Source organism: Oncorhynchus nerka, linkage group LG7 (assembly GCF_034236695.1).
Source record: "Oncorhynchus nerka isolate Pitt River linkage group LG7, Oner_Uvic_2.0, whole genome shotgun sequence".
Lineage (NCBI taxonomy): Eukaryota > Metazoa > Chordata > Actinopteri > Salmoniformes > Salmonidae > Oncorhynchus > Oncorhynchus nerka.
In genome coordinates this window covers 70,491,974-70,780,331 of record NC_088402.1, presented here as the reverse complement: position 1 = coordinate 70,780,331, position 288,358 = coordinate 70,491,974, and the positions used below count along the sequence as shown (strand labels likewise).

Genomic DNA, 288,358 nt, shown 5'->3' with positions numbered 1-288,358 from the left:
ACCCAGGACCTCATACATGCAAAGCAAGCCACAGAATACCTTTTGTCCTTGGAACTCTGAGCTCCCCCACTTGTTTCCCTATGGAGAGGCATGCTGGTATATTTCACCAAATATACTTTCTACACAAGTTGTTATTTTTCAGTTTCGTCTTAAGAACAGATTGTTGTGGTAAAATAAAAAGGAATACATGTTTTGGTGCCATTTAGGCAAAATGGAATTCTAAGCGTCGCTGCAGACAAAACAGGCTCTGCGAACGTTCGATTCCATTGATTTGCTATGGGCTCACGTGTTCCAGCTTAACCAACATTCTTTTGCCATTTTTTAGCCTTGGGGGAATTTTGACTCGTTCTGTTCTCCAGCCTAGTTCAGTGAGCTGTTCTCTCTCTCTTAGATGTCTGGAAGTAGCTGGCAAGTTAGTACAGAATGGTTGGATCAACCCTTAACCTGTTGAGTGTAGGGGGCAGTATTTTGATGTTTGGATGAAAAACGTACCCAAATGAAACGGCCTATTTCTCAGGCCCAGAATCTAGAATATGCATATAATTTTCAGATTAGGATAGAAAACACTCTAAAGTTTCCAAAACTGTCAAAATATTGTCTGTGAGTTTAACCTGTTGTGAGGAGCAATCCCGTATCCGGGATCCTATTTATAGCCTCAAGCTCATTACCATAACGCAATGTTAACTATTCATGAAAATCGCAAATGAAATGAAATAAATATATTTGCTCTCAAACTTAGCCTTTTGTTAACAACACTGTCATCTCAGATTTTCAAAATATGCTTTTGAAACATAGCTAAACAATCATTTGTGTAAGAGTATTGATAGCCTAGCATAGCATTAAGCCTAGCATTCAGCATGCAACATTTTCACAAAAACAAGAAAAGCATTCAAATAAAATAATTTACCTTTGAAGAACTTCAGATGTTTTCAATGAGGAGACTCTCAGTTAGATAGCAAATGTTCAGTTTTTCCAAAAAGATGAATTGTGTAGACAAATCGCTCCGTTTTGTTCATCACGTTTGGCTACGAAAAAAACCTGTATCCAGGAGTGTAATTATCTCTGCAAGCTCATTAGCATATCGCAACGTTAACTATTCATGAAAATCGCAAATGAAATGAAATAAATATATTAGCTCTCAAGCTTAGCCTTTTGTTAACAACACTGTCATCTCAGATTTTCAAAATATGCTTTTGAACCATAGCTAAATAAGCATTTGTGTAAGAGTATTGATAGCCTAGCATAGCATTAAGCCTGGCATTCAGCATGCAACATTTTCACAAAAACAAGAAAAGCATTCAAATAAAATAATTTACCTTTGAAGAACTTCAGATGTTTTCAATGAGGAGACTCAGTTAGATAGCAAATGTTCAGTTTTTCCAAAAATATTATTTGTGTAGACAAATCGCTCCGTTTTGTTCATCACGTTTGGGTAAGAAAACCCCCGAAAATTAAGTCATTACAACGCAAACTTTTTTCCAAATTAACTCCATAATATCGACAGAAACATGGCAAACGTTGTTTAGAATCAATCCTCAAGGTGTTTTTCACATATCTATCGATGATAAATCATTCGTGTCAGTTTGGTTTCTCCTCTGAAGAAATGGAACGCGCATGGACCTGGAGATTACGCAATAATTTCGACGCAGGACACCGGGCGGACACCTGGCAAATGTAGTCTCTTATGGTCAATCTTCCAATGATATGCCTACAAATACGTCACAATGCTGCAGACACCTTGGGGAAACGACAGGCTCATTCCTGGCGCATTCACAGCCATATAAGGAGACATTGGAACACAGCGCCTTCAGAATCTGGGGCATTTCCTGTATGAAATTTAATCTTGGTTTCGCCTGTATCATTAGTTCTGGGGCACTCACAGATAATATCTTTGCAGTTTTGGACAAGTCCGAGTTTTTTCTTTCCAAAGCTGTCAATTACATGCATAGTCGAGCATCTTTTCGTGACAAAATATATTGTTTAAAACGGGAACGTTTTTTATCCCAAAATTAAAAGAGCGCCCCCTATCTCGAAGAAGATAACAGAACTGATATAGCAGGCGTCCAAGTGTTGTTTTTCCTGAAAGTTCTCTGTTCCATTGCCTGCCTTCGCTCCATTTAAAGGGATATCAACTAGATTCCTTTTCCTATGTCTTCCACATGTTGTGAACAGTCTTTAGACATAGTTTTAGGCTTTTTTAAAAAGTTAGCGAGAAAGATCACATCGCGTCATTGGATGGCTGGGTGCCAGCAACGTTTTGCATGCGCAACAGCTTGGAGCAGACATTTTCTCTCTCTCTCCTGTTGAAGAAGCTACAGTCCGGTTGAAATATTATCGATTATATATTGTAAAAACAACCTGAGGATTGATTATAAAAAACGTTTGACATGTTTCTACGAACTTTACGGGTACTATTTGGAATTTTCGTCTGCTCGGTCGTGACCGCTCGAGCCTGTGGATTTCTGAACATAACGCGCCAACCAAATGGAGGTATTTTGGATATAAAAATAATCTTTATGGAACAAAAGTAACATTTATTGTGTAACGGGGAGTCTCGTGAGTGCAAACATCCGAAGATCAAAGGTAAGCGATTCATTTTATTGCTTTTCTGACTTTCGTGACCAAACTACTTGGCTGCTAGCTGTTTGTAATGTTTTGTCTGCTGAGAGAGATGTCCTTACATAAACGTTTGGTATGCGTTTGCCGAAAAGCTTTTTTCAAATCTGACACGCCAGGTGGATTAACAACAAGCTAAGTTGTGTTTTGTTATATTGCACTTGTGATTTCATGAAAATTAAATATTTTTAGTGATTTATTTTGAACTTGGCGCTCTGCAATTCAGCGGTGGTTGACAAAAATAATCCCACTAATGGGAAGGGTGCATCAATTAAGAATGTGAAGTTGGGTGAATTTTGGCCCATTCCTCCTCACAGAGCTGGTGTAACTGAGTCAGGTTTGTAGGCCTCCTTCATTTCACACGCTTTTCCAATTCTGCCCACAAATTTTCTATAGGATTGAGGTCAGGGCTATGCTTGGAGTCATTGTCCATTTGGAAGTCCCATTTGTGACTAAGCTTTGTCTTCGTGACTGATGTCTTGAGATGTTGCTTCAATATATCCACATAATTGTCCTTCCTCATGACGCCATCTATTTTGTGAAGTGCACCAGTCCCTCCTGCAGCAAAGCACTCCCACAACATGATGCTGCCACCCCGTGCTTCACGGTTGGGATGGTGTTCTTCGGCTTGCAAGCCTCCCCATTTTTCCTCCAAACATATCGATGGTCATTATGGCCAAACAGTTCTATTTTTGTTTCATCAGATCAGAGGACATTTCTCCAAAAAGTACGATCTTTGTCCCCATGTGCAGTTGCAAACTGTAGTCTGGCTTTTTTATAGCGGTTTTGGAGCTTCTTCCTTGCTGAGCAACCTTTCAGGTTATGTTGATATCGGACTAATTTTAATGTGGATATAGATACTTTTGTACTTGTTTCCTCCAGAATCTTCACAAGGTCCTTTGCTGTTCTTCTGGGATTGATTTGCGCTTTCGCACCAATGTACGTTCATCTCTAGGAGACGGAACGTGTCTCCTTCCTGAGCGGTATTGTCACGACTTCCGCCGAAGTCGGGCCCCTCTCTTTGTTCGGGCGGCGTTAGGCGGTCGACGTCACCGGCTTTCTAGCCATCGCTACTCCATTCTTCAATTATCCATTGGTTTTGTCTTGTTCCATTCACACCTGGTTTGCATTCCCCAATCACACTACATGTATTTATTCCTCTGTTCCCTCTCATGTCTTTGTGTATACTTATTTTGTGTGTTACTTGTTGTACTCACTAGGCTAAGCGTTTGGTTTTTTCTGTGTGTTTTCACGAAGCTTATTTGTAATGCTATACATTTATGTTGTGTGACATTAGTGCGCGCTATACACTTTGCCTTGTTGGCTGGAGGAGGTTTTATATCTGTATATCTATCCTGCCGTAATAAAGTGTGCGCCTGTTCACAACTCTCTGCTCTCCTGCACCTGACTTCACCACAAGTACGCACACGCCTGACAGGTATGACGGCTGCATGGTCCCATGGTGTTTATACTTGCGTACTATTGTTTGTACAGCTGAACGTGGTACCTTCAGGAGTTTGGAAATTGCTCCCAAGGATGAACCAGACTTGTAGAGGTCTACAATTATTTTTCTGAGGTCTTGACTAATGACTTTGGATTTTCCCATGATGTCAAACAAAGAGGCACTGAGTTTGAAGGTAGGCCTTGAAATACATCCACAGGTACACATCCAATTGACTCAAATTATGTCAATTAGCCTATCAGAAGCTTCTAAAGCCATGACATAATTTTCTGGAATATTCCAAGCTGTTTAAAGGCACAGTCAACTTAGTGTATGTAAACTTCTGATCCACTGGAATGGTGATACAGTGAATTATAAGTGAAATAATCTGTCTGTAAACAATTGTTGGAAATTTTACTTGTGTCATGTACAAAGTAGATGTCCTAACTGACTTGCCAAAACTACAGTTTGTTAACATGAAATCTGTGGAGTGGTTGAAAAACGAGTTTTAATGACTCCATCCTAAGTGTATGTAAACTTCCGACTTCAACTGTACGTGTGTCTAAACCCTGCTGTGTCCTCTGGCCCTGCAGACATTTCCCACCTGTTCTGCCCTCCCCTCGCTGCCACTCAGAATCCATGCTGTCATTTGCACAATAAGGTAGGCAGAGTGCAAAGGAAGAACTAGAAATGGCAACAGGTGGTCTTACACACCATTAGCAGATATATGATCTGACAAAGCTGTCTTCGGGACCCCTGGAATTCACCAAAGCAGTCAGACTGAATCATAATTACTGTGATTCAAGAATGTATCTAAATGTGTCTACTCACACCTGACTCAAACCTTTGTTTTACACTGCACCTTTAGTATATAGGGGAAGCTTTGAGATCCAACAGAATCAAGTGAAGGCAGATCCCTACAGCTGACAACAATAGATGCTCTTTAGCACAGGAAATTCACATCAGTGTAAAATGGTCAGATTTGGGAAAGACCAATGCCTGTGCATTCAGTATAGACACACACAGACTGCTGATTGCAGCAGCTCTGGTTTGGCTGCAGTCAGATGCCAAACAGCAACTGGGGAATAATTTCCTGGGTGAACTCATATTCTTCTAATGAATATGTCAGCCAGGCTCACACAGGGCAGAAGGTAGACAGGGAGGAAAAGCCTTCCAGGACCCAAGCTATTCACATTTGCAAGCTGTCACAGATTGGCATTGAATAACTGTTTATTGTTTCCAAACACTAACACTGCATAACCAAAACAGGCCAAACCAAACGGATTACAGATTTGTTTACTCCTACACTGGTCCTGAAATTTCAGGGTCTACCTGGGTCCCGGTTGTAAGTAAATTACTGCCCATGATGACAACTGGGGAGCCATTACAGCAGATGTTGAGCTGAGGAACAGGTTCATTGACTGTTTATTGCAATGAGAGAGAGAGAGAGAGAGAGAGAGAGAGATGGAGAGAAAAAGTGAAATAGAGAATGAGAATGAAAGTGAGAGAGAGTGTGGAAGGTGAGACTTATGGCAGGCCTCTCATTTAATCTTCATTTGGAGGCAGTAGTTGATCAATAGCAGATTTTCCCCCTCAAACGGTTTCATACCAAAACCCTGTTTAAGACTGCAGCACCATAAAGCCATCAATGGGGGAGTCCATCGATCCTGGAGCAGCACTTTCATGCCAAATAATAAATAGCATTGAATGCTACGCATTAAGATAAACGAGTTACAACCCCAGAAGAGTGAGAAATGCTGATGGTCATGCATTAGAAGGAGTGCAGAGTGATGTTGTCGTAAACAAAATATATGGAAAGAATTTAATGGCCGCCAAGGTACAGTAACTTCTTTGAAATAATTGGTGAAGTGATCAACAAACAAACTTTATTCACTGCTAGCCAGTCTATCAGTCTACCAAGTGTGTGGTTGCCCAGTGGGTGGATGGTACAAAACCCTTTTCCTAATGCTTGTGCTTGTTGAATACCCACTGTGCTTGTTGAATAGCAATAGCCACGTTATAACAGCTCTTACCTTAGAGATCGAGACATCAGAATGCTGAGCAACAATGACACATGGAGGGGCCAAGGTTATTTCTTCACATAGATAAGGGGGGAATGAATGTGTCTGCATACAGGCTCATTTTCGTGTTGGTATGCATCCAGCTCTCTCCTCTGCTGCCATCTGACTTCATGAAAAAGCAATCTTATTTACAGATTCCAACGTTTGTATTACTCATCCATTTTTTGGACATACACTGTTGTCGTACGATTTAAATTTATCTCATCTCAATAGCTTAGATATAACAGAAACAGTTAAACACACAGCAGCTCTCGAGATAGGGCCCTACAGTAGAGAGAGAGGTATGATTCAAAGACCTCCGAAACAGGAATTCCTGTCCTGGAATTAAACCGATCTCTGAATAGGGTTGACCTGCTGTATAATTGGACCATGGCCCCTACAGGCTAATGAAGACCAAATATTTCCTCTGCTTCTGAGGTGATTGAACGGTTACTGACTTTACCCTCGGTCGGTTACACAATAAACACTGTCTTTTGACGATGATGATGTGGAGGGCAGCTACATGAATACAGCATGCCAGGAGTTAAGCTTAACTGGCTGTATCTGTCTGACGGGAGCAGTAGACATGCTGTAGGTGGCATTTTAAACTGACAGGAGATAAGGTGGGTGGGGGTGATCCATGTCTGTAGCTCGGTTTCCATCCAATTAGCAACAGATTTTCTTGCAACTATTCTAAAAAATAATATACTCATATTCCCACCAAAGGTGACTTCCATCAAACTGACTTGTTGCAGATAAAATGCTCTGCATGATGACGTAGTGCACATACAAAGCATGTCTGCACCTAATTCCCATGTACAGCATTTAGAAAATTAAGTTCAATATGTTTCCTTTGCATTTTTAACTCTTCCGATGGTTTTGTCACAAAAACGTTGCCTTAAATAACAAACTTGCCCACTCAGGTTTTGGCACAGGCTTTCTCTAGACAAGAGTTTGCTGATAGAGGACGGGGTAGGTTAAATGAGGAGATATAAATGACAAAAAAACGATTTTGATTTAATGATTGGCAGCCGAGCACCTATCATCATGTCATCAGCATTCAAATAATAGCCTACCCTCAATAGTTACTGCAAATATGCATGATCACTGTGCACTTAATTAGCACCTTGTTAAGTTCATCATAACTTCATGAATTTGCTAATAATCTCATCATGCTTTTCCACCTCATGGTTCTTCTTATGTGTCATGTAATTCATCCGCATGAAATGGTTGGATGGAAACCTTGTTTGTGTCTGGGATGACTCCACAGCAGGAGCATACATTTGCTGTTATTTTCTCACAATATGTTTGTTCGTCCAACTATAAAGGATGAATGTGTCTGTGAATGAGAAACGATTGGTTTATGGTGTAATGGTATTCATGGTCTACAGGATGCACTGCACAATGTACCAGGCATACAGTCTGCTAAACCCACTTTTCCTCTGACCTGTTTGCCAGTAGCATTGTTTCAGCGCTCGGTAGTTTATTTTTTATTTTATTTGTATACAGCAAAATACTTGTATAAACTCCTTTGATTACCTCTCGGTCTGAAAAACACACTCTCTCTCTGTTATCAAATCACCATATATCCATTACTAGAATTGCATGGTTTTGCAAACAGATCATAAACCATCAGATGGAAGAATGGTGGATTTTTAATGTTCACAGGCCTCCTCTCGACCTCTGACCTACGGTATTGACCACGAGCTGAAACCACGAGGTTTCCCTGCTGTGCCTACACCTGCTTAGACACCTCCACGATGATGGAGCGACAAGCACATTCATGCAGTGATCTGAGTTCTCGGAGGCGACTTATTAATATAGATGGGTTTTTTATAAGAATGGCTGTTGGGATAAATTATTCCGACGGTTCAGAGAGACATGTGGGCTGTCCCCTCTGGTAGCATAGCCAAGTGAACATGTAAATACTACACTGGGGTGGCTGGAGCGGAGATAAAGGGAGAGGGAGTCGACAAGCTGAAGAGCCGCCTCCCTCCTGACTGAAACACGCATAGACATGCACACACAAGTGTTTTACTCATACTCCTTACATTCCTATATTCTCAGATATACAGTACCAGTCAAAAGTTTGGACACACCTACTCATTCAAGGATTCAAGGATTTTTTTATTTGAACTATTTTCAACATTGTAAGAATAATAATGAAGACATCAAAACTATGAAACAACACATATGGAATCATGAAGTAACCATGATTCTATAGTTAACATTAATTAACTTATCCTCTGCAGCAGAGGTAACTCTTGGTCTTCCTTTCCTGTGGCGGTCCTCTTGAGAGCAAATTTACTCATAGCACTTGATGGATTTTGCGACTGCACATTGACCGACTTTCATGTCTTAAAGTAATGATTATCTGTCATTTCTCTTTGCTTATTTGGGCTGTTCTTGTCAAAATATGGACGTGATCTTTTATCAAATAGTGCTATGTTCTCTATACGACCCCTACCTTGTCGCAACACAACTGATTGGCTCAAATAAATACCACAAATTCACTTTTAACAAGGCACACCTGTTAATTGAAACGCATTCCAGGTGACTACCTCATGAAGCTGGTTGAGAGAATTCCAAGAGTGTGCAAAGCTGTCATCAAGGCAAAGGGTGGCTACTTTGCAGAATCTCAAAAATAAAATATATTTTGATTTGTCTAACAATTTTTGGTTACTACATGATTCTATGTGTGTTATTTCATGTTTTGATGTCTTCACTAGTATTCTACAATGTAGAAAATAGTACAAATAAAGAAAAAAAAACTTGAATGAGTAGGTGTGCCCAAACTTTTGACTGGTACTGTACCTAAACATGATAATTTGCTGAATGGGCTTTTGTTGTACTAAAGGATGTTACAATATGTTTACAATGATAATGTCAACTGGGAGTTGTGTTACAAACTCATACATAACACATTTTGAGACTATCCACACTCTGAGAATGAGTTAGTAAAATTACCTTTTTTGTCATTTCAGACAATCTTTCTAATGTTTTATGTCATTTCAACCTTGAAAGACAGGTAAGGGGCTCTTGATTGCCTTCCTGAACAGCTCATACGGATTCCTAAAAAGGGGGCCTGGAGCTATGGCCAGGGACTATTAATCTCTCATATAGCTACTGTATCAGCTCTTATTATGCTGCCTTGTGGTTTGTTAAGTTTATTTGAGGTCCAGAAAATGCTGTTATTATCCATAATGAATTTCTGCCTGGGTGATTTAGATTGCTTGTGGTCGGGATGTGCCGCTTGAATTTCAATCATTGAATTCCGGTTCAGTGAAAATGTTAATGTCTATGAATATTTGATGGACGGCGTTCATGTACTGCATGGTATGTAAGACATAATCAACACTGAGCGAAAGATCCAATATTATACGTGTTATATACACATGCATGATATGTTGAGACATTGACGTGATAAGTGGATTCTAGCTTAGCTGTCCATCTAACACGGATACCTCTCTCCCAGATGAGCTAAATACTTTCTATATTTGCTTCGACGTAATCAACACCATCCTCATACGAGGGCCCACGCTGCTGTAGAGGACTGTGAGCTTTCAATCTCGGTGGCCGATGTAAGACCCTCAAGCATGTGAATACTCACAAAGCAGCCCAGGCGGTATCCCTGTCCCAGTCTGGGATCCCCACATGATTCAACATGTCCACCATTGCCCCTGTACGCAAACAAATGAAGGTAACCTGCCTAAATTACTCGCCCTGTAGCACTCACTTCTATCATAATGAAGTGACACCCTGGACCCACTCCAATTTGCATACAGCTCCAGCAGATCCAAAGGGTGGTCAGGGGGGCTTTATCACCGCCTGGTATGGCAACCTCACTGCCCTCAACCAGTAGGCTCTACAGAGGGTGGTCTAGATGGCCCAATACATCACTGGAACAAGCTCCATGCCTTTCAAAACATCTACCCCAGGCGGGGTCTCAGGAAGGCCCGTAAGATCATCAAGGACCCCAGTCATCCGAGCCACGGACTATTCACTCTGTTACCATCTGGCAAGTGGTATTAGAGCATTGGGTCTAGGACCAACAGGCTCTGAGACAGCTACTAACACCAGGCAATCAAACTGCTGAACAGCTAACTCTAGCTTTCTCCCTGCACCTTAGAGACTATTTGCACCTCATAAACACACACACACACACACACACACACACACACACACACACATACACACACACACACACACACACACACACACACACACACACACACACACACACACACACACACACACACAGCTGTTCTATTATATACTGTTTATTCCACTGCATGACCAAGTCACTACCCAGTTTATATTTGTAAATACAGTCCATTATTACTATGCATACTACCTCTCCTTGTTACGGCTTTCTTCCGTCGAAGGAGAGTCGGACCAAAATGAGGCGTGGTTTAATAAACACAATAAATACAAAAACAAGAAACAGAACGTGAAAACCTATACAGCCTATCTGGTGAAATACAAACACACTGAGACAGGAACAATCACCCACAAACACACAGTGAAACCCAGGCTACCTAAATATGGTTCCCAATCAGAGACAACGAGAATCACCTGACTCTGATTGAGAACCGCCTCAGGCAGCCATAGCCTATGCTAGACACCCCTACTCAGCCACAATCCCAATGCCTACTAAAACCCCAATACGACAACACAATAAACCCATGTCACACCATGGCCTGACCAAATAACTAAAGAAAACACAAAATACTAAGACCAAGGCGTGACAGAACCCCCCCCTAAGGTGCGGACTCCCGGACGCACATCAAAACCATAGGGAGGGTCCGGGTGGGCGTCTGTCCATGGTGGCGGCTCCGGCTCGGGACGTGGACCCCATTCCAACCAAGTCTTAGTCCCCCTGTAACGCGTCCTTTGATTGACAACCCTCGCCGCCGACCTAGGCCTAATAACCCTCACCAAGGACCCCACTGGACTGAGGGGAAGCTCGGGACTGAGGGGAAGCTCGGGACTGGGGGGAAGCTCGGGACTGAGGGGTTGCTCAGCATAGAGGGGAAGCTCAACACTAAGGGGAAGCTCAACACTAAGGGGAAGCCCAGCACTGAGAGGAAGCTCAGCACTGAGAGGAAGCTCAGCACTGAGAGGAAGCTCAGGCAAGTAGTTGGCTCCGGCAGATCCTGGCTGGCTGGCGGATCTGGAAGAGTCTGGTTGACTGGCGGATCTGGAAGAGTCTGGTTGACTGGCAGATCTGGAAGAGTCTGGTTGACTAGCAGATCTGGAAGAGTCTGATTGACTGGCAGATCTGGCTGCTCCATGCAAACTGGCAGCTCTGGCTGCTCCATGCAGGCTGACAGCTCTGGCTGCTCCATGCAGACTGGCAGCTCTGGCTGCTCCATGCAGACTGGCAGCTCTGGCTGCTCCTTGCAAACTGGCAGCTCTGGCTGCTCCATGCAGGCTGACAGCTCTGGCTGCTCCATGCAGGCTGACAGCTCTGGCTGCTCCATGCAGACTGACAGCTCTGGCTGCTCCATGCAGGCTGACAGCTCTGGCTGCGCTGAACAGGCAGGAGACTCCAGCAGCGCTGTAGAGGAGGAAGGCTCTGGCAGCGATGAACAGTCGGGAGACTCCGGCAGCGCAGGAGAGGAGAAAGGCTCTGGCTGCGCTAAACAGGCGGGAGGCTCCGGCAGCGCTGTAGAGGAGGAAGGCTCTGGCTGCGCTGAACAGGCGGGACGCACTGAAGGCCTGGTGCGTGGTGCTGGAACTGGTTGTACTGGACCGAGGACACGCACAGGAAGCCTGGTGCGGGGAGCTGCCACCTCTTTCTGCAAATACATTTGAACTACTTCTCCGATTTGGCCGGCTACTCTATGTACTGTCCTTGTGGAAACACTGTCTTTCCCTCCCTCTCTCTCTCTACTCCATATCTATTTAGACCAGTGTGTCCTTGTTGGGGGCATAAGCCCCCTGTTAAACTCAGCAGGGCGTCCTGTTTTGATCGCCCCCTCTGGCATGACTGCTCGTTAGGGACTGTGTCATTAGTGACTGTCGTTAGGGACTCTCGTTAGTGTGGGACACTGAATGGACACGGCACTGCAGCCATCTTAAATCCTGCCCAGCTCTCAGTTCCCAGGCACTGGGAATAGAATAGAGGCAGTCTTGGGAGGGTTGCCAAGCATGTTCCCCAAACCCCATCCCTTGGTGCATGGCCCAAATCCTGCTATAGCATACACATGTGAACGTACTCTCTCTCTCTCTCCCGGTCTCGCAATCATTCACTCACTCTAGGGCTGTCCCCGACTAAAATAAATCTTTGTCGACTGAGAGTCGGCTGTTCTTTCAACCAAACGATTGGTCAACATTTTTAAACGTGTATTTTTCCATATATAGACACACCCTATGTTTGAATAAAATCAGCTATATGTAGGCTACTGACCTTGCTGATGCTTTAAGCACTGCGATTAAAAGTTAAGACACACAAGACACACAAATTAGACTCCCAGTTACACAATAAATGTTACTTTTGTTCCATAAAGATTATTTTTATATCCAAAACACCTCTGTTTGTTTGTCGCGTTATGTTCAGAAATCCACAGGAAAGAGCGGTCACGACAACGCAGACAAATTCCAAATAGTTTCCGTAATGTCCACAGAAACATGTCAAACGTTTTTTATAATCAATCCTCAGGTTGTTTTTAAAATATATAATCGATAATATATCAACCGCAACGGTCTTGTTCAGTAGGAGAGGGAACGGCAATGGCTGCCCAAACTCTGTTGCGCGAGCAAAACTTGTGCGAACACTTGACACGATGTTATCGTTCTGGCTCATTTTTCAAAATAAAAGCCTGAAACTATGTCTGAATACTGTGTTGACACCTTGAGGAAGCAATAGGAAAATGAATCTGCTTGATATCCCTTTAAATGGAGCAAAGGGAGGCTATGGAACATGGAGTTTTCAAAATAGAAGCCACTTCCTGGTTTGATTTTCCTCAGGGTATCTTCTGCAATATCAGTTCTGTTATACTCACAGACAATATTTTGACAGTTTTGGAAACTTTAGAGTGTTTTCTATCCAATACTACTAATAATATGCATATATTAGCATCTGAGACTGAGGAGCTGGCTATTTACAATGGGCACCTTTTCATCCAAGCTACTCTACTGCCCCTGCAGCCATAAGAAGTTAACCTAATAAAAACAGTTACGTAGGAATGGTGTTTGTGCAGTAGGCCTAATACATTATCACAGCATATTGGCTATATGCCTGGCCTGACAATATCGTTCTTCTCAGATCATATTACACTGAACAAAAAATATAAATGCAACATGTAAAGTGTTGGTCCCATGTTTCTTGAGCTGAATAAAAGATTCCAGAAATGTTCCATACGTACAAAATGCTTTTTTCCTTCAAATGTTGTGCACAAATTTGTTTACATCCCTCTTAGTGAGCATTTCTCCTTTGCCAAGATAATCCATCCACCTGACAGGTGTGGCATATCAAGAAGCTGATTAAACAACATGATCATTACACAGGTGCACCTTGTGCGGCCATTTTAAAATGTGCAGTTTTGTCACGGAACACAATGCCACAGATGTCTCAAGTTTTGAGGAAGCATGCAATTGGCATGCTAACTACAGGAGCTGTTGCCAGATCATTTTATGTTAATTTCTCTACCGTAAGCTGCCTCCAATGTCGTTTTAGAGAATTTGGCAGTACTTCCAACCGGCCTCACAACCCTAGACCACTTGTAACCACACCAGCCCAGGACAGCCACATCTGGTTTCTTCGCCTGCAGGATCGTCTGAGACCAGCCACCTGGACAGCTGATGAAACTGTGGGTTTGCACAGCCGAAGAATTTCTGCACAAACTGTCAGAAGCCGTCTCAGGGAAGCTCATCTGCTTGCTCGTTGTCCTAACCAGGGTCTTGACCTGACTGCAGTTCGGCGTCATAACCAACTTCAGTGTGCAAATGCTTACCTTCGATGGCCACTGGAATGCTGGAGGTGTACTCTTAATGGATGAATCCCGGTTTCAACTGTAGCGTGCAGATAGCAGACAGCATGTATGGCGTCGTGTGGGGTGAGCGGTTTGCTGATGTCAACATTGTGAACAGAGTGCACCATGATGGCAGTGGGATTATCGTATGGGAAGGCATAAACTAAGGACAATGAATGCAATTGCATTTTAACAATGGTCGTTTGAAAGTACCGAGATACCGTGACGAGATCCTTGAGGCCCATTGTCATGCCATTCATCCATCACCATCACCTTATGTTTCAGAATGAAAATGGCCCCATTTGCAAGGATCTGAACACAATTCCCGGAGCTGAAAATGTCCCAGTTCTATCATGGCCTGCATGCTCACTCACCAGATGTTACCTATTGAGCATGTTTGGGATGCTCTGGATTAGAGGTCGACCGATTATGATTTTTCAATGCCGATACCGATTATTGGAGGACAAAAAAGCCGATGCCGATTTAATCGGCCGGTTTTTATATATATACACACATTTTTGTAATAATGACAATTCCAACAGTACTCCAACATTCACCCCCCCCCCCCCCCCCTTAAAAGATTTAGATGCGCTACTGTTCCACTGGATGTCATAAGGTGAATGCACCAATTTGTAAGTCGCTCTGGATAAGAGCGTCTGCTAAATGACTTAAATGTAAATGTAAATGACTGGTGTGTGAAGGTGGCACAGGATGGACCGGACCGTGAAGGTGTACTGGAGAGCATGAGAGCAGGGCTGGCACAGGACGTGCAAGGCTAGGTAGGTACACAGGAGGCCTAGTGCGTGAGGCTGGCACAATTTTCACCAGCCGACTAACACGCACCTCAGGACGAGTATGGAGCGCTGACCCAGGTGCCATCAAATCCCCGACTCGCTCCGTCGGACGAATATTGTACCTAAAGCACCAAGCTAGCAACTCCCTCATTACTCTCTCCTCCACTTTCCCCATTAACTCCTTCACAGTCTCTGCTTCGCTCACCTCTAACACCGGTTCTGGTTCTGGTCTCCTCCTTGGCTCCTCACGATAAACAGGGGGAGTTGGCTCACGTCTGAACCCTGACTCTGCCACACTCTTTTGGGGCGGACTCTCGGGCTTCCATCCGCGTCGCTGTGCTGCCTCTTCATACCAGCGCCTTTCCACTTTCCCCGTCTCCAGTTCTTCTTTGGGGCGGCGATATTCTCCAGGCTGTGTCCAGGGTCCTTTTCCGTCCAATATCTCCTCCCACGTCCAGAAGTCCTGTGATCGCTGCTCCTCACGATAAACAGGGGGAGTTGGCTCAGGTCTGAACCCTGACTCTGCCGCACTCCCCCTGAGCCTCCCCCCAATAAATTTTTGGGGCTGACTCTCAGGTTTCCTTCTGCGCCGCCGTGCTTTTCTCTTCGACTCCATTCTCCTATAGCCCTCTTCGCACTGCTCCAGCGAATCCCAGGCGGGCTCCGGCACTCTCTCTGGGTAGACCGCCCACCTGTCTATTTCCTCCCTAGTCGTATACTCTATACTCTTGCTGTCCATAACGTCCTCCCATGTCCATTCCTCTTTTCGCTGCTGTTGCTGTCTCTGCTGTCGCTGCTTGTCACCATGCCACTTGGTCCATGTGTGGTGGGTGATTCTGTAACGGCTTTCTTCCGTCGAAGGAGAGTCGGACCAAAATGCAGCGTGGTTAGTTCGATACATGTTTAATGAAAGAATAAACACGATAAATACAAAAACAAGAAACGGAACGTGAAAACCTATACAGCCTATCTGGTGAAATACAAACACACTGAGACAGGAACAATCACCCACAAACACACAGTGAAACCCAGGCTACCTAAATATGGTTCCCAATCAGAGACAACGAGAATCACCTGACTCTGATTGAGAACCGCCTCAGGCAGCCATAGCCTATGCTAGACACCCCTACTCAGCCACAATCCCAATGCCTACTAAAACCCCAATACGACAACACAATAAACCCATGTCACACCCTGGCCTGACCAAATAACTAAAGAAAACACAAAATACTAAGACCAAGGCGTGACAATCCTATTACTTGTTATTTTTGACTTGACTCTTTTTTGTTATTATTGATATTGACTAATGTACTGCATTGTAGAGGGAGCTAGCACACAAGCATTTCACTTTTATACCTGCTGTAAACTGTGTATTTGTATGATCCTTGTGAAAACATTCTTGTAACAATCATACTTAATCATGTTTATTTCAATTTGCAATCAAATTAGTGCTGAAATTGAACAACATTGAAGTCAACCTTCAGGGCAAAAATAGGATGTGTTGTCCATTGGTTTGCAAATTATTTCAAATTCCTTTATTCATTCACGTAATCATGTTTCATCAATGTTTATTATTTGGTTGAATTAGCAAAAAGTTATCAACGTATATATTTTGGGGACTCATTTTAAAGTTTGTTTTATCTCAAATTGAGAACAGTTTTTGACAACTCAATCCAATATCAAACTAAATTGAATGTTCATTTGACTTTGTCAAGCCTTTGCCTGGTGGAGAACAAAGACTAAATAACAAAGACTAAATAACTCTACGACTGACAGCACCAGACATGTATTCCCACTTTATTTTTGTATTCCCACGTTTCATAACGTCTCAGTCCGCATCATCAGAATGTATTTCTGTTGCCTTTCTGTAAGGTAAAGCAAAAACAAGAAGTCATAAAGAGTACGACTCATTCCTCGGGAGAAACACTTGAGAGGAGATAGAGATATTCTGTTAATGGCTAACTGTCATGTTCTGACCTTTATTTCCTTTGTTTTGTCGTTATTTAGTATGGTCAGGGCGTGAGCTAGGGTGGGCAGTCTATGTTTGTTTTTCTATGATTTTGGGATTTCTATGTTTCGGCCTAGTATGGTTCTCAATCAGAGGCAGGTGTCATTAGTTGTCTCTGATTGAGAATCGTACTTAGGTAGCCTGGGTTTCACTGTGTGTTTGTGGGTGTTTGTTTCCGTGTCTGTGTTTGTTCACCACACGGTACAGTTTTCTGTTTCGGTTATTCACGTTACGTTTATTGTTTTTGTATTTTAGTGTTCAGTGTGCCATTAAAATAAACATAATGAACACTTACCACGCCGCATCTTGGTCCTCCGATCCTTCTCGCTTCTCCCCCTCAGACGAAGAGGAGGAGGAAAGAGGTATCTTGGAATGATTCAACCTGTGGTTATAGGTTCTACTAAGCTATCATGTGGAATTATTTTAATAAGATGGTCAAACAGTACCAAGGATCATTTAGCTATTTCATTTTTAATTTTAGGGCCCCTTTATACACTACAGTTTTAAAGTTTGGGGTCACTTAGAAATGTCCTTGTTTTTTAAAGAAAAGCAATTTTTTTGTCCATTAAAAAACATACAATTTATCAGAAATACAGTGTAGACATTGTTAATGTTGTAAATAACTATTGTAGATGGAAACGGCTGATTTTTTAAATGAATATCTACATAGGCGAGTTTGAGAATAAAGTTACTTGTTCTGGCCATTTTGAGCCTGTCTAACCCACAAATGCTGATGCTCCAGATACTCAACTAGTCTAAATAAGGCCCGTTTTATTGCTTCTTTAATTAGCACAACAGTTTTCAGCTGTGCTAACATAATTGCAAAAGGGTTTTCTATTGATCTAATGATTAGCCTTTTAAAACGATCAACTTGGATTAGCTAACACAACATGCCATTGGAACACAGGAGTGATGGTTGCTGATAATGGGCCTCTGTACGCCTATGTAGATATTCCATAAAAAAATGTCTGTTTCCAGCTACAATAGTCATTTACAACATTAACAATGTCTACACTGTATTTCTGATCAATTTGATATTATTTTAATGGACAAAAAAAAAAGCTTTTCTTTCAAAAACAAGGACATTTCTAAGTGACCCCAAACTTTTGAACGGTAGTGTGCATAAAAAATATATATTTGATGAAACATTGATCTTGGCCTTACTACTATTATCCCTTTTAATAACAGATTCATACATGGAAAGTTAAAAAAATGTAATAAAAAGTTTATTTTGAAGTGTTTGTCTTATATCTGAGAGAAAGATCAGGAAACTATATATAGATATATATTTTTTTTATGCACAGATTATGCACTAAACTACTTCCATATGTACCTCCATATTTTTGTTACCTGGTACAAAGGCTGCCTTCAGGCAATTCTTGTGAAGCTTGTGGGCATCCTAGAGCAAAACAACAGTATGTGTTTCTGAAAGACTCACCTTTCCACAGAGAGGTCATATTAATATGTAGTCCAAACTGTTTGGACGCAACAGACAGAAGTTGGCAGTACCGAATTCAAACAAGTCCAGTGATGCTTGTGGGGGTCATAGAGCAAAACCAATGACATCCACAGTGCATTCGTAAAGTATTCAGAACCCTCAACCTTTCCCACATTTTGTTACTTTACAGCCTTACTCTAAAATTGATTAAATTTTTTTGTTTCCCTCATCAGTCTACACATAATTCCACATAATGACAAAGTAAACACAGGGTGTTAGACATTTTTGCAAATAAGTCGAAGATATAAATACTGAGATATTACATTTACATAAGTATTCAGACCCTTTAATCAGTACTTTGTTGAAGCACCTTTGACAGCGACTACAGCCTCGACTGTTCTTGGGTATGACGCTACAAGCTTGGCACACCAGTATTTGGGAAATATTTCCCATTCTTCTCTGCAGATCCTCTCAAGTTCTGTCAGGTTGGATGGGGAACATAACTTCACAGCTATTTCCAGGTCTCTCCAGAGATATTCAATTGGGTTCAAGTCCGTGCTCAGGCTGGGCCACTCAAGGATATTCTGAGACTTGTCCCGAAGCCACTCCTGCGTTGTCTTGGCTGTGTGCTTAGGGTCGTTGTCCTGTTGAAAGGTAAACATTCGCCCCAGTCTGAGGTTCTGAGTGCTCTGGAGCAGGTTTTCATCAAAGATGTCTCTGTACTTTGCTCCGTTCATCTTTCCTTCGATTCTGACTAGTCTCCCAGTCCCTGCCTCTGAAAAACATCTCCACAGCATAACACTGCCACCACCATGCTTCACCGTAGGGATGGTGCCAGGTTTCTTCCAGACACGATACTTGGCATTCAGGTCAAAGAGTTCAATCTTGATTTCATCAGACCAGGGAATCTTATTTCTCATGGTCTGAGAGTGCTTTAGGTGCCTTTTGGAAAACTTCAAGTGGGCTGTCATGTTCCTTTTACTGAGGAGTGGCTTCCGTCTAGCCACTCTAACATAAGGGCCTGATTGGTGGAGTGCTGCAGAGATGGTTGTCATTCTGGAAGGTTCCACAGAGGAACTCTGGAGCTCTGTCCAGTGGGTGACCAGTGGGTTCTTGGTCACCTCCCTGACCAAGGTCTGATTGCTCAGTTTTGCCGGGCGACCAGCTCTAGGAAGAGTCTTGGTGGTTCCAAACTAATTCCATTTAAGAATGATGGAGGCCAATGTGTTCTTGGGGACCTTCAATGCTGCAGAATTATTTTGGTACTCTTCCCCAAATCTGTGCCTTAACACAATCCTGCCTCGGAGCTCTACAGACAATTCCTTCAACCTCATGGCTTGGTTTTTGCTCTGACATGTATTGTCAACTCTGGGACCTTATATAGACAGGTGTTTGCCTTGCCAAATCATGTCCAATCAATTGAATTTACCACAGGTGAACTCTATAATCAAGTTGTAGAAACATCTCCAAGGATGATCATTGGAAACAGGATACACCTAGGCTCAATTTCAAGTCTCATAGCAAAGGATCTGAATACTTACGTAAATAAGGTATTTCTGTTTTTATTTTTATACATTTGCAAACATTTATGAAAATGTTTTCACTTTGTCATTATGGGTTATTGTGTGTAGATTGATGAGGGACATTTTGTATTTAATCCATTTTAAAATAAGGCTGTAACGTAACAAAATGTGGAAAAAGTCAAGGGGTCTGAATACTTTCTGAATGCAATTTACATGTTATTTCCTTAGAGTGGTCATATTAGAATGTAGACCAAATCATTTGGACGCTATAAACATGAGCAGACCAGTTTTCGGGATGTCTCATGGTCTGACAACCCACCGCTGTAGCTCGGGTCACCTTCCACTGCAGAGATGGAGGTCATGCTTAAACAGACATATTTTGATGGTGATTTTTTTATTAAGCTAATTAGATTTCTTCAGGGATGCAGAAATTGCCTCGACGGTTAAAACCTTTTTGCAATTCGTAAAATATCATATGAAATGGAAGATGGACTACAAATTAATACGTACCATACAAAACATAACATATCAAACAAAATGGGGGGAGACAGATTTATGTTTACTATTTTAGGTCTACCTTCGAGTCCAGGTTGATTCGATTCATAATATGAATACGAATACTGTCTGTCCTTTCATTTCCAAATGCAGTACCTTTCATGTTTTTATTGACTCCATATCATGCAACATCCCGTGTCCTATATATTTATATTTTCCAGACACAGTAAAGCCAGTAGCAGAATATCTCTACACTTTATTATTATTCTTCTTTGTGCATGCAGGCTGTCCTTCCGTATGAGCTGAGTTCATGTATACTCTTCGAAAAAGGTGCCCTCTAGAACCTAAAAGGTTTATTTGACTGTCCCCATTGGAAAACCCTTTGAAGAACCCTTTTGGTTCCATGAAGGACACTTTCCACAAAAGGGTTCTCTTGTGGGGATAGTCAAAGAACCCTTTTTTATACGAGTGTAAAGGCATATGCACCTGGGGATTACAGGTCATCAGGGGCGGCAGGGTAGCCTAGTGGTTAGAGCGTTGTACTAGTAACCGGAAGGTTGCAAGTTCAAACCCCCGAGCTGACAAGGTACAAATCTGTCATTCTGCCCCTGAACAGGCAGTTAACCCACTGTTCCTAGGCCGTCATTGAAAATAAGAATTTGATCTTAACTGACTTGCCTGGTTAAATAAAGGTAAAAATAAAATCAGTGACTATAGAGGAGTGAACTAACACCTATCCTGTTACAGGAACATCATTATCCTCTCAAGGTTACTGGTCACGCTTTTATTCCTTTGAACTGACATGGATTAAAACAAATAGATATCCTTTCAATGTTATCAAATAATATGTAATTGTGAGCACTTTATATGGAATAGGCATAGTTTATATTGTAAACGTTTGATAACATTTGCATATTACACATGTCTCAGACAGCACCATACTGTGAAACGCCTGCTGTTTGTGAATGTGTTTTGCTGTATGACTCATCGTTTCGTGCAGACCAAATACGTCAATCTTTTTTGAATTGTCAACCATGAAGTGCATATTAAGTCACTTGTGCAGCCTACTGGGCTGTCTGTCTCAAGGATAGACAGGTGGGAAAAGGGGGAAAGGTTTGATTCATTTAGCTTATAATCCTATTGGAAAAATACATGGTACCATAGATACAGTATCAACATGAATATCATGAATAATTGGAGAATAGACAGCCACAATTTACGCCATTGTGTTCATGCACTCTTCGAGAAAAAGGTGTGAAATAGAACTCGAAAGGGATTTTCAGCTGTACCCACAGGATAATCCTTTGAAGAACCCGTTTTGCTTCTAGGTATAACCCGTTTGTGTTCCATTTAAAACCCTTTCCTCAGAGGGTTCTACCTGGAACCTAAAAAGGGTTTTCCTATGGGGACAGCCGAAAAACATACATTTACATAGGGAAATGTCTTATTGGTCGCTGTGAACAGCGAAAGCTTGCAGGAAACTGATGTAAACAGAATATAGGAATTGTGATGAATATTATACTATTATACTATTATATTATAAGGGGCGGCAGGTAGCCTAGCGATTAGAGGGTTGGGCCAGTACCCGAAAGTTTGCTAGATCAAATCCCCGAGCGGACAAAGTAAAAATCTGTCGTTCTGACCCTGAACGAGAAGGAATTTGTTCTTGCCTAGTTAAATAAATAAAATACTGTCGGTGCATTGGAGACAGTCAATATGCAGTCTCTTTTTGTGTCATTTTCTATCAATGCAAAAGCAAATTTGATTTAATTTGTGCTTCTCACCATCTTCTCTGTAGCCTCGTGTTAGCCACTGTTCAATCTCGCTACAGAAAATTAACACAAATGGCATGGAAAAGATTATTGGCTTTCAGATCTCGCCATAGGTTTTGAATGTGATTCATATCTGGACTCTTTGCTGGCCACTCTAGAACAGTCCAGCATTTTTCTTGAACCAATCTTGGGTGCTTTTCCATTTGTATTTGGGGTCGTTGTCCTACTGGAAGGCACACAACCTTTACCGGAGACTCCGTTTTGAACATTGACTCCAAAACACTTGATCATCTCCGGATTTCATGATGGCTTATGCATGTTCAAACCCCACAGCATTATCAAAGCTCACCCATGTTTGATTGTAGGGAGGGTGTTATTTTAATTGAGTGCTTCATTTGGTCGTCGGTAAACACAGCGCTGATCTAATGTTGTTTCATTGGTCCACAGAACATTTTCCCAAGGTTTAGGTTGGTTTAGGTTGGTTTTTGTGAAGTTCAATCAGGCTTTCTGTTGTGCTGTTAAGCAGTGGTGTCTTCCTTTGTTTACCAATGACCAAATGAATCATTCAAGGTAAAATAACTTCCCTCCCTACAATTAAACACCTTTTTACATTGCCAGTAGAAAGGTCGCACTGAGAAAAAACAGGTTGAATCAATGTTGTTGCCACATCATTTCAACAAAACAATTCAATTTGATGACTTTGAATCAACGTAGAAAACTGATTGTATTTTAAAAAAGTCAACATAAGGGAATTTCATTTTTTTCAGCCAACTTTTAACAAATCCAATGACATGGTGAGAAAAAAAAATCGTAATGAATTCACGTTACTTGACAACTAGACCAATGTCGAACTGACATCTGTACCCAGTGGGGTGCAGCAAGCTCATTGATGGCTACAAGAAGCATTTGTTGCCAGTTATCCTGGTCAAAAGCTGTGCAACTAAGTATTAGCTCCGGGGTGCCAATTATTTTGTCCATGCCATTTGTCTTTATTTTCTAAATTAAAATTGTAAACTTACCTACAGTATACAGAAAACTAATATATGGCAACATATCTATGTTACTTATATGCTTCATATTGACATATTTAGTGTTAGCAGATGCTTATATATGAACCACACATATACAGTGCCTTCAGAAAGTATTAATAGCGCTTGAATGATTCAACATTTTGTTGTGTTACAGCCTGAATTAGAAATTGATATTTTTCCGCCCATCTACACACAATACACAATCATAACAAAGTGAAAACATGTCTTTAGAATTGATTGCCAATTTCATTAAAATGAAATACAGAAATATTTAATTGACCAAGTATTCACACCCCTTAGTCAATACTTTTTAGAAGCATCTTTGGGAGCAATTACAGCAGTGAATCTTTCTCGGTAAGTCTCTAATAGTTTTCCACAGCTGGATTGTGTATCATTTGCCCATTATTGTTTTCAAAATTCCTCATGCTCTGTCAAATTGAATGTTGACCATTGCTAGACAACTATTTTCCAGTCTTGCTATAGATTTTCAAGTTGATTTCAATCAAAACTGTCACAGTCCTCTTAGTAAGCAACTCCAGTGTAGATTTGGCCTTGTGTTTTAGGTTATTGTCCTTTCTAAAAACATAATTCCAGTTTAACATTATGGTCTATTGTGTGTAGGACAGGGGGAAGAAAATCTCAAATTGAATCCATTTTAAATTCAGGCTGTAATACAACAAAATGTAGAAACAGTCAAGAGGTGTGAAGGTACTATAACTACATACTGTATAAGTACTTATATCTCACAAACTGTATACAGTGCCTTCGGAAAGCATTCAGACCCCTTGACTTTTCAAAATGTTGTTACGTTTCTGTCACGACTTCCACCGAAGGTGGCTCCTCTTCCTGTTAGGGCGGTGCTCATCGTTACCGGTTTACTAGCTGCCACTGATTCCCTTTTCCTTTTTTGTTGGTTATGTCTGTATTGGTTTCACCTGTTTCTCGTTTGGGGTTTTGATCAAGGCTATTTAAGCCATCTATGCCCGCCTGCTTTTGTGCGGGCTTATTTTCTGTTCTGTTTGTGGATGGTGCATTTGTTTATTTGTTGGACTGTTTTGGTGTCCTGTTTTGGGTAGGTCTTATTTTGTCGACCGTTGTTGCTGGCGTGGACTTGTTCTGTCCGGAATAAATACGGCAACCCAAACCCTCTGCTCTCTGCACCTGACTCTGCACCCACCACTCCTAGCTACGTGACAGAAGCCCGCACCAAAGCATGGAGTCAGCAGGAGCAGCTGCACCCAGGAGCAGCTGCTCCCATCTATGGAGAGGAGTGGTCTCCCTACCTCGCCTCCAGCTCCTCCTTCGTCAACTCAAACGACTCCTCCGGCGGCGTCCGGATCCAGCGCTCTTTGTCTCGCGCCCCCGAGGAATACGATGGAGCGGCGGCTGGGTGCAAGGGATTTTTACTCCAGCTAGAGCTATACCTGGCTACCGTTCGCCCGACTCACTCTGGTGAAGAGAGCGTGAGCGTCCTCATCTCCTTTCTGATGGGTAGAGCCCTGGAGTGGGCCAACGCAGTTTGGAATAGTCCGGACACCGCAAGGGACCACTACCCAGAGTTCACCCGCCGGTTCCCGGGCCGTGTTCAACCACCCAGCAGAGGGCCGAGTGGCGGGGGAATGGCTGTTCCACCTTAGGCAGGAGACGAGGAGCGCGCTGAACTTCGCGCTGGAGTTTCGGACCTTGGCCGCTGGAGCGGGTTGGAACAACAGGCCACTAATGGACCACTACCGGTGTAGCCTCCGGGAAGACATCTGCAGGGAGCTAGCTTGTCAGGACGCCACCCTCTCCCTCGACCGCGGGCGTCCAGAACGAGTCCTGTTAGTTCCACCTCCCGGCCCTCCCGCTCCAACACCTAGCACCTATGGAGTTAGGGAGGGGCCGCATCGAGGGGAACAGGAGGAGGAGGCTCCTCCTGCACCAGCTGTGGTCAGAGAGGACACACTGCCGATCACGTGTCCCCCTTGTCACAGGAGGAGACAGTGGCTATGGAGACATATATCACTGAATCTCTGGGACAGGGGTACATTCTGCCCTTCACGTCACCCGTCTCCTCAAGTTTATTTTTTGTGAAAAAGAAGGAGGGAGGTCTGCGTCCGTGCATTGATTATAGAGGTCTACACTGCGGTGGAATCATTTCACAGAGCGTGCTTTTTCACAAAACTGGACCTCAGAAGCTCGTATAATTTGGTGCGTATCCGGGAGGGAGATGAGTGGAAGACCCCGTTTAGTACCACATCTGGCCATTATGAGTACCATTATGAGTACCTCGTCATGCCGTATGGGTTGAAGAATGCTCCAGCCGTCTTTCAATCCTTCGTAGACCTGCGGTATATATCGACGATATCCTGACCTATTCCGCCACGCGCGCGGCGCATGTGTCTCTGGTACGCAAGGTACTTGGGCGACTGCTGGAGCATGACCTGTACGTCAAGGCTGAGAAATGTGTGTCTGGGGTGTTGATGGAGTGAGACCACGTTACAGCCAGGCGTAATTGGCTGACTCTAACCACGTAAAGGAGTTGCAGCAGTTTTTATGGTTTGCCAATTACTACCGGAGGTTTATCCGGGGTTTTGGCCAGGTGGCGGCTCCCATTTACCTCACTGCTGAAGGGGGGGCCGGCGCGATTAAGGTGGTCCGCGGAGGCGAACAGAGCTTTTTGTCGTCTGAAGGCGCTGTTTACCGACGCTCCTGTGTTGGCTTATCCGGACTCCTCTTTGGCATTCATAGTGGAGTTGGACGCGTCCAAGGCTGGGGTTGGAGCCGTGCTATCACAGCGCTTGGGCATTTCACCGAAGCTCCACCCCTGCGCTTTCTTTTCGAAATAGCTCGGTCCGGCGGAGCGAAACTATGACTAGCTGTGGTAAAAGCTCTGAAGGTGTGGAGACACTGTCTTGAGGGGGCCAAGCACCCTTTCATCATCTGGACTGACCACCGTAATCTGAAGTATATCCGGGCAGCAGGGAGACTGAATCCTCGTCAGGCAAGGTGGGCCATGTTTTTCACCAGATTTAGGTTCACCATCTCCTATAGACCAGGTTCCCTTAATAACACTAAGGCCGACGCGCTGTCCCGTCTCTATGACACCGAGGAGCTGTCCATCGACCCTACTCCCATCCTGGTATGGGAGGTGGACACAGACATCGAGCGGGCGTTACGGGTTGGAACCTGCGCCCCCACAGTGTCCAGTGGGTCTTCAGTATGTGCCGCTTGGTGTTCGTGACCAATTGATTTGGTGGGCCCATACCCTACCCTCTTCGGGTCATCCGGGTATTAAGAGGACAGTGCGGTGTTTTAGGGGAAGTACTGGTGGCCCACCTTAGCTAAGGACGATGAGGGTAGCTAGTTTCCTGTTCGGTGTGCGCTCAGAGTAAGGCTCCTAGACACATGCCTAGAGGGAAGTTACAGCCCCTCCCCGTTCCACAACTGCCGTGGTCTCATCTGTCGGTGGATTTTCTCACCGACCTTCCCCTGTCTCAGGGGAACACTATGATCCTGGTCGTTGTGGATCGGTTTTCTAAGTCCTGCCGTCTCCTCCCGTTGCCCGGTCTCCCTACGGCCCTACAGACTGCGGAGGCCCTGTTTACCCACATCTTTCGGCCTGAGGATATCGTTTCTGATCGGGGTCCCCAGTTTATGGAGCGTCTGGGGGTCTCGGTCAGCCTGACCTCGGGTTTCCACCCTGAGAGTAATGGACAGGTGGAGAGAGCGAACCAGGATGTGGGTAGGTTTCTGCGGTCATATTGCCAGGACCGGCCAGGAGAATGGGCGAGGTACGTCCCATGGGCAGAGTTGGCTCAGAACTCACTCCGCCACTCCTCCATGAACATGTCACCTTTCCAGTGCGTGTTGGGGTCCCAGCTGGTTCTGGCACCGTGGCATCAGAGCCAGACCGAAGCTCCTGCGGTGGAGGAGTGGGTGCAGCGCTCAAAGGAGACCTAGAGAGCCGTCCAGGAATCACTCAAACAAGCTGGTGGGCGGCAGAAGAGGAGCACTGACCGCCACTGCAGTGAAGCCCCCCTGTACCGGTCTGGCTCTCGACCCGAAACCTGCCCCTGTGCCTGCCCTGCCGGAAGCTGGGGCCGCAGTGTGTGGGACCATTTAAAGCCCTGAGGAGGATAAACGAGGTGTGTTATAGGTTACAGCTCCCTTCTTACTACCGTATTAACCCCTCGTTTCATGTGTCTCTCCTCAGGCCGGTGGTAGCTGGTCCCCTGCAGGAAGGTGAGGTGACGGAGGTCCCTTCGCCCCCTCGAGACATTGAGGAATCCCCGGCGTACACAGTACGTTCCATTCTGGACTCTAGACGCCTGGTGAGGGCTCTACAGTACCTCGTGGACTTGGAGGGGTACGGTCCGGAGGAGAGGTGCTGGGTACCGGTGGAGGGCATCTTGGATCCATCACTGCTGAGGGATTTCCATCGCCTCCATCAGGATCATCCTGCGCCTCGCCCTCCAGGTCACCCTCGAGGCTGATGTTGGCACGCTGCAGGAGCCACGCGTCAGGAGGGGGGGTACTGTCACGACTTCCACCGAAGGTGGCTCCTCTTCCTGTTCGGGCGGCGCTCGGCGCTCGGCGGTCGTCGTCACCAGTCTACTAGCTGCCACCGACTCCCTTTTCCTGTTCTGTTGGTTATGTCGGTATTGGTTTCACCTGTTTCTCGTTTGGCGTTTTGTTCAGGGCTATTTAAGCAGTCAATGCCCGCCTGCTTATGTGCAGGCTTATTTTCTGTTCTATTTGTGGATGTTTGCATTTATTTATTTGTTGGACTGTTTTGGTGTCCTGTTTTGGGTGGGTCTTATTTTGTCGCCCGCTGTTGTTGGCGTGACCTTGTTCTGTCCAGAATGAATACAATAACCCAAACCCTCTGCTCTCTGCGCCTGACACCACACCCACCACTCTTAGCTACGTGACAGTTACAGCCTTATTCTAACATGGATTACATTTTAAACAATGTCCTCACACAATACCCCATAACGACAAAGCGAAATTTATATAAAATAAGAAACAGAAATACCTTATTTACAGTTGAAGTTGGAAGTTTACATACACCTTAGCCAAATACATTTAATCTCAGTTTTTCACAATTCCTGACATTTAATCCTAATAAACAATTCCCTGTTTTAGGTCAGTTAGGATTACCACTTTATTTTAAGAATGTGAAATGTCAGAAAAATAGTAGAATGGCTTATTTCAGATTTGATTTCTTTCATCACATTCCCAGTGGGTCAGAAGTTTACATACACTCAATTAGTATTTGGTAGAATTGCCTTAAATTGTTTAACTTGGGTCAAACATTTTGGGTAGCCTTCCACAAGCTTCCCACAATAAGTTGGGTGAATTTTGGCCCATTCCTCCTTACATAGCTGATGTAACTGAGTCAGGCCTCTCTGCTCGCACACGCTTTTTCAGTATTGCCCACAAATGTTCTATGGGATTAAGGTCAGGGCTTTATGATGGTCACTCCAATACCTTGACTTTGTTGTGCTTAAGCCATTTTCCCACAACTTTGGAAGTATGCTTGGGGTCATTGTCCATTTGGAAGACCCATTTACAACCAAGCTTTAACTTCTTGACTGATGTCTTGAGATGTTGCTTCAATATATCCACATCATTTTCCTGCCTCATGATGCCACATATTTTGTGAAGTGCACCAGTCACTCCTGCAGCAAAGCACCCTCACAACATGATGCTGCCACACCCGTGCTTGATGGTTGGGATGGTATTCTTCGGCTTGCAAGCCTCCCCCTTTGTCCTCCAAACATAACAATGGTCATTATGGCCAAACAGTTACATTTTTGTTTCATCAGACCAGTGGACATTTCTCCAAAAAGTACAATCTTTGTCCCCATGAGCAGTTACAAACCATAGTCTGGCTTCTTCCTTGCTGAGCAGCCTTTCAGGTTATGTCGATATAGGACTCGTTTTACTGTGGATATAGATACTTTTGCACCTGTTTCCTCCAGAATCTTCACAAGGTCTTTTGCTATTGTTCTGAGATTGATTTGCACTTTTCACACCAAAGTACGTTCAGCTCTAGGAGACAGAACGCGTCTCCTTCCTGAGGGGTACGACAACTGCGTGGTCCCATGGTGTTTATATTTGGGTACTATTGTTTGTACAGATGAACGTGGTACCTTCAGGCATTTGGAAATTGCATTTTTTCTGAGGTCTTGCTGATTTCTTTTGATTTTCCCATGATGTCAAGCAAAGAGGAACTGAGTTTGAAGGTAGGCCTTGAAATACATCCACAGCTACACCTCCAATTGACTCAAATGAGATCAATTGGCCTATCAGGAGCTTCTAAAGCAATGACATAATTTCCTGGAATTGTCCAATGTCTTTAAAGGAACAGTCAACTTAGTGTATGTAAACTTCTGACTCACTGGAATTGTGATACAGTGAATTATAAGTGAAATTATCTGTCTGTAAACAATTGTTGGAAAAATGACTTGTGTCATGCACAAAGTAGATGTCATAACCTACTTGCCAAAATTAACAAGAAATTTATAGAGTGGCTGAAAAATGAGTTTTAATGACTCCAATCAAATTGTATGTAACCTTACGACTTCAACTGTACATAAGTGTTCAGACCCTTTGCTATGAGACTGAAAATTGAGCTCAGGTGCATTCTGATTCCATTGATCATACTTGAGATGTTTCTACAACTTGATTATAGAGTCCACCTGTGGTCAATTCAATTGATTTTACATGATTTGGAAAGGCACACACCTGTCTATATAAGGTTCCGCAGTTGACAGTTCATGTCAGAGCAAAAACCAAGCCATGAGGGCGAAATAATTATCTGTAGAGCTCCCAGACAGGATTGTGTCAAGGCACTGATCTGGGGAAGGGTACCAAAACATTTCTGCAGCATTGAACGTCCCCACAAATACAGTGGACTTCATCATTCTTAAATGGAAGAAGTTTGGAACCACCAAGACTCTTCCTAGAGCTGGTCACCCGGCCAAACTGAGCAATCAGGGGAGAAGTGCCTTGGTCAGCGAGGTGACCAAGAACCCGCTGGTCACTCTGACAGTGCTCTAGAGTTCCTCTATGGAGATGGCAGAACCTTCCAGAATGACAACCCTCTCTGCAGCACTCCACCAATCAGGTTTTTATGGTAGAGTAGCCAGACGGAAGCAACTCCTTAGTAAAAGGAACATGACAGCCCACTTGGAGATTGCCAAAAAGCACCTAAAGATTCTCTGGTCTGATGAAACCAAGATTGAACTCTTTGGCCTGACTGCCAAGTATCACGTCTGGAGGAAACTTGGCAACATCCCTACGTTGAAGCATGGTGGTGGCAGCATCATGCTGTGGGGATGTTTTTCAGTGGCAGAGACTTGGAAACTAGTCAGGAATGAGGCAAAGATGATCGGCGCAAAGTACTGAGATATCCTTGATGAAAACCTGCTCCAAAGTGCTCAAGTCCTCAGACTGGGGTGAAGGTTCACCTTCCAACAGGACAACGACCCTAAGCACACAGCCAGGAGTGGCTTTCAGGACAAGTCTCTGAATGTCCTTGAGTGGCCCAGCCAGAGCCTGGACTTGAACCCGATCAGTCATCTATGGAAAGACCTGAAAATAACTGTGCAGCAACGCTCCCCATCCAACCTGACAGAGCTTGAAAGGTGCTGCAGAGAAGAATGGAAGAAACTCTTCAAATACAGGTGTGCTAATCTTGTAGTGTCATACCCAAGAAGACATGAGGCTATAATCGCTGCCAAAGTGCTTGAACAAAGTACTGAGTAGAGGGTCTGAATACTTATTTAAATGTGTTTTCATTGTTTTTTTAATGTAAATTAGCAAACTTTTCTAAAAACCTGTTTTTGCTTTGTCATTATGGGGTATTGTTTTTTTTAATACATTTTAGAAAAAGGCTTTAACCTAACAAAATGTGTAAAAGTAAATGGGTCTGAATACTTTTCGAGGCACTGTATGTTGAAATATACAACAATTGGCCATTTTCAAATATGGGACATATATTTCTGCCTTATATATACACATGTGTGCATATATGTATAATACTTTTATGATCATATACTCTATTTGTGACCCATGTAGTACTGAAATGTGAATTACATATATATAATTTGCCTGTTGTGCTTACTCCTTCTCCCTCCCTCTGGCGCTCGACCTCGCTGGTCTACTAACCACGGGTCCTGTCAACCCACATTGCGCACACCTGCTCCCCATCGTTACTCATATCTGGACTTCATCACCACCCTGATTATTCTCCCTTCATATAGCCCTCTGTAGCCTCAGTAGTCAGGCAGTATTGGTTTTGGTTACGTTCAGTACACTTCTCCTGTTTTGTATTATCTTCATGTTCATTATTATTAAACTCTGCACCTGCTTCCTGACTCCCTGCGTATATGTTACAATGCCCTTTATATGTCATAATATATGTTACCTTATATGCTCATACAGTATATGTGTGACACATAGTATTTGAATGTTTATTACATATGTCTCTTATATGTCACAATATCTGTTAACATACATTTTACAGGACCATTATTTCAGTGTACATTAAATTAGACCATCATTAACTTTCAATTATACTTGTAGTCATGGTAATAAAACAATTGAAAAAGTATGAATGTTGTGCTATACAGTTGTTTCTGGACAGAGGTCAAAAGATCACTTAGCATTCACCATGTACTGCAGCAAAGCCCCAGCACTGGTTTGGCCTTGAGGAGCTTTACAGTCTTTCAATAAATCCACCTCAATCTCTTGTACTTTTCAGTTTTCTGTCTCTGTCTCTGGCTTCCATTCATCTTCCTTGCAATCCCCTGACAACATTTCCTCTAGCACACCACATTGGTTTTATGATTCAACAGTGTAGATGATGATGTAGATTATTATGAGCATTGCCTGAATATCAGGTTTGTTGCAGAATCTCAGGTTTGGCCCTAGGCCATACGATTGCCTGGATGGGATATGCTGTCTGGCGGCATCTTACACATGCACTAGTAGCATTCTCTATCTGTTCCTTTAATACCAACAAGGATACACCAGATATACAATGACAGATAAATGTTTGACAAATTCATGTCATATGAAAATGTACACAATATAAATTCAGATTAGTTGTAGTGTCAATGTTAGATGTGTTTACATCTGACATAACACAACATAACAGATCAACTACACTGTGTGTTGCTCTCTGACAGTTACAGTGCCTTCAGAAAGTATTCACAGCCCTTGACCTTTTCCCCATTTTCTGTTACAGCCTGAATATAACATTTATTAAATTGAGATGTTCTTTTCACTACGCTTCATCATTAGGCACACCTGGACTCCATTACCTCACTCATTACCTCCCCTTTATCTGGCACTCCATTAGGTTTTTTCCCCTGGCAGTGTTGTTTCTGTTGTTCATGTCTAGACTCTACTCCTACGTTATATCCCTCCATGTTTGTTATATTGAAGTTACCACCTGCACCTGCTTTTCCACTCCCAGCGTCTACGTTACAATACAACTGAGAATGGATCAACAACATTGTAGTTACTCCACAATACTAACCTAAATGATGGAGTGAAAAGAAGGAAGCTTATACGGAATAAAACATATTCCAAAACATGCATCCTGTTTGGCAAGAAAGGAAAACGGCCAAAAATGTGGTAAAGAACTTAACTTTATGTCCTGAATACAAAGCTTTATGTTGGGGCAAATCCAACACATCACTGAGTACCATTATTCATATTTTCAAGCAAGGTGGTGGCTGCATCATCCTATGGGTATGCTTGTCATCGGCAAGGACTAGGGAGTTATTTGGGGATAAAAATAAACAGAATAGAGCTAAGCATAGGCAAAATCCTAGACACTGGGAGACAAATTCACCTTTCAGCGGGAAAATAGCCTAATACAGAAGGCCAAATATAAACTAGAGTTGCTTACCAAGACAACATTGAATGTTCCCGAGTGCCTAGTTACAGTTTTGACTTAAATTGGCTTAAATCTCCCTGTATCTTTCGCAAAATGTAGATGCTAACTTTTTGCGACAGCATGCCTTTTCCTTTTGGACAAAAATTCTAAGAAAATTCAGAGTTATGAAATTATGAGAACTGGTTGTTTTACAAATGTTGAACTTGTAATATGGCTACTAATACTGGAAAAGCTAAATCAAAGTCCAAGTATACAGATTTGATGATATTCTTGCAGAAAAATGTCATATGAATGCAAATGTCTCCTTCACGATTTGCCCAAATGTACCTGGGTGACTTCACAGTAAATGTCATGTAGTTCGCTCATACTTCAAGTTATCCGTCTGAAACTTTACACATATACTGCTGCCATCTTTTGGACACCATCGGAATTGATGGCTGGAAGTGGGACCTTTCTGTTGCATTTCAAAGATGGTGGTAGAAAAAGAAACGGGTTGTTTTTTTCTTTGTATTTTCTTCTACCAGATCTATTGTGTTATATTCTCCTAGATTCAATTCACATCTCCACCAACTTCAAAGTGTTTTCTTTCAAATGGTACCAAGAATATGCATATCCTTGCTTTAGGGCCTGAGCTACAGGCAGTTAGATTTGGGTATGTCATTTTAGGCAAACATTGAAAAGAAGGGGGCTATCCCTAAGAAGATTTATACAGTATGTGTATTTCACACTATGCTGGTATGTATGTCAACCCCAATGTTCATGTCATCGTTACCATCGTTACCAATCAACTGCATTACATTTAAAAAGACTCCCGCCCATTTCTATATGGTTAGCAATGTTACCAGCGTACACGAATGGGAGTTACCATTTAGCATAATTATTTTCTAAACCAGAAAAGGACAACTTCTACATAATATTCAGCAAAAACAGACAAATATATCTAAATTGTATTTTAGTGTGCTTGTTAGAACACGCACATCATGATGAAAATAACGAATATCCACTTTGTTAGATCAGATATTTTGAATGGTGCCCCATCGTCTGTGTTCCATTGATCTCCTTGTCACATCTGGTATTTCCCTTACCTTTTATGCTCAAAATGAATAGTTATTACCATACATATTGTGATCTGCAGATGTAAATGACCATTTAGGGTTGGAACAGTATACAGTTAATTGGGAACAAAACTGGGTAGGTAAGGGATCAGATTCTTATTGAACTCATTTAAGATGATCTACATTGTGCTCATTTGTCTCTGCCTCGCAAGCAATTATCATGAATAATTATGCACTAAGAACAATGGTATAAAATAGCAGAGCTGGTGCAACGGATCTATTTTTTCTGCTGTCATCACTAACATGATTAATCACTTGCAAAATCCTTGTAAAAAATTATTCTGTGCTATAATGTGTTTTCCACTTCGAATTGTTTTCTACAACCATTTCTTTGTCTCGCTGTATTTGTGGGGGTTGGTGTTGTTGGGAAGTAGTAATCCTTCTCTCCATTCAAAGGAAACTTTTGGAATTTGAATATTTGCACTGATCTACACTGAGTGCACAAAACATTATGACATACGAAACATTTCATGACATAGACTGACCAGGGGAATCCAGGTGAAAGCTATGATCCCTTATTGATGTCATTTGTTAAATCCACATTAATCAGTGTAGATGGGGAGGAGACTGGTTAAATAAGTATTTTTAAGCCTTGAGACAATTGAGACATGGGTTGTGTATATGTACAACTCAGAGGGAAAATGGGCAAGACAAAATATTTAAGTGCCTTTGAACGGGGTATGGTAGTAGGTGCCAGGCTCATCCGTTTGTGTCAAGAACTGCAACGCTGCTGGGTTTTTCACACTCAACAGTTTCCTGTATGTATCAAGAATAGTCCACCACCCAATGGACATCCAGCCAACTTGACACAACTGTGGGAAGCATTGGAGCCAACATGGGCCAGCATCCCTGTGCAACGCTTGACACCTTGTAGAGTTCATGCCCCATAACATAATTGCATCGGAGGGTAGGAATGCCGTCTTTATCGGCTCTCAACCAATCATGCTATTTATATATTTTTATTTTTTTAATGAACTTGTTCTGTACATAATGTTGCTGCTACCATCTCATATGACCGAAAAGAGCTTCTGGACATCAGAACTGGGATTACTCACTTAAAATTGGCCAAGGACTCTTCTTCAATGAGTTGGACAAGAGGGATATACTGCAGACACCCGACCGGGCCCCGATCCCCGTGTTTCACTGGAGAAGGAAGCAGAGATTTCAAGGCAAAAGATCAGGGTGCATTGCAAGGATCAGGCGACGAGTGGCTAATCTGCCCTTGGCTTCCGTTCTGCTAGCTAACGTTCAATTACTGGAAAATAAATGGGATGAACTGAAAGCACGTATATCCGACCAAAGGGACATTAAAAACTGTAATATCTTATATTTCATTGAGTCGTGACTGAACGATGACTTTAAATACATACAGCGGGCGGTTTATATACTATCGGCAAGACAGAACAGCAGCCTCTGGTAAGACATGGGGCAGTGGCCTATGCATTTATGTAAACAACAGCTGGTGCATGATATCTAAGGAAGTCTCAAGGTTTTGCTCACCTGAGGTAGAGTATCTCATGAAGAGCTGTAGACCACACTATCTACTTTACCAAGAGAGTTTTCATCTGTATTTTTCGTACCTGTTTACACTCCACCATTAAGCGAGGTTGGCACTAAAACCTCACTAAATGAGCTGTATTCCACCAATAAGCAAACAGGAAAACGTTCATCCAGAGGCGACGCTCCTAGTGGCCGGTGACTTTAATGCAGGGAAAGGGTAGGGGGCACTATTTTCACCTCCAGATGAAAAGCGTGCCCAAAGTAAACTGCCTGCTACTCAGGCCCAGAAGCTAGGATATTAAACAGACTTTTAAACAGGTGAACATTCACAAGGCTACAGGGCCAGACGGATTACCAGGATGTGTACAGCGAGCATGCTCTGACCAACTGGCAAGTGTCTTCACTGCCTAAATGACAACCGACCTGTAGCACTCTCGTCTGTAGCCATGAAATGCTTTGAAAGGCTGGTCATGGCTCACATCAACCTCATTATCACAGAAACCTAAGACTCACCCCAATTTGTATACCGCACCAACAGATCCACAGATGACGCAATCTCTATTGCACTCCACACTGCGCTTTCCCACCTGGACAAAAGGAACACCTATGTGACAATGCTATTCATTCACTACAGCTCAGCGTTCAACACCATAGTGCCCTCAAAGCTCATCACTAAGCTAAGGACCTTGGGACTAAACACCTCCCTCTGCAACTGGATCCTAGACTTCCTGACGGGCAGCCCCCAGGTGGTGAGGGTAGGTAACAACCCATCCACCACGCTGATCCTCAACAAGGGGGCCCCACAGGGGTGTGTGCTCAGTCCCCTCCTGTACTCCATGTTCACTCATGACTGCATGGCCAGGCACAACTCCAAAACCATCAATATGTTTGCTGATGACACAACAGTGGTAGGAATGATCACCAACAACGATGAGACAGCCTATAGGGAGGAGGTCAGAGACCTTGCCGGGTGGTGCCAGAATAACAACCTAACCCTCAATGTAACCAAGACTAAGGAGATGATTGTGGACTACAGGAAAAGGAGGACCGAGCATGCCACCATTCTCATCGATGGGGCTGTAGTGGAGCAGGTTGAGAGCTTCAAGGTCCTTGGTGTCCACATCAACAACAAACTAGAATGGTGCAAACACACCAAGACAGACGTGAAGAGGGCACGACAAAGCCTATTCCCCCTCAGGAAACTAAAACGTTTTGGCATGGGTCCTGAGATCCTCAAAAGGTTTTAAAGCTGCGACATCGAAAGCACTGGTTGCATCACTGCCTGGTACGGCAATTGCTCGGCCTCCGACCGCAAGGCACTACAGAGGGTAATGCATCCGGCCCAGTACATCACTGGGGCTAAGCTGCCTGCCATCCAGGATCACTACACCAGGTGGTGTCAGAGGAAGGACCTAAAAATTGTCAAAGACCCCAGCCACCCGAGCCATAGACTGTCCTCTCTGCTACCGAAAGGCAAGTGGTACTGGAGCGCCAAGTCTAGGTCCAAGAGGCTTCTAAACAGCTTCTACCCCCAAGCCATAAGACTCCTAAACAGCTAATCAAATGGCTACCCGTACTATTTTCAACCCCCCCCCCCCCCCCCCACACTGCTGCTACTCTGTTATTATCTATGCATAGCGACTTTAGTAATCCTACCTGCATGTACATGATTACCTCAATTACCTCGACAACAGTGCACATTGACACATTGGTTTTGTAAAGATACCCCCTATTTGTAAAGATATTGCCCCGCTATTGTTATTTACGTCTGCTCTTTAATGATTTATTTTTCATATCTCTTACTTTTTGCGGGGGTATTTATTATAACTGCATTTTTGGTTAAAACCTCTTTGGGCTGAGATCCCGCTAACAGGATGATATGACAACAACCATAGGGCGCCAAATTCAAAACAACAGAAATCCCTAAATTAAAATTCCTCAAACATACAAGTATTTTACACCATTTTAAAGATACACTTCTTATTAATCCAACCACAGTGTCCGATTTCGAAAAGGCTTTACGACGAAAGCAAACCAAATGATTATGTTAGGTGTCACAAAAATCAGAAATAGAGATAAATTCATCACTAACCTTTGATGATCTTCATCAGATGACACTCATAGGACTTCATGTTACACAATACATATATGTTTTGTTCGAAAAAGTTAATATTAATATAAAAAATCTCAGTATATATTGGCGCGTTATGTTCAGTAGTTCCAAAACATTCAGTGATTTTGCAGAGAGCCACATCAATTTACAGAAATACTCATAATAAACATTGATAAAAGATAAAACTATTATGCATGGAATTATAGATACACTTCTCCTTAATGCAACCGCTGTGTCAGATTTCAAAAAAGCTTTACCGAAAAAGCACACCATGCAATAATCTGAGTACAGCACTCAGAGACCAAAACAACCCAAACAGATATCCGCCATGTTGTGTAGTCAACAGAAGTCAGAAATAGCATTATAAATATTCACTCACCTTTGATGATCTTCATCAGGATCCACTCCCAGGAATCCCAGTTCCACAATAAATGTTTGATTTGTTCGATAAAGTCCATCATTTATGTCCAAATACCTCCTTTTTGTTCGCACATTTAGCACAGTAATCCAAATTCATGACGTGCGATCACTAGGTGAGACGAAAAGTTTAAAAAAATGTCGTTACAGTCCGTAGAAACATGTCAAACGATGTATAGAATCAATCTTTAGGATGTTTTTAACATACATCTTCAATAATGTACCAACTAGAGAATTCCTTTGTCTGTAGAATTGCAATGGAACGCAAACTAACTATCACGTGAACATGCATGGTCAGCTCATGCCTCTCTGGCAGAACTCTGACTCATTCCCCTCTCATTCGCCCCCACTTCACAATAGAAGCATCAAACAAGGTTCTAAAGACTGTTGACATCTAGTGGAAGCCTTAGAACGTGCAATATGACCCCATAGACACTGTATATTCGATAGGCAATGACTTGAAAAACTACAAACCTCAGATTTCCCACTTCCTGGTTGGATTTTTCTCAGGTTTTTGCCTCCCATATGAATTCTGTTATACTCACAGACATCATTCAAACAGTTTTAGAAATTTCAGAGTGTTTTCTATCCAAATCTACCAATAATGTGCATATATTAGAAACTGGGCCTGAGTAGCAGACAGTTTACTCTGGGCACCTTATTCATCCAAGCTACTCAATACTGCCCCCAGCCATAACAAGTTTTTTAAGGGCTTGTAAGTAAGCATTTCAATGTAAGCATTTCAACCTGTTGTATTCGGCGCATGTAACAAATAACATTTTATCTGATTAATTGAGGCTGTTCTGAGGGTAAAACGAGGGGTGCAACTCAGTATTAGGAAGGTGTACTTATTGTTTTGTACACTCAGGTTATGTTACCACATTGTCTGTAATAGAAGTGACATCCCTTTAAACAGAAAACAAAAATAAGGCATGAAGGCTGGGGTTTTAATGGCCTTAGCTCAGAGTCTGGCTGTGTTGGGTTGCAGAAGAAGATCAATTATTCCTGAATGCTGCAGGGGTGGTGCTGGTGCAACGTTGTTGGTCCCTCTGCCTGTGTATTTCCTACAGTATGTCCTGCAGATAAAGAATACTAATGATGAATTGTTCCAACTTGCCTGCGTGTCCCCAGTACAAATCTCTCCCTGTCCATGCATTTCTTAGGCTAGGGTTCGAACAGCACTGTGGTTTCCCCGGAGATAATGTCATCATTAACATGTCATATTCTGACCTCAACAATAAGAAGCAGCATGTTGTTTTGAAAAACAGTATTTTATTATAAATATCTTGTATAAAAATTAACATGCTCAACACATTTTCATGTTTTCTATAGATAATTCATAAATATCCAGGCACTGTCATTTTTATTTTTTATTTTTCTTCATTTTTAATAGGTCAGTACATAAAGCAGACATGATCAATTAATTTGTAATAACATACATTAACTTGCCATTTAGTTCGATCAGCACTTACATACTCTATTTTGCAAGTGTTGGAAAAAAGATGAAGGGGAGGCACAAACAGTAAATCATCATATTCACAAACACAAACAATCCCACAATACTTTATCTTAAACAATGAAAAATGAAAACATTTAATGATGCTGCAACATCTAGGATCTTTGTTGAAGCAGAGTGTTGAGAATCATAAATTAAACAGACAGGGTTGTCCTTTTCTATCCAATATTATTTATAAACGTCTTCTACAGTTGTTTTCCTTATGGAGCTTATAGAATCATTTTTCCAATTTCCATATCATATGAATTTCTGTGGTACAGAATCTTGCCAATCTTTTTCTTACTATATTTACTGACTGTCCTTGATGTGGTAACACTAATGCTGATATTTTTTCCGGAATGATGAAATTAAACTAACAATAATGTATGACTAACAACAATGAAGCATGGCCACAGTGCAGATGAGAGGAGAGATTTGTATAGGCTTACTCTTAAGCCCTTATTTGTGTCACTAAACAGTCTCCCATTGCATTCATAAAGTATTCAGACCCCTTGACTTTTCCCACATTTAGTTACATTACAGCCTCATTTTAAAATTGATTAAATTGTTTAATGGCAAAGCAAAAACATGTTTTCAGAAATGTTTGCAGATGTATTAAATATAAATAACTGAAATATCAAATTTACATAAGAATTCAGACCATTTACTCAGTACCTTGTTGAAGTACCTTTGGCAGCGATTACAGCCTCAAGTCTTCTTGAGTATGACGCTACAATCTTGGAACACCTGTATTTATGTCACACCCTGGCCTTAGTTATCTTTGTTTTCTTTATTATTTTGGTTAGGCCAGGGTGTGACATGGGTGATTTATGTGTTTTGTCTTGTCTAGGGGTTTTTGTAGATTCATGGGGTTGTGTTCTTTTAGGTGTCTAGGTAAGTCTATGGTTGCCTGGATTGGTTCTCAATCAGAGGCAGGTGTTTATCGTTGTCTCTGATTGGGAGCCATATTTAGGCAGCCATATTCTTTGGGTATTTTGTGGGTGATTGTTTCCTGTGTTAGTGTTTGTGCCACACGGGACTGTTTCGGGTTTTCACGTTTCTTGTTTTGTAGTTGTGTTCATGTTGAGATTTTCTTATTAAAAGATCCATGGACACTTACCACGCTGCATATTGGTCCTCCGATCCTTCTCGCCTCTCCTCTTCAGATGAAGAGGAGGAAAACCGTGACAATTTAGGAAGTTTCTTCCAATTTTCTCTGCAGATCAACTGTCAGGTTGGATGGTTGAGCATCGCTGCACAGCTATATTCGGGTCTCTCCAGAGATGTTTGATCGGGTTCAAGTCCGGGCTCTGGCTGGGTCACTCAAGGACATTCAGAACCTTGTCCCGAAAGCCATTCCTGCATTGTCTTGGCTGTGTGCTTAGGGTTGTTGTCCTGTTGGAAGGTGAACCTTCGCCCCAGTCTGAGGTCCTGAGCGCTCTGGAGTAGGTTTTCATTTAGAATCTCTCTGTACTTTGCTCCTTTCATCCTTCCCTTGATCCTGACTAGTCTCCCAGTCCCTGCCGCTGAAAAAACATCCTCACAGCATAATGCTGCCACCACCATGGATTCACCATAGGGATGGAGCCAGGTTTCCTTCAGACGTGACGCTTGACATTCAGGCCAAAGAGTCCAATCTTGTTTTCATCAGACCAGAGAATCTTGTTTCTCGTGGTCTGAGAGTCTTCTTCAATCTCCAAGTGGGCTGTCATGTGCCTTTTACTGAGGAGTGGCTTTTGTCTGGCCCCTCTACCATAAAGGCCTGATTGGTGGAGTGCTGCAGAGATGTCCTTCTGGAAGGTTATCCCATCTCCACAGAGGAACTCTGGAGCTCTTTCAGAGTGACCATCTGGTTCTTGGTCACCTCCCCGACCAAGGTCATTCTCCCCCGATTGCTCAGTTTGGCCAGTTGGCCAACTCTAGGAAGAGACTCCATCATTTAACAATGATGGAGGCTGTTGTGTTATTGGGGAGCTTCAATGCTGCTGAAATGTTTAGGTACCCTTCCCCAGATTTGTGCCTCAACACAATTCTGTCTCGGAGCTCGGACAATTCCTTCGACCTCATGGCTTGGTTTTTGCTTTGACATACACTGTCAACTGTGGGACCTTATATAGACAGGTGTGTACCTTTCCAAATCATGTTCAATCAATTGAATTTACCACAGGTGGACTCCAATCAAGTTGTAGAAACATCGAGGATGATCAATGGAAACTGGATGTGAGTCTAATAGCAAAGGGTCTCAATTCTTATGTAAATAATGTATTTCTGTTTTTATTTTTTTTATACATTTGCAAACATTTCTAAAAACCTGTTTTCACTTTGTCATTATTGGGTATTCTGTGTGGCTTGATCAGGAAAAAAGTCAAGGGTCCTGAATACTTTCCGAATGCAGTGTATATACTTCCATTAAATTTTTCATCTGGTACCATCCAAGAGCAACAAACCAACATTTACGTGTTTGTCAGAGTCTCACCTTTACACAGGTTATTAGTACATAGCCCGAACTGTTCGGACTCTACAGACAGATGCAGAAGTGTTACATTGCTGGATGTGGTGGATTGAGATGCATCCAATGCAAACAAACAGATATCTCTAGCTTAAACTGACAGATTCTTATGGGGATTTTTTTATTATGCTAATTAGATTTCCGCACAGGCATGTATATCGTCCTTAGGGGATTTTAAACCCAATTCCCTCATGTGGATGTGGAGGGACTACCTTTCTCTGAACAACATTAAGGGAACAAGCACTATTACAGAAATCACAGGTGCATGGCAAATGAGTCAATAACGTAACCAAGGATGGTGCACACTAGACAGAGTACACTGCTGATGCTCCAAAGAGTGTTTTGTACCATTACTTAACGTATCGCCAATAGCTAGCTATATGTTAGACATATCTGGTAAAGATTCCAAATTCGTCACGTTGAGGTGGAACTGCTGAATTTCTAATGGAACAAGACCATGAAATGATATTCTCACATGTGAGAATGCCAGCATGAATACACTGAGGCAGTGCATGGCTGTCTATGGGCTGTAGTCTTGAAGCTGTATTTCACTGAAAAAGTAGGCGGTGTTGAACATACAATACTTTTACTTTTTAGCCAGTTCTTATGCCTTTACATGTATTCTAATCTGCATAAGGTACCATGTGTGTAATAGTCAAAACATGATAATGCCACTGTGTCTGTTGAACCACAATCCTCAAACATGTTGGATTTAATAGATTTTGAAAACACAGCACAGTACACATTATGCTCCCACAGGCATGCTCTATGACTGTATATAAGCCCGTAAAGATGGTGTCAGCTATGATATCGCTATCATCTGTGAAAATACATCGCTTTATTTGATGTACAAAATATTAAGAAAACACTTATTGGACCCCTGCTGTAACACTGAATATTCATACATGTTAAAGGTTGGAACGGGGTGCATACTTGTTGGCTCTGTTTCACAACTATGACCTTCATTAAAACGATGACAACATAATGTTAATGTTACAGAGCCTGAGGATTAATATGAGTTTATTTTGGCCTTGAATGAAGACTTACCCCACACCAACAACACACTTTTTCATCTGCTTTTGACAGCTTTGACTAATTTGATATTATGTTCAGCATTTCACCCGCATTGGAAAGGACAGAGAAGAAAGGGAGGCAAATAATTGCACATTACTACTGGTAGAGAGAGACACAACACTGTTGCACACAAAGAGAAAACTCAATTCACTCTTACCGAAGAGGGTGTTAGTCAGCTTCAGACAAAACACCAGAAGAGAAATGCTGTTATATAAACTCCAGAAGGAAAACACTGAATTGAAGTCATTGGCTCTGACTGAATTTGGAAATGTAATTGCCTGGTGTATCTGACATGTCACAAGGAGGATGGGGAGGGGAGACATCACTGTCTACCTGACATCCCCACTTCCCCACCCCCCACTGCTTTTGTTTGGCATTCAATATATTTGCCTTGCCTTGTCCTCTTGAAAATAGTGACATCAGTTCTGTATGTTGAGTGATTATTCTCATTCTCATTTCTCCACCTTTGCCACTGCTCTTGCATCTTAGTGCTCCAGTTTTTGGTGTTTGTTCACCCCACGGGCAGGTCCTTGCTATTCTTCCAAGCCGGAGTTCCACTGTCTGTCTCTTAGATGGCATGGTTACTGTAGCTGATGTATGTCTGCTTGGAGGCCAATGCTGTGAATAGAGCCGTGAAAGAGGAAGATAGGGAAAGAAGAGCGAAAGGAAACGATGTGGGTGAAGATTTGGGCAATTCAATTAAGGCTTATTTAACCATCTGTCAGGGGCTTATCTTCCAGTCCATTAAGGTGATTGCCGGCACAGTTTCTATTTATGCATGACTTCCTTAGACCACAAGTGTCAACAGGGAGTACAGGTGGAACCAACAGTGGAATAAGAGAGTAATTAATATGCATAGCAAACACTGGTAGCATTTTTCATGTTGTGTGGTTAGTATTACAATAATTATTTAACTTCCTAGGAAATGTGTTGCCAACTGTAAATTGAATCTAAATGCAGATTTCCTTGATCTGCTGGAAAGTAGGGCAGAGAAGGGTACAGATGTGGCTATAGTTAGTAATTGACTCTCAAAACTAATATTGAATTGCTTATCAGGATGCTGTTGTAACAACCCACTGGGCACACACTGGTTGAAACAACATCAGTTCAATGAAATCATGTTGATCCCACGTGGAAAAGACATTGAATTGATGTCTGTGCCCAGTGAGATGTCTCCACATGGATATATACTGTTCTGAAAGTGACTTAAGAATGACTTATTTAACCAGTAATTGCAGCTTGCCCTATAAGTACAGACTATTTAATGGTAAAGTATCCCTTGCAGTTAATTTTACGTCAGGGCCGGCTCTAGCCTTTTGGGGGCCCTTAGCGAGATTTTGCCATAACTTATGCCATGTAAATTATATCTGAGTGAGAGTGACTAACAAACCCAATGGGCTCTGCTGGAGGACAGGGACCCTGGGCACGTGCCCTGCGTGACCGGTCAGTATTTGGGCATGATTGCTACAAGTTTAGAAAGCTGGGTAGACTAACTTACCAATATGAAAATTGTTAGCTGACATGGCTAATTGAGTGACTGTCAGTGACTGACATACCAAGAGATTTGGTGCACAACCAAATTTTGAACTGGCTCCTTTTTCGAACTTTCTCCAAATTTCGAACTTGCTCTCAACGGTAATTTGAGACCCCGACTGAGTTCCAAGAAAAAAGCCACTTATGCCTGGAGCCGGCCCTGTTTTAAGTACAGTATAGGGTAGTATGTGATGCAATAGTACTCAATCAAATGCAAGGCTCAGTAACTATATTCAGATCTTTCTCTGTGCACCGAGCAAAGCATGTAACAGTGGCACCATGTCGATAGAAATGAAAATATTTAGGAAAAGCATAGAGATAGCTTGGAGAATTGTGATAACATTGAGCATAAGATGACAATATGTAACTATGTAGTACATGGTGAACGTGGATCTCACACAATTACCAGATGTGAGAGACACTGTACAAAATGTTTACTTATTTTATCAAGTTGTGGCCTGACCGATATGGTATGTCCTCTCTAAATAAATCCGTCACCAGTTCACTTGTTCTACACTGAAATCATCACACATATCTGCCAATCTTGTCCACAACAGCATTTGCAGTTTGGGTGAGTCAGAGCAGATAAATCTGAGCGGCGACTGCTGACAGCATGAGTGGGGGGCAAATGTACTGGAGGGTGGGATGTGTAGTGGGGGGAGAGGGAGGGTGTGGGGGCCCACTACACTGGAGGGTAGGATGTGTAGTGGGGCGAGAGGGAGGGTGTGGGGGCCACTACACTGGAGCGTGAGATTTGACGTGGGTGGAGAGGGAGGGTGTGGGGGGCCACTGCACTGGAGGGTAGGATGTGAAGTGGGGGGATAGGGAGAGTGTGTGGGACAACAGTACTGGAGGGTTGGATGTGTAGTGGGGGAATGGTAGGTGGGGAGGGTGGGGGGCACTCTCCATTCCACCCAGAACCTCTCCCAGAGCAGCATTGATAAATTAACCTCATTTAAATATTTATGCTCTGCGATGCCAAGATTTAAAAAAAAATAGATGGTCCAAAAAGAATTGGAGCTTGTGGACACATCTGTCTTTCCCCTTTTCCCACATCTTATTGTTGTTCTACGTCCCATTACAGCAAATTCCTCTGTTTGTCAACGTGGGAAACAAATGACTGGGGATGCGAGGCAATCCCCTGCATTCAGCCCACAGTGGTGTCATCCCATGTGGTACCACATACTCAGGCCATTTGCAGTACAACACGCCAACATTGTCTCCCGACGTCTGTGGGTCAAGGGTGTGTATGTTAGTGTGATAAATGTCTGACACCATCCAAGGTTCTATAGCCGTGGGTACGTTTTTGTGCATACAGTACATATCTTAGGCAGGCATGGGATCCAACTGAACATTGGCACAAAGTAAATGGGGGAGAATTGGTCAGTCATACAGAGTGAGAGGCAGGCTGATTGTCAGGCTCTCCATCCGTTACCTGAGCGTCTAAAGTCCCTCACAGGGCTCTCCTCCCTTGTCACAGTCTGACACACAGGCACAAAGAGCAGCTGTTAGTCCTCTGACTTGGGCCAGATGGGTCATGGTATAGATGTCAAACTGTGAAATTGGGGGAGCATTTCCCATGGGTGCTATAATCATTTTTTCCATTCCCAAATGGCATGCCATTTTTTCTAACTCTGTTCATCTCCTTGTAGCAGTATCTTTGACATACCCCATACTGAGAGTTTCATCTCCTGTTTCCTACACATTCAGAGGAAGTGCAACTGCATATTTCACATAGCACTGTGATAGAGGATTCAGAACATGTTCTCAACATTGGCTTTGGTTCTCCAAAGGTAATGGGAATATTGACTGATGATGCATTAGATACAGGAAAACGTCATTCTGTATGGATGAATGAGCGTGACTATCCATAAATCAACTTATTTTCTCATGATTTGGAATACGCTTTTACATTTAGGGATTTTGATCATTCCGACCACGGCAGCTGTGTTACTGTAGGATGGGGCTGAAGTGCTGGAGCAATAATCTTGCCTCCTATTGCACCAATGGAGACTGGTGGTGTGGGGGCTGTGCTTCGGCAAAGTGGGTGGGGTTATATCCTTCCTGTTTGGCCCTGTCCGGGGGTATCATCGGATGGGGCCACAGTGTCTCCTGACCCCTCCTGTCTCAGCCTCCAGTATTTATGCTGCAGTAGTGTGTCGGGGGGCTAGGGTCAGTTTGTTATATCTGGAGTACTTCTCCTGTCTTATCCGGTGTCCTGTGTGAATTTAAGTATGCTCTCTCTAAACTATGCCTCAGGACTACCTGGCATGATGACTCCTTGCTGTCCCCAGGCCACCTGGCCGTGCTGCTGCTCCAGTTTCAACTGTTCTGCCTGCGGCTATGGAATCCTGACCTGTTCACCGGACGTGCTACCTGTCCCAGACCTGCTGTTTTCAACTCTCTAGAGACAGCAGGAGTGGTAGAGATACTCTTAATGATCGGCTATGAAAAGCCAAATGACATTTACTCCTGAGGTGCTGACTTGCTGCACCCTCGACAACTACTGTGATTATTATTATTTGACCATGCTGGTCATTTATGAACATTTGAACATCTTGGCCATGTTCTGTTATAATCTCCACCTGGCACAGCCGAAAGAGGACTGGCCACCCCTCATAGGCTGGTTCCTCTCTAGGTTTCTTCCTAGGTTTTGGCCTTTCTAGGGAGTTTTTCCTAGCCACCGTGCTTCTACACCTGCATTGCTTACTGTTTGGGGTTTTAGGCTGGGTTTCTGTACAGCACTTTGAGATATCAGCTGATGTACGAAGGGCTATATAAATACATTTGATTTGATTTGATTTGGATTTGGAAAGTTAATATGAATGGCCATCTCTGCAGGATGATACCTGAATGTGAAGCCTTTCCTATCGATCCATCTCACCCTGTGCTGTTCTTTATGTCCTGTTTGCCGACAGTGCCACGTTTCAGAGCACCAGCCAATGCTTGATGCTACTAGGGTTGGCATGAAACAATATGCACTACCAATTCCCTACATCCTGAAAATAACAATAGATAATTTCACAAAGCTGTTGAGGTGTAAAATAACAATGCCATCAATTAAGTTTATATAGAGGCAAGTGCATTGCTTTTCATTTTTCAAGCCTGATACTTTCCCCTCAAAATTACATCTGACTGACTTTAAGGCATAAACTCAAGGACAGAGTGTTGTAAAAACTAAATGTGTGTCTTTTTGTCCTCTCTTCCCCCTGATCTCCATTTCCCCCTCGCTCCATCCCTAACCCTGAGGCCTTCGCTGCTAACCTTGTGTCTCCAGGCTTTCACAGAGCTCAGACTTGGCCTCTCCGTTGGGACGGAGGCCACCCTTGGTGGGGAACTTGTTGGACATGGTGGCTGCGGTGACGACAGCCTTGAGGCTGCGCTTGCGATTGGGCACATTCTGCTCCGGGTGGAAAAGGACCACGTAGACCTTTGGCATGTAGAGCATTCCCAGAGACACAGAGGCACTCAGGCTCACAGAGATGGTCAAAGTCGTGGTCTGGATGTACATCTGTGAAGGAGACAAAGGAAACATTGTTACACAACAAGAAAGAGATGGTGCTGTTCAAGTGGCTAAGGAGAGGGTTCTCAAGATCCTTGTGACAGCATTGACCTTTGATATTTTGAAAGTACATTACCTAGTTATACATTGTTTAAACAAGACAACATATGAGTGCAGTTGTCTCCTAGTAGATCTTCCAGCAATATCAAACCCCCAACATCAGACGCGATAAGACACATGGAGTGGACACTGCTCTGTTTTCAAGTGCTTTATGAATTATTCATCAACTCCTGTTTATGTTTTTATTGGTGTGTCTATTTGTTTGTTTATGACATGTGACTAATGGAGGAGGCCTCCCAGTGAGTGACTGTACTACAGATGTCTTCCCCCTGGGGCCTGGGGCTGTGGTAGAGTGGTTGGAGTCAACTGAGTGTAAAGGCAGCTGGGACTCACAGCTGTGCACAGAAAGCACGACTACATGCAAGGATCAGGGAGAGGCATCTTGAGAACATCAACACAATGCCTGAGTGTGTGCCTCGGAGTGCTTTTCCCATATAAATTATATCATATTCTCAATGGGATTAAATGTGTCTTCGTGTCTGATCATATAGGTCATCTGAATGAGTTGTTAGACAGTACAGACTGATTTACTACAGCAGTAGAAAACAAATGCATTAATGCATTATGCATTATAAAGCACTGTAACTGCAAAAACAGAGAAGATAATATGTAGAAGATTGGAAGATTGTCATATACATTTACTCTCTGTGGTGAACATCAGGATTATTCTCCTGGAAAACCGCAAAAAGCTTTTCTTTTACAATGTCTTATTTGGAACATCATTCTGTCTGCCTTTGGGACAGGGTTGCTGAGCTATTCTGGGCCTGATGAACAAAGGGAGAAGGGTGTAAACTGCAAACACAGCTCCCAGCCACATCCCTAATAGATTTGCCCGAGGTGTAGACTGATATTGTGTTTCCAGACATTATGAGTAACTTAGTGTTATGGCAACAGGGAATAACCGGACAGGTCGTCTGTCATGAGAATGTCAACAGATGACATGCATTAGTTATAGTGCTGCTTTGGCACTCTACATTTTTTGCAGCTCTATCTTCAGTCTGGATGCTGAAATACTTACAGTGGGGCAAAAAAGTATTTAGTCAGCCACCAATTGTGCAAGTTCTCCCACTTAAAAACATGAGAGAGGCCTGTAATTTTCATCATAGGTTCACTATTCACACGTCAACTACGACAGACAAAATGAGAAGAAAAGAAATCCAGAAAATCACATTGTAGGATTTTTAATGAATTTATTTGCAAGTTATGGTGGAAAATAAGTATTTGGTCACCTACAAACAAGCAAGATTTCTGGCTCTCACAGACCTGTAACTTCTTCTTTAAGAGGCTCATCTGTCTACCACTCGTTACCTGTATTAACTTCTTGCTCCTGCCCTCTACTTTTTTGAACATTTTGTTAAAAATCGCGCAACATTTCAGCGCCCTGCTACTCATGCCAGGAATATAGTACGTTCATATGGTTAGAATGTGTGTATAGGAAACCCTCGGACGTTTTTAAAACTGGTTAAATCACGACTGTGGCTATTACATAACGTGCGTTACATCGGAAAGCGCAGGAAAACCTGATCACAGAAAATGGAAATAAATATCCTTGCGCCACTTCCAGCAATTGTTAACAGTGAGCCGAATTAGATAAGACCGAGCATTCAACTCCCACAGCATCCCCATGTAGTCGAGTATCTTGTGAATTTAATCCTCTTTGATTCTTGGTTGAACCGAAAGAGGGGCACGACGTACCTCCGGTCTCCGCCCAGATCATTCCGGAAGAGCTCTCTCCTGAAATTTTTTCCAAGACGACAGCTAATGATATGTATATCGCCTACGGATGAATTTTATCGCTTATTAACGTTTACTAATACCTAAAGTAGCATTACAAACGTATTTCGAAGTGTTTTGTGAAAGTTTATCGTCTACTTTTTGAATTTTAAAAAATGACGTTACGTTGTGAAATCGCTGTTTTTTTCGTTTATCACACAGTCTACATATAACGATATCTTGGCTTTATATGGCCCGATTTAATCGAAATAAAGACCCAATAGTGTTTATGGGACATCTAGGAGTGCCAACAAAGAAGATGGTGAAAGGTAATGACTGTTTTCTATTTTATTGTGCGGTTTGTGTAACGCCGAAATGCTAATTATTTTGTTTACGTCCCCTGCTGTGCTTTTCTGTTGTAGTGTATTGGTGCATGCTATCAGATAATAGCTTCTCATGCTGTCGCCGAAAAGCATTTTAAAAATCTGACTTGTTGCCTGGATTCACAACGAGTGTAGCTTTAATTTGATACCCTGCATGTGTATTTTAATGAACTTTTGAGTTTTAACTAATACTATTAGCATTTAGCGTAGCACATTTGCATTTCCAGAGCTCTAGTTGGGACGCAAGCGTCCCAGGTAGAGGTAAGAGGTTAATGGCACCTGTTTGAACTTGTTATCATTATAAAAGACACCTGTCCACAACCTCAAACAGTCACACTCCAAACTCCACTATGGCCAAGACCAAAGAGCTGTCAAAGGACACCAGAAACAAAATTGTAGACCTGCACCAGGCTGGGAAGACTGAATCTGCAATAGGTAAGCAGCTTGGTTTGAAGAAATCAACTGTGGGAGCAATTATTAGGAAATGGAAGACATACAAGACCACTGATAATCTCCCTCGATCTGGGGCTCCACGCAAGATCTCACCCCGTGGGGTCAAAATTATCACAAGAACGGTGAGCAAAAATCCCAGAACCACACGGAGGGACCTAGTGAATGACCTGAAGAGAGCTGGGACCAAAGTAACAAAGCCTACCATCAGTAACACACTACGCCGCCAGGGACTCAAATCCTGCAGTGCCAGACGTGTCCCCTGCTTAAGCCAGTACATGTCCAGGCCCGTCTGAAGTTTGCTAGAGAGCATTTGGATGATCCAGAAGAAGATTGGGAGAATGTCATATGGTCAGATGAAACCAAAATATAACCTTTTGGTAAAAACTCAACTCGTCGTGTTTGGAGGACAAAGAATGCTGGGTTGCATCCAAAGAACACCATACCTACTGTGAAGCATGGGGGTGGAAACATCATGCTTTGGGGCTGTTTTTCTGCAAAGGGACCAGGACGACTGATCCGTGTAAAGGAAAGAATGAATGGGGCCATGTATCGTGAGATTTTGAGTGAAAACCTCCTTCCATCAGCAAGGGCATTGAAGATGAAACGTGGCTGGGTCCTTCAGCATGACAATGATCCCAAACACACCGCCCGGGCAACGAAGGAGTGGCTTCGTAAGAAGCATTTCAAGGTCCTGGAGTGGCCTAGCCAGTCTCCAGATCTCAACCCCATAGAAAATCTTTGGAGGGAGTTGAAAGTCCGTGTTGCCCAGCAACAGCCCCAAAACATCACTGCTCTAGAGGAGATCTGCATGGAGGAATGGGCCAAAATACCAGCAACAGTGTGTGAAAACCTTGTGAAGACTTACAGAAAACGTTTGACCTCTGTCATTGCCAACAAAGGGTATATGACAAAGTATTGAGATAAACTTTTGTTATTGACCAAATACTTATTTTCCACCATAATTTGCAAATAAATTCATTAAAAATCCTACAATGTGATTTTCTGGATTTTTTTTCTCATTTTGTCTGTCATAGTTGAAGTGTACCTATGATGAAAATTACAGGCCTCTCTCATCTTTTTAAGTGGGAGAACTTGTACAATTGGTGGCCCACTATACATCTAAAGAGTTAGTGCAGCCTGACATATGGTACCTATGACTTATGACTTTCTGCTTTTCTTTAAGTGTTGTGTATATAGAAGCCCCCAAATAAACGACAGTGGAGAAGGATGCCTGAGGATGCCTGAGAAAAATGAGAGTGTGTCACGCCCTGACCTTCGAGAGCCTTTTTATTTCTCTATTTGGTTAGGTCGGTGTGTGACTTGGGTGGGCATTCTAGTTTTTCAATTTCTTTGTTTGCCAGGTATGGTTCCCAATCAAAGGCAGCTGTCTATCGTTGTCTCTGATTGGGGATCATACTTAGACAGCCTTTTTTCCACCTTTTAGTTTGTGGGATCTTGTTTTTGTGTAGTGCCTGTGAGTACTCCAGTCGTTACGTCTCGTTTGCTGTTTATTGTTTTTATTGGTGAGTTTCATTTTAATAAACATGTGGAACTCTATGCACACTCCACTCATTGATAGTGTCATTTAATTATTTGATCACGCTGCAAGCATCAATGGGCTTTCCTTGAAGTGGGAAATACAGGGGTACTGAGGGGGAGTATGTAATCTACTGAGAAGATTTCACATGGCCTTGGGTGATCCCAGCACAATATTGCTGCCCCTTCGGAGTACAGAGTGGAGTAACACTGTAAGGGGGCTAGGACCCCGGGCCAGATAAATCTGCCTTGACAAACTGATCGCCAATGTGCCTCATTGCCACAGCAGGAAAATGGTGCTCAAGGGACTGACTCCACCAGGTCGAAGCCATCCTGTCATTCCTAAAGAAGCTATGAAATCTGTGCTGCTATTTCACCCCCTGCATTCTGTTTCATTCCACAGTCTGACGTGCAAAAGGTAACTACATTTACCTTGTGTATAGGTGTAAGTGGCCAGAATATAATCACCCTATTATCAGAAAGTAACATCTTCCAAACAAAAGCCTTATCATTTCTGATGATCAAATTATGCATATTTGTATGGAATTGGCAGACCTGGCTTGGATTGGATCAATCAAACAAAAGACGGTTTACAGCTGTGCCTCCTGCAGACTACCTGCACCTGACTGCAGCTACAGTGCCATCCAAAGCCCTCCATCCCTGGCCCTCTGCATGCAAGTGTCTTTATCACTGAGGATAAACAGTGCCAGGGACCATTTAGTGAGATTGCCTCATGAAACAGGCCCTCCTTCCGAGCCACCACGATTACACACCTGTCAATCTACAGCCCTTCCTCTGACAGGATACTGCCTCTGCATTTTCCCACGTGTCAGGAATGTAACTGGGCCCATAATATCACAGTGAAAAGCCTCACACAGCGCCTCCAAACAGATAACAATGTGGAAACATTAATCCATTCATAAGACTATCTTAAACCAGGAATGGTTATTTCTGCATTTATAGATAGATAGTGTTTTCCATTCCAGCCATCCCCATGTATCCTCTTTGTCCTCTGCAACATCAAAGCAGCTGGAGTCATGACTGGATTTCTGATTTCTGTATTTGCCATTTTGCTGGGTTTTGTTTGCAGCAAAAATGCTCAAGATGTTAGTCATTACTTATTGTCGTTTTCAGTGGTTGGATGCCAGCATAAGCTTCCTTTGAAGTAGGGAATATATTTTAAGGCTGTTTTGTGCTTGAATGAGCGTTTATCATGTTTCCACAGTACAGAACGTACTGAATTCACACCTCATTGCTGCAGTGCTTCCCTTTTAATTACTTAGAAAAAATGTGCAGAAGCCATTGTACAGCCTTGAAAGAACATGATCAAACTCTTATAGTTGCTCTTTAAGCTTAATTTCATGTGCAACGTCAGAGCAATGTAAAGCCAATGCTCTCCATCTTCTCAAACATCCCAGATTGGCAGAGCGTGCATATCGTCATGCATGATTAACCCTGTTCTGACAACCCTGCCAATCAGCTGCCTTGTCCTTATCAAGCACAAAAGAGAGCTTGGTGCTGTGTCACCCTCCTTTCAACCAGGAGACAACAAGGAGGCACAATTAACAGAGCTACCTGCCAGTCTACTATTGTCACCCACCACCTCCAGGGTTGACTGTACTACTGATGCCACCTACCACCTCCAGGGCTAACTGTACTCATGTACTCATCACCTCATTGACTGACTGAACTTCTGCTGCCAGTCAAATAGGAGTGTCATCCTCATCCTATCAACTGCCTAAAGCCCCAGCCATCCCCTCTCTATGTAACCTTAGAAAAGAAAATCAAAGAACCCTTGGTTCCAGATAGAACCGTTTTGGGATCCATGTATAACCCTTTCCACAGAGGGTTCTACCTGGAACCAAAAAGGGTTATCATATGTTTCTAAGAGTGTACCCACGCACACCCCTACCATGCAGTTTTTCCCCTCTCATTGTATAGGTGAGGCAACCCCCTATGCCAGAAAAATAATCTGGGGAAACACTGGCACCATCATAACCATGCTCTTGTTATGTAACAAGACCCCATGTAGGTGGACGCAAGGTGTTCAAATGATTCAGAATGTTTCTCTACAACTAAAACAAAACATTGACAGCAGGAGATCCAAAAGACATAAGCACATTTGTTCAGTTAGTTCATTGAGAGTTAGAGGTTGTTAAAAATCTAAAAGCTTTGGGCTTAAGTTAAGGCAAAGTAATGTATCCCTAATGTACACTGTACACTAATCACATCCAATAGAAGACCGAAATGCTGCCACTGCTAACCTCTTTGTACAAGATTCCAGGTCTCACTCAGGTGCATCACATATCTTGTGCTCAGACAATGCTGTCGCTCAGGGTGTAAATATTAACATAATTCTATGTTTTTCTTTGAAAATAACAGCAATTACCACCATCGTAACGAAGGCCACGGTTTTCTTTGTATTGCCCATTACCTTCCTAAAGGCTTACCTCTGTAATTGGACTATAACTGTATGGGGCTGCTTTGTTTCCTACAGCAATATTCCTCAATACAGACAGTACATTTATGTTAGCCAACAGAAACTGAAATTCAATTGTACACATTAAGGATAATATCAAAACCTATGAAGGTTGTGTCCCAGCTTTGCTCTTGTCTAGAATAGTCACATGCATTTTTTACCTTTCTGTGATAAGCTTTGAGTGTGTCTGCTCTAGGATATACTTGGCATTATACCATGAACATTATGTCCACATTATGGGGGCAGTGAAAAAAGATTGAAACTGAACAACAAAGTGAAGGATACAAATGTAGGATCTTAATTTGAGCCAGCTTGTTACAGCAGGACAATAACCCTGCAGCAACAGGACATGTGAATTATCATGTTGATTATAATTAAAACATCTTTGATGCGTGGTTCTGGTACTGGTTCTGACTGACATTTTTAATTATAAATCAATCTGTGGGCACTGTAGATTGAAATGGCTTGCATTGAGTGGTGGAACGGATTCTCACAGACACAGGAGTACGTCTCTTCTCTCTGTATGAAGCAGGATGTGAAATCTGACAATACTTGAAGCTAGCATGTCCCAGCTTGGACTCCCTCCTATCATTTCATTCGCTCTTCTGACTTTCCTTTAACTCTTGTCTGAACCCTACCTCACAGCCACTAACATATGGCTGGAATACATACATCGTACCACAGCAGGGGAGAGTGGTTTCGTTGCTGTAGCACATTCAGAAATCGATTTATAGCCAGTAATCTAAAATAATTCCTAGATTTTAAAGAAAAAATATGTATATTTGTCATAGACGGACAAAAGTCATATGAGATGAAAGGGGATTTCCTAACAAGTTCAGGAAGCCAAACTAGAGCAAAATATGCACATTGCAAGCGTTTTTAAACCTGAAATATGTTTTACATTTCATGCATTGCAGAAAAGTTATCCTGCAACAGGGTGATCAAATTAAGATCCTACATCTGTACATCTATGACTCATATTTCCTTCACGAACTCTGGGTAATATTGAAGTCTTTATTACCCTTTCACGGAAACAGTTAATTGACCATGAAGTGCAGAAGGTGATGTAAGAAAATTACATTAAAGAAAATAAAATACAATCAAAAGGGCTGACTAAGATCTCTTCTTTTGTGGCAAATCTCTGAAATAATTTCCTTCTTCTTAGTTGTCAGTGTTTACTTTCAATAGTTCTGGAACAGTGGTCTTCTGAGGACAGTTAATCAGCTGTCTGGATGATCCCCGAAGTTATGATGAGAACAGTGTAGTCAGCAATAATTTGAAGAGAATAACCGGATGGTCCTACTTAAATTCACTTTCTTACATCTTACAGTACTTAGAACAGCTACTCACCGTAACAATAATTGTTAGAGGCTACTTTGTCGTCTTCACCTCGTGTTGATTTTCAGGGTCGTGACCAATGGAGACCTAGCTGCAGCTCGATTCCTTCTAGTCTGCTATGTTAATTCTTAACTCAATCTTTTATATACTTGGGTAAAAAGGGGTGTTTCCGTCATACTGACACGCTCTCTGAGCTCCCTCGGGCGTGGCTAGTTACGGTGCAAAACATAATCAAAAACGATGATCTCGTTACAAAAGTAAAATCACATTCCTGTTTTAACAAAAATATTCTCTTAATCTTTGATATTTCCTACACAATGTAAAGGATGCAAACCTGACATACACAGTGTGAAAGCTCTTCAAGTAACAATATTTTCTTCTTTCACTATTGTAACATTTTTACAATATTTTCACTTTTATACCATCACAAAATAGAAATGAATTTCCCATATTCCCCACATTCGGATATTGAAATATATTGTCCCTTTTGGAAGTTAGTTTTTGGGCAGCAAAATGTCTCCGTAACAAAGAAACATTCCAATCCCCATACCAGAGACCAAAAAGTAGTCTGCTGCAAACAATTTACGATTGGTGTGAGGTGTCATAAAACCCCCACACCAATCGCTCCTCCCTTCTGCGGGTGAGAGGGATCTGTAGACATTGCTTCATTGTAACCAGATCTTTGGATCCTCACAGGAGAGTCATGACATCACCAACAATATTTGATGTGATATTGTTAAATGAATACAGCACACAGCCATTGTTTATACACCTATTTCGATTGAGAGGTAGCTGTCCCAAACCCTTACTCCTAAACTTGATTACAATCATTTTTTACATTTGTTATTAACACTATTATTTCAATATAAAATCTTGATTTGTTCTATTATTACATTGAAAGATGCTTATCTAATAATTTGTTTTTCTCCGAAAAACGCTGTCCCCACTTTTGATGTCACTGCCAAAACATACACTTTAATAGGCTATAGAATCAATGTGCCTTAAATCACAATCTGTAATGTCTGCTTCCAACTCACACTCTCAACCACGTAGATCCCCTGAATGCAGCTCACTTTCCAGCCCACTTTCCAACTCACACTCTCAACCACGTAGATCCCCTGTACGCAGCTCACTCTCTAGATCCCAATCCCCTGAATTCTGATCACCTGTTCACACACCTGTATGTCATTATCACACACTATTTAGTTCAGTTCTTTGCACCCCATTATTGTGAGGTGTTGTTTGTTTTGTGACACACTTCTATTTGAAGGGCTGGTTTTTCCCCATAATTTAATCCTCCTGTGTATGATAGTTTTTGCCTGCCTCACAAACAACGCCTTTTGCCTGCCTGTACTTTAGCCTATCGGATTTCCTGTTATCAACCTATTGCCTGATCTCCCGGCGGACTTTACTAGCTGTTTCTCTGCCTGCACTGTTGCCTTTTTGGACCCTCTGTGTATGACCTTCTGCCTGCCCCTGGACCCAGCTACCTGCCTCCACCTGTGGTCCTTTACAATAAACACCTGCTGTGCCCTGCGTTTGAAACCAGCTCGCTGTCTCCTATCGTGTTCATTACACAATCCTACAAATATCACCAGGTGATAGGATTACACCCCTCTCCACTATGGCCACATGGTGAGTAGTTGGGGTGCAAACATTTTGGAGAAACTTTGTGAGCAAATTGGTCCATCTTAATGTATTTTTTGTCACTACCGAACATCTAATATATCAAGACATATGTATGGTTTTGGGACTAAAATATATGTTTGCAGTGATGTACATCTGTCCAAATGAAAGAGCCACTGAACACGCCGATTGGCACATTTTTTTGTTGCTCATTAGAAAAACAAGGTTTCAGTCTTCTAGGTGTGTTTCCTGACCATCAGCATTTGTTTAAGTCATAAAACTCTGGAGGGAGGGGGCTGATCTGGATCCTATGATTCTCACCAAAGGGAAAGTCTAGGGTCAGGAAGTTGCAGAGGGAGGTGTTTAGTCCCAGGGTCCTGAGCTTGTTGATGAGCTTGGAAGGGGAATGTGATGTTGAATGGTGAGCTGTAGTCAATTCACAGTATTCTTACAGAAGTATTTATTTTGTCCAGGTGGGTGAGGGCAGTGTGGTGTGCAATAGAGATTATGTCATCTGTGGCGTTATTGGAGTGGGTCCAGGCTGTTTGGGATGATGGTGTTGATGTGAGCCATGATCAACCTTGCAAAGCATTTTATTGCTAAAGAAATGAGTGGTATGGGGAAATAGTCATTTAGACAGTTCTTGAGCACAGGGCTATAGTGGTCTGCTTGAAAGAAGTTGGTATTACAGATGGGGTCAGGGATGGATTGAAAGTGAAGACACTTGCCAGTTGGTCAGCGCATTCTCTGAGTATGTGTCCTGGATTCCGATCATTGGCTAATCACTCCCAACTCATAGGAATCAAAAGGCGAATGGAGATCCAAATATCCAAAACATAGCCTACTACAGTGAGATGCAGCCATGAACAGCTGTCTTGACAAATAAATAGGCCTACGTTTAAAAGTTGTATTCGGAAAGTCGTTTGAAATGTTTGGATCAAGTTTACAGGTAACTTATTAGATACTTTGTAGTCATGTTGCGCAAGTTGGAACCGGTGTTTTTTCTGAATCAAAAGCTCCAAATAAATGGACATTTTGGGGATATAATGACAGAATTTATCGAACAAAAGGACCATTTGAGATGTTTAATGGACATATTGGAGTGCCAACAGAAGAAGATCTTCAAAGGTAAGGCATGAATTATATCGTTATTTCTGAATTTTGTGTCGAGCCTGGTGGGTTGAAATATGATTTTCATGTGTTGGTATGCTGGGCGCTGTCCTCAGATAATTGCATGGTTTGCTTTCGCCGTAAAGCCTTTTTGAAATCTGACACTGTGGCTGGATTAACAAGAAGTAAATCTTTAAACCGATGTATAACACTTGTATGATTTATGAATTATTATTATGAGTATTTCTGTTTTTGAATTTGGCACGCTGCTATTTCACTGGGTGTTGTCAAATCAATCCTGTAAACTGAATTGGCGCGCGAAGGGCTCCCTAAGAAGTTAAGTTTAGTTTTTGCATCTATTACCTTACGTTTTGTACACCAGCCTCAAACAGCTAAAAATACAATATTTTTGGTTATGGAAAATATAATTCACAGTGGTTTAGATGGTACAAAGAATTATGTACACAATGACTGATTGTTTTGTGACATCAACTGAAATTAGGGGAACAATTAGAATTTTAGCAACCATGAAATGTCGGAAAGATTTCTGCATATTGCATCGTTAAGTTACTTTATATCTTATGTACCAATTGCAAAATATCATAATTTGATATATGCAATACAACGTGTGTGTAGTATACACTGTACACTTATGTCTACCTGACATATGTTGGAAGATGTGTGCTGAAAGTTTGGGAGAAATATTTTTTTTTACCCCTGTGTAGGTTGGTGATTCTGTCACTTAAAGTGTTTCTGTAAGAAAACATGACAAACCATATCTGACAGTTATCCAACATAGCCGATATTTCAAAGCTGCCCATTTCAGGAACAAACGCACATCATTTTATTAGTTGATAACTTATTCTTGATGGCTGATCCATCCACATCAGAAAATACAACGTTCCAAATCAAATGACAAGCCACTGTCCGAAGATAATGCCACAGACAGTGCATTTCTACCCAAAAGGCACTTGTTATCAAAAGCAGTGATTTTCATTGCTTGTGTTGTGCTGAGCATATCTCATTTATTTCGTTGCACATCATAGTGTACTGATTGACTGACTACTTGGCATTCCCCTATCACTAAAGTATGAAGCAAAATCAAACACATTCGAGGAAACACAAATAAAGAAAGCAAATCCAAACAAACTTGGGGGAAATGAATTATCCGCACAAGTCAGCACTCAATGCCCGGTAATCCCCTGAGTGGAACAGTAAGCAGCACATCTTATCACATGATGAATAGCTGAGGCATCCACGCACATAAGAGACTGACGTTATACAACAAGAGCAATTTGAGTGAGCCATTTTTCTCACATTAAACTGCAGGAGCAAAGCGTAATTCCAAATGGAAAAACTGTCAGACAATCCTTGGCTCACACAAGTGAATTTAATTGTCTTGTCCTCGTGGTGCTTACTACTTACACGCTAGTCTTGAGGAATTTTTGTGAGTTCAATCAGACAACGTTGGAAAATTCATGAAAACAGGAAATAGTATAAGTAATAGCTGTCAAGGATGACTAAATTATTCCATACATCATTGTTTCATAACATAAAAAAATTAAACAGCAAAACATTTTTAAAATTACATTATTTTGAAAGAATAATTATTGAATTTATAGAATGATTTAAAGAGTTAAATTGTCAAAGTAAACATTTACCTTTTCAGTTGACTGCGAGGTCCCAAAGAAGATGGGTATGAAGGCTAGCCACACGATACAGGTGGTGTACATGGTGAAGCCGATGGGCTTGGCCTCGTTGAAGGTCTCTGGCACCCCCCGGGTCTTGATGGCATACACCGTACAGGTGACCATGAGCAGCATGCTGAAGCCAAGCAGGCAGATCAGAGAAAGGTCTGAGATGTCACATTTCAGCACGCCACGGGCCATGTCCGGGTTGGACGTGCGTTGGTCCTCATAGTCGATGATAGCCTGAGACGGGTCCACACCAAACCAGATACACACCCCCAGGAGCTGAACTGAGATCAGGCTGAAGGTGATGACCAGCTGGGAGGCCGGGGAGATGAACCTTGGGGTGCTCACTGACATCTTCCCCTGCTCAAAGATGCGATAGATACGGTTGGTCTTGGTGAGCAGCGCTGCATAGCTAATACTCATCCCCAGACCAAGGAAGATCCGTCGCAGGGAGCAGATGCCAATGTCAGGGGCAGCGATCATGAGGAAGGTGGTGGCGTAGCACAGGAAGATGCCCGTCAGCAGCACATAGCTGAGTTCGCGCCCTGACGCCTTCACGATGGGCGTGTCGTTGTAGCGGATGAAGGTGCCCACCACAAACATGGTGGCCATGATGCCCAGCACAGCAATGAGTACAGGGATGACAGCCCAAGGGGAACTCCACTCCAGCTTGACGATGGGGATGGCTTCACAGGCCGTGTGGTTCTCATTGGGCCGCAGGTCAAAGCGGCACATCTTACAGCTGTAGGTGTCGGCCTGGTACTGGTAGCCATCACAGCGCTCACAGTGCCAACAGCAGGGGACACCTTTGACTGTTTTCTTCCTCTCCCCAGGACAACATGGCTGGCTGCAGATAGACTGGGGTACCTGGAGTGTCCCACCAGGCCACCACATCTCCTTAGTCTGGTGGAAAGAAGGTGAAGGACAGGAGGAGTTATCTATCTGTCTGTGACCGTTAAACAGTCATAAAAAGGGTACTTGATTAATGCATGTTTTACATGAATAGGCATGATGAAATTTGGATAACCTTAAAGTAACATTTGCAGAAAAAAGTTTAGAGTATCTGTTTTAAGGATGGTGAACACCATTTAACAAGACGACTACACCATTTTTCAATCACAGCGGTGGGGAATATATGACATGGATTTGGTGTGCAACTGTTGATTAATGCAACACCAAATCCATTTTTACAATTGTCATATATTCCCCCATAGCTGTTTTGGAATGCAGGCCCAGGAATAGCGGCCCCTGATATCTACTGTCCTTTTGTGATATAGATAAGTCTCAGGTCCTGCATGACTTAACTTAATTGATAAAGCAACCCAACTCAAGGCAAGGTGCCGGTCCAAGGACTGAGGCTATGTATACAGTAATGGCAAATACATTCATATCATGGTTTAATATGATATGTGTTTAGTCAGTGCATCTTTTTTTCACCCAAAATCATGATGTACCGTATAAACCTTCACAGACACTTCTAACTGTACACAGTATTTACTTAGATTCACTGAAAACCTTGATAGGTGCCATGCAACAAACAAGTGGAAGTCATAGAGCGATAAGTAACCATACATCTAAATGGAGCTGGTCTGCCCAGTGGCCGATGATCTTATACTCTGTGGTGTTGTGTTTCATCTGGTACTGGTAAATCTCATAGCGACCAGGGGCATCTCCGTTCACATTGAAGATCACTGGAGTGCCAGCAATTCCTGCAGAATAATTAAAAGGGACATTTTTGTTAATAAACCATAGGTATTAAATTAAAATGTTTATTTCCTGAGATGTTTCATGTGTGCTGACGGATTGCTACACACAAGATACTTAACAACAGAACACAAAGTACAGTATAAAGGATTAGAAATTCATTGATTATGGCCTAATCTATGGATTTCACATTACTGGGAATACAGATATGCATCTGTTGGTCACAGATACCTTAAAAAAAAGGTACGGGCATGGATCAGAAATCCTTGCGACATGGGGACATTATCATGCTGAAACATAAGGTGATGGCTGCGGATGAATGGCACGACAACGTTGACATCAGCAACCCGCTCGCCTACACAATGCCATACATGCTGTCTGACATCTGCCCAGTACAGTTGAAACCAGGAATCATCCAGGAAGAACAAATTTCGCCAGCATGTCAGTGGCAATCGAAGGTGAGCATTTACCCACTGAAGATGATTACGATGCAGAACTGCAGTCAGGTCAAGACTCTGTTAAGGACTACGAGAACGCAGATGAGCTTCCCTGACACGGTTTCTGAGAGTTTGGGCAGAAATTGTTCAGTTGTTCAAACCGACAGTTTCATCACTTGTCCGGTTTGCTAGTCTCAGACAATCCCGCAGGTGAAGTAGCCAGATGTGGAGGTACTGGGCTGACGTGGTTACATGTGGTCTGTGGTAAAAACTTGCATGATCCCTCAACCTGAGACATTTGTGGCATTGTGTTGTGTGACAACTGCACATTTTAGAGTCCCCAGCACAAGGTGCACCTGTGTAATGATCGTGCTACTTAATATATTTATATATACACTACCGTTCAAAAGTTTGTGGTCCCTTAGAAATGTCCTTGTTTTTAAAAGAAAATCACATTTTCTGTCCATTAAAATAACATCAAATTGATCAGAAATATAGTGTAGACATTGTTAATGTTGTAAATGACTACTGTAGCTGGAAACGGCTGATTTGATTTAATGGAATATATACATTTGCGTACAGAGGCCCATTATCAGCAACCATCACTCCTGTGTTGCAATGGCACGTTGTATTAGATAATCCAAGTGTATCATTTTAAAAGGCAAATTGATCATTAGAAAACCCTTTTGAAATTGTTAGCACAGCTGAAAACTGTTGTCCTGATTAAAGAAGTAATTACAGCTGGCCTTCTTTAGACTAGTTGAGTATCTGGAGCATCAGCATTTCTGGGTTCAATTACAGGCTCAAAATGGCCAGAAACAAAGATCTTCTTCTGAAACTCATCAGTCTGTTCTTGTTCTGAGAAATGAAGGTTATTCCATGCGAGAAATTGCCAAGAAACTGAAGATCTCGTACAATGCTTTGTACTACTGCCTTAACAGAACAGCGCAAACTGGCCCTAACCAGAATAGAAAGAAGAGTGTGAGGCCCCGGTGAAAACTGAGCAGGAGGACAAGTACATTAGAGTGTCTAGTTTGAGAAACAGACACCTCACAAGTCCTCAACTGGCAGCTTCATTAGTACTCGCAAAACACCAGTCTCAACGTCAACAGTGAAGAGGCGACTCCAGGATGCTGGCCTTCTAGGCAGAGTTGCAAAGAAAAAGCCATATCTCAGACTGGCTCAGACTGTGTGTGTGTGTGTGTGTGTATATGTATATATATATATATATATATATATATATATATATATATATATATATATATACACCGAGTATAGAAAACATTAGGAATTCCTCCCTAATATTGAGTTGCCCCCCCGTTTGTCCTCAGAACAGCCTCAATTCTTCTGGGCATGAACTCTACAAGGTTTTGAAAGCGTTCCACAGGGATGCTGGCCCGTGTTAACTCCAATGCTTCCCACAGTTGTGTCAAGTTGGTGTAATTTCCTTTGGGTGGTGCACCCTTCTTGATATACACAGGAAACTGTTGAGGTGAAAAACCCAGTTGCGGTGCAGTTCTTGACACAAACCGGTGTACCTAGCACCTACTACAATAGCCCATTCAAAGGCACATACATTTTTTGTCTAGCACATTTACCCTCTTAATGGCACACATGCACCATCCATGTCTCAATTGTCTCAAGGCTTAAAAATCCTTCTTTAACTTATCTCCTCCCCTTCATTTACACTGACTGAAGTTGGTTTAACAAGTGACATCAATAAGGGATTATAGCTTCACCTGAATTCCCCTGGTCAGTCTGTCATGGAAGAGCAGGTGTTCCTAACGCTTTGTATACTCCGACTACAGTAAGTTGATCATACAGACAATTTTGAATTTCCAACACATCAATAATTCTCACAGAAACAAGAATTGATGCAGTCAATCTCTCTTCTACTTTGAGCAAAGAGAGACCGACATGCATACTGTTGACATTCGCCCTCTGTGTACACTGAAGGGCAAGATGTGTTCCTCTGTTCTTGGTCCTTCTTTGCTGCGCTTGATCATATCACCGGGCAAAAGTCAAGATTAGATAAAACTAGAGCCTGCAGTACTTGTTTGGTTAATTATTCTACTACTGTCATCACCAATGGGAACCGTCGACACGGCTGGCTAGCCTATCTTCCAAGGTGCAAGGGGTTACCCCTTTTGGACAATCAGAGCCTTACAAGCGTGCCACAAAAAGGCCCAATACACTTCCTGAGAAGGCTGGTTCCGACAGAGATCCACATTGAGCGAAGGCATTTAAACATAAATACATTCATGATTTCTTACTCCAAATGGCCTGTGGTTCGTGTGCAAAGTATATGATTACTGTGAGAGTAGTTCGTAAAATGTATCAACGATAAGTGTCTCTTTCTCTCTCTCGCTCCCTTTTCATCTTCTTTGTAACAAGCCGCCATATGTTGTGTCAGTCCGCTAGGGACCTTTTCTTAATGTATTAAGTGTGGATGTTTATCCTGTGTTATTTAGTGAGCTAGTAAATAAATAATTAAACCAATTTGTGTAGTTCTGAATTATAAATGATAAATTATAATGCTGGGGTTTTTATTGGGTATTTAATACATTTTAGAATATGGCTGTAACGTAACAAAATGTTGAAAAAGTCAAGGGTCTGAATACTTTCTGAATGCACTGTATATAGACATATTTACAAATATAAATATTAGTTGAGCAGTTTAATAGATGTTGGCACAACTAGAAGCTGTTCTCTTCGATGTGTTTTTTTTATTGAACCTTTATTTAATTAGGCAAGTCAGTTAAGAACAAATTCTTATTTGCAATGACGGCCTACCCCGGCCAAACGCGGACGATGCTGAGCCAATTGTGCGTCACCCTATGGGACTCCCAATCACGGCCGGTTGTGATACAGCCTGGAATCAAACCAGGGTCTGTAGTGATGCCTCTAGCACTGAGATGCAATGCCATAGACCGCTGCACCACTCGGGAGCCCCTGCGCCACTCGAGAGCGCTATACCTGCGCTCTAGCTCTATATTCACATGTGCAGCTGAATAATTCAATGGTCTTTTTATTACTATTTTTATTACCTGAGACCATGTAATAAAGTAGTCTGTTTATTCATTAAAGCTGTAGCTGAGAAATCAGATTTTTTTGTTTTCGTCATATACTGTGTATTAACAACACTACTGTATAAAAGGGCTTACTATGATGTAGGTGCTGGGGCATGAGTCTTTTACCATACTGTTATTAATGAGTGGAGTAAAAGGGAGGCTGACAGCCATGTGGGACTTCCCATGTCTGTGGCCATTCGCATATAATTTCACACTCTTTTGTTTTGCTTGTTTCTCTGTTAGACGTTGCCCTCAAAGTCCCCCTCTGAGCACTGGCTAATGACAGAATGGAGCCTGATTACCACAGTAAGGTCCCTTCCCCTGCCTCCTCACTCCCTGCTCCCCCTGCCCTCTCCCTGCCTACCTGACTCTCCCTGCCTCTTACTCCCTCCCGCTGCCTCTCCCTGCCTTTCCCTCACTCTCTCTGCCTCCCACTGCCGGTCCCTGCCTCCCACTGCCCTCCCTCTCCCTTCCTCTCCTGACACTCTTTCCCTCTTCCTGACATTCCTTCCCTCTTCCTGACACTCCTTCCCTCTTCCTGACACTCCTTCCCTCTTCCTGACACTCCTTCCCTCTTCCTGACACTCCTTCCCTCTTCCTGACATTCCTTCCCTCTTCCTGACACTCCTTCCCTCTTCCTGACACTCCTTCCCTCTTCCTGACACTCCTTCCCTCTTCCTGACACTCCTTCCCTTCCCTCCCCTGCTTGTCCCTGCCTCTCCCTCTCCCTCCCTGCCCGTTCCTCTCCCTACCTATCCCTGCCTCTCCCTCTCTGTGTGTGCCTGCTTGGTCCTGAGCCATTCCAAAAACTCCTCACTGTGTCAAATGATGGGTCTGGGGATCCTGTGATTTTCTGTTGGGAGCCGAGAGTAGAGAACCACAGCCAGCTGCCCCATATTAGTGTGGCTGTCGATAAATAGAGAAGGCCATGGAGAGTAACTCTCTTTCCTTCTCTCTCTCCTCCCCTCCATTGCACATTACCCCAAGCCCTTTGAAATATGGTTGTAGCTCATTTTGGTGGCACTTGACATCATACATGCCAAGACGTCAAAACAATACACATAGGTGTGCTTGCAAGTCAGGTCTCAGATCTCAGCTGTGAAAGTTAATGGGTGAGAAAGCTAAGATATTGAAAGGAGATTTGAAATAAGCAAAAAAAGAAACGCCCCTTAGGCATGCTGCAGGGAGGCATGAGGACTGCAGATGTGGCCAGGGCAATAAATTGCAATGTTCGTACTGAGACACCTAAGATGGCGCTACAAGGAGACAGGATGGACAGCTGATCGTCCTCGCAGTGAAAAGACTGGCAAAAAGTGCTCTTCACTGACGAGTCCCGGTTTTGTCTCACCAGGGGTGAAGGTCAGATTCACGATTATCGTCGAAGGAATGAGCGTTACACCAAGGCCTGTACTCTGGAGCGGGATTGATTTCGAGGTGGAGGGTCTGTCATGGTCTGGGGCGGTGTGTCACAGAATCATCTTGTTGTCATTGTAGGCAATCTCAACGCTGTGCGTTACAAGGGAAGACATCCTCCTCCCTCATGTGGTACCCTTCCTGCAGGCTCATCCTGACATGACCCTCCAGCATGACAATGCCACCAGCCATACTGCTCATTCTGTGTGCGATTTCTTGCAAGACAGGAATGTCAGAGTTCTGCCATGGCCAGCGAAGAGCCCGGATCTCAAACCCATTGAGCACGTGTGGGACCTGTTGGATCGGAGGATGAGGGCTATGGCCATTCCCCCCAGAAATATCAGGGAACTTGCAGGTGCCTTGTTGGAAGTGTGGGATAACATCTCACAGCAAGAACTGTCAAATCTGCTGCAGTCCATGAGGAGATGCACTTCAGTACTTAATGGAGCTGGTGGCCACACCAGATACTGACTGTTACTTTTGATTTTGACCCCCCCTTTGTTCAGAGACACATTATTCCATTTCTGTTAGTCACATGTCTGTGGAACTTGTTCAGTTTATGTCTCAGTTGTTGAATCTTTGTTACGTTCATACAAATATTTACACATGCTAAGTTTTCTGAAAATAAACGCAGTTGACAGTGAGAGGACGTTTCTTTACAAGTTTCTTTACGAGTTTACAAGGCATTTCATGTGGTAAAGGTGTCACTGTGTCTATATGTAGCTGATGTGAAATGGCTAGCTAGTTAGCGCTAGTGGCGTTTCAATAGGTGACGTCACTTGCTCTGAGACCTTGAAGTAGTGGTTCCCCTTGCTCTGCAAGGCCCGCGCACTGAAGAGCAGATCAGAAGCAAATATTCTCAGCTTGCAAACTTAAGTTATCTGTGGTGAGACATGAGAATGCCTTGCAGCCTCCACTGTATACATTTCTCACGACACTAAAACTACTCCAATTGTATTCATATACGAGTCACTTTTTAAAATCTTTTTGATTAAATACTCTGAGTAATTGAAAAGATTTGAGTTTGAATTAGAAAGGTTTATTCAGTGCCAGATTAAAATGGCGACCTTTAGAAGTCATTCATTAAAAAAGCTGATGGAAAATAGACTGGAAATAGCACACTTTAATTCTTCAAGAGGCTCCTATGGGCATTTGATAAATCAAAAAAGTATTTTAAGGTGTCAACTCTCTATATCATTTTGTATTTTGAAAAGATTTAGTGGCATTCTAGGCCTGTGGACTGGGCTTCTTGCCTGCAGCTATTGTAAGAAAGAATAGTCCATGTCCATTATCTCATAGGTTATTGCTCTGCTGTAGTTTTGTCACTGTCAAAGCCTGCACTTATCGCATGTGTAAAGAAAACTGGCATCATATGGTTAAATTCTGAAGCAATAGTCTATAGGGTCTGAAGAGTGGTAAAATAGTCCAGTATAAAATCAGTCAACTGAAATACATTCTCAAGAACCAATGATCTTGACCCAATTATTGACTGACTAATTGATAGTTACAGTATTTGGAGTATAAAAAGTACTACATATTATTCTAAGCACTTGAATTGTTTACATTATGTAAAGATGGCATACATTGTACTGAAATCATAAAGGTTAGATGTAAAAAATAATATCCATAAATACATTTCATGATGGTGGTTTTGTGTCTTGGCATATATTCTACATATCGGTACTGCATGTGGTATAAATATATAAATATAGGCTTTTCCAGGTGTTATTCTTCCGTGAATCTGAACATTCAATCAGGAATTTCAGAAAAGCAGTTGACAATGCTTGAAGTAAGGTCTGTAATGTATGCACAGTGGTTTACCCTAAATGTCTCAAGCGAGCTGCATGCAAACCACAAATCCATAATCATATCTGGGGGTCAATCAGGAAAAAACGGAATAGATCACTAGTTAAAGTATATCTCTACGAGACATCATCTCCTCTATGCCACAGTTACTGCTTCAGAATCCTGAAACAAAGCTAACAGCGAAAGATATACAAATTACCACAATCTTCTACATTTCGCTGTAAATGCAAAAGTAGGCTTTGAAAACACCGGAATTCGGTGGTGACACACTATAATTTACAACCACTCAAAATGGAGGCCCAGCCTTTCCTGGTTATTAGTCATCCAATTGAGCAGAGCTAAGGCCAATGCTGTGGCTGATTGTCCTGTCAGCCTCTCCCTGTCATCTCTATGTGACACAAAACTCAAAAAGGGTGATGCATTGTGTTCCATGCTGTATTTTACCCTCCCCTTGCTGTTTGTTGTGGCACGTCATTTGTTAGTTGCCTGGCAGGGAGGATGGCATTTGGCATTTATGCTTCCCCACTCTGTAATTAAACATTCATGCACAGGCAGTTGCAACAATTAACTGGCTTTACAAAACAGCAAGTTTATATGTGCTAGGCTTTGCTTAAGACCATTCAATGAGGAAAAGTATCCATTGTTTGAAGAATTCAGAAGTAGACAAACAATATTGCATTTTGTGAGCTGAAGCAACAGTCTCAGCAACATTCTCAGCCATGCTAAAATCACAAAAATCTAACAGTTCTATGCTTTTAATGAACGCTAAGCCGATGGGTTCTAGTGTAATGGATATGGGTATTTAGAACTTTTAAAATATTTTTTATCTCTAACCGTGTTTTCTTTGAACCAATGGACTTCACAATGTAAGTTCTGTTATCACAAAACTTTGATACAGTTTAGCCAGCGCAGCAGAAACATTTCTGAAACAACAGAGACAATACGGTGGTAGGTCTAACATCAACAAGAATCAACTTTGTCAACAATATCTGGAGTGGCCAGGTGTCTCCTTTCCTCTAGTCAGCATGGGTGCTTCTAGTTCCCAGAATACACTGGGATCATGTCAACATTTCCTGTTCTCTTCCTTAAAACCTTTTAAATTCTACTTTCTAATGTACAGTAAGACTTCACAGCAATACATCCTACCGGTAATGTGTTTTTGGCATTGATTCTTAGGTTTAAATGCAATACCTGTAGTTTTATTACTGAGAAGTCTTCCAGTAATGCATGTAAAGGGTTTTCTAAGTCCTTTTCCATAGGGGAGTGCTACTGCTAGGTTGGAGACTGAGTGACCTGGACATGAAGGTGAGAGCAGTGGAATGGCTAGATGTCTAGAGCTTAATGTCTGAACTGTGGTTCAGGTTGTGAATTTGTGCATCTTGTGCTGAGTTTAGAAAATTGGGACAATTTGTTTCATATTGTGTTAGAACAAACACCCAAATGAGGTGTGACCTGGATACATTTAATCACCAAGTTGAGAAATATGCAAACAATGTTCTAATTATAATTTGCATGTTGTCTCTATTTTGGGAAGAACTTGTGGTTGGTTGTCTAAAGGAGAAAACATGGTAACAGAACTAAGCTTATTCCTTCAGAGAAGGCTTCCCTTTTTCTTGTATTTTGCAGAGAGACAATATTCCCTTTAAGTAAAGGGAACTGGGGTAAATAAAGTTAAGTCATTGTGTTATACCCTGATCTGTTTCACCTGTCTTCGTGATTGTCTCCACCTCCCTCCAGGTGTCGCCCATCTTCCCAATTATCCCCTGTGTATTTATACATGTGTTCTCTGTTTGTCTGTTGCCAGTTCGTTTTGTTTTGTCAAGCCTACAAGTGTTTTTCCCCTCTGCTCCTGTCTCTCGATTGTTCCTGTTTCCTAGTTATTCCAGTGTTGACCATTCTGCATGCCCTGTACCTTAGCCCCACCTTTCTGGATTACTGACATTTGCCTGCCCTGACCCTGACACTGCCTGCCGTCCTGTACCTTTGCCCCACCTATTTGGATTACTGCCTGCCCTTGACCTGTCTTTTGCCTACCCCTGTTCGATTAATAAACTGTTGTTACTTCGACGTTGTCTGCATCTGGATCTTACCTGAAACGTGATACATTGAGACAAATGAGCGATGTTGCATTCAGGAAATGTGTCTACATTCAGAGAAATAAAATGCAACAGCTCTCGGGTCGAGCTTAACAGATAGAAACCCTGAAGCACAGAACAGGAGTGAGGAGCTGCTAGAGCAGCCTATTTGCAGTGTGGCTATGCCTGGTGATGAGCCATTTAGGTCAGGAAGTGAACTAATCATCTCAGTGACAAAGCTGAACAGGTAGCTGAAGAGGTAGACGTTGTTCTACAGAGGTGGTGATTGGTTGGTATGCCAGACACTCTGCCTGATAGAGTCACCTTTTGTGCATAACATAAGAAGCAGCACACCTCTATGGAAGGTTAGTAAGAGCCCTGTGATAAGGCAGCTCTCCATTTTACTGTTCAGCTATTCTATTCTGACCCTACGGCTCTCCCTTCCATTCTCAATTTGGATTGTGCCTTCCTCTACCTCCATTCAAATAGGGCACCTATTACCATATAATTAGCTCTAAGGGAGGGTCTGGGCAGTCCATGGATGTCAGAATGCACATGTTGCATTATGTCTGATTGCCTCCACTCTGCATCACTCTGACCTTCTGCTCAGTTGATGTATAATTGGCCGCACCTTATTAGAACAGATGAAAGTGACATCAGACAGAGACCGTACTCTAAAATAGCCCAGCAGGCCAATGAGTCACTCACACAATTGGTTATTAGGGGATCTGAGTTTGTCTTTCCTTGAAATGTCAACATCTGTGTGGACTGGAGATGAGGTGTTCACTTTGAGGTTTATAAAATGACTAAGCAACTTTGGGCGACTTTTCTGTCAGCTAAACAGTATTGAGTTCCACAAATAAAGCGTTAATTATCTTATAACTTTTGTTTTATGTTGATCTTCAATCGATCTACAAGCTATCAATAACCAAGCTTTATACAGTCCAGCTGATTTTAATCAAATGTCCACTGTCTTGTTTGATATTTCACCACAACTAGTGTATTTTTCCTAAAGCTTGTTCCATTACAACAACACAATGTTTTTCTCTTCTTTGGACTGCAGTGTACAACAGTGCAGTGAACTACCACCACTTCAAATGCTTCTCTGGCAAAAGAGATTCCATACAAATGCAGATTAGTTTCTCTAGACTGAGTAACAGTAAGCTAGTAATATCGGTTTGCTCCCCTGCAATAGCAGCTTGATTTTGCTTTCATGTTCTCTTTACGGATTTGTTGGAGAGGCATTTTTCATGCTGCTCTCTCGAAGACTCTGGAACCTTTCATTTGGCTGTAGAAACACAATGTTTCTTGAATTACGGTTAGTTATCGAAATAATTACAATAGTAAGACACATCATTCAAGCTAAATGTGGGGGAAGGAACAAAGCAAGGGTTTAAGAGTGTTTCAATTGATAAAGCCTATTTACAAATAAATGGTAAGGCATTTCCTTAGAGAGAGAAATACTGAAGGAAATGCTGATGCCTTTGCCAATGTGTATATTTGTATAGTGTTTGTATTATTTCTGTGTATCTGCTATCTTGCATATATTCACAGGTGTTTGTAGTTTGTGCATTACTAAAACAAACCTGTAAAGTTGACTTTGCGAATGAACTTGAGCAACATGGTTCCATTGATGGTTTCCATTTTGGAGCAGAGGCCCACTTTGCCTGGACAGAGCTCCTTGTGCATGTTGTGCAGGGCATGCGCCATGGCGTAGACTGCATCGACCACAAACTGGACCTTTCCCTCCTGCTCATAGGACGAGTCCTTCCTGATCCGCTCGTGGTCTAAAGGTACACAAAGATAGGAGTTACAGTTCAATTCAGTCATTATACGTAGCATAACACAAACACTCTTGTAATAACATTTATTCCAAAGAGAATAAAAGCACTACTGTATTACAGTGGATCTTAACAGTTTTCGTAAGCAAATCAATTATTGTAAATCCAACTCTACCCTACTATTCAGCAAATAAAATCAGCTAAAAAAATAACGTCCTCTCACTGTTAACTGCGTTTTATTTTTAGCAAACTTAACACGTGTAAATATTTGCATGAACATAAGATTCAACAAGAGAAATAAACTGAACAAGTTCCACAGACATGTGACTAACAGAAATGGAATAATGTGTCCCTGAACAAAAGGGGGGTCAAAATCAAAAATAACAGTCAGTATTTGGTGTGGCCACCAGCTGCATTAAGTACTGCAGTGCATCTCCGACGGTGGGTTTGTGCCCATAGGCGACGTTGTTGCCGGTGATGTCTGGTGAGGACCTGCCTTACAACAGGCCTGCAAGCCCTCAGTCCAGCCTCTCTCAGCCTATTGCGGACAGTCTGAGCACTGATGGAGGGATTGTGCGTTCCCATATCTGGCCAGCATGCCCAAGGCACGTTCACACAGATGAGCACGGAGCCTGGGCATCTTTCTTTTGTTTTTTTCAGAGTCAGTAGAAAGGCCTCTTTAGTGTCCTAAGTTTTCATAACTGTGACCTTAATTGCCTACCGTCTGTAAGCTGTTAGTGTCTTAACCTCTTGAACCTCTGGGGGCAGTATTTCATTTTTGGATGAAAAACGTTCCCGTTTTAAACAAGATATTTTGTCACGAAAAGATACTCGACTATGCATGTAATTGACAGCTTTGGAAAGAAAACACTCTGACGTTTCCAAAACTGCAAAGATATTGTCTGTGAGTGCCACAGAACTAATGCTACAGGCGAAACCAAGATGAAATTTCATACAGGAAGTGAGCCAGATTTTTGAGGCGCTGTGTTCCAATGTCTCCTTATATGGCTGTGAATGCACAAGGAGAGAGCCTACACTTTCTGTCGTTTCCCCAAGGTGTTTGCAGCATTGTGACGTATTTGTAGGCATATCCTTGGAAAATTGACCTTAAGAGACTACATTTACCAGGTGTCCGCTCGGTGGCCTCCGTCGAAACTATTGCATAATCTCCAGGTGCGTGCATGTTTCCATTTTGAAGAGAGGAGAAACCAAACTGCCACGAGTGACTTATCATCGAATAGATATGTGAAAAACACCTTGAGGATTGATTCTAAACAACGTTTGCCATGTTTCTGTCGATATTACGGAGTTAATTTGGAAAAAAGTTCGCGTTTTAATGACTGAATTTTCTGTTTTTTTTCTCAGCCAAACGTGATGAACAAAACTGAGCGATTTCTCCTACACAAATAATCTTTTTGGAAAAACTGAACATTTGCTATATAACTGAGAGTCTCCTCATTGAAAACATCCGAAGTTCTTCAAAGGTAAATGATTTTATTTGAATGCTTTTCTTGTTTTTGTGAAAATGTTGCCTGCTGAATGCTAGGCTTAATGCTATGCTAGCTATCAATACTCTTACACAAATGCTTGTGTAGCTATGGTTGAAAAGCATTTAAAAAAAATCTGAGATGACAGTGTTAACAAAAGGCTAAGCTTGTGAGCCAATATATTTATTTCATTTCATTTGCGATTTTCATGAATAGTTAACGTTGCGTTATGGTAATGAGCTTGAGGCTATAATTACGCTCCCAGATACAGGATTGCTCGTCGCAACAGGTTAACAAACCGTTCCACAGGTGAATGTTCATTAATTGTTTATGGTTCATTGAACAAGCACGGTAAACAGTGTTTAAACCTGTTACAATGAAGATCTGTGAAGTTATTTGGATTTTTAGGAATTATCTTTGAAAGACAGGGTCCTGAAAAAGGGACGTTTCCTTTTTTGCTGAGTTTAGTTGGCTTTGTTATTAGTTGCCCTTTGCTTTTACAGGTTCTCAACTTTGACTGTACAACTCTGACTCAATGAATTTGACATGGTATGCCCAATAAGACTGCAGTTTCTTGATGTACTTTATAGCAGAACAACCAACCTCAGAGAGCGAAATGGCTGAACAACACTGATTGCAAGAAATGGGAAATCAAGCAAATGATAGCCTTTTAGAGTTTTCTGATTGCTTTATTGTCAATCTACCCTTCATACTCATACTTAATTTATTTGGAGCTTGGCAGAAATTAAAGTTGCCAATTACATGCTATTTGTTCCAGACATTAATTAGCGTAACCCTTTTCTACAAATGCAAATTATACAAATTTAAAAAATGCTTTTATATATTGTATTATGGTCCAGTTATTTCTGATTGATTGAGGAATGTCTCTTAGCATACATTTACATCTCAACACATATCACTGCATTCCAAAACTTTACTGCACTTCGGACTATGTCTGGTATAGACCAACAACTCAAATTAGAGTTCTCCTGATACAAGAAATCTACATATCTAACAAATATATTTATTTTGTAAAGGTTCGTTTGATGTAGAAAGAACACAACTGACCGACAGGTCTTGTTAATCTGCCATGTTCTACTATTCATCAGAGATGTGTTAATCAAGGCTAGAGTGTGTGATGGAGGAGGACTGGAAGACAGAGCAAGGCCTGATCATTCTTCAGTATCAATGTAATTAGTTATGACAGGTGTATATTAATCATAGCAGAGGTTGTTTCAATGCTTTGGAAATGTGTTAATCACCATGCAAGGTTTCAATTAACATCCTGGTCCCGCAATTAGCCGCTGCCCTGTCAGCGCCTGCATGGAGAGAGTGACAGCGGTGCAGTCCACTGGCCTTTAATTAGCTCGTCTCAGTTGTTATTATTACAGCACCAATGAGAAGGGAAAAACCACCACCAGCAGCAGCCAAGGTCCCCACCTTTGGCATTGGGCCTGACTGCTCTATACAACAACTAAGTGAGTTGTGATTCCATACACAGCATGACTATAGTTTATATTATCAGTATGCCAGACCAGAGGTTTCAGCCATTGAGAAGAGTCTGATGAGAATGAAACACAGATTAGGGTTGCTCTGCTGTCTGAATTATGAATACATTTAACAACGGCTGTGGCATTCTAACTAAATCAACTACATTTTTGAATTCAGTCAAATTAAATAAAAACTGATCTATAAGATATGCTGAACAAAGTTTAACATGACTGAAATCAATCTCAGAGGGATGCAATGAGTTCAGTCTTAAAGCTAATATGAACACTGTCACAGCACACATTTTAATAATAGTCTTTGAAGATCATTAAAACTTGCATCCTCGTCCTGTGAAATCATTAGCTGAGAACCAAAGTTTGGAGGAGCTAGCTTGGGAACCAAGATAGGGGCAACGTGAAAGCACTGACAGCTGATCCTTATAGTAACAGATACCATCTGCCACTCTTTTATCCTGTGTGACAATTCCGCACCATGCTATTAAAGTAAAATCAACAGGGTCTACGTCCTCTGAGGAAGTTCAAACACTCCTAGGCAATGAAAAGATTTTGTCAGATTGCTTACTGATGTTCTCAATGCTTGATGATTAGTGCTCATTTCTATGAGTCATGATGGAAATAGGAGATGGGGGGAGAAAACCTATACAGTACGATTTTTCAAAAATAATTCAACTTAACTTTAACTATGCCTATACCTCGAAAGTATGTAAAAGTACATATATTGTACATTCATACTATATAATTGTCCGACTTAATAAAACTGGTACATAAATGTTGTATGTTTTGTGTAACCAAATCCCCTTTTTGCCAGTGATAAAGGGGGGAGGAAACATTCCACATAATCAGCCTAGTTCTTTAATGTCCATTTGGAAAGTAGTCTTCGTGCCTCTGTGTTGGTAGCCAGACATCAATTGTCACTGATGAATGTGACACTGTCACATATTACTCTTGCATTCGCTAAGTAAGGACTCTACTGCCCAGTGTTAATGGCTGTGATACAAATCAACAGGCAGTTCCATCTAGGGGATGGCCTCTGAGGCCAATTCTTTCAACTCTCCCTTCAGACCCATTCTCCAAATTCAGGTCGGCTCTCTCTCATCACACTTTATCTCTTATTGCCGAGTCCACTTGTGCCCTGAATGTAAACAAGACATAGAATGTATAAGATAAGAAAAGGGAAAACAGGATAGAGTAATTGATAAGTAGCTCAGCTTTTTGTGTTCTGCATGCCTCATGAAAGTTATACATGGACATTTCTTATCTAAACAGAGGCACTTAATGTTAACAAATGCTGGCTTTGAACAGATAAATCATTTTTTTGTTTTCTCTTGCTGCTGCTATCTGCAGTCTGAATCAGTATTTTCCCAGGCTGGGAGAAGCAATTTAACATCCCTGACAAGCCTTTGAATGTTTAAGAAGATTTATCCAGTTATGGTCCTGTAAATGTGTGCCATAGGCAAACCAATCAAAAAGGGCTGCTCTCACTCACTTACACACTTAAACACTTACACACTTACAGACACACACCTGAGCTTTCAGCAATATTTTGGCATTAATGGCACAAATAACTTATGGAATGCCAGGATGAGGAGGCTCTGATAACTGAACAGGGATCTGCTGCTCATTTATGATTTTATCAGGATCTCCATTAGCCAAAGCCAATGGTGAGGGCTTGTCTTCCTGGGATCCAACAGATAACTAAAAAGACATACCAGACAAAAATAATTGACATACATTTAAAATAATAACATGAACATTAGACATATACTGCATATATACACACACAAGTATGTGGACACCCCTTCAAATGAGTGGTTTTGGCTATTTCAGCCACACCCGTTGCTGTCAGGTGTATAAAATCGAGCACAGATCCATGCAATCTCCATAGACAAGCATTGGCAGTGGAGAGGCCTTACTGAAGGGCTCAGTGACTTTCAACGTGGCACCATCATAGGATGTCACCTTTCCAACAAGTCAGTTTGTACAATTCCTGCCCTGCTATGTCTGCCCTGGTCCCCCAAAAACATATCGCCTCTCCTCGGTTGCAACACTCATTACCGAGTTTCTAACTGCCTCTGGAAACAGCCTCAGCTCAAGAACTGTTTGTCGGGAGCTTCCTGAAATGAGTTTCCATGGCCGAGCAGCCCCACACAAGCCTAAGATCACTATGCGCAATGCCAAACGTCAGTTGGAGTTGTGTAAAGCTCACCGCCATTGGACTCTGGAGCAGTGGAAACGTGTTCTCTGCAGTAACGAATCACGCTTCACCATCTGGCATTCCAACGGACTAATCTTGGTTTAGCAAATGCCAGGAGAATGCTACCTGCCCGAATGCATAATGTCAACTGTAAAGTTTGGTGGAAGAAGAATTGTATTTTATTTTACCTTTATTTAACCAGGCAAGTCAGTTAAGAACAAATTCTTATTTTCAATGACGGCCTAGGAACAGTGGGTTAACTGCCTGTTCAGGGGCAAAATGACAGATTTGTACCTTGTCAGCTCGGGGGTTTGAACTTGCAACCTTGCGGTTACAAGTCCAATGCTCTAACCACTAGTGCTACAACATTAACACTGTTAATGCTACAGAAAAGCGAGGTCCATCGAGAAATAACTTATTGAGATTGGTGTGGAAGAACTTGAGCGGCCTGCACAGAGCCCTGACCTCAACCCGATCGAACACCTTTGAGATGAATTGGAACGCCGACTGCGAGCCAGGCCTAATCGCCAAACATTAGTGCCCGACCTCACTAATGCTTTTGTGGCTGAATGGAAGCATGTCCCCGCAGCAATGTTCCAACATCTAGTTGAAACCCTTCACAGAAAAGTGGAGTCAGTTAAAGCAGCAAAGAGGGGACCAACTCCATATTAATGCCCATGATTTTAGAATGAGATGTTGAACGAGCAGGTTTCCACATACTTTTGGTCATTTAGTATATAATTCAGACCAAAGGACAGGTTTCCACCGGTCTAATGTCCATTGCTCGTGTTTCTTGGCCCATGCAAGTCTCTTCTTCTTATTGGTGTCTTTAAGTAGAGGTTTCTTTGCAGCAATTTTACCATGAAGGACTGATTCAAGCAGTCTCCTCTGAACAGCTGATGTTGAAATATGTCCTACTTGAACTCTGTGAAGCAATTCTGTGATTTATTTATAATTCAAGTCACACTTAACCAGCATGGTAGCACAACACACTGCAGCGATATGCCATCCCATGTCATTTGCGATTAGTGGGACTATCATTTGTTTTTCAAGAGGACAATAACCCAACACACCTCCAGAATGTCAAGTGTCATTCAAACCCTTGAATGAGTAGGTGTGTCCAAGCTTTTAACTGGTGCTGTAGTTAATGGTAGATTCTGGAACAGGAACAGAAATCTTCAGAGGACATTAATTTGAATAGTTTCAAATATTCCTGTTATTGTTAAAGGTACTAATGTCCATCTTTGTAGGTCCTGTTAAGCTGGTTTTCCAGTGTTCCAAAGTTATCCTGATGTAGTTTCGTCAGATCTTGGGAGATTGTAATCCCTAAGTATTTCAGTTTATTTTGATCTCATTAAGTTGAAACTTAGTTTTGATGTCTTGGAATTTTGGTTGACCTACCGTCATTGCTTCTGATTTCCCTGTTTTTAGTCTGTACCCAGGTACGGCACCCTAATGCTTTATTTCATCCATAGTGCTGGGAACTGACTGAAATGTTCACAAAAGTTAAATGTTTGACATGTTTCAAAGATGAAAGGCGATGACACCCTTACAAAGGCTTTCTTTGCATCTTTTTTTTCTTGAGAGCGTGTTCCAATTGCATTAAATATTCGCCTAGTATTATCGGTCAGGAGTCTGCTGGACACAGAACCCGTTTGAACAAAGTTTATGATATCTGGGATTACATGATTTAATATATTTGCAAAAATTGATGTAATACATTTTTGGTCACCGTTCAGCACCAATATTGGTCGATACGATGTCAATTCTGCTGGATTTTTACATTCTTTATGGATAAAGGTAGTAATAGATGAGATCCAGGCTGGCGCGTATTCTCTGTTGTTGAGGGCCCAGTTGAGGACTGTGCATAAGAAAAGTACTATGTCTAGTTTATAGAATTATAGAATTCAGTCAATCAGGCGTGTGTGTGTGTGTGTGTGTGTGAGATTTGGGGCTGAGGCTGCTGACCCGGAAGCTTGGCTGTATCACTCCTCCTAGTTTTTAGTAGGGAGAGTGGACAATGAATCTGTCGTAGCGTATGTAAGCAATGTCCCCACGCTCTCTGGCAATTGCATTGCATGCCCCTACCTCTGTTGGCTTCTCATCTCTGCTTTTAATCTCAGCATTTTGTTCCCTCACCAAAGAGACAGCTTACAAAACACTCAAGAAATATAGAAGAACAATGCATTGCAGATAGGTCGACTATCATAGCAGTTTTCCTTTGGTATTCACTCCGCCACGAGGAGCAACTATTGTTTTGTTTTTTCACATTAAGAGTTTAACAAACTACGAAGAAGAGTACCGTAAATGAGGCACATGGCAACCCATGTCAGGGAGTTGCTGTGTGTATAAATGCCTGCAGTGCTCAACCTGAAAGTAACTCCATTACCAAGTTATGATCGGAACTGCTAAGAGTTATACTGAAACACATCGTTGACGGCAATGTGGTTCTAACACACTGAAATCGATCTCTCATCCTAGCACCCTATCCACTGTGGACAATGGTCCTATTCCAGTGGACTGATAGGTGCCTACTAGCTGCTGCTCAAAAGTAAACAAGATCTTTTCACTGATTGTTGTCACATTTAACCCAGCATTGCATATTTTTCTTGTATCAAACAAAACAATTTTGTACAGCTTTACAGTAATACATCCTGGATCAATATAACTTTGATACTCTCTTGGTTGCATATAAAAGGAATATCCTCATACAGCACTGTAAATTGACAATGTGTGCTAGATTGGGCAGTTTTCAACATGGTTTAGACAATCTGGTCTCCGCACAGTTGGCTGACGTTTATTGGATGATAAAGGAAGATAAGAGGAAGGCAGTGACTGGACACTGGGTTTCATGTGTTGCTTGGCAGACTGGAGAGTGCCTGCTGTGGACCACATCCAAAGCTGCAGATGAAGATTAGAGCTTTGTGTCTTTGTTTATCATTCATCCAGGGACAGCATCACGGTGGGCCTTGAGAGTTAAAAAGAAAAAGACGAGTCAGAAGAGGCCAGGTGATGTGTTCTGACTAAGCATACACACATCATTCCACTCAATTAAGGCTGGTGTCTTTTGCTACATAATTAATTTGCTCAGAGCCAGAAAAATACTGGCTATATATACAACATTTTGTTCGTTACGTATGTTGTGCTATTATTACACTTTATTTTCGAAAGAAATACAATATAATATATTTTTTGCATATTGGAAAGTTTCAGAAGCGAAAAAGACAGAGAGTGAGAGAGAGACAGAGAGGAGGATCAGGAATGACAACACCATTGTTTTAATACAGTGGTAGCAAATGAAAAGCTTATCTAGCGACAGTGGGGAGAACAAGTGTTTGATACACTGCCGATTTTGCAGGTTTTCCCTACTTACAAAGCATGTAGAGGTCTGTTATCATAGGTACACTTCAACTGTGAGAGACGGAATCTAAAACAAAAATCCAGAAAATCACATTGTATGATTTTTAAGTAATTAATTTGCATTTTATTGCATGACATAAGTATTTGATACATCAGAAAAGCAGAACATCCAGGACCTTGAGATGCTTCTTACAGAGCCACTCCTTAGTTGCCCTGGCTGTGTGTTTCGGGTCGTTGTCATGCTGGAAGACCCAGCCACGACCCATCTTCAATGCTCGCGATACATGGCCCCATCCATCCTCCCCTCAATACGGTGCAGTCGTCCTGTCCCCTTTGCAGAAAAGCATCCCCAAAGAATGATGTTTCCACCTCCATGCTTCACGGTTGGGATGGTGTTCTTGGGGTTGTACTCATCCTTCTTCCTCCAAACACGGCGAGTGGAGTTTAGACCAAAAAGCTCTATTTTTGTCTCATCAGACCACATGACCTTCTCCCATTCCTCCTCTGGATCATCCAGATGGTCATTGGCAAACTTCAGACGGGCCTGGACATGCGCTGGCTTGAGCAGGGGGTCCTTGCGTGTGCTGCAGGATTTTAATCCATGACGGCGTAGTGTGTTATTAATGGTTTTCTTTGAGACTGTGGTCCCAGCTCTCTTCAGGTCATTGACCAGGTCCTGCTGTGTAGTTCTGGGCTGATCCCTCAACTTCCTCATGATCATTGATGCCCCACGAGGTGAGATCTTGCATGGAGCCCCAGACCGAGGGTGATTGACCATCATCTTGAACTTCTTCCATTTTCTAATAATTGCGCCTATTGTCCTGTAGTCCATCCCAGTCTTGTGCAGGTCTACAGTTTTATCCCTGATGCCCTTACACCCTCTCTGGTCTTGGCCATTGTAGAGAGGTTGGAGTCTGTTTGTTTGAGTGTGTGGACAGGGGTCTTTTTTGACAGGTAACGAGTTCAAACAGGTCCAGTTAATACAGGTAATGAGTGGAGAACAGGAGGGCTTCTTAAAGAAAAACTAACAGGTCTGTGAGAGCCGGAATTCTTACTGGTTGGTTGGTGATCAAATACTTGTGTCATGCAATAAAATGCAAATTAATTACTTAAAAATCATACAATGTGACTTTCTGGATTTTTGTTTTAGATTCCGTCTCTTACAGTTGAAGTGTACCTATGATAAAAAAAATTACAGACCTCTACATGCTTTGTAAGTAGGAAACCTGCAAAATCGGCAGTGTATCAAATACTTGTTCTCTCCCACTGTATGTAGCATCTTTTCTGTCTTGTACTGTTTCTACATACCCTTCATTCCATTGAAGAGTTAGAGGTTGTCATCGACTAATGCCAGAGGCTTTCCTCCTGTTATGGACTTGACTAGTAAACTCTTGGCAGTAAGATACTGTATGAAATTAATGTCTAATATAATTCCTTTAGTGTTTCTTCTTAAAACGTATTAGGCTAATTTGACATTAAAGGCCATTTCATACAAGCAGTGCTAGTTGGAAGCATTAAGCTTCAAAACACAACTACAGAATAATAATTAGACTGTCGACTGACTTTGATGAGTGCCGACTCCACTGACGCTAAGGCAGAAACGCATTGATGTGTTCTCCCTGTATGGGCAATAGGTAATGCCCATTGCCATCTGATGTGGATTTATACTGTATGTTTGTCAGTAATCATTAGTGGTAGACTTTCTTTCCCAAGAAAGTGTCAGTTTGAAATTGCTTCTTTTGACTCTAAATGACTGACTTTTGTCCCAGAAGGAGAAATATATCGTTATGTGTTGTTTAAACACTGAAATGGTGTAAAGACGCAGCAGGCAAAAATAATCCAACCATCAGAAACCCAACCATTCACCTGACACATCATTTAATGGGGAATATTCCATGTTCAAGAGTAGAGCTAAATCAAGCGTGGTATATGGGTGACTTCAGTTGTGCATAATGGCAGTTGGGAGTCACTCTCTGCTCTTTCCACAAGTATATTTGGAACCCTGCACTTAATTGAACATGAAAGGCTCTTGTAAGTTCAAGTGAGCTGGTGCAACCACTGCACTGGCTTTAATGTAGGCTATCATATAGCAGGGTGATTATTTCCTCTCATTAAAGAGAATTGGCCTCATCTCCCCTATGCTCAAAACAGACAGACTACCGTTCCTGTCATCATCGCCTGAAAATACATTTCCAGTCATGTAGTGAACTCACCCTGGCTGTAGGAAACTGTTGCGATCAATGGCCTGTGAAAGAGTGTGCATGTTCAGTTATTGTGCTGTGGTGGTTACAAGTAGAAAGGCTGAATTGCTGACCGCAATTCAAATGGTGGCTACAATCATGGATATTGTGTTTCAGACTGTAGAAAACAAGCTCAATGCCATTTTTTTCTTCTGAGGAAGTGTTTATTTTTGACCTGTCACATCAGTGACAAATGTTGTGAGTCAAGGGACAAAAAGATGCACCAAACCCAAATATATATATAAACATTGCTTGATCATGGAAGCGACGTTTCAGCAGGAGCATGGCCTCAGCCACTCAATCAAATAACCAACACATAACTCTCCTTATTCTCCTCCTTCTGCTGGCCTTGATGACTCATGTCCACTGGGATGGTGAGCAACAGAGTGAGTCAGTCAGTTAGTCAGTCATGTTTGCTTGACTCTTCAATGCACCCTGAAAGGAGGCCTCACCTTGGACTGACGTCAACGACAGTGCTTATTTTGTAAATCAGGAGGTGCCGAAGCGAAATGTGAGCACCAGTACCGAAAAAAATATGACTTTTAAAGTAACGCATTCCATGCATATCATTGCATTTGCATAGTGGCATAGAGCAGTAGAGTAGAGGCATTTACAGAAGTGGCACACATGGAGAAAACTATTTGTGGCCTGGGGTCCGGGAAAAATGTGGCCTTTTATGAACGCATTTTATCTACATCATTTTACATGACTGGAGACTTTGGCATAATCTTTTTTAATGCCAACTTCAAAACATGGGAACTCGGAACTGGGAAATCTCTGACTTCCAACATCAGTGCTTTCAAGACAACTGGGAACTCAGGAAAAAATTTGCTCAGACTGGGAAATTTTGTTTTGAATGGGCACCCAAATCAGAATTCCAAGCCGGGAACTCAGGCCTCTATCAAGAGCTCCAACTTTCCGTCCTGAAGATCACTGACGCCATGATTCAACTTAGTTTTTATCCAAGTTCCCACTCGTCATGAAAGCACCATAATATCACACAAATGACTGAAATGTCAGGCTACTGTACTTTGACACTGACATACTGAGAATCTGAGATCAATAAAAATGATCTTGTCTTGAATCCATCAATAGCCTAGGTGTGTGGAGACATATTATAGGCTACAATATGAGGAGGAAATTATAGTACTAAAAATGCTTTCCAGTTTCACTGACTCACCCAATGATGGCCAGCTCACTCGCTGGTGATGGCCGATGTGCTCGTGCCAAAAGCCCCTCTCTCGGTTGTTTTACTTTGTAAAACAATAGGCCTATTTGGAAGTTAATCAAATATTTTGGTAGCCTTCAGCAAACATATTAGAGTCTTCTCTTTTCAGCAGGAGCCATTTGCTTTCCAACCTGTGTTTCCAGCGATTGTCTTCGAAATATTGCAAAAGGCCTGTTTTGTCTGCATGCTGTTTGTTCACTGACAAATTTGCAGCGTGTTCCCGACTGTAGGCTATTCCTTGTTATTGCTCTACACTCCACAGCTAGGCAAAGATTTTTTAAAATAAGCTTTTGATCCTCTGTGGCTAAATGTATATTCTTTCTCATGGTGTAGTAGGCTATTATGATTGATTTCATTTATTTCTGAACAGACAGCAGTAACTCTCAAATGTATTTGAGAGCCCTTCCCATGGCTATGATTCTATAAGGAAATAAATGCTGGAGAGGTGAGATGCAGGCTCATTCATGTCTATCAGAGCAGAGAGATGGAGAGAGATCATAGAAAGTGTATCTCCTTCCGGTTCTGTGACAGACAAAGGTGTGCTTCACACAGAGCCATGCGTTGGCCTCAAGCATAGGTTAAAATGTTGTGTGGGGGGGGGGACAAGCATCGCACCTGACAGAGCTGCAAGTTCCCTAGTCACAGAGCTCTGGGTGTTCCAGGCACATTATTTACCAAAAATGTTGTTTTAGCAAAGAAATGCCACAGGCTGATAAAGGTAACAGGCTGATAAAGGCTGATAAAGGTAACGCAATCTGAATTAACAAACTGTGACAGACATATGTGCTCAAATTGGAATAATGGTAATAATGTGAAATGCAATGACTCAAGGTGTTGTAGAATCAAAATGGGACAGCAAAATCATCCTAAATTCGTCAGACCTGTGAGGTGATCTCACCAGAAAATGGCTGTATTGAACATGTGTGACAATGCACAGTGTTCTGCACGATAAAGCCATGGTTTCAGGGGTCCATGGTTTCACAGAGCAAACCGGTCTATTAGAACTCCCATTGACAGTTGAGCATTCTACATTATTGTCCATGCAGAGATAATCTGAGGAAAATCTCATGCCACGCCAATGTGCGCAGATTCAATTGCTCACGAAATAGATGTTTGTTTGTTTCCAATTTGTCCCCATTCTCACATAATGTATCAGGTGATCAGCCATGACCAAGAATGGCTTCATTTCTTTAGGTTAGGCTGTAATATGTTGGCTAGATAAGACATGGTTGTGTGATGGACTGTATCTGGTCCCACTGTTGGAGCTCAACTGTCACGCTCGCTATCCTCAAACTCCCTGTCATAAATTGACCAAGGCGCAGCGTGCATGTAGTTCCACATCTTTTAATGAAAGTGAAACCGAAACAACCAAAAAACAAACAGGTAAACAGCAAAAATAAATAAATACATTTAAAAAAATTAAAAACGTGCCGCAACCGAGGTGCACACACACACACAGAAAAATAATTACCCACAAAACACAGGTGGGAAAAGGCTACCTAAGTATGGTGTCAATCAGAGACAACGACAGACAGCTGTCCCTGATTGAGAACCATACCCGGCCAAAAACAAAGAAATACAAAAACATAGAAAAAAGAACATCGAATGCCCACCCCAGTCACACCCTGGCCTAACCAAAATAGAGAATAATAAGCCTCTCTATGAAGTGACATCATACAATTTGGTCTCATTATTTGAAACCTCTTTGAGCGAACACATTTTTAGCAATGTTGGATATATACAGCGAATATACTCCAAATGCTGCTGCAAATACCAGACAGAGCCAAAACATAGAGGACATGATCTAGTCAAAACGATGGTTTCTATACTATAGAACAGGGCTCCGGGCAGCCGAGCGGAAATGGAGGAAAACTCGCCTCCCTGCGGACCTGGCATCCTTTCACTCCCTCCTCTCTACATTTTCCTCTTCTGTCGCTGCTGCTAAAGCCACTTTCTACCACTCTAAATTCCAAGCATCTGCCTCTAACCCTAGGAAGCTCTTTGCCACCTTCTCCTCCCTCCTGAATCCTCCTCCCCCCCCCTCCTCCTCCCTCTCTGCAGATGACTTCGTCAACCATTTTGAAAAGAAGGTCGACGACATCCGATCCTCGTTTGCTAAGTCAAACGACACCGCTGGTTCTGCTCACACTGCCCTACCCTGTGCTCTGACCTCTTTCTCCCCTCTCTCTCCAGATGAAATCTCGCGTCTTGTGACGGCCGGCCGCCCAACAACCTGCCCGCTTGACCCTATCCCCTCCTCTCTTCTCCAGACCATTTCCGGAGACCTTCTCCCTTACCTCACCTCGCTCATCAACTCATCCCTGACCGCTGGCTACGTCCCTTCCGTCTTCAAGAGAGCGAGAGTTGCACCCCTTCTGAAAAAAAACCTACACTCGATCCTCCGATGTCAACAACTACAGACCAGTATCCCTTCTTTCTTTTCTCTCCAAAACTCTTGAACGTGCCGTCCTTGGCCAGCTCTCCCGCTATCTCTCTCAGAATGACCTTCTTGATCCAAATCAGTCAGGTTTCAAGACTAGTCATTCAACTGAGACTGCTCTTCTCTGTATCACGGAGGCACTCCGCACTGCTAAAGCTAACTCTCTCTCCTCTGCTCTCATCCTTCTAGACCTATCGGCTGCCTTCGATACTGTGAACCATCAGATCCTCCTCTCCACCCTCTCCGAGTTGGGCATCTCCGGCGCGGCCCACGCTTGGATTGCGTCCTACCTGACAGGTCGCTCCTACCAGGTGGCGTGGCGAGAATCTGTCTCCTCACCACGTGCTCTCACCACTGGTGTCCCCCAGGGCTCTGTTCTAGGCCCTCTCCTATTCTCGCTATACACCAAGTCACTTGGCTCTGTCATAACCTCACATGGTCTCTCCTATCATTGCTATGCAGACGACACACAATTAATCTTCTCCTTTCCCCCTTCTGATGACCAGGTGGCGAATCGCATCTCTGCATGTCTGGCAGACATATCAGTGTGGATGACGGATCACCACCTCAAGCTGAACCTCGGCAAGACGGAGCTGCTCTTCCTCCCGGGGAAGGACTGCCCGTTCCATGATCTCGCCATCACGGTTGACAACTCCACTGTGTCCTCCTCCCAGAGCGCTAAGAACCTTGGCGTGATCCTGGACAACACCCTGTCGTTCTCAACTAACATCAAGGCGGTGGCTCATTCCTGTAGGTTCATGCTCTACAACATCCGCAGAGTACGACCCTGCCTCACACAGGAAGCGGCGCAGGTCCTAATCCAGGCACTTGTCATCTCCTGTCTGGATTACTGCAACTCGCTGTTGGCTGGGCTCCCTGCCTGTGCCATTAAACCCCTACAACTCATCCAGAACGCCGCAGCCCGTCTGGTGTTCAACCTTCCCAAGTTCTCTCACGTCACCCCGCTCCTCCGCTCTCTCCACTGGCTTCCAGTTGAAGCTCGCATCCGCTACAAGACCATGGTGCTTGCCTACGGAGCTGTGAGGGGAACGGCACCTCAGTACCTCCAGGCTCTGATCAGGCCCTACACCCAAACAAGGGCACTGTGTTCATCCACCTCTGGCCTGCTCGCCTCCCTACCACTGAGGAAGTACAGTTCCCGCTCAGCCCAGTCAAAACTGTTCGCTGCTCTGGCCCCCCAATGGTGGAACAAACTCCCTCACGACGCCAGGACAGCGGAGTCAATCACCACCTTCCGGAGACACCTGAAACCCCACCTCTTTAAGGAATACCTAGGATAGGATAAAGTAATCCTTCTCACCCCCCTTAAAATATTTAGATGCACTATTGTAAAGTGGCTGCTCCACTGGATGTCATAAGGTGAATGCACCAATTTGTAAGTCGCTCTGGATAAGAGCGTCTGCTAAATGACTTAAATGTAAATGTAAATGTATACTCTAATCCTCTCCTAGAAGTGGTGGTATTTTCACATGTGAAATAGCTGTTTTCACATGTTGAGTTAAAATTTCACCCGTGACCATATTTTCACAAATTAAATTTAGAGTAAAACCACCTTTTCACATGTGAGGAGAATAACCTGTTTTTCACCTCAAGTGTGAATTGCAGTTTCACGTGTGAAATTTGCGGTTTCACATGTTTAAAACTTTCACATGTGAAAATCGGATATGAAATTCTCCCTTTCACATGTGAAAATCTAAATCACATTTACAGTTTGACATGTGAAAAACTTCCACAAGTGATTGTTTTTAACATGTAAGCTTGCAAAGGGTTTCACATGTGAAACTGCAAATTAGATTTTTACTTGTGATTTCTTACATTTGAAATTGGAAATTAGATTTTCACTTGTGAAATGCTCACATTCACATTTGGAATTGCATGATTGTGTTGAAATAATGTTACTCTCCTCATATGTGAAAAGATGGTGTTAACATGTTGTAGTAGCAGGTGGAATTAAGGTGACCACATCTAATAAGCCCAAATGCGGGACAAGGAAATTATTTTCCAGGACATTCACGGAACAGTGGACAGAATACATTTTCTTGGGGCAAGTTAATGGATCACGTTCAAATTGAAAAATAGTTCTGCTGTTTGAAGGTCACTGCCTGTTAAAGGGGCAATCCTTAGTTGCTACATCCATTTTTCGACTTATAGTTGCAGTCAAAAGTTTGGACACACCTACTCATTCAAAGGTTTTTCTTTATTTTGTACTATTTTCTACATTTTTAAATAATAGTGAAAACATCAAAACTATGAAATAACATACATGGAATAATGAAGTAACCAAAAAAGTGTTAAACAAATCAAAATATATTTTATATTTGAGATTCTTCAAAGTAGCCACCCTTTGCCTTGATGACAGCTTTGCACACTATTTGCATTCTCTCAACCAGCTTCATGTGGTAGTCACCTGGAATAAATTTCAATTAACAAGTGTGCCTTGTTACAAGTTAATTGGTGGAATTTCTTTCCTTCTTAATGCTTTTGAGCCAATCAGTTGTGTTATGACAAAGTAGGGAGGGGTATACAGAAGATAGCCCTATTTGGTAAAAGACCAAGTCCATATTATGGCAAGAACAGCTCAAATAAGCAAAGGGAAATTACAGTCTATCACTACTTTAAGACATGAAGGTCAGTCAATCTGGAAAATGTCAAGAAATTTGAAAGTTTCAAGAACCATCAAGCGCTGTGATGAAACTGGCTCTCATGAGGACCGCCACAGGAAAAGAAGACCCAGAGTTACCTCTGCTAAAGAGGATAAGTTTATTAGAGTTAACTGCACCGCAGATTGCAGCCCAAAGAAATGCTTCACAGAGGTCAAGTAACAGACACATCTCAACATCAACTGTTCAGAAGAGACTTTGTGAATCAAATCAAATTAAAGTTTATTTGTCACGTCCGCCGAATACAACCTTACAGTGAAATGCTTACTTACAGGCTCTAACCAAAAGAGCGGGAAAAAAAGGTGTATGTATGTGTGTGTGTGTATGTGTGCGCGTGTGTGTGTGCGTGTGCGCGTGTAAAGACATAAAACAACAGTAAAAAGACATTTGAAAATAACAGTAGCAAGGCTATATACAGACACTGGTTAGTCAGGCTTATTGAGATAGTATGTACTGTACATGTAGGTATGGTTAAAGTGACTACGCATATATGATGAACAGAGAGTAGCAGTAGCGTAAAAAGAGGGGTTGGCGGGTGGTGGGACACAAAGCAGATAGCCTGGTTAGCAAATGTGCGGGAGCACTGGTTGGTCGGCCCAATTGATGTATGTACATGAATGTATAGTTAAAGTGAATATGCATATATGATAAACAGAGAGTAGCAGCAGTGTAAAAGAGGGGCTGGGGGGCAAAATATGCAAATAGTCTGGGTAAGACTCCTGTTCAGGGGGGTAAAAACTGTTGAGAAGCTCTACCCTCTGAAGTGCCTTGGGGTCGGAAGACGAGCAATTGCTGTACCAGGCAGTGATGCAACCATGCTCTCGATGTAGCAGCTGTAGAACCTTTTGAGGATCTCAGGACCCATGCCAAATCTTTTTAGTTTCCTGAGGGGGAATAGGCTTTGTCGTGCCCTCTTCACGACTGTCTTGGTGTGTTTGGACCATTGTAGTTTGTTGTTGATGTGGACACCAAGGAACTTGAAGCTCTCAACCTGCTCCACTACAGCCCCGTTGATGATGTGCTCGGTGCTCCTTTTCCTGTAGTCCACAATCATCTCCTTAGTCTTAGTTATGTTCAGGGATAGGTTGTTATTCTGGCACCACCTGTCCAGGTTTCTGACCTCCTCCCTATAGGCTGTCTCATCGTTGTCGGTGATCAGGCCTACCACTGTTGTGTCATCTGCAAACTTAATGATGGTGTTGGAGTCGTGCCTGGCCATGTAGTCGTGGGTGAACGGGGAGTACAGGAGGGGACTGAGCACGCACCCCTGGGGATCTCCAGTGTTGAGGATCAGTGTGGCATATGTGTTGCTACCTACCCTCACCACCTGGGGGCGGCCCATCAGGAGGTCCAGGATCCAGTTGCAGAGGGAGGTGTTTAGTCATTTACATTTACATTTAAGTCATTTAGCAGACGCTCTTATCCAGAGCGACTTACAAATTGGTGCGTTCACCTTAAGACATCCAGTGGAACAGCCACTTTACAATAGTGCATCTAAATCTTTTAAGGGGGGTGAGAAGGATTACTTTATCCTATCCTAGGTATTCCTGAAAGAGGTGGGGTTTCAGGTGTCTCCGGAAGGTGGTGATTGACTCCGCTGTCCTGGCGTCGTGAGGGAGTTTGTTCCACCATTGGGGGGCCAGAGCAGCGAACAGTTTTGACTGGGCTGCGCGGGAACTGTACTTCCTCAGTGGTAGGGAGGCGAGCAGGCCAGAGGTGGATGAACGCAGTGCCCTTGTTTGGGTGTAGGGCCTGATCAGAGCCTGGAGGTACTGAGGTGCCGTTCCCCTCACAGCTCCGTGAGGCAAGCACCATGGTCTTGTAGCGGATGCGAGCTTCAACTGGAAGCCAGTGGAGAGAGCGGAGGAGCGGGGTGACGTGAGAGAACTTGGGAAGGTTGAACACCAGACGGGCTGCGGCGTTCTGGATGAGTTGTAGGGGTTTAATGGCACAGGCAGGGAGCCCAGCCAACAGCGAGTTGCAGTAATCCAGACGGGAGATGACAAGTGCCTGGATTAGGACCTGCGCCGCTTCCTGTGTGAGGCAGGGTCGTACTCTGCGGATGTTGTAGAGCATGAACCTACAAGAACGGGCCACCGCCTTGATGTTAGTTGAGAACGACAGGGTGTTGTCCAGGATCACGCCAAGGTTCTTAGCGCTCTGGGAAGAGGACACAATGGAGTTGTCAACCGTGATGGCGAGATCATGGAACGGGCAGTCCTTCCCCGGGAGGAAGAGCAGCTCCGTCTTGCCGAGGTTCAGCTTGAGGTGGTGATCAGTCATCCACACTGATATGTCTGCCAGACATGCAGAGATGCGATTCGCCACCTAGTCCCAGGGTCCTTAGCTCAGCTTAGTGGTCACGGGTGCACCTCAGCCACGCTCAAGGTACTAAACGATATCATAACCGCTATCGATAAAAGACAGTACTGTGCAGCCGTCTTCATCGACCTCGCCAAGGCTTTCGACTCTGTCAATCACCATATTCTTATCGGCAGACTCAATAGCCTCGGTTTCTCGGATGACTGCCTTGCCTGGTTCACCAATTACTTTGCAGACAGAGTTCAGTGTGTCAAATCGGAGGGCATGCTGTCCGGTCCTCTGGCAGTCTCTATGGGGGTGCCACAGGGTTCAATTCTCGGGCCGACTCTTTTCTCTGTATATATCAATGATGTTGCTCTTGCTGCGGGCGATTCCCTGATCCACCTCTACGCAGACGACACCATTCTATATACTTTCGGCCCGTCATTGGACACTGTGCTATCTAACCTCCAAACGAGCTTCAATGCCATACAGCACTCCTTCCGTGGCCTCCAACTGCTCTTAAACGCGAGTAAAACCAAATGCATGCTTTTCAACCGATCGCTGCCTGCACCCGCATGCCCGACTAGCATCACCACCCTGGATGGTTCCGACCTTGAATATGTGGACATCTATAAGTACCTAGGTGTCTGGCTAGACTGCAAACTCTCCTTCCAGACTCACATCAAACATCTCCAATCGAAAATCAAATCAAGAGTCGGCTTTCTATTCCGCAACAAAGCCTCCTTCACTTGCCGCCAAGCTTACCTAGTAAAACTGACTATCCTACCGATCCTCGATTTCGGCGATGTCATCTACAAAATGGCTTCCAACACTCTACTCAGCAAACTGGATGCAGTCTATCATAGTGCCATCCGTTTTGTCACCAAAGCACCTTATACCACCCACCACTGGACTTGTATGAGTCGGCTGGCCCTCGCTACATATTCGTCGCCAGACCCACTGGCTCCAGGTCATCTACAAGTCCATGCTAGGTAAAGCTCCGCCTTATCTCAGTTCACTGGTCACGATGGATCCGTAGCACACGCTCCAGCAGGTGTATCTCACTGATCATCCCTAAAGCCAACACCTCATTTGGCCGCCTTCGTTCCAGTACTCTTGCCTGTGACTGGAATGAACTGCAAAAATCGCTGAAGTTGGAGACTTTTATCTCCCTCACCAACTTCAAACATCAGCTATCCGAGCAGCTAACCGATCGCTGCAGCTGTACATAGTCTATTGGTAAATAGCCCACCCATTTTCACCTACCTCATCCCCATACTGTTTTTATACTGTTTTTTTTTTTTATTTTATTTATTTATTTATTTACTTTTCTGCTCTTTTGCACACCAATATCTCTACCTGTACATGACCATCTGATCATTTATCACCCCAGTGTTAATCTGCAAAATTGTATTATTCGCCTACCTCCTCATGCCTTTTGCACATTGTATATAGACTGCCCATTTTTTTCTACTGTGTTATTGACTTGTTAATTGCTTACTCCATGTGTAACTCTGTGTTGTCTGTTCACACTGCTATGCTTTATCTTGGCCAGGTCGCAGTTGCAAATGAGAACTTGTTCTCAACTAGCCTACCTGGTTAAATAAAGGTGAAATAAAATAAAAAATAAAAATGTGCTTTGAGGGTACTATGGTGTGGAACACTGAGCTGTGGTCAATGAATAGCATTCTCACATAGGTGTTCCTTTTTTCCAGGTGGGAAAGGGCAGTGTGGAGTGCAATAGAGATTGCATCATCTGTGGATCTGTTTGGGCGGTATGCAAATTGGAGTGGGTCTAGGGTTTCTTGGATAATGGTGTTGATGTGAGCCATTACCAGCCTTTCAAAGCACTTCATGGCTACGGACATGAGTGCTACAGGTCTGTAGTCATTTAGGCAGGTTGCCTTTGTATTCTTGGGCACATGGACTATGGTGGTCTGCTTGAAGCATGTTAGTATTACAGACTTGAAAATGTCAGTGAAGACACCTGCCAGTTGGTTAGCACATGCCGGGAGCACATGTCCTGGTAATCCGTCTGGCCCCGCAGCCTTGTGTATGTTGACCTGTTTAAAGGTCTTACTCACGTCGGCTACGGAGAGCGTGATCATGCAGTCATCCTGAACTGCTGACGAAGCGAGCATAGAAGTGATTTAGCTCATCTGGTAGGCTCTTGTCACTGGGCAGCTCGCGGCTGTGCTTCCTTTTGTAGTCTGTAATAGTTTGCAAGCCCTGCCACATTCAACGAGCGTCAGAGCCGGTGTAGTATGATTCAATCATAGCCCTGTATTTACGCTTTGCTTGTTTGATGGTTCGTCGCAGGGCATAGTGGGATTTCTTGTAAGCTTCCGGTTTAGTGTCCCACACCTTGAAAGCGGCAGCTTTACCCTTTAGCTCAGTGCGAATGTTGGCTGTAATCCATGGCTTCTGGTTGGGGTATGTACGTACAGCCACTGTGGGGACGACGTCCTCGATGCACTTATTGATAAAGACAGTGACTGATGTGGTGTATTCCTCAATGTCATCGGAAGAATCCCGGAACATGTTCCAGTCTGTGATAGCAAAACAGTCATGTAGTTTAGCATCTGCTTCATCTGACCACTTTTTTTATAGACCGAGTCACTGGTGCTTCCTGCTTTAATGTTTGCTTGTAAGCAGGAATCAGGAGGATAGAATTGTGGTCCAAATGGAGGGCAAGGGAGAGCTTGGTATGCATCTCTGTGTGTGGAGTACAGGTGATCTAGATTTTTTTTCCTCTGGTTGCACATTTATCATGTTGATAGAGATTTGGTAGAACTGATTTAAGTTTCCCTGCATTAAAGTCTCCGTCCACTAGGAGCGCCGCCTCTGGGTGAGTGGTTTCCTATTTGCTTATTTCCTTATTCAGCTGACTGAGTGCAGTCTTAGTGCCAGCATCTGTCTGTGGTGGTAAATAAACAGCCACGAAACGTATAGCTGAGAACTCTCTAGGCAAGTAGTGTGGCCTGCAATGTATCCCAATATACTCTAAATCTAGAGGCTTCCTTAGATTTCGTGCACCAGCTGTTGTTTACAAATATGCACAGACCCCCCCCCCCCCCCCTCCCCCCTCATCTTACTGTGTGCTGTTCTATCCTGCCGGTGCAGCGTATATCCCGCTAGCTGAATATCCATGTCGTCATTCAGCCACGATTCCGAGGAACATAGGATGTTACAGGATATTCGTGATCATACCTCGTCTACTTTATTGTCAAATGATTGCACGTAGGCGAGTAATATTGACGGTAATGGCAGCGTTCCTACTCGCCTTCTGCGGATCCTGACGAGGCCTCCGGCTCTTCGTCCTCTGTACCTGTGTCGCTTCCTCTTGCGAAGAACAGGGATGTTGGCCCTGCCAGCTGTTTGGGGAATAGTCTTGAAAAAAATCTTTGTCTAATCCGAGGGGCGAGGTGAGTGATCGCTGTCCTGATATCCAGAAGCTCTTTTCTTCCGTAAGATACGGTTGCAGAAAAATTATGTACAAAATAAGTTACAAATAACGCAAAAAAAACACATAATAGCACAATTGGTTGGGCGCCTGTAAAACTGCTGCCATTTCTTCCGGCACCATTTTAATAATCAGGCATTCATGGCCAAATTGCTGCAAAGAAACCACTACTAAAGGACACAAATAATAAGAAGAGACTCGCTTGGGCCAAGACACACATGGACAATAGAACGGTGGAAATGTGTCCTTTGGTCTGAGGAGTCCAAATTTGAGATTTTTGGTTCCAACCTCTGTTTCTTTGTGAGACGCAGAGTAGGTGAACAGAGGACCTTCCCAGCGTGAAACATGGAGGAGGAGGTGTGATGGTGTGGGGCTGCTTTGCTGGTGACACTGTCAGTGATTTATTTAGAACTCAAGGCACACTTAACCAGCATGCCTAGCACAGCATTCTTCAGCGATACGCCATCCCATCTGGTTTGCACTTAGTGGGACTATTGTTTGTTTTTCAACAGGACAATGACCCAAAACACACCTTCAGGCTATATAAGGGCTATTTGACCAAGAAGGAGAGTGATGGAGTGCTGCATCATATGACCTGGCCTCCACAATCACCCACTACCGTAAGGCTCTCCAGAGGGTAGTGAGGTCTGCACAACACATCACTGGGGGCAAACTACCTGCCCTCCAGGACACCTATACCACCGATGTCACAGGAAGGCCATAAAGATCATCAAGGACAACAACCACCCGAGCCACTGCCTGTTCACCCCGCTATCATCCAGAAGGCGAGGTTAGTACAGGTGCTTCAAAGCAGGGACCGAGTGACTGAAAAACAGCTTCTATCTCAAGGCCATCAGACTGTTAAACAGCCACCACTAACATTGAGTGGCTACTGCCAACATACTGACTCAACTCCAGCCACTTTAATAATGGCTGGAAGGATAATAATTGCAAGGATTTTTTTTAATGCAAGAAAAAAATATTTTTAAATGGATGCAAAAAATGGGTTAATTTTATTTTATGATAATGCAATTAAATGAAAAACTCTCCCTCTTTCCTGCAATTTTCCATATCTTAGGTTATGTTACCCTGACATTTTCTTTAGCTGCCTTTTTTTCCAGTTGCAAGTTTTGGCACATTCATTCCTGCCACACGGCACTGTGCACCCCACTGCTGTTTTACTTTGGAAGCTAAGCAGGGTGGGTCCTGGTCAGTCACCGGATGGGACACCAGAAGTAGCTGGAAGTGGTGAAAATAATATTGGGTGATTTTTTTAACATGAGGAAAAAACGTGAAAAATGTATTTATGTAAGGATTTCACTTTTTTTTAATTTTACATGAGATTTTGATTTGTTCATGTGTGTTCCCACGTGTCCAAAAACCACAGGTGTTTTTTTTACACATGATTTTTCATGTTTTTTTGTTCTAATTGTAAGGGACAAGTGTTTTGTTTATTAAAATGTTTACATTTACTGCTCTCATATAAATATAATTTTCACTAAGAGCCTTCTCAAGTTGCTCTGGACCTCCTTATTTCTGACTGTGGCAGTCTTGGCAAGATATTGCCTGTGATTTTCAAAATCAGCTTAATAATCAAAGAGCAATTTCCTTTAATCTAGTTTAACCTCTTCAACCTATGGGGGCGCTATGTCATTATTGGATAAAAAGACGTGCCCGTTTTAAGCGCAATATTTTGTCACGAAAAGATGCTCGACTATGCATGGAATTGACAGCCTTGGAAAGACAAAACTCTGACGTTTCCAAAACTGCAAAGATATTATCTCTGAGTGCCCCAGAACTAATGCTACAGGCGAAACCAAGATGAAACTTCAAACAGGAAATGAACAGGATTTTGACGCTGTGTTTACTAACGTTTCCTTATATGGCTGTGAATATGCTGTGAACGAGCTTATGCGCTCTGCCGTTCATCCAAGATGTCTGCAGTATTGTGGCGTATTTGTAGGCATAACATTGGAAGATTGGCCATAAGAGACTACATTTGCCAGGGAGCCGTCCGGTGGCCTTTGTCTAAATTGGTGCGTAATTCCCAGTGGCATTCATTTTACCTTTCGATACAGAAGGAGAAGGATACTTCCAGGAACGATACATCATTGAAGAGATATGTGAAAAACACCTTGAGGATTGGTTCTAAACAACGTTTGCCATATTTCAGTCGATATTATGGAGTTAATTTGGAAAAAAGTTTGGCGTTTGGATAACTGAATTTTCGGGGTTTTTTGGTAGCCAAACGTGACGCACCAAACGGACTGAATTCTCCTGCACAAAAAATATTTTGCTATCTAACTGAGAGTCTCCTCATTGAAAACATCCGAAGTTCTTCAAAGGTAAATGATTTATTGAATGTTTTTGCTGTTTTTTTTTGTGAAAATGTTGCCTGCTAATGCTAACGCTAAATGCTAATGCTAAATGCTAACGCTAAATGCTAAATGCTAGTTTGCTATGGTAGAGAAGCATATTTTTGAAAATCTGAGATGACAGTGTTGTTAACAAAAGGCTAAGCATGAGAGCTAGCATATTGATTTCATTTAATTTGCAATTTTCATGAATAGTTAACGTTGCGTTATGGTATTGAGCTTGAGGCTATGAATACGCTACCGGATCCGGCATGGCTCAGTGCAAGAAGTTAAGGACTCCCGTCCAGCTAGTACTTCTATTCGGATGGCGAGACACTTGCTCTTGCTGTCTGAAAATTCCACTCCATTATCAATGTGTGGAATTAAAGTACTTATTGGCTTATTTTATGACCTATCTGCCATTCTCACGATCTGGCCATGGACACATTTGAGCAATATAGGGACCTACAGGTTGAGGTAGTTGTCACCTACAACGTAAACATAGGCCCTGGGCCAGAAGGTACAAGCAATGAAATTTGGTCTGAGACCAGTGGTTGGATCTGAATTATACATCCAGACTCTGGGGATTAGGCCTTTCAGTCTGGAGTCACCATCCTTGATTTTTTAAACATCTATTTAGCAGTAAATCACAAGAGAATACTCCTTGTTCCCACTTCCTTCAAATTCGATGATTGGGCAAGCTCTCATTTAAGATTTTATTTCAAATTATTATGTTGTCTATTAGAGCAAATCGATCATTTTACAGAGGTCCAGCACAATCATATTGCAAAACGTGCGAGAGAGAGAGAGAGAGAGAGAGAGAGAGAAGCATCTGCTAAATGATGTAAATATAACTCTTGCTCCTGGGGCCACTCACTGCAGGAAAACAAATCTGCAGCAATTTAGCTCAAGAGCTGCCACCATGACAACTGATGAAAGGTATGGGTAAACACAAAGTGAATACTATCCTCTCTTGAAATTTAGGAGGATAGTCTGTTTGAGAGCATCCCTAAGGCATTGTCATGTGCAGAAACCCTTACAGTTGAGTCTTGGATTAATTGACTAATGTTGTGATAATACTAATGCACTTTCATTATTATTCTCCTGGATTTCTTCAGGCCCCCTGTGACATGTTGGAGCCAAGACGGGAAATCTCATTCATGATGAATAAATATTGCATAATTGTTAAGCTCCTCAACATTTTGCTAAATGAGCTAAAATAAACAAAGAGCTTACATTTGTTCTCTTCCTTTATCCAATTTAGAAAACTAATCACCATTAATATGAATTGTACATTAGGTACTCACATGTTGATGATGTATGTGGTATGTTGTGGTTCTGGGAGTGTGCTATATGTACAGTATTGTGGTTAGTGGTCTTGAGTGCATGACTCTATCCTTCTGAAACCTGCTTAAAAGCAAAACATCTAATGGGAAGTAGCAGTGACGCACTCCATACAGAAGTGGTCTTATGAAGCGAATGATAAGCTACCAGACTGTTTCACAGACTGGAATATGTTCCGGGATTCATCTGATTGTAGAGTTTATCACATCAGTCACCAGCTCAATTAATAAGTGCATCGATGACGGATTACAGGTGGCATTCTCACTGAGCGGCCTATTTCAAGGACGGGACACTAATCCTGATGCTTATAAGAAAACACGCTACGACCTCCAACAAGCCATCAAATAGTCAAAAAGTCAATAGAGGACTAAGATCGAATCATACTATGCTGGCTTTGATGCTCGTCGGATGTGACTGGGCTTGCAAACTATCACAGATTACAAAGAAAAACCCAGTCACGTGCTGCCCAATGATGCAAGCCTTCCAGATGAGCTAAATGCCTTCTATTCTCTCTTCAAGGAAAGCAACTGAACCATGCATGAGAGCACCAGATGTTCCAGAAGTCTGTGTGATCTCGCTAACTGTAGCCAATGTAAGACCTTTAAAAAAGGTTAACATTCACAAGGCTGCAGGGCCAGATGGATAATTTTTTATTTAACCTTCACTTTTAATAGGCAAGTCAGATAAGAACAAAATCTTATTTACAATGACGGCCTAGGAACAGTGGGTTAACTGCCTTGTTCAAGGGCAGAATGACAGATGTTTACATTGGCAGCTCAGGGATTCAATCTAGCAACCTTTCGGACACTCTAACTACTAGGCTACATGCCGTCCTGGATTACCAGTACTCGTACTCAGAGCTGACATTTTCAACCACTCTCTGACCCATTTCGTAATACCTACAAGTTTAAATGACTATCGCCCCGTAACACTCACATCTGTAGCCATGAAATGCTTCAAAAGGCGATCATGGTTCACATCAACACCATCATCCCAGAAACCCTGGACCCACTCCAACAACTACAGTCAGAGGCTGGCACTAAGACAGCATTGAATGAGCTATATTCCGCCATAAGCAAACAAGGAAACGCTTACCCAGAGGTGGCGCTCCTAGTAGCTGGAGACTTTAATGCAGGGAAACTTAAATCAGTTTTACCAAATTTCTATCAGCATGTTAAATGTGCAACCAGAGGAAAAAAAACTCTGGACCACCTTTACTCCACACACAAAGATGCATACAAAGCTCTCCCTCACCCTCCATTTGGCAAAACTGACCATAATTATATCTTCCTGATTCCTGCTTACAAGCAAAAATGAAAGCAGGAGGCACCAGTGACTAGAGCAATAAAAAAGTGGTCAGATGAAGCAGATGCTACAGGACTACATGACTGTTTTGCTATCACAGACTGGAACATGTTCCGGGATTCTTCCGATGACATTGAGGAATACACCACATCAGTCACTGGTGTCATCAATAAGTGCATCGATGAAGTCGTCCCCACAGTGACCGTACGTACATAACCCAACCAGAAGCCATGAATTACAGGCAACATCCGCACTGAACTAAAGGCTAGAGCTGCCACTTTCAAGGAGAGGGACACTAACCCAGAAGCTTATAAGAAATCCAGCTATGCTCTACGATGAACCATCAAACAGGCAAAGCGTCAATAGAGGGCTAAGATCAAATCGTACTACAGCGGCTCTGACGCTCGTCGGATGTGGCAGGGCTTTTACAGCAAACTATTACAGACCACAAAGGGAAGCACAGCCGAGAGCTGCCCAGTTACACGAGCCTACCAGACGAGCTAAACTACTTCTATGCTCGCATTGTGGCAAATAGCATTGAAACATGCATGAGAGCACCAGCTGTTCTGGAAGACTGTGTGATCACGCTCTCCGCAGCCGATGGGAATAAGACCTTTTTAAACAGGTCAACATTTACAAGGCCGCAGGGCCAGAAGGACTACCAGAACATGTACTGTGAGCATGCACTGACCAACTGGCAGGTGTCTTCACTGACATTTTCAACCTCTCCCTATTCAAGTCTGTAATACCAACATGTTTTAAGCAGACCACCATAGTGCCTGTGCCCAAGAACACTAAGGTAACCTGCATAAATAACTACCGACCCATAGCACACTTGTCTTTAGCCATGAAGTGCTTTGAAAGGCTGGTCATGGCTCACATAAACACCATTATCCCAGAAACCCTAGACGGACTCCAATTTGCATACCACCCCAACAGATCCACAGATGATGCAATCTCTATTGCACTTCACACTGCTATTTCACACCTGGACAAATGGAACACCTATGTGAGAATGCTATTCATTGACCACAGCTCAGCATTCAACACCATAGTGCCCTCAAAGTTCATCAATAAACAAAGGACCCTGGGACTAAACACCTCCCTCTGTAACTGGATCCTTACGGGCCGCCACAGGTGGTAAGGTTAGGAAATAACACATCCACCAAGCTGATTCTCAACACAGGGGCCCCTCAGTGGTGCGTGCTCAGTCCCCACCAACAACACAAGTCAGCCTATAGGGAAGAGATCAGAGACCTGGCCGTGTGGTGCCAGGACAACAACCTCTCCCTCAAAGTGATCAAGACACAGGAGATGATTGTGGACGACAGGAAAAAGCGGACCGAGCACGCCCCCGTTCTCATCGATGGAGCTGCAGTGGAGCAGGTTGACAGCTTCAAGTTCCTTGGTGTCCACATCACCAACAAACTAACATGGTCCAAGCACAGCAAGACAGTCGTGAAGAGGGGATGACAAAAACTATTCCCCCTCAGGAGACTTAAAAGATTTGGCATGGGTCAATAGATCGTCAAAACGTTCTACTGCTGCACCTTCGAGCAGCCTGACATCACTGCCTGGTATGGGAACTGGTCGGCCTCCGACCGCAAGGCACTACAGGAGGGCGCACGGCAAACGGTACCGAAGCGCCAAGTCTGGGTCCAAGAGGCTTCTAAACAGCTTCTACCCCAAGCCATAAGTCTCCTGAACACCCAATCAAGTGGCTACACAGACTATTTGCATTGCCCCCCCTCCCCCTCTTTTACACCACTACTACTCTTTGTTGTTATCATCTATACATAGTCACTTTAATAACTCTACCTACAGTTGAAGTGGGAAGTTCACATACACTTAGGTTGGAGTCATTAAAACTATTTTTTTAACAGCTCCACAAATTTCTTCTTAACAAACTATAGTTTTGGCAAGTCGGTTAGGACATCAACTTTGTGCATGAACAAGTACTTTTTCCAACAATTGTTTACAGACAGATTATTTCACTTGTAATTCACTGTATCACAATTCCAGTGGATCAGAAATTTACATACACTAAGTTGACTGTGACTTTTAACAGCTTGGACAATTCCAGAAAAGTATGTCATGGCTTTAGAAACTTCTGATAGGCTAATTGACATTAATTGAGTCAATTGGAGGTGTACCTGTGAATGTATTTCAAGGCCTATCTTCAAACTCAGTGCCTCTTTGCTTGACATCATGGGAAAATAAAAACAAATCAGCCAAAGATTGTAGACATCCACAAGTCTGGTTCATCCTTGGGAGCAATTTCCAAACGCCTGAAGGTACAACGTTCATCTGTACAAACAAGAGTACGCTAGTATAAACACCATGGGACCACGCAGCCGTCACACCGCTCAGGAAGGAGACGCGTTCTGTCTCCTAGAGATTAAAATACTTTGGTGCGAAAAGTGCAAGTCAATTCCAGAACAACAGCAAAGGACCTTGTGAAGATGCTGGAGGAAACAGGTACAAAAGTATCTATATCCACAGTAAAACGAGTCCTATGTCGACATAACCTGAAAGGCCGATCAGCAAGGAAGAAGCCACTGCTCCAAAACCGCCATAAAAAAGCTAGACTACAGTTTGCAACCGCACATGGGGACAAAGATCATACTTTTGGAGAAAGGTCCTCTGGTCTGATGAGACAAAAATGGAACTGTTTGGCCATAATGACCATCATTATGTTTGGAGGAAAAAGGGGGAGGCTTGCAAGCCGAAGAACACCATTCCAACCGTGAAGCACGGGGGTGGCAGCATCATGTTGTGGGGGTGCTTTGCTGCAGGAGGGACTGGTGCACTTCACAAAATAGATGGCATCATGAGGGGAACATTTTGTGGATATATTGAAGCAACATCTCAAGACATCAGTCAGGAAGTTAAAGCTTGGTCGCAAATGGGTCTTCCAAATGGAAAATGACCCCAAGCATACTTCCAAAGTTGTGGCAATATGGCTTAAGGACAACAAAGTATTGGAGTGGCCATCACAAAGCCCTGACCTCAATCCTATAGAAAATGTGTGGGCAGAACTGAAAAAGCGTGTGCGAGCAAGGAGGCCTACAAACCTGAGTCAGTTACACCAGCTCTGTCAAGAGGAATGGGCCAAACTTCACCCAACTTATTGTGGGAAGCTTGTAGAAGGCACCCCAAAACGTTTGACCCACGTTAAACAATTTAAAGGCAATGCTACCAAATACTAATTGACTCTATGTAAACTTCTGACCCACTGGGAATGTAATGAAAGAACTAAAAGCTGAAATAAGTCATTCTCTCTACTATTATTCTGGCATTTCACATTCTTACAATAAAGTGGTGATCCTAACTGACCTAAAACAGGGAATTCTTAGGATTAAATGTCAGGAATTGTGAAAAACTGAGTTTAAATGTAGTTGGCTAAGGTGTATGTAAACGTCCGACTTCAACATGCACATATTACCTCATCTAACCGGTGCCCCCACACATTGACTCTGTACCGGTACCTCCCCATATATAGTCTCGCTATTGTTATTTTACTGCTGCTCTTTAATCACTTGTTTTTTTTTTTTTTTTTTTAACTGCATTGTGAGTTAGGGGCTTGTAAGTAAGCATTTCACTGTCAGGTGAAATATACCTGTTGTATTAGACGCATGTGACCTATTTTTTATTTTATTTGAATTTGAATACAGATGCACAGATGGCACAATCTCTATTGCACTCCACACTGCCCTCTCCCACCTGGACAAAAGTAACACCTATATGAGAATGCTGTTCATTGACTATAGCTCAGTGTTCAACAGCATAGTTTACTCCAGGACCCTGGAACTGATCACCTCCCTCTGCAACAGGATTCTGGACTTCCTGACAGGCCACCCCGTGATGTTGAGGGTAGGCCAAAACACATCCACCACGCTGGTCACTCAACACGGGGGGCCCCTTAGGGATGCGTGCTTAGTCCCCTCCTGTACTCCCTGTTCACAAACGACTGTATGGCCATGCACTACTCCAACCCCATCATTCAGTTAGCTGACGACACAACAGTGGATGGCCTGATCACAGACTACGATGAGACAGCCTATAGGGAGAAAGTCAGTGACCTGGTAGTGTTTTGCCAGGCCAACAACCACTCCCTCAATGTCAGCATAACACAGGAGTTGATCGTGGACTACAGAAAATGGAGGGCCCAGCATGCCCCCATCAACGTAGACATGGCTGTGGTTGAGCGTGTCGAAAGCTTCAAGTTCCTCTGTGTCCACATCACTAAGGAATTATCATGGTCCACACACACCAACACAGTCGTGAAGAAGGCACTTGTCCCCTCAGAAGGCTGAAAAGTTTTGGCATGGGCCCTCAGATAGGCATCCTCAAAAGGTTCTAAAGCTGCACCATTGAGAGCATCTTGACTGGCTGCATAACCTCTTGGCATGGAAAATGCTTGGTATCTGACCGCAAGGCGCTACAGAGGGTAGTGCATACAGCCCAGTACATCACTGGAGCCGAGCTCCATGCCATCCAGGACCTCTATACCAGGCGCAAAGCCACGCATGTCATAGACTGTTCTCACTGTTACAGTACGGCAAGGTACTGATGCACCAAGTTTGGAACCAACAGTATCCTGAAAAGCTTCTACCCCCAAGAGACTGCTAAATAGTTAAATAGTTAACCAAATAGCTACCCAGACTATCTGCATTTAACTCTTTTGACTCATCCCAAACACTGCTGTTACTGTTTATTACATATCCTGTTGCCTATAGTCACTTACCCCTACCTATGTGCATACTGTATTTCCCTCAATGACCTCGTACCCCTACACATCGACTCGGTACTGGTACACCATGTATATAGGCAAGTTATTGTTACTCATTGTGTATTTATACCTTGTGATATTATTTGTCTATTATGTGTCTATTTTTCTATCTGTAGGGTTGGGAAGTCTACACCTGTTGTTGACGAAGCATGTGACAAATACAATTACATTTTATTTTAACAGGGAAGACATATCGATACCTAGGTCTCTTTTACAAATGTGCCCTGTATATACAACATAAATATACACATTATGTATTTGTATATTAAAATACAAAAACACAGTCATGAGAATATTACAAATCACCCAGAAAAACAGTTACATTCCTCCACAAATACGTCCCCAAACAATACTTTAAATTGTCTGAACGGCACCTGAAAATCAAATTAAATGTATTGATGGGAGGATAATATTTACTGTTAATTTAGTGCAATTAGGCAAGGGTCTTCAACCTTTTCTTGCCCAGGGACCCTGGCAACCGGCAACACAGAGGCCCCCATCATACGTTAGGAAAAAAACATATTTTTTTTATGTCTTGTCTTATCATCAGGTGAATGATAATGGCAAGAAGAATTAATCAACATTTTAAAAGTAATACATTGAATAGATCATTTTTTATTATTTTTATCTCCCCACATTGTGATTGGAAGAGGAAGTAAACATTTTCTTTAATAGCAGCTGTTTAGCTGGTTAAAGAAATGTTAGCCATGTGTTGGCAAAAAATGTATGTTAAAGTCAAGAAAGCTTACCAGCAGGCAGCTGGTGCAAATGGGGATGACCATGTAACAAGTTATTTGCAGTCTTCAATGTCTCGAACATACTCGAGACCCGTTGCCTTCAACTAGCGGTGGATACTCTGCCACCAATCGATCCATCAGCACATCAGTCCATTCAGCAGTCCGCCTAGGTCAGCGATGCCCGTTTATCACTCCTGGATAAATATGATGGAACCCCATCTAAATGCCGTGGCTTCCTACTCCAGTACTCCTCTATTTTGTGCACCAGATGGGAGCCCCCACCACCGAGAGGTCCAAGGTTGCCACGGTTACTTCTCTGCTGACTGGGCAGGTGTTGGAGTGAGCTACAGCCGTCTGTGAGAGAGGAGAGGAGGAGCTGGCTTCGTATGAGGGGTTCATGGCTCTGTTCAGAGGTATCTTCAATCATCCACCAGAGGGCAGAGAGGGGGGTGAGCGCCTACTCCAACTACGGCAGGATGACCAGACCGCTGCAGAGTACTAGCTCACCTTCAGGACAGTAGCCACATCCAGCGGATGGAATGAGCCGCCGCTCCGTACACTATTCCGAAGAGGACTGCATGAGGAGGTCCAAACGGAACTGCCATGTCATGACGACAACCTCAACTTGGACGCACTCATCTCGATGGCCATCCGTTTGGATAACCTACTTTGGGAGCGTCAGTACCCAAATCGCTTCTCTCCCTCCCTCAGTGAACACTGTATCAGAGCCTGAACCTATAGAGGTAGGGGTCACACACCTCCCTGCGGCGGAGCAACGCAGACAAAGACAGCTGGGGCTCTGTCTCTATTGTGGTCAAGGGGGGCACCAGCTTCAGCAGTGTCCGGTACGTCCCAACTCGGGATCCACAAGAGCTGAGAGACAGTCACATGATCTTGCACATCCTGGGACAGGTGTGAGTATCCGATCTTCATCATTTTCTGTCAAGCCCTTTTCATTGTCGATCACACTAGCTGGCTGTCCCTCATGTACTGTTTCTACATCATAGTGGATTCCGGTGCCGCGGGGAACTTTATTGACCAGACCCTTACCTCCTCGCTGAACATCCCCTCATATTCGCTCTCCTCTTAGTTTTCCAGTTCAAGCTCTTGATAATTGGCCACTGGGAACCAGAACCATCACACACATCACCGTGGAGTTCATTCATCAGGAAAACATTCCCTTCTTCATCACTAGTGCACCAGCTCACAAAATCACCCTTGGAATCCCATGGCTTCAACGCCATAACCCCACCATCATATCATAGATGGGAATCACGGACTTGTCACCCGAATGCCGGAGGACCTGTTTTCAAGTTCCCTCTCGATTTGGAGCTCCTGTGTTCTGGGACATAGATGCGGACATTCACCAGGCTCTGGAGAGGGAACTCTGTACCCACTAATTGTCCTCCTGAGTGCATCTACGTTCCCACAGGGATAAGGGAGCGGCTGTTGACCTGGGCACACACAGCTGTCGTCGCTCGACATCCTGGGATCACCGTACTATTCAATCGCTCTCCGAAAAGTATTGCTGGACCACCTTGATGCATGGCGTTATTCGCTATGTCAAATCCTGTTCTGTGTGTGCCCAAACTAAATCTCCGCCAGGAACACTCCAGCAGAGAAAATCCTTCCCCTTCCCGTGCCTCAGCGTCCCTGGTCTCATCTATTCATTGATTTTGTCACTGATCTCCCCTCCTCTGATGGCTTCACTAGCATTTTGGTGGTTGTGGATAGATTCTCCAAATCCTGTCATTTTATCCCTACTGCTCTTCAGATCGCTGAGGCACTGTTCCAGCAGGTCTTCCGGTATTATGGCCTTCTAGAGGACATCGTCTCCGACCATGGCCCACAATTCACGTCACGGGTATGGAGAGCTTTCATGTAGAAGCTCAGGATCATTGTCAGCCTCACTTCTGGGTATAGGCCTCAGTTCATTGGGCAGGTGAAGAGGATGAACCCCTGATGAACCCTTGATTACATATATCTGTCACTCCCTTAGTTCCATTCCCCAGGCAGTATTGACTATGTGTTTCATGTCTAGACGCAACTCCTGTCTTGTATCGTTCCATGTTCATTATATTGTTAAACTCACCACCTGCTTCTCGACTCTGAGCGTCTCCGTTATAGCGATATTCATAATATCACTAGCAAAAACTACCAGGTTGAATACCCATCAAATACTGAGTTGAATAACCATACATTAAGTTATCAAATTCAGGTCTTACATCAGGTTGTCACACAAGCTCTACAGTAGTTCCCGCCTCATAAATGAACTAAGGTAAGTATTTTTTTTTTGAAACATGGATCTGAACACAATTAATGACTCAGGCAATGTTTCTCAAACCACCCTGGATTCACTTTGATCACATAGAACTGAACCTGTAGAGAAGTGGAGACAACACATCTTCTGTTTTAATACACTGTCTTCACAGCAAATAGTTCTCGGGCCCCTGATTTATAGCATTGTGATATAATGGCATTAGGCAATGGCTGCGAGGAAACCCATCCTGGTAACTATCATAGCAAGCTGATGAAAGCATGAAACATTAACGCATAGGAAGGATTCAATCATCAGCACATCACAATCCAACCAATACAAGAATCAGTCCAGTCTGGACTGATTAGAAACCTGCAGATTGTGTTGTCTGTACATGGAAATGAAAGACAGTCAGGCTTGGAGTGCCCACTGATTTTAATGACCTGGGAGCTTGTCTCTAATATGCTGATTGGATTTGCTATTGATTATGTTTTCAACTTGTGTAATGGCCCAGTTTCTGTGATTGCTATTGTACTGCAGTGCAGATTGAACTTGGCGACGGGGAGTCATGGGAACATTTAATCATGTCTAATGGAATAAGAGAATCATACCCTTTACTCAAACACATTGCATTTCCCCAAAATGTACCATAGCTCATACTACAGTAGCCTACATCTCTGCAAATACATAACGCTGTTGGAGAAGGGTTATAAATGTATATTTCAAGTACAAATACATGTTAAGAACTGTAATGAAACCATTCTATTTTGTTGTTATTGCACTTTCCAAAACACATTCCACATTTATGTAGTCACACTCCAGCGCAATATAGTTCCTGTCTCTTCTATTCTGCTTAATTGAACCCATTAAATGGTGTGACCCTGTATTTGTGTATTCAGCAAGCACTGCATTACACAGTCTCTTGTGAAGTGATATTTGACTAATCAAAGTTCCTGGCAGAGTTTGGAACTTACCACAGAAAGTGTATATAGCCCTGCAATCTGGGAATACATTTTGGGCTCCATGTTTCTCCCCCCTGCATACAAAATAACCATAGTATTTAAAGTAGATGTAATGGCACATCATCCAAGACATGTCGGAATACTACAACTAGTGATTGCATCTGTGAGTTCATAAACAATCAGAGTGTGTGTGGGACTAGGTTATGGTAAACAAGGAAATTCTATTCTTACTTGTGCACTTTTTGATGCCGGATCCTTTCTTCAGAGCATGTCGACTGAGTTTGCACTGAAAGTTGTTTTCCCAGAACTCTGCAAACCAAATATTCCTTCTGTTGTTGTCCAATGTTCTGCTGATAAAGTAGCGATCAAACCCTAGAGAGATCAATGAGAGGCACAGTTGGATTTAGAACCACCTGCTGAACTACTGCAGAGATGTGTATGGGATTTTCTGATGACTTTATCAACAAGTTTTTTTCAGCACTACCTCCACATAGTACTACTTTCATCTTACAGGTGTTCCTACAGTATATCCTGATGTTGTTTACAGTATATGTCAGTGTTTTATTTGGAAATGTCAGGGTTTTGAATTTCATTTGGATTTCATTGTCGAAGACAACAAAAAATAGATACAAATGTCATCCTCACATCACCAGTACTGCCAACTGTCGTGTGTCATTTAAATTTGACAATAAAGAATATAGAACATCATATTCTGTATAACATCAGTACCTCGGATGGACTGCCGTTTAGGTAGGATGGTAACAGCACCTTCTGCCATCTCCTCCTGGTTGAGTATGGGGGAGATCTTAGACCCCCAGCTGTCTGAACCCACCCATATGAAATGTCCTGTCTGGTTGTCCTTCTTAGCTGCTTGAAGAAGCCGCCTGTAGGAGGGGCAAAGAGAGAATACAGTACAATTCTTGCCAATTATATACATGATTCACCTACTCATGGGGCTGGATGATTAGGTAAATACAAGATGAGCCAGCCAGCGTTCCCTGCTGTTCCACCAGGCTCTGTATTGATCACTCCTTCCGCTGCCTCTATGACCACAGTACTGGAAACACAGTCGCTACAACAGGACCACAGTACTGGAAACACAGTCGCTACAACAGGACCACAGTACTGGAAACACAGTCGCTACAACAGGACCACAGTACTGGAAACACAGTCGCTACAACAGGACCACAGTACTGGAAACACAGTCGCTACAACAGGACCACAGTACTGGAAACACAGTCGCTACAACAGGACCACAGTACTGGAAACACAGTCGCTACAACAGGACCACAGTACTGGAAACACAGTCGCTACAACAGGACCACAGTACTGGAAACACAGTCGCTGCAACAGCCAGGTACAATAACAATACAGTCGCTACAACAGGACCACAGTACTGGAAACACAGTCGCTGCAACAGCCAGGTACAATAACAATACAGTCGCTACAACAGGACCACAGTACTGGAAACACAGTCGCTGCAACAGCCAGGTACAATAACAATACAGTCGCTACAACAGGACCACAGTACTGGAAACACAGTCGCTGCAACAGCCAGGTACAATAACAATACAGTCGCTACAACAGGACCACAGTACTGGAAACACAGTCGCTACAACAGCCAGGTACAATAACAATACAGTCGCTACAACAGGACCACAGTACTGGAAACACAGTCGCTACAACAGCCAGGTACAATAACAATACAGTCGCTACAACAGGACCACAGTACTGGAAACACAGTCGCTACAACAGGACCACAGTACTGGAAACACAGTCGCTGCAACAGCCAGGTACAATAACAATACAGTGTATCTCGAGTCATTCTGCCACCCCTTTGGCTCACCAGTTAACCCAGAATGAAGTGACAGACTAATGCATGTTTGAGTTATAATGACCTTTCTCCTACCTCTCACTGAATTAACATGGTTTATTCTGAGCCCCAGCTTTCCCATATAGCTCTACAGGATAAAATGCTTGTCACGAAACCAGTATTTTATACTAAAACCAGTACAGTATACTAGTATCATGTCATATGCTCCTTTTTTGCCCCCCCTTGAGGTCATTTACAGAACAATCTTGTTAATCACATACAGTAAATACCAGGTGTTCTCATCATGGTGTGGGTTATTTAGTGAGGAAGGGTTGGCATGACTACAAGGTTTATGTTTAGGACAAAATGCCTTCTGCTAGCCTGAGTGCTGTAAACTCAGAATGTATATTAAAAAAGATATACAAATTGGCTGCCAACTCACATTGACTGGGTTCAAGGGTACAGCAGGCATGCTGGGCAGAAATCCCCCTGGCTTTTGTAATTACTGTATATCCAGACCCATTATCAGGCTCGGATAAGTCAATGAGCATTTTGTGTCACTGGCCTACACACAATACCCCATAATGTCAAAGTGGAATTATATTTTTAGAAATGTTTACAAATGAATAAAAAATGAATAGCTGAAATGTCTCGAGTCAATAAGTATTCAACGCCTGTGTTAAATCATTTAAGGAGTAAAATTGTGCTTAACAAGTCACATAATAAGTTGCATGGATTCACTCTATGTGCAATAATAGTGTTTAGCGTTATTTTCGAATAACTACCTCATCTCTGTACCCAGCACATACAATTATCTGTAAGGTCCCTCAGATGAGCAGTGAATGTAACTTTATATCCTGAAAACAAAGTGTTATCTTTGGGACAAATCCAACAAAACACATCACTGAGTACCACTTTCCACATTTTCAAGCGTGATGTTGGCTGCATCGTGTTATGGGTACTGAATGCTTGTCGTCAGCAAGGACTAGGGAGTTTTTTAGGATAAATAGAAACGTAATAGAGCTAAGCACAGGTGAAAAAGTGCACAACCATGTGATGGTCTCAAAAAAGAGGTGTCAATTATAGTTGCAACTGCCCCGGCGTTCCGGTAAGAGAACGTAAATGACCAGTAGGAGACAGGGATACAATCCACACTTTATTACCACACTGAACAGACAGGCGCACACACACACACACACCAATAGGAAGAGGAATGGTCAAAGATGCACTAAAGATGAGTCAGGGAGTCCAGAAGACGCATTGTCAATGTGGAAGGGTGCAAATCTGAGTTGATGTAAAGGACATGAGCTTACAGAGGTTGTCTTAACCTGTCCTCCTCCTGGAAACTAAATAGTTGAGAGGTAGAGTGGGGTTCTGCTGCTTCCAGGCTAGGTCACAGATCAGGTCAGCGGACTCTGTTCCCTTAACAACCTGGTCCCTAAAACCCACTGTAGGTCTGAATTGGCTTCCGCCACTGGACAATAGGGTCAGGCTGAGGCAGGGGGATGGTAAACCCTGCTGCAGCTGAAATGTCACACAGAGTTTGTCTATATGTCCTAGTCAGAGAGAGGGTTCAGTGAGGGTTTAATCATTTAAGGTATAGGGTTTTATACAACAGGCAAAATCCTATAGGAAAACCTGGTTCAGTCTGCTTTCTAACAAGCACTGGAAGACAAATTCAGCTTTCAGCAGGACAATCACCTAAAACACAAGGCCAAATAGTTGCTTACCATGACGACACTGAATGTTCCTGAGTGGCCTAGTTACAGTTTTGACTTAATTCGGTGATTAACAACCAACTTGACAGAGCAAGAGCAAATATTGTACAATCCAGGTGTGCAAAGCTCTTAGACTCACAGCTGTAATCACTGCCAAAGGTGATTGTAACATGTATTGACTCAGGGGCTTGAATACCTATCTAGATATATTAGTGTTTTATTTTTCATAAATGTTTTACAAACGTTAGAATTTTTCTTCCACTTTGACATTATAGAGTATTCTGTGTAGATGGCTGACAACAAATTACAATTAAATCCATTTTAATCCCAGATTGTACACAACAAAATATGGGCAGTGAATTGTTTCCAAAGGCACTGTATAAAGGCACTGTATAACAGCTATTTTCTACAGATGTTTAATGTTGAGAAAAAGCTAAAAAGGAAAGTTATTTAAAGGTAACTTTGATTATGGTAAAACTTTGTTTTTGGATACTCACATTGATTTATTTGTGCTACTTGACTCAGCAAACCTGATTTGTCTTTAAAAAAGCCTATTACCTGTTACTGCATTGAACGTCAATATCCCTGTATTGGTGTCTTGCCTCTGAGGGCAGATACTCTTTTTGCAACATATCAATTCTAGTCACCAAGCTCTAAGAATACGTTTGCATTATTTGTTACATATGCAAGTACAAATTGAATTTTAAAGTAATTTCTATATTCTTGAATATACTGTAAAAAGTTTAAAATTGTCAATATATTCTCACTGTCTCTCTCTGTCTCTCTGTCGGTCTCTCTCTCTTGCTCTCTCTCTCTCCCCGTCAACAAAAGTCCTGTGTTCAAATTTACATACACTCTCAGAAAAAAGGATTCTTCGGATTTCCCCATAGAAGAAACCTTTTGGGTTCCATCTCAAACCCTCTGTGTAAAGGGTTCTGCATGGAACTCAATGGTTCTACCTGGAATCAAAAAGGGTTATTTAAAGGGTTCTGGTATGGGGACAGCCAAAGAACCCTTTTAGATTCTAGATAGCACCTTTTTTCCCTAAGAGTGTACCATAAACCACTGTTGCACCGTATAAATGTAGAGGACAAACCATACATTACGCTATACATGTACTGTACACGGAGTGTACAAAACATTAGGAATACCTGCTCTTTCCATGACATAAACTGACCAGGTGAATCCAGGTGAATGCTGTGATCAATCCCTTATTGTTGTCACCTGTGAAATCCACATCAATCAGTGAAGGGGAGGATACAGGTTAAAGAAGACAATTTAGACATGGATTGTGTATGTGTGCCATTCAGTGGCCATTCAGAGGGTGAATTGACAAGACAAAAGATTTAAGTGCCTTTGAATGGGGTATGCCAGGCACACCGGTTTGAGTATGTCAAGAACTGCAGTGATGCTGGGGGTTTTCACGCTCAACAGTTTCCTGCATGAAACAATAATTTGTATAAAATATTTAACCTTTATTTAACTACGCAAGTCAGTTAAGAACAAATTCTTATTTACAATTACGGCCTACCCCTAACCCGGACAACACTGGGCCCATTGTGTGCTGCCCTATTGGACTCCCAATCACGGCCGGTTGTGATACAGCCTGGAATAAAACCAGGGTCTGTAGTGAAGGCTATACCACTGAGATGCAGTGCCTTAGACCGTTGCGCCACTCAGGTCCACCACCCAAAGGACATCCAGCCAACTTGACACAACTGCGGGAAGCATTGGAGTCAACATGAGCCAACATCCATGTGGAATGCTTACGACATCTTCCCCCGACAAATTGAGGCTGTTCTGATGGCAAAAGGGGGTGCAGCTCAATATTAGGAAGCTGTTCCTAATGTTTTGTACATTCAGTGTATATTCTATGCTTGTGGTAGTAGTAGGTACTGTAGGTTTTGAATGTGCTGTAAAACATAATGGAACCCACACACATCACCAGCTGTTGCCACAAGACACTGATCAGGATGATCCTCAGTCCTCAGGACAACTAAAAGTTTTTAACACTGCAGAGGAATGGGGGAAATTGGTAATTGATTGGTAATTGCTGTAAACTAGAAAACCTGTATTAGTCCAAAGCTTGGACATACCTACTCATTCAAGGGTTTTTCTTTATTTTTACTATTTTCTACAATGTACATCTTTAAATAATAGTGAAGACATCAAAACTATGAAATAACACATATGGAATCATGTAGTAACCAAAAAAGTATTTGATGACAGCTTTGCACACTCTTGGCATTCTCTCAACTAGCTTCATCTGGAATGCTTTTCCAACAGTCTTGAAGGAGTTGCCACATATGCTGAGCCCTTGTTGGCTGCTTTTCCTTCACTCTGCAGTCCAACTCATCCCAAACCATCTCAATTGGGTTGAGGTTGGGTGATTGAGGAGGCCAGATCATCTGATGCAGCACTCCATCTCTCTCCTTGGTCAAATAGCCCTTACACAGCCTGGAAGTGTGTTTTGGGTCTTTGTCCTGTTGAAAAACTAATGATAGTCCCACTAAGCGCAAACCAGATGGGATGGCGTATCGCTGCAGAATGCTGTGGTAGCCATGGTGGTTAAGTGTGCCTTGAATTCTAAATCAATCACAGACAGTGTCACCAGCAAAGCACCCCCACAACAGTCACACCTCCTCCTCTATGCTTCACGGTGGGAACCACACATGTGGAGATCATCTGTTCACGGTTGGAACCAAAAATCTCAAATTTGTACTCATCAGACCAAAGGACAGATTTCCACCTGTCTATTGTCCATTGCTCGTGTTTTTTGGCCCAAGCAATTATCTTATAATTATTGGTGTCCTTGTAGTGGTTTCTTTGCAGCAATTCGACCATGAAGGCCTGATTGACACAGTCTCCTCTGAACAGTTGATTTTGAGATTGAACTCCATGAAGCATTTACTTGGGCTGCAATCTGAGGTGCAGTTAACTCTAATGAACTTATCCTCTGCAGCAGAGGTAACTCTTGGTCTTCCTTTCCTGGGGCGATCCTCATGAGAGCCAGTTTTATCATCACACTCAATGGTTTTTGCGACTGCACTTGAAGAAACTTTAACATTTCTGGAGATTTCCCGGATTGACTGACCTTAATGGGTTAAAGTCATGATGAACTGTTGTTTCTCTTTGTTTATTTGAGATGTTCTTGCCATAATATGGACTTGGTATATATATTTTCTTTTCTATATCACCCCTACCTTGTCACAACACAACTGATTGGCTCAAACGCATTAAGATGGAAAGAAATTCCACAAATTCATTTTTAAATGGCACACCTGTTAATTGAAATGCATTCCAGGTGACTTCCTCATGAAGCTGGTTGAGAGAATGCCAAGAGTGTGCAAAACTGTAATCAAGCCAAAGGGTGGCTACTTTGAAGAAAAAATATGTTTCGTATTTGTTTAACACACTTTTGGTTACTACATGATCCCATATGTGTTATTTCATAGTTTTGATGTTTTCACTATTCTAAAATGTAGAAAATAGTAAAAAATTAAGAAAAACCCTTGAATGATTAGATAAGAAGAATATATCATCAAAATGTAGTTAGATTGAGTGTGTTTAATGTGAACTGGCACATATCCCGTTCACTGTTGACATCTAATGAAAATAAAGCTGATATAGCTTACTGAAAATGGTGTATTTCATTTTAGGGATGTTCAATCATGGTGGGGAGGACAATATACTAATGTACAGCCATTTACACCGCAGTGCATCCCCATCTAAACCAATGGGCAAACATGCTGAATGTTGCGTCATTAAACAGAAACTCAGATCAATTGAGATACTATGTTGGCATCATTTAGTATGTTAGTTTAATCATTTTTTCATTCCTGTAACAGTCAACATCACTAACCTAATGTCATCTTCATTGGCAAAGAGAATAACAACCCGTGCATTGGGGTTCTCTGACAGTCTGCGGATGATCTTGTCAAACTCTCCAGGCTTAGGTTCTCGTGGTATCTTCACTGACTGAGAGATGCACACACCTCCTGCAATCAAGGGACAGAGGAACATGTAAGGATTATTATAGACAGAGGAAAATAGACATGGATAAATTACACTAGCTGATCTGTCTAGGCTGTCTCTAAAACAGAGTATAAATAAAGTTTATAATCAGTACCTGGGGACCTTTTATCAGGGTACACCATCTATTGTTAGGGAACACCTGTCGGGTATCAGCACCAGAAATAACTATATTGGTAAACCAGCACAAGGCATCTGCATATAGCTACAGTAAACTATCTAAATGCAGGTTCATCATTCTTAGAATCACCCTCTTTCTTAGTTCTCTGTATCAACTGAAAGTAGGCCAAAGCCAAGTATAGTTTTTTTCACTCGCCTAAACCAACAACACTAATCCTATTCATATCTTCAGGACTTTTTATGGATGACTGGATGCAAGATAAAAATTGTGCTGGTGTAATATTTCACAGCATGATGAACGCAAGGTATTAACAAAATATTGTCATGTACCACAAGCGGCATAGCTGAGACATGGAAAACAATAGATTCAGTTTATGGGGGTGCCAATGAGATTGGGGAAATTGTGTAGCAATTCGTAACAAACCTACACTCGTAATTGAACATTTGCGAATAGTTGAATTGTTTCTCTCCATAGATGTATTTTTGTTCAACTTTAGCATTGTAAGGCTTTCAGTAAGTTATAGAATACATTAAGTACATCTTGCTTACTGGGCAAGCATACATTTACTGATATTCATCTTTCTACTTTTTCACAGCATTCTTTTTGTTGTGTATTGTATGAATCCAAACATATAGCGCATCAAGGAATTCAATTTTCAATGGAAGTAATCACATGACTCATAAAACTGTTTAGTTGGCAGTCAAAAAGTGACAGTTACTCTGACATGTCATCAACAAAAATGACATGATCAAAACTCCAAAATAACCCACCAATACATCACACAACATATTATGGAAACCAGTGCTATTTAATTTAAATTCAATCAATCAAATCCATGTAACCAGTGGTGTAGTGGAGGGTAAACTTAAGTAGAGTAAACTCCGTTTACCCATTTTTTTTTTTGTTGGTGGAAAAATGCAAGTTTAGGGAGTGTTCTTTTACTCGGCGCGACTGGCAATCAACGTTTACCCACCAATTGTTTTTACCACTACATCACTGCACGTGACCTAATCCCATTCTGACCATTCCTAATCTGTTGTGTTAGACTCTGACACACACGATACACTTACATAATTCCCCAAAGAGAGCAGCAAACTAAACCTTCCCGTGCCATGAGGCATTGGTATCCAGCAGCAGAAAGAAAGTGAGGGAGCTCCAGCATACGTCCATTGGATAGCAAACAAGCCAAGGCTTTCTAATTCTCAGAGAAACATTTCAGGAGAATTGTTTTGTCGTCCTGCCAAAATGCCACAGAGTCTATGGGCATGCTAATGAACTGTGCAATCAATGCAGGAATAATACCCTCTGGTTCAGTGAATAGCTGCCAGGGCAGCACAATGGATCAGAAAACAAAGCAGCGGCGCCCAACTCTGATACTAATAGGTTGTGAAAGTGTAAGAAAAAAAAAAGGCAAAGACCATTAGATGGACAACAATGGGCGTGATGACAGTCTAGCTTATAGGTGCAAAGGGCCACTTCCGGTTGAGATCCTTTGAGCTAAGGCCTTTTGGCATGCAACAACACACTGATGTTATTGTACTCCCTCCGAGATACTGTACATGCAAGTAGTTTATTTTTCTTTGATTTTGTGGTTTTGCTACCCCACTATACCCAAGTAGCCTACATGCAGCATACACTGGCAGTGCTCTGACCATGCTGTCACTGGGCTGGTTAATCGTTTCTTTTTCTCTTCACTGGAGAAATAGAGTCTTGTCTTTTGTCTGTAATGTGGTTTTCATTATGTGTCAGACCCCAGTAAGACTAGCTGTCACCATTGGCATCAGCTAATGGGGATGCTAATATATCAAATAAATCAAATCAAATGACTCATATCATGGTTCATGTCTGTTTTTTCTAGGGTCAGCCATTGTCATAGTGACAGACCCATGATTCTCCTGCTTCCACGATTCTTTCACTCATTCCTCCAGATGCCAAAATAGATTGAAAGCCATTCGTGGGTCCGACAATTGTCCAATCTATTCAGTGGCCTACACTACATTTTCTCCATCCTACATTCTGTTTTCACTCTTCAATCCTACAGTACTCTGTAAACTTTTCCCAACTAATTATGCCCAGTCGAAACTGATTCTCCTGAGGTGTATCTGTCAATCTAGCTGTCTCATTCTATCTACGTAGCCTGTAGACTTATGGGAAATATTACTCCAGTAATGGGCAGATCTAGGGTGAATGCTATAACTATTCTCCTCATCATTACCAGAGACTCTATCCATCTTGACCATAATATCGCTTTGCCAAAATAGGTGTCCCAGTCCCAGGGTCCCTCACCATATTCTCTGTGGAGAAGATAGAGAGTTATCCCTTTCTCCCTGCTCCCTCTTCACTGCTACTGTTCTGTGACCTCGCCTCTGGAGAGGGAAGCCAAGGGAGCGAGATATACACTGGACGTGCTACCTTGTCCCAGACCTGTGTTTTCAACTCTCTAGAGACAGCAGGAGCGGTAGAGATACTCTGAATGATTGGCTATGAAAAGCCAACTGACATTTACTCCTGAGGTGCTGACCTGTTGCACCGTCTACAACCACTGTGATCATTATTATTTGACCCTGCTGGTCATCTATGAACATTTGAACATCTTGGCCATGTTCTGTTATAATCTCCACCCAGCACAGCCAGAAGAGGACTGGCCACCCCTCATAGCCGTGTTCCTCTCTAGGTTTCTTCCTTGGTTCCGGCCTTTCTAGGGAGTTTTTCCTATCCACCGTGCTTCTACACCTGCATTGCTTGCTGTTTGGGGTTTTAGGCTAGGTTTCTGTACAGCACTTTGTGACATCAGCTGATGTAAGAAGGGCTTTATAAATACATTTGATTGATTGATTGATTGAGATAGAAAGAGCAAGCTCCCAGCCACTTGCAGTTGAGGCCCGCTGAACTCACTGGGTCCCCTATTGGGTCACTGGAAACAAAACTCCATAATTCAGCCCTATGCTGCTAGCAGTCCTGCATCATCAGCTATAATATTGCAATCATATTACAATGCATTACCAATCTATGTACATTATAATTGTAGGACTATAGTATGTATTCACTGTTCTGCAGGTATTCTTATTATTTCCCCATTACAAAGTTGTTTGGTGGGGGATGGGTTGTGGTGGAGTTTATAATGAACTGCGAAAACAAATCCAGCACAGACTACATCTTATTCCTTCTTCAAAATGCCTTTTTATCGATCTAATTATGATTGTTTCCTCGTTGTGCATCTGCTATTATAGTTTATGTAAGGTAATAATCCACGGGTAATTACTGCCTTCCAGGAATCTGGTTCTCTACACAATGCTCTTCTAGATTACATTTAGCTTCAGGATAGGATTAATTAGGAAAACTCTCCCTCTCTCTCCTTTTCCCTGATGAAATTCCCTGCATTGCAGATCAACCATTTTCAATCCACTGACATACGGTATGAACATGTAGACAGAAAGACAGATAGTGAAGCAGTTCAAAAAACACAGTGAATGTTGCAACCGCCCTAGTATTGACATGATTTAACCCTTTTCTAAATCTCTGGGGAGATGCATACCAATAATTATCTGTTGATTAATTATGTTCCCTCAGGTCCACCTGACTGTGTTGTTGTCTCTCCAGGCTTAAAGAAATTTGGGAGGCTTGCATGAAAAATATAATTACATTTTGTGCTATTTATCAAACTCCAAGCCAATAAATCTCTCTCTTCTTCGTCAAAAATATGATTTATTACTTGAGTGTCTCCTTTTTTCACACATTTTCGAAAACACGATTGGTTAAGGGATTTTAAATCACTAACAACTCTGTGCCTGGAAAAATAACCTGAGGGCCCAGTGAAGGAGAAAAAACAAACCCACGTCTCTGAAGGAGAAAAAATGAACCCACGTCTCAGGCTGAAGATGTTGCTGATGAGTTCCAATGAACCGCCAGCCCCCCATCTCTCCACCTAAAAAACACTACCTCTCACACCTCCTAGACAGGCAATGTGTAAATCATCTCCAAAAATAGCCTTCTTTGCAGAGATCTGCACACTCCTATTCTCTAACCAGCGTCATCTACAGACAGTAGCTGTCTTCTCTTCTCTAGTGGGCCTGAACAGGAATCTTCATTCCTATTAGACACCCAGGATGAGAGAATGTTGATGTCGTAAACATTAAATACAGCCCACTCAGAGTGGCGGATTGCTGCACAGCGTTTGTTCTCTGTGGAAATACTGGAGAGAGGTTCACTAGATTCACCACACTGAAGGTGCTAAAGATATCCCGATGTGACTAATTCAATGCTATTTGCTAGGTAAACAAGCTGTAAAAGAATCCGGAGTATGGGGTAAAGGTAACCATTATGATTTAATACCACACAGGCACATTGACGCATCATTCTTATGATTGTCATCACCATCACGTCATCAGATTAGAAACAACTTGATACTCAATAATCCACATTTATGTTTGCAGTGTCTTGTGCATAACAAAGAGATGCACCTTCACGGAGTGGTTTATTTCTTTGCAAATAAAGGATACGTAGAATAACATACAATGTTCCTTAGTAGTAAAAAACGTTGATTGTTGAGAACTAGTATCAAATATCATTTTTTAATTTGAATCACATGGATGGTTCAGCTATTGAACGGGAAGAGATGAACGATCCCAATTTCACCTAACCAATTTGCCATTTGTTTTTAATATTCCATATGCCAAAGCCATTTCTCAGAATTCTCCTTATTCTCCTCTTTTGAACTGAGAAACGTATCAAACCAAAAGGGCACCTGTGTGTATATGCCCACTTCCCAGATAGTAAGGGAAGCTTTGTTAATATTGTAAGGTATGGCAGACACTAGAGGACTTGTCAGAATGTATAAGGCTTACTTTGTTTATTCAGTGTGCAGGCTAATATGAGGCAGCAGCTCTGGGATGGATCGTGGTAGAGTCGAGGGTTCACCTTCCCTGTGGGAGAATGCAGCAGTTCAGTCTTATCTTTCATATGAAGGGGTTTGTGTTGTGCCCATGGGGATTCACACTAATATCATGCCTCTCCTCTCCTACTCTGATGCTGCTGATCATGTACTTCCTAGTTAATACTGCTCCAGCTACTCAATAATATTTATGTTGATGACATGGCTGACAACTTTGAAAAGTTTTATGATTTTACATAGCCACTGTGTGTGTATGTGTGTTGCGTGTGTGTTGAAAATGAGCGTATAGTCTCCAAATGCCTCTGCTTGTGGCAGCAGTGGGATGTATCTAAAACATGGGAACATATTGTAGCACGGCAGATGTTTAATAAACACAGACAACAGACTGTACACTTGAAGGGTGTAGGTACACTAGAGCCTATCTAAGAAGAGTGAGCGGGGAGGCGTACTAACAGGAGAGGAGGGAGTAGCTAGTAGAACAGGAGGAATACAGAGAGAGCAGCAAGGCAGCACACTCCCTCTCGGTACAAGAGAACACTGAGGGGAGTATTAGAGCGCTGTGTTATGCCTGGGAGATTTACATCTGGAAACAGAGAGAAACAGGCAGTGGAACTAGTGGAGGCGTATTAGAAAAGCTGTGAAGTAAAAATAGGTTATGCACCCTCATTGCTAGCTGAGTACATAACAAAACATAAACGTGTAGGTCTCCAACAGAGGCAAATATGACTTTGTTTGGACTTGTCCTTATCATGTTCTTATCTCGCTTCAACATACCGTATGACCAGGTGGTCAAAGATACGATTCAGAGTCTGTTAGACTGCGGCTCCCAAATGATTGTTAGCAAAACGTCTAACATTAATTATTTCCCCAGTGAACGACTTCCCAACAGCCTAATTTAAGTAATTACACAGAGATTTAAAAAAAATCTGTGTCAACATTAGTGTTAGAAATGGCATACACAAAGGTCAGGTATATTAATATTCTGCTATTATGAATTTAAAACAATGATTATCCCCTCTAATGGGAAGTGGTACTCGATGATCCATTGTTTTGACATTGAATGTACCATTTACTGCAAAATACAAGATTTAGGCAGTCACTTCTTTCCATCCATGCCATAGTAAGGGGTGAAGTGTTGTTCCTCTGGCTTTTATTCTTGCCTGAAGAGTTTGGTATTTTCATCAAGTGAATTCTTGAACCAAGCTCTTTTTGAATGAAAGTGTTTCCCAAAGCTCCTAGAAGGTTCCATGGACAGTGGAATGTAATGAAGGGATTGAGGGCAAACATTCTTTCTAATTTTAAAGAACTAGGTAGTAACTAAGTTGTACCATTTCCCAACCCCCCTCATGTGTGGTGCAATTGTATGTGCTACTGGTTATGGGACTACTTTTGTTGGCACACTCAGACAGTGGAACTGGATCAGATAATAAACCCTCTCCCCGGATAGGGATATAAATTGAAGATAAGTTGCCAAAGAGTTCCACATTGTATTTACTACTACTTTTCTTCCACTAGGGTGAATATTATTAACACTACAAGAGAAACAGAAAAAGGTTTATTTGCCTACTAAAGATGCCAAATTTAACAAGGAACCAGGAGAGGATTAGAAAAATAGAGAAATAGCCTGAACGACAGAGAACTCAACCCTTTTCATGAGCAGGAGGGTTCTTTGAGAATGACTTAACATTTGGTCAGGGGACGTGTTCCTGCTGGTGGTCTGTTGAGCCATGTCGCCAGACTGCTGTGCTAAGAAGCCTTCTCAGCTTGTCCCATCCTGCAGATACAAACTCCCAGCATGCAAACACCCTGACACCATGTTTTAATTTCTGTCATGAGATCATCTCTATTTGACTGAAATGAAATGATTACTGGTAAATGATGAAAATAGCACAAAACCAAACATGGCACTGAATTTGAGTTGGTGTTTTTATCAGAGGAACAGAGATAGATCTTGACATGCTCCATTTCTTTATTAACTAGCCAAGTCAGTTAAAAGAACAAATTCTTATTTACAATGACAGCCTAAGAACAGTTGGTTAACTGCCTTGTTCAGGGGCAGAACAACAGATTTTTACCTTGTCAGCTCAGGGATTTGATCCAAAAACTTTTCAGTTACTAGCCCAATGCTCTAACCACTAGTCTACCTGCCGCCCCAGGTAGCCTAGTATACATACATTTTGAATCACAAATAGTATCTCAGAAGAGTACAATGTGCAATAAAATGAGGCCCTCTTCTAGAGTGAATAAAACAGTTGCCTCTCTACTTAGATCATGTTCTGTATATAGGTGTATTCAATGGCTGTGGTGTTTGATGTGGAAGCAAAGGCAATTAGCCAAACAGCAGTAAAGTTGAAAACATGCTTTGTACTGTAGCTAAATTGAGAAGGATAAGAATATCCATGTATGACAGAGTGTGATACTTGTTCAACAGGATCTCCACTCACTGACAACTATGGACTATGTGTGAATTCATTTATTATCCGGGTCTTTGTGAGAGAGTAGCTGCAAGGGTAAGATGTCAGTGGCAGTCGGTGCGGTTTAAGATGAGGGAGTGCGATTTTTTACATTTCTTATGAACATGGCCTTACTTCTTTTACAATACATTCACCCAGCTCAATGTAACATCGACGGGGTTTAGGCCACTACATGATACTCAAATTTCCCTATACCCATCATGAGGTTGCTACAACCTAGCCTATAAATGAAAGGTCGAGAGAAATTTGGGTAATCAAGGTGACAGACATTGACACATTCATACCGCCTTGCACAACCTTGCCTGCATCTAGCCAATCTTGGGTGTAATCATTAATCCAACAGTTGCAAACGAGAGTTTCTATTGGACAAATTCAGGTATGGTTATCCCTGTTTCATTCCATTTGCTTCCGTTTAAGAAACATTTTTCAACAGAATCAGTGGAATGAATACACCACTGATTGCATGCAAACACAGTTTACTATAATAGCAGCCACATACACAGCAGGATCCCTTTGATCGTTGGACAATTACTTCTCGCCTCTACGCACGCTCCTCCTCTCACCTTTTCCCTTTCCCAATATGGCTTGAAATGTATTGGCCAGTTTCTTACCTATAGATTTGAGTGGTGGTGGTAACTCTTTGTAGCTAGTTAGATAGCTAGCTAGTTTGGTTGGTTGATTTCTCTTCAATATTGCCTTGCTAAACCCGGGGCGACAGGTAGCCTAGTGGTTGGAGCTTTGAGCCAGTAAGCAAAAGGTTGTTGGATTGAATCCCCGAGCTGACAAAATAAAACATCTGTCGTTCTATCCCTGAACAAGGAAGTTAACCCACTGTTCCCCGGTAGGCCGTCATTGTAAATAAGAATTTGTTCTTAACAGACAAGCCTAGTTAAATTTAAAAATGAAGCTTCCGATCCACATTACATTATTAAAGTGGCATTTGGAACAAGTGGTTGATCCACTGTAACCCTGGGAGAGGGTATAAGGAGGCTTTCTTGTGTGATTGTTTCTATTGTACAGCTACTCCATAAAATGTTTGCAACCAAATTTAACTTAAATATGACATTGTATGTAATTGCATGTTGGTGAAGTTCCAATACAAAAAAAGCAAGAAGTTGAAAAAGTGGCAGCTTCGGTTCTCTATTTCATCAATCAAGGTGAATATACAGTTGAAGTCGGAAGTTTACATACACTTAGGTTGGAGTCATCAAAACTAATTTTTCAACCACTCCACAAATTTCTTGTTAACAAACTATAGTTTTGGCAGTCGGTTAGGATATCTACAAGTAATTTTTCCAACAATTGTTTACAGGCAGATTATTTCACTTTTAATTCACAGTATCACAATTCCAGTGTGTCAGAAGTTTACATACACTAAATTGACTGTGCTTTAAACAGCTTGGAAAATTCCAGAAAATTATGTCATGTCTTTAAAAGCTTCTGATAGGCTAATTAACATAATTTGAGTCAATTGGAGGTGTACCTGTGAATGTATTTCAAGGCCTACCTTCAAACTCAGTGCCACTTTGATTGACATCATGGGAAAATCAAAAGAAATTAGCCAAGACCTCTACAAAATTGTAGACCTCCACAAGTCTGGTTCATCCTTGGGAGCAATTTCCAAATGCCTGAAGGTACAACGTTCATCTGTACAAACAATAGTACGCAAGTATAAACACCATGGGACCACGCCGTGACCGCTCAGGAATGAGACGTGTTCTGTCTCCTAGAGATGAACATACTTTGGTGCTAAAAGTGCAAATCAATCCCAGAACAAAAGCAAAGGACCTTGTGAAGATGCTGGAGGAAACAGGTACAAAAGTATCTACATCCACAGTAAAACGAGTCCTATATCGACATAACCTGAAAGACCGCTCAGCAAGGAAGAAGCCACTGCTCCAAAACCGCCATAAAAAAGCCAGACTACGGTTTGCAACTGCACATGGGGACAAAGATCATACTTTTTGGAGAAATATCCTCTGGTCTAATGAAACAAAAATAGAACTGGTTGGCCATAATGACCATAGTTATTTTTGGGGGGGACAAAAGGGGGATGCTTGCAAGCCAAAGAACACCATCCCAACCATGAAGCACGGGGGTGGCAGCATCATATTGTGGGGAGGCTTTGCTGCAGGAAGGACTGGTGCACTTCACGATATAGATAGCACCATGAGGACGGGCAATTATGTGTTTATGTTGAAACAACATCTCAAGACATCAGTCAGGAAGTTAAAGCTTGGTCGCAAATGGGTCTTCCAAATGGACAATGACCCCAAGCATACTTCCCGGAGCACATGTCCTGGTAATCCGTCGGGCCCCGCAGCCGTGTGTATGTTGACCTGTTTAAAGGTCTTACTCACGTCGGCTATGGAGAGCATGATCACTCAGTCGTCCGGAACAGCTGATACTCTCATGTATGCCTCAGTGTTACTTGCCTCGAAGCGAGCATAGAAGTGATTTAGCTCGTCTTATAGGCTCGTGTCACTGGGCAGCTCGCGGCTGTGCTTCCCTTTGTAGTCTGTAATAGTTTGCAATCCCTGCCACATCCGACGAGCGTCGGAGCCATTGTAGTATGATTCAATCTTAGCCCTGTATTGATGCTTTGCCTGTTTGATGGTTCGTCACAGGGCATAGCGGGATTTCTTGTAAGCTATTGGGTTAGAGTCCCACACCTTGAAAGTGGTAGCTTTACCCTTTAGCTCAGTGTGAATGTTGCCTGTAATCCATGGCTTCTGGTTGGGGTATGTACGTACAGTCACTGTGGGGACGACGTCCTCAATGCACTTATTGATAAAGACAGTGACTGATGTGGTGTATTCCTCAATGTCATCGGAAAGAATCCCGGAACATGTTTCAGTCTGTGATAGCAAAGCAGTCCTGTAGTTTAGCATCTGCTTCATCTGACCACTTTTTTATAGACCGAGTCACTGGTGCTTCCTGCTTTAATTTTTGCTTGTAACCAGGAATCAGGAGAATAGAATTGTGGTCGGATTTACCAAATGGAGGGCGAGGGAGAGCTTTGTACGCGTCTCTGTGTGTGGAGTGCAGGTGATGTATAATGTTTTTTTTTTCCCTCTGGTTGCACATTTATCATGTTGATAGAGATTTGGTAGAACTGATTTAAGTTTCCCTGCATTAAAGTCTCCGGCCACTAGGAGCGCCACCTCTGGGTGAGTGGTTTCCTGTTTGCTTATTTCCTTATACAGCTGACTGAGTGCGGTCTTAGTGCTAGCATCTGTCTGTGGTGGTAAATAAATAACCATGAAAAGTATAGCTGAGAACTCTCTCGGCAAGTAGTGTGGCCTGCAGTTTATCACAAAATACTCTACTTCAGGTGTGCAAAATCTAGAGACCTCCTTATATTTCGTGCACCAGCTGTTGTTTACAAATATGCACAGACCGACACCCCTCATCTTAGTGTGTGCTGACCTATCCTGCCGGTGTAGCGTGTATCCCGCTAGCTGATTATCCTTGTCGTCATTCAGCCACGGTTCCGTGAAACATAGGATATTACAGTTTTTGATGTTCCATTGGTAGGATATTCTTGATCGTACCTCGTCTAGAGTAATGTCCAATGATTGCACGTTGGCGAGTAATATTGACGGTAACGGCAGCTTTCCTAGTTGTCTTCTTCGCACTCTGTGCCGCTTCCGTTTGCGAATAATAATAATAATTGGTATGTCTGTTTGGAGAATATCATGTAAGTCCTGCTTGTTGTTGTTGTTGTTGAATCCGAGGTGAGTGATCGCTGTCCTGATATCCAGAAGCTCTTTGTCTAATCCGAGGTGAGTGATCGCTGTCCTGATATCCAGAAGCTCTTTGTCTAATCTGAGGTGAATGATCGCTGTCCTGATATCCAGAAGCTCTTTGTCTAATCCGAGGTGAGTGATCGCTGTCCTGATATACAGAAGCTCTTTGTCTAATCCGAGGTGAGTGATCGCTGTCCTGATATCCAGAAGCTCTTTGTCTAATCTGAGGTGAATGATCGCTGTCCTGATATCCAGAAGCTCTTTGTCTAATCCGAGGTGAGTGATCGCTGTCCTGATATCCAGAAGCTCTTTGTCTAATCTGAGGTGAGTGATCGCTGTCCTGATATCCAGAAGCTCTTTGTCTAATCTGAGGTGAGTGATCGCTGTCCTGATATCCAGAAGCTCTTTGTCTAATCTGAGGTGAGTGATCGCTGTCCTGATATCCAGAAGCTCTTTGTCTAATCCGAGGTGAATGATCGCTGTCCTGATATCCAGAAGCTCTTTGTCTAATCCGAGGTGAGTGATCGCTGTCCTGATATCCAGAAGCTCTTTGTCTAATCTGAGGTGAGTGATCGCTGTCCTGATATCCAGAAGCTCTTTGTCTAATCCGAGGTGAGTGATCGCTGTCCTGATATCCAGAAGCTCTTTGTCTAATCTGAGGTGAGTGATCGCTGTCCTGATATCCAGAAGCTCTTTGTCTAATCCGAGGTGAGTGATCGCTGTCCTGATATCCAGAAGCTCTTTGTCTAATCCGAGGTGAGTGATCGCTGTCCTGATATCCAGAAGCTCTTAGTCTAATCCGAGGTGAGTGATCGCTGTCCTGATATCCAGAAGCTCTATGTCTAATCCGAGGTGACTGATCGCTGTCCTGATATCCAGAAGCTCTTTGTCTAATCCGAGGTGAGTGATCGCTGTCCTGATATCCAGAAGCTCTATGTCTAATCCGAGGTGACTGATCGCTGTCCTGATATCCAGAAGCTCTATGTCTAATCCGAGGTGACTGATCGCTGTCCTGATATCCAGAAGCTCTTTGTCTAATCTGAGGTGAGTGATCGCTGTCCTGATATCCAGAAGCTCTTTGTCTAATCTGAGGTGAGTGATCGCTGTCCTGATATCCAGAAGCTATTTTCTTCTGTAAGATACGGTTGCAGAAACATTATGTACAAAATAATTTACAAATATCGCGAAAAAAACACATAATAGCACAATTGGTTAGGAGACCGTAAAAATCTCCTCCGGCGCCATTTTCTCATCAAATACTAATTGAGTGTATGTAAACTTCTGACCCACTGGGAATGTGATGAAAGAAATAAAAGCTGGAAAAAATCATTCTCTGTACTATTATTCTGACATTTCACATTCTTAAAATAAAGTGGTGATCCTAATTAACCTAAAACAGGGAATTTATACTAGGATTAAATGTCAGGAATTGTGAAAAACTGAATTTAAATGCAATTGGCTAAGGTGTATGAAAACTTCTGACTTCAACTATATATACTGTATTTTGTACCATCTAGTGCACCTTGCCTATCTATGCCGCTCTGCCATCGCTCATATGTCACGTTCTGACCTTTATTTCCTTTGTTTTGTATTTGGGTGGGCAGTCTATGTTTGTTTTTCTATGATTTGGGTATTTCTATGTTTCGGCCTAGTATGGTTCTCAATCAGAAGCAGGTGTCATTAGTTGTCTCTGATTGAGAATCATACTTAGGTAGCCTGGGTTTCACTGTGTGTTTGTGGGTGATCGTTCCTGTCTCTGTGTTTGCACCAGATAGGACTGTTTTAGGTTTTCTCATGTTTGTTGTTTTTGTTAGTTATCTCATGTGTAGTTTCTTTATAAATTAAAGAACATGAATAACCACCACGCTGCTTTTTGGTCCGCTTCTTCTTCACCACAGGAAAACCCTTACAGAATCACCCACCAACCAAGGGCGGCGTGGTAAACAGAGGCAGCAGGAGCAGCAGCAGCAGCAGCAGTGGGAGAGGCTGCACTATTTGGAGAGATGGACTTGGGAGGAGATCCTTGATGGGAAAGGACCCTGGGCAGAGCCAGGGGAATATTGCCCGCCCAAAGCCGAGCTGGAGGCAGCGAAGGCAGAGAGGCGGCATTATGAGGAGCTAGCACGGCAGAGCGGCTGGAAGCCCGAGAGGCCCCCCCAAAAATTTGTTTGGGGGGTGGGGCACAGGGAGAGTGTGGCAGAGTCAGGAGCTAGACTTGAGCCAACTCCCCCTGTTTACCGTAAGGAGCCATGGATGTTATCCGAGCTGTCGGCGAAGCTGAGGGCTGAGTCTGAGAGGGTCGAGGAGTTATTGGACAGAATGGAGAAGAGTGAACGGGTGGGAGATGAGGAGACACTCGAGGAGGTGTTAATAGAATTGGGGGAGTGCGAAGAGAGAGCAGTTGATTTGGCGTAGTATGCAAGGCATTCACCCTGAGGTGTGTCCCCAGCCCGGTACCACCAGTACCGGCACCCCGCACCAGGCTGTCTCTCCGTCCCATCAACACAGGTGTTCCCGCCTGTCCGGCGCTGCTGCCGGAGTCTCCCGCCTGTCCGGCGCTGCTGCCGGAGTCTCCCGCCTGTCCGGCGCTGCTGCCGGAGTCTGAGGCGCCAGAGCCCCTCTGTCCCGAGCTTCTGCCCCTCTGTCCAGAGCTTCTGCCCCTCTGTCCCGAGCTTCTGCCCCTCTGTCCCGAGCTTCTGCCCCTATGTCCCGAGCTTCTGCCCCTATGTCCAGAGCTTCTGCCCCTCTGTCCCGAGCTGCCCCTCTGTCCAGTGGGGTCATTGAGAGGGGTTGCCATGGTTAGTAAGCCACGAGGCGGACAATAAAGCGGACTAAGACAATGGTGAAGTGGGGTCCGCGTCCCGCGCCAGAACCGCCACCGCGGACAGACGCCCACCCAGACCCTCCCCTATAGGTCAAGGTTTTGCGTCCGGAGTCCGCACCTTTGGGGGGGGGGGGGGTTACTGTCACGTTCTGACCTTTATTTCCTTTGTTTTGTATTTATTTAGTATGGTCAGGGCGTGAGTTGGGTGGGCAGTCTGTTTGTTTTTCTATGATTTGGGTATTTCTATGTTTCGGCCTAGTATGGTTCTCAATCAGAGGCAGGTGTCATTAGTTGTCTCTGATTGAGAATCATACTTAGGTAGCCTGGGTTTCACTGTGTGTTTGTGGGTGATTGTTCCTGTCTCTGTGTTTGCACCAGATAGGACTGTTTTAGGTTTTCTCACGTTTGTTGTTTTTGTTACTTATCTCATGTGTAGTTTCTTTATAAATTAAAGAACATGAATAACCACCACGCTGCTTTTTGGTCCGCTTCTTCTTCACCACAGGAAAACCCTTACATTATACTTATATGTACAGATATTCTTAGTCACCCTGTCGTGTCTTTGGCTATGCCGGATTATGTGATATGACATGCTATTCTATAAAATAATTTCTCCGTAATTAATATCACCTGATTGAGCTAATCATGTAATTAACTAGAGTCAGGCACCACAAAAGACTATTTATAGAGCTGTTATCTTCAAAATAAACTCTTAAAGACCTAGTAATATTTTACATCCATAGCAGTCAACATTGATCTTCATCTTACTTCAGTCTCATCTGAAAGTTGTAAATTCTTGGTTATCTGCAAGAAACCTGGCTAACAATTTCAATCAGTAATACAAAATTGGGTTTAATCATTTATTTACTAAATACCTACCTAATCACACATACACAAAATTAAATCATAACTTGATTACAAATTACGTCATAAAGGAAAATGTCCCTAGCGGGCGGAACAGATATGACAGCTTGTTACACAAAGGAAAAGGGGCTGGGTTGAGTGAAAGAGCGGGAAGACAGGAACAAAGACGAAGCTGTGCTATCGTAAATACAGTATCTTATGCATTCTAAATTACCGCCTATTTGGAAAAGGAAAATGCAATAAATATTTACTCTGAGCTGCGCTTCAGTAGGTTGGTGGTAGATGGAAGACCGTGTTGCCAAACCGAGTCCTCTGTCCTTTGAAGAATGTCTCTGGTTGTCAATTGAATACGTTGTAGTAACGTCATTTTGTGATAGACGGGATACTCTGTCTGTTCCTTCCTAACCTGTGTTTGCACCTGCGGTCGCTAACTCAACAGCTAGGAGGTATCACTTCTGTAGTGAATAAGATTTCAAAGTTCATACCATTCGCAACCAAAGCTCATGCTGATGTTGGCTTCATTCTGAACCATTCTGACATAGGACCGTCGCCCTCATATCCTTGGAACAGGAAGTTATGTTGTCGTCAAGGCTTTATATAGGAAGCGAGAAAAGGGTTGTGTTTCATAGTTTACAACCTCTGTCTCTTCACGTGGACAGGCCACTGAGCTAGCAGCAATATCTTATGAAAACCCACATCTCACATTTTAGAAGCTAAAATCACATTTCATCCCATCACAAAATTTCATATTCAAACATTTAAATTGAACAACAATTCCATGTGAATCCGATAACTCTGATGTGTAGACTTTCCACTGTAGAGTTTATGTCATCTTATCATTGATGAGAATGTCTCAGATGACAACCGAACTGACATCATATTCATTAAGTACCACTGCAAATGTTAAATTGTTTGGATTACCAGAATATAGTTCATTTCCCCCCACATTCCAACGTTCCCAGAATATCTATGTTAACCAGGGGTTTTGCAAATGTAACCTCAGTAGGGTAGAGAGGAAAAAGGGGGGAAGAGATATTTATGACTGTCATAAACCAACCCCCAGGCCAACGTCATGACAACCCCTTAGATTTGTGTGTTTTAGGTAGTTGCTGGGAAATTGATAGATTACTTCTTAGATTTGTGTGTATTAGGTAGTTATTGGGGAATTGTTAGATTACTTGTTAGATATTACTGCACTGTTGGAACTAGAAGCACAAGCATTTCGCTACACTCACATTAACATCTGCTTAACATGTGTATGTGACAAATACAATTTGATTTGAAATATCCTCTAAGATCCTTGAAAAGAGGGACACTGTATTAAAGCCTAAAGTCATCAAATTGACTACGTCCACCGATTTGCGTCGCCTCCTGAAGTCTGCAGAAAAACAGCCAGAGATTGACAGCGAAACCAGTGAGTGGTTTCTCTCGTGGGTTGTGCAAAGTTTCAATGTGATTTGGGATGTTTGCCTTTTCTTGCCCTCAGATTGAGACAATGATATGTCCTCCCTGCTGCTGCTTCATCTCCTCCTACCACCAGCAGGAGCGAAGAGGACCAAGATAAGTGGCAGAGATGCTGTGGGCAGACTAGTGCAGTTTCATAAGCTAAGATGATAGTTATTGTTGTGTCATTTATTTTTTAGGTTGTCTCTTCATTGTCTTAACATGGAGAGTGACTTAAAAATACCCTTTGTGTGTTGCAGTCATGCTGCAGCATTGAAGACCATCTTGATGGGAGTCATGGTCGACAGCCATACCTCCTTGCCAATGGAAGAAGACAGAGCAAGATTAACAACTACTACATTGTGGTGGACAAGAGGCTTGTTCCCTGCCAAGCAACTAGGGGTCTGTTTGCATTTGATGAACTGTTCAAAGCCCACTTTGTCTTTAACCTGACATATAATGATGCTGTTCTCAACTTCTACACATTTGTGCAGACAACCATCTACAATGTTGATGTAGGCAAAACAACAGAGGCCCCTAGCGTAATAGAGTTGAGGGCAAAACTTATTGACTTCTTAACTAGATAAATATATGTTACGGTGCTTTTGTTGTCAAGCGTTGCACAGAAACAGCCAGTCATTGAGCCTGGCTCCAACATTGCCAAGTTGCAATCTAGCGGTGTTGCAAATAGTGTTGTGTCAACAGTCGTTTGTGATTTAGAAGAGCTTACTACTGGGCTGCACTCCCAAATTCAACAAGTTCTGTCAGTTGTGCCTATGGATAAACCATATACATCTGCTGTGAATGATAGTTTTGAGAACTTTGCCAGTTTTAAATCAAATCAAATCAAATTGTATTTGTCACATACACATGGTTAGCAGATGTTAATGCGAGTGTAGCGAAATGCTTGTGCTTCTAGTTCCGACAATGCAGTAATAACCAACAAGTAATCTAGCTAACAATTCCAAAACTACTACCTTATAGACACAAGTGTAAGGGGATAAAGAATATGTACATAAAGATAACACAGAAACCACGAGAACAAAGTACTCCAACCAAAAATGGGGTGTTGTGGAACCAGTAGAATTGGTGGTGGGAGTTAGATATGTATATGTGATAGCAGGCTAAATAAACAAACAGGCATGTATGATCCAGTCCCAGTGAAATACACTTTTGTATATATTCCTATACTGGAAACATTGACGTTCATGTGTTGCAATTCTGAAATCTGTAAGTTATTGGAAAATACACCTAGGGATACATCTGTGGAAGACACTTATGAAGACTTTTGTGATAGAAGTTACGTTAAGACTTACCCCTTGTTCTCAAAACATAGAAATGCTTTACAGATCCAATTGTACTATGATTTGGTGACTTTGAAACTGCCAAGCCGCTTGGATCCAAGCGTGGTGTTCACAAGATAGGCGGCCTTTATTTTGTCCTCGGGAATCTGCCACCTAATTTTAACTCTGCTGTGATGAATATTCATTTTGTCTCATTATTTCATGATAAAGATCTAAAGAAATATGGCTTTGATGCCATTCTGGAGCCCTTGGTTAATGATGTTAAAAAACTGGAGAGTGATGGTGTAAATTTGCCTTATTCCACTGATAGAGTTTATGGCACTATCTGCCAAATAACTGGAGACAATTTGGTGATGCATGAAGTCCTTGGTTTCACAGAGTCCTTCAGTGGTCATTACTTTTGCCGGTTCTGTTTGATAGAAAAGTCTCATGCTCAGACGGATTACAGTGAGGATGACCCTAAGATTGTCTTGCGTGGTAAAAAATCTATTTGAAATGCATTTGAATCAGTTGCAATCAGACCCACAGCTCCCATCTGTGTATGGTGTAAAGAAAAATGATTAACTAAACAGTTTGCAGCACTGTGGACATAATGCATAACATTATTGAAGGGGCGGCTCAGTTTGAGTTAAAATAGTTGTTTGAATATGTCTCTGAATATGTTATTTCGAAACGTCTGATTCTCTCTAGAATACTTGGAGCGCAAAAAAACGTCCAACTAAAGTCAACCTAGAGAACATTGGAAATAGCATAGCACTTAATTCTATTTAAACACTGTGTCTTGTGAGAAACGTTCCCTTGATTTTGGGTGATGTTGCTCCACCAGGAAATGAGAACTGGAATTTGCTGCTTATCTTACTGCAAATAATCAACATAGTTTTTTCCCCTTTTCTTAGCCAGGGCATGGCTGTGTATCTAAAGCATTTGATAATTGAACATCACACACTTTTCAAACAGTTGTACCCACATAAAAACGTGATACCCAAACATCACTTTATGATACATTACCCAGCATGCATAAGACAAATCGGTCCTTTATTACATTTGTGGAGCATGAGGTTTGAGGCAAAGCACAAACTCTTTAAGAACACCCTCAAAAACTTCAAGAACATACTAAGTCCCTTGCCAAAAAACACCAATTTGCTATAAGCCATCACTGGGAGACATCACCATTGCGACATATTGAGTATGGACCGATAAAGGCATTTTCCCTGAGTGATTTTACTGGTGGTGAGGAGTTGGCAGCATCACTTCAGTTCACTATGCAGAAAGCCATTTACTCTACCAGCTGGGTTAAGATGGATGGCACGGAGTACAGAGAGGGACTGCTAGTTTGCAATAAGATGGAGCATGAAATGCCTGTCTTTTGTAAAATAACTAAGATTATTGTGGTTGACAATATTGTATGCCTATTACTGGACAAGTTGCATACTGATAATTTCAGTGAACATTACCATGCATTCACTGTGTTTGATGGTTTTGAAGACAAAGTTGTTGTCAAAGTCGATGATCTGACATTTTATAAGCCTGTTGTCCTTCAAAGTGCTTAAGGTGCTGATGAGAGCCTTTACGTTGTTCCTTTGTTTGACATGATTGAGTAATAGTCAGATTATTGGCAACTTTGTCAGGAAAAGTGCATACCTAGTCTTAGGGGGACTTCCACTTGTGTTAAATAGCAACTCTGCAAATACTCTTGTTCTCATATACTACATGTACTGAGGCGCCTGTGGTGCACTGTTTTCATTCTGATGCACCTGTGATGCACTGATTTCATTCTGAACTCACCTACAACTTGCAGTCTTGATTTATGAGTGGGAAAGAACCAGAAAAAAAGTTGTTATTTCCTAGTGTGAATATGTATCACTTCCTGGTGTCAATTCAGCTACAGTATGCATTCTCTAGAGTTTCTCAACACTGATTGACTGATGCTGCTTAATACTTGAAAAAACACTCCCATGGGTCATTTGAACAACTACAAGTGTTTCAATATGAACACTACCAAAAGTGTTAAATGAACAGAGTGGCCCTATATAAACACTGTATGAGTGAGAGAGAAAAAACACACCCATGGGTCATTTGAACAACACCTGAAGTGTTATATCTTAACACTAATAGAGTGTTTCAATGTTAACACTACAAAAAAATAACACCGATGAGAGTGGATCTATATAAACACTGGACAAGTGTTAAAATGAACATGCCTGGTGTTAAATTAACACTCACATTTGCTGTGTAGGTTTTGTATTGAAATCAATGTACCCAGGGGAGGATAGAAACTAGCTGTCCTCCAGCTACACCATGGTGCTACCCTACAGAGTGCTGTTAAGGCTACTGTAGACCATTGTGAAACAGTGTGTTTCAATCAATTATTTGGTGGCATGTGAACATATTTAGTATAGTTTTATCTAAAAATGACAACTTTTTCTCACTATTTGTATTTTTATGGAATTCACTGAGGATGGTCTTCTCCTGGGGTATAAGTCTTCTCCTGTGCTAGTGAGTAGCTTTAGTCTCGTCACTCCCTGTAATACATGGATGTCATCCACCAAAGGAAACTGTTGTTACACGAAACAACTAGTGATCGTGACGAGAAGGGAGATGGGGTCAATTCATCTAAAATGGTCCTCTTGTGCAGTGGGCATCGCTCAATCAAACAGAAGCCTTTTCAGAGGCAGGATCAAATCAATGCTCAGCAGTGAGTGATTTTATTGTTTGCATGAGTCAGGACCAATGTCTTGTGCATATTATTTCCTATCATTAGTCAAGCCCATTGCCCCAAAAATGTACTTGGTATGGCAAATTAATAAAAGGACAAATTAAATTGCGTATGGGATCATTAACCTGTAGAGCAGAAGAAATACAGATCTACAGAGAGCTGGAAAGAGACATGCAAATACAGGAAGGAGCAATGGAATTTGCTTCTAAAGCAAATGTCAGTGTTCAGTTAAATAAATTATTAGTAATGAAACTGCAATATCCACTCATTAAATATACAGTGAATCCTTAGATGACGAAACAGAAGTTTAATTCATGAATTCATGAATCCCCCGCCTCACTACGATAGGCAGCCAAGAACACATACTGTACGCCATCATGCCTCCAGCTTCAAATGCCTAAAGTCTAGAAAATAACCTGACTCTGCCATGTTGGTGAGGAAAGTGCTGTCCCCGACCAATTTGGTATCAAAGGGGGAAAATATGAAACAAAATCCCAGGGAAGGATTCTCCAGTTTGCTGTGTAGTCTTACGTAAGGCTTCCTTAATGTACTCTATAGTGAGGTTCTCTCTCTCTCTCTGATGTTAGTCGGCAAGATCCTACTGCCAATAAGAGAGCTTACTGTATGCTGGATAAAAGGACATTAGAATTGCTACTGTGTGGAAGCACATGTTTTCATCATGTCATTTGTTGTTTTTCCTTACAGTATTTATGAAGTGAACCTTAGAGGTATTGCATACTGCACAGAGGCCACACACAGTGGTGTAGTGCAATTTCTTATATCAGGGAGCACAAAAAAATATTATGTAAATGACATCATAATTCCTCAATCAAAGTTTGTACCAACAGATGTAGCCTATTACATATCATTGTAGAATTGGCCTACAGTATGCATATAATTCATACTCCAATTGCAACGTCTGCCTATGCCCACACATATTGTCTCAATATTTGTTTATATTTTGAATACCCTCAAACAACAAGTTAGGCATAACTCATTTCTAAATAGGCAATCATCACTGTCAATCGTAAATAATTATTCTTTATGTTTTACCGGTGAAATGTCCAAACAGCATGCCAATCATTTGATCTCTAATCTGTTTCATGGGAATTTTTTAATTTTACCTTTTATTTAACTAGGCAAGTCAGTTAAGAACAGATTCTTATTTTCAATGACGGCCTAGGAACAGTGGGTTAACTGCCTGTTCAGGGGCAGAACGACAGATTTGTACCTTGTCAGCTCGGGGGTTTGAACTTGCAACCTTCTGGTTACTAGTCCAACGCTCTAACCACTAGGCTACCCTGCCACCCCACCCTGCCGGAATATACAATTAGATCTTATTTAATTACTGTTTCATGGGAATATGCATTTAGATATGATTGAATTACTGTTTCATGGGTGAATTAAAGCAGATGGTGTTAAAAAAAACAATTAGCCTTTCTAATGTAACATTTTACAGTTCTACTATGCTACAGTATACTGTATACTATTATATTTGGTCATATAAAATACTAATTCATTATTATGTGATATTGCGAGACATTGATTCAGCTTTGATCTAACTACTAAACAAGCACTATTTGGCGTAGGCAACAGATCTTGATGAGGGTTATTTTAAGTGATTTGAGCACCCTTTCAATCGTGGTGCTGAAAGGACAGCACCGTAACCAAGGGGTCACATATGATTCTGGGTTCAACTACACAAGCGGAGGTCTGTGGAGTTTTATGATCCTAGATCTCATTGGTGTGATGATAAGGTTCATGTGCTTGTTCTGTTTTTCTGTATACACAATAGAGATGGTACGTTTCTGTAAGCTAATCACTCGGACAGTAGAGCGGGTTCAAGTGTGTCATACATGAGCCCCATAATGAACTGTTTTGAGGATAGCTGTTTAGCAACCCCCGGTAGAGTTTTCTGTCTGTGGATATTATTGTTACATTGAATTTGTGGTATATCAAAGTGGTATACATATTTATTTAGTTTGTCATTTTATAATTTTCATGGAATTTTTGTAGTAATTAAATATAAATATAATGAGTGCCACCCCCTTGCTACGGCAGCACTACATCCAGTATTTACGATAAGTATCTGTTGGAAGCATGGAGAAATCATGAATAATAACTAATCAAAGCAAATAAAGCCATGTACTATTGTACGTTAATCGACGGATACATTAGTGCCACAATGCCGTAAACTGTAGTAGCTGAAATATAAAGTGTGTGAGCGAAACCATTAGCTGCCATAATCAACAGTTATCTAGTCAAGCATGTAAGTAACAACATTGAGGATATAACTAATCCGTCATGAACATCATGCATGAGAACACAACTGGGTTGGATCTGTACTTGTAGTTATACACTGGCCTTTTTAGATGATGGATCAACTGTATGTATTAGTTGACAGGCCTAGTTTCCAAAGCTTTGGATAGCAAACTGCAACAGGGCCTAGAAAGCCATCCGTCAGCAGCCCTGATTTCATCTGTAAGCAGTCTTTTATTCCCATGGGGAAATTGACATAGACTCTCTATTTATCCCTGTCACATGGGAAGCAGTTACGGAGCAGCAAGTGACAGAACATGTTATTGTGCACATATTAGTCTCCCCCAGTCCCACCCCCTCCAAAACCAGATCTGGGCAGGTACGCAGTCCCACACACCATATCACATGTGCAGTGTCCAAAAGAAATGTGATTACACAAATTACTAAATACAGAATTTTCACACCATAGTTCACTGAAATAAACCATACCATTCAAACAGGCACTGTTTCCTCTGATACTGAACAACAACAAATCTATTCTAGACGTCCAGTGGCATCTGGATAGTACAATTAAATGTATCATTGCCAATTTTGACTGTTCCTGCATTTTTGTTTGGACTTGTCCTTAGTACTCTGCAAAAAAAATCTTAACACAGGGGTATTTTACCGACTACTCTGTTCCCTGGACTAAACAATACTTGACAGGAGGCTCTGGGGCAACCATAAATTAGAATTAAGAATGACTAAATTACATTTTCTTACTTGGGCTAAAGGATTTATACTTCGAGAACAGCAAGGCTAAAGGCTCTCAGCGTTGTGAGATGAATTGTACTGTAGGCAGGGTTATGAAATTACTCACCTGAGCCCCGGGAGTCTTGATTCATCCCCCAAGGATTGCCCTTAGAGCATAGCTTTCCTTTAAAATTTAAAAAGGCATAAACCCTATGCTTTCAAGTATAACAAAATCAGTGGTGGAAAAAGTACTCAATTGTCATACTTGAGTAAAAGTTTAGATACCTTAATTAAAAGTTACTCAAGTAAAAGTGAAAGTCACCTAGTAAAATATTACTTGAGTAAAAGTAAAAGTATTTGGTTTTAAATATACCTAAAACTTCTTAAGGTATAGGGGGCATCATCAACTTCCTGCTACTCATGCCAATAATATAAGATATACATATTATTAGTAGATGTGGATAGAAAACACTCTGAAGTTTCTAAAACTGTTTGAATCATGTCTGTGAGTATAACAGAACTTATGTAGCAGGCAAAACCCAGAGGACTAACCGTTCAGAATTATTATTTTTTGAGGTTTCTGTCTGTTCAGTGGATTCTGATTGGGAAACGATATTTCTTAGGAACTTGTTTTTAGTGCCTACCGCTTCCACTGGATGTTACCAGTCTTTGGAATTTGGTTGAGGTTATTAATTTGTGCAATGAAGAAGTATGGCCATCTAGGAACTGCGCAACACTGTTGAGAGTTGCGCAAGACTTGAAAAGTAGCTTGGTTTGTTGTCTTCCTGTATTGAACACAGATAGACCCGTCTTCAATTTGATCGATTATTAATGTTTAAAAATACCTAAAGTTGTATTACAAAAGTAGTTTGAAATGTTTTGGCAAAGTTTACAGGCAACTTTTGAAATATTTTGTAGTGACGTTGCGCAATTTGGAAGCTGTTTTTTCTGGATAAAACGCGCCAAATAAATTGACATTTTGGATATATATGGACGGAATTAATCAAACAAAAGGACCAATTGTAATGTTTATGGGACATATTGGAGTGCCAACAAAAGAAGCTCGTCAACGGTAAGGCATGTTTTTATATTTTATTTCTGCGTTTTGTGTAGCGCCTGCAGGGTTCAAATATGCTTACCCTCTTTTTACTGCTGTGCTATCATCAGATAATAGCTTCTTATGCTTTAGCCGAAAAGCCTTTTTAAAATCTGACATGTTGGCTGGATTCACAACGAGTGTATCTTTAATTTATTATCTTACATGTGTGATTTAATGAAAGTTTGATTTTTATATCATTTTATTTGAATTTGAAGCGCTGCATTTTCCCTGGCTTTTGGCCAAGTGGGACACAAGCGTCCCCTATACCATAAGAAGTTTTTAAGTATCAAAAGCACATTCAGTTGCTAAAATATTCTTAAGTATCAAAAGTAAAAGTGTAAATCATTTAAGAGTACTTATATTAAGCAAAGTGGAGGGCACCATATTCTTGTTTTTAAAATGTACAGATAGCCAGGGACACACACCAACACTCAGACATTATTTACCAAAGATGCATTTGTGTTTAGTGAGTCCGCCCGAACATAGGCAGTCGGGATGACCACGTGTTCTATTGATAAGTGCTTGAATTTCACAATTTTGCTGTTCTGCTAAGCATTCAAAATGTAACGAGTACTTTGGGTTGTCAGGGAAAAGTAAAAACTATGATATTTTCTTTAGGAATGTAGTGAAGTAAAAGTAAAAGTTGTCAAAAATATACATAGTAAAGTACAGATACCCAAAAATCTACTTAAGAAGTCTTGTAAAGTTTTTTTTACTTAAGTACTTTACACCACTAAACAACATTTGCTGCTTCCATTTGTAGGCCAATCCACTTGGTTGATATGACCTCCTGAGAGCTGTTGGACATTAGGTTCCAGCTACTTTCAAAGTTGTGCTCACTGTAGCTCTTGACAGGGCTGGTAAAGGACTTGTATAGTGTCATGTTATATCTTGTCCCTGTGCTTTCTCTTCTCTTCGTTTCCCCCTGCTGGTCGTATTAGGTTACTATCTTTCTCTCTCTCTTTCGTTCCGTTCCTGCTCCCAGCTGTTCCCCATTCTCCTAACGACCTCGTTTACTCTCTCACACCTGTCTCCTCTTTTGCCCTCTGATTAAGTCTCTATTTCTCTCTCTGTTTCTGCTTCTGTCCTTGTCGGATTCTTGTTTGCTTTGCCCTTGTCCCGTCCTGTCGTAATCTGCCTCTTTATTAGATGCTACGTGTGAGCAGGTGTCTTTGTCCTCTACGGCCCGCGCCTACCCTGAGGGACCTGCAGTCTGTTGCCGCTAGACCTGCAATTCTCCTCTACTACTAGAAGGAGGACTCTCCTGCAAAGAGAGAGGATTTATGTTTTCCCTGTTTGGACATCTCCTGTAACGATTGAGGATTTATGTTTTCCCTGTTTGGACATTAAAAGACTGTTTCTGTTGAATCGCTGTTGGGTCCTCACTCATCTGCATAACAGAAGAATCCGACCCAGAATGGACCCAGCGACTTCGGATCCTCTCTACTCAGCCGTCGAGATCCAGGGAGCGATGCTAGGCAGACACGAGCAGGAATTGTCTGCTGCTCGACATGCCGTTGAGACCCTGGCCGCCCAAGTCTCCGACCTCTCGAAACATATTCACAATCTCCGCCTCGATCCACCGGCTACTTCCAGGGCTTCCGAGTCTCCGGAGCCCAGAATTAATAACCCACCGTGTTACTCTGGGGAGCCCACTGAATGCCGCTCGTTCCTCACCCAGTGTGATATTGTGTTCTCTCTCCAGCCCAACACGTACTCCAGGGGTACAGCTCTATCGCCTACGTCATATCTCTCCTTACTGGACGGGCTCGTGAGTGGGGCACGGCAATCTGGGAGGCAAGGGCTGAGTGTACTAACCAGTATCAGAACTTTAAGGAGGAGATGATACGGGTTTTTGATCGTTCAGTTTTTGGGAAAGAAGCTTCCAGGGCCTTGTCTTCCCTATGTCAAGGGAATCGATCCATAACGGACTACTCTATAGAGTTTCGCACTCTTGCTGCCTCCAGTGACTGGAACGAGCCGGCGTTGCTCGCTCGTTTTCTGGAGGGTCTCCACGCGGAGGTAAAGGATGAGATTCTCTCCCGGGAGGTTCCTTCCAGCGTGGATTCTTTGATTGAACTCGCTATTCGTATAGAACGACGGGTAGATCTTCGTCACCGAGCTCGTGGAAGAGAGCTCGCGTTATCCGTTCCCCCTCTCCGCATCACTACCATCTTCCTCCACTGGCTCAGGTGCTGAGCCCATGCAGCTGGGGGTATTCGCATCTCGACTAAGGAGAGGAACGGAGAATTACCAACCGCCTCTGTCTCTATTGCGGTTCCGCTGGTCATTTTGTCATTTCATGTCCAGTAAAGGCCAGAGCTCATCAGTAAGCGGAGGGCTACTGGTGAGCGCTACTACTCAGGTCTCTCCTTCAAGATCCTGTACTACCTTGTCGGTCCATCTACGCTGGACCGGTTCGGCAGCTTCCTGCAGTGCCTTGATAGACTCTGGGGCGGAGGGCTGTTTTATGGACGAAGCCTGGGCTCGGGAACATGACATTCCTCTCAGACAGTTAGGGAGCCCACGGCCATGTTCGCCTTGGATGGTAGTCCTCTCCCCAGGATTCAGCGTGAAACGCTACCTTTAACCCTCACTGTCTCTGGTAATCATAGCGAAACCATTTCTTTTTTGATTTTTCGTTCACCTTTTACGCCTGTTGTTTTGGGCCATCCCTGGCTAGTGTGTCATAATCCTTCTATTAATTGGTCTAGTAATTCTATCCTCTCCTGGAACGTCTCTTGTCATGTGAAATGTTTAATGTCTGCTATCCCTCCTGTTTCTTCTGCCCCCTCTTCTCAGGAGGAGCCTGGTGATTTGACAGGGGTGCCGGAGGAATATCATGATCTGCGCACGGTCTTCAGTCGGTCCAGGGCCACCTCCCTTCCTCCTCACCGGTCGTATGATTGTAGTATTGATCTCCTCAAGAAGCGTTTTACATCCGCTCCTATCCTTGTTACACCTGACGTCTCTAGACAGTTCATTGTCGAGGTTGACGCGTCAGAGGTGGGCGTGGGAGCCATTCTGTCCCAGCGCTCCCATTCTGACGATAAGGTCCACCCTTGCGCGTATTTTTCTCATCGCCTGTCGCCGTCGGAACGTAACTATGATGTGGTAAACCGCGAACTGCTCGCCATCCGCTTAGCCCTAGGCGAATGGCGACAGTGGTTGGAGGGGGCGACCGTTCCTTTTGTCGTTTGGACTGACCATAAGAACCTTGAGTACATCCGTTCTGCCAAACGACTTAATGCGCGTCAGGCTCGTTGGGCGCTGTTTTTCGCTCGTTTCGAGTTCGTTATTTCTTATCGTCCGGGCTCTAAGAACACCAAGCCTGATGCTTTATCCCGTCTCTTCAGTTCTTCAGTAGCCTCCACCGACCCCGAGGGATTCTCCCTGAGGGGCGTGTTGTCGGGTTGACTGTCTGGGGAATTGAGAGGCAGGTAAAGCAAGCACTCACTCACACTCCGTCTCCGCGCGCTTGTCCTAGGAACCTTCTTTTCGTTCCCGTTCCTACTCGTCTGGCCGTTCTTCAGTGGGCTCACTCTGCCAAGTTAGCCGGCCACCCTGGCGTTCGGGGTACGCTTGCTTCTATTCGCCAGCGTTTTTGGTGGCCCACTCAGGAGCGTGACACGCGTCGTTTCGTGGCTGCTTGTTCGGACTGCGCGCAGACTAAGTCTGGTAACTCTCCTCCTGCCCCTACCCCTGGCCTTGCTGTGTCTCAGTCTGTCCCCAGCCACCGCATCTCTCCTGGTCCTGCTCCTAGCCTTGCTGTGTCTCAGTCTGCCCCAAGTTGTCACTCTCCTGGCCTGTTTGGTCCTGATAGCTCCAACTCTTACAGTTCTCTACCCGTGTCTCATTTAAAAAATAATAATAGCACAATGATTCCCTCTTCATCGTTTTCCGGTACGGTCCTGAGGAAAGGAGTTGGGTTCCATCTCGGGACGTGCTGGACCGTTCGCTGATCGGTGATTTCCTCCGTTGCCGCCAGGTTTCCTCCTCGAGTGCGCCAGGAGGCGCTCGGTGAGTGGGGGGGTACTGTCATGTTATATCTTGTCCCTGTGCTTTCTCTTCTCCGTTTCCCCCTGCTGGTCGTATTAGGTTACTATCTTTCTCTCTCTCTTTCGTTCCGTTCCTGCTCCCAGCTGTTCCCCATTCTCCTAACGACCTCGTTTACTCTCTCACACCTGTCTCCTCTTTTGCCCTCTGATTAAGTCTCTATTTCTCTCTCTGTTTCTGCTTCTGTCCTTGTCGGATTCTTGTTTGCTTTGCCCTTGTCCCGTCCTGTCGTAATCTGCCTCTTTATTAGATGCTACGTGTGAGCAGGTGTCTTTGTCCTCTACGGCCCGCGCCTACCCTGAGGGACCTGCAGTCTGTTGCCGCTAGACCTGCAATTCTCCTCTACTACTAGAAGGAGGACTCTCCTGCAAAGATAGAGGATTTATGTTTTCCCTGTTTGGACATCTCCTGTAACGATTGAGGATTTATGTTTTCCCTGTTTGGACATTAAAAGACTGTTTCTGTTGAATCGCTGTTGGGTCCTCACTCATCTGCATAACATATAGTGTCAGCAACTGGAGACAAGGCTCAGTGGCCTTGACCAACCTCATTGTGGCTTATGTTTGGACTGGTCCTTCTGCAAATACAATTGAATGATGTTCTCCCAACTAGATTTGGGCAACGAGTCAATATGAATTTTGGCCAAATGAAAAGCATTTTACTATTGATCTTGACCAGGTGATTTGATAGGAAATCACTTTAATGCTTTGTTCTAGCTGTCAAGGTCTGCATCCCTCCTAATTACATACTCAATACCACAACCAGCAGAGTTTTATTATGATGAGTCTGGGCCTTGTCTGGTGGTGACTGACTACTACCTGAGTTTAACCAGAATTAGGTTAAAACTGATTCATATACTGTCTGAGATATAAAATTCCTGACGGATCCTCAAGCCTGTCAGTGTCAGGTATGAGTGAAAGAAATCTGTTACGCTGTCAAGACCCTTCAGCTCCACTTATCTTCAACACAAGGACCTTTGAAAATGTAACCACTTAGTTTATGTACCTGGCATGAGTTGCAGGAATGCTCTATTACGCTTTCAATCAACTTCTTCAATAAATGTGTTGCCACAAGGTGCAATGTCAACTTTTTTGTAATGAAAGGCCATTCACACAGTATTGCTTAATGAACTAAGTTCTACTTTAAAAGAGAACTAGGAATTTAAACATGCCTCTCTTGAAATTTACCTAAATGTGAAAATCCCTCAGGTCACAATGACAGTGAAGAACATAGAGCTCGCCAGCTTGAGTCCTAAAACCCTGAAATTAGCTATCTCTGGTTCGTCCAGCCATACCTGAGGGGGGAATTAATAGGGAAATAATACGGTTTGGGCTAAACGCCGAAAATAAGACCTGTGGAAAACACAGGCTTAGGAGATCTTTTACGTTTTGTTCTATGAGATAATATCAGTCAGTTAACATGACCTTTATGAATTTTGAAGCCTTTATGTGCTTTATGTGTTTCTTTTGATTACATAAATGCTTCATAATTGATCAAAAGTGGCGTTATCTGATTAAGATTATCCCACAGGACAAAACGTATAAGATCTCCCCCACAGGACAAAACGTATAAGATCTCCCCCACAGGACAAAACGTATAAGATCTCCCCCACAGGACAAAACGTATAAGATCTCCCCCACAGGACAAAATGTATAAGATCTCCTAAGCCTGTGTTTACCACAGACCTTATTTTCTATGATTATCCAAAACCCCTACTAAAAACCCATTCATTTGCCCATAGGCTTTGTCCAACTAACATGGCAGAGTTAGTGCCTAAAAAAAGATGCCATTACTATTGCTCTCTATTATGCCTGTGTTTATAAGAAAAATATAATTTCAAAATAGGATACTACATAAGAATGAAAATGCCATGCCCTCAGTTGACGAGCTCAGCAGTGACGGAACTAGATATTCCTATATCAGAAGTCGATATCAGAATATGTTTAAAAAATAAAAGTCTCAGTTCTGAAGGGTTCATTAATGAATTCTTAACAACCTTCCCAGACCACGTCACTCCAATATTAGTGGAAGTGTTTCCAAATGTACTATAAACAAGGAGAGCTACCTTATACTTGGAGAGAATCTCTGATCAGTCTTTATACATAAAGAAGATGCTACTGACTGTAATTCATATAGACCTCGCTCTGCTCCAAAACTATTCCAAACGTCTTGCTTCCATCTTGTTAAAGCTACTAAGAAAGGTCATAACTCCAATACATTTTTATAGAAAGTTAGCAAAATTAGATAAGATCTTGCTACCATGAAAAGGAAAATACCTGTCTATTTGTGGAAAAATCACCCTGATTAACTCTTTAGTGATATCACAGTTTACCTATTTGCTTATGGTTTTGCCTACACCTAGTGACCTGCATTTTAAATTATTTGAACAAAAAATATTCAATTTGATTTGGAATGGCAAGCAAGAGAAAATTAAAAGGGCCTATTTATATAACGAATATGAACTCGGAGGTCAAAAGTTATTAAATATTAAAGCATTAGACCGCTCACTAAAGGCATCAGTCATACAAAAGTTATACTTAAATCCAAACTGGTTCTCTAGAAAATTGGTAGGAATGTCTCATCCTATGTTCAAGAAGGGCCTTTTTCCCTTTATTCAGATTACACCTGCTCACTTTCGGTTGTTTGAAAAGGAAATAATCTCCAGAAAATGTAGTTCTTTTTTAAACAAGCCTTAGAAAGTTGGTTGCAATTTCTGTTTAATCCACCTGAAAAGACAGAACAAATAATACAACAAATATTGTGGTTAAAGTCAAATATACTAATTGATTTTTTTTTAAATGTATTTTTCGAAGAATGCTTTTTAAAAAGATATAATTTTAGTGAATGATATCACAAAAAGGACAGGTGGAGTTATGTCACACATGCAGCTAACACAGACATATGGAAATGTCTGCTCTACCCAAAATTACAACCAACTAATTGCAGCATTACCACAAAAATGGAAAGTGTGATAAATGAAAACATACACCAATATAATTTAAGGACCAAAAAACTGACAGCTGTGCCATATAAATTGCAAAATAGTTGGGGAGAGATGTTCGATGTACCCATTCCATGGCACATGGTTTATGAATTGATACGCAAAACAACGCCGGATTCAAAACCTCAGTACCTCCAGGCTCTGATCAGGCCCTACACCCAAACAAGGGCACTGCGTTCATCCACCTCTGGCCTGCTCGCCTCCCTACCACTGAGGAAGTACAGTTCCCGCTCAGCCCAGTCAAAACTGTTCGCTGCTCTGGCCCCCCAATGGTGGAACAAACTCCCTCACGACGCCAGGACAGCGGAGTCAATCACCACCTTCCGGAGACACCTGAAACCCCACCTCTTTAAGGAATACCTAGGATAGGATAAAGTAATCCCTCTCACCCCCCCCCCCCCCTTAAAAGATTTAGATGCACTACTGTTCCACTGGATGTCATAAGGTGAATGCACCAATTTGTAAGTCGCTCTGGATAAGAGCGTCTGCTAAATGACTTAAATGTAAATGTAAAACTTCACATTTTTCAATTTAAATTACTATACAAATTCTTGCACCCAAAATAATGTTATTTATATGGGGATACAATCTTCCCAGCTCTGCAGATTTTGCTGTGAGGAGCCAGAGTCATTAGATAATTTATTTTGGTATTGTCCATATGTAGCTCGTTTTTGGTCACAGGTCCAGGATTGGCTGAAGAATTGCAACATTTGCCTAGAACTAACGCTGCCGATAGCAATACTGGGTGATTTGAAAAGCCATAGTCAATCAATCAATAATATCATAATTATTTTAACAAAAATGTTTATTTTTAATTTACAATCTGTAGAAGCTATGAGAATAGAAAGGTTCAGTACTTTTGTGAAGCACCACAGCACAGTTGAACAATATATGGCAAATAGAAATCCAAAATGGATGTTGATGAGAGACAGATAGGAGGAGTTGAATGGAGCTGAAGGGTGGGACTAATAACAAGATAACCAATGTAAAACATATGGGGTCTGTAAAATGTATATAGGTTCAGAAATGTTGTGAAATAGCACAGTTACAAATATAAATCGAACTGGACAGACATCAGAATTAGAAGAAGGACTAAAAACAAACAAAATATAACTATTGTAAAAGAGATTGTGTCTGTAAAATGTGTATAAGATGTATAAACTGAAGGTAGAAGCCTAAATGTTATTGTTCATTAGTTTACTCCTTGGGGAAGGGTGGGAAGGTTAGCGGGAAATAATAAAGTTATATTCTAAAACAAAGTAAGTATATCTATGTAGGTATGTATATACAGTGGGAGAGAACAAGTATTTGATACAATGCCGATTTTGCAGGTTTTTCTACTTACAAAGCATGTAGAGGTCTGTAATTTTTATCATAGGTACACTTCAACTGTGAGAAGGAATCTAAAACAAAAATCCAGAAAATCACATTGTATGATTTTTAAGTAATTAATTTGCATTTTATTGCATGACATAAGTATTTGATCACCTACCAACCAGTAAGAATTGTGGCTCTCACAGACCTGTTCATTTTTCTTTAAGAAGCCCTCCTGTTCTCCACTCATTACCTGTATTAACTGCACCTGTTTGAATTCGTTACCTGTATAAAAGAAACCTGTCCACACACTCAATCAAACAGACTCCAACCTCTCCACAATGGCCAAGACCAGAGAGCTGTGTAAGGACATCAGGGCTAAAATTATAGACCTGCACAAGGCTGGGATGGGCTACAGGACAATTGGCAAGCAGCTTGGTGAGAAGGCAACAAATGTTGGCGCAATTATTAGAAAATGGAAGAAGTTCAGGATGACGGTCAATCACCCTCATTCTGGGGCTCCATGCAAGATCTCACCTCGTGGGGCATCAATGATCATGAGGAAGGTGAGGGATCAGCCCAGAACTACACGGCAGGACCTGGTCAATGACCTGAAGAGAGCTGGGACCACAGTCTCAAAGAAAACCATTAGTAACACACTACGCAGTCATGGATTAAAATCCTGCAGCGCACGCAAGTTCCCCCTGCTCAAGCCAGCGCATGTCCCGGCCCGTCTGAAGTTTGCCAATGACCATCTGGATGATCCAAAGGAGGAATGGGAGAAGGTCATGTGGTCTGATGAGACAAAAATAGAGCTTTTTGGTCTAAACTCCACTCGCCGTGTTTGGAGGAAGAAGAAGGATGAGTACAACCCCAAGAACACCATCCCAACCGTGAAGCATGGAGGTGGAAACATCATTCTTTGGGGGGGGACAGGACGACTGCACCGTATTGAGGGGAGGATGGATGGGGCCATGTATCGCGAGATCTTGCCCAACAACCTCCTTCCCTCAGTAAGAGCATTGAAGATGGGTCGTGGCTGGGTCTTCCAGCATGACAACGACCCGAAACACACAGCCAGGGCAACTAAGGAGTGGCTCCGTAAGAAGCATTTCAAGGTCCTGGAGTGACCTAGCCAGTCTCCAGACCTGAAGCCAATAGAAAATCTTTGGAGGGAGCTAAAAGTCCGTATTGCCCAGCGACAGCCCCGAAACCTGAAGGATCTGGAGAAGGTCTGTATGGAGGAGTGGGCCAAAATCCCTGCTGCAGTGTGTGCAAACCTGGTCAAGAACTACAGGAAACGTATGATCTCTGTAATTGCAAACAAAGGTTTCTGTACCAAATATTAAGTTCTGCTTTTCTGATGTATCAAATACTTATATCATGCAATAAAATGCAAATTAATTACTTAAAAATCCTACAATGTGATTTTCTCACAGTTGAAGTGTACCTATGATAAAAATGACAGACCTCTACATGCTTTGTAAGTAGGAAAACCTGCAAAATTTGCAGTGTATCAAATACTTGTTCTCCCCACTGTATGTGTATATGTATGCATATGTGTATGTATATGGATATACAGTGGGGCAAAAAAGTATTTTGTCAGCCACCAATTGGCCTCTCTCATCTTTTTAACTGGGAGAACTTGCACAATTGGTGGCTGACTAAATACTTTTTTGCCCCACTGTATATATACACTGCTCAAAAAAATTAAGATAACACTAAAATAACACATCCTAGATCTGAATGAATGAAATATTCTTATTAAATAATTTCTTTCTTTACATAGTTGAATGTGCTGACAACAAAATGACACAAAAATTATCAATAGAAATCAAATTTATCAACCCATGGAGGTCTGGATTTGGAGTCACACTCAAAATTAAAGTGGAAAACCACACTACAGGCTGATCCAACTTTGATGTAATGTCCTTAAAACGAGTCAAAATGAGGCTCAGTAGTGTGTGTGGCCTCCACGAGCCTGTATGACCTCCCTACAACGCCTGGGCATGCTCCTGATGAGGTGGCGGATGGTCTCCTGAGGGATCTCCTCCCAGACCTGTACTAAAGCATCCGCCAACTCCTGGACAGTCTGTGGTGCAACTTGGCGTTGGTGGATGGAGCGAGACATGATGTCCCAGATGTGCTCAATTGGATTCAGGTCTGGGGAACGGGCGGGCCAGTCCAGAGCATCAATGCCTTCCTCTTGCAGGAACTGCTGACACACTCCAGCCACATGAGGTCTAGCATTGTCTTGCATTAGGAGGAACCCAGGGCCAACCACACCAGCATATGGTCTCACAAGGGGTCTGAGGATCTCATCTCGGTACCTAATGGCAGTCAGGCTACCTCTGGCGAGCACATGGAGCGCTGTGCGGCGTCCCAAAGAAATGCCACCCCACACATTGACTGACCCACCGCCAAACCGGTCATGCTGGAGGATGTTGCAGGCAGCAGGACGTTCTCCACGGCGTCTCCAGACTCACATGTGCTCAGTGTGAACCTGCTTTCATCTGTGAAGAGCACATGGTGCCAGTGGCGAATTTGCCAATCTTGGTGTTCTCTGGCAAATGCCAAACGTCCTGCACGGTGTTGGGCTGTAAGCACAACTCCCACCTGTGGACGTCGGGCCCTCATACCACCCTCATGGAGTCTGTTTCTGACCGTTTAAGCAGACACATGCACATTTGTGGCCTGCTGGAGGTACTTTTGCAGGGCTCTGGCAGTGTTCCTCCTTGCACAAAGGCGGAGGTAGCGGTCCTGCTGCTGGGTTGTTGCCCTCCTACGGCCTCCGCCACGTCTCCTGATGTACTGGCCTGTCTCCTGGTAGCGCCTCCATGCACTGGACACAACGCTGACAGACACAGCAAACCTTCTTGCCACAGCTCGCATTGATGTGCCATCCTGGATGAGCTGCACTACCTGAGCCACTTGTGTGGGTTGTAGACTCCGTCTCATGCTACCACTAGAGTGAAAGCACCGCCAGCATTCAAAAGTCACCAAAACATCAGCCAGGAAGTATAGGAACTGAAAAGTGGTCTGTGGTCCCCACCTGCAGAACCACTCCTTTATTGGGGGTGTCTTGCTAATTGCATATAATTTCCACCTGTTGTCTATTCCATTTGCACAACAGCATGTGAAATTTATTGTCAATCAGTGTTGCTTCCTAAGTGGACAGTTTGATTTCACAGAAGTGTGATTGACTTGGAGTTACATTGTGTTGTTTAAGTGTTCCCTTTATGTTTTTGAGCAGTGTATTTACCTAATAACATATATGGGGGATTGGAAATGATGCAGACAATTACATTGATGGAAGCAACAATCTTTCTACAATATTAAGCTGATCCCCCCCAAAAAAGAAAAAAGGTCATAACATATATTACACTGTACATCCTGATCAAACGGGGTTCATTGCTGCTTGTCAACTATCGGATAATATAAGAAGATGCCTAAATGTTATATCATCTGCCCAGACTCAAGGTGGGGAAAATATGGCACAGCTTGGATGCACAAAAGTAATTTGATCGAGTATCATGGCCTTATCTGTTTAAGGTGCTACATGAATTTAGAGTTGGGTCCAAATCCTTTATTCGACCACCCACCCACGCTAGAGTCAGAGTAAATGTACATTTATCAGCACCTTTTATCATTGAAAGAGGGGTCCGGCAATGCGCTCCTTTTTGCTACCAGTATTGAACCTCTTGCCCAGATGACAAGACCCAGTCTGAATACCAAAGGCATATAAATTGGCGAGGAAGAGCACAAGATTTCTCTGTATGCTGACAATGTATTACTGTATATGTCTGATGTACGCAACTCTGTGACATGCTTGATGAAATGTATACAAATATTTGGGATTTACTCAGGATATAAACTAAATGATAGTAAGTTGGAAGCCTACTCTATGAATGGGTTCACCCCCCCATCAGGTACCCTGTCTGTGATTTGTTTTCAGGTATTTTTACATTTGACCCTTATTGTACCAGGTAAGGTGACTGAGAACACATTCTCATTTACAGCAACAACCTGGGGAATAGTTACAGTGGAGAGGAGGAGGGATGAATGAGCCAATTGTAACCTGGGGATGATTAGGTGACCATGATCGTATGAGGGCCTAACAAGGGAGTAAAATACCTAGGTATTACTATCCCTACCTCTCCTGAGGAACTGTATAAAACGAACTATACCGAATGAATTGACATGATAACCACAGATCTAAGAAGATAGACAGTAAAGGTGGAAACAATACAGATGCACATTCTCCCCAGACTTCTATTCCCATTTCAGATGGTACCTGTTCTGCATCCAGAATCCATTTCAACAATCACATTTCAAGGTTCCTATGGCAAGGTAAAAAAACAAAACATGGGTGAGGTACAAAACACTCCAACTGCCAAAGGAATCAGGTGGCCTAGTATTACTAAACTTTAGGTGTTACTACTGGGCCACCCAATTGCAAACAATGATTACTTGGATAAAATCTGAATCTAGATTGGCTCAAAATAGAAAAAAGCTAAGGTGGACAATACCCACTAGCAATAAGACCTTTCATGGGAAAGAGGACATACAGTGATAGTACAAACCTGTGGTCCAAGCATATGCTCCAGATTTGGAGGAAAATACAACGCAGTCTCCATCAGCCTATGACCATATCGTCACTAGCTGGTATTGCATATCTTACATATTTCGTTCCATTTTCACTAGATTCAGGTTTTCAAAGGTGGTCAATTCTTAATTTGCAATATGTACAGTATACCAGATTTTTAAGAACAACCAAGTTAAATCATTCAGTGAACTAAGTTCAGACTTCCATTTGACAAAGTCAGATTTCTTTAGCTATTTACAGCTAAGAGACTATTTATTAAAACACCCTAACTGGGTAGAAATGAAGGCTGAATCCTCTCCCATAAATAAAACACCTTATCACTACTTGGAAAAGGGCAACTGGTAGTAAACAAATATCAAAACTATACCTATATTGATTTCATGACACAGAGCAATACTCTGCAAACAAAACGCAAGTGAGAATCTGAACTTTGGGAGAACATAAAAAATGAAACTTGGGAAGTGATCTGTAGGAATGCTCATACCATTACACACTCAAACAAAGGGTAAGAGTAAATCATTAGTAGGTACAGTAGGAACTCCAGATAAAATGGTGAAGATAAGACCAGAAACAACCAGCGAATGCTGGAGAAAATGTGGGGAATTGTTTGCAAACTACCTATATATATTTTTTGGTCTTGTCCTGGAATATGTTTTTCACTTGGAAAAAAATGTATTTAAATGTTTCCTGTCAAAGAACCCAAAGAGTGCAGTACTTGGAGTAATCCCTGAACTGTTTCAAAATGCCTATCTATTAAATATGCAGTACTTGTATACTTGTCTGCAGCAAATACATTTATTAGGACACATTGGTTAAAAATGTATTTATTTATTTTTATTTTACCTTTATTTAACCAGGCAAGTCAGTTAAGAACACATTCTTATTTTCAATGACGGCCTGGGAACAGTGGGTTAACTGCCTGTTCAGGGGCAGAACGACATTCCTACTATAGAAGAATGACCTTGTAGAGTGAAAGAAATGTATTTAATGGAAAAGTTCACCCATAAAATAAAAGTGTATGTAAAAAATAATGTGAACCGCTCCTTGTAAATAATAGTGTAGACATAAGACCTATTAGTCTCAAAGCAACCAAACATATGATGCATTTGATGACTCAATTGAGCATTTTCTTGAATTTTTTACAATTATTTTTGAACTATTTCCTTTTATTTTTTTTGCTTAATTGTATAGTTATCTGGTTTGTTGCATACGTGTTTATATCTCAGAAGACCAGAACCTTAATAATAATCACCGTATTTACTTCATAAACATGAATCATGCTAGTTGACCGCACATAGTAGTGGGAAAGGGAAAGGGTATAGAGACAGGACACGCAGCGACCCCGCTGCTGTCAGAGATCACAGACCGACTCAAGGTAGTCTGGGGAATGGGTAGGGGAGCTGGACAATAGTAATGATGATGCTGCTAATGATGTTTCCACTACCTATATGATGAGTTGCTGTACTGTAAACCTACTCTTGAAAAACCTTAAAAATGTAAGTAAAAAAAGATTAAAGATTAAAAGAGAGAATTCCAAAAGTTCACCAAGGACACATATTTTAATAGACTTTCAAAGATTTAGATGTTTCCATTAACTAGATATGACTAATAGACTAAACTAAAATTGAAAACACTCTGCCAGCTACCATGATTGAGTACAGGTCAAAACTAAACTTCTCAAGTAATTTCTTCTTTAATGTATATATGTTCCTGTCAAATATCATAAGCCTCTATCTAAAACAATTGTGTACTGCTTTTATGTAAATATACATCTTAAGGATGGTTGGCATTGGGCTACATATCCTGAATCCACTCATGCATTTCATGTGTACACTTAAGAGCTGACCAGCACATTACCCAGAATCCTCTCTGCTCTACCTGGAGCCTTGAGCCACCGGAGGGCCTATGTATGAATAATGCAAAGCAGGGAGATGCTTGGTGCTTGGTGGTGTATGGGAAAAAATGCGAGAGAAAGGGGTCGGCTTTGGCAGAGTAATTTCTACTGATGCCTCCTTTAAAACCCACTAAAGCTCTGTTAAACCAGCCTAGACCCAGATCTGTTTGTGCTGTCTTGCTAACACCTATCCAATCAAATCAAATCAAATTTGATATATTTCATGCGCCAAATATAACATGTGTAGACCTTACCATGAAATGCTTACTTGCAAAGTCTTAACCAACAGTGCATTTCAAGAAAGAGTTAAGAAAATATTTACCAAATAAACTAAAGTAAAAAATTATAAAAAGTAACAATAAAATAACAATAACGAGGTTACAGTGGGGCAAAAAAGTATTTAGTCAGCCACCAATTGTGCAAGTTCTCCCACTTAAAAAGATGAGAGAGGCCTGTAATTTTCATCATAGGTACACTTCAACTATGACAGACAAAATTAGGGGGAATAAATCCAGAAAATCACATTGTAGGATATTTAATGAATTTATTTGCAAATTTTGGTGGAAAATAAGTATTTGGTCACCTACAAACAAGCAAGATTTCTGGCTCTCACAGACCTGTAACTTCTTCTTTAAGAGGCTTCTCTGTCCTCCACTCGTTACCTGTATTAATGGCACCTGTTTGAACTTGTTATCAGTATAAAAGACACCTGTCCACAGCCTGTCCACAATGTGCGGGGGTACAGGTTAGTCGAGGTAATTTGTAGGTAGGGGTGAAGTGACTATGCATAGATAATAGACAAATTGGGTGGGGGGGGGTTATGTACATTTTGGGGGTTTTCCTCTGACTAGTATATAGGTTCTATACTACTCTCAGTAGTGCCTTACGGTCAGTTGCCGAGCAGTTACCATACCAGGCGGTGATGCAACCGTCCAGGATGCCCTCAATGGTGCAGCTGTAGAACTTTTTGAGGATCTGGGGACCCATGCCAAATCTTTTCAGTCTCCTGAGGTGGAAAAGGTGTTGTCGTGCCCTCTTCATGACTGTCTTGGTATGTTTGGACCATGATAGTTCGTTGGTGATGTGGACATCAAGGATCTTGAAACTCTCATCCCGCTCCACTACAGCCCTGTCGATGTTAATGGGGGCCTGTTCGCCCACCTTTTCCTGTAGTCCACGATCGGCTCCTTTGTCTTGCTCACATTGTGGGAGAGGTTGTTGTCCTGGCACCACACTTCCAGATCTCTGACCTCCCTATAGGCTATCTCATCGTTGTCAGTGATCACTGTTGTGTTGTGTCTTCAGCTAACTTAATGATAGTTTTGGAGTCGTGTTTGGCCACGCAGTCGTGGGTGAACAGGGAGTACAGGATGGGACTAAGCACACACCCCTGAGGGACCCCAGTGTTAAGGATCAGCGTAGAAGATGTGTTGTTACCTGGAGGTGGACCGCCAGGAAGTCCAGGATCCAGTTGCAGAGGGAGGTGTTTGACCCAGGGTCCTTAGCTTAGTGACAAGCTTTGTTGGCACTTTGGTGTTGAACGCTGAGCTGTAGTCAATCAACAGCATTCTCACATAGGTGTTTCTTTTGTCCAGGTGAGAATGGGAAGTGTTGAGATTGCGTCATCTGTTGGCATTGGACATTGTCAAGTTGGCAGGATAGCACAAACAGATCTGGGACCAGGCTACTGTGAAGCAGTAATCAGTGTTCAATTTGTCCTGACTGTTAAAATGGTTGATTGTCCAGTCTGTAAGGGATTTGTGCTGTATTAAAAATGGAGTGGAGGAGAGGTTCATTCACTCCTCTCTTCAAAGACCTTGAATTCTTCCCCTTGAAGTACAGTATATGATTTTGGGATCCTTCTTTCTTTTTGTGCTGAATTAAATCGTGCGTATCTAAATGTTAATCTAAATGAATTATATCTTACAGGGTAGTAAGACATACATAAAATTATACTTTTACTAGATGCTAATGTACAATGATTTACTGACTAATTAGGCAATTTCATGCTAATATTAAACTTATTAACCATTTTAGGCATAATCCTCAAAGCAGGAATTTGGAATAGTGTTTGAGAATTATTATTCCAAGCAGGTGGAAATTATCTCTCATTTTAAAACCACCTGCACTAAAAAGCACCTGGCACTACAAAATGAAGCAAAACATTTCTGAGGATTTGGAAGAGAATGTGAAATTGACTGTGTGAGCAGAAAGTAATAATATCCAAACGTCCGTTGGATATTTTGCTAGGTAAAGTCTCTGTTGAAGGGAAGTTTTCTAATCATCACTCTCATTCTTGACATTCCTGTCATGCCAAAGGGACACTGCCCTCAGAGCTAATATTTGCATAATAAATCTCCCTGCTATCACTCTGCCCTGTCTTCCTCCACTGCCCTCCCTGCCCTCCGGACGACACAACAGTGGTAGGCTTGATTACCAACAACGACGAGACGGCCTACAGGGAGGAGGTGAGGGCCCTCGGAGTGTGGTGTCAGGAAAATAACCTCACACTCAATGTCAACAAAACTAAGGAGATGATTGTGGACTTCAGGAAACAGCAGAGGGAACACCCCCCTATCCACATCGATGGAACAGTAGTGGAGAGGGTAGCAAGTTTTAAGTTCCTCGGCATACACATCACAGACAAACTGAATTGGTCCACTCACACTGACAGCGTCGTGAAGAAGGCGCAGCAGCGCCTCTTCAACCTCAGGAGGCTGAAGAAATTCGGCTTGTCACCAAAAGCACTCACAAACTTCTACAGATGCACAATCGAGAGCATCCTGGCGGGCTGTATCACCGCCTGGTACGGCAACTGCTCCGCCCTCAAACGTAAGGCTCTCCAGAGGGTAGTGAGGTCTGCACAACGCATCACCGGGGGCAAACTACCTGCCCTCCAGGACACCTACACCACCCGATGTTACAGGAAGGCCATAAAGATCATCAAGGACATCAACCACCCGAACCACTGCCTGTTCACCCCGCTATCATCCAGAAGGCGAGGTCAGTACAGGTGCATCAAAGCTGGGACCGAGAGACTGAAAAACAGCTTCTATCTCAAGGCCATCAGACTGTTAAACAGCCACCACTAACATTGAGTGGCTGCTGCCAACACACTGTCATTGACACTGACCCAACTCCAGCCACTTTAATAATGGGAATTGATGGGAAATGATGTAAATATATCACTAGCCACTTTAAACAATGCTACCTTATATAATGTTACTTACCCTACATTATTCATCTCATATGCATACGTATATACTGTACTCTACATCATCGACTGCATCCTTATGTAATACATGTATCACTAGCCACTTTAACTATGCCACTTTGTTTACTTTGTCTACATACTCATCTCATATGTATATACTGTACTCGATACCATCTACTGTATGCTGCTCTGTACCATCACTCATTCATATATCCTTAGGTACATATTCCTTATCCCCTTACACTGTGTATAAGACAGTAGTTTTGGAATTGTTAGTTAGATTACTTGTTGGTTATCACTGCATTGTCGGAACTAGAAGCACAAGCATTTCGCTACACTCGCATTAACATCTGCTAACCATGTGTATGTGACAAATACAATTTGATTTGATTTGATTTGTTGCTCCACATGTCAATCAGAAAAAGTTTCAGTTGGCCCTAGAACTCGAAATAACCTGCCTCCCACATTGATATGCAGCTGTATAATAGTGCTCTATTGGACAATTACATTGGGCTGTTCACCACGGGAAGCCTCAGGTACACTAAATGAGTTCTGAAATATTGATGAGGATCTCTCTTGTGGGAGAAATAGTCCTTTTGTCATTACTTTCACACATTATAGTTGTATAGCTGCATCCAACCATCTATAGGTGTCGCACACAGTGAGAGGAATTCCTTGTTTTGGTATTGATTTCATTATGGAACAACGAAACCATTCATCAATGGGTTGAGTAGGCACTTTGGTTGCCCTGACTACTATAGACCCTATATTAGGGTTCTATATCTATTCTGACTACTATAAGGTCAGTAGTAAATATTATAAATACTAAGAATACAATTTACTGTAAATACTATGTATCTGCCATAATGGTTTAGATTTACATTCCCAAATCTTAAACACACCCACAATTAAATCGTTTTTTCTCTAACCCCCTCAGAAGAAAAAATACTTTTTATTTTTCTTTACCAGGCTTTTAATCAATGGCTATTGCATTTGTGTGGCAGTATAACCCGGTTATTGTGTGTGGGAGTAATTTGGCTGACACTGTCTCGGCACAGCTGTTGAGGATGTTTGTCACCTTTGTGACAAATGGAATCAGCAGGGGTCAGGCTCAACCTCAATCAATGCTCAAAGCCCGCTCTTCGCCCTAGTCCATTTTTAGACAGACTATTAGACTTTAGGCTAAAGAGCAAGCATTTTAGCCAGGTAGCCTAGGACAACAAATATCACAACACATAGGTTGTAATATGGCTTTTCTTCCTGGCTTGGCTTCCCCAGTGATTTTACCCACGCACCGCTCCTGTGCACTGCACTAATGAAATTTCAGCTTTGTGACCTCGGAAAGCAAGGCTGTCGTCAATGTAGTGATCTGTTCTCTGCTCTGTATGGGGTTTCATTTTGTCCACCGTGACCACTATTGTTGAAAAACTGCTCTATGCTCACATCTTATTAGAGACTCCTTGGCCCTCTGGAAATGACCCCTTTGCCATTTTACTTAATAATTCTGAAAAGAGCTGTGTTGGGAATGTTCAGCGCCTTTGGTGAGCAATGACAAGGCAATATCATATTTCCTTGGCCTCATGTTTTAAAACCTCTTAAGGATCATACCCTTGTTTTCAATTTTCGCCTAAAAATGAAAATACCCAAATCTAACTTCCTGTAGCTCAGGACCTGAAGCAAGGGTATGCATATTCTTGATACCATTTGAAACAGCAGGGGTTCAAACTTTCGAACCCAGTTCCTACATTTGAATATAAAAAGGTATTTTATCAAACACAACTATGCTACGTTTTATCTCTGGGACCCTCAGGATGACAAATCAGAGCAAGATTACTGAATGTAAGTACATTATTTACCTTCAGAGGTGAATCTATCAAACCAAGTGCTGTGATAAAAGTTTTTTGTTGTTGTGCACTCTCCTCACACAATAGCATGGACTTTTTTTTACTGTAATAGCTACTGTAAATTGGACAGTGCAGTTAGATTAAGAAGATTTTAAGCTTTCTGCACATATAAGACATGTCAATGTCCTGGAAAGTTGGATGTTACTTACATCATCATTCTAGTCACATTAGCGCACGTTAGCAACAACTGTCCCGGTATAGGGACACCGATCCCACAAGTGGCTATCTTTTTGGGATAGGGGGCAGCATTTTCACTTTTGGATGAATAGCGTGCCCAGAGTGAACTGCCTCCTACTCTGTCCCAGATGCTAATATATGCATATTTTTAGTATTGGATAGAAAACACTCTGAAGTTCTAGAACTGTTTGAATTATGTCTGTGAGTATAACTGAACTCATATGGCAGGCGAACACCTGAGAAAAATCCAACCAGGAAGTGGGAAATCTGAGGTTTGTAGTTTTTCAAAGCTTGGCCTACCGAATAGACAGTGTCTATGGGGTCAAGTTGTACTTTCTAAGGCTTCCACTAGATGTCAACCGTCTTTAGAAACTTGTTTCAGGCTTCTGCTATAAAGGAGGGGGGAATGGGAGCTGAATGAGTCATGGGTCTGGCAGAGTGTCTCAGGCTCGTGATGCGTGCTCCTGACAGAGTTAGCTCTCGTTGCAGTGCTTTTCTTCAGACAGTTAAATTCTCCGGTTGGAACCTTATTGATGATTTATGTTAACAAAATCCTAAAGATTGATTCCATACATCTTTTGACTTGTTTCTACGACCTGTAACGGAACTTTTCGAGTTTTTGTCTGGACGAAGTGCTCGCGCCTCATGAAGATGGATTACTGGGCTGAACACGCTAACAACAAGTGGCTATTTGGACATAAATTATGGACTTTATGGAACTTTATGGAACAAATCAGTCATTTATTGTCAAACTGGGATTCCTGGGAGTGCCTTCTGATGAAGATCATCAAAGGTAAGTGAATATTTATAATGTTATTTCTAACTTCTGTTGACTCCAACATGGCAGATATTTCTTTGGCTGGATTGGGCTCTGAGCGCCGTACTCAGATTATGCTTTTTTCGTTAAAAAAATTGAAATCTGACACAGTGGTTGCATTAAGGAGAAGTCTATCTTTAATTCTATCTTTAATTCTGTGAATAACACTTTTATCAATGTTTATTATGAGTATTTCTGCAAAATCTTGGAATCAAAACATTACTACACTTAATTTTTGGATATAAATATGCACATTATCGAACAAAACATACATGTATTGTGTAACATGTCCTATGAGTGTCTGATGGACTTTATGGAACAAATCAGTCATTTACTGTCAAACTGGGTTTCCTGGGAGTGCCTTCTGATGAAGATCATCAAAGGTTAGTGATTAATTTTATCTATATTTCTGCTTTTTGTGACTCCTATCTTTGGCTGGAAAAATGGCTGTGTGTTTTGTTTTACTTGGCCATGACCTAACATAATCATATGTTGTGCTTTCACTGTAAAGCCTTTTTGAAATCGGACACGATGGGTAGATTAACAAGAAGTTTATCTTTCATTTGCTGTATTGGACTTGTTAATGTGTGAAAGTGACATATTTCCCAAAAATATTTTTTTATTTTGCGCACTGCCTCTTCAGTGGAATGTTGTCGAGGGGTTCCTCTAGCGGAACGCCTGCCCTAGGAAGGCCAATTTCCTTTCATGGGAAAATATGTGCAAGGCCTGTCACACCCAGGCCAGGGTGTGACTAGGGTGGGCATTCTATGTCCTTTTTTCTATGTTTTGTATTTCTATGTCTTGGCCTGGTATGGTTCTCAATCAGGGACAGCTGTCTATCGTTGTCTCTGATTGAGAACCATACTTAAGTTAACTTTGTAGTTGTTCAGGGCACATAGCCCAAAGCTTCACGGTTGTTTTTTTGTTCTTCGTTTTGTCGGCGTCATTTTTAAATAAAGTTCAAATGTACGCCTACCATGCTGCACCTTGGTCCAGTGCTTCAGCCAGCCGTGACAAGGCCAGTTAACTTAGTTAACATTAGCCTGCTCCATCTACATATTGAGCTTCCTTCCTCTCAGGTCAGGGGCACAATGTATTAATTTATGGTTGACCCGAATCGTTGGCCAGCATGGAGAACTAAGTAAAACCACAAGTCCAAATCTCTATCTCCATTCATGGCTAATTGAGGAAAGGGATGATTTTTTGCTAGCTAGCTATCCACCGGAGAGAAACGACACAACAAGGGCCGCTGTTTCCCACGCTCAGATGCTTTCTCCGGTGAGATACATTCAGCCTCTTGCGGATTGAAGGAAAATTATGAAAGCAGAGAGATGTCATTTTTAAGGGGCTGACTGGCATCCTTTGGCATCCACGAGTACACGCAACTGGCAGTGCAAGCATATCACATTGAAAACGTTATTTTATCCCTGGTCAGTCCCTAGCAAATATGCTTTGCAATATGACTCCAGCACCCCTTTATCCATCAGGAATATTTAAACATACGCATGTCAGTCAGTGAGAAATGGCCATGTACTGTATGAAGTCTCTACGGGGTCTATCGGTGCAGCCAGGGATCATTGCTCAACATGGTAATGAGAGGGTACTACAGGTTTAGCTTCTTAATTTTATCATTTTTGTTGCTGAGAATTTGCAGGAAATGCAGATGAGCTTAGTGATTTACATACATTTACTAAAAACTCACACTAACAGGTGGTTATATCAACAGTATTACACTTTTCATGTAACCTATATTTGGCCAGCTAATAGCATAACCCCAGATCAAGAAACATTATGGACTAAACGTTTAAATCCCGTCCATCAGGATTATTTTGCTGTAACAAAATAGGTCAAATTAAGATCCTACAACTGTATCTGAACAAGAGGAGGAGGGTCATAAGAATGTATCTTCTTGCCTTGTGAACTATAACGAACCAGGCCTCCCATCAGAAGATGGTTAGAGATAAGGAGCCAAAGGATCCTGTGGTTCAAGTGGCAAAGATATAGTGGCCCATTTAATATCTTTCCATATTTAGCCCCTTTTCTTGTTTTTGTACGAGGAATATTCAAACCAATTACATCTGCCTCTGTGCCTTGGGCAGGCAGGTGTGATGCTAGAGGGTTGCAAGGAAAGATATATGATTAGAGCTGAATCTTGGCCAACAGTTATACCCCACATATACACACACGCACACAGATGTACTCACACATGCACATCTAGCACTGAATAATCCTAGAATTCCATTACCCCCTGTGCACGGATGCACAAGTGAACAGGTGCAATAATCTGTTATAATTAGATCAAATAAACCCTGAATATGCTACCATACAAGACTATCTGTAATAACAATATACATTGTGGTGAGTGGTGGGGAAGCTGTTAGATAACCCCTTGAAACATGGAATCTGTTCCTCAACATAAAACATACATGTACACTATGCATTTTTAACCACTGTAAAACACATGAACCACAGAGCCAACTCTTGGTCATAAAATACAAATTGCATGATTATAATACCACTGAGCACATCATGGGGAACGTTACTCCCATAATGAATATGGGGAACGTTACTCCCATAATGAATAACCTGGAGCCCCTGGTCTGACTATATAAAGCTGGGGAGTCCCCAGACCCTGATCATTCCCTCAGCTGACACAATGAAGCAATGATACTGAACTACCATTCAGCCTCATACTGTACCAATTCAGTTCTTATTCTCAGTTTATGCATATACAGTTGAAGTTTACATACATTTCAACCACTCCACAAATTTCTTTTTAACAAACTATAGTTTTGGCAAGTTGGTTAGGACATCAACTGTGTGCATGAAGCAAGTCATTTTTCCAACAATTGTTTACAGACAGATTATTTCACTTATAATTCACTGTATCACAATTCCAATGGATCAGAAGTTTACATACACTAAGGTGACTATGCCTTTAAACAGCTTGGAAAGTTTCAGAAAACTATGTCAGGGCTTTAGAAGCTTCTGAGAGGCTAATTGACATCATTTGAGTCAATTGGAGGTGTACCTGTTGATGAATTTCAAAGCCTACCTTCAAACTCAGTGCCTCTTTGCTTGACATCATGGGAAAATCTAAAGAAATCAGCCAAGACCTCAGAAAAAGGTCTGGTTCATCCTTTCCAAATGCCTGAAGGTACCACGTTCATCTGTACAAATAAGATTACGCAAGTATAACACTATGGGACCGCTCAGCCTTCATACCGCTCAGGAAGGAGACGCGTTCTGTCTCCTAGAGAATAAAGTACTTTGGTGTAAAAAGTGCAAATCAATCCCAGAACAAAAGCAAAGGACCTTGTGAAGATGCAAGAGGAAACAGGTACAAAAGTATCTATATCCAAAGTAAAACGAGTCCTATGTCGACATAACCTGAAAGGCCGATCAGCAAGGAAGAAGCCACTGCTCCAAAACCGCTACAAAAAAGCCAGACTACGGTTTGCAACTGCACATGGGGACAAAGATCATACTTTTGGAGAAAGGACCTCTGGTCTGATGAGACAAAAATGGAACTGTTTGGCCATAATGACCATCATTATGTTTGGAGGAAAAAGGGGGAGGCTTGCAAGCCGAAGAACACCATCCCAACCGTGAAGCACGGAGTGGCAGCATCATGTTGTGGGGGTGCTTTGCTGCAGGAGGGACTGGTGCACTTCACAAAATAGATGGCATCATGAGGAAAGAAAATTATGTGGATATATTGAAGCAACATCTCAAGACATCAGTCAGGAAGTTAAAGCTTGGTCGCAAATGGGTCTTCCAAATGGACAATGACCCCAACCATTTTTCGAAAGTTGTGGCAAAATGGCTTAAGGACAACAAAGTCAAGGTGTTCGAATGGCCATCACAAAGCCCTGACCTCAATCCCATAGAAAATGTGTGGGCAGAACTGAAAAAGTGTGTGCGAGCAAGGAGGCCTACAAACCTGACTCAGTTACACCAGCTCTGTCAGTAGGAATGGGCCAAAATTCATCCAACTTATTGTGGGAAGCTTGTGGAAGGCTACACAAAAAGCTTGACCCAAGTTAAACCATTTACAGGGGATGCTACCAAATACTAATTGAGTGTATGTAAACTTCTGACCCACTGGGAATGTGATGAAAGAAATAAAACCTGAAATTAATTATTCTCTCTACTAATATTCTGACATTTCTCATTCTTTAAATAAAGTGGTGATCCTAACTGACCTAAGACAGGGGATTTTTACTAGGATTAAATGTCAGGAATTGTGAAAAAGTAGCATATAGTAGCATATAATGTGGTATTAAGGCAACATGAGTCAGTGTAAAATAGTGCTATTATTCACATTTCTCAAGCGGTGTTAAGTAACTGAAGCAGCCCTCTCAGAGACAGAGTACTATCAACAGCTGTGTGAGCAACCTGTCAGACTCTGAATTTGTATCCTTAAAAATTCCATTAGAGAGAGAGAGGGTGAGAGAGAGGGAGAGAAAGAGGTTGAGTCACAGAGTAACCAACGAGTTATATGCTTGCAAATCACCCTGCAGTCCAAACTGCAGCACATACAGTCAAGTGACAAAGCATGCCATAGAAAGGTTTTTGAAATGGCAATTTGCAAGAAGACTGCAGAGACAAAGTAAGAATGATGGCTTTGATTTAAGGTGTGTCAACGTATAAGGGGCTTTTGTCTCAAATAAGGCATGCAAACAATATGCTATACATGATCTTACAGAGCCTAAGGACAGAGGCTGGGATTCAACCTCACCTGCCATAACAATGTTTACACAGTGACTTTGTTTACAAACGAATGCCCCCACACACAGTCCATTATGTATGTTGAAGACGTGACACATTGTGCTGCGTCAAAATAGCGTCATAGGTCCATAGAGAGAATGAGTCAATTATTTCCAGAATAATAAATTCAAGCACATAAATGTAGCCTAATCAGGATTATAAAGTTGACCAGGTGGGCCATTCTCCACTTTGCCAGATTTGATAGCAGTTTTATTGCCACCGGGATTGGATGATATCCTGAGGCAACGGAGAAAGACTAGCAGACCATCTCCAGATCCAACAGATTTAACGTACTGTATGTGGACACAATATCATGAATTATTCCAGCTCCCTCTTATATCACTTTTGATTATTGCTATCTCACATTGGCGTTTGCTCGTGAGTTAACCTTTGAGCCGCATCCTCCCTGTTTTTCACATTTAATTTGTGAATGTTTGCTGTGTCTTGTGAGTCTCTCACTGGTTATATGTGCTTATATTTGCTTCGGGCTCCTTTTAGCAAATAAACAACCAACCAACTGTCCTTTTGTTGATGAAACAGCCACAGCTGTATAGATACATTCTATAAAGCAGTGCCACTTTGAGAAGAAGCTGCGTTTCAGGTGGCGAGATAGTTTGCGGCAGCTCTGTGGAAATCCTAATGTACTGTGAACACTGACCAATATCCTGCAAGGTGTAATGGGATACACTGTGATTGGGAACAGAAATGAGAAAACAACTTGCTCTCTGGTTTTCAGTTGAGCTGTATATAGTCCAGATAGGGCCCCTCTAGACTAGGACATCGGTTTGTCCAGTCACAGTAACACAGCACTATACTCCTGTATATAAAAACAAGTTACTCTAATGGAACTACTACAGTTCACCAAACTATCTAAATCTAAATTCCACCCACAACCACTGTATGTTAAATTTAGTGGCATACTGTGGCTCTTTCACAAAAAAAGACATTCAGTTGAAAATAAAAAATGTCACTTGCTGCACCATACATTCCAGCACATTTTTGTCCATCTTCCAAATGATGTTTTATTCTACCATCTAAGGCAAGTAAGACCCATACACAAGACGCTCTATATCACAGCAGTAGCAGTCTAATAGAGATGTTGGGTTACTACATGTCACAGCCGCAATCTGCTTATCCCCAACGCTGGGCAGAGGAGCTTTCTGATCACCAGACGACACATTATTCAAAGGCCTTAGATCATCAAGAGGCTGATTACTGCCACCCCTCGGTCTAATAATTACCACTCCAAATTCAATTACATACAGTAAACACATTGCTACAAGAGACATTGGATTAGAGTTATCAGTGGGGATGTTGGAGGAATCTGAGATGGTAAATAAACAGATGTAAATTATATTTTTTTACAAACTGAGTGAACGGCTACAATCAAAATTATGTGAAAAAGTCAATTATGCTAACATGTATAATGACAAATTATTGTAATCATTATGTAAACGTAACTGATCTTCAGCATTTTGACTTGCACAGTGCACTTACTATGCATTTTCCACATTGTGATGTGGGGCAGCCCCTCTCGGTGTACCTTGTCAGGGGGGTTAGGCCGTGGTGGAACAGAGTAAAGCCCAGCAGTATTGACTCTGTCTCTGTTTTGCTGATTAATGAGAGGCCACATCCCTCCATCTCTCCATCTCTGGGCTGGCCACTCCCTCTATGAAGAAAGGGGGCCGCCTCTCTGGAGGCTTTGTACAGGGCCGGCTCTAGACATAAGCGGTTGCCTTCAGAAAATATTCACAACCCTTAAAATTTATAAAATGGCAAGTGTTTTTTACTGTGGAATTATGTTTTTTTTTTTTTTTTTTACAAATTCATTGAAAATGAAAAGCTGAACTGTCTTTAGTCAATAAGCATTCAAACCCTTTGTTATTGCGAGCCTAAATAAGTTCAAGAGTAGAAGTTTGCTTAACAAGTAATGTATTATGTTGTATGGACTCACTCTGCGTGCAATAATAGCGTTTAACATGATTTGTTCATGACTACCTCATCTCTGTACCCCACACATACAATTATCTGTAAGGTCCCTCAGTCCAGCAGTGAATGTCAAACACAGATTCAACCACAAAGACCAGGGCGTTTTTTCCAATGCCTTGCAGAGAAGGGCATATATTGATAGATTTTCAAAAAAGCAGACATTGAATATCTGTTTGAGCATGGTGAAGTTATTAATTACACTTTTGATGGCGTATCAATACACCCAGTCACTACAAAGATACAGGCGTCCTTCCTAATTTAGTTGACGGAGAGGAAGGAAACCGCTCAGGGATTTCACCATGAGGACAATGGTGACTTTGAAACAGTTACAGAGTTTAATGTGTGATAGGATAAAACTGAGGATGGATCAACAGTATTGTAGAGTGAAAAGAAACCCTGTACAGAATAAAAAATATTGCTAAACATACATCCTGTAAAGCACTAAAGTAAAACTTCAAAAAATGTGGCAAAGAAATTCACTTTATGTCCTGAATATAAAGCGTTATGTTTGGGGCAACACAACACATCACTGAGTACCACGCTTTAGATTTTCAAGCATGGTGGTGGCTGCATAATTTTATGGGTATGCTTGTCATCGGCAAGGACTAGGGAGTTTTTTAGGAGAAAAATAAATGGAATAGAGCTAAGAACAGGGAAAGTCCTAGAGGAAAACCGTGTTCAGTCTGCTTTCCAACAGACATGGGGAGACAAATTCACCTCTCTGTAGGGAAATAACCTAAGACACAAGGCTAAATAGACAATAGCGTTGACTACCAAGACGAAATTGAATGTTCCTGAGTGGCCTATTTACAGTGTTGACTTAAATCAGCTTAAAACTATTTGGCAAGACTTGAAAATGGCTGTCTAGAAATGATCAACAACCAACTTGACAGAGCTTTAAGAATTAAAAAAAGAATAATGCGCAAATATTGTTCAATCCAGGTGGACAAAGCTCTTAGAGACTTAACCAGAAAGACTGACTAACATGTATTGACTCAGGGGGAATACTTTTCTAATCAAGACATATTCCGTTTTGTTTTTTTTTTCCGTTTTTTTTTACAGAGGTTAGATGTAAAAATGTGTCATTTAACTTTTAACATATTACCTTTTATGTGTGGCATAAATACAATTAGTCACAATGTTTTAATCTGATTAGGTTACTTCAAAAGTCTCCTTTAGGCTACCTGCTCACGTTCATCCACTCCACTCAAATATAATTCCAGCATCCAAATGGTATTCAGATATCGTCAAACCAAGTCTTAAGTACTGAGTAGGGAGGGATGTATTTTCTGACATACTCTTGATTGTGGTGTTAAAACTCAAACCATGATGATAAGTTCTCAAAATTGGTAACCGATATGCAGTTATAAGTTGCTTATTGGTTGCGTGGTGCATTGGAACAGAAACCTGTTGTTGGAAAATTGTTTGCATAATATTTGTATATAATTATGTTGAAAATCTGATTCCCCTAGATGATCATTGTCTTGACTCTGATCGTAGTGTAATCATACTGGCAGGGAGAGTGAGCTCTTCCGTGGTGGTTGGCGAACTCTCAACCTTATGGCCTGTTAGCCCTGTGTGGTATTGACTATGCCACAAAACCATGCTGAAGTGGTAAAATCGATATCCACGTTCGTGAACACAGGATTGCTACAGTTATTTATGGTTGTAATAAAAAAAATAACAATTCATTTTATGAGGGGGAAGAGTGTGAAAAAAATTACAGTACGAGAGAGGAGAGCGCAATTTTTTTTGCAGGGGGAGGATCACGTGAAAATATTTTTCACATGGGGGAGGGGGTGCATTGTTATTTATTACCTCGAGTTAAACCAACATACCTTGTGACATAATCGACAGTATCAAAGTACTCTGAGTACAATGACAAGTCCAAAGTATGCTGACTTCAATATAACATCCTACAAACAGTGTAGTTTGGGTTGTTATAAGGATCAGTGAAAAGGGCCCTGCTGTCAATATCATTCAAGTGCAGGGTGTAATGGTCTGGCACATGGAGACTTGGAGTGCAGGGACCTTTTGAAGTTGAGTGCTCACAACAGGGAAAATTCAGCAGCACAGGGCTGGGTGAGAGGAATGCTAATTGGAGATGTCATGGTTTGGTGGGTATTCATAGACGTGTTGGATTGCTTCCTGTTGCCACAGTGAATAAGAAGCCAAGTAATAATGATGGTTCAGCAGGTTGGCTTGGCAGCTAGATGGTGTTTTTACTTTCAGGCAGAGATGCTTGAAAAGCTACAGTACATTAACCTACCATTTTGTCTGTCTATCGGTGAAATGAAGTGAGTTTGGAAGTTGCTGCTTCAGTTGAACTGAGCTCAACCTGCAAGAAATGAGCTCCATCCTGGCTAATGTATGGTAGCCTATACTTGGAACTCCCTTTCTAGAGGCTCCCCATGGTGCTCTCCACCTAGGGGCTCCAAACTATAAATCGCTGAGCCGGCTGAACTCTCCTCATATTAATTCCTGCTCCACAGGGCTGAGCCGGCTGAACTCTCCTCATATTAACTCCTGCTCCACAGGGCTGAGCCGGGGAAGCAGGAGGACTCTGCAGGGACACTCCTCTGCTCCCTCCGCCACTGGTCTCTCTCCAGAGATAGTTACGGTACAGTATGATGTGCTGCAGCTTGGCGCTGGCAGAGGAAAGTGATGCAGTGGCACAGAGAGCAGTAGGCATGTCGGTAGTGATTACATTCAGCCACAGCGGGGGTCAGAGGTCAGGCTGAGCGTGTGTGGTCTGCTCCCTGCTCGGGGCTGACTGTATTCCCAACGCTGTGCTACGCCCACTGTAGTTCCAGGGCAGACATGCTCACTTCTACTTCTCCCTCTCAGTTCTCTCTTGCTTGCTCACTTTCTAGCTATTTCTCAATACCGATTTATTTTCGCTTCATCAACACCTTTGCAATCTCATTGGAGAAATTGCTTTGGTTTAGCCAGAAAACTGAAGATAAACGTGGCCCATTTTAGGACACTGACACTCGTAAGCTGACAGAGGACGTGGAGTCAGCAAGGACAAGCTTCATCAGCACATGAATCAGAGTCATAATAATGACAAAATACACACGGACAATGTACACAAACAATTATCCTCTATGAAAAATGTGAATAAATAAATCACTGTTTTCTATTAAGATATACATTCATCAACATGGATAATTCATTCAGAAGCACTGACCTGTTTTGCCTCCCCATATTTGAATTATTCATGCACATTATGTTACAAATCAGTATCCACTTATTTTAAGATTAAGCTGCCAAATACCCATCAACCTGGGGCAGATTTGAGGCCAGGGAGACAGAGTTGAATGGCTAGCAAACAAAAAGTAACAGAATCAGTCATTCCTTACAATGTCCCAAGCATGGCTGTACTACTGCAATGTGAGAACATCTTCCAGACTATTTTCTTTGATTTTCAAATACAGGTCTCGGAAAAACAAATATTATTTGAAAGTATGTTGCAAGTTATTTAAAACTAGTTAGGGATAGGCGGGACGCAAATGTCTCAACTCGCCAATTGCCAGGGAAAATGCAGAGAGCGCCAGATTCAAATAAAATACTATAAAATTCAAACTTTCATTAAATCACACATGTAAGATACTCAATTAAAGCTACACTCATTGTGAATCCAGCCAACATGTCAGATTTTTAAAATGCTTTTCGGCGAAAGCATAAGAAGCTATTATCTGATAGCCTGCACCATCTGCAACAGCAGTAAACAAAGGAGTTAGCATGTTTCAACCCTGCAGGCGCTACACAAAACGCTGAAATAAAATATAAAACATGCATTATCTTTGACGAGCTTCTTTTGTTGGCACTCCAATATGTCCCATAAACATCACAATTGGTCCTTTTGTTCGATTAATTCCGTCCATATATATCCAAAATGTCAATTTATAAAGCGCGTTTGATCCAGAAAAAAACTTCTTACAAAAAATGCAACGTCACTACAAAATATTTCAAAAGTTGCCTATAAACTTTGCCAAAATATTTCAAACTACTTTTGTATTACAACTTTAGGTATTTTTAATCAGATTGTAGACGGGCAATCTGTGTTCAATACAGGAAAGAAAACAAACCAGCGCTGCTTTTCACATCTTGCGCAACTCACAAAAGTGTCCCCAGTTCCTAGTTGGCCTACTTCTTCATTGCACAAAGGAATAACCTCAACAAAATTCCAAAGACTGGTGACATCCAAATTCTGCCCCCAGCCCCATTAACAAAAAACATGTATTTGATGGCTGCCAAGTATGAAGTACCAAAAACTACAACAGTTAGTTGAATTAGGCTAAATATATGATCATAAGCACCTGGTTGGGAGGGCTCTTGTATATGAATCTTAATATAGCCTATAGCCTTGAATTAAATACATGAGAGACATGGAATCTCCTCAACATTAGAGTAGACCACTTTTCTGACTCAAAATGACCAACACATTTATTTTCATAATGTGTGACACACAAGGAGGTACACTTGATATCAAATTCTTATACATGTGTAGTAACTTAATGATTATTACAATAGCAACATAGTTGTTACATAGGATGTTCCTTTGTAAATGCATAATAATGTAGTACTTACATAAGTGGAATAAGGAACAGTCACTAGTCCTCTTGTGTACAGTATTTACAAAAACTCTCAGCTTATTGCTATGCAACTAAAATGCAATAACCAAAGTATTATGTGACCTAACATGCTATTAAAATGTTGCTTCAAAAGTAATTACAGTTTTATTACACAGGCACAAGAACAGTTTAATGTTAAGTGTTACTGAAAATGCTAATAGTAACAAAATGTGGCTAGTAGGTGCAGAAAGTAAACAAAATATCCCAAAACTGTATTCTTGAATCAACTACAGCCAAGGTAGGTGGAAAATAGTTTGTATTCTGAGTAAACTATCCCTTTAAAGATGGTGTAGTGTTTGTTTGAAACAAGAACAGATGGACAAAGAGGTTTGAAGTTGTTTTTACTAAGCATCCAAGTTGCTTTTGCAATGTTTGCAAATAGCTTTGAATTACTCTGCAATATTTTCAGGTATTGAAAAATGAGTTGCAGCCTTTGACCTTTTCAGTGGCATGTTGAAAGAGTCAAACAGAAGTTGAGCGTCACAACTTATTTATTCTTATCTGTAAAACATATCATTGGTTTATTGATTTGACTTGATTATGTACACCTGGGACAATGGATATTCAGAATAATGGACATTTACTAAATGTTTAGGTAAAAATGTATTATGTAGATCCAATATGACTGTTAGATAGATTAGAATAGTATGGGAGATTGTGTTTGCTCTATTCATTCTCTTTCTATCTTCAACACACAGTTCCAGATAAAGCGTAACACTTGCCATTAGTTGAAGGCAGCCTATCCAATAGTTTCAGAAAAGTAGTCACTTCCTGAGATCTGTATTCAAATATTTTTTTACGTTGTTGCTTCCTCAGATCTGTATTCAAATAGTTTAAAAAGTAGTTATTTTCTTAAATCCCTATTCAAATCGTTTAAAAAAGTAGTCACAAATAAATGTAGTCAACTCCAAAGTAACTATTTGTTCCCCAGGAAAAAATGTACTTTCCACAAAGCATCGTAAACTATGGCAACACTTTATTTTAAGGGTCGTAATAAACCATTTCTAAGACATTTCTAAACCATTTCTAAGACATTTCTAAACCATTTCTAAGACATTTCTAAACCATTTCTAAGACATTTCTAAACCATTTGTAATGCATTTATAAACAGTTTGCTCACCATGTATTAATCATTACTCCCACATTTGTAAATGTTATTAGTTATTAGTTATCTAGTTCTTCACAAATGCATATATATTTCCTTAAATATCGTGTTGTGTGCTTATTCTTGTACCAAGTACTGCTGGATAAGCTTATTAAATCGGCTACCAGTGACCTGGAAAACTATGACAAGGATCGTCACGAGGAGTTTAAGAGGTACTTTTAATCTTTTTAATGAATTTATCTTATTAACACTTTGTTCTAGCTAGCTATTTGTGTAGGTAGCTATCAAGTAAATGCAATGATATAGTTTGACCAACGGCATGCCCATTTTTTGTGAGAAATTACACTGGTCAGTAAAAAATGCATAAAATATTTATAAAGGGCTCACTTTAGATTAGGGGCTGCAAATATACTTGACGAATGATTAGTAAATGGTTTATAAATGTGGAAGTAATGATTAATACATGGTGAACACACACTTTATAAATACCCATAAAATAAAGTGTTACCGGGCTGGATAAGGTTATATGTTACACTGTGAACTGTCAGATAAACCATTCTGTATTTGGTTGATGAAAATGTGACAGTAAAAGAATTCTCATACAGTATGATGCATATGATGGATGATTGTCATAATGTTGTTGGCTGTACTACCCAGTCGTTCGTTCTAAATGTTCCATTGCCATACTGGCTGGCAACATTCGTATCCCTTGCTTGCTAACTATCCAACTACGGTTAACTTACAGTCACGTCAAACAGTGCAGAAAAAATAACAACAGTAGCTGCATTTGTTTAAGACGTTTTCTACTGACATTTGTTTGGATACATCCATAGCAATGAGCTAATGAGTCACGATTTTGCCTGGTATGCCTCTCGTTAGGACACTGTTGCTCAGAGGATCTAGCCAACAACACAGCTAACACAATAACTTCAAACTGAAGCTGGAAAGACTGCAAACTAGCTGCACTTCGTTTAGTTTGACCTTTTTCCAATATACATTTCTTTGTATATATCCATAAAAATTATGCCAAACGCTGCCTGTCTCTCTCTCTCGTCCCAACTCCCAACCCCTACACGTTCATTACTAAGGGACAGTTGGAGATCGAATTTGAATATTGAAACAATGTTGCAAATGTTGGAGAGACAGACAGTTAAAGGTTTATTCAAATCTCCGCTGTTGAAAACTAAATGTTATTCTAAAAGAAATGTGAGATAATGTCTAGATGCTTATTGTAGTGGAGATCAAGTTTATAACTTCCCTGCCTGGGCTGATGTGACAGTGAATTGCACAGTCAGATGAAACAGAGTAAATAGGCATTTTAACGTCATAGATTTAGCTGGTGGTAACTTGTATAATAGACAACGGCTGGAATCCGCTTTTAACCAATCAGCATTCAGGATTAGACCCACCTGTTGTATAATACTATTATATTTAACACTTGTTGTTTGATCTGTGGATGGAATGCTCAAATGGAACAGGTCTTTTATGACTGTCGTTTCCTTTCATTTGAATTCTGCTGGGTCACAACATTTGAACTACCCTGAAAACTACAGACCTCTCTGCCTCTAATGCTTCCTAAGGAGACACAGGTAAAGTGGCATAATGCGATACCTGAGCGCCTACAAAGTAGATGCAGGCCGTTGAGTCAAATAATACTGCAGAGATAAAAGCACTCAAAAGGTAAATTGTAATTCCCAATGAGTTCCCCTGATTTGTTTGGTTCTGTTCCTTGAACAAAGCAATTATTCAAGGACAGTCTCTCACCATGACATCTGCTATACACATAAAGGGTCAAGTGCCATTCAATCTATGTTAGTGTTTGCATTGCATAGAGATGGAATCATTTAGCAGCAAACAATTGATTGCGCTTTCAAGCCAGTGGCTCTTAGGTAAATGAAAGTGCAACATTATGTACAAACATGGCATCTATGGTAGCCCTTTACATACGTACCCGTATGTATACAGGTTGAAAATGGCAGATTTGGAACGTAGTGGCTGTACATTAACTTGGAATACATGACATCAGAGCTCTGGCTCTGCATTTCACAGTGTTGTATTGGTTTTGACTGACAGCCGTTCTGAACTTGAACACCACACATGACAAGACGTTGCCCCCATCCCTCCTGGTAATTGGGCAACTTTTGCACATTTTTTGTTGTCTGAATAATAAGGGAAATGCTGTAAATGCTGTAAAAGATTACTCAATGTATTTTGAATGATGAGACATTGAGGATTATAATGAATACGGCTTTGATGTCATACAAGAAAGCCAAACAGCCATGAGTCCAAATGTGTACAATTCCAAATCATAAACTGATGTTATATACTGTGTCACTATGTTTAATGTACAGTTACAAGATGACACAGTGTCATGCCCTTGGTTGTTCTGAACAGAATGAGCCTGTGTTTGTTTTATTACATCTAAACTTCCTTTCTATGCTCACCAAAATTACAATCTGTTTCTCTGAATTGCCTTGTGGAAGTTTAACACTGTAAGATTCTATTTTATTTAACTAGCCATGTTGGAAATAGAACAACCTTTCAAATGATGCCCACCTGACTCAGATTTGGATTTAAAATGGCCGTTATTGTATTGCGTAAACAACAACTGTAACTGTGTGATTGGCCTAGTGCCGTCCGGCTTAGGGAGGGTTTGGCCTGTAGGGATATCCTTGTCTCATCGCACACTAGCGACTCCTGTGGCGGGCCGGACGCAGTGCACGCTAACCAGGTCGCCGGGTGCACTGTGTTTCCTCCGACAAATTGGTGCGGCTGGCTTCCGGGTTGGATGCGCGCTGTGTTAAGAAGCAGTGCGGCTTGGTTGGGTTGTGTTTCGGAGGATGCATGGCTTTCAACCTTCGTCTCTCCCGAGCCCGTACGGGAGTTGTAGCGATAAGACAAGATAGTAACTACTAACAATTGGATACCACGAAATTGGGGAGAAAAAGGGGGTAAAATAAAAAATAAAAAATAAAAGTGCATTGAAATTGCTTAGGGACAGTGCAGACTTTGGAGAGGTGTGTGGCCACTTGAAGACACCAGTTAGTCCTCTCACTCAAACCCGTGTAATTTTTTGGTCTTATGTTGCACCTACCCCACATTTTACAGGAATAGTCTTGTTATGTTACTGAATGTATCCAGAGTATTTTCAGAGTACAGTAAATGCGAAATGTACATAAAATCAACAGTGTAATGTTTAGATTCAGTCAGTCTTGTGTCAGATTTACTCACATTTGATCTAGAAATGTTCCCTTTATCTCCAGAACTGTTCCCTTTCAATTGCTACAATGATTATGCATTTAATATTTTATGTAAAAAACATTTCAATTTAGTCCTGTCCATATATGCCAATTCCCACGAGTGTAAAGGGTTAAGTGATTGGTTTCATTTTAATATGCCAAATTCAACCATGATAATTGTGTATCCATATAACTAAATGTAGCTTTTCATGTCCATAAACTGCAGGACTTTAGCATTGCCACTTAAAAGCATAGTCCCCCCATCAATACAAATCTACCTCATTTATCAGACAGGTTATCAGGTTAGCGACATAAAACATTGGTAAGTTTCCATACCTGACCAATTTGTGAAGCCATGTGATGCCATAATAGGTTTTTGATTGCAGGAGCCAATAATACATAATATTTCTCTAAATTAGACCCAGCATGTGGAACAGTGAAAAATAATGTTCAGGAGAGATGGAGATGACTCACCCTCTTCGCGGGACTTCTGTATGAAGGCATCCACACCGCTTTCTCCATAGTTACCCTCTGATGCTACTGTGGAGACATAATTCCAGCGCATGGCTTTAACTATGTCCACCATGGCCTGTGCCTGGTAGGTGTCCGGGGGCACGACTCGGGAGAAGAAGTCGTAGCGCGTGTTATCACTCAGCTCCGGAGCCGTGGAGGCATAGCTCACCTGGGGGATCTGAGGAGAGAGTGAACAAGAGAACATGGTGTGAGCACATACTGTACTTCCAGTTTATAGCACAGGAGGTTGGTGGCACCTTCATTTAGGAGGACAGACTCATGGCAATGGCTGGTGTGGAATGGTATCAAATACATCAAACACATGGGTTCCATGTGTTTGATGCCATTCCATTCGCTCCTTTCCAGACATTATTATGAGCTGTCCTTCCCTCAGCAGCCACTGGTTTATAGTATTGCGATATGCTAGGAGGAATGTTGGAAGTTAAAACATCTGAATTATTCACAATTATTCATTAATTGCCACTTGTTACAATTGTTATGAGATTTTGTTGTTATAAGATTTTATCAAGTCGGCTCTTGTTCAAGATTAGTACTGTAGGTCATTTCTAATTTACAGAGGTAATCAACACCTTTGTGAAAGACTTCGCTTTGTGAGTAGGCTGTCAGCTCTTTGTTTTCATATTCGTCCCCTAGCTTACAGAATATATGTTAATAGCTGAGTTGCAAAATGTAGAGGCTTGATTAGCTGTGTTAAAATCGGACTTATATAATGTCGAGGCTTGATTGGCTGTGTAAAAAGCTGACTTCTAGAATGTAGAGGCTTGATTGGCTGTGTTAAAATGTGATTTATATCATGTAAAGGCTTGATTGGCTGTGTTAAAAATCGGACATTATTTAAGGGGTAAGAGCTTGTAATAAAAGAGATCCGTTGTAATAAAACTAGTTTGTAAAGGGTCATTTCATATAAAGTAAATCTAGTACCTAAAGGGAAGGGTCTTTGGTGGGATGGTGGTAACATAATTGAGCACAGTGTATCACACATTTATGCTCTATCTGAGTTGTTTCATTAACCACCCCTCTCATTTCTCTGATGTTGATCAATACTATCAAACGATAGACGTACACCATGCTTGTAAGGTCAAATGATGAAGTATAGAGATACATTCTGGGTTTATCAAATTTATATGGGAATAGTGTCAAATAGCTGATGAAGAGGTAGGCTTTCCTGTTCATTCAGGTTACTGCTGAGTAAATGGACTGAGGTGATCATCTGGATTTTACTCCATATATGGAGGGTGTACCTCAGAGTAATGTCTACTGTATTATTCTTCTGGGATATTACACTGAAAGTTTGACACCTATAGACAGTTGATACAACTGTTTCAAAAATGAAGAAAATCTACCACAAACATTTAGTCTCGGTCTGCTCACTCTCACAACTATACCTATACCTACAGTACAACTAACCGGTGCCCCTGCACATTGACTCTGTACCGGTACCACCTGTATATAGCCTCACTACTGTTATTTTCACTGTCATTTTACTGTTTTTTTTTATTTGTATTTCTTTACTTATCTATTGTTTACCTAATAGCTATTTTTTACTTAAAAATTGCACTGTTGGTTAGGGGCTTGTAAGTAAGCATTTCACTGTGAGGTGCAGGTGACAAATAAACTTAGATTTGATTTGAACTATGTGCACAGACTTGGAGCAGCTATGGTGTCATATAGTACTCTACAAAAGTGATCACATCATTTCTCAAGAGTTAAGAAAACTCTGAGATTAAAGCTCAAAGTAGAGATGTAGGCAAAGTGGTATTCGAGTCAATCAAGTAGCACAAAAGCTATGTGATTCTCACAGACTAGAAGTGATTCATTTGTGGGTGAAAGGTGTTAAGAGACAAGGGCCTTTGTTCCAGGGCCTGTGATAACACATTTTAAAGAGCAAATTAAAGCAATAAACACCCTCTCTAGTAGAAAACTACCTATGTGGAATATTAGAAACATTTCTTCTAGTGTCAAAATCGACTACAAAGTGTAAATAGGATAATTCTGGTCATAAAGTCAGTCTTGTCCAAAACTGAGATTAGCAAGATAATTAGGAAAAAATGGTATGTCACAGAATTAAGTGTACTGTAACAGTTTTCATTGGGTTGGGTTTATTTCAACCCTGCCCACAGTAGGCAGGACCCAAGTAATCATCAATTTCAGCGCAGCTGCACAAGACCCGATCTTAATGCTCATGGTCAATTTGGTTTGACAGTCGATATACCTATGGGGCTAGTTAAAGACCATAAGTAAATAATACCATTTATATAGGACAATATTTCAAATACACTACAAAACCTAAATCCAACCATAAATTGTATAAAATAATTTCCAAATATTGAAAGCATTTAATGAGACAACGAAAACGTTGTTCCATCTACATTAGTGCCGGGACGATACCAGTAATGCGATACTCGTTAGTATCGTGGCAAGGAAACAAAACACGAAGCGGAATTAAGGAAAACAGCTCCAATGTTGTAAACAAACATCTTTATGTTGTCACCCAGAGTCACATGTACTTATTTTCCAAGCTATATAAGCGACCAAATAGTTTGTTCTGCTTCGTGATTACATTTTTGCCATGGAAAAAATATTGTGATACTAGTATTGTCCCTGTCCTAATTCACATTATTGTAATTTATTGACCGTCGCTAACTAGCCCCACAGATAGACTATCCAAAGTCAAACCAATTTTTCCACGGTTGCACACCAGCCGGCTGAAGCTAATTGGTGAAAGAATATGGCTACCCTGCTAGCTATTCTAAGTGACTTGAAGACATAACACCTGGTTAGACTGTTTCAAGTTATCTACAAGGGTGAGTTACTGTAACTGTGGACGGTTTTGGCAGAGGGAAAGTGCAAACACTTACCATTTGAACAAACACAATAGACACCCGCATAAAAGCATGCCTCCAAGACCCAAATCTGGATCTCAGTTGAACATCCTAATAAGGAGAATTCAAACCAAAGCTAAATCAGGAAGTGCAGTCCTCCTTTACAGTAACTTGACAAGGCAGTCTTGTGTTTTCCCGGCGTTCACAAGGGAAACATATAGACTTTTTATTAGTGGAGAGAAGACAAATATGGTGTTAATGTACAATGCATTCAGAAAGTATTCAGACCCTTTGACTTTTTCCACATTTTGTTATACTACAACCTTATTCTAAAATTGATTAAATTGTTGTTTTTTTCTCATCAATCTACACACAATACCCCATAATTACTAAGCAAAAACAGGTTTGCAGAAATGTTTGCCTTTTTTTATATGAAATATCAAATCTACATAAAGTATTCAGATGCTTTACTCAGTACTTTGTTGAAGCACTTTTGGCTTAGAGTCTTCTTGGGTATGATGCTACATGCTTGCCACAGCTGTATTTGGGGGATTTCTCCAATTCCTCTCTGCAGATCCTCTCAAGCTCTGTCAAGTTGGATGGGTGAGCGTAGCTGCACAGCTATTTTCAGGTCTCTCCAGAGATGATTGATCGGGTTCAAGTCGGGCTCTGGCTGGGCCACTCAAGGACATTCAGAGACTTGTCCCGAAGTCACTCCTGCATTTTCTTGGCTGTGTGCTTAGGTTTGTTGTCTGTTGGAAGGTGAACCTTCACCCCAGTCTGAGGTCCTGAGCGCTCAGCCTCCAGTATTTATGCTGTAATAGTTTATGTGTCGGGGGGCTAGGAACAGTCTGTTATATCTGGAGTATTTCTCCTGTCTTATCCGGTGTCCTGTGTGAATTTAAGTATGCTCCATCTAACTCTCTCTCGTCTCTTTCTCTTGGAGGACCTGAACCCTAGGACCAGGACCATGCCTCGGGACTACTTGGCCTGATGACTCCTTGCTGTCCCCAGTCCACCTGGTCGTGCTGCTGCTCCAGTTTCAACTGTTCTGTCTGCGGCTATGGGACCCTGACCTATTCACCGGACATGCTACCTTGTACCTGACCTGCTGTTTTCGACTCTCTCTCTCTCTACCGCACCTTATGTCTCTAACTCTGACTGATCAGCTATGAAAAGCCACATCAAATCAAATCAAATCAAATCTATTTATATAGCCCTTCGTACATCAGCTGATATCTCAAAGTGCTGTACAGAAACCCAGCCTAAAACCGCAAACAGCAAGCAATGCAGGTGTAGAAGCACGGTGGCTAGGAAAAACTGACATTTACTCCTGAGGTGCTGACCTGTTGCACCCTCTACAACCACTGTGATTATTATTATTAGACCCTGCTGGTCATCTATGAAAGTTTGAACATCTTGGCCATGTACTGTTATAATCTCCACCTGGCACAGCCAGAAGAGGACTGGCCACCCCTCAGAGCATGGTTCCTCTCTTGGTTTCTTTCTAGGTTCGTGCCTGTCTAGGGAGTTTTTCCTAGCCACCGTGCTTCTACATCTGCATTGCTTGCTGTTTGGGGTTTTAGGCTGGGTTTCTGTATAGCACTTTGTGGCATCGGCTGATGTAAAAAGGACTTTATAAATACATTTGATTGATTGAGTGATTGAAATTTGATTTAAATTTTGTAGGCTAGGCTACCTATTTAATTATTTAATTCATGGATTAAGCATCAGCCCTCATTCTGATCTTGTTCCCAATGATCAATGCTTTAGTTTATTATGTTGCTGTCAACCGGTTCTGAATTTGCGATGCACCTGACTGTCCATGTTTTTCTGTGCAAAAAGCCTTTGGATTTGAACATTTGAACAGTTTTGGTGTGTGTACTAGGCTATTTGATTTAATTTATACACATTACATGACCAAAGCATGTAGACACCTGCTGGTCGGACATCTCATTCCAAAATCATGGGCATTAATATGGAGTTGGTCCCTCTGTGCTGATATACTGCAACACCCTCCAATCTTCTGGGAAGGCTTTCCACTAGATGTAGGAACCTTGCTGCAAGGACTTGCTTCCATTCAGCCACAAGACCATTAGAGAGGTCGGGCACTGATGTTGGGCGATTAGGCCTGGCTCGCAGTCAGCGTTCCAATTCATCTCAAAGGAGTTTGATAGGGTTGCGCTTAGGGCTATGTGCAGCCGAGTCAAGTTCTGCCACACCGATCTCGACAAACCTTTTTTGTATGGACCTCGCTTTGTGCACTGTCACGCTGAAACAGGAAAGGACCTTCCCCAAACTGTTGCCACAAAGTTAGAAGCACAGAATTGTCTAGAATGTCATTGTATGCTGTAGCGTTAAGATTTCCCTTCACTGGAGAGGCCTAAGAGGCCAAGCTTGGACCATGACAATCAGCCCCAGACCATTATTCCTCCACCACCATTACAGTTGGTACTATGCATTGGGGCAGGTAGCGTTCTCCTGGCATCTGCCAAACCCAGATTCATCCGTCGGACTGCCAGATGGTGAACCGTGATTCATTACTCCAGAGAACGTGTTTCCACTGTTCCTGAGTCTAATAGCGGCACACCTTACACCACTGGTCTACCCAAGAAAGACATTTATCAACTGCAAAACATACATAATTCTGCAGCATGGGTACTCTTGGTCTCTGCACTAGTTTTAAATCAATTCACGATTGTGCACCCCAATACATGTCAGACATACTGTTAAGTTATGTACCCAGTTGGGTCCCTCAGGTCCTCTAGCACTGGCCTTTTAACTATCCCAAAGCCTATGACCAAGAGTCATGGAGAAGCAGCCTTTATTTACTATGGCCCCAGCCTCTGGAATAGCCTGCCAGAGAACCTGAGAGGTGTGTATATAGTGATCCTGGACAACACCCTGTCGTTCTCAACTAACATCAAGGCGGTGGCCCGTTCCTGTAGGTTCATGCTCTACAACATCCGCAGAGTACGACCCTGCCTCACACAGGAAGCGGCGCAGGTCCTAATCCAGGCACTTGTCATCTCCCGTCTGGATTACTGCAACTCGCTGTTGGCTGGGCTCCCTGCCTGTGCCATTAAACCCCTACAACTCATCCAGAACGCCGCAGCCCGTCTGGTGTTCAACCTTCCCAAGTTCTCTCACGTCACCCCGCTCCTCCGCTCTCTCCACTGGCTTCCAGTTGAAGCTCGCATCCGCTACAAGACCATGGTGCTTGCCTACGGAGCTGTGAGGGGAACGGCACCTCAGTACCTCCAGGCTCTGATCAGGCCCTACACCCAAACAAGGGCACTGCGTTCATCCACCTCTGGCCTGCTCGCCTCCCTACCACTGAGGAAGTACAGTTCCCGCTCAGCCCAGTCAAAACTGTTCGCTGCTCTGGCCCCCCAATGGTGGAACAAACTCCCTCACGACGCCAGGACAGCGGAGTCAATCACCACCTTCCGGAGACACCTGAAACCCCACCTCTTTAAGGAATACCTAGGATAGGATAAAGTAATCCTTCTCACCCCCCTTAAAATATTTAGATGCACTATTGTAAAGTGGCTGCTCCACTGGATGTCATAAGGTGAATGCACCAATTTGTAAGTCGCTCTGGATAAGAGCGTCTGCTAAATGACTTAAATGTAAATGTAAATGTGTATGTTAGAGCACTTTGGTTTCACTAATAGATGTGTTGAAATGGAACCAAATTATCTGTTTCTGTCTTCAGTCCTTTTTAAATAGCATAGATGGGCTATATGAGCTAAGGTTGAATGTGATTGTAAGGTGTGCGTAACTGGTGGCAGGGAAGTCAGACGCAGGAGAGTAGAACTGGGTAATAACCGGAGCAGTTTAATTATCAAAACCAACGGCATCCAGAAATACAAAATATGGGTACAAAACGCGTCACGCACCAGTCAAAATGCGCACAAGCACTTACAACAAACAATTTCACACACAGACATGGGGGGAACAGAGGGTTAAATACATGACAAGTAATGAGGGAAATGTAATCCAGGTCTGTGGGAAAACAAGACAAAACAAATGGAAAATGAAAGGTGGATCGGCGATGGCTGGAAGACCGGTGACGTCGAACGCCGAATGCCGCCCGAACAAGGAGAGGAACCGACTTTGGTAGAAGTCGTGACAGTGATAGTCTGCCTATAACCAGCCTGAGTAGGCCTATATCTCCATTTGTATTCTACTCAGAGTTAAAAGAAGTTAATCAAATTGGAAATTAGCTATTATCCGTCTGGTTAATGTCTGTTGAATTTGGAAAAATCCACCCGCACTCGGCCCCATCCCACCTACTCAGCCAATCAGGATCCGCTACTGCCTTGCGGCCGTGGCATACAGTATACTTTTTACTAAACGATACGTGCTAAAAAGTATGTGACAATGAGTACATAGTATGCAGTTTAAGTACAGTGGGGCAAAAAAGTATTTAGTCAGCCACCAATTGTGCAAGTTCTCCCACTTAAAAAGATGAGAGAGGCCTGTAATTTTCATCATAGGTACACTTCAACTATGACAGACAAAATGAGGGAAAAAATCAAGAAAATCACATATTAGGATTTTTTATTAATTTATTTGCAAATTATGGTGGAAAATAAGTATTTGGTCACCTACAAACAAGCAAGATGTCTGGCTCTCACAGACCTGTAACTTCTTCTTTAAGAGGCTCCTCTGTCCTCCACTTGTTACCTGTATTAATGGCACCTGTTTGAACTTGTTATCAGTATAAAAGACACCTGTCCACAACCTCAAACAGTCACACTCCAAACTCCACTATGGCCAAGACCAAAGAGCTGTTTTTCTGCAAAGGGACCAGGACGACTGATCTGTGTAAAGGAAAGAAAGAATGGGGCCATGTATTGTAAGTTTTGAGTGGAAACCTCCTTCCATCAGCAAGGGCATTGAAGAGGAAACGTGGCTGGGTCTTTCAGCGTGACAATGATCCCAAACACACCACCCGGGCAATGAAGGAGTGGCTTCGTAAGAAGCATTTCAAGGTCCTGGAGTGGCCTAGCCCGTCTCCAGATCTCAACCCCATAGAAAATCTTTGGAGGGAGTTGAAAGTCCGTGTTGCCCAGCAACAGCCCCAAAACATCACTGCTCTAGAGGAGATCTGCATGGAGGAATGGGCCAAAATACCAGCAACAGTGTGTGAAAACCTTGTGAAGACTTACAGAAAACATTTGACCTCTGTCATTGCCAACAAAGGGGATATAACAAAGTATTGAGATAAACTTTTGTTATTGACCAAATACTTATTTTCCACCATAATTTGCAAATAAATTCATTAAAATTCCTACAATGTGAATTTCTGGAAAAAAAAGTTCATTTTGTTTGTCATAGTTGAAGTGTACCTATGATGAAAATTATAGGCCTCTCTCATATTTTTAAGTGGGAGAACTTGCACAATTGGTGGCTGACTAAATACTTTTCTGCCCCACTGTATGTAGTAACCTAGTATATGTATTCGGACAATGCCAGTATCACTAATATCCACTGATATTCGTGTAAATCTGCTCATATTCTAAAAAATCCTAAACAGAAGTCCCGTCTTTGTACACTGAAGCTACAGTACCACTATGTGTCTGTTCACACTGAACTGCAATAGCCACTGTCCATCCTGAATCATTTATTTGAAACAAGGCGAGTCGTGGTTACCTGAGGAGAGAAATATGTGTGAGCTATGACTCATGCTGCTGAGTTCAGCTCTGCGTACTATGTTCCGGAATGAACTGATGCATTTCGCCAGTCTGTAGATCAGTGGCTAAACCTCTGCAATACAGGAGTAGAGTTAACCTGAAACTACAGTACAGTATTCCTCTGTGGTCTAGTCTGACTGCTGTAGCGCTATTCTCCTTCCCTTCTCTCCTCTCCTCTCCCTGTCTCACTGTAGTTGGCTTTGATGTGTTCAGCTGCAGCTCCCATTGATCCTGCCACTAGTGTGTTCACAAGCTGTGCCCAGTGCCTGCAGCCCCTAACACCCACGTCAGCCTTCCTCCCGCTCCCCTATTCCTCCATCCACACGGATGTAGCGGTTCAATTATGCAAATGAACAACACCACCGCAGTAGAGCATCATTTCAAGTGACACCTGGAAAGTAAGTCACTATTGAAGTATGGTTTTGTCCCTTAAGAGACATCATCTTAATCCTTGGAATGTTAGAGCAAAGATGTGTCACGACTCGTCTTGTGTGAGCAGAATACCATGTAGGTGGATGTGCTTGATGTGTAATGACTGATGATAGAACATGAGATGAGTCTGATAGGAATGGTCCTTGGTCCTGTCACCTCAACTCCTTGCTCTACAATGACAACAGGCCAAGCCGTCCTTCCAGCCTGAAAAGGCCACTGTGTGTCTCTCTGGGCACTCTGTGTCTCATAATTTTAGAGCTCATGGGGACACTCAAACGTCAGTCGTGTCTGTGGTCTATTGCACATGTCCAGAGGGCTCCCTAGGAGTGCTCCCTAGGAACCGACAGAAGTCACCAGACTTAAACAGCTGGTTGTGAGGGGGCAGAGAATGACAGACGAAGTATCCTACAGGACACAGATTCAAGGAACACTGTCCTCACACCTCACCTCCTAATCTTTGCTCCACTTTTGTCTCTTTTGAGGTTAAGTGAAACTGTTTCCTGTCTCCTTTGAAAGGAAAATAAGTGTTCTGGCTTTGAAGAAATGGAGAAACTTCAATCTGTGTTCTGCTCTGCCTCCTAACTGAACATCATTAAAGGGGCTGCTAAACTGTATTTGGAAGCTGCTAACAATGTCTTATTTTAGAGCTCTTGAATATTCACTATTTCACTTTCATTTAACTCATCAAAGACTTCCACCTACATCCAACAGAGTTCTCTCTCAAGGATGTGATTGCATTGTACTGCACAATTCTTTTTACTATCCTAGTGTGTTTTCACCTGTGCTTTTGTGTTACTTTGAAAGGAAATATATATATAATAGTACATGAGAAAAGACAATGGACTGTTCCTGTCACACGTTGTGGGGTTGCGGTGCCACCCACGAGGATCAGTCAGGCTTTCCTCCCAGGGGAGCTTGTCTAAACACAGAACACACATAAATCAGGATAGCTGCTGACATCACGCATCAATGTAGACTACCTGCAAGCCTCGCTTCCATTGTTCCTCTACAAAATAACAGTTCTTACCTCTTCAAGCTTTAAGAAAATGTCTCAAAACTTCGCTAGAGTAAAGATGTATGGGACTATCCAAATGAAGTATTACCAAGACTATGAAACATAGCATTTAAGTTTTGGGGTGCTTCATAAATCCAGTAATAGCAAATGGACGCCCTTTAAGAGTTGGGAGTTGATTACAGGGTAGCACAATGACATTAAGCAAAATGCTGTTAATTGCTAAATGTTGAAGAGGGAAGAGGGATATATATACATGTTTTTGTTTATTTTTCAAGCAATGTCTGGTGGTGTTACCAGGACAAAATATATCAGCCAAATAAAATGACTGTAGATATTCAGGGACTATGTGTAATGTTTCATTTCTCACCTGTAACAATCACTACATTTCAGCATCAAGGCAAGAAGCAGGATAGGCTGAGCTTATCATGTTTTTCATTTGTCAGATTTCTCCCTCTCTCTCCCTCTCTGGAGTACAGTGATAGTACTGAAGCCTGATGTTCTCATTGAACACAGACACTTCCACACTTTGACAGAAGGAATTAAACTCCCCAGCCAAGCTCCTCTCTGACCCATGAGAGAACATGAGTTAAGACAAACTAGAGAAACCTTTGCTTGGATAGAATATTGTACCATGCACACATACAGCCCAGAGAACACCTTTTCCATCTTAAACCATAGGCACTGCCAGGTGTATCAATGTGGCTTGGAATTGTATCAAGATCAAAGAGAGATACCTAAAAGCAGATTCCTATATATAGAGAGTTGGGTCAATGCGGTTTCTGTCTGAACCTACCGAGAGCGTTACTTTGTCTTCCATAGCCGTTGCTAAGTGAAAATTGACACTTCCTTATTGTACTGTTAATTTCTTCTAATTTTCACAACCTATGAAGTGAAAGCAGATATGCAATTTGTTGACACCACAACACAGTACAGACTTGGACACACATTATCCCAAATGCAAAAGAAACACTGTTTTGCTTGTTTACAGTGGGTCATTTCATAGGGAATTGTCAGAGGCCCTCTCATACTGTTACATCACCAGAATGTCAAGAATAAAGGCGTGTTGTAAAATACAACGGATAGGTGCATAAAAATACCCTGTTGTTTTACAGGGTCAGCCATAGTAGGACTCATGGGGTAATGTCAGCTAGGGGATTTGAACCCGCAACCTTTTGGTTACTGGCTGAACACTCTAACCGATAGGCTACCTGTTGCTAACATGGAAGTTGTTCTAAGACCTGGCCAAACTCCTCATCCACTTTCTCTAAATCAGCAAAGCTTTTTGCCCTCAATAGCCAGGTGTCCACTGACATAAACCTGATCTCCTTTGCTGAAAACAGACATTTCCCACAGATTTGTTATAAACATGATCAGAAAATTGAGGGAAAGGCAATGGTGTCTAGTATCCTCCCCAATTTAGGAATGACCCCCTTACCCCTCACCACTCCCTCAGCCCTCCACATCCATTTGATTTCTAATGGGCTTGTGGGAGACATGGTTAATTACAGCGATGGAGTCTCAAGCAGATTTTTTTATGCAGTTTTAATGTTCAAATCCCTTGCTTTTGAGTTCATTTGGAACAACATCAATGCAGAAGTAATGATGTTTATTAGAAGCCTACAGAAATAATATACATCTGAACTGTGTGGCTGGCAATGTAACATCTGAAGCATTATGGCTGGCACTGAAACTATTTTGCTTGATGAATATTTCAGTCAAGTCTGTTTGTCTGACTGTGCATTTGCCAGCCAGGCAGTGAAACAAATAGTACAGGTTTATGACTTGAAGTGATTCATGTCTATTTGATATGGATGTCTGAGATTGGTGAAGTTAGCTACCAGTCTGCCAGGTGGCTGTCTATCCAATGAATTGTGCTTTACTGCTGTTCCAGATCGTGCTTTCTGACTGTCACTATATATCCTTAATATGTACTAAAACGACCGTCCGGGCCTAATACCCGGGGTAGGCTATGTCTGTGGCTCTCTTTGCGTGGTAGAGCAGCACAGAGGGATTTAGTCAGATGCCCCCACAAATACTGTACCATGACAACACACACAAGGACAGTTTCACTTTATCCCTCAGGCTCCCAGTCTCCCAGTAGGGGTCTGCAGTCGAACATGGGCTAGATTGTTAGTGGTACGCGGGGGGCTTCACACATGTCTGTCAGGTTCAGTTATTGGCAAACCCTGTCACGGCAAGTCCATCTGCTCTCAGTTGGCTCTCAGAGGGTCCCTGCAGAGCTGAACACCACATGCTGCAGCCTCCTCATTCGCCTCAGTCCCCAGGCTCAGGTTACAAACGATGGAAACTTCAGACACCTTCAGACACAGAGCAGACTCCTCCAATAAATTAAGAAGCCTCCAAGGAGAGGTACTGTAGCTACTGGGTGGGATTCAAGGTCTCCCATTGCCTGACAGAGTGAGGGATTCTGTTGAGAGGAAGGAGAAGAGGGTTGTTCTACAGTGGCCCTGAAGTGTCAACTATTGTTTAAAAAGCATTAGCCTTCAAATAATGGTATAGATGGCTTCTATGGTTGATGACGTGTCCCACCTTGCTTCCTAACTGCATCATGAACATCAATTCATCTTCAAAAAATATATATGGTATGTGGCAGAATGAGACAAATTCTGCCAAATTTAGAACTGACTCAACAGCCCCACAGTCCTCTACACAGGAACATGAACAAAATATATTTCTCTCTCCTGTCATTTTTGCAATCCTCCAAGCAGCAATAGCTTTGTCATAAAATCCCTTGTTTGCTCTGTCTCAGGGTATGAGAGATTCCGTAACACAAACTCCTCCAGCAGCAGGCAGGTGACTAGAGACCCTATGCTCCAGTCTGTGCTACCGGTGTTGTCCATCCTGGTTATAATACTGAATCACAGAAGATTTCTACTATTGTAAAGTGGCAGATCCACTGGATGTCATAAGGTGAACGCACCAATTTGTAAGTCACTCTGGATAAGAGCGTCTGCTAAATGACTTAAATGTAATGTAAATGTACTTCTACCAGTAGACTCTTTGGCTTGACCCTATACTGAATGTATGCCGCAGACCCATTCTCCCATTTGGGACAATAAAGTAACTGCTATTACTACTGTCTAATCCTGTGAACTACTGGAACCAATGCACTAAATACTATGAAAACCACATTATGATATTTCCATTGTGTTTAACTATGATGGATATTGTGAAGCTTCGGCGAGAAAGATGGGGCCTGGGGACCCAAATGGGACAAGTCCCTCTCATAGGATAATTTGCAGCTCTTGGCTTGGAGTCCATAATTAATAGATGTTCTGCCTAGAAAGCTGAGGACTCGAGAACAGGTTTTGCACTGCATAATATCAAAAGGGACACCTTTTTATCACCACCGTTTCAACTTGTGAAAATATCAAACGCCCGAGTATAGGGCGTTTATTGTATACCTACTGTATCTCTGGCAGTTATTGTGTACTGTACTTTTCTCTAAAGCCCATTGTTAACTGGGTGATGAAAACTGAGAGGTGAAAGTTATGAGCTATTCTTTTTTAAATTTCAGTTTCGGAAATGAATATCTCTGACAATTAACTTCGAAATTTGTTGCTAGCCTCCTAAATATAACATATACCCTCTCACGTGGTATTTCAGGCGATATACAGTAATTACCACATATACAATGACATAATGGTTATATATTAGAGTATTACATCAAATGATTTGTGAGGCACTGTCAGCTCAGGTGCTATTTGATGTTAGTCATCACACCACACTAGGCTACCTCTAATGTGTCTGTGTGAGTAGCTCTTATCCCATCTTAAGAGCCATTGAAATGTCAGTTATTCACCACTGTGCATTGCACCATTTAGGATCACCTGCGTAAATACTGTATATCCCCATGCTATTCACTGAGTAAATGAGAACACTCACATTACAGAAAGCATCACTAAGCAAGTCATGCCTGAATAAGCTAATCTTCCAGCTCACTCCAGAATGACATAGCTTTTACAACAGGTTTGAAAGAGAGTCAGTCTATTTCCGCTCCGTAGTGTCATAGCCCACAGCATAAGACAACTGGGTAAACTGAGCCAAGTGGAATAATTGCTATGACCAACAGTGACGATGTAGGAGACTGATGCCAACATTTTTTTAATTGTGTCTGAACAAATCAGCGCTTCCTGTTCAGTGGATGACACCCCTGCTGCTCAGCTTCAGGTCTGTGACAAGTGTTTTCACAGGATATGGGAGATGACAGATGTTGTAGCATAATGGTGAAGGGTCTTACTAATCAATACTATGCTAACTTCTCCTATATTTAATGAAAAAAAGTATTAGGCCATGAATATGCATACTGTAGCTTTGTGAGGTCATAAAGGGACGACCCACATTAAAAAATACTATAGTATAAATACTATAGTATTCACTGTAGTGTTTTTGTTGACTTTACTGTAGTATTCACTGTAGTATGCTGTAGTATTAAGTGTTTTTGTATGGATAATACTGTTTACTATAGTATACTACAACATTCTATAGTAAGTACTACACATGATCAAGAGATACTACATATAATATTCTACAGTACACTACAGTTGACTATATAATTATATGGTAAGTACTGTAGTATTATATAGTAAATGTAGTATTTTTTCATGTGGGTATGGGCATGATGTATTGTTACAGATACTGAGCAGATGATATAGGGTCTTCATCTTACACCTGCTCAGGTAGTAAACTGTTATATGCAGTAGTCTTACTTAAGTCTTAGCTATGTGATTGTTGAGTGTTCACTAACCAGCAGGTTGATTTAGAGGAGTGCCGCCATTACCAGAGAATGATGGAATCCTTTTGGCACCATGGTACAGTGTTTCCTCCTTTAAAAGTTGCGTCATACATTCTCACTTAATTGTCAGCCATTTTTTCTGTTACTGCAAGTTATTGCTAGTTTGACCACCAGAGGGAATCTATGAGAAGCATTTGATAGTTTTCCGTATTGGCATTAGCAGAGAATTTAAAACCTTTTTGTAATAACATGGTATAGGGGATTGATTTTAAGAAGATTGGCTTAATTAATTTGATTAATATTATGGTGTTTCTATTCAGAGAAAAATTAACAACGAAACCCTCAGGGTTTCCGTTAGTATGGAATGCAAAATATGGCATTGTACAACTTGATGGTCGGGAGTAGGCTACAGGATTGGAGGATTCTAAATTGTTTGCCTTCATTAGACAACTTTGTTTCAATATTTCTGTAAATCAGTGATATATATTCCCATAGTAATTCGTTATGGATCCATGACTAAATCAACATATGTATTTTGAAAGAGTATTGTTTGTCATTATTTTATTCACGAAATATGTTTATTTGTTTATAAGGCTACTGTGTAGTCTACAATACATACTTTAGTAAACATGGGAAAGTACGTTATTCCTTACATAAGGGAGAGCAGGCCATGTCTGTACTAGAGGTTGACCGATCATGATTTTTCAACGCCGATACCGATTATTGGAGGACCAAAAAAAAATCGATAATCGTCCGATTAAAAAATATATATATTTGTAATAATGATAATTACAACAATATCTGAATGAACACTTATTTTAACTTAATATAATACATCAATCAAATCAACTTAGCCTCAAATAAAATGAAACATGTTCAATATGGTTTAAATAATGCAAAAACAAAGTGTTGGAGAAGAAAGTAAAAGTGCAATATGTGCCATGTAAAAAAGCTAACGTTTAAGTCTTCAATATTCCCAGGTAAGACGTTTTAGTTTGTAATTATTATAGGAATTATAGGACAATTTCTCTCTATACGATTTGTATTTCATATACCTTTGACTATTGAATGTTTTTATAGGCACTTTAGTATTGCCAGTGTAACAGTATAGCTTCCGTCCCTCTCCTCGCCCCTACCTGGGCTCGAACCAGGAACACATCGACAACAGCCACCCTCGAAGCAGCGTTACCCATCCACAAAAGCCGCTGCCCCTGCCAGAGCAAGGGTAAACAACCATTCCAAGCTTCAGAGCGAGTGACGTTTGAAACGCTATTAGCGCGCACCCCGCTAACTAGCTAGCCATTTCACATCGGTTACACCAGCCTAATCTCGGGAGTTAATAGGCTTGAAGTCATAAATAGCTCAATGCTTGAAGCACAGCGATGAGCTGCTGGCAAAACGCACGAAAGTGCTGTTTGAATTAATGCTTACGAGCCTGCTGGTGCCTACTATCGCTCAGTCAGACTGCTCTATCAAATCATAGACTTAATTATAACACAATAACACACAGAAATACGAGCCTTAGGTCATTAACTTCTTATGGCTGCAGGGGCAATATTGAGTAGCTTGGATGAAAAGGTGCCCATTGTAAACAGCCAGCTCCTCAGTCTCAGTTGCTAATATATGCATATTATTATTAGTATTGGATAGAAAACACTCAGTTTCCAAAACTGTCAAAACATTGTCTGTGAGTATAACAGAACTGATATTGCAGACGAAACCCTGAGGAAAATCAAAACAGGGAGTGGCTTCTATTTTGAAAACTCCATGTTCCATAGCCATCCTTTGCTCCACAAAAGCCGCTGCCCCTGCAGAGCAAGCAACAATCACATAGCTAAGACTTAAGTAAGACTACTGCATTCAACAGTTTACTACCTGAGCAGGTCTAAGATGAAGACCCTATATCATCTGCTCAGTATCTGTAACAATACATCATGCCCATACCCACATGAAAAAATACTACATTTACTATATAATACTACAGTACTTTAAAGGGATATCAACCAGATTCCTTTTCCTAGCGCTTCCTCAAGGCGTCAACAGTCTTCAGACATAGTTTCAGGCTTTTATTTTGAAAAATGAGCCAGAACGATAACATCGCGTCAAGTGGTCGCATGAGTTTTGCTCGCGCAACTGAGTTCGGACAGCCATTGCTTTTCCCTCTCCTACTGAACAACACATTTGCGGTTGATATATTATCGATTACATATTTTAAAAACAACCTGAGGATTGATTATAAAAAACATTTGACATGTTTCTGTGGACATTATGGAAACTATTTGGAATTTGTCTGTGTTGTCGTGATCGCTCTTTCCTGTGGATTTCTGAACATAACGCACTAAACAAATGGAGGTATTTTGGATATAAAAATAATCTTTATGGAACAAAAGGAACATTTATTGTGTAACTGGGAGTCTCGTGAGTGAAAAAATACGAAGATCATCGAAGGTAAACGATTGAATTTGATTGCTTTTCTGATTTTCGTGACCAAGCTACCTGATGCTAAGTGTACTTAATGTTTTGTTGTGCGATCGATAAACTTACACAAACGCTTGGATTGCTTTGATGACAATTATCCCGTTAACGGGATTGCAGCCATAACAAGTTAACTGACTTGCCTAGATAAATAAAGGATAAATAAAGGTGTAAAAAAAAAGATTGTCCATTCCTATTAATCGGTCGACCTCTAGTCTGTACTACAGAATGCGGGCATGCGGGAAACTGGTATTATTTCATAGTTGTGATGTCTTCACTATTATTCTTCAATGTATAAAATAGTAAAAATAAAGAAAAATCCGGGAATGTGTAGGTGTGTCCAAACTTTTGACTGGTACTTCCTTAATTAATTTGATTAATATTATGTTTTTTTCTATTCCAAGAAAAAACCCTCTGGGTTTCCATTAGGATGGAATGGAAAATATGGCGCTGTACAACATGATGGTCGGCAGTACAATACTGGGCTATTTAGCTAAAGAGTCCCCGCAGGGCACGAGGAAGGAGTAGGCTGTTCTTAACTGACTTGCCTAGTTAAAATAAAGGTTCCACTAAGAGCATAACATTTTTGCTCCCTAATTTTCTACATCTTGTCTAACCAATACCCAAACGGAGATTTAGTGAAAATAAAAATCTCATTGATTTATCAAGACCAGTCCCCATGCTTGCCTTAGAGCAGCGTGAAACTGTTCTAAAATAGTTGTAGGCTTTTGCTTCTAACTTCTATATGCTCTTTTAATAAACAAGACCTATACCATTTTTAACAGCACATTACTCAACACTAGTGAGACTAATTTTGACTATGGTAGGCCTACAGTATATTAAAACATAGTTTTTTCAATGACATGACTCTGCCAATAATTACATTTAAAGGATTGGAGGATTCTAAATTAATATCTAAGGGGCATTTTCCATTAGGATCTGTGAGAATATCTGAGAATATCTAAGGGGCTTTTATATCATTCTAAAATAATTTATTATAATAATAATCGATTGGTTTAAATAGTAACAATATTTTGGAGATGTAGTTTTCATTTAACCTAGAGTGGGCGAGAAAAAGGCCATTCTTGAACATGGGGTGAGACATTCTCGCTAATTTGTAAATAATGCCAGTTTGTTATTTAGAATGATTTATTTCTGGAGAAACCTAAATGGATTATTTAGCAGACATCACTTGCTTATATTCAGTCAACACTTATCTTAAGAATATCATGGAATATTTGAACATTTTCGTTTCTCCATGCTTGTCTCAGAGCAGCGCGAAACGTTCTGAAATAGATGTGCGCAGTGGGAAGGCTATGTATTCTGTGAACCAAAGACCTGATGAACCTGCCACGTGTGTTGACTTTGTCCGAGGTGGAGTTTCAGAGCTCACAGGTGTGCCTGGCATGGACTCCATCTCATTCCTTGCCCTTTTCAATGCATGAGTGAGTCAGTGATTCAAAAGAACTTCGCGTCCTGCAGGCCCAGACATGGCTCAAAGCTGGCAAGACATTCAATAGCGTCATCTTCAAAAACGAATCAACTGTGGCCCTTGAGCAATTTGTTCAAAATTGCTACAGAAAAAAAGGAAGAAGATCAAGAAGATTAACGAAAGCATAAAGATGTTGATGAAGAAATGCTGTTAGTTAGAAATGTAACACTTTAGAGTACTTAAGCATTGAATATGTTGCAAGTTGAGGGATTTTCATAACAGTAGCCGGGCTATAAAAAGTCTATTGTCCTGCTAATAGGAAACATTTGCATGATAGGCTACATTCTATATTGTAACCACAATGTCACACATAATTTGTATCTACCTTTCCAATTACTTTTAGAGTTGGGATTTACAAATGTGCGCTTTTAATTATTAGTTACATTGTTTTAGTTCGAATGTGCAGACTTTTTTCTTTAAATGATTGTTTTATGTAGGATGCTACATTTTTGACCAGTTGCAATTGTAAGTAGGCCTAATAAAAAAAATCATACTTCAATTAGGCTGTTATTAAGCCTCATAGCCTACCTCATCCAGTTAAGTTATTTCATATAGGTCTAGGCTCCGAAGAAATAGACTCCAATTAAGCCATCTTGTTGTTTGTAACGTCAAATTAAAATGAAGATTATTGTTGAAATGAATTGCTCGATAGGTTTTCTCCATCTGTTGGTGTGCAACACTTGTATGACAAGTTATCTATATTTTCAGCACCAGCCACTGTTCACCTCCTATTGATTACGCTGCGGTTGCCGCCAGTTGTTTTTTAAATTGAACCTTTATTTAACGAGGCAAGAACAAATTCTTATTTACAATGAAGGCCTACCCTGGCCAAACCCGGATGATGCTGGACCAGGAACGGGTGGCTCGCGTCAAATTCGTCATTGGATCCACTCGATATGATTGGTCATATAAAAACCTTGGGACCCAAATGCATAATGAGTGCTCTAACTCCCCCTTGTGGTGGTCTGGAGCAATAAAGCCGTGACGCTGGGTACCGCTGTGTAAACTCGCAACTTTTAAAGGAGGAACCACTGTAGCCTGTGAGAACTTAAAGAACACTTGGCTGGAGGAATGAACACATACTGTATTTACATTTACATTTAAGTCATTTAGCAGACGCTCTTATCCAGAGCGACTTACAAATTGGTGCATTCACCTTATGACATCCAGTGGAACAGTAGTGCATCTAAATCTTTTAAGGGGGAGGGGGGGTGAGAGGGATTACTTTATCCTATCCTAGGTATTCCTTAAAGAGGTGGGGTTTCAGGTGTCTCCGGAAGGTGGTGATTGACTCCGCTGTCCTGGCGTCGTGAGGGAGTTTGTTCCACCATTGGGGGGCCAGAGCAGCGAACAGTTTTGACTGGGCTGAGCGGGAACTGTACTTCCTCAGTGGTAGGGAGGCGAGCAGGCCAGTCTGTTGTATGTACAGACTGATGCATATGCGATGAATATGTATACATAGTAGCTGAAATGTTATTGACTCTTGGAAACAGGGTGACAGCCCTCTGCATTAGACGAGAAACATCCATCACAACCAAAAAGGGATGTGCACATCAGCCTTTCTCATCCATTTAATCACACACAAACGCATACACACACAATGTGAGACAGTGATACTCCATTGTTTGAGTTTGCATGTTTCAATGTGTCTCATAGTGGAAAGAATAGACAGGGTATACAGGATAAGAATTGATTTCCCATTCTGGCTGAATGGGCCATTTCCATTTAATTTCCCACTCTTTGTAACAAATAGGCATCTCATTTTATATACGTTGCCATAACAAAAATGCCGGGGATGAATTGAATGTATGAGGTCGGCCTGGTACCTATTGTTTCTTCCCTTTTGTGAAAGTATCTACACACTGCTGGATACATGGGGGTGGTATTCCATTTGTTAAGGAATGGCAATCATTAATTTGTGTACTATCAACTGTGATTAATTATCTCATTACAGATTGAATTATTACTTGCATTAAACATGCAAATTATCACAAATGAAGGTTGAGGATGCTCTGAGATTTGAACAAAAACGTCATTTGTGATTAATGAATCACCGCAGGACAATAATACACTTGTTTACCACATAAAGGGATGGGAGCCAATAGAAAAGAGCAATTAGTGCTAAGAGACGACAACATCAGCTCCTGCCTCTGCTTATGCAGAATTGGACTTGCTGATTGATTCACTTTGATTGAGATCATTCCTTGAATAATAATAACTGTAGAGAAATGTAGGCCATATTCTCTGAAATCTAAATGCATCGTTGGTTCCATTGAGGATTTACACTTAATCCTTACCTTAATCTGTTTTAGGTATCAGTAAAGTAAGCCATTGAAATGCCACTTTCTTGAGTGAGGGGCCCTGGCATTTTCATTTGAAACATATGATTAAATCTGACCTGTAATGAACTGCCTGGGAGGCCTTGTGCTTAAGAGAATATAGATCTATTTTGTATCAAGAATCTCTTGCCACAGCCTCATTCTCTTTCTATTCCCCAGGCAACGACATTTTCTACTGCAATGGTTTATAAAATAGCCGCTGATGGAACAGAGTAAGCAGCATTCCGAGCTGTCCTTTGAGATGTGAATTAACTTAACATTTCAGAGTGAGAACAATTAATCTTTCATTCTTGCTCAATGTAAGAGCAGTATTATATATATTCTTAGATCCTCACTAACACAGATACAGCTGGATCCAACACTGAGGGCGTTATTAGGATGTATTTACATATCTTCAGGTCTAGCAGTGAAAGTCAATTGTTCTCACACATCCAGATAATATCACAATTAAAAATGTATCATCTGGAAAAACAAGGTTTTTTCATTAGGACAATGTATGAAAATCTCAAATAATTTATGACGTCATTCCTTACCTCAAGTCAAATCTCAGCCCACACATAATGCTACCATAAAACTGATACATATATGGAATATATATATATATGTCATGACGTTGGCCTGGGGGTTAGGTTTATGACAATCATAAATACCTCTTCCGCCCTTTTTCCTCTCTCTACCCTACTGAGGTTACATTTGCAAAACCCTTGGTTAACATAGAGATTCTGGGAACGTCAGAATGTGGGGGGAAATGAACTATATTCTGGGAATCCGAACAATTGAACATATGCGGTGGAACTTAATGAATATGATGTCAGTTCGGTTGTCATCTGAGACATTCTCATCAATGATAAGATGACATAAACTCTACAGTGGTAAGTCTACACATCAGAGTTATCGGATTCACATGGAATTGTTGTTCAATTTAAATGTTTGAATATGAAATTATTTGTGATTGGATTAAATGTGATTTTAGCTTCTAAAATGTGAGATGTGGGTTTTCATAAGATATTGCTGCTCACTCAGTGGCCCGCCCACGTGAAGAGACAGCGGTTGTAAACTATGAAACACAACCCTTTTCTCGCTTCCTATATAAATCCTTGACGACAACATAACTTCCTGTTCCAAGGACGTGAGGACGACGGTCCGATGTCAGAATGGTTCAGATAATAACTACAGAATGAAGCCAACATCAGCGTGAGCTTTGGTTGCGAATGGTATGAACTTTGAACTCTTATTCACTACAGAAGTGATACCTCCTAGCCGTTGAGTTAGCAACAGCAGCTGCAAACGCAGGTTAGGAAGGAACAGACAGAGTATCCCATCTACCACACAACAACGTTACTACAACGTATTCAATTGACAACCAGAGACATTCTTCAAAGGACAGAGGACTCGGTTTGGCAACACGGTCTTCCATCTACCACCAACCTACTGAAGCGCAGCTCATAGTAAATATTTATTGCATTTTCCTTTTCCAAATGGCGGTAATTTAGAATGCATAAGATACTGTATTTACGATAGCACAGCTTTTTCCCTTTGTTCCTCAGTCTCCCGCTCTTTCACTCAACCCAGCCCCTTTTCCTTTGTGTAACAAGCTGTCAAATCTGTTCTGCTCGCTAGGGACGTTTTCCTTCATGACGTAATTTGTAATCAAGTTATGATTAATTGTGTGTAATTAGTTAGGTATTTAGTAAATAAATAATTAAACCCAATTTTGTATTGCTGATTCAACTTGTTATTCAGGGTTCGTGCAGATAAAATAATTTACAACTTTCAGATGAGACTGAATTAATTGATTGCTATTGATGTAAAATATTACTAGGTCTTTAAGAGTTTATTCGGGAGATAACAGCTCTATAAATATTATTTTGTGGTGCCTGACTCTCTAGTTAATTACATTTACATGATTAGCTCAATCAGGTGATATTAATTACGGATAAATTATTTTATAGAATAGCAAGTCATATCACATAATCCAGCATAGCCAAAGACACGACATATATACATATGCATTTTTAATACTATATGTAATACATAGCATTACATAATGAGTATGACACCATATGTGCACTATTAATCAGTAGATTGAAAGTGCGCAGGCCTACTTGTTTGAGAGGTGATCAATTTTCAGTATGAGTAGCCCTGATATTTGCAATGCTCTGATAAAGAAAATATGACTGATGCTATTATTACTTTGACAGTGTAGACCTGGTCACACTAGTGGATTTAGGTATGGGCAACATGAACAGCCGCCCAGGGCGGGGTCGGCATGGGGCGACCACACAAAAAAAAATTGGAATGGTGACATTTGCGCGATCGGTTTTCTATCGCTTATGCACGTCATGTCAATGATATGATGTCACCGTGTGGGACTGTGGGTCAGTTAATCTTGTCGGAGAGGGCGCCCTGATTCTAGTTTGTGAGCTAGACAGGCTAGGGAAGGTCTCCCACTCAGAGGTACGAGATGGCGAGGGGGGCTGGGGTAGGTTGACCTCAATGCTCCCCACTGGAAGCGTGAGGTAAGGGGAGCGGGGGAATCTATCAAATAGCACACCTCTAACTTTGTACAGTACTAATGCAATTAGTAAAATCAACCACACTATGAAGTGCTACCAAATAAACCACAATTCATTCATAATACTGTGAATATATAGTTTCACAGATATTTTGTTGCATTTTTTTCTGGTTTGTGCGAAATTGTTAAGAATAATATAAAACCAGTCTGCATACCACTAAGGTGAACTGGTTTAGTCATGACTCTTGGTTGACAGTGTTGGGGGGTGGGTACTGTATTGATGTCTGAGTGCCAAATCAACACAAATGGGGAAAAGAAAAGGTCTAAGCCATCACTGCAAGAGGAAAGAAGAAGAGGATAAATGCGTAAACGATAAAGGTATGCAGCTACTTGAAAGATGTCTATATTATGCCAATATTTTGTATATTTTGTGAAATATTGAGTATTTTGGGCAGCAGGTAGCCTATTGGTTAGAGCGTTGGGCCAGTAACCGAAAGGTTGCTGAAATGAATCCCTATGCTGACAAGGTTATAATTCACTTTTCTTTTGCATTTATATACTACAATATGTTTCTATTTGACTTTGTTACTTCTTTTTGATATTTATGAGTCTTGTTTTTGTATATATTTTTACATTCATATAGGTTTACAGGTTATGATTATTTATTTGTGTTGTTCTAGATGTCTGGGGGGGTGAAGGGGGGGTTCGCCCAGGGAGCCATACGAGCTAGAACCGCCACTGCCTGGTCATAACCTCCACGACTGGCTTATATTGATGATCAGCATGATATTTAACAGTGCACCAAAAAACGGTCTCCTTCTAGATTCATTGGACTCTCGTAAGAAATGACAAAAGGGCCAGATTCATACCCAGTAGGATAACTAAAGAACTATCCACGACTACATTGGTTTGGTCTTCGGATCAGCAGTCCCTGTAGGGAGATGTAATCAAACACATTGTTTCAATTTAGGATGTGATCAAATTAAATAACTGCATCTTGCCTGCCTGTTTAGGCAACCATTTGGATCAGTTATGTTTTTTCTCTCAGGCAGTTTAGTCTAGAAGGTCCAGGCATATTATTGGCAGGCCAGTATGTTGTATTTTGTCAAGATAATTTGTCTAACAGAAACATGCTAAAGCAGGGATTTCTAGTGGCATTATCATATTTGCGCAAGTGCGGAGGAAGTTGTATCCATAGTTTCCGCGTTTGGCTTCCGTGTTTTAAAAGCGTTCGAAAATTTGCTGGATATGAAATGTTTGAGTATCCCCTTAATAGTAGTAACCTACAGTAACTGGTCAGGAAGGAACACAGTCTCTGCAGAAACGCTTGGAGCTATGTAGCAATATGGAGGCTATTATATATTAATGTTTTTGTTTGACTGTTTTTGTCTGCACATGCCAAGATTCCCATTAGAGGTACTAATAGAATTAGAATTAGAACTAATAGAATTTCTCCTGAAAATGAGGGGACACATAAGAACAGACGTACTCCTAAGTATTTCAGGAACTGGTACATGACTAGAGATCACTACAGGGCAGCCATTATGGGCAAAGCTAAAGCACACAATTTGTAGTTATGGAGCATCTTGTGATTGCAGCTTATGAGTGCCCTAACAGTGAATAAATGGCGGTTATTGTGTGGTCGGATATAACAAATATAATCACTGCATGGGTCTCTGTAATCCTTGAGAACACAGGATTACACACTCACAGACATACAGTACTATAACATGTAGTAAATACTGCTGCCTTGACCAAACAAGTAGGCTAATTATCACACTGACCATGTAGGAAAGCAAATTCTCTAGCCTGTCATTTTGAAAATACACGTATTACCTGTGAAAATGCTAGGTCCCACACTTCTGATACAAACATTACATTCATTCAGATAATAAATGAATAACACATTCATTCAAATAATGATTATGGCTGTGATGAATCATTCCCAAAGTGAATATTGAACATAGCTAGGGTATATGGCTTTATTGTAGACCACTACTACAAAATACAATGTGAGTCAACCTTGTTTTATCCTCTTGACACCTTGTTAGCTGTGGTTGATTCATGTTGGGGAATCAGTCATAGCAGGACAATAATGTGTCTCCTCAATGGAGGCCCCATCTGCTTTGAAAAAGCAGATTAAATGATGTGTTGAATAATGCATCTTTGGAGATAGTTAGGGGGGAGGAGAGATAAGCGAGGAAAGACTTGGATGAGTGGTAGCAAGGTGGCTGTAGAAGTGTGGTATTGTGGCTGAGGAGCCTGGCTGATTTGCAGCATTATTCTAATGTAGAATTATCCCAAAGAACTCTAGCCACCTGCCACAGTGTTAAAGGGGTAAGTACTGTAGCAATGTGACTGGACTCCATAATAACAGCCAGATCATCTATCCTATTGTATGCGAGGCATCTCGGTTGTGAATAAACGGCTGGTCTGACAAAGCTCTGGATTACTATATTTATTAAACTCGTCTGAATCATCACCAAGCTGCGAATATACCATGTTAATTCCCAGAAAATGTGTTGCTTGTTATTAATAACAACCCAACAACCAAACCATGTTGGCATGCGGTGGCGCTGGGAATGATGTATCGCCATTATCAGTGTGATCCATTAAAGCCGGCCATGCTGTGTTAGGCTGTACATCTGGATCTCTCAGCATGATGAATGGAGATAGGATACTGATGGAAGATGTGGTATGACATCATTATTGCTTGGCCGAAGCAGTGGGAATAGGAAAGCTAGTTAGAGACAGGGATAGTGTGGAAGGTAAAACGTAATCTGATGTTGGAATGATCAGCTCTAACTTTTAGGGCCAGAATCAAACTGCTGACTAACCTAAGTCAGCCAACTTGAAGCCAACTATGCTTGTTAAAGTCCCTCCACAAAGTCTCTCTTACAGTGTAATGTGAGGAGAGAACTTGCCAAGCAGACAGCTATCATACACAGAGTAGTTTCAACACTGGTCCCAGGCACAGAGTACACTCATAGAAATTCTGCTGTCCACCATAAGAGAACCCTTTGGAGAAACCATTTGGTTTGAGGTAAAACTCTTTTCGGTTCTACATGGAACCCAAAACGGTTCCACGTGGAACCAAAAACAGTTATCCTATGGGGACAACCAAAGAACCCTTTTGGAACCCTTTTTTCTAGGAGTGTAGTATCAACACTGGTCTTAGTCACAGAGTAGTATCAACTGGTCCTTGGTACAATGTAGTATCAACACTGGTCCTAGGCTGATCAATGACAATTTGAAACAGCAATAAATCCCTCAGCCATTGAAACATTTAGAAGGGAAGGGGATAGAAGCCATTAGAATGCAAAATAAGAAAGAAGATGAGCATGTCTTCCCACTAATATCTTCAATTATTGCTTATTAAGATACAAAGGAAGGCAATTTGCTGGTCCCCCTCGCCTCTCCGAGGCATCCACAAAGCTCTCACAGTTTGAGAAATCATTATTACGATCTCCTCCCAACCTGGCTGAGAGAACATTTTGCTCGTGCAGAGAACTTTAATGAATCTAGCCATAAATAAGAACATGTTCACTGTTCCTTCAATTCAATTTCAAATAACTTTTATTTCCTGCGAGGGAACTTCATATGTGGCTCACAGCAGCAAATATAGACATATTTGCGGACAAATACGGACATTTAATCCGAGTAAAAATTCCCTGTCATAGGTCAGTTAGGGTCACCATTTTATTTTAAGAATGTGAAATGTCAGAACAATAGTACAGAAAATTATTTATTTCAGCTTTTATTTCTTTCATCGCATTCCCAGTGGGTCAGAAGTTTACATTCACTCAATTTGTATTTGGTAGCATTGCCTTTAAATTGTTTAACTTGGGTCAAATGTTTCGGGTAGCCTTCCACAAGCTTCCCACAATAAGTTGGGTGAATTTTGGCCCATTCCTCCTGACAGAGCTGGTGTAACGGAGTCAGGTTTGTAGGCCTCCTTGCTCACACACACTTTTTCAGTTCTGCCCACAAATTGTCTATAGGATTGAGGTCAGGGCTTTGTGATGGCCACTCCAATACCTTGACATCATTGTCCTTAAGCCATTTTGCCACAACTTTGGAAGTATGCTTGGGGTCATTGTCCATTTGGAAGACCCATTTGCGACAAAGCTTTAACTTCCTGACTGATGTCTTGTGATGTTGCTTCAATATATCCACATAATTTTCCTGCCTCATGAAGCCATCTATTTTGTGAAGTGCACCAGTCCCTCCTGCAGCAAAGCACCCCCATAACATGATGCTGCCACCCCCGTGCTTCACGGTTGGGATGGTGTTTGTCGGCTTGCAAGCCTTCCCCTTTTTCCTCCAAATGTAACGATGGTCATTATGGCCAAACATTTCTATTTTTGTTTCATCAGACTAGAGGATATTTCTCCAAAAGGTATGATCTTTGTCCCCATGTGCAGTTGCAAACCGTAGTCTGGCATTTTTATGGCCGTTTTGGAGCAGTGGCTTCTTCCTTGCTGAATGGCCTTTCAGGTTATGTAAATATAGGACTTGTTTTACTGTGGATATAGATACTGTTGTACCTGTTTCCTCCAACATCTTCACAAGGTCCTTAGCTGTTGTTCTGGGATTGATTTGCACTTTTCACACCAAAGAACATTAATCTCTAGGAGACAGAACGTGTCTTCTTCCTGAGCTGTATAATGGCTGTGTGGTCCCATGGTGTTTATACTTGCGTATTATTGTTTGTACAGATGAACGTGGTACCTTCAGGCGTTTGGAAATTGCTCCCAAGGATGAACCAGACTTGTGGAGGTGTACAATTTTTTTTTACAAGGTCTTGGCTGATTTCTTTTGATTTTCCTATGATGTCAAGCAAAGAGGCACTGAGTTTGAAGGTAGGCCTTGAAATACATCCACAGGTACACCTCCAATTGACTCAAATTATGTAAAATCAGAAGCTTCTAAGGCCATGACATCATTTAATGGAATTTTAAAGGCACAGTCAACTTAGTGTATGTAAACGTCTGACCCACTGGAAATTTGATAGAGTGAATTATAAGTGAAATAATCTGTCTGTATACAATTGTTGAAAAAATTACTTGTGTCATTTACAAGTAGATGTCCTAACCGACTTGCCAAAACTATAGTTTGTTAACAAGAAATCTGTTGAGTGGTTGAAAAACGAGTTTTAATGACTTAACCTATGTGTATGTAAACTTACGACTTCAACTGTATACTGTAGGTGTTGGTTGCCCAAGCAACCAATGCACACTCAATATATGCTTTATGTCATTGCTCAAAATTAAACAAAATTCCTCATCAAAGTTTTACAGTGAATGTTTGATCTCAATTTAATTAACATTATGTGAAGAAAATATGACCCTGTACTAGTTTTGGACTTCATATAACTACTTTATGAGGTGTAAAGTATGCAGTCACCTAAAACAATATGATAGTTAGTAGTTATCAAATACTGTACATGGGATAGGAGAAGGCCCAAAGTTCTGGTCTATTAAAGTGCTATATTTCAATGTTTTATGAAACCTCCGTTGTGAACCAATGTAATGGACAGACTGGACTGATGTAGGAACCTATACATTTATTTTTTCCTGCACTCTGTTCAGAACCTTTTTGGAAAAATAACCAGGAGACACAAAAGTAGTACATTTCAACACAAAAGAGGCCCCCCTTTTTGCCATAAATTGCTATTTTTATGAATAAGTTCCTGAATCATTCCATAATTGTAATTACCGTTAACTCTACAAGGTGCAACACTGAATAAGGGGCAAAAAAAGGGTATGTTATTTGACAATAAATATAGTTATTAGGGACATTGCGTACACATAATATATTTCTGAATGAAATCGGACTTCTATCAAGATCTAGAGAAAGTCATTCATTTTCAGGTTTTTGGGGTAAATAGATGAAAAGATATTTGCCCCAAGACATGTTTAAGACACTATAACAATAATAACACTGAGCAAGCTACCCACTGGTTTAAAATCAACGTTGTTTCCACATAATTTCAATTCAATTACGTTGAAACAACGTGGAATAGATGTTGAACTGACATCTGTGCCCAGTGGGTACATTCTCACAGTTTGAATCCCCACATTATTTTCTCCACTGGAGGTTCCCATTGACACAATGTTGATCAATGATGAATGAATCATCTCATGTATCCCCTGTAGCTCCCAACAAAGAGAGGATAGAGAAAGGGACAGAAATAGTCAAATACTGTAGTTATTTTGTAGTGTTGTGGTGTTTGTTTTTTATGGTGTCTATCCCATTATTATTATTATTGTGTATCTTCCATTTTCATTACCAAAATAATTATACTATCCTCAAGGGATCCCTGTATAAGGGCACAAGGCGAAACCCAGATGCAGACACGACAGGCAGATGGTTTGAGTATTTGATATTTATTAATAATCCAAAAAGGGGTAGGCAAGAGAATGGTCGTGGACAGGGAAAAGGTCAAAACCAGTTCAGAGTCCAGGAGGTACAGCGTGGCATGCTCGAGGTCAGGGCAGGCAGGATGGTCAGGCAGGCATACAGTCCAGAAAACAGGCGAGGGTGAGAACCGGGAGAACTAGCAAAAGAGAATAGAAAAGGCAGGAGCACGGAAAAAACACGCTGGTTGACTTGGAACATACAAGACGAATTGGCACAGACAGACAGAAAACACAGGGATAAATACCCAGGGGATAATGGGGAAGATGGGTGACACCTGGAGGGGGATGGAGACAATCACAAAGATAGGTGAAACAAATACATAGTATTTAAACACTTTTACATCACCTAAATTGTTTTAAATATGCATAACATCTAAACACAATGTGATAAAATGCATCCTATTTGCAACTTCCTCACACAGACCTTGCACCCCAAAACATGATGTATCTCTTTCCAGATGCACTATTCACACCTCTGGGGCATTTCATCTAAGGGAAAACACCCTAGGTCAGCCGGAACCAGGCTGAAATGTGGCTATAAAAAGGAAAGGCACGGAGAAACAATATGGAGGGAAAGACATTGGTATTTGCTAGAGCATCCCCCTCTCTCCCTGTGAGGCAGTTCATTAGGCAGCCCCTTGACAGCAAGTCCAGCTCAATGCCCTGATACTCTGAAGGAGAAGGAAGATATAAGCTTAGAGAGGTCATAGGTCAGTGTGGCAGTGCTCAGATAAAGACTGAGACACGGGAAGTGAGTTAACAGCCACACACAACATTACCACAGTGCATCCATCAATGTAGCTTTTTTTAGCTCGATGCATAAGGAAACATCTGCACTGTGCTGTGTTTTTGGAAACCCAGATTTTCCGAATTGATGAACAGTGTATGGAAGGAAGCCTCTGAATCTCCTCTGATACAGGAGTGGGATCTGACTCGATTTCAACTGGAAATTATGTCCATTACTTTCGGCAAAGAAATTACACTATAAGATGAGTAGACTGCTAGTTTTGATATAATTTTTTTGTGGGACATATTGCTGAGCGAAATGAATGACCTCCCTAGAGAGTTGGGCTGGTTTATGGGGAGGCTTATAAATAGAGCTATGGGATGATGAAGGGTGTGTGATAGCAGCGTACAATTCTCATTGGTTTCAGACTGACCCCACAGAAGAAGAAAAACTTTCTCTGGCCCTAAGTGGGTCTATGTTGTAGAGAAGGGGTGTCAAACTCATTTGCCTTGCGGGCCGCAATTGGTCTTCACCGAGGTCCGGACAGCCGCACTTAAAATTGGTTATGTTTCCTCGCCGCCGAAATAGTCCAATTTTCATCGCTTTAAGAATGGTCTATGCTCCCTGACTGTCTAACATTTGATGACTGTTAGCAAGCTGGACAGAGTGAAGAGACTATAAATGTAGGTCCATTATGATTTTTACACAGTTTAAATTTGGTTTGGTCAATTTGTCTAGCATTAGGGGGTCTGGATCTGGATCTCTTGACACCTGATGTAGAGTCTTTTGTAAACACAGCCTGTTCAAACATGCAATTTGATCCAACACATGATTCAGCACAACCTGATTCAATAAAATCTGATTCAACACATGATGGCAAGAAGGTATGTAGGTATGATTATAATTGCAAAAAGGAATGCTTCAATACTTAACATCAAGGGAATATATACAGAGAAATCAATACAACAGAACACAATCCTACAGGGGAGATGGAAAATTGAGGATTTACAAAAGAGGAAATAGATGCAGCAAAGTATATGTACTTAGTATTTAAAGGGAAAGTGAAATGAGAGGCTCCTTAAGTACCTTTGTGTCCTGTGAGCTCAACATGACTAAAGTGGCCCCTGGAGAAAGGTTATCCTGTCTGCATTCAATCCTCTGTCTCTTACTGCCAACCACCTAAGAGCCTCCCCAAATGAATGCAAGCTAGACAGACTTCAGATATTCTTACAGTTCACCAAGTGTACATTGATTATTTGAGTTGTGTCTTTGAGTTGTATCAATTATCAATGTGCATATCCACTGTTGTAGTACCCGAGACCAGTCTCAGTCTCGAGTCCGGTCTCGAGATCACATATTGAGTGTCTCGGTCTTGACTCGGTCTCGGAAGTAAGGAACAGAATGCACTTTTTGTAAAACACAAAGGGCCAGAGGTGTAGTGGAGTGTTTATGCAGGTATAAGTCATATACACAATTTTGTTTCAGTAGGCATTGTATAGACTCACTTCTTAATCTCTACTGACGCATATCAAAGTAGTGGAGGTATACGACTTGTCCATTATGGAGTACAATAGAGGAGTCATGCACAAAGTATGCTACACAATCGCAAAGCACGTGAAATATATTCACATTTTCGCCGCACACATAGCCTAGTTTCAGCGGAATAACATCTGCAGGCAGCAAGCATGTGCAGCTCTCAGCTGGTTTTGGCATGGAGCAGCTCACAGAAGAATGACATCGGTAGGGTAGGAAAGATGTTTCAATTTATGATATCTATCAGTAAATGCTAACTAAGGCAACAATGGGTATGCAAACCAGGTATTGAAAAGGTTTAGTCTGAAGTGTTGGTTAGTAGGCTATTTGTGATGCGCAATTGTCATCATGCACTATTCACATCAGGGGCATAGACATAGATGGACCTGGACGGACAGAGGCCCACCCAAACATTGTTTGCTGCTTCCATTCGGGAGGCACTGTTTCAGTTACAATAACTCAATACTTTGGACGAAAACGGACAAATGTAACTAAGGCTGGGAATGTCAATATAATCAAACTAGCAAGGGCAATGATCACAAGTCAGTCATAACATGGCTAATAGGCTAGCATATCTATTTATGTAGCAAGCTAAAATAACAAAACCTAACATTAGCTAGATAGCTAGCTAGCTGCTAGGAGGATGTCATCTCATGCCATTGGAGGAGTGGGCGAGGGACTTTTTCTCCTCATATCATTTTTTGGTGGCTATACACAGCTAAAGATGCAGGTGTCATTTAATTAGCTGGCAAGAACTTGAACAACTGTTTTCCAGTTAGCCTATCTCTTGAGTTCGCAAATTCACTCTGGCTATCTACTCCAATTTCAGAGCACTCTCGTCTGAGTGTGCCAGAGCGCAGAACAACTGATGAATTTAGGAACGCACAACACCCACTGAATATAACCAGTGTCAAAGTCATAGTTAGTCAAGAATGCTCCAGATAACACGTAAACAGCCTAACTAGCTCTGCTACGATGAGTGAAATGGTCAGAGTGAGGTGTTCTCTCATTTGTGTCTGGAAGTAGCTAGCTAGCAAGCATGCATTTGCAGGAAAGCTGCAGAAGGACGAGTATGCTACAATTCCCCATCATTTATCAGTGCAATTTTGAGAGGGTTTATCTAATGTTCCTTCAGTAGATTTGATCTCATCTTGCTCTGGCTAGCATTAGTTGTTGATCTTGTTGTTCTTGATGTGCATAACTATCCTATTGTTTGATCAATAGGACAGCGCACCGGTAAAGTTCCCAAATGGAAGAGGACTCCTGTGGTGTTTACATACAGTATTTGCAGAAATCCATTCAGGTGTATTGTGGTTTCTGGTAAATGCATTCTAATGATTTAAAGTCGAGCTGTTGCAACTGCCTGTAAAACACAGTCCAGTTTGAAGTGAATGATGGCAGGGCCGTGTGGCAAATGGCTTGTTTGTATAAAGGCATGCTGTATCTCTGACTGGCTATAGCACACCGGTCTGTATATAGTCTGGGCCTGGACAAGACAGATGTTTTTATTCAGTTTTATTTCCTGCAGTGTCTATTAATTGTTCAAACGCACGGCTGCTTTCCCACTCTATATTACGATAGAATTTTAAAACGTTTTAGTATATGTCATTCCCAAACATTCCATGAATTTATGAAAACATGAAAATAACCATATCTAAAGAGGTAACTTATCAGAATTTTTTTTAAATAGTGTCATATTCTCCCTGCGGGTGTATATTAAAACGTTTTAATAAGTTTAATGTTACTGTTTAACTTCTTGCGTCGAGACATCCCGGATCCGGTATCGTGACTACAGCCTCAAGCTCATTACCATAACGCAACGTTAACTATTCATGAAAATCGCAAATGAAATGAAATTAATCTATTTGCTCTCAAGCTTAGCCTTTTGTTTACAACACTGTCATCTCAGATTTTCAAAATATGCTTCTCAACCATTGCAAAAAAAGCATTTGTGTAACAGTATTGATGGCTAACGTACCATTTAGCGTTAGCATTCAGCATGCAACATTTTCCACAAAAACCATAAAAGCATTCAAATAAAATAATTTACCTTTGAAGAACTTCAGATGTTTTCAATGAGGAGATTCTGTTAGATAGCAAATGTTCCGTTTTTACAAAAAATATTATTTGTGTCGACTAATCGCTCCGTTTTGTTCATCGTGTTTGGGTAAGGAAAATATAATAATAATAAGTCATTAAAACGTGAACTTTTTTCCAAATTAACTCCATAATATCGACAGAAACATGGCAAACCGATGTTTAGAATCAATCCTCAAGGTGTTTTTCACATATCTATCGACGATAAAATCCATCGTGGCATTTTACTTTCTGTTCTGAAGAAATGGAACGCGCATGGACCTACAGATTACGCACACAGGACACCGGGCGGGACACCAGGTAAATGTAGTCTCTTATGGTCAATCTTCCAATGATATGCCTACAAACACGTCACAATGCTGCAGACACCTCGGGGAATAGACAGAAAGCGCGGGCTCATTCCTGGCGCATTCACAGCCATATAAGGAGACATTGGAACACAGCGCCTTCAGAATCTGGGGCATTTCCTGTATGAAACTTCATCTTGGTTTCGCCTGTTGCATTAGTTCTGGGGCACTCACAGATAATATCTTTGCAGTTTTGGAGACGTCAGAGTTGTGTCTTTCCAAGTCTGTCAATTCCATGCATAGTCGAGCATCTTTTCGTGACAAAATATTGCACTTAAAACGGGCACGTCTTTTTATCCAATAATGACACAGCGCCCCCATAGGTTCAACAGGTTAATGTTATGTTTAATGTTACTAAAAATGCTTTCACTTCCACTTTAAATGCAACACACATAAGTTATTTTCAAAGACAATAAAAATCACAGTTCCAGTCACCAGATGATGATAGTTTGAAACTGAACTTCTTGTTGAAAGTTATTCTTGAAAAGGGAGAAGCTAACAAATTATCAACAACATCCTCCTTTATAACCCCTGCCACAGCCGCTGCAAACTAGCTGACAACAAAAGTTTAGCTTAGACCATGGGAAAACTACTGCTTGCTATTGAACAGTGACCTTTTGGACTTCAAGAAGGCAGAAGTTTCCATATGTTTTTGTAAAAACGGTCCCATCCATTAAGTCAAAATGTGATTGGTTCATTCCAGTCACTCCTAAATTTTCTCTAGTACAGTTGAATGGCAGATGCCTTTATCTAGCTTCTGGTGGCCTAGGCAAGGGCTGAGTCAGCTAGCTAGATTTATCTCCCCAGAGACCAAAAAAAATCCAGATTAGATATTTTTTTCTCTTCAGTGTTAACACTTTCCTTTCCAACAAATACTGAAGAGATTAAATCAGAACATCATCATCATAAAAAAAAACTTTCGGTTACTGGCCCAACGCTCTAACCACTAGGCTACCTGCCGCCCCAGGTAGCCTAGTAATAATTTGTTAGTAATAATTTGTAAAGGTGCTCTATTTTTTTATATTTTTTAAATATTTTTTATTTCACCTTTATTTAACCAGGTAGGCTAGTTGAGAACAAGTTCTCATTTGCAACTGCGACCTGGCCAAGATAAAGCATAGCAGTGTGAACAGACAACACAGAGGTACACATGGAGTAAACAATTAACAAGTCAATAACACAGTAGGAAAAAAAAGGGGGGGGGGAGTCTATATACATTGTGTGCAAAAGGCATGAGGAGGTAGGCGAATAATTACAATTTTGCAGATTAACACTGGAGTGATAAATGATCAGATGGTCATGTACATGTAGAGATATTGGTGTGCAAAAGAGCAGAAAAGTAAATAAATAAAAACAGTATGGGGATGAGGTAGGTAAAAATGGGTGGGCTATTTACCGATAGACTATGTACAGCTGCAGCGATCAGTTAGCTGCTCAGATAGCAGATGTTTGAAGTTGGTGAGGGACATAAAAGTCTCCAACTTCAGCGATTTTTGCAATTCGTTCCAGTCACAGGCAGCAGAGAACTGGAACGAAAGGCGGCCAAATGAGGTGTTGGCTTTAGGGATGATCAGTGAGATACACCTGCTGGAGCGCGTGCTACGGATGGGTGTTGCCATCGTGACCAGTGAACTGAGATAAGGCGGAGCTTTACCTAGCATGGACTTGTTCACTATTCTGAATGTCTAAAGAATCCATATGTTGTTCTGAAATATGAACACAGAAATATTGGACATTTTAAACTCCTATTATGTGGTGATTTGACAAAATTCCAATCATATATTGAATCCTGAATTGGACTTGCATTCTTCTGGTCACGGCCTTGACTTGTTCTCGGACCCCTTGACCCCTCCCGGTCTCGGTCTTGACACCCCACCCCCACCCCCGATTTACTCCTGTCGTGGTCTTGAATCGGTTTCGCTTTAGGTCTCGAGCACAACACTGTGCATATCCAAGGCAGTTAAAACCTTTTACTGCAGTAGGCTAGACCAGGGTCAAACAGAGTGTTTCTTGGTAGTCTGAAACAAATCTACTTTGAAACAAAAGTATATACCTCACAATGGGCTTCAAAAAAGAAGTCACCTATACCATGTCAGATATAGAGTTGAAATGTGTTACATTTTGAGTTTGCATCCCAATATTACACTTTATATACATCACAGAACACTGAAATATAACAAAACTGTTTGACATAGAAACAGGATTTTTTTGGAAGTTTAGCGCCTAAGCAACTTTGCAGTATTTTATTTTATTTCTTACATTATTAGCCTGAACGTTTTTTTTTGTTTGTTATTAAAAACATCCAAAAATAACTTCTGGATATCAGACCGGCGGTAACTCACCAGCACCTGTGTTCATACCACCCAAGGCAATTGAACTTATCTTAGAGGCTGCTCTAAGACGCCACTGGCGGAGAAGAGGTATTCGGAGTGGACTTCCACCGCTTCCGAGTATATTTCTCGCTAATGTTCAGTCCCTGGACAATAAAGTAGACAAGCTCAGGGCGAGGCATCGGGGACTGTAACATACTCTGTTTCACAGAATCATGGCTCTCTCTAGATATACTGTAGCTGTTCATACAGCCAGCTGGGATCTCAGAACATCACGCAGACAAGAATAACGAACTCTATGGGAAGAAGAAAGACAGAGGTGTATGTTTCATGATTAACTACTCATGGTGTGATTGTGAAAACGTACAGGAACTCTAGTCCTTTTGTTCACCCAACCTAGAATACCTTACAATCAAATGCAGACCGTATTACCTCCCAAGAGGATTCTCTACCATTATAGTCACAGCCATACATATTCCACCTCAAGCCGATACCACAACGGCCCTCAAGGAACTACACTGGACTTTGTGCAAACTGGAAACCACATATCCTGTAGCTGGGGACTATAACAAAGCAAATTTGAGGAAAACGCTACAGAAGTTCTATCAACACATTGCCTGTAGTACTCGTGCTTTTAAAACTCTCGACCACTGTTACTCTCCCTTTCGGGATGGCTAAAAGGTCCTCCCCCGCTCTCTCTTGGCAAATCAGATCACGACTCCATTCTGCTTCTCCCTTCCTATAGACAGAAACTCAAACAGGAAGTACTGGTGCAAAGGTCTATTCAACACTGGTTTGATCAGAATCCATGCTTCAAGATTGTTTTAAACAGACGGACAGGGATATGTTCCGGGTTGTCTCTGAGAATAGCATTGATGTATACGCTGACATGGTGACTGAGGAAGTGTATAGGCGATGTTGTTCCTACTGTGACTATTAAAACCTACCCAAACCAAAAACCATGGATAGATGGCAGCATTCGCTCAAAGTGGAGACAAAGTGGAGTCACAATTCAATGGCTCAGACACAAAACAGTATGTGGCAGGGAATCAAGACAATCATGGATTGCAAAGAGAAATCCAGCCACGTCAGACACCGACGTCTTGCTCCCGGACAAGCTAAACACATTCTTTGCCGCTTAGAAGATAACACAGTGCCACCGACACGGCCCGCTCCTGAGGACTGTGGACTCTCGTACTCCGTGGCCAATGTGAGTAAGACATTTAAGCGTTTTAACCCTCGCAAGGCTGACAGCCCAGATGGCCTTCCCTAGCCGCATCCTCAAAGCATGTGCAGACCAGCTTGAAGGAGTGTTAATAAACATATTCAATCTCTCCATATCCCAGTATGCTGTCCCCACTTGCTTCAAGATGTCCACCATTGTTCCTGTACCCAAGAAAGCAGAGGTAACTGAAATAAATAACTATCATCTTGTAGCACTCACTTCTGTCATCATGAAGTGGTTTGAGAAGCTAGGTAAGTATTGTCATGACGCTGGCCTGGGGGTAGGTTTATGACAGTCATAAATACCTCTCCACCTTTTTTCCTATCTCTACCCTACTGATGTGACTATTGCAAATCCCTTGATTAACATAGGGATTCTGGGAACATCAGAAGGTGGGGGGAAAATAACCATATTTTGGTAATCCAACCAGTTGATCATATGCGCTGGTACTTGAATTAATATGATGTCAGTTCGGTTGTCATCTGAGACATTCTCATCAATGATAGGATGACATAAACTGTACAGTGGAAAGTCTACACATAATTATCAGATTCACATGGAATTGTTGTGCAATTTAAATGTTTTAATATGAAATTATTTGTGAAAATATGAAAGGTAATTTTAGCTTCTGAAATGTGAGTTTTGGGTTTTCATGAGTGAATTAGGCCCGACTCAGTGGCCCGCCCACGTGAAGAGACATTGGTTATAAACTATGAAACACGCCCTCCTCTCCCTTCCTATATAAAGCCTTGACGACAATATAACTTCCTGTTCCGGGTACATTAGGATGACGATCCGATGTCAGAAGAGTTCAGATAATAACTACAGAACGAAGCCAACCTCAGCGTGAGCTTTGGTTGCGAAAGGTATGAACTTTGAACTCTTATTCGTTACAGGAGTGATACCTCCTAGCTGTTGAGTTAGCAACAGCAGCTGCAAAAGTGGGCTAGGAAAGAACAGACAGAGTATCCCATCTACCACACAACGAAGTTACTACGGTCAGGGATGAGTTGATGAGCGAGGTGAGGTAAGGGAGAAGGTCACCGGAGATGGTCTGGAGAAGAGAGGAGGGGATAGGGTCAAGCGGGCAGGTTGTTGGGCGGCCGGCCGTCACAAGACGCGAGATGTCATCTACGACCAACCTACCGAAGTGAAGCTCAGAGTAAATATTTATTGCATTTTCCTTTTCCAAATGTGCGGTAATTTAGAATGCATAAGATTCTGTATTTATGATAGAGTAGCTGGCTACAGCCCGACAGAGACATCGCTTCTCCCTTTGCTCTTCAGTCTTCCCACTCTTTCACTCAAACCCAGACACCTTTTCTTTGTGTAACCAGCTGTCATATCTGTTCCGTCCGCTAGGGACGTTTTCCTTCATGACATAATTTGTAATCAAGGTATGATTCATTCTGTGTATATGTAATTATTTGTGATTAGTTAGATATTTAGTAAATAAATCATTAAACCCAATTTTTTTATTGCTGATTCAACTTGTTAGCCAGGGTTCGTGAAGATAACCAAGAATTTACAACTTTCAGATGAGACTGAATTGATGTAAAATATTACTAGGTCTTTAAGAGTTTTTCGGAACATAACTGCTCTATAAATATTATTTCGTGGTGCTCTGACTTTCTAGTTAATTACATTTACATGATTAGCTCAATCAGGTCATATTAATTACAGAGAAAGGATTTTATAGAATAACATGTTATATCACTTAATCCGACATAGCCAAAAACACGACTGTATCATATCACCTCCACCTTACCTGCCACCCTAGACCCACTTCAATTTGCTTACCGCCCCAATAGATCCTCAGATGTTGCAATCGCCATCACACTGCACATTGCCCTATCCCATTTGGACAAGAGGAATACCTATGTAAGAATCCTGTTCATTGACTAGAGCTCAGCCTTCAACACTATAGTATCCTCCAAGCTCATCATTAAGATCGAGCCCTGGGTCTGAACCCTGCCCTGTGCAACTGGGTCCTGGACTTCCTGACCGGGCGCCCCCAGGTGGTGAAGGTAGGAAACAACACCTCCACTACGCTGATCCTCAACACAGGGGTCCCACAAGGGTGCGTGCTCAGCCCCTCCTGTACTCCGGGTTTATCCAAGACTGCTTGGCTACGCACGCCTCCAACTCAGTCATCAAATTTGCATACAACACAACAGTAGTAGGCCTGATTACCAACAATGACGAGACAGCCTACAGGGAGGAGGTGAGGGCCCTGGCGGAGTGGTGCCAGGAAACCTCTCCCTCAATGTCAACAAAATGAAGGAGCTGATCGTGAACTTCAGGAGACAGCAGAGGAAGCACGCCCCCTTCTACAGCGGCAGGACCACAGCGGAAAAGGGTAAAAGCTTCAAGATCCTAGGCGTACACATCACTGACAATCTGAAATGGTCCACCCACACAGACAGTGTGGTGAAGAAGGCTGAAGAAACTCGTTTTGGCCCCTAAGACCCTCACAAACATTTACAGATACACCATTGAGAGAATCCTGTCGGCCTGTATCACCTCCTGGAATGGCAATTGCACCACTTGCAACCACAGGGCTCTCAATAGAGTGGTCCTGTCTACCCAACGCATCATCGGGGGCACACTGCCTGCCCTCCAGGACACTTACAGCACCCGATGTCACAGTAAGGCCAAAAACATCATCAAGGACATCAACCTCCGAGCCACGGCCTGTTCAACCCACTATCAACCAGAAGGCAAGGTCAGTACAGGTGCATCAAAGCTGGGACCAAAAGACTGATAAACAGCTTCTATCTCAAGGCAATCAGACTGTTAAATAGCCATCACTATCCGGCCTCCACCCAGTACCCTGCCCTGAACTTAATCACTGTCACTAGCCGGCTACCACCCGGTTACTCAACCCTGCACGTTAGAGGCTTCTAACCTATGTACATAGACATAGAATCACTGGTCACTTTAATAATGGAACACTGGTCACTTTAATCATGTTTACATACAGTTTTACTCATTTCATATGTATATCATGTATTATACTGTATTCGAGTTAATGCCACTCCGACATTGCTCATCCTAATATTTATATATTTCTTAATTACATTGTTTTACTTTGAGATGTGTGAATTGTTGTGAATTGTTAGATACTACTGCACTGTTGGAGCTAGGAACACAAGCATTTCACTACAACCACAAAAAAATGGCTAAATATGTGTATGTGACCAATAAAATGTGATTTGATTTGACGGTAGTCACGCTACTATAGCCTATACTACTGGATGTCAATACAAGTCTGAAACTGGTTTGAAGTCTAAATCAAGGCTGAGTCAAGCGGGCACTCAGCAGCTCACTCACAACAAACATGTCAGCGAGTTACTGCGATTAGCCTGCCCTCGTTCTGAGTAAAAAGAATAATGGGGCGGGTTAGTGCAGAAGTCAGTGATTGATATCACACATTAGCAAATGTTTTTTTCCACTTCTGGCTGTTTACCAACCAAATGGGATTTTCTGTGGGGGATAGTGTTCGTCATTATTCTGTGACTTTATTTGCAACTGTAATTGCATCACGAGCATGCAATCCTCTGGATTCTCCTTTAAATTATTCGTCAACAATCTAACAGCATGGGGACTGCGATGTTTGGTGGGAGGTGTGAGGGGGTTTGTATGCAGTGAATGGCACTTTGTTACCGTGGATACGTTTTGTGTTTCTCTAGAGTGTGGCTTAATAAGTGAAGGGTTAATGATATAATGTACTGTAATTGGGTTATCCCTATATACATCAGGATTAGACCAAAGGGACATTTCATCGACAAAACATATTGTCTAATTCTTTGACTCTTTGCCGCTGGTACCTGGAATTCACACTTGGCTTCAGAAGAGTTGTGAATGAAGTGACTCATTGCCATAACAGTCATTGGTTGGTTTCCATATTAATAACGAAAAAGGGCCACAGCCTCATCCAGTACAGTTTGGTCTCCTAGAGTTTCAACTGATCAAAGCTGACATAGAGCAATGGTAAGTGATTAAACCTGACCTTTTCGTAAAACCAAAATCAATGGCCTCAAAGTCACAGGCCTGCTTCATCAATATGTGCCTTCAATTGAGAGAAGGATTCTCTTGCACTCATTCTCTAAGAACTTTCGGATCTCAAAGAAATGCAATTGAGGTTCTTAAGGTCTTGCATTGTTCTAAAGCAATAGATCAAATGAGATGAATGTCTAGACAAACAAAGAAGTGACCGGAAGGGAAAAACAGTGTCTGTGAGAAGTGGCTGATGAAATTGCTCAACAGACAGATCCCAAGTAGAACTGTACTTATGTCAATGACAATCTATTATTCACAGCACTCACCGCTTGAATATACAGTGCATTCGGAAAGTATTTAGACCCCTTGACTTTTTCCACATTTTGTTAAGTTACAGCCTTATTCTAAAATTGATTAAATAAATATGAATTCTCATCAATATACACACAATACCCGATTATGAAAAAGAGAAAACAGGATTTTAGGCATTTTTGCAAGTTTATTAAAAATAAAAACTGAAAAACGTATTTACATAAGTATTAAGACCCTTTGCTATGAGACACAAAATTGAGTTGAAATTGGTCATCCCTGGGATGTTTCTAGAACTTGATTGGAGTTACATATCAACACCACAGGGGTGAAGTAGTGAATAAATATCTTAATGCATACCCACTGGGCACAGACATCAATTCAATGTCTATTCCACATTGGTTGAATGTATTTAATTGAAATACATGGAAACAACGTTGATTCAACCAGTGTGTGCCCAGTGGGTAGGTTTTGGTAACCATTATAAGTTTCACTTTAGAGGGATTTTCCATACAGTTTGGCCTTGAATAAGATGTTTGCAATCTCCTCCACGAACGTTGCAGAACTGGAGACATTGGAAAGATTTGGAAAGTTCAAAGAAGAACACACAATCAGAACTGCTTTACAGTACTTTTGTAGAGTTATTAATACAGTATATTGTCATAGAGCGGATGTTGCAGCTAAGAGAGAATATACTGGGGTAATGTTTCAGAAAACTCTGCAAAAGCTGCAGTGGTAATAAAGACTTAGCTATATCACCAGTTGATTACTTCAGGTTTCAGTGTGTATTGAATTATAGGGTTGCCAGTAATCCTGCCGGTTCTTTATTACACACTGATTATAGAGTATATCAGAACTGACCTTTATGTGAACTTCTACACATTTCCCGCTCTCCATTCATGACAATGCAACCACACTCAAGCTAGCTAATACTCCCTCAGATATGGTAATTGACCATTGGTAAACATTATCTATCAAGCAGTCGCACAAAGAAATGCAACTTCAACAAATTGCCCTCTCCTAATAATAATGTGACATGGTATTTGCATGATAATTGGAAACTAAGACGCTTGTTTTATTTTACTTCACCTCCTGCTGTTATAAATGCCATCTCCTACAAATCCATGTGAAGTATTGCAGTCGGTTCTTTATTTAAGTGTGTTTGCCCATATTGTAACTGCCAAGCTTGGAAACTACAGTAAATGGATCAAATTACAGAGGCTGCAGCTTGGCCAAAGTGATAATTCTTTAATTATTTGAAAGCATGTGTGAAAGGTAAAGGTCAGGTATTTTAAAAAGCAGAGAACATAGCATCATGTGGAAGGGCATCATGTCATGTGACACATTGCTCCAAGGTAAAGACTATGTTGAAAGTAGATGGACTCATAAGGCAATCTCTGGAACATACAGTAACACAAGGCAGCTCAACAAAAGAAGTCCTTGCAGACTTCCCGAGTGGCGCAGTGGTCTAAGGCACTGCATCGCAGTGATAGCCGCATCACTACAGATCCTGGTTCAATCCCAGACTGTGTCGCAGCTGACCGGTAGACCTATGAGGCAGTGCACAATTGGCCCAGTGTTGTCTGGGTTAGGGGAGGGTTTGGCTTGCCGGGTTGTCGTTGTCCCATCGCGCTCTAGCGACTCCTGTGACGGGCGCAATGCATGCTGACATGGTCACTATAATGACACAGTCACCATGTTTCCGGGTTAAGCAAGCATTGTGTCAAGAAGCAGTGCGGGTTAGTGGAGTTGGATGGCTCTCGACCTTCGCCTCTCCTGAGTCCGAACGGGAGTTACAGTGATGGGACACGACCGTAATAACCAATTGGATACCACAAAAAAGAGGTAAAAAAATATATATACATTTTTTAAAGTTCTTGCAGGCTGTGCCACACTCATCTCTCAGTTATATCCTCACATTTCATGGGGAGTCACAATACACCACAACTTTCTCACTTATTACAGGCTTACAGCAGAGAGAGCAGGTGATGATGGATCAGGGCTGAGTCTGAGCTTATGGTGGCTGAGGCTGTGGGTAATTGAGTAGTTCAAAGACAGAATATGAGTGGAGGTTATTTACAGACAGAGAATGACTCCTGAGGTAGCACAGAATGAGGTCCAATACTGGTTGCTGCAGGTAATCCTTAAAGATGAAGACCTGGAAAAAACCCATTGGCCCTTCTCTGACCTGTGAACCATCTGCCATCTTCTGACCTCCACTTATTTTACCAGAGGAGTGATTGTGTGTGTGTGTGTGTGTGTGTGTGTGTGTGTGTGTGTGTGTGTGTGTGTGTGTGTGTGTGTGTGTGTGTGTGTGTGTGTGTGTGTGTGTGTGTGTGTGTGTGTGTGTGTGTGTGTGTGTGTGCGTGCGTGTGTGGACAACACTATGATCACCTCATGGACTTCTCACTCTCGAAACCTGTTTGAATCCTTATCACAGCACCAACGTAGAGAGAGTTTGAGAAGTAGCCTAATGGCCCAGCTCAATTATGAAAGCTTGCCATTTCAGCAATCTAAACAACGCCACAGTGCCACTGACTCAGATGTATTAGTCTCTGCCATGGCACTTTGTGGTAATGTAGTTTATTAAGGTAATACAATTAAGTCATTGGCATCAGTTCCGAAGAAGGACAAGAAAAAGAACAGAGCAATTTATATGATTGTCATCCTGCTTAAAAATTGAAATGCCAGGAAATGCATGTAGTTAATTGATTGAACTTTCAAAAAGTACAATGCACATGGTGTTTCTCAGTCTTGTGACCTTTGCAAGTGATCTATAAACTCTATTCTGCTGATTCATAGGTTTTATCCCCAGATACAGACGAAATAGACAATGGACACGTACTATATCGAATCAATACATTTACTGGGTGCCATCCTCACCTCCACCCCATTTCCTCAGAAGTGGAAAGGACAGATGAGTTGCGTAACCACAACCATGTCTAATATCCAGTGGTGTAAAGTACTTAACTCTTAAGGATCCAACCCTTTTTTTCAATTTTCGCCTATAATGACATACCCAAATCTAACTGCCTGTAGGTCAGAACCTGAGACAAGGATATGCATATTCTTGATACCATTTGAAAGGAAACACTTTGAAGTTTGTGGAAATGTGAAATGAATGTGGAGAATATAACACATTAGATCTGTGTCACGGATGTCTTCGTCCTCCTCATCTGACGAGGATAAGCGAGAAGGATCGGAGGACCAATACGCAGCGTGGTAGGTGTTCGTCATTTTAATTGAAAAACCTGACCACTACAAAATGACAACCATGAAGCTAATAAACAATAGTGCTGACACAAACACTGCACATAGACAATCACCCACAACCCACAATGACAAAACAGGCTACCTAAATATGGTTCCCAATTAGAGACAATGACTAACACCTGCCTCTGATTGAGAACCATATCAGGCCAAACACAGAAACAGACAAACTAGACATACAACATAGAATGTCCACTCAGATCACACCCTGACCAAACAAAACATATAAACATCCAAAGCAAACTATGGTCAGGGCGTGACAATCTGGTAAAAGATAATACAAAGAAAAAACCATGCCACTAGATGGCAACAGTGTATGTGAAAAGTTTTAGACTGATACAATTAACCATTGCATTTCTATTCAAAATGTTGTATCAAGACTGCCCAAATGTGCCTAATTGGTTTATTAATCCAATTTCAAGTTCATAACTGTGGACTCTCCTCAAATATAGCATGGTATTATTTCACTGTAATAGCTACTGTAAATTGGGCAGTGCATAGATTAACAAGAATGTAAGCTTTCTGCCAATATCAGATATGTCTATGTCCTGGGAAATGTTCTTATTACTTACAACCTCATGCTAATCGCATTAGCCTACGTTAGCTCAACCGTCCCGAAGGGGACTCACCAATCCTGTAGAGGTTTTTAATATAGAGGATTTTAAATGATTTATACTTTTACTTCTACTCTCAATACTGAAGTAAATTTTAGCAATTACGTTTACTTTTAATACTTAAGTATACTTAAACCCAAATAGTTTTAGACTTTTACTCAAGTAGTATTTTACTGGGTGACTTTCACTTTTACTTGAATAATTTTCTATAAAAGTATCTTTACTTTTACTCAAGTATAACAATTGGTTACTCTTTCCACCACTGCTAATAACTGAGCAATGTAAAACATGTACTTCTTGAAAAGCCGCTGTACTTTCTACAGAACTTAAAAGTGTATACAGTATGTAGCTTTGAAAATCATCAACACACCGCTCAGGGACGAGACAAGCTATTGATATAACGAATGAGCAATTCTGTTTCCAAATGTTGGACTGAATGAGATCCTAGAGCACCAGACTTCTATGCACTTGACGGAGTCTCCATTGAGCGGAGGCCCTGATGACTTGAGTCACACATTACAGAGAGCTTTGTGAGAGAGCACGCCTACTCTTCATACCTGGGAGAGTCTGTTGCGTTGGAGGATCTCTCTCACATCTAATACTCTGCATCACTTTATCTGCCCTCCTGCACTCTGCCAGTTTCAGTCAGACTGATTCAAGAGATTTATCAAAGCGAGGAAAATACAAGCAATATATAGGGCCCCCTATCTACCAATCCAATATCTCCCTAATAGTGACCTTGGTCACCCTAGTTTCAATGGCGTTTGAGTTTATAGTGGAATGGGAATAGAGGAGACAGGGGTAGAGAGAGGGAGACCTGACCTATGTTAGATGCACTACCAGATTAGAGTGCCTTGGTGATGGAGACCTCTCAATGGATACAAAGACCAAAGCCTTTGATTATGTTTATGTTTGATTGAATGTAGTGCTCCCTCCAGCTTGCATGGAGAAAATTAGATTTCCCTTCCCCAAAATATAACAACCCCTCTCCAGGCCATCCATGGTGGTGCAGTTTACCCCTTCTCCACTCCAATGACAACACAACTCACCAGAGTGTAATCTTATTGAAATTCCACGAATGAGGCTTGGAGAAAGGTGTTGCCCCATACAATGGGGCAAAAAAGTATTTAGTCAGCCACCAATTGTGCAAGTTCTCCCACTTAAAAAGATGAGAGAGGCCTGTAATTTTCATCATAGGTACACTTCAACTATGACAGACAAAATGAGGGAAAAATCCAGAAAATCACATTATAGGATTTTTTTTATGCATTTATTTGCAAATTATGGTGGAAAATAAGTATTTGGTCACCTACAAACAAGCAAGATTTCTGGCTCTCACAGACCTGTAACTTTTTCTTTAAGAGGCTCCTCTGTCCTCCACTCGTTACCTGCATTAATGGCACCTGTTTGAACTTGTTATCGGTATAAAAGACAGCTGTCCACAACCTCAAACAGTCACACTCCAAACTCCACTATGGCCAAGACCAAAGAGCTGTCAAAGGACACCAGAAACAAAATTGTAGACCTGCAGTAGGTAGGCCTCTCTCATCTTTTTAAGTGGGAGAACTTGCACAATTGGTGGCTAACTAAACACTTTTTGCCCCACTGTAGTGGATATTAACCAACACATTGACATCTGCTCAGAAATACTGAATTATTTACCATTTCACATTTGAAAAACATTTGTATCATATATTGAATCTCTGTACAGTATGCATTGCATCGTAGCTCTGTGAAATGTATGTTACTGCTAGGTTACAGTCTGAATGGCAGCCCCACGGTGTATTTGATACTAGTAATAAATTAAATCTGGTGGTGCTTTTGACATCACAGCTGAAATATGGCAAGCTACACCTGACAAATGGCAGCAAATGCCATGCGGCACTCATTTTGGCTGTCAGTATGTGGAGCTAGAAACATGGCAAACGCCGAAAAGGACCGAAGAAAAACAAACTTCTCCCCTGTCACTCTGTTTACAGCGTTGTTTATTTGGTTTCACTCTCATGGACTGTTGGGGGAAGGGTGCAAAGCAGAAAACGTGTTGCCTTTGATTGCATCAGTCTTTATGGCATATGTGTACTCTCAATCTGTCAATCTCAACAAAGTAATCCGAGAGGAAACTTGGTTTCTCCATTTCCCCTCCCATCTATCTTCTCATGGCTGCAGTTCAGGATTTTATGAGGCCGAGGAAAATATGGTTATGTCACATCCCAAATCAAGAGATAAATAAATGATATCTCACAAGGGAGCAGGTTCGCAATGTAATGTGGAGTGGGGCCTCTATCTGTGGAATGACACGTACCCAGGGCCCAGTTACAGCCCCCCTCTTCCCTCCACCCCATGTGTCTCTCTCAGTCAACAAAGTAGGATGTTACTGGTCGCCCTGACATAAAGCACATCACATAAAAACACATTAGTCTGAGGTTATGGGCTTCTTATCTGTCTACCACAGCCAGTGTGTGGTGTAATTAATATATTCACCAACCATAGATTATGTGAAAACATTTAAATTCTCGCTATACCCTCACTTTAACAAGTGAGTCATAGCTACCTTCAGACATATCTTTTTAACTCAGTTTTAGCACCTTTGTTCATAGGAAATCCTGAAATTAATCTTTAAAGGGGCAATCAACAGTTTAAAATAGCTTTAATGTTTTGAGGCTATATTGTGTTCGTTAACATTTACTTTGTTTACAAACATTGAAGTAAAACAAGCTTATATTTTGGGTTCTGACAGGGTACGACAGTTGAACTAAGCTCATGATGCATTAATAAGTTATATTCTTCAAGAATCAATGGGTACATATGGGTGTAACAACTGCAGATTTCCTCTTTAAAATGCCCTTTTTGAAAATAACTGCCTTTACGCTCAACTTTGATCTCTTACATGCATGAAAGATATTGACCAAAACAGAATCAGTGAAAGCCAGTATTCAATTATTTTTGGCACACTTTCAAGTTAAAAACAGGAGACAGCTGAGACAACAGAGGAAGTTGACATGTGGTGCATGCTATGAGGGCCCCATCATCATGGAGCCAGAGAAATTAGCTATCACAGCCTAAATAACCAGCCAATACTAAAACTGCATACTATCATTATCATTGCTTCGATTTGTTGTTACAGTAAGACACTCTTCACTTTCACTTTTTTTAACCTTCATTTAACTAGACAAGTCAGTTAAGAACAAATTATTATTTACAATGACAGCCTACCCCGGCCAAACTCAGGCGACGCTAGGCCAATTGTAAACCGCCCTATGGGACTCCCAATCACAGCCGGATGTGATACAGCCTGGGTTCAAACCAGGAACTGTAGTGACACCTAATGCACTGAGATGCAATGCCTTAGACTACTGCGCCACTCGGATCACTCTGATCTTAATTTGACCAGTTTCTCACAGCAGGAATATAATCTTGCAGCAACAGGAAATTAGAATTATTGTGTAGATTTCAATTATTTTGTGTTGGGGTTGATACATTTTTAGTTAGGGCAATGAAGTCTGACACTTTACAGTGAAAATTACAAACTTTACAAGCCTTTTTTAACCTCAAATACACTACAAGTTTGCATTTCCTGCTGGGAAGGACATTTCCTTCAACAACAAGGTGATCAAATTAAGATCCCACATCTGTAGTATTTAGTGTCAACACCACATGTTCTCATCTCTCGTGGGCTTTTGCCTAACCCTGGTTTGGAAGGGGAAAATGGCTGACGTTTTATCATTCAAATTCAGCAGATGTTGGTTTGCTAAAGCGTATTTCTATCATGGACTGTATCCATAGGACAGGTAGAGGTTATCTCTCCTGTAGGCATCATCTCAGCTATGTTGACGATACACTAGCTACTGGCCTTCTGTTACTGATGAGTTCAGCTCTGCCAAATAGCCAGGGCCACTGCCCTGAGCGCCACATTGGATCCTTTGATCATCTGGTCTCAGTGGAAGGCTGAAGGCTGAAGCCAGGTCCTTGGCTCCCTGCTGGAGATGTTCACAGCTCCTAGCAGCTCTCAGCAGCTCCCACCCTGTCATACTAAGTCCCCCCGGATCCCCGGGACCGACAGGGGATTAGCCCGTTGTCTGGCTGGGTAGAAACCTCCATGCATGTTGGAGTGAAAATGTCAGGGTACAACATCATCCCTGGGTCATAGGGAATGTCAGCAGCACTTGGCAACAGTGATGATAAGGGATCACATGCTATCAACATTCTAGCACCAGTGCTGAATTCCTTGTCCATTAAGTATTGCTATTATGACTATGGTTCCATAAATGTTGCACTTGTTATATATGGCTTTGATATTCAATCATGTCATATCTGTGATTAATTTGTTTCAAAACAAACTTAAATATTTTATTAGCCTAGTATATAATTTCCTATTATGAACAGTCAAATGCATTTCATAAAGCTTGCCAGTAACAAAGCTGGCTATAAAATGGTGCCAAACAAAAGAGTGATTTCCAGGTAAACAACCAGTATCAGAACCTGCCTGAGGGAGACTATTAATTTACGCTCATCTGCTTCAGAATCTTAATTTGTCATATTAATCTTATTCCAGTGACTCTGCCCCTGTCTGTGCTCTGTTATTTATCAGCTGGACTGACGTGTAGAATGGGCACACAGTAGACAGAGTAGGGGGCATGGTATCTGGGTAAACAAATTACTCAAAATGAAGAGATCCATCAACACGTGAGGGGCTGGCAAATACCAAGCTGTCAGACCCCTAAATGAAAATCATTAGTCAGTCTGCTGTGATCATTTGACTGCATGGAGCTGCTCTATATAACATACAGGCAGGGAGGCCTAACCTGCTGTAGGGGAGTGGATTTACTGTAGGGGCTGTTAATAACAGGTAAGGTAGTGTTGAAGAAGTAGTGCAAAGATACAGCCATGGAGGTTCGGGGTTAAGAGGCACTAGCTCAATGGCTCAGATAGAGAACACTTAGACAAAGCTCCTCTATGCTGGACCAGCTGGCTTGGCTATGGGAGCACATCACAACACCAATTAATCTGAAGTAATGGCTAGTATATTACCCACAGTCATTTATGCCCATCTTGATGGATGGATGGAAAAGATAGTCAGATAGCTAAGTTCATGTGAAAAGTATCTATCATTTGGTTATCAGATAAAGATCTCCGTGCCTATTCATTTTTTTTCTGTAACGAGAAAATATTATTGAAGTTTCATCAAACACTTTGTCAACTGTTTTAAGCATGCTTCCACTATGCCTTGGGTTGCTGAATCACTCTGCACGTTAATGCATTGGACACCCGAGCCCTGGGGAGGGTCCATATGATAACCGTGCTTCTACTGGACAGATCTACTGTAGTGTAACCAGGGATGTAGGAACGGCTCTAGCCTTTCGGTTGCCCTAATCTTGTTATCTGACATGGCTAATTGAGTGATGCAAAACCAAATTGATGATGCTAAACCAAATTTTGAACTTGCACCTCGTGTATTCTACTATTTTAACTCTCAACAGTAAGTTCAGAACCCATTTAAGTCCCCCCTCCCTCTTGAGCTTCAATCCCTGTCCTTAAAAAAGCTTAACTGGTAATTAACATGTTCACATGTCAACTGCATGTTCTGATTCCTCCGAGCCCATCACCGCCACCACAGAGTACATATAAATAACTCCCGCCATTACCCAGCATACCTCGTGACTGTGTCTCCAGGGCTTTGCTATCACTGGGTATCCAGTTCACCGTCTTAAGCTGCTCCTCTGCCCCCTATTCTATTTTCTCTAACATTGTTTGATTTAATTATGTTATCTATATTTGTCTTGTCTGCACTTCTTGTGCAGTAGTGTTACAGCTGCACACAGAGATGCTTCTTTGGTGAAGTAGGGCATCTCTGCTTAGTTAGGGATGACAGAAAAACTGCAGAAGGATTTCTAAACTCTATTGTAGTATTATTTTCTTGCCAAACAAATGCAGACACATTTCCCTTTTCACTCTCTCTCCCTCTTTCATTTTCCAAACTCTCTCACATACTCACTCAGCACATTTTACTGCACCAGTTTATCTTTGCTGTTTCACCCACTGAGGATGAGAGAAACCAGATGTAACTAAGAGTCCATTTCTCCATCTGACCAGGGGCGTTAGGGCATGACATGTTGCTGTTAGAGATGTAAGCCCTCATAGATATCCCATTTTGCAAAACAAACATGACAACCAGAGATATAATTACAGTAGAAGTGATTTCATTAAATATGGGTCATCATTTCATCAGTAAACTTCTGGTCTGCCCAAAGTAAGCACCGAACCCTTGGGAGTGATTCTGACATTTAACAAAACTTGATAAAATATTTATTAAGGCAGAGAAAGAGAAAACCAAGAGTAAAAAATGGAGAGAAAGAAATGGGGGTGGGAAATATCTACAAGCAAATGAAAGCGTGGGAGAGGACTGAAGCCTAGTAGAGACATGGGCGATATGGTATAATGGTCAGTATGGCAAGCCAGGAGGGCCACATTTGCCCGAGGGTTTCCTTACCACCCTCAAATGGTTCTGCCTCTGCCCCCTACCGTGAGCAGCAGTGAGCCACTGGGCACTGGAGCAGTTATCTCTCCTCTGCAGCACAGCCACAGCCCTTACAGCTGTTCCTCGTGGTTGTGATAGCTCACACGCCACCCGGGGGATAGAGAGGGGCTGAATGGCGGATCTAAGTGACACAGTGTCAAACTGGGCTACAGGACATATGCTCATCCCCAGCGGTACACAGCTATTTAATGTAGCCAAGCTGTTGGGACCTCTCAGACAGTCTAATGTGACTGAATACCTGCTAAATGTTCAGTGGAGGTGGTATCATATCAGGATTGTTGGCTTTCTGTCAGCCCATCTGAGAGGTTGGATGACGGTTGAAGTTTAGGCATCGGCTCCTGTAATGATTTCAATTCCTGTAGCACGCTAAGACAAAGCATCGGCTGAGTAGCAGTCGTCATTATCTGAACATCTGTAAAACCCCAGTGACTAACTCAAATGTGTCTTCTCTTTTTATTCCGCACATCAGAAATGCTCATATACAGCAAATTCTTAGATGGAAAAATCCCCAGAGGTAGATAAACTGAAATGCGTGCATTTCTTTCCTTTTGATATCTGATCAATGTGGCGATTTCAGGAAAACTTTAAGAATCCTTGAGTTGTTAGCAATATTGCAATTGGGGAATTGATACAACATCCTAACATGTTATCTCCTGAAGCAAAGTTGTAATTATGTATGAAGTAGTCCTTATTAAGGGCGTTTTGGTACCCTGGATTGGTTTCCTGTAGTGTTTGTGGGAATTCTACAGAATACGTTTTGCTTTCACAAGACCTGAAAACACAAGTTCCAGGGTGTGATTAGTAAGACGCACATTCTAAATGACGTTAGCGAGCTAGCTAAAAAGTTATCCTTGACCTGCACTGTCGTGTCACAATACTTAGATCTTAGACCCGCTACTCACGCAGGTCCAGAATTTGTTCTTAACTGACTTGCCTAGTTAAAAAAAGGTCAAATAAAAAGGCTAACAGGAGATGCAGTCCCATTCCTCCATTCCTTGTCTCCAATATATACATGTTCCTTCAGTTTGCTTCACCACACTAGTGGTGAGGAAGCCTGGTTTCCTCTAAGCTTGTTGAGGTCTATCTGATACACCTAAGCATCCTCTCATGGTCAATAATGAAATCTCGTTGCTGCCCGGGCCAAGGAAAACGAATAGTGGTTTTATTTGGGGAATAGAGAAACACAAATTCATGTCCAAGGCTTGAAGAGGATAATTTGACACCTTGTTGAACCATTTGAAATGGTTCTTGCTCAGATTCAGTTGGCAGAGATGGGCTTCTCTCTGGACATTTCCATATATGAGATTCTCCCTCCATCATCCTAGTTCAGGCCTGAACTCTGAATTGCGATGGATAGGTGAGGTGAGATGCAAAATGTTTTCCCTTATTCTATTTCGCCCCCATATTTTAAGTCAGAGTCGGCCCCTACGTGATTATGAGGGGTTTCTCCAGTCCCTGCATGCTATGGGTAAACTGTCCAGTAATATCTGATTATTTGATTTAGTTGAGAAGATTTACTGTCCACTCTGCTTGTAAATGGTGCACAGGGGAGGCAAGGAAGACAAACCTTAGGCTCTGCTGGCATTTCTGCTGTAGAAGAGAGAATTATAATACTTCCTTCCCAGGAATGCATGACTGCACATGTGTTCTGAATCATAACTCAGCACTGCTTACATTTATTAAACATCGCCCTGCTCTCATCAGTGATGATAAAAGAAACATTAGCTTCTGGAAATGTGCCGATTATTGGTGTAGGAACAAGTAATTATTCTGTTCCGATTAATAGAACTTTGCGCAACCTTTGCACAGAGCTTTTCATAACTTATCTGCTGACTGTGATTGCTTTCAAGATTCTTAAGCCCACAGTACAATTTTAGAAAAAGGGGTTCCAAAGGGGTTCTTCGGCTGTCCCCATAGGATAACCCTTTTTGGTTAAAGCTAGAAATCAGTTAGGGTAATATGTAGAACCCTCCTTAGAAAGGGTTCTACACAGAACCCAAAAGAGTTCTACCTGTAACCAAAAAGGGTTCAACAAAGGATTCTACTATGGGCACAGCCAAATAACTCATTAAGGTTCTAGACAGCACCTTTTTTTCTAAGAGTGTATAGAAGTAAAAACCTGGGGATTTTCTATGGGCAGAAGGTCATATAGTGTATGGTTGTTTTTCAATCATTTTTACTATAAAATGGGAATGTTTTGAGAGTCAATGCAACTAAACGTCCTCTCACTGTCAACTGTGTTTATTTTCAGCAAACTTAACATCTGTAAATATTTGTATAAACCTATCAAGATTCGACAACTGAGACATAAACTGAACAAGTTCCACAGACATGTAAATAACATAAATTGAATAATGTGTCCCTGAACAAAGGGGGGGTCAAAATCAAAAGTAACAGTCAGTATCTGGTGTGGCCACCAGCTGCATTAAGTACTGCAGTGCATCTCCTCCTCATTGACTGCACCAGACTTGCCAGTTCTTGCTCTGAGATGTTAGCCCACTGTTCCACCAAGGCACCTGCAAGTACCCAAACATTTCTGGGGGGAATGGCCCTAGCCCTTACCCCCCGATCCAACAAGTCCCAGATGTGCTCAATGGGATTGAGATCTTGGCTCTTCGCTGGCCATGGCAGAACACTGACATTACTGTCTTGCAGGAAATCACGCACAGAACGAGCGATATGGCTGATGGCATTGTCATGCTGGACGGTCATGTCAGGATGAGCCTGCAGGAAGGGTTACCACATGAGGGAGGAGGATGTCTTCCCTGTAATGCACAGCATTGAGATTGCATGCAATGACAACAAGCTCAGTGCGATTATGCTGTGACACACCGCCACAGATCATGACGGGCCCTCCACCTCCAAATCGATCCCGCTCCAGAGCGCAGGTCTCGGTGTAATGCTCATTCCTTTGACGATAAACACGAATCCGACCATCATCCCTGGTGAGACAAAACCGCGCCTCCAGTGAAGAGCACTTTTTGCCAGTCCTGTCTGGTCCAGCGACGGTGGGTTTGTGCCCATAGGCGACGTTGTTGACGGTGATGTCTGGTAAGGACCTGCCTTACAACAGGCCTACAAGCCCTCAGTCCAGCCTCTCTCAGCCTATTGCGGACAGTCTGAGCACTGATGGAGGGATTATGCGTTCCTGGTGTAACTCGGTCAGTTGTTGTTGCCATCCTGTACCTGTCCCGCAGGTGTGATGTTTGGATGTACCGATCCTGTGCAGGTGTTTGTTACGCCCTGATCTGTTTTACCTGTCCTTGTGATTGTCTCCACCCCATCCAGGTGTCGCTTGTTTTCCCCAGTGTATTTATCCCTGTGTTTCATGTCTCTCTGTGCCAGTTCGTCTCTTATGTTTCCAAGTCAACCAGCGTTTATCCCATTCTCCTGATTTTTGCATTCTCCTTTTTCTAGTCCTCCCGGTTTTGACCCTTGCCTGTTCTGGACGTTGTACCCACCTGCCTGACCATTCTGCCTGCCCTGACCTTTAGCCTGCCTGTCACTCTGTACCTCCTGAACTCTGATCTGGTTTTGACTTTTTGCCTGTCCACGACCATTCTCTTGCCTACCCCTTTGGATAAATAAACATTGTAAGACTCCAACTATCTGCCTCCTGTGTCTGCATCTGGGTCTTGCCTTGTGCCTTGATAGTGTTGTTACACGTGGTCTGCCACTGCGAGGACGATCAGCTGTCCATGCTGTCTCCCTGTAGCGCTGTCTTAGGTGTCTCACAGCACGGACATTGCAATTTTTGGCCCTGGCCACATCTGCAGGCCTCATGCCTCCTTGCAGCATGCCTAAGGCACATTCACGCAGATGAGCAGGGACCCTGGGCATCTTTCTTTTGGTGTTTTTCAGAGTCAGTAGAAAGGCCTCTTTAGTGTCCTACGTTTTCATAACTGTGACCTTAATTGCCTACCGTCTGTAAGCTGTTAGTGTCTTAACGACCATTCCACAGGTGCATGTTCATTAATTGTTTATGGTTCATTGAACAAGCATGGGAAACAGTGTTAAACCCTTTACAATGAAGATCTGTGAAGTTATTTGGATTTTTACGAATTATCTTTGAAAGACAGTGTCCTGAAAAAGGGACGTTTCTTTTTTTGCTGAGTTTAGTTAGTCATCAAATATTGATGATTCATTTTCCATAGCTGGCTACTGGTTTAACTCCTCCCAGCTAGAGCAACCATTGTCAAGGTTGAATCAGTTGGAATTATCAAATCAGTAAAAATTTCAGAGATAAAGGCACTCCCCTGTTGGTCATGGTCTGGTTTATCAGATGAATAAGTTATGTAACACTGATTTACACATTTGGTTTATATCACATCCACACCTGTGACTGCTGGCTCTTAGACCTACTCTAGAATTTAATAGCTCATCTTTATTTGCCAGAGGTATTTGCACGGTGCTGAGATGTACTGTGTGCCGGTGGGACAATTTATACTCTAATTCCCCTGTCCAGGAGCGCTATCCACATACTGTATGAAATAATGGGTTCACTATATCAGAGCCTGCCTAAGCCAGCAGCAGGTACCCTAGAATTCCTCTAAACAGAGAATACCACAGGGATGTTGACGGCACAGTAGGCTACAGGGTATTTGAGCTTTAGCAGGTCTCTGATTCCTAGCTGAATATTTACTGTTGGTCTCACTAGACTCTTCTGATTGATATCCACACCACAACCCTCACATTATGCTCTGGGCAATTCATGTTCACTCTCCTCCAGTCTTCTAGCTGTTCAGATACTGCGGTCTTGACAGGAATCATGATGGCGAGAAAGAAAGTAATCCATCCTATAGCTAGTACTTTTCATCTATCTCCTTTTCCTCACTGTGGTTAAAGTATGGCATTGGATCATAAATGCACGACTGTCTCCTCAATGTCTTTCAATGCCATCAATCATGGTCCACTCTCATGTCTTTTTAGATTTGTCACAACATGTTCTTGAGACTTCTAGACAACTTCCAGTTACTGACAAAAACCTACTCTACCTTCCACATCTCTGTGATCCTCGGTTAACCATTTGCCCCTGCCGCCAATGGACCATAAAAACCAAGGGTTTGTGCAATATTACTGTTGTTAAAAATGTAGAACCTACAGTTATATAGCAAACAAATGGAAGAGAGTCATTATTTCCCTATTCAATCCCATCTAATACTTTATTCAAAGCCCACAGGTATAGTGCATTATGATATGGTTAGAATTTATATATGCATGTATAACCTCCTTATAAGACTATACATTATTATGTACACACCCTATATCACCTTGCAGTACGTCATATATCGTATGGTGCCCTATAAAGGCTGCTATCATGGTGCTGTTTCTAAGCCTGCTGACGCATAGCTGATGTAGTTTAGTGGATTTTCTTCACAACAGAGAGATGCCTAGCTATGTTGCTACAGACTCCCAGCTGAGGGGGCCACAGCAAGGGAGATCTGGGTCGATGCCCTGTAACATGCACTGGTGCACAGCAGCCTTGCCAACTTCAAGAACAGCCAAGCTTTTAGTCATCCTAGTGGTTTTAGTTGGTAGTTAGTCTATTCTCTCACTCTCCGCTATAATACTTTATGTTCAAGCAGTTGCAGAGTTGCTTTTGCAGGACATTGTGTCCTTTTCCCAGCTAGATTGGTGAAGAGAAAAAAACAGAGCATAACCATTCCATCACCCATCAAATCAGCAGTGTTTTGAACAGACCGATAAACAAGGAGAGGATAGCTCCCTTCCTCCTGGTAGTTTGGCTGCATATTCCATTTCAATAGTTATTTCTGTACAGTAAGCACAGGGGAGCTTTGAATTTATTAACTTCCTCCATGGATAAACCCTCCACTAAAATGTGTAGTTTATTCAGCAAATTGGGCATCCTTTTATTTGATTGGATAAACAGTTTAGCAAAAATGAACAAACCCAGAGTCACGCTCTCTCTCCGTTCTAATCTAAAATCACTTCCTACAGTTCTCCTGCTGAATCACTCTTAAGTTATCCTTTTTTCTCTTGATTAAAACGTTGTTGCTCACATATTCTGAAATAGGTCAGTCTCACTGTAGACAGGCAGAAGCTGATTGGGTTATCTAAAGCATTAGACACTGAATAAATGAGGAAAGTCCCTTGTGTGTCTCAATAATGAGCATGAGGCCGTTAAGATAACAGTGTTTAGACTAGCAGCACTGAAAGGAGCCTGGCTTTTCTGCTTACTCATCAACACAGATGTCGTGACCGTTTAGGAATTCATGAAAGAAAATGAAAGCCAGAGTTGGCAGCTCTGAACGGTTAGTGGTTTACACTCAAACATGGCATATTGCTGGAGTTACCAAACTGGTATAGATATGGGGCATCTGGCGTAACTTAATGCCATATAAGTCCACATCTAATGCAAAGGCTTTAGTTGCTAACATGGGTCTTAGTGCAGCCTTACACATCTTACAACTCTGAGTTTGTAATTGTATATGTATGCTAGTTATAACCAGAGATATTGTATATAATGACAAGGTATTTTTGGCTCCGCACTTACAATGGGAATAGTTGTCCTAAATGTGGGCTTTGGCCACTAGAGGTCTCTATCATACTCTATGGTTATAACCTATGGCAGTTGGGGAATGGGAATATGACATGTCAGCTAATGACATGTTGTGGGGATACCATAGCATGGGGATTTGAGCCTGTCATTTAACTGCATGGCTAGGGTAGTGTAAAAAACAGTGTTACTCAGATAGCTATGGGCTCTTGATTGCTCTCACATCCATTTAACCTGACACAGGAGGACACAAGCAAAAAGCACAGACACCCTGACTACTTCCTGTAATCGGCCCGCACTGCAGAGAAGCAGCTATGAGAGAAACAAGCTATATCCTCCTCTCAGTGCTTGAGAATCAAGTCTCCTTCTCCTCCCATCTCTACATCCAGGCAGGTCAATATTGATGAGGGGAAGCATCCTGTTTTCATCTTGCTATGAAGTGCACAGGGGGATAGGGTTAAGGAGTCCTCCCAGATTGAGGATCAGTGTTGGAATTCATGAATCTTTGAATTCCAACACTGAGTCACAGTTATTGTTGCCGCTTGGCATTTTTCTGTACAGTTGATAATAAATTCCCCAAAATATGAAACTATGACATCCTTCTGGAGTACAACAGGTATACAGGTAGACTTCAGATTGGATCTTATCTGCAAACATTCCACTGTATCCTTGCCAGCAGAGCAAACACTACCCTTCCTATTCCCCAAACTACACACCAAGACAAATCCTTACTGGTCTGGTCTGCCTTGTACTGCACTATCACGTTTAACACCCAGTCTTTTCCAAATGTTAGTGTACAGCACTGTACACTGTGTCCACACTGGACCTTTGTGCCGATGGGCATAACAGTGGCATTGTGGGACTCTACTGTCCTCTTTCCTTTCCCACAAGTGGATAAACACAGGCCTTACACAAGGACAAAAAAAGGGAATGACAGACCCTGAAATATACAGCTCTTTCTCAACCATGCTATCAATGAGACCAGCGCTCTAATCCATTACCCCAGACGCCTACACTGTAGGGGATCAGTGGGAGACCAATACACACAAACAGAAACAAAGCCTCAAGACTCAGCCCACATTTATGTATTATTCCCTGGCATTATCTGGAGGAGGTTTAGGAAGAGAAGGTGGGTAGACGTACAGGCAGTAGGATCCAAGCTATCTCTCTTTCTTGTTCAGTGGCATCAGAGCTTCAACAAGAGCAGGATAGAGTATATAGCCCAACAAAACCATTTCTTTGACTATTTCAACAACGTTCAGAGTGCAAGATGGATCTACTAGAGGGGTCCTTCCTTCCTTGTGCTTTTTTTTCTCTCTCTCTCACTCTCTATTACCTGCTCTTCATCCAGTGTCAGAACTGCCCCAAGGTTCCCCTCGAGCACAAACTATTTGGAGCCTACTCACTCGCCCAAGCAACTAATTACGCCAATGCTTTAATATTGGTCAAGAGCCATTACAGATAGCTCATAAAATGTGGAAGTTGATAATGAATATAGCGCTGAGGAGGGTCTGGAAATGAGGGATAGTAGCACATGGGGTAAAGAGGGCGTTGAGCTAACAGGCAAGGACTGAAAGAAAACCAGAGCTGAAGAAATCGTAATCTGGTTAACACCTTTAACTGAATGCTTCTGTCTAATCTATGGCATGAATAGAAAGATGCTAGACAGAGGAAAGGAGCAAACCTTTTTTGTGAACGGTAAGAGGGGTGGGAATTGAGTCAAGGAGGGGTTAGGTATGAGGCTGAGGAGGTCCTAAAATGGACACTATGTGTAATTTTGTGTCATCAACCAAATGATGATGGAAATCTATCATATATGATTATGTTATGCATCATCTGGAGTTCAGCGTTGATGTGTAGTGTAAGGATGACATAAATGCACACACAGTAAGGATTTGTTTTATGGCAGAAGCATCACATAACACTAAATATGAGGACACATCATATTCCTCCAAGCCATTCTAACTGAGTTTGCAGCACACCCACGCATACATGAGTTGAGTGATTTCTGTCATTGAAGGGAGTGAGTGGTGATGTAGAATCTGCTTGGGGGCTTGTGCTTGCCTTGCATCACATGCTACTGTGATAGGAGCTCTGCTTAAGAAAGCATATAAATGTGGGTAATAGCTTCTCTTTTCATTATGTCCAACCAGCCTTAGGCCCAGGGGTATTTCTAGATGCAGACAGAATGAGTTTGCAAGTGACAGTTGTGAAGAGGCAGATTCTCCACAGAGCAAGCGGCCTCTGTGCTTTAGTTCCGCCATTTGCATGCATCAGCCTGTAAGGGCTGTCCTACATTTACCCTTTCACTAATGAACATCTTATATACCATATAAGCCACTTCAAATGTATCTGACCAGTAAAGTGGGTTACACAGGAAGCGCTTTGGTAAACTCAGAGGCTCAAGTATGTCAAAGATGACCTATTATATTGACAAGATAGTCAAGTGACCGCTCTAACAATGGAAATAAATGTCCTCAAAGATGGAAGGCAGGCAGGAGAAGGCGAGATCAGGTTGGACCATTCTAGCCAATGTTATGCGTGTGAACAACAGGCATAACTCTAATATAATGTTGTTTTTTCAAAGCTGCCAAAGGGCCATCTGCGTCCAGTTATATCAGTGCATTCGTAACAACCTAACCATTATGAAACTTATTTTTGATCAAATACGCCTCATGAAGCAAATCAGCAATGATATTTTTTGTTGACCAAATTCGACACTCTCTCATTGACCTCCAGAAACTCTCTCGCTTCACCTCTTTCTCTCTGAGTATGTCCTCATTAGTATAGTGAGATATGGAATATGTTTTAGTCTACTGTACCTGGGGCCTCAACTCTCCCTACTTGCCTTTGAATATGAAATGAAAAGCCAGATAATTCATAATGCCGGTTTAACATTTTTTCCACAGTTGCATTTACTGATATGGCCTGTAATGTTGATAGCTGATAACTTAAAACATTCAAGAACGAGTGGATCTTCAAGCCAGGCATCTTTTCATCTGAAGCACAAGTGACTGAGGAATGCACAGCAACATTAATTAATCCCATGCACTCTGCAGCCTGGGTCGTTCATCTGCCCTCTGTGGTTTAAAAGCCTCTGACGGAGGCTATTGATCTGTGTGCTTTAGCTGGGCCACACCAGATGTGTTTACAATCACTGGAATCAGATCGTCACAGAGGTAGACCTAGAGTTGGCTGATCTATAGTTTCCTGTTTTTTGTTTTGATAACTTTGGTCTCAAATATGCATGTATATCCGGATTATTCTCTTCCGCATATGCATTTTAGATGTCTCTCAAGATGATGTGCTCTACAAGAGAGATGACGGTGCATGGTTTTGGTACTTCTTTGACATAAAAACTGTCAAAACGGAACTTCAAATCTAACTTTTTTTTTTTTTTTTTTTTTTTTTATCTCATTGGCATTTGGAAATGTCTAACTTTTATCCCAATTTAAATCTAGGATAACGTGTCTCCTGGTAGTTCAAAGCAATCCCCACGATATCATGAGATTTAAATCCATCTTGGATATCCTTGAAATACTTCAGGGTGACTGATTACCATCATTTAATTATCTATAAAAAGCTATGAAGAGCCCTTTTACAAAAAAATGCATTGTATGTGTGACAGGCCTCTTATCTTAATTGCAATTGCAATCAACTATTAAACATGTCCTATCGATTACAAGTCAAATCTGGCACTAAATGCATTTACCTTAACATTTCAGTTTATATAAGATCATTGTTATTAGCCAAACAATGCATAATCAAATACATAATCAGACTATGACATTTAAAATTGAATTGCATGAGTTTGCACGGATTAAATTAAGCTAAGATCTCTGAAACATTGATCTGTTGAAAACAGTTGTAACAGATTGTTAGGGAATATACTACACAGACGGTATTTTTAGTGTCTGGTGTAACTGTGCTCTTTAGTCAATTCACTAAACACTAGACTTGCCAAGGACTGGATGCATTGAACAGCAGCATCATAAAGTAATGTAAATAGTTCTGTAGTTTATAAATCTGTGCCAATTATAATCCATCCCCATGAAATCCTGCAACTATTAAAACACCAGTACATTACAGACCCCCTCTCAGTCCTCATAAACACTACACTCCCCTGGTCCACATTGCATGACCATAACCTCATAAATTCCTGTCTCCATTAGTTAGAACCTCAACGCCACTGGTTTCACAATGAACTCCCTGTCATGAATGATCATACAGGAGTTTTTAAAAACATGCCGCAAGCTTTCTCATAAGGATGAGGGCAATGCGTTCTGTATGAAGCACAGGCTGCAGAGCCAGACCTAAAATGAAAAAGTGAGCTGTCGTGTGAAAAAGGCTACACCACGACCTGGTCCCACTCACACCTACACTGCAGATCTGTCTCTCACTGGAGCTCATCAAGAGAAAGAAAAAGGCACTGCTTAAATCCCCAATAGTCTAGTTAAATAGTTCATTCCCCTTATTTTGTCAGCTAAGTTGCAGAAAAGAGAAGCAGGGCGGTGAAAGGAGCCGGTAGAACATCACTGTGTACGCCAGTTAAGGGGCAACAGAGAGAGAATGTGTGCGTACGCTCCCGCTCACAATTACTCGGAGCTAGCTAACATTGCTAACATCTCTAAGCCATGCAGGGAGGTTGGTTCTGGGTTTTGTGTCTACCCTTTCCCTCTCCTTTCCCCTTCGCCTCTTGATGCTGATGCACACAGGCAGCTCACTTCTCAAAGTCCCAGCAAACCAGCCCTTTTCACCTGAGCAGGTCTTCGAAGTTTAAAATCTGTTTGGAAGGAGAGTGAGATAGAAAATGTAATGATGCAATCTGTATCTCCAGAATAAGAGTTACTGGTGTATCTGTTTGTTAGAGAAACTGATGGCCATCTCCTTCTGCCTCTGGCTGTGCATCTGTAAAAAGTTCAACAGGCAAGTATTCTTGACAGCTTTTTTGATGTAGTGCCTAAAGAGAAACATGCACCAGCTATAGGCCTACTTCCATTACATCAAATAAGCTTCTATTATAAGAAAGTCCCACTTAGTAATTAGTATTTTGTCATCTCCTCTATGACTTTCATTTTTTGCAAAGAACAACATGGACGGGTTTATGGATGGGTAGGTTTTGCTTGAACATCAACATCAATATGTTGGAGGTCAAGATCAAGTTCAAGATCCAAGATATCCATTCTCAGAAAAAATGGTCAATGTCATCACAACATTTGATTGTCCACCTCTTCACGGAATTTTGGCAAACAATAGGTATGGTTCTTAGAAACCTGCATGTACTAGGACACTTCATGTTGTTCATGTTCACTTCATCAAAGCAGCAGAATAGGATGGACATGCACATAATGTGGCCACTATCAGGCCTCCTATAGGACCATATCAAACACATTTCCCTAAGAGCACTGACACATGTCACATAGCATTACTAACCCCATTATGGGCAATGACAGGAGATGTAGTCAATGCTATTGCTCAGTCAAATTAGGTTTGACAGGAAACAGTTTTTGCGTCAATCTTCTCTTATTTGTTATTCGTGGGGACGGACTGGAAAACATAAATACACAGTATGGTTTTATCAGGTTTTTCTTGAAGACATTCTAGTGGTTTAGAATGTGTGGGTAGAGGTAAGAATACATGTTTTAGCATAAATACCACTGTTCTAAGCTTAGTGTAGCCTATATTTTCCCCAGTTTTGTCAAAGTAGTACAGATTGAATTTAAATGAATATTTATTTGTATTTAAGCATCGTGGTTGACTTTGGACTTTTAGCAGAACAGTCTGTCTCCCTTAGACTAAAATGAATTCACAATAACTAATTGTTTGCCAAATAAAGCCCAGTTGATATAGTAGCTTCATTGAGCTCCATCTATAAGATTACCTTGTCTTAGACTTGCTGAGTTTTCATATTCCCCTTCCACTTATCCCATATATCTTAGTCCGATATTAATTTTCTCAGGCTTTGAGATGAAAATCAATGAAGGTGTCAGAGGACTCGGCCAATGATATGGAGCACTCTGTTTCACACGTGTTTGTTTTTGCCCGAAGCAGCAACAGCAGCAGCCAGACCCATTGAAAGCATCAGTGTCAAGATCTGATGCTTCTATTTAGACTCAGTAATTGATTAAGTGTGAGAACAGTACACAGTTAGGTAGGTAATGTATTCAGTGAGTCAATGCCTCTGCCCCTTACACCACCATGGCACACACTGTAATTGCTTTTAGAGGGGCCCCAGACCAGACTGATGGTCTCAAACAGGAGACGAGTGAGTGGCTGTTAAGATGTGTCTTGTTAAGGGAGACAGTTTGTCCCATGAGGGCACCCTGGTGGAAGTAAAGAATGGACCATCCTGTTTATAAACAGAGGTTATCCACCAGTGAGTGGCTGTTATGATGTGTCTTGTTAAGGGAGACAGTTTGTCCCAAGAGGGCACCCTGGTGGAAGTAAAGAATGGACCATCCTGTTTATAAACAGAGGTTATCCACCAGTGAGTGGCTGTTATGATGTGTCTTGTTAAGGGAGACAGTTTGTCCCAAGAGGGCACCCTGGTGGAAGTAAAGAATGGACCATCCTGTTTATAAACAGAGGTTATCCACCAGTGAGTGGCTGTTATGATGTGTCTTGTTAAGGGAGACAGTTTGTCCCAAGAGGGCACCCTGGTGGAAGTAAAGAATGGACCATCCTGTTTATAAACAGAGGTTATCCACCAGGGCACTAGAAAATTAGCCTTCATCTTGTTGTCGATCAGCTTAATGGTTATTGGTAATAACATTTGTGCTCCCTCACAAGAAATGTGGTACAGCTGCAATGACTTGAAGGTTTTTTATGGTCCTTCGAGCGGTATGGTTTTACAGTTTTACATGCAAAGAGTGTGGAATGTTGTTGTCTACCTATTTCAATTAACTTATTGTAATTCATTCTGGATAAGAGTGTCTGTCTGCTAAGTGACTACAATGTTAATATCTGTATTGAGACAGTGAGAACTGACATTCTGCAAGAAGCTGTGCATATATACAGTGGGGGGCTGAAATGATTGACACCTTTGATAAAGATGAGCTATAATGACTGTATAAAATAAATCATTTAAATACTGAGCTACAGTATATTGTGTGCTCCAAGTAACACTTTTTTTCCTCTCACAATGGAAGGTGTCAAAATTATTGGCACCCCTATAGATTCTTATAAAGTAGCCAAAAGTCCAGTATTTGGTCCTATATTCCTGGCACACAATGACTACATCAAGATTATGACTCTACAAACTTGATGGATGCATTTGCAGTTCGTTTTGGTTGTGTTTCAGATTATTTTGTGTCCAATAGAAATTAATGATAAATAATGTATTGTGTATTTTGGAGTCACTTTTATTGTAAATAATAACATAATATGCTTCTATAATACGTTTCTAAACACACAAGTTTGTAGAGTCACAAGCTTGATGTAGTCATTTCATGCTAGGAATATGGGACAAAATTATAAACTTTTGACTACTTGAGATATAAATATCTTTAGGGGTGTCAATAATTTTGACCCCTACCTTTTTGAGAAAAAAATATTGTTCTTGTTAAACAAAATCTCTTTCTCTGAGCAATTGTATTAGTATAAAATTATATAATTTCACATTTTTTTTGCATACAATATAGCTCAGTATTTGAATAATTTATTTTATACAGTCATTATTGCTCATCTTTATCATGGGTGTCAATCATTTCGGATCCCACTGTATGTGGGAGGAACGATCCTACAGGGGCAGGCAAATGGAGAAATGGAGATGAACTGTATCCAATTAATAATTTATATACTGTACACTATTCCTGAAGTACTGGGGGAAAGTAGTGAGAGGGTCAGAGACTGGATGAGAGATATATGACAGCTTTTGGACTCACTCACCAGACAAAAACAATTAGCTATTAATGAGACTTCAGCTAATAAAAAAAGAAAAGCAAGGAGGACAATATTTCAACCTGAACCTAAAAAGAATCCAAGTATATTTGATAAATATTTATTCTCTAAAGAAACAGACTGAATAGCATTGTTATACAGTAAGGGATTTTTCAATCACCCGACCTCAAAAGCAACAGACTACTAAAATAATCCAGCCGTGTAAAGCTCACTAACAAATAAATCACTTCATTTATGCAAATATTCCTATATCCTTCATGCACTCTCTAGCAGTTCTCCTAAGCTCCATACTGTGTTTAAAATGGGTTAGCCTACAGTTGCATGAAATGGCATATTGGCAAATGAATGGACTTCGTCTCTTCATCTCTGATTCTGTTATTAGTGAAATATTTAATTTTGCAACAATAACCTAATAGCCAACCTCTTGATTCAGTTTAACACTTGAGAAAGAGCTAGAAGGGCAACAGTGTCCCACTGTGCAAGCATCACTGTAAAGCTTAAGCGTTTTTCAATCTGGTTTTAAAGTGCCATTCAAATAGGATTATAACGCCTCTCATGTTTGCCCTGTGACTCTGATATCTGATGTATTTTACTGAATTCATGTCAGATAATCAAATTACCCCTCGAAATGGTCCAGATGCACTGCATAACGGAAAAGACATAGCAATTTCTCTGTGAGAGCTGCATTAAATACATGTACAATGCTACTTAACATCAAGTCAGAAATATTGTTATTGTTTCACCAGATGTCGTAACATCGCTTTGCAAACTCTTGAGGGTAATTCAGTGACCTCCTCAAACAGCATCCTCTTCTACGGCTATATTGCTATAAAGACACATCGATTCTTTCTGTTGGTTGTTGGTTGGTTTTGTTTAATAAAAGTTGATGAAATACTGCAAATACTGTTGACCTTTACCTACAGGTACTTTCCACTATTGGAAACTGTTTTCATTTTAAAAAGCAATAGCTTACCATTTTGTTAGCTACGTCTTTCACAAATACTGTATATTTATCATGACACAAGGCGAGACCCAGATGCAGACACAGGAGGCAGATGGTTGGAGTTTAAGATGTTTAATAATCCAAAAAGGAGTAGGCAAGAGAATGGTCGTGGACAGTCAAAAGGTCAAAACCAGTTCAGAGTCCAGGAGGTACAGAGTGGAAGACAGGCTTGAGGTCAAGGCAGGCAGAATGGTCAGGCAGGTGGGTACAGAGTCCAGAACAGGCTAGGGTAAAAATCGGGAGGACTAGAAAAAGGAGAATGCCAAAAGCAGGAGAACAGGAAAACGCTGGTTGACTTGGAAATACAAGACGAACTGGCACAGAAAGACAGGAAACACAGAGATAAATACACTGGGGAAAATATTTTTTAAAACAAGCGACACCTGGAGGGGGTAGAGGCAATAACAAGGACAGGTGAAACAGATCAGGGTGTGACAGTAACACCCCCCCCCCCCGGCCCCAGGGGCGCCACCTGGTCCTACCTGGGCGCATACCTGGCTGACCGGGGTGTCGGCAGTGAAAATCGCCGATGAGGGCCGGGTCCAGGATGTCTTTAACAGGGACCCAGCACCTCTCCAACGGGCCATAACCCTCCCAATCAACCAGGTACTGGAAACCCCTGCCCCGTGGTCGAACTCTCAGGAGGCGTCTCACCGTGTACGCTGTCTGGCCATCGATGACCTGGGGGGAGGGATGGGCCTGGAAACAGAAGACAAAGGACTGTGAGACACGGGCTTAATCCGAGACACATGGAAGGTAGGGTGAATACGGAGGGTACGGGGTAACACAAGATGGACAGCAGTGGATCTCAGGACTCTGGAGACAGGAAAAGGACCAATGAAATGGGGAGACAGCTTGAGGGACTCTACCCGAAGTGGCAAATCCCAAGTGGAAAGCCATACCCTCTGGCGACGGTCCGCTTGTCGATGATACATGGAGTTAGTCTTGAGAATAGCCACCCTGGCCCTTCTCCAGGTACGTCGACAGCGCCGAACAAACATATGGGCCGAGGGTACGCTGACCTCCCGCTCTTGTTCCGGAAGAGTGGAGGCTGATACCCCATGGAGCACTCGAAAGGGGAGAGTCCCGTGGCAGAACAGGGAAGGGTGTTCCGGGCATACTCCACCCAGACCAGTTGACGGCTCCAGGTAGTGGGGTTGGTTGAGACCAGGCATCTTAAGGTGGTCTCCAGGTCCTGATTAGCTCGCTCCGACTGGCCGTTTGATTGGGGATGGAATCCAGAGGATAGACTTACCGATGCCCTAATAAGGGTGCAGAATGCCATCCAAAACTGTGACGAGAATTGAGGACCCCGGCCGGAAACCATATCCACCAGGAGACCATGGATGCAGAAGATTGCTGGGCCGTTTCCTTGGTAGAGGGTAGTTTAGGGAGAGGGGTGAAATGAGCGGCCTTAGAAAACCGATCCACCACTGTCAGAATGACGGTGTTGCCATCAGACGGGGGAAGCCCAGTGAAAATGTTCAAAGATATATGGGACCAGGGACGATGAGGGACCAGTAGTGCCTGAACAAGGTCAGAAGGAGCTTGCCTTGGAGTCTTGTTCTGGGCGCACACCATGCATGCGGCGACGAAGGCAGAGACATCAGGAACCATTGTGGGCCACCAGAAACGTTGTCGAAGGAAGGCAGGGGTAAGGCGGGAACCAGGATGACAGGTTAGCCTGGAAGAATGAGCCCATTCCAGGACCCGGGACCAGACTGAGTTGGGGACAAACAGCCGGTTGGCCGGGCCCCCTTCAGGTCCAGGCTGGGATCATTGTGCGAACTTCAATACCCCAATCCACAGTGGCTGCTAGGCATGAGGTAGGGAGAATGGTTTCGAGAGAATGGTTTCGGTGACCGAGGGTATGGCAGAGGAACTGTATAGGTGAGCGAGAGCATCAGGCTTCACATTTTTGGACCCTGGGCGTTAGGAAATGGTGAAGCTGAATCTGGTAAACAGAGTCCACCGGTCCTGCCTAGAGTTAAAGCGCTTGGCTGTACGGAGATATTCAAAATTGTTATGGTTGGTCCAGACCAAGAATGGCTGATCTGCTCCTTCCAGCCAGTGCCTCTACTCTTCCAACGCCATCTTGACCACCAGGAGTCAAGATGGGACAGGACGGCCCCCACTCCAACATCAGAGGCATCCACCTCAATCACAAATTAAGGCGGCAGGTCCGGATGGATGAGGATGGGTGCTGTTGTGAACCGATGCTTCAGGTCCACGAAGACTTTGGGAGAAGTGAGAGCCGAGAGGGGGGCCGCCAGGGTGCTGTAACCCCGAATTAAACAGAGGTAGAAGTTTGCAAATCCTAGGAAACGTTGCAACTGCACCCTGGATGTAGGTTGAGGCCAATCCACCACTGCTTTCGCCTTTCCAGGATCCATCTGAACATTACTCTCAGCAATGACATATCCCAGAAAAGTGTTTGTAGAGAGGTGGAACTCACACTTCTCGGCTTTCATGAACAGTTGGTTCTCCAGGAGGCGCTGAATGACCTGCCTGACGTGAAGAATATGTTCTTGGGCAGACCGGGGGGTAAAACAGGATGACGAACACAAAACCTTGACGAACACAAAACTGTTGAGCATGTCCCGGAGCACATCATTTACCAAATCCTGAAAAACTGCGGGGGTGTTGGTGAGTCGGTATGACCTGATACTCATAATGTCCACTGGCTGTGTTGAAGGCTGTCTTCCACTCATCCCCTTCACGAATCTGAACCATGTGGTAGGCATTCCGAAGGTCCAACTTGGAAAAAATGGTGGTCCCCTGGAGAAGTTCAAAAGCTGAGGAGAGGAGTGGTAAGGGGTAACGATGTTTTACAGTAATGTAATTCAGTCCCAGGTAGTCAATGCACAGAAGCAGAGTCTTGTCCTTCTTCTCCACAAAGAAAAACCCTGCGCCGGCAGGAGATGCAGACAGACAGACGGCCCCAGTAGCCAGAGACTCCTCTATGTACTCCTCCATAGCCTTGGTCTCCAGCCCGGATAGAAAATATAGCCGACCTCGTGGTGGTGTGGTGCCTGGGATAAGATCAATGGCACAATCATAAGGACGGTGCGGGGTTAAAGAAGTTGCACGTGCCTTACTAAAAACTTCAAGTAGGTCATGATACTCAGTGGGAATGACAGAAACATCCAAAGCCTTGCTTACGTCCTGAGGAAGACGTCTGGGGGAAGGCTGTGCTGCTTAAAGACAGTGGGAATGGCAAAGTGGGCTCCAACCCATGATGGAGCTTGTGGTCCAGTCAATAACAGGGTTATGTTATGGAGCAAAGAAAACCCCAAGACAACAGGAATATAGGGAGATTCAATGAGGAGGAACTGTATTGTCTCACTGTGGTTACCGGAAATACATATTTGAATGGGAACAGAACAATGGGTGACTCCACCTATTGAGTGGCCGTCCAGTGCCCTGGCATCCATGGGAACCAAGAGAGGTAGAATGGAAATACCTAGCTCAGAAGCAATAGTAGCATCCATAAAACTTTAATCTGCCCCAGTCAATAAGCACTCAGAGAGACTTAGATTGGCCTCCCCACAGCACAAGCACAAAGAAAGGTGTACGGGTGATGGGAATTAGGGAACTCCCAGTCTGGCTCACCAAAGTACTTGTATCCACCAAAGACAAGGGTTTCCTAACAGGGAAGGTTAGGAAACTGCCCCTCCACAGTACAGACATCAGTTGGAATTCAGCCTACGTGAGCGTTCCCCAACCGATATCCTAGCTCTTCCCAATTGCATAGGCTCAGAAGAATCCAACTCACCCGTCATTGATAATTCACGAGGGAGCTCGGGTGGCTTTGGATCCTCTTGGGAAAACTGCCTTTGTGAACTTCCAGATTCCTTCGAAGGTGACTGAGCCATAGCGGGTGAACGAGTGTGCCCGAGGCCAGACCTCCTCTCACTCCTGCGTTCCCTTAATAAGCGTCCATCAATTTTAATGGTTAGGGCGATGAGGTAGTCGAGATCCACCAGCAATTCCCGAGCAGCTCATCTTTTACCACCTCGGATAATCCATGAAGAAAGGTATCGAAGAGAGACTCCAGATTCCAGGCACTATCGACGGACAACGTGCGAAAATCAACCACATAGTCTGCCACACTATGGGAGTTTTGCCGTAAATCAAGAAGTTTACTGGCCGCCTCTCTCCCGGATACCAGAGACTCGTATACCTTCTTTGCCTCCGCCATGAATTCCTCCAGATGACACAAAGGGTGGATTGCTGCTCCCAAACAGAGGTGGCCTAAGAAAGCACTCTTCCCCACATTAGCGTAATAATACTACGTAATACGCTATCTTCAATCGGTACCGAGGGAACGAAGATGGCTGTAGCTCAAAAATAAGCGAGCACTGAGAAAGGAAGCCCCGAAAGGTACCATGATCTCCAGAATATCGCTAGGGGAACAAGGGTAGGCTGTACCAACTCACCACTAAAAGGAAAAAATGCACTGGGAAGTTGGTGTCTCTCAGGGATGGCAGATAGCCTATGAGTTAACTCCTTAATTAGCTCCATAGTAGCCTTAAACTCTTGGTCGTGGCGTTCTGTCAGAGAACGAAGCCCTTCCAGAAGGTCCTGTAACAACTCCTCATGTCTCCTAATGGTGGCTCCCTGCCGGGAGACAGTGTGGCGAAGCTGGTCCAGGTCGGCTGGGTCTGTCATGGCCAGTTCATACTATCATGACACAAGATGAGACCCAGATGCAGATGGTTGGAGTTTAAGATGTTTAATAATCCAAAAAGGAGTAGGCAAGAGAATTGTCGTGGACAGGCAAAAGGTCAAAACCAGTTCAGAGTGCAGGAGGTACAGAGTGGCAGTCAGGCTCGAGGTCAAGGCAGGCAGAATAGTCAGGCTGGTGGGTACAGAGTCCAGGCAAGGGTCAAAGCCGAGAGGACTATAAAAAGGAATATAGCAAAGGCAGGAGTATGGTGATAAAACGCTGGCTGACTTGGAACATACAAGACAAACTGGCACAGAGAGACAGGAAACACAGGGATAAATACACTGGGGAAAACAAGCGACACCTGGAGGGGGTGGAGACAATAACAAGGACATGGGAAACAGATCAGGGTGTGACAATATTTTCATATTTTCTCTGGAAAATGACTCATGCCTTTGCTATTTACACAGAAACTCTGGGGAGAACTGAGATGGCATTAACAAGATTATCACCAAATCCCCCTAAGATTCAGATAATAACGTATCTGATCAGAGGGGTTTTGTTCCATCCTCAAGTTGTTCTTAGAACTTGTCTAATCGCAATAAAGTGTTTCAAGTGTCACTAATTTCATGTTATTTTCTGGAAACACAAAATATCAGCATGTTTAACAGGAGTGGCATGTAACAATTGGTCTATCCTAAATAAAAATGTATTTAAGGGTTGTCAGGTATAAATGTAATACTTTGCCCAAGCATTTTAATAAATAAGACTGAGATTCAATGGGTTATTAAAATACCTTTTGTTTGACTTTGGAAGTGGTTAGAAGTACATCACTTCTTTAGATTGCCTGTGCTTTCCTTTCTGCAATGTTAGGCACTGGACTTACTGTACAGTCGAGCTCTAGCAGAGGTCAATGGAAACATTTGGCTTGATCTGGTGTGCTCTAGACTCCATATAATTAAAAAGACTTAGGAGTAAATCTGGGGTCAAACAGAAAATAGAAGCTTGCCATCTTTGAACACCTGGAAACAACCTACCTGATTTAGAAAACCCTGAACAGTCAAATTAATTGTAACCCTTCTGCAATGATTAAACTGACCCTTGATTGGCATTGCGAATATATCTCATCAGTTACTGTGTTTAGGACAGCTGCCAATGACACTAGACAGTGCATTTCTGTGGTTCTGAGCCTGTGGAGCGTGCCTTGGTCTATAGAGAGGAGAGGACTGGCCAACATGTCAAACTGGCATATTAAATCATTAAAAGCAGGGCTGAGGAGCTGCAGTGTCCTTGAGGATGACCCTAGGAGTACTGGGCTGACATATCCAGCCGGCCACACACTCACTTCACCTTCCTCTAATGGCCTCTCCACAGCTGGAGCAGTGACAGCAAACACAGAAAAGAGGGATTCCGAATGTTTAGAGCACTAGATCTGGAGGGGAATGTAAAGGTTTGATCGATCGTCTCAAAGGTGAAAGGGTCTGTTGATTGGAGCAGGCTATCTGAGGGGACAGAGCTGCCCAGAGCTACTCCGTTATGATTGAGATAGTTGTGGCAGTAAGGTATAGACAGTTCCCATGCAGTAGGGGGTCAACCTGTAGATAACCATTTATCTTACTGCACATACAATATCCTTTCACCACTGTCGCTGGATGTACTTGAAGACCTTCCATTCATAATTACCCAACCCATAGTGTGCGTCTGAAATGGCACCCTATTCCCTACATAGTGCGCTACTTTTTATCAAAGCCTGCATAGAGCTCTGGTCAAACGTATAGTGCACAATGTGGAATAGGGTGCCATTTCAGACCAAACCATAGAGTGATCACAATAACTATCAGATCAGATGATCTATTCCTGTATGCGAGTCAAATAAAGGTACAATGAATGAAGTAGACCTGACTACATACAATAAACCACCTCAGGGCGTGCCACACCACTACAGGGTCAAAGTTGAAAAGACACAAACAGAGTTTCTTAGGAACAAGATTTCACACATGACCTACCTAGCAGCCTCCAAGAAATGTTTAGCATATTTTCAGGCCCACTTAACTGAGAAACGCTTGACAACAAACCCCTTAGCTGGGAAAGTGCTGTGGTCTGTTTAAATAAGTACAGCTCCAGCTTGACAGGGCACAATCCTAGCAAAAACTCATGTACTGCACTGTAATCAGCTGAATTCTTTGTTATTTCCTAGTGGTCTATGCTTTGTGTTGCAGTGTTTATAGAAAGCCAAAACCAGGTACCGTGTTATTTCAGGCTACCATACTGGTGCTCTTGCATGAATGGATCCTCGTCCGACACAGTGAGTATGGTGGCATCCTAGGTCAGGGACATAGTGGATACAGACGCCTTTTTCCAAACTTCTCAACTATTGTCTGCAAGAGCCCAGATGAGATAGCCTATGTACCAAAATAAAAACAGCATTTTGGTACATTTATCTTAATTTAACTGTCACAGCCTCAACCATGTGTGAAATCAATGCCAATATGGACCAACTTTCCTTCCATCGTGTAGCTTCAAACATTGCCTTTCAACAGCAGGAAAAAGACGAGGGTACAATTTCAGGAAACAGAGTATGCTGTCACAACAGTTCCCAGCCCCAGGTTCAATACCTACGAGGTGTGTTGTGTTTGTATGGGAGGGGGTCCTCACAGCTTGATTTTTAATAATTGTATGGGACAAATAATACAAGTAACATAGGAGTACAAAACAAGCCCAGAGTCTGTGTTCTGTGTAGGGATTTATTATAGGCTTTGTCTCTTTTACTGACTGAAAGAGGTCTGGGAAGAGATCATTAGCCAGTAAATGAGAAGTAATCCTTCTCTGACTGTCTGCTAATGTTGGTGTGTACGTACAAATGTTTTGAGCGGGAGCGTGTCTTAATGTTTATGCCCTTCCATTTGTTCTGTCCTGACATTGTTCTCTATTATGATGTAATATCAGAAATACCATGAAAATGTAATACCGTTACTATATCTCAGCATTTAGTTTCAAGACAACATTTGTGAAACTTTACAAAACAATTTAACACATTGTGTATGCTGAAGGTCACTAATGCACTAATGTAATACAAAGCAGATAAATATTCAAACTTTTGAATTAATATTCTGTGTCCTAGTTATCAGATGTTGAAATGGTCATTTGTAATGGAACATCGTGACTGCCTCAGAGAAGAGAGAGAGAGAGAGAATTCCTCTGTGTGATGGAGGATAGATGATTCATAAAAGCTAGCTACCATGTTGTCCGATGTGCTCATAGACTGGATGATGTCCAAGCTTCTTACGGTAGCCTGGGGGAGCCCAAACTCACACTAGTCTAGTGTATAAAACTTGATGTTATCCTAGGGAAATTCTGTTTCCATAGCTAGGGCTGACATCAACTGCATAATCAAAACAGTTCCTTTGTGAGAAGGTGTTAAAGTTCACAGTTAGCCATTGTTATGTAAAGGTTCGCTGAAAAGTACCAGTGGCCTGGATTAGGCTCCAGGTGAGAGCATGTCCACCGGAGCCATGGTCCAGTGAGACACGGGTCCCGGCCCACGTAGATGTAAACAGGAATGTCTGAGCCTTTAGGATAAAACACTTGGGTAAATCCTGTATGCACCATCTCTGTCACTGCTTCAGGCTAGGTAGAGGACATGGGATGGCACAGGAGGGAATTGGACAGACATAGAAAATCTTAGATCAACACAAGTTGACCCTCATTATGCAAAAATTGCAGTGCATTTGCATTTTTTAGTGGTTATGTTTTTACATTCATAATTCAGGCAATGTCTGAATGTGTGCAGCGATTAAAACAGAGAGTCTGTCAATATAGCATATTAGCTGATACCGTCACTCTGATGTAAAACTTGCAGTGTTGGGGGTAACGCATTACAAAGTAACGCATTACAGTAATAATATTACTTTTTGCGGTAACAAGTAATATAATGGAGTGCTGTTCCAATTCGAGAAATAATATTACAGTTACTGATCAAAGATAGTTTGTTACTTTTTTATCATTCTATTCCTATTACATTTATTGATCCAAATAAAATATTTGTTATGATTATTATTCCCTCTCTGTTGACGCAATATACAAAAATCCCCCCGCCACAGATGGTAATTGTTTTCGTCTTGAGTCTGATGTCCTCTCACCAAGTTCCTGTTAAAGCACGCATGCACTACTACTAACTGCTTTAGTGAGGGAGATGAAAAATGGCAGAAGCATCTAAAGCATAGAGTTTCTCAGCGTGGAAGTATTCCCATTACATTGATTTGGTAGGAGAACAAAATGACAAGAATATAGTTGTAAAATGTAAACTGTGCCCAGGCGAAAAACACCTCTCCACTGCTCGAAACACAACCTCCAATCTCTTGAAGCACCTGCAAAAGCAACATGCCAAGACAAAACTCATAGCGAAAGACCCCCCAAGGCCTGACCACTGCTGCTGAAGATGACTGTAGGCCTACCTCATACAAGCAACCAAAGCTTGATTTTAATGGTTCAGGGGGAAAATCTGTAACCCAGGGAGAGCTTAACAAGCTTGTAGTTGGGTATGGAGGCTAGTTGTGTTGGTGAATAGGCTTACCTAGTGTAACGTTGACATTGTTTACAATGAGCGCAACGTTTTGAGGTCTAATGCAAAAGTAATATAACGAGTAGTGTAACTAAATACTTTTCCCAGGAAGTAAAGTAATTTGTTACTGTTAAAATAAGTAATAGGTAATATATTACCTTTTTTGTTGTTGTAGCAACCCCAACACGGGTCCCTTCTCCATTAAAATGTCACCACTCCAAGACTCTAACAGTCATCGATCACATTAATTCAAATATATTTCACCTACCAACAACCGTCTGGTCCGTCTCTCCATCTGTACAACAAAACATCTATATGTGGTATCTCATTTACATTACATTACATTTAAGTCATTTAGCAGACGCTCTTATCCAGAGCGACTTACAAATTGGTGCATTCACCTTATGACATCCAGTGGAACAGCCACTTTACAATAGTGCATCTAAATCTTTTAAGGGGGGTGAGAAGGATTACTTTATCCTATCCTAGGTATTCCTTAAAGAGGTGGGGTTTCAGGTGTCTCCGGAAGGTGGTGATTGACTCCGCTGTCCTGGCGTCGTGAGGGAGTTTGTTCCATCATTGGGGGGCCAGAGCAGCGAACAGTTTTGACTGGGCTGAGCGGGAACTGTACTTCCTCAGTGGTAGGGAGGCGAGCAGGCCAGAGGTGGATGAACGCAGTGCCCTTGTTTGGGTGTAGGGCCTGATCAGAGCCTGGAGGTACTGAGGTGCCGTTCCCTCACAGCTCCGTAGGCAAGCACCATGGTCTTGTAGCGGATGCGAGCTTCAACTGGAAGCCAGTGGAGAGAGCGGAGGAGCGGGGTGACGTGAGAGAACTTGGGAAGGTTGAACACCAGACGGGCTGCGGCGTTCTGGATGAGTTGTAGGGGTTTAATGGCACAGGCAGGGAGCCCAGCCAACAGCGAGTTGCAGTAATCCAGACGGGAGATGACAAGTGCCTGGATTAGGACCTGCGCCGCTTCCTGTGTGAGGCAGGGTCGTACTCTGCGGATGTTGTAGAGCATGAACCTACAGGAACGGGCCACCGCCTTGATGTTAGTTGAGAACGACAGGGTGTTGTCCAGGATCACGCCAAGGTTCTTAGCGCTCTGGGAGGAGGACACAATGGAGTTGTCAACCGTGATGGCGAGATCATGGAACGGGCAGTCCTTCCCTGGGAGGAAGAGCAGCTCTGTCTTGCCGAGGTTCAGCTTGAGGTGGTGATCCGTCATCCACACTGATATGTCTGCCAGACATGCAGAGATGCGATTCGCCACCTGGTCATCAGAAGGGGGAAAGGAGAAGATTAATTGTGTGTCGTCTGCATAGCAATGATAGGAGAGACCATGTGAGGTTATGACAGAGCCAAGTGACTTGGTGTATAGCGAGAATAGGAGAGGGCCTAGAACAGAGCCCTGGGGGACACCAGTGGTGAGAGCACGTGGTGAGGAGACAGATTCTCGTCACGCCACCTGGTAGGAGCGACCTGTCAGGTAGGACGCAATCCAAGCGTGGGCCGCGCCGGAGATGCCCAACTCGGAGAGGGTGGAGAGGAGGATCTGATGGTTCACAGTATCGAAGGCAGCCGATAGGTCTAGAAGGATGAGAGCAGAGGAGAGAGAGTTAGCTTTAGCAGTGCGGAGCGCCTCCGTGATACAGAGAAGAGCAGTCTCAGTTGAATGACTTGAAACCTGACTGATTTGGATCAAGAAGGTCATTCTGAGAGAGATAGCGGGAGAGCTGGCCAAGGACGGCACGTTCAAGAGTTTTGGAGAGAAAAGAAAGAAGGGATACTGGTCTGTAGTTGTTGACATCGGAGGGATCGAGTGTAGGTTTTTTCAGAAGGGGTGCAACTCTCGCTCTCTTGAAGATGGAAGGGACGTAGCCAGCGGTCAGGGATGAGTTGATGAGCGAGGTGAGGTAAGGGAGAAGGTCTCCGGAAATGGTCTGGAGAAGAGAGGAGGGGATAGGGTCAAGCGGGCAGGTTGTTGGGCGGCCGGCCGTCACAAGACGCGAGATTTCATCTGGAGAGAGAGGGGAGAAAGAGGTCAGAGCACAGGGTAGGGCAGTGTGAGCAGAACCAGCGGTGTCGTTTGACTTAGCAAATGAGGATCGGATGTCGTCGACCTTCTTTTCAAAATGGTTGACGAAGTCATCTGCAGAGAGGGGAGGGGGGGAGGGGGAGGAGGATTCAGGAGGGAGGAGAAGGTGGCAAAGAGCTTCCTAGGGTTAGAGGCAGATGCTTGGAATTTAGAGTGGTGGAAAGTGGCTTTAGCAGCAGAGACAGAAGAGGAAAATGTAGAGAGGAGGGAGTGAAAGGATGCCAGGTCCGCAGGGAGGCGAGTTTTCCTCCATTTCCGCTCAGCTGCCCGGAGCCCTGTTCTGTGAGCTCGCAATGAGTCGTCGAGCCACGGAGCGGGAGGGGAGGACCGAGCCGGCCTGGAGGATAGGGGACATAGAGAGTCAAAGGATGCAGAAAGGGAGGAGAGGAGGGTTGAGGAGGCAGAATCAGGAGATAGGTTGGAGAAGGTTTGAGCAGAGGGAAGAGATGATAGGATGGAAGAGGAGAGAGTAGCGGGGGAGAGAGAGCGAAGGTTGGGACGGCGCGATACCATCCGAGTAGGGGCAGTGTGGGAAGTGTTGGATGAGAGCGAGAGGGAAAAGGATACAAGGTAGTGGTCGGAGACTTGGAGGGGAGTTGCAATGAGGTTAGTGGAAGAACAGCATCGAGTAAAGATGAGGTCGAGCGTATTGCCTGCCTTGTGAGTAGGGGGAAGGTGAGAGGGTGAGGACAAAAGAGGAGAGGAGTGGAAAGAAGGAGGCAGAGAGGAATGAGTCAAAGGTAGACGTGGGGAGGTTAAAGTCGCCCAGAACTGTGAGAGGTGAGCCGTCCTCAGGAAAGGAGCTTATCAAGGCATCAAGCTCATTGATGAACTCTCCGAGGGAACCTGGAGGGCGATGAATGATAAGGATGTTAAGCTTGAAAGGGCTGGTAACTGTGACAGCATGGAATTCAAAGGAGGCGATAGACAGATGGGTAAGGGGAGAAAGAGAGAATGACCACTTGGGAGAGATGAGGATCCCGGTGCCACCACCCCGCTGACCAGAAGCTCTCGGGGTGTGCGAGAACACGTGGGCGGACGAAGAGAGAGCAGTAGGAGTAGCAGTGTTATCTGTGGTGATCCATGTTTCCGTCAGTGCCAAGAAGTCGAGGGACTGGAGGGAGGCATAGGCTGAGATGAACTCTGCCTTGTTGGCCGCAGATCGGCAGTTCCAGAGGCTACCGGAGACCTGGAACTCCACGTGGGTCGTGCGCGCTGGGACCACCAGATTAGGTGGCCGCGGCCACGCGGTGTGGAGCGTTTGTATGGTCTGTGCAGAGAGGAGAGAACAGGGATAGACAGACACATAGTTGACAGGCTACAGAAGAGGCTACGCTAATGCAAAGGAGATTGGAATGACAAGTGGACTACACGTCTCGAATGTTCAGAAAGTTAAGCTTACGTAGCAAGAATCTTATTGACTAAAATGATTAAAATGATACAGTACTGCTGAAGTAGGCTAGCTGGCAGGCAGCAGGTCCAGCAGGGGGGGGGGGGGGGGCAGCTGCAAGTCACTAATCCTGAGTTCTTTTCGAGGGAACTGTGTGATAGCTGGGCTCTGTTTTGGAGATGTGGCTGTTTAAAGAGTTATAGGGAAAGCCTGAACAGGGTAATACCTAGGCTTAGTGGTGTTAGATTTGGAGACAGGGGGAAAGCAGTAGTGGCAGCTCTGAGACATGCTCACAATGTCTCAGATGGCATCAATAGTATTGAGAAGTTCTTGAAACTCACTCTTTGAATTTGTGGCACTGTAAATTGTCAGTAAATGAATTGTAACTGAGTTAAATCAAAAGATTTACTGATAATTTACAGTGTCATAAAGTCAAAGAGTGAACTTCAAGAAGAGTTGAAGAAGCCATGTACAGTAATTGGAGAAAATGCAGTATATTAATAGAATGATTGTAACACTGGATTTTCTCCAAAACAATCCTGTCTTTTCACAAGGGGAAGGGTATGAGGTTATTCGATAAACACACAGTGTTGTACATTATTTATGTTGTATGTGGAATGTGTTAAAGAATAAATGAATGTAGGTATTATGCCCTGAGAATACACAATGTAAAATCAGGGCTATTCCACCATAACAGAGTGATGCTGAGATTTTTCACTTTAAAATGATTGCTAAGTTAAACTAACCATACAGCTCTATGCCCAAGGATGACTTTCAACAACGTCTACTGACATTTTTACAAAAATACATCTACTTGAAAAACAGTGCAAATGCACTGTTCATTAATTAAATATGTTTTTATGTGCATAGATTGGTATTGTTTGTTTAACTTTGCAATCATTTGTTTTTGTTTGGCATACATTTTAAAGTAAAACATTTATAATGGGGTGGAATTGTCCATGACTATGCTGAAGGTTGCAACATTGGAGCTGTTATCACAGTTGTAGCTTGTCCTGTGTGTCTACCAAAGCACTATATCTCCTTTGCTGTTAAAACCAGTGCTGAAGGTGTTAGTCTTTACAGACGTGTAGTGAATCATTTCAATTACCTCTCTCATAAAGAGGAACAGACCCAGAAAATTAAACCATCCGCTTTAAAAAATAAATAAAAACTAACAACATCCTCCCCTCCCCACCATGCCATGTTTCCTCCGTAGACCTGCAGACTTACACTAATGAAATGCCAGAAATGTATGAGTGAACCCCGGTGACCAGCACACATGTGGAGACCACTGCATCGTGCCCCTTCGCCATTACAGCTGGTGTTCCAGCTTTCTGTGGTGGGACTCGGATAGATGTAGATAAAACAGAGCAAAACTAGGAGGCATGTTTCCGGGCACGCATCTCTTATGGCTGGACTGGGAATTGGCAACTGGGGCCAGGGTCGGTTAAGCGACTTGAGTCTAAACTAATCCTGACTGAAGGAGCTGCTCCGCTGTGGCAGGAGCTCTGCATGAGTGGGAACAGCCGCAATGAACAGTGAGAAAGACAGCTGCAAGGATCAGGTCTGCCCCAATTGTAAAAGTCCTGTTGAGTGGCATGGATAAAACCCTGGCATAACCACTGGCCTGTAAACCCTCAGAAAACAATTGCTTGCAAGTCTTTTGAGCCTTTTGGTTTGCTTCCCTTGTTTGCTTTGCTTGCACAGGATTTTGAAAGTCACAGGCGAGTAGAGAGTTCCCTTTTTTGGAATTATTGGGCATGGATGGGCAGGTAAAGGGATGGAATGGTTGGCTTGAATGACCTGATGTAGTGTGGCTGCACCAAATTACACTTCAGAATAGTTTTTCACTTAGTCAGAATCAGTTCTCCTGGCCAGGCTTCTCTCCTGAATTGCCACAGAGCTACGACGCTGAGGATCCGTGAAGGTGACAGGGCACACCTTGGGAGGCCTGTCTCAGGGTGATAAAGAGAGCTACTGGCTACTGAGGTAGCTACTGAGAGCGTAGCTAATGAATACTACTCACTACACAAGCCAAACTAGCTGTGGTGTAGTTGTGCTTCAGTATTCATCTTCATTCAGTCTAGTTTTGCCAAATACTCAGCTACTGACTTGACCCAAAAATTCTCAAAGACATATAATTGAAAATCATTCTGATTCCACACATTCCCTACAGCAAGGTCTTTGTACAATTCCCTGTAAAAGTCTGCACAGCAATGTAGAGGAGTCCTGCACACAGAGCAGAGTCATCCTTTCATCACATATTCTAAATGTATTTATTTTTGTCTTTTACAGCCCATGATAGTTCCTGCGGTAATCTAGAGTGAACGGTGTCAACATGTTGAGATGCTGAGAGGAGGAAGGTACAGCACCTGAGGGTGTACCATCTCTGTCTCTAATGAGGGAAGAAAAAGGGCCGCAAGGTCTCTCTGCTTCACAGACAGCACAACAGACAGCTAGTTAACCCTCCTCTTACAGCTACCTTCAGGCTCCCCTGTCTTCTCCTTTGAGCTCCTCTCACCTTCCTCCCCTCTCATCTCTGAAGGCATCCTCCCTTCTGCTTAGAAGGCAGAGGTAGACACGTGTGTAGGCTGTTTGTGCGGTAGCAGACTGTACACCTGAGTGGAGGTGGCCGAAGCGCCCCTTTCCTTCTCTGAGAACATATGCTTGTCTCAGCAACACAACATAACCCACAATCATGACTGCCCATGTACATTGTGACATTGTGACAGTGCTGATACAGTAGCCTACACATGACCGAGAGAAACGCTGATATGCACGAAGCCAGAAACGCATCTCCAAGAGATGATCACAAAGCTAGAACCTAACTAAAGCCAGCTTCATCATGACTGGGTAATCAAATGCATTCGCTACAGCGTCAAAACCAGCCCTGTGCTAATTAGCCTGGGTGCTAGCACACTTTTCTCCTGCTTATGTTGCAGTAAAAGACCCAACTGATGAGAACATCACTGAGCATGAGCAGACAGGGCCAACCATGGAGGGAGGGAGCTTTCAAACCCCAACTGGATCCCTAGGCGGACATTACGTAATCTGGAAGTAAAATATTCATGCAGCACAATAGGGACGGGATCCTGCCTACTGCTCGGGAGTGCTGAGTTAACACTTTACCGAGCCTCAGCCACTTTAAGACTGGGAGAGGGAAGTAGGGAAGAAAGAAAGAAGCATTCTGACAACAACAGCACGCATGTTATGGCCACTACCCTTAGGCTCATAAAGGACATGGAAAAGAACAGCAATAAGAAGGGTTGTATAAACCACAGTGATATGTAACTGTTGAGCTTGCCTTGCGTGTTCAAACCAAGCAAATTATGGATGAGTCAGATCCCCTAACTCATGTACGGGAAATAGTTGACTCACCAAGAGTTTCTTGGGTATAGCTTTCAGTATGTGAGGCTGGGACAGCCCTATCCTCAGCTAGACTGCAAGTGCTGAGAAGCTCACTTAGTTTCTAGTTTTAAAATAAATAAAGTGCATTTTGAAGTGCAAAAACCTGCAAGTGTCCATGTGGAGCTAGAAACAGTCAGTAAAGGCTCTCTGACCTATATCGAATTGTAAAGGAAGTGTACAGACTATATCTTTATTCAGAGCTCACCTAGTGACCTGCACTAAGCTGTGTACTACTTGGCCATCAGCCCTTCATAATTGCACTGAATTAGAAACCAGTGCAATCTTCTCCAAACATCTTTCTGTAGACTGCCTCCCACTTTGATCAACCCTCTCACCACCATCCTCCAATCATCTGAAGAACACACACTCATTCCTGGATGAAAGGGGGAAAAAACATAGGTTGTGCAGATGAAAGATATCAGGTCAAGCTCTTGAAATCATTAGAAACAGGAGAAGTATCTATCTGCGGAGGAGTCCTTATATGGAGCTAATTATAGTGACGTGATCCAGCGCCAGGCAGGCTGAGGCAGGCCAGCATGATGTGAGCATGGCACTGGTAAACAGAGGCGTCATGCCCATATGGGGGGCACAAGGGCACATGCCCCCTCAGATTTGTCCTGTTAAATTAATTACTAAACTTAACCACATTTTATCATAATTATTTATAAAAAATATCTGTCAGCTGTATTTTGCACACTGACTTTACCAGGCAAGAGAGTACCTCCCCTATCCTTCCTAGTCAGTGGTTCCTTCCAAGGTGCACCACAGAGCAAAAATATGCTAGGCAGGACCTTAGATATTCTAGTGAGTGTTGACAGTATCGTCAGTGGAGGAGGAGAGGGTGTTGAGTGACACACACAGCGTTTGATTTGATTTGATCTTCTGGTGATGGGCAGGACTCGCAGGACGTATGTTTGTAAATGGATTTGATCAAGCTATGTAGCCTATTGATTCCTCCTTGATGAATAAATAGAATAAACATGTTTAGTTGTTTCCCTGTAATACTAGCCACTAGCAATTTCATGAAGTTGGCTTTAGCTAGCTGTCTAGATACGTTCCCAATCTCCCAACCTCCCAACAAGCTACCAAGCCATTTCATGCTATCAATCAAGTTAGAATAGTTTGTCTAACTATCTTAGCTGGCAAGGTTGCTCGACTTTCGAAAAGCAAGCAATTTCTAAATGTACTGAAAGAGACTCACATTCCTTTCAATATTTTACCCAGAGTTTAGCAGAGATACATTGAAGCATATTTAGGGTTATGATGCGATATACCAGTGTTGCAGTTGTAACTAAACTCCCAAGGCATAAAAGTTCTTAAATAATCAAAGTGCATCATTCATTAAAATGACAATTGAACAGATAAAGAGGTAAGCTTAGCTAACCTAGACATACATTTTTTTTTTTTTACATAGAACTAGGCATAAGGATTGCAATAGAATTAGTCTCTCGATTGTAGGAAAAAGTTTTATTTTTGGACTGGAAGTACAGTATATGGTAACAGCTAGCATGCTTTTGTTCTTTGTAATATCACCTAAGAGAGATGACATGGGGTAAAAAGACTAATATAGAAAGTGGTGATTGTTTTTGCTTGTTTTATCACATCAACATGTCCATATTGTTGGAAAATGGGACAATAGATATAACCTTTCTCCTTTCATGAAAACACTTGCAAACCCTTTTTACCAGAAAAAGCAACCTAACCTTTTATTGACACCCATCACAAAGAATTATACATGCTTCAGCCAATTGCATCACAGATCTCCGTCCCAGTGCATTCATAGTAGAGTATGTAATCTCAGCGCAAGTGTGCTGCCAGCCTACAAACGCCTGTTGGGAGAAACTACTTTCATAGCCACCACCATCATTCATAGCCATTAACCAGAAAGTGTAAACTGAAAGGCACTTACCCTGAAGAGCCGCAGGATATTGGCAACCATGATTGACACAGAGCTGGCAGAGGCCCCGATGACACCCACCACCCTCTCAGGCTTGGTGATGATGGGCGGCCCGCCGCTCAGGCACTTGATGTCCGTCCCGTCCTTCTCAATGAGAGCCTGGACGAAGGTGAGCGACTGCTCCAGGGCGTGGGTGTCCCGGGAACAGGTATCCAGGATCCTGGCACCCAGAGTAATGTTGGGCAGCAGCTCATGGTCGTTGTTGATGCGGTCCAGTGCAAACAGCATGGCCTCCAGTCTGTGGATCCCCTTCTCCTTCTTCAGCTCCCCACAGGCTTTACCATCGTTGCCTCTGGCGTGTACCGGGAAGAGGCCACCAAGAGAGATATCCCCATCTATGCGGATGGAGTTGAGGTGTTTGTGGCCAGGTGTCTTTGGCTTGGCCCCCAGGACTACCAGGATACAGCAGGCCAGGAGCAGAACCTGACAGGGCCCAGCCAGACTACCTCTGTGGCAGCCAGTCTGCCCCCTCTTCATACAGCTTCCCAGAAGATTCATGACGGAAGGCTAAGCTAAACCTGCATCCAACTAAATTGAGTCCCTTCGAAAAATGAAGAAAAAAAACCCACAAACAAATGTCCTGTAGGTCAGCCGCAATATCCTTCAGAGAACAGAACTCTCTTCAGAAGTCACTTCTCATGTCTCTCAGCTCTGACACCATCTCAGTAATACTAATTAGCTTTCTCTCTCTCTTTCTCTCTCTGCTGGTGCTGCTGCAGTCTACAGCTGTGACACCTCTCTCTCTCTCTCTCTCTCTATCCACTTCCTTGTGGGGTATTCTCTCTCCCGGCTCTTGGGGAATGTAGACGGTGTGGAGTTACTAAACCGATCGGGGCGAGTCGGGAGTGGGTCCGTGGAGAGACATCTTAGGGAGAACAAAGGTGGGATATAAGCCTCCTCTTTTCTGCTCCTCCAGAGCCGGTCAGGGGTGTTTATCTTCTCTCTCTCACCCCCCTGGAGCAGGCAGAAAGTCTAGAGTCAGCCCAAGCAGGCCTGCAGGTACTCAGACATGGCCTCCCACCTCGAGCTCAGAAAGACAGCAGACTCCTGAAAGATTAAAGGAGAAAGGAATGAGATTCTGAGAAAAAGACAGGAGTAAGAGAGAGCTCTGTTTAAAAAACAGATGAGATGAAATGGGATTTCATTGGGTCTAATCAACAATAGATTTTTCCCAGCGTGCACGGCTTTGAAGGGATATGCTGCATATTACTTTCCCACATGGTCCTGATAACAATTACTGAGACTCTCAATTGTTGTTATCTCCCACGCACTGCTTTCAGTTCAATGAAACATGAAATACATTTTTCACAAACTCTCTTCTATGATAAAAGGCAGATAAGAAGCAGAGTCTACTTCTTCATTGCTTTTACATTTCATAAACATATCTGAGGATATGCAACAGCACTGGAGGGTCACGGTTTCTATCAGATAGTGGATAGAAATATTCAAGCAGAAAAATCCCCAAGCCTACTGCATTAGTAGAAATGCCTGTTGGGATATTTCCATTTTACACCTTCGCTTCACTTGCTTTTAGAGCACTGTTATGAAGGCTATGGGCATAACTGATTCAGAGCCTAGCTGGCACGAGTGCATAGGCTGCTTAGTAAACACATCCCAATCTCTTCATGTGGAGAGCAGACCCACTGGGCAAAAACGGGTTGAATCAACATCATTTCAACCAAAAAAATGATGTGAAGATGTTGAATCGTTGATTGGATTTGCAAAAAGTCATCAACTTAAGGGCATTTAGTCTACCTAAATCCAATTGCATGGTGAATTTTTTTGTTGATTTCACATTGAATTCACATTATGTTGATAACTCAAACAAATGTAAATCAAAACTTGACGTTGAACTGACATCTGTGCCCAGTGGGATGGTGTTTAACCAAAGGGTTATAAAATATCCTGCTTCAAATTGAGAATGCAGGATGTTCATAATCTAAGGAGGGATGTTCCCTGACTGATGAAGACATCTGCTTGCACCCCACATTCCCCTCGCTCAGTTCTCCTCTCCAAACCTATCATCTCAGCTGTATGACTTCTGTTTCTATTTGGACACTAGCAGAAGCACACTTTGGTGTGTGTGTGTGTGTTGCTGACGAGGGTGTCGTCCCCCAACAGCAGACATTTCCACTGTGCCAGACTAATAAAGTGGTGGATGTGTGCTCAGTCTGTCTCTGTTCTCTGCCCCTCTGTCTCCGTGTGTGTCTCTCTCTCTCTCTCCTGCCTCTCACTCTTTCCACCCCCCATCCCTCTCTTCCTCTCTTTCATTGACTTTCCCAGGCATAGCCAATCAGTCCAACAGCAACTGCCTAACAGGCTTCCCACATACTGCGCTAAGCCACAACTGGCATGTCCTGTGATGGAGGATAGGAAGGGCACCTGGCAGGAAACAGGTCAACATAAAAGGAGATACATGCTGCTCCTTAACCCCAACAATGGGTAGTAGGGTTCCTCTGTTGTGGCTTTGATGTCCCTGATTATAGTTACAGGAAGAGAGTGGTTTACGGGAATAGATGCTTTCTCCAGACCCGTATCAGCTAACAGGTTTTCTAGTATATAGTATTGGGGGCTTGAGGTTGGATAAAGATGTGCAGATATGGCTGATTTAAATATAACTGCCTTAGCTTGCTGCCTTGCCTCGTGAATTAAAGACGGCACTGCAGGCACATGCAGCTTCTGTTATTTTCGCCATCAAATAGTAAGGACATCCCGCTCCAGTAACTGTACAGTAAGTAGACACAGAGAGAGGCCTAGCTGCTTTACGCTGGCTTCTCCTGTCCTGCTGGGATCCAAAAGGAGATATTTATATCGACACGCTCAGATCAGCCTCCTAAAACACAGCATCCATAATGGATGAAGGCTCAGCTGAAGCACAACATCTAGTTCTGGAGAGAGGGATGGGGGGGGACTAAGGACTGAGGGGGGATACAACGTACAAAGCTTTTGTTAAGGAAAGAGGGGGAGAGATGAAGAGAGATGGAGCGAGATGAAACAGATGCAGCACAGGGTCCATGGAGGATAATAAGGCTGGCTAAGGGGGACACTCACTTACTCACTTCCTTCTACATTTAGCAGTTGATCTTATCCGGAGTGACTTAGTTACAGATGACTTACATTCATCTTAAGATAGCTAGGTAAGACAATCACATTATCATAGTCGCAGTAAGTAAATTTTTCTCAATAAAGAAGTTATCAGCAAAGTCAGCAGGCTACAAGAAGGAAAAGACGAGAGCAAGTTGTATTCATTTTTCTAACGCCCAGGAAGCTCAGAATCAAAATCAGCTCTGCAAGCGTTATAATGTCAATATGCTTAGTTGTGATGACATTCACAAAATGTTTAAGTTATGTTGCACAATACATTCCCTTAATGTTGTAAGAATGAATACATTTTATGACATCGATAGCACATTTGTTGTAGGTTTAACATAATATCCCACTGATGTTCACGCAATGTATATTTTTCCTCTGAACATTTGAAGAACGTTTAGAAAACGTTCTATTTAAGTTTTGCCTAATATTACCACAACGTTCTCAGCATACAAATGTTTATCTCTTTAAGGCAGATTGGAATACATCCCCTTTCTGTTTCTCTCCAGATTTAATGGCAATTTGCATTTGAGGACTGTTTTGTAGGTTAAATAGAGACATGTGGTGTGTTAATTTCATTCGTATGACATTTGAACAGCATTTAATCATACAAACACAACAATATTTTTTTTACACTTGCTACAGTATGTTGACAATCTGCACATGTCGGGTTTGAACTCACATCATTAACCCTCCTCTAGTAGATAGCTGTGGTGTTGTGGGGTGTCTTCAGTCAAATCTAGTTCATCAGGATACAGAACACAATTTCTGAGTTATTGAAATGTTCCCATTCTCTTCATATGCTGTGTACTTGTAACACTGTGTTCTCCTTCTTCATCACGTAATTAAAGTTTTATGAAACACATTCTGTCAACATTCTTGGAACATCAAATAAATGTTTTCTGCACCCTGATACAAACATTATCTGAATGTCAGCACAACTGGACAGTTTTTGTGTTTTGGGAACATAAAACATAAAATAATACATGTTTTTGATGTTATCAACCTAATTTTAGATCAAATTCTAACTAGAACTTAATGGGAATCTTAGTTAATGTTCTGGGAATGTTACCGGTCTGCTCCGTACCATGTGTGTATCCCATACATACAACTAATAACACTTCAAATTGAAACTTCAAACTATTAATTCCCAATTTGCAATCCCTAACGTTAATTTACAGCCCAGTTTCATGTTTAAGTTCCATGGTTTCAGTTCGCTTATGCCAGTTTATATTGTTGAAAACGTTTCTTTCTTTCTTTATTTAATGTATCTGCAGTTTGATCCTCTGAGTGGTTGAGGTTTTTAGGGGATCATGAAGAGGTCGTCTTCATTTCATTGAATCTCATTTCATATTGCTGTTATTTTGTTTGTGTTGCTGCATCTTCTCCAGCCAGTCACGTGATCCACTCAGCTGTGAGTCCTAGAGCAAAAGGTTGCCTGTATCTGTGGTCACAGGGTCGCCAGTCTACTCACTCTGTGTGTAAGTGCTGCTCTTCATCTTTTGCCAGTGTTGGAATTGTTCATAGGGAGGCTGGTCAGAGCCTGGTAGACTACACCTGTGCCGAGATAGTTATATTGGCAGTAATAACTGGTTAGGCCGACGACTTAGGCCTACTGTAGTCGTGTAGTTCTATTGATTTATTTGTTGTTGTTTTTTACTTTACATTTTACTTTGCCTCCTGTTGCATCCTACCCTTAAGGCTGTGAGTCCTGCTACCACTGAACAAATCTGTACACAGAAAGTAATGATCCTCCTTAGTAAACTGTACTTTGTTGCCTCAGCTACGAACAGAATTACAACATTATCTGAGTGGCCTGAAAATATAATATATTTATCTTTCTCTCTACCCAGGGTAATCAGCTCTTTGGATAATTCTCTATGAAATCATAATCTACAGATGATCATTTAAGAAGCTGCAGGCCAGTTATCTGCAGGCCAGTTATTATCTCCAAATCTCCCCCCCACGTTAAGATTACAAAGCTAATACAACAAGGAAGATAATTATAGCGTAGTGGCCAAACAGTGCAGAGAAATAAATAGCTTCAGCACAGGACAATCCTCCTGTAAAATGACAAGAAACCAGATCAGAATAACAAGTCCTGGAACTATGGCACAAAGCGGGAAAAAGTCCCCCATATCCTATCTCCCATTCCCAGGAAACAAATCAGATTAAATATAGCTGACTCTTCCTGAGTTTCCTCTTACTCTCTCTTTCCCTTTCCCTCTCCATATCTATCCCTTTCCCTCTTCCTCAGTCTCTCTCACCCCCCCCCTCCCTTATCTTACGCTCTCTCTCTTAGCCAATGTGGACACAAGTCGTGTGCCTGGGCCGTGCCCTTTGTTGTCAGCGTCAGAGACTACACGCAAGTTGGCATCTCCACCAGATGTCCTAGTCACAGGACCCAGATAGGGAGAGGAGATCAACATCAGCTGTCTTTCTGTCCAAGGGGACTAGGAAGTATAGAGGGAAATTGCTGACTCTACACAGCAACTCAGTGGGAATTGAACTGTTTGTGCCATTATGGGCCGTCTTAATACCTGGCTGGTGTATACAAACAGGATGCATTAGCTGCAAACAAATGGCCCATGGACCAATATGACTGTCTGGATGGAATAGGGAGCCAGAGCAGGGGACACAACACTGTTAAATTTCAGATCCCTTCGCTGATGCCAGGTAATGTCATGCACTGTGCTAATAGGGCCGTCAGAGTGCGGTTGGGCAGCCATGCATCTGACAGTGATATCCTTATCTGACAGGAGACTGCTGTTTGGCCGTTATGCTTCGCCAGCACTCATACTTAGGCCCCAAATGGGCAATAGGATCACAGTGGGGAGCAGAGATTAAATATTGTGTCTGGGGAGAGCACAAATAGGCTTTTCTGTCTCATTGTACACAGTACTGGTGTATAATGCTCCTCGGTGTCAATATAGGATAAGCAAGTGTTTTATTGCCTTGAAGACAAACATATCTGCCTTGTTTTATCAGGAAGGGCTCATACCACCCTTTTGTTGGCATACAAACAAATATACACCCACATACATCCACCGACACACATACAACAACCTGTACCCATCGCTATCCAAACTGAGAAATGTTAGATGGGGTGAAGATCTCATCCCTACCAGACATGAAGGAATCTCCAGAAAGTATGTCAGATACTTTAAAGGTTATAGAACTAAGCCAGTGAGATCAACCACCACTGGTGTTGCATTTGATGGTGGCTATGACTGACTGTCACTTGAGTGGGAGAAAGAGAGAAAGTATTTCCTCACTGTCAGAGACTGCTAGCAGTGTCATATCCTGAACTAGTACAGACATGTACAAGCAATCTCAAATCAGCATGTGGTCACTTGTCTAAGACAGGTGCAGAAAACACTTTATCTTTAATAGCATAAAGGATGTTTTTTAAACACCAGCATTAACAAATGCACATATTGAGGAAAGCAATTCTAATTTCGAGAGAGAGAAAGAGAAAGAGAACGAGAAAGAGAGAGAGAATGAGAAAGAGAGAGAGAAAGAGAGAGAGAGAAAAAGAGAGAAAGAGAGAAAGAGAGAGCGAAAGAGAAAGAGAGAGAAAGAGAGAGAGCGCGACGGAGAGAGTGAAATTAAAAGAGAGAAATATAAAAAGAAAAAGAAATAGAAAGTGAGAGATGGTGTTGTCTTTAATGATAGTTCTCAATAAAAGACCATCCCTGCAGATTGTAAATTGTATATCTCATCCTTCCCCGGGGACACTGAATAAAGTCAGATTGCAGCAGATGTAGCCAGATTTGTGTTACCTAACAGTTCATCTATTATTAATGAATCTGTAACATGCCAGAGGGTCAATCTGGGAAACAGCACAGGATCTTTTTCAGGAATATGACCGGCAAGGAAAATAAATGACACAGAGTACACTACAATGACGTATTATAATCTTGGCAAGTATCACATCAATTTATTGTGAATATGTTCCTTGCACAATGAGTCAAAACAGAGGTAGTGAAAAAGAAGGGAGGAGGTGAGAGAGAGAGATGGAAAGCCCCATGGAGTGTGCACCATGTTCATTACATGCATTGTTACTCCGTATTATGCTATCTGCATTCATCCCACCTCTATAATAGACATCAGACACTCACCTCAAAGCTAATTCCCTTCCCGGGTCTGCTGCCCTATTCATAGACTCCCTCCATCCTCTGTAAGCTCACTCACACAAGGATAAATGATATTGGGAAAAATAATGTATTCACTAATTAACAGTTCATGAAAAATGCAATTTTCATTAACAAACAAAGTCTGCCCTGCTTCCTCAGGCTATAGATAGAGGATGATACGATGTGTGATTAGTCTGGTGATTCTCAGTGTGGGGGGACCCAGTATGAGCCTAAACAACAACTATTTGCCACGTCAAACATGATTACAACACTATGTCACACCGACAATTAGACCAGGAATGTCTAACTATAAATGGCATATTGAGTTGATAACGGCTAACAAAATTCTTCTGTCTTTCTAGTTGGCGCTGTCCTTGGTGCTAGTGTTGGTGGTATAAGCAATGATAGTACAGTATAAAGATAGTTTTTGCCTACTTCTCCAATTGAAAACACCGATCTCGCTTGTAGGCGATGTCATGGCAATGTTGGCTAACTAAGCTCATGCACAGAAACACATCATCGGGTCTAACGGTCATTTCGCGCCGAACTGCGCAATGTGCAGGTCATCAAATTAAAGGCACTCCTTCGATATACACTGAGTGGACAAAATATTAGGAACATCTGCTCTATCCATGACAAACTGATCAAGTGAATCCAGATGAAAGCTATGATCCCTTATTGATGGCACTTATTAAATCCACTTCAATCAGTGTAGATGAAGGAGAGGAAAAGGATAAAGAAGGATTTTTAATCCTTGAAACAATTGAGACATGGATTGTGTGTGTGCCATTTAGACGGTGTATAGGCAAGACAAAATATTTAAGTGCCTTTGAACAGGGTATGGTAGTAGGTGCCAGGCATACCGGTTTGAATTAATCAAGAACTGCACCGCTGCTGGGTTTTTCACACTAAACAGTTTTCTGTGTGTATCAAGAATGTTCTACCACCCAAAGGACATCCAGCCAACCTGACACAACAGTGGGAAGCATAGGAGTCAACATGGGCCAGCATCCCTGTGGAGCGCTTTCGACACCTTGTAGAGTCCATGCCCTGACGAATTGAGGCTGTTCTGAGGGCGAACGGGGGTGCACATCAATATTAGGAAGGTGTTCATAATGTTTTGTACACTCAGTGTAAAGTTGTTTTGGACAACAACAAAAAATCAAGCGTATCAGTTTGTCACTTCCACGAGGTTGGAGTAATAAAATGTTCAACTACTTAACATATTGGCTCAAATCAAGGTTGACATTTATTTTTTAAATTAACAACCAAGGAAGAATTTTTCACATCTCTCAATGACTTTAATTCCAGTTTGTCTACAAATTATTAATTGATATGTTAGATTCCTAACTCCATCTCAACAAAAAATCTAATTTAAATAACAGGACTGAATCAAATCAAACTTTAAATGCACTTTAAATACATTTTGATTTGATTTAGTACTATTCTTCCCCTTAGATTTTTGGTTGAGATGGAGACGTGAATCCAACATATTAAGTATTAATTTGTAGACAACTGGAGCCAGACTAATTCAGTGGAACCATCCAATAAGAAGATACAGCACCTTCAAATGTTGATATATTGTTTTGTTGTGTTGACAACCAAACAATATCACTAAATATCATTAAATTGGTAATCAACCAGCTTGAAACCTTAGGCCTATTGTATTGTCTTGAATTCTGGGTTGAATTGAAATAATAGCTGTTGATGATTTAGAAAAATGCTATAGGACTAAATAGCATCATTGATGGTGAATAAGTGATCAAGTACGGTCACATTTCATTTGCTCTGTTAAACCTACCCTTTGGTAAGACTTTGATAGTAACAGTGAATCTATCTAGTTTTTAAGTGGAGATCTCTCAACAATCATTCTCATGGTAGCATATTGGTAATAGTCAGTGACAGCAGCGCTGGCCTTGGTTAAACCCTGGATGGAAGACCAAAGGGTAGCTGTAGATAGATCAATTCTCCAGTAGGAGGTGCTGCCCAGCCTATTGTTTTTTTTGTCTGATAGTGGATAGAAAGTTGAAGATCTGATGTCGTTTTAAAGGTACAAATTCAACATATTTTAAGGTTTGTCTATGTTGACATTTGGTTACCATGATGACAATCTCGTAGTTGAAATTGCACACTCAAAACAACTGTTTACTGTACGTTGATGACTTTTTTCAAATCCAATGTATTTTCCACAATGAAATACGTTGACTAATTAAGTTGAAACAACATTGATTCAACCATTTTGTGCAAGACGAGCTAGTAGCAGAAGTTCCATGCATGTCCCACTTTGCTTGGGCAAATTTTTCATGTCGCACCACAGTTTACAACAAGCTCTTTGAGCATGGCTTGTCTATTCAAGAGGCTAACACTGCGGTTTACCATAAGCACTTGAATATAATGTGCCCTAAATGTGCCATGTGAATGAGATGCAGTGAACCACTGCAGCATACTCACCCAGCTGCAAGGCTCTACCCTCATATTATACTGTAGGGGTTGCACTACAAACCTACTCAAACAGCACTAGATCAAGCAATACATTTGCTTAATGATAATGCAATACATAATTTCCAATGCAACACAATATTAATATGAGGATCACCTAATGCTCTCATAAACCAGAACAGTGAGACTTGCAAAATGGCTGACATGACACCATACCGCTTTGCTAGGTGGGACCAAGTCACTAATATTCGAGTCACAAGCAAGTCACAAGGTCTGAGTCCCAAGTAGAACATTTTAATAGCAAGTTGAATCGAGTCACAAGTCAAGTAAAAAAAAATCTATATATGCAATGACATGTTCAACTACAAATTGTTATCTATTTATTGAGGCTACCAGACAGCCATTTTCATTATTTTGTCTATGACATGTAGGGACCATGTAGCAGTCATAAGGGCATGACATCAGCAAATTCTAAAATTGATTCCCCCCCTCATCAATCTACACACAATACCCCATAAAGACATAGCAAAAACAGGTTTATAGACATTTTTGCAAATGTATTAAAAGATAAAAACAGAAATACCTTATTAACATAAGTATTCAGACCCTTTGCTATGACACTCGAAATTGAGATCACGTGCATCCTGCTTCCATTGATCAACCTTGAGTTGTTACTTAGACACAGGCAGTAGTGTTAACACATAACATTAGCTGTGTGTGATAGCTTGTGTGAGTGAGTGTGCATCACCTGGTAGACAGCTAATGATACAGGATCATTACGCAAAATTGTACGCAGCATCATCTTGATACAGTATGTGTGCAAGAAAAGTTCAACATTTACCTTCTGCTACCATTTCTGTCAAGCATAGCTACAACTTGATGCATTCGTTCGATACATATCAATGAATGCACCACACAGAACGCAATGCAACTGCACAGACAACACTGCAAAGGCTGCAAGGCAAACGTAGCCTGTACTTACGGTGTCCCAAAATGCAAAGGTGTGATCGAGGCGTTATTACAGCCCATTTTCACCAGATGCGCTGTCAGCAGGAAAAGTTCCACCCCATTCATTTTCAACCAGTGCACGCAGGAATTGTTGGAAGTTGAGCGGCGAGAACCTTACTTTATGCAAATGTCACGAAACGCAACCACCATGGGCATTAAACCGTTCAAGTGAGGAATGAGGAGCAGATGTATTATTATTTTTCTTTATTCTTTTCCTCTAACCCTCTAACACCCCTCCCCTAATTGAAGTAAACTAATGGACAACAACACTTAGGCTTCTACTTCTAGTTTATACACACTACATACATTTTACAGACACAGTATATTTTTATTTTGTTATTTTTTTAGTCTCATCCTTCAGCTACCCTTAACCCCTCCCATATATCTCTGAAGGATATCCAGTTTTAATTAATTTTTGCCTTATATTTTTCAACTGTGCTGTGATGTTTCACAAAAGTTCTGAACCTACAGTGGGGAGAACAAGTATTTGATACACTGCCGATTGTGCAGGTTTTCCAACTTACAAAGCATGTAGAGGTCTGTAATTTTTTTATCATAGGTAGACTTCAACTGTGAACAAAAATCCAGAAAATCACATTGTATGATTTTTAAGTAATTCATTTGCATTTTATTGCATGACATAAATATTTGATCACCTACCAACCAGTAAGAATTCCAGCTCTCACAGACCTGTTAGTTTTTCTTTAAGAAGCCCTCCTGTTATCCACTCATTACCTGTATTAACTGCACCTGTTTGAACTCGTTACCTGTATAAAAGACACCTGTCCACACACTCAATCAAACAGACTCCAACCTCTCTACAATGGCCAAGACCAGAGAGCTGTGTAAGGCCATCAGGGATAAAATTGTAGACCTGCACAAGGCTGTGATGGGCTACAGGACAATAGTCAAGCAGCTTGGTGAGAAGGCAACAACTTGTTGGCACAATTATTAGAAAATGGAAGATGGTCAAGATGATGGTCAATCACCCTCGGTCTGGGGCTCCATGCAAGATCTCACCTTGTGGGGCATCAATGATCATGAGGAAGGTGACAGATCAACCCAGAACTTCACGGCAGGACCTGGTCAATGACCTGAAGAGAGCTGGGACCACAGTCTCAAAGAAAACCATTAGTAACACACTACACCGTCATGGATTAAAATCCTGCAGTGCACACAAGGTCCCCCTGCTCAAGCCAGCGCATGTCCAGGCCCGTCTGAAGTTTGCCAATGACCATCTGGATGATCCAGAGGAGGAATGGGAGAAGGTCATGTGGTCTGATGAGACAAAAATAGAGCTTTTTGGTCTAAACTCCACTCGCCGTGTTTGGAGGAAGCAGAAGGATGAGTACAACCCCAAGAACACCATCCCAACCGTGAAGCATGGAGGTGGAAACATCATTCTTTGGGGATGCTTTTCTGCAAAGGGGACAGGACTACTGCACCGTATTGAGGGGAGGATAGATGGGGCCATGTATCACGAGATCTTGGCCAACAACCTCCTTCCTTCAGTAAGAGCATTGAAGATGGGTCGTGGCTGGGTCTTCCAGCATGACAATGACCCGAAACACACAGCCAGGGCAACTAAGGAGTGGCTCCGTAAGAAGCATCTCAAGGTCCTGGAGTGGCCTAGCCAGTCTCCAGACCTGAAGCCAATAGAAAATCTTTGGAGGGAGCTGAAAGTCCATATTGCCCAGCGACAGTCCCGAAACCTGAAAGATCTGGAGAAGGTCTGTATGGAGGAGTGGGCCAAAATCCCTGCTGCAGTGTGTGCAAACCTGGTCAAGAACTGCAGGAAACGTACATTATATATATATATATATATAGCATTATATTGAATGCTAGAATTTTGTATAATAAATCGAAATTGAAAAACTCTAAGTTTTGAATCCGGCGTAATTTGTGTATCAGTTTTTTTTTTTTTTTTTTGTAATTTGTGTACCATAAATCATGTGCCATGGAATCAGTAATCGAAAATCTCTTCCCAGCTATTTTGCAATCTGTATGGCACAGCTGTACATTTTTTGGTCCTTAAATTAAACTAGAATACTTTTTGATTTATCACAATTTTCTTTAACCAATTTTGGCAGGGCTGACAGACATGTTCATTACTTTCTCCCCCTTCCACTTGCCTCTTCCATTTTCACGGTAATGCTGCAATTAGCTGGTTGTCATTTTGGATATAGCAGACATTTCAATATATTTGTGTTAGCTGCATGTGTGACAACCTCACCAGTCCTATTTATGATATCCTTTACAAATATTATACCGTAAAAAAAAGAAAATGATCCAAATATGTTTTTTTTAAATGATTGGTATATTTGATTTTATGTACAAAAGCTGAAGAACATATATGCACATCCAGGTACTTTCTGCAGGTGCTGGAGTTGAAGTCCAACTCATGGAAATCAGAAAGGAAAACAGCTAATTGGCACTCCCCCACGAGCAAACAGGAAGGGTAAACGTCAGTCCAGCCATAATCCTAGAGAACCACTAATGTGGCGATCAACCAACTCCCTCACATCTGACTCCAGTGACCAATCCAGAGCCGGAGCGTCTTCTTTTGTGGGAAATCCCGATGGACGACGTCCTCGAATAAGCCGTCATCACGACCACCACCCACATTCGTGTCCCCGCAAGAAATGCAGGAGAGGACTACGTACGAAGACTGCAGCACCCGAAATCCCCACCCCACACACGGAGCAAGACACGGTAATAAACCTGTCCAACAGGTTTATATCTGATACGTGTTCATCTGACCTAAGGGACTATCGTTTGTCCCAACATCATAGGCCAAGGACTTTGATACAGTTATAGACTTTCAAAAGTTTTTCCTCAGTTTGAGACTGACTGTGTTTTTTGGTAATGGGTTTGCTCCCTATGCACCTGCCAATGTTAATCTATTGAACAATATTAATAACCAGACAGGAAACAGTGCTAATATTTTCCCATTGATAACCTGAATGACAATGAACCCGACTTTCGCCCTGAGGACATGACAAGGGAAAATACATATATTAACAGGAAAATAAAACATGTATCACCTAAAAGAAATCCCTCTCTTGAAACATATTGCCGCCTAGTTGAAAAATATGTATATAATCTCCTGGCTAAGAAAATATGTCCACAATATGTCCAAAGCAGAGAAAGAATATCTTAAGGAACTGAAAAATGACTCCAGTATCATTATAAAACCTGCCTACAAAGGAGGTGCAATAGTGATACTAAATGCAGCAGACTATGAAAAGGAAATTCTGAGACAATTTAGTCATGATGAATTTGATAAAAGACTCCCAAAGGAGTTACATTTTTGAATGAAGGGGAAATTACAAAGACCGAATATGAGATTATGAAAGTTGACTGCCCAACCACACCTCATATACTGTTTACCCAAAATTCCCAAGAGCATGACACCACCTATACCAGGCAGGCCCATTGTGTGTAGTAATGGATCTCTGACAGAGTGAAACCCTGTGTTATCTCCCTCCCCACGTATACTTGAGATTTTTATACCATATACCTGAAAATTCTATTCTGTGTACTTTTGATGTTACCAGTCTATATACTAACATCCCCCATCAGGGCGGCCTAGAAGCCCTCATGTTCTACCTCAATGAACGTCCCCCTAATGCTCTATCCAGCACCAATTGTATTATGGACTTGGCTGAACTGGTACTAACCTCCAACTATTTTCTCTTCAGAGGAGACTTCTTCCTCCTTTCCTCCAGACCAGAGGGACAGCGATGGGGAGCACTGTGGCTCCTAATTATGCTAACCTATATCTAGGAATGTTTAAAAAACAGGTGGTGCTGAACTCTTTTCTCTCCAATATTCTCCTACTTTGGAGTTATTGGATGACATTTTCATGATCTACACAGGCACCCAGGAAGAACTTTTGGAATTCCATCCTTACCTAAACTCTATGAATGAACACCTTCACTTCACCATTAACTATGACCTATCACAAATCAGTTTTCTTGGTGTGATGGTTATTAAGGACAAACCCTCCCTCTCTACAGATCTCTATAGGAAACCTATGGACAGGAATACCCTCCTAGAGGTGACAGCTTTCATCCACATCTACTTATTAAAATTTTCCCTATAAGTCAATTCAGTCGTATCAGAAGAATATGCAGCTCTGATGCTTCTTAAGAGAAATGGACCACGGACCTCAATACAAAGATTTAAGGAAAGGGGGTACAAAGACAATTGGGTAAAACTGCCAATGATCGTTTTGAAGGTCTAACACAGTTGGAAAGCCTTCAACCAAAAGTCAAAGAAAAAGCAGAACATGTCCCATCATGCTCACCATTACTCACCATTGGGGAAGGCATTTAAGGACATTATCAGGAAGGACTGGTACATTATTGATACTGACCCACAATTGAAACCCATTTTTAAATATCCCCCACATGTGGTTTTTAAAAGCCCCTCAAACGTGAGAGATATTGTGGTTAAATCTGAGGTTCCGGAAGGTAATTACAAATGTGGCCAATGTGCTCAATACTGCTTTACGTACAAATTCAACTCATTTACCCTCCCCCACACAGGACAAAGATTTAACATCAAGGGCCTGATTACCCGCATGTCCGCCAATGTTATTTACATGTTGAAATGTCCTTGTGGTCTGTCTTACATAGGGAAAACCCATAGAAGCCTTAAGACACAGATCAGTGAGCACCGCAGCAATATATGGACAGGTGAGTCAAAAAATCTGGTTGCTGCTCATTTTGTACAAGCTGGACATCCAATTAGCTCTCTGAGATACATTGGAATAGAAATGGTCAAGATGTCACGCAGGGGACGGGACATTGAGAGTAAACTTCTTCAAAGGGAATGCACAGGCTCAACACACTCTCCTCGTGGCCTTAATGAGGAGTTTGACTTGAAACCGTTTTTATAGTTTCAATATGTGTATATTGTGTTTTTTTTATCCTAATTGAATATTGTATGTATATTACTATAAATATTGATCACATTCCCTGTGTATAATCATATATTTTGATACATTGAATGTTAATATTGTGAAACAATTTTATACATTTTTTACCTCATGTCTCAGGAAGTGATGTCACTGAGTACTGCCCCTATATATAGGACCTTCCACCCACACCTGGGATACAGATGCCTGATGAAGAGCAGGGCCATAAGCAAATAGGTAAACTGGGCTATGACCAAAGAGTTAATCAGCGTGATTTCTTTATTCTCATATTGTTTATTATAGCTTATAAGAGTCTACTGATGCACCCATGCTTCAATATAAGATATATTTTTTTAAACACTCAAAATCTATCACTTTAAGCTAGACATATACACAGTACATTCAGAAAGTATTCAGAACCCTTGACTTTTTCACAATTTGTTATGTTACAGCCTTATTCTAAAATGGATTAAATAAAACATTTTCCTCATGAATCTACTCACAATACCCCATAATGACGAAGTGAAAACATTATTTTAGAAATTTTTGCAAATACATTACAAATAAAAACTGAAAAACATTACTTACGTAAGTATTCAGACCCTTTGTATGAGACTTGAAATTGAGCTCTGGTGCATCCTGTTTCCATTGATCATCCTTGTGATGTTTCTACAACTTGATTGAAGTCCACCTGTGGGAAATTCAATTGATTGAACACGATTTGGAAAGGCACACATCTGTCTGTATGAGGTCCCACAGTTGACAGTGCATGTCAGAGCAAAAACCAAGCCATGAGGTCGAAGGAATTGTCCGTAGAGCTCTGAGACAGGATTGTGTCGTGGCACAGATCTGTGGAAGGGTATCAAAAAATGTCAGCAGCATTTAGGGTCACCAAGCACATGGTGACCATCATCATTCTTAAATGGAAGAAGTTTGGAACCACTAAGACTCTTCCTAGAGCTGGCCACCCGGCCAAACTGAGTAAATGGAGGAGAAGGGCCTTGGTCAGGGAGGTGACCAAGAACCCGATGTTCACTCTAACAGAGCTCCAGAGTTCCTTTGTGGAGATGGAAGAACCTTCCAGACAACCAACCATCTCTGCAGCACTCCACCAATCAGGCCTTTATGGTAAATGGCTAGACGGAAGCCACTCCCCAGTAAACAGCACATTTTACACAACCTGCTTGGAGTTTGCCAAAAGGTACCTAAAGGACTCTCAGATCATGAAAAATAAGATTCTCTCGTCTGATGAAACCAAGATTGAACTCTTCGGCCTGAATGCCAAGCATCACGTCTGGAGAAAACCAGGCACAATCCCTACGGTGAAGCATGGTGATGACAGCATCACGCTGTGGGGATGTTTTGCAGCGGCAGGGACTGTAAAAGTAGTCAGAATCGAGGGAAACATTGAGGAAAACCTGCTTCAGAGCGCTCAGGACAGGTGCAAAGGTTCACCTTCCAACAGGACAACGACCCTATGCACACAGCCAAGACAACACAGGAGTGGCTTTGGGACAAGTCTCTTGAGAGTCCTTGAGTGGCCCAGCAAGAGCCCGGATTTGAACCCAAGTGAATGGAATGAAAATAGTGGTGCTGCTACGCTCCCCTTTCAACCTGACAGAGCTTGAGAGGATCTGCATAGAAAAATGGGAGAAACTCCCCAAATACAGGTGTGCCAAGCCTGTAGCGTCATACCCAAGAAGACTTAAGGCTGTTTTAGCTGTCAATGCTTCAACAAAATACTGAGTAAAGGGTCTATATACTTATGTAAATGTGATATTTCCGTTGTTGTTGTTTTTACATTTGCCAAAATGTTTAAAAAACTGTTTAGCTTTGTCATTATGGGGTATTGTGTGCAGATTGATGAGAATTTTGGGGGGGGAGCAATCCTCTCTCCCAACAACTTGACATTCATGCTGCACCCAATCCTATAGCTGTACAGCAAATCAGCAATCTGTTCACTAGCTATTTCACCCGACTCATGTTGATTGACAGTTTGCTGGTCCAATCAGAGGGCCGAGTGTGCAATTCACAAGTCAATCTGTTGCACGTTATTTTTGCAAGGGCGATGCTGCGGCTAATGTCTTTGGCTGCATGGAGAGTGATCCAAGGAGACTCTGTGCCACAAAATGAGTGACAAAACATTAAAATCCTGGCCAGCTCATTTGAAGTCATCAGTCACAAGTCAAAGTCTGCTTTGGTGTAAACATTGGCAGAGCGGACAGACATACAATTGAAATTGTTAAAGACAGTCCAGACTCCAGACATTGTATCAGTGATCACCAATCATGTGAGTTAGATGTTGAACATTGGACAACTAGGATCCCTTCTCTCCTTTCTAAGCACCTCTCTTTCCGCCAAATAAATGTTGTAAGCATGTGCCTTTCAGCGGGTGCCAGGCGAGTGGAGAGTATTATTTTAATTAATGCAGACGATTTGTGTGTGTGTGTGTGTGTGTGTGTGTGTGTGTGTGTGTGTGTGTGTGTGTGTGTGTGTGTGTGTGTGTGTGTGTGTGTGTGTGTGTGTGTGTGTGTGTGTGTGTGTGTGTGTGTGTGTGTGTGTGTGTGTGTGTGTGTGTGTGTGTGTGTGTGTGTGTGTGTGTGTGCGTGCGTGTGTGTGTGTACACCACTTGCTCTCATAACTCACCTCTTGGTGTCTAAGAGGAAGCGTGATGTGGATAGTCTGAGAATGCCTTCAGCTAAAGGTGTATTAAAACTAAAATCATTCATCAATGGACGTGTTGACTATGAGTTGCCATTGCATCGAATACAGATAAACTCCCCGCCAAGAAAGAATAGGACACACACCAATGCATGTGACCATCCTCCATTATGGAACTACAGATGTAGCATCTTCATTTGAGCTAGTTTGTTACAGGAGGAAATTTATTCTGCAGCAAAAGGAAATGTGAATTATTATGTGGATTATAATTAATGGACATTTTTGTCTGAAAGTCTGAAATGTTTAAGTGGAAATTACAATCTTCAGAAACCTTTTTAAACCTCAAATACACTACGACTTCTTCTGGGTAGGGGGCAGTATTCGGAAGTGTGGATGACAGGTACCCAAAGTAAACTGCCTGTTACTCAGGCCCTGAAGCCTGATATGCATGTAATTGGTAGTATTGGATATAAAACACTCTGTTTACAAAACTGTTAGAATAATGTCTGTGAGTATAACAGAACTGATATAGCAGGCAAAAACTCGAGGAGAATCCATTCGGGACTTCTTTTTTTTGACCACTCATTATAATGGCTGTCTATGGGAATATCAAATAAATACCTCCCAGATTGCAGTTCCTATGGCTTCCAGTTGATGTCAACAATCTTTAGAAAGAGTTTCAGGCTTGTGTTTTGAAAAATGAGCTAGAATTTGTAGTTTTTCTAGATGGCTCCCATTTTGGCTGTAGTATTGTGGCGCGCTCCAGTGAGGGCGCGCACTTCATTATTTATCTCCGGTAATGAACATACTATTCTCCATCTTAAATTTTATAATTTATTTACCTATTAGGATACCTAAGGATTGATTAGAAACGTTGTTTGACTTCTTTGGACGAAGTTTATTGGTAACTTTTGGGATTCATTTGTATGCATTTTGAACAAGGGAAAGCGGTGGAATACTGAATCCAGCAGCAACTAAACTGACTTTTTGGGGATATAAAGAAGAACTTTATCGAACAAAATCACCATTTGTGATGTAGCTGGGACCCTTTTGATTGCAAACAGAGGAAGATCTTCAAAGGTAAGTGATTTATTTTATCGCTATTTCTGACTTTCGTGATGCCTCTGCTTGTTTGGAAAATGTTTGTAATGCATTTGTATAGCGGGGCGCTGTCCTCAGATAATCGCATGGTATGCTTTCGCCATAAAGCCTTTTTGAAATCTGACAAAGTGGCTGGATTAAGTTAAGCTTTTAACTCATGTATAACACTTGTATTTTCATGAATGTTTAATATTATGAATTTTTTATTTTTAATTTCGCACTCTGCAATTTTACCGGATGTTGGCCAGGTGGGACGCTAGCTTCCAGGGGAGATACGTTGCAACATCAACAACCGAATGCTCCCACATCACGAAGCTGGAGGCAGCGATGCATCCAGGGAAGGTGGTGGCAGTGTCCCAGGGCCCTGAGTAGGCAAAGGCTATGCCTCTATTCTAGGAACAACTCCCAGCAGCTGTTGACGGGATATGAGTGGAAGAGTGGGGGATGGATAGAGAAGGGGAGAGAGATCACAAACTGTATTCATGAGGAGGATTCCAAAGGCTTAGGAATCACACAATGGCTCTGTCACTGTTCTAGGGACACCTCCCAGCCGCTAAGAAGACGGGAGTGAAGGAATGGGGGATGGAGAGAAGGGGAAATATGACTAACTGTATTCGTAAGGAGGATTCCAAAGTATTGGGAGTGCTACAGTAATGTTGTTCCAAATATAGCCTGGGTTTATGGCCCTAAAACCAGCATGCATGAATACTACATCCCCTCTGTATTTCGCCACCTGTCAAAGAGTGTTAAGGCACACATGGATGGAGAAGGTAGGGATCTTTAGCATGAGAGATTTTCCATTCACCTATGATGCTTTTCTACACCTGCAGGCCAGATAAGAGGGATATACCTGAACATTTGCTTCGAGGAGAAGACACAAAATGCATTGTTGGAAAACATTGTACATTGTGCAGTATTTCCACTGCAGATGGAGTACTGAGATTTCAGTATACCCCTAACAAGCTTACTTCCTTCTCAACAGATTAATTGTTGCGTGAATCTGAGATAATTAATCCACCAAAAACATGGAGCTCAGAGCACAAACCACACATATATACAAATTCATTGACGCACATCAGCACCCCACACAAAGACATGATGATCGGTATGATTAGAGGAATATACACATGGGGTGGATATGTACCCCATTCCAATTTGTCTTTAATCCAGTCATTTGCATGTTATTCACACACAGCTATGGCAGTTTCTTACACATGCAGCTGCAGTGGTATGTGTGGTGTGGTAAGCCTATGGCACATCATGCATTGGCTGGTTGAAGCTTGGCTGCGTGGCACGCTCCCCTGCACTCCTGAGCTGTTATCAGTTAGGGGGAGTGATGAGCTCTACAGCAGACTCACACAACTCAAAAACTGTTTTCTGAATTAGTAGATAACTGGCCCTTTTTCTGGGACTCCCCCACAAACAGGACCACGCCTGTTTTCTGAGAAGCCACGGACTCCATCCAAGCTGGAGGGGTGCTCTCATCTTATCTATCAACATAGACAGGGCTCTAACTCCACTCGCTCCACAATGAGATAGGGTGCAGGCCAGGCAGCAGGCAGTTAGCCAGCCTGCCAGCTTAGAGGAGTCTGTCACTACCACAGTCAGTGTAGTCAGCTCAGCTTTCCCCATTGAGACCATGTCTGTGGCTCGATCTAGGTCGATAAAAACTAAACATGGCACTGTTCGCCTTAGTAATCTCACAGGAATGAAGACCTCCTCCATCCCTGTCATCATTGAAAAAAGATCTCAAAATAGGACTACTTCATGTTAGATCCCTCACTTCCAAGCCGGTCATAGTCAATTAACTAATCACTGATCATAACCTTGATGTGATTGGCCTGACTGAAACATGGCTCAAGCCTGATCAATTTACTGTGTCAAATTATGCCTTTCCTCATGGTTACACTAGTGGTCATATCCCGGCACATTCCGCAAAGGTGGAGCTGTTGTTAACATTTACTACAGCAAATAGCATTTTTGTCTTTGGAGCTTCTAGTCATGAAATCTATGCATATCTGTTTACAGGTATCCTGAGCCGTATACAGCGTTCCTCACTAAATTCCCGGAATTCCTATTAGACTTCGTAGTCATGGCAGATAATATTCTATTTTTTGGTGACTTCAATATTCAACTGGAAAAGTCCACAAGACCCACTCCAAACGTTTTTCGGAGCCATCATCAACTCATTGGGTTTATTCCAACATGTCTCCGGACCTACACATTGCCACGGTCATACCCTGGATCTAGGTTTCTCCCGTGGAATAAATATTGTGGATCCAAATATTTTTCCTCATAATCCTGGACTATTGGACCACCATCTTATTACGTTTGAAATCACAACAAATAATCTACTCAGACCACAACAAAGGATTATCAAAAGCTGCACTATAAATTCTCGGATAACCGAAAGATTCCTAGATGCCCTTCCAGATTCCTTCCACCTACCCAAGGACATTGGAGTACAAAAATCTGTTAATCTGTTAACAGAAAATACCTGAGCCTTGAAGCAAGCTTCCAGAAAATTGGAACAGAAATGGTTCTCCACCAAACTAGCCTGGAAAGACAGTGATGTGCACTACTATAGTGCTGTGCACCTTAACGCTGCTCTATCAGCCTACTTTTCCAAACTGATTGAATAAAAATAAATACAAAATTTGAATAAAAAAATCCCCAAAACATATTTGATACTGTTGCAAAGGAAACTAAAAAGCAGCATTCCCCAGGTGAGGATGGCATTCACTTCAGCAATGATGAATTCATTAACTTCTTTGATGAAATGATTAGAAGGAAAATTACTGACTCCTCTTCGAATCTGTGTATTTCCCCAAAACTCAGTTGTCCTGAGTCTGCACGGAACTGCCAGGACCTAGGATCAATGAAGACACTCTCGTTTTTTAATCCTGTATCTCTTGACACATTCACGAAAATAGTCATGGTCTCTAAACCTTCCAGCTGCCTACTGGACCATATTCCAACTAAACTGCTGAAAGAGCTACTTCCTGTGCTTGGCCCTCCTATGTTAAACATAATAAACAGCTCCCTATCCTCCGGATGTCTACCAAACTCACTAAAAGTGGCAGGAATAAAGCCTCTCCTGAAAAAGCAACTCGCTGCCATCCTGAAGACAAATAATGTCTACAAAACGATCCAGTATGATTTTAGACCCCATCATAGTACTGAGACTGCACTCGAGAAGGTGGTAAATTACCTTTTAAATTACCAAGGCTTTAAATTACCAAGGCTCTGCATCTGTCTTCGTGCTCCTAGACCTTGGCGTCGCTTTTGACACCATCGTTCACCACATTCTTTTGGAAAGATTGGAAGGAGGAGGAATAAGGTTCTGGAGCTGTTTTTAGGCCCCTTAGTTCCAGTGAAGGTCAATCTTAATATTATAGCATACAGTGACATTCTTTGACAAATCTGTGCTTCCAACTTTGTGGTTACATTTTGGGGAAGGCCCTTTCCTGTTTCAGCATGAAAATGCCTCTGTGCACAAAACACCCATGCATAAATCGATGTGGAAGAACTTGACTGGCCTG

The 288,358-nt window shown here is 42.1% G+C and overlaps 1 protein-coding gene across 1 annotated transcript; it reads right to left on the bottom strand.

The window, feature by feature from the left end:
* Positions 1-59,803: 59,803 nt before the first annotated feature.
* On the bottom strand, positions 59,804-266,501 carry LOC115132298 (metabotropic glutamate receptor 4-like). The gene is made up of 9 exons (XM_065021085.1): positions 265,413-266,501; positions 178,939-179,155; positions 117,096-117,231; positions 110,432-110,586; positions 109,934-110,074; positions 72,852-73,052; positions 62,332-62,468; positions 60,727-61,662; positions 59,804-59,818 (listed from the first exon to the last, which is right to left on the bottom strand). Exons 1-9 carry the CDS (start codon positions 265,956-265,958, stop codon positions 59,804-59,806), a joined length of 2,484 nt encoding a protein of 827 aa, XP_064877157.1. The 5' UTR covers positions 265,959-266,501.
* Positions 266,502-288,358: the final 21,857 nt, after the last annotated feature.

What these genes read in the sequence shown, in the direction of transcription:
- LOC115132298 (XM_065021085.1), bottom strand. Translation starts at nt 265,958, where the DNA reads ATGAATCTTCTGGGAAGCTGTATGAAGAGGGGGCAGACTGGCTGCCAC. An exon ending in ACAGAAGTCCCGCGAAGAGG is followed by an intron (nt 117,232 to 178,938) that starts GTGAGTCATCTC and finishes CCTTGATTGCAG; the next exon opens with GAGGTGTGTGCATCTCTCAG. An exon ending in CAGACCAGCTCCATTTAGAT is followed by an intron (nt 61,663 to 62,331) that starts GTATGGTTACTT and finishes TCTTTCCACCAG; the next exon opens with ACTAAGGAGATGTGGTGGCC.